Here is a 288,358-nt window from a genome sequence, read left to right as displayed (position 1 = left end):
CATACCTATTCTTATCGCTTATATAACTAAAAGACGGGTCTAACATTCTTTATTATATTTTAAGAATTTGTAAAAAAATAAAAAAAAATAATAACAGAATTGAGGTTGAAATTATAGTGGAGAGCTCTGTCATAAATTTAGAATTTATAGTCAGATATATTTTGTTATCTGTCAACATAAACACTTTTTCATCCAGCTTTTCTAGGTTGTGTAATAAGGTGGACAAACAAAATTACCCATTCTATAGATTACAATTAAAGTTTGAAACGTTTGAACACTCAACTGAATGAACCTACAAATCAAAATTCATCGAAAGTCCTTAAAGTTTTTAAGCAAAGGCATATAAGAAAACGTTATTATAAAACGTTGGGGAATAGTGTAATAAACAGTCCGATGTCCCCTCCCTCACTGGGACAATGGACGTGATGGAAGAAAATAAATTGGTCAGTTTAAAGACGGCTGTATTACTTTAAAAGTGTCAAAAAGAAGACAATCAGCTGTTTTCTTCATTTTCTACTAAATTTAGTGCGGCTGAATTTTGCTGCAGTTGCAGCTTCAAGGCACTGAATTTTATCCGTAATCATCAAATTTGGGGTGGAAAATTAACTTTAAAGAAACAGGGGTGGTTCATCTGAAGAAAATATATTACTCTTTCTTGGTTTCAAAATTTTCGCCAGTCAAATATAATAGCTAATTTTAAAACTGAACAATCATCTTAACTGTTAAACCTTTATAAACAGCTTAGACATTTATTTGGCCAATCTTCTTTTATAATTTATGAGGTTGGGGACTTTTTAAGTATTTCCATTTTGTTTAATTTTATTTTGTGAAAATTAGGGTAATTAATTAAGAAAGCAACATTAAATTTATATACTTACATAAAAATTATGTAAAAGTATAGATGTATAATCCAGACAACTAGACCTTTTTCGTCTTCTAGCAAATTGCTTTCTGTTTATTTGTAGCTACTCGGCTGTGTTTATATTTCCGACCCAATAGAAAGTCGCCACAGGGTCTCCACCCCGTGGGTAAGGTTACATAAAGCTCGTGTCCCATCTATTCTTTTACATTAACATCCTGACTTTTTTCAAAATCTGAAAGAAAGAAGGAAAAAATAAAATTAACTAACTTGCGAAAACGAAGTAATTCCAAGTACAATAAAAGTCTGGTGAAACTTAAAAGAGAAAAAGTTTTTCACTGTATATTGTACAACTACTGTACACGCTATTCAGAAGTTTAGGGAAAAGTTTCTGTACTTTGGTACTGTATGTAAGTATGTTATCCAGCACATCAATTAAAGACATCAATCTTTTACTCATACATTTGCTTGTGTGTAAGTTAAGCTAAACGATACAACTAGGAAACCGACATATGCCAAGACTTATAAAGAACCATTGCAAGTTGATACCTGGATAAGGACGATAACATCCAATAATAGAAGAGATTTTGAAATGATGAATAAATATATGGCCAGATTTTCAGGAGAGAGAATGAGAGAGAGAGAGAGAGAGAGAGAGAGAGAGAGAGAGAAAGAGAGAGAGAGAGAGAGAGAGAGAGAGAGAGAGAAGGAGAGAGAGAGAACTAAAATAGTAACTTTGTTTCATAGTTGAAATAATGAAAAGATCGTTCCAAAAGGAAAGACAAGAACGGACACTCATTTAGCATCTTTGCTGTCAAAAAATCTTATTTACCTCTGCCTTATTTGTGCTTATGTACTATATGTTCATATTAATAAATGAGAGGAAAAAGTTTATTAGAGGCTTATGTAAAAAGTTACTATATTTAAACTTTTTCAACTTTTTATACAATATTCAAGAATTTTTTTAAAAGTCATCTTTACTTATTTAATAGTATTTATGTATGTATATCAAATGTTTTACTAATGTCAAGTTGTCATTAATTCTACATTTGTAAGAAATCAAAACTTAAACATTGTGTTTATTTAAGTAAGGCATATCTTTAAAAATTAAAGGAAAACATTTTTGCAAATTTTAGAATGGAAAATATTTTTTATATTGAACAAGGAGCTTTAAAAATCAAAACTTTATCAAATATTTATTAATCACGGATTACGTTATAAAAACATAACTTAGCTTGATTATATTATTTGTACAGTAAAACATGTTTTTGTAATAAATATTATTTATAATGATGTCATTTCCACGCGGTACTAATAACCTAAATTATCAATATTATGCTTCCTAGTTTTACAGACATTATTAATAGCAAAGAGTCGGTCCGTTCGTCTGTCCGTCCCCCCTTAAACGGTCTAAAGTATTCATCAGTTTTGCAACAAATTTACTTACAATTTTGTTTAGACCTATACAAACATTTATATTCTGCTTATTCAGTTCTGACACTATATTTGTGTTTATGTTCGTTTGTCATACCCTTTCAGAGATTCGATTTTATGGATTTTGTTATCCTTGTTATTTATAAAAATAAAAATTTTTATCTATCACTCTTTGTTATTTACCTCTATTAGCTGCGCCCATGTTTAGATAAATTGAGCTTGAAATGTAAACTTCGCAGTCATAAGCTTAAAATAAAATATGCTCATTTACATCCATATAGGCAAAATAGACAAGGACAAAAGCATTTTTTTTCTATGTTTTAAAAAAATAATAGTCTAAACTTCTAAAAAAAATATACTTAGGGTTTTCTGATTGGCACGTTTCTGTAGCTTAAAATCATCATTTTTGTCAATGTTTAACAATATTAGAATTTTAAATTTGCATTTGGAACTTTATGAAGGAATTGAAATACATGTACTTTATACTCTTCAACTGACCACAAGGTAAATTCTTTATATTTAAATTGACCAACAGATTTTAAATATAAATTCTTATATAAAAGTAACAGGATGTCTCTCTGTCTATGGTTCTGTTTTTACTAAGGGATCGGGCTAACAGCTAGATCAATATGGTTCTCATAGCCCTTAGGAAGGTTTTTAACTATTTTGGGGAAATTACCACTACCCTCCCAAAAGATAACATCCCCCAACCAAAATGATTTTTTTTAATAGGGGGGGGGGGGGATTGACAATTAACTGTCAAGCAAATCATTTATGATTTGTAAAATTTATAAAAAAAATTCTTGTTTTTATTTTTATTGATTATAATTTTTCACCTGCGAACTTATGACCATGTTCGATCTAGTTACATTAAGATTTTATCATTCTACTTCATTTTTACAATATATATTGTTTTATATTGTATACAAGCAAATGTCTTTTTGTTTTTTTCTTTTCTTTTGTATTTTGTAACAATAAATGATAAGAGATCAGAATTGTCAGTAGACAAAACAATTTTCAGCCTGATATCTTTCATATTAGAGTTAATATAGAAAGAATTCTTCTGCTGTATTGTTTTGTATAAATGATTCTCCATAACTCTCTTTATCTGTCTTTTGTGCTTTACAACTTTATAAAAGTCAACAATTTTAAGCCAAAGAGTAGCTAAATTATTATCAAATACTTTTAAAATTTTCAAATTTTAAAAAATTTTATCTCTATTTGATCAGTCTAAATTTATCTGGTTTCCTAATAAAGCAAAAAAAGGAGACAGTCTAATGCCCAAGATTGGGTCTGTTGTCAATGAAATTGGATTCCCTAGGGATTTAACAGGGTTTGGCAGCAAAAGCAACCATAAAACGCGCGGCTTCGCAAGCCACCCAATAGTCTCACATTTAACCGCTTGGTTCTAACCTTCGTAAAATCAATAAAGAAGACTTTAAAGAAATTTTATATGTTTTCTTATAACACATATTAAATCCACACATAGCTGATGTACACATACACTGTATTTTGTTGGTTTCTCAATCTATTTTAACTAATTTTAATAGTTTACCTAGCCCATAGACAAAGTTTGACATATTTTATTACTGCTCATATGGTTTTCTATTTGTAAGATTTTGTATGATTATATTTGTATGTTTGTATGTACTGTGTATTTTTATTTTGCATGTACTGCTTAAAATATATGTATAACTTAAGATCCTAGACTGTCACCCTCGGAGCTTAGACATATACTCTTAAAACAATAGAGTTAAATTAGAGTAAAGATTGTAACTCTTTGCTGGCATTCTATCTAAACAATTACAAAGGTAATGTGGGATTGAATTCGAACCACACCCCAAAGGTTTTATTTTAGTTTCAAAAGAAAAAGTAAAAAAATAGGGAGGGGGATGGTAGTGACCTCCTTCAAAAAAGCTATAAACCTTCCCAGGTTCTATCACAAGCTACACTATAAAGTTTTTAAAAAACCTCACTACTTTATATTATATCCATAGACACAATGTTTCGCTCATCGTATGACTCAATTCATCAGAGTTGATTTTGTACGTGGTGGGGCTTGAACCGGGTACCTTAGATTACTTTATATTATAGGATAGTGTCAGATTAATAGAGTTAAACAAGACTGTTAACATAAATTTTAAGAAAATACATAATCAATTCATATTTTTGTTCTACTAATGCGTGTTCTATTGTATTCCCATACTGTTTCAATCTAATATAACAAAGTTTTTTAATGGCTCCATTTTGTGCAAACTTTTGGTCTGTAATACTTATAGGATAAAGAGATTGATTATTTATGAATTCTAAATCAATGAAAGTTTAACATTTTTTAATTTAAGGTTTACGTTGGCCCAATTTATTTGGGGAGGTATTACCCAACCCGGTCTTATGACGATTTGCAGCTAAAACAAGTTACGGAAAAATTGCATATTTAAAGTGAAGCCCATATATCATATAGGAGCCGACTTAATCCTATTGACATCATAAACGATGGAAGGAACAGACAGACGAATGGACAAGTAAGGTTGAAGAATAGATGAATTTTTCCAGAGGAATCTTCTCAAATAATAATATTTCGCTTACATAAGGACAAACGGTAAGACAAACACAGAAAGATATAGAATACTTTCACTACTGTTAATAGACCCAACATTAATTTTATTTTCTCACATTCATTCGAATCCGGTTGATAGGAACCGGTTCTCATCCATACGAAAAAACCATGTCTAGCATCGTATTATATCCAGCTTTCTACGAATATAAAAATGTACAATCATAAGATTAAAACTAGTTTTTTTTAGCCGGTGCCTTCGGCACCTCGGGGCTAAAAAACTAGTTTTAATCTCATAAAATTGTACATTCTATATCCGCGGAAAGCCGTTTATAATACGATGCGAGAAATAACTATTATGCCACTCATTGCTCTAGAGAAAGACCTATCTACTGATTCCCACCTTCCTGAGCAGTAATGGTATGTTTGTCTGCTAGATTTAATCTAATTTATTTTCCAGTGCAATTACTGAGGATTTAAACAAAATTATATAAAACATTTATACTTAGAACTTTTTATAAAATTCATTCTACACCATATAAACTTTTTAAGTCCTACACCCTAAAAAAGATAAGAGCATATTTTTAAAAAACCATTGTCAGAATATTGGAGTAAAACACTAGAGGGGGAAGGGGTTAAATAACTGTATGTACCCTTCCTAATGGCCCTGTGTCAACTTTCGATTGAATCTTTGTAAATCAACGAACAGCGTCGGGAATATTAACAGAGCCAGGTCGCTACAAAAGAGCAGAAAGCAATGTGATAGCATACGAAATAAGTCCTTAACAGGGGGATCCAGTTAGTTATCTGGTTATACATCTATACTGTAAATTTATTGTCAGAAATGATAAAAAAAATACTTGACTTCGTACAACTTTCTTTTTATGATTTACAAAAAATTATGTATCTTTTTAACCTTTTATGAATTCTGCAAAAATCACTTATAAAATTGTTCTTTTTTCTATTTTATCATATTTGCATATTTAATGAAATATTTTTTTTCATAAAGAAATAATCATTACCAAAACAAAAATCCCTTTTAACCAGCCAAATTATTATCAATTTTAGAAGGGTCCTTTTCGTGAAAATTCTGATTCTTTGTACATATAGTTTAAACACTTATATCATAATGCACTATCGATACATAATTACTTAGTTCTTACAAAAGATTTTCTTGTACTTTAATAAAGCGCAACTCGTAGCTGGCTACCCCATCCACTCCCCTCCTCCTGAATGAACGAATTGACCAATAAATGATTGCTATGTTAGCAACCTAAATTGAAGACAATTTTTCCCCTGTCATAATATCAACATATATTTTACATCCATTATTCTTTATAAATAGTATGTTGAATTAAGATTTAAGAATGCATAATTTTGAGTATATACAAAATATACTGAGAAAATTTCGTAACTGCAAAATCTAAACAATGGTAAAATTCAATGAATGAGTATAATTTTGGTAGTAAGTATACGTACGTAAATTAGTTGTATGCTTTAAATTTGTTTTGGATTACATTCATTTAATTGTCTTGACAATGGGCTTACATTACCTCCCCCCCCCCCCCCATTACAAATAACTATGAATACAGCTTGACAAATAAGAAACCATTTCAGGTATCTTAGACAAAGTAGCCTCGGACAAAGTAACCTCCGGACAAAGTAACCTCCGGACAAAGTAGCCTCTAGGACAAAGTAGCCTCAGGACATTTACTTAAGAAAAGAAGCCTCCTAAGGAAAGTGTTAATAAAGGTCATGGCCGCAGCGCTCGGCCCCCTGGCCTGCCTAGCCGCGGGCGCTCAAACCTAAACATTGTAAAAACAATATTAAAAATTGTAAAATCAATATTTACAATTGTAAAATCAATATTAAAAATTGTAAAAATCTACCGACTAATTTTTGTAAAATCCACGAAATTCTAAACTACTTATATATTTTTCTTTGGAGGCTACTTTTCTTAAGTAAATGTCTCGAGACTACTTTGTCCGGAGGCAACTTTGTCCGGAGGCTACTTTGTCCGAGGCTACTTTGTCCGGAGGCTACTTTGTCCAAGATCCAATTTCAGTCCAGCTGGAAGAGAGATATTTTCGTACAAACAGACACAAGAATCCTCTAACTTTCTAAAAAGTATTAAAATATGTTTCATTTTAATCAGATAATTCTTTCATGTCAAAATATTCAGTTGTAAAAATGCATTTTTAAGCATACAATTTATGTAAAATATTTTCATATAAAAAATGTTGAGCAATATTGCAGAAAAGATAAATGATATGTGTTAGGATATTGGAGTAATATCTATCCCTGGTAATAAATATTCTTCCCAGTTTGTACAATCTTAAATATTATTACAGTGGAAATAGACTATCTCGTCTTCTAAGCCTAACATTTTCTTTAATATGTTTTTAAGGATAAGAAATCCCTATCTACTAGGCTAAACTAGGCACTTTTATAGGCTCAATGAATTTCCTACTCAAAACCCGTTACCTATCCTTATACTAAAGTAACAGGATGTCTGTTTGTCTGTGTGTTTGTACCGAAGGATCTCACTAACCGCTGAACTGATCGGGTTCTCCTTAACAGGGTAGCTTCTCATAGGTCCCGGGAAGGTTTATAACTATTTTGGGGAAGGGTACCACCACCCTCCCAAGAGAAATCGCCCCTAGAAAAAAATACCCCTCCCAAAAAAGATACTTGAACTAAACATAAAACAATTATTTCTCTAATTAGATATTTTAAGTAAAAAAAAACATTCAAAGTGCCACTAGAGGCCTCTGGGGGCGTAGTATAGCCGCTAGTTTAAAATAAAATCCCTCAACTGGTTATATGTTTTATCATTATTTGGCCATAACTATGTCAAAATTGCTTATAAAACAGACCCTTTTCGGCCTATATACTCAAATAGTTTCTTTACAAGCAAAAGTATGATTATCTATTGTTGCCCAATCTTTACAATTTAGATTTTTTACTCTTCCTTTTTTCTCTAATTCTTTCTTATTGTTTTAACTTTTTTATCTTTCTGTTTCCTCCTTCTTCTTTCTTTAAACATTTCAATTGTTGGCCGAATATTTTGCTTTTTATTTCAAACAGCTTCACTACTATAGGATATTAGGATATACTTCTTTATGGCCATATTTATAATTTATAAGTTTAAGCGTTCTCTGGTAGCTCTAAAATGCTAATCTCATGTAAAAGTGAAATATCCTGAGATAAGAAATTTGTTTGACACGGAGAAAAACTGACCATTGAGGTATTTTAGAGCTATGTGTGTGTATGTAGGTGTGTGTGTGTATGTGTGTAATTGTATGTGTGTGTGGGTGTGTCTTTATGTGTATGTGTGTGTGGGTGTGTCTTTATGTGTATGTGTGTGTGTGTGTGTGTGTGTTAGCCAGATAAAAGCAATATTTTTCATGTCCTTAATCTTGAAATAATTCATATTATAGCAAGTGTAAGCATAAGATATATTTTAAGATTTTAGGTTCTTTAATCAGTTTCAGTTTGTAATTTCAAAATGTTTGTATTTAGTTCAAACACCCACTAACAACAGCTTAATCTAGTAAACAGCGCGTAGTACTCCACAGCCACCAAAATTTCAAATCAGCTAACCTAAACCTAATTTTAAAAAGATAAATGGAAATATGATTTGATATTCTTTTACTACAAAATTCCTCAAGAAATATTTCCTTTGTCCTTTAAAACTTTGTACAGAATGATTGTTGTTTATTTTAAACAATTACATATTTGATACCTTTGTAATACCTTGTGGTCTTTAAATGAATGTATCATTCATTCATACACGACAGGGCTTTTAAAACCTTCAAAAGTCAAAAATATACGTGGGGTAAAAAATATGTCGAGTTTTTCTTGATTTTAGGTCGGAGCCGGAGCTAGAGCTGGAGCCGGAGCCGCCATCATCACAGACGGCTCCGCGGAGCCGGAGCCGCACCAAAATCAAACGGCTCCGCAACGCTGCTGGGAGCTTTAAAATGTTGCTATACTTGCGGATTACCATAATAGGAACAGGTTTTGTTAATTTTGCTAGTTTATAAAAATTCCCAGCGGCGGTTTATTGGTGACTTGTGTGCGAGTTTCGAGCCCTGATAAATAAATACCTACCTAATTTATGTATGTATGTAATATCAAAATAAAAATTTGTTTACAGACATTTCAAATCTGTTGAAAGATTTAATTCCAGTACATGTTTAAATATTTAAATCAAGCGTAAATATGAATTTAAAATATGGAAAATAAACACATTTAATACACTTGGTGAGGAAACCACAAAATTTGTTCAAATTTGCTGGCCCCACATAGAACCAAGGAATAGTTAGAGAATCTATAAATTTTGCAATTCTCTTATTTGTTAAATCTGAGTATTTCATGATTATCATCCTTCAAACTATTTTCAAATTGGTGATTTCTCAAAGAATTGACACTATTAGATAAGCGTTTTTTCTATAATTATGACTCAAAGAGAAGATAGGAGTATTTTAAAATTTCTGTGAAAACAGTATATTTAGAAAGCATTATGCAGCTAAGAAACATTAAATAGGTACCATTACTAGTAGGATATATAAGTTGTAAGGAAATTTAATGTTAGGGGAATATTTGAAATCTGCATCAAATTTTTTAATTTTGACATCTGTGATTGGTGGATTGAAAACTATCTGCGCTCTGATTGGAGAAGCTTAAGTGTCGTACATCATTCACCCAATTAGAGCGCAGGTAGTTTTTAATCCACCTATTCTATTGGTCAAAATTAATTAACCTAAATTGTATTTCCGCTTTTAGATAAAGAATTATACAAAAAACGAATTTTATAAAAAAAAATCCTTAAAATTTGATGCAGATTTCAAATCTTCCCCTAACATTAAAATTCCTTCCAACTTATATATCCTAATTACCAGTGCAAATATAATATTAAGAAAAACATTATGAAATCAATGGCATAGATGTCCAAGGGGGGGGGGGGGGTAATGGAACGATTATCCCCCCCCCCCCAAAAAAAAAAACGAATTACCCCCCCCCCTTCAAAAATTTTTAACCCCCCCAAAATAAAAAACTTGGACGCCCCTGATCAAAGGGTTTATAATCTTTCTAAGATAAGAATAATTTTCATATTCCTGATCTCTGAGGCCAAAGGAAACTTTTGAGAAAGTTTCTTCCAAGGCAGTACTGAGTTAGAAATTTCAAGTATTCTTTGACATGTTACCCACATACATTTTTAACTTTCCTGGGTTGTTTGTACTTATAATAAAAATGAACAAGAATGACATAATTCTTAGAAGCGAAGTTCAACAAACCAGACAGACAATCAAATATAGAGGGTCAGCGAATTTGATATAAAAGAAACTGAATATCACATAAACAAAAAAGTCGATGTAAAGAATTTGGAAAATAGCAGAAACTTAATTTCTACCTTAATTGTCATAATCATAGGGTAATTAGGTTATTTCGTGGATCCTATTCGTCCTAATAATTATAATTAAGAAAATCAAGATGAAGATTTACTTACATCGTGCGAAGATAATATTTCAGAATATAAAAGATGAACAAGTTAAAAATAAACCTACAGTGTGTCTAGTGATGATTGCAGTTTTATAAACAGGAATTATCATACGTCATACATATGAAAGTTCATACCCTAAATATAAAAAATCTTCACTTTAAAAAAACTAGTTAGTGGTATGAAATGCAAAGCATAACTTTACTTACAATTTATGGATATGAAATTTTTATAAATTTTTATATTTTACGCACCTAATCAATTATTTTCTTGAAAAAAGAACCTAAACGCTCCATTAATTAGCAAGATGGCCAATATTTATAGTTATCATCTAAAATTTATAACATAGAAACTATTGGCACTTTGATGATTGCACAATCTTGTATGGAAGTTTAACTATGAATTGTGGAGAGTACTGCCTTTTTATGGACCAAGATATTCCCCGTACTAATCACTTTATGCGCCAGAAGTTTATGTAGCTGCGAGCCTTCTAGCGTCTTTAGTCAATACGCTGTTATGCCACACAATTATTTCAAAAATGTATAATATTTTATAAATTCATAGCGAAACTTTTCTACATTTAGGGCCGGTCCATCCGTCCATATATTCAACATAGCTTCTATCTATGATTATTACCAGAAAGACCAAGGTATAATATTATAAGCATCTCAAAGATCAAGTCCTAAAAATGTAAGTATGTCCTTCAACAAAATCATGAATTTAAGCAATCTTGCAACTTAGACTCAAGTTTAGACTTTATAGATTAATATTATCTTTATTAAATTCTGAAACTCTACAAGTGATAATGTTTCTTGTACCGTCTGATTTCAAAGCTTTGCGTTTATGGACATTGTCATCCCTGTTTGTACAGAAATTTATTGTCGGCATAAAAAGTAAAATCTGGAATATTGAATCACCAATTCAGAGCCATAAATCAAATGCACTTTATCCCCTAGTAAGCTTTCAAACATTTTCATTACATGTCCCAGAAATAACATTTTTTTCCCCAATTTACCAGAAAATTTTCTATTAATTGAGTAAATTGAAATGTATGTGTGATTTATGGATGTTTTGATTGCATTTTAAGATGATAAAAACTCATTGATTTTAAAGAGGAAAATGTTCTAAAAAGTATAATGCTTCAAAGCAACTGTTAATGAGAAGAAAGAAAGGTTTTAATTTTAATCAATAAGAGCTAAAACTTAGGTGAGATATTAAGGATTTGAAGACAGACCAACAATATTACAGATCATGGGTCAAAAAGATTTTAGCACTAATCTGCCTAACAAACTCCTTGCCTCCTTAGCGTAATAGTATGACAGACAAATTGAGTTGTAGAGTTATAGATGCGCGTTGGTCAGGTGAATTCTATACTTTATCTGAAACAGTAGCTGAGAAATCAACTTTTCTGTAGGATTTTTTATCTGTAGTTAAAAAGTTCTTCATTTTAGGTAATCTTTACAAAGCTCCCTAGAGGGCTTTTGGCTGTTTTTTTATAGATTTTAGTTTTTAGATGGTTTTAGGCTATTTTCACTCAATCCTTTTCCTCCGAATATAGAGCACCTTGAACTAAGGGGCGCGACCGCTAACAGTCATACGTTATAGTATACAGACAGATTGAATGTAAAAACCTAATATTTGAGAATTTTATGCATTCTTGACTTTAGTAAAGTGTGTGAGTATGGGAATAGTCCAGATTTTACAGGGAGGAAGGGAACATTGAACCCAAAAAATTATAATCACGCTTTGTTTTTCGTTAGCTTGAAAACTTTCAATAAATTTTTATTTGTTAGTTCATTAACTAGCAATGTCCAATGGTTTCAACTAATAATTTTCTTCAACATAAGGTAAAATTATGTTCATCATCCATTGTCTTATCCCTGGAAATCTTAGAGATTTTATTTTAGATTGCATGCATTCAGATGAATAGCTGTAACTAGAATAGTAAAACTTTATTCGTCTGTGCATCTATAAGTAAAGCTTCTCTATACAAGGTGTGCTTTTTAGTATAAGGCCTTCTTGTAAAGCGATCAAAGTTTTCAGACATGAAAGGATTGTTTTATTGTTTGCAACTTAGCCTTATAGTTCATAAGACGATTTTTGACAATTTGTGGAACCAAGCACTCTAAAAGTGTAACAAAAATGTCTGTACGTTCATTTCAAGTCAAGCACTTTTCTTGTAATTTGGAATTTAAAAGTCAGATTTAAGAATAATCTATTCGAGATTGATTATGCTTTTAAACAATATTTAGAGCGAAGCTACTCTACCACATAATAAGAAAGTTCTCCTCTGACAATTATTAACACTGTGAAACTTTCCATGATCATATAAACAAGGACGTACAAGCTTTTTTATTTAAGGGGGGTTAAGAATTAAAAATAAAAAATCTATTTGTTGGGGGGTAATCTTTATATAATATATGTAAGGACATCCAAGCTTATTTCTTTCTTGGGGGGGGGGGGTAAAAATAAAAAAAGGGGGTAGCTTTTTTCATTTGAGGAGGGGGGGTGGGTATCACCCTTTTACCTCCCCTCCTCCTTGAACGTCTCTAGATGTATAGATTATTTGGCTTTTCTATTTTTAACCATAAAAAATAGCAGGAATTTATTCTAAAGTTTTTAAGGTTCCAACTGCTTCCAGAAGTTAATATCTGAAAATTCCTCGATACTTAACCTATTTAAAAATTCATTTGAAAGTTAAAAATATCTGGCTTAAAGGCTTGAAGTGTGTTGAGATTGAGTAATAGATTCTGTGTGTAATAGACTTTATATATATATATATTTCCCAGTCATGAATAAAGGATAAGGTAAAACAATTAGTTAATATAAGCCAGTAATTCTAATGTAATTTTGATACAACTGGTTTATAAGTATCGAAGCTACTAAAAAATTAACTCTTAATGATAGTTACGTATGCCAACTCCTCTTTTTATCTTTTCCCAACGTTCTTTTAATTTAGTTTTTTAATCCAATAAAATAAGCTTTATTCCTTATTATTATCTTCTCACTAATTATGAACATGCATTGTCCATGGTCTCTAGATCGTGTTTTGAGGAAATTGGTTTCATTAAAGTAGCCTAAAACCATCGCATTATTGTATATAATCTAAGAAAACGGCTTAAAGCAATGGGATGCCCAGCACGTGTAATCCCTGAAAAGCAAAGTCATTTCGATTCAGTGGTTACCTAGATCGTAAGCTTCAGACAGACACACATACTTCGTTCTACTCTATTAGCTTGCTGTGCCTTTATTTCTGTAAAGAATCTACTTGATTTTGTATTCAGTTGAGCACTCCTATTATACTCCACAGTATTTCCCCTCAGGGCTCGGCAGCCGCCACTAAACCTCAAATTTAAATCCGTTTGGAAGCTTTGAAAAAAAAATTTAAAAGAAGGATTGCTATATTGTTGTTAGGTTTAGACTACCAGCTAATTTTCAAATAGTAAAAGGTTGATTTCCATGAAGATTATAGGCAGCTGCCGAGCCCTGATTTCTCCACAGATATTTATAAATTCAGTGTGCAATGCACAATTATTAAATCATAAATACAATAAAATACTCACATTCTTTTTGGCTTTAAATAAACAGTTTAAATCATAATTGATCATTATCACATTGTTTTATATACAGTTTTCGCGGATAGTGAATTATAAAAAAATAGGATATTTAAGACATGAAGATATATTTTGATTATATCAATCATTTAAAATTTATGTTGTTCTTGTAGAAGTGAATTCAGCAATATTAGCTTGTTTGAAAAAGTATTCAAACTGAATTGACTAATTAAACTTTGCTTTTCAGGGAACCTAAAGAAAGCTAATGTACATTCAATGTATTTATGCTTTTTTGTTTAAACTTAAATATAATATGTAATATTTATATTTGTATGAAATTCTATCAATTCCTTGTACATTTTGTGGCATTTGGTAGCATCGCTCTGAGCACCCTGTGAAGCACACAAATACCCCATCCCCATCCCCAGTTATTTTGAAGCTTTACAAAGTGTTTAAAAAAATCAATGTGACTTCATAAAAATGAGGGATTATCCATATCTTTTTTAGGGGTTTTCTAACCTTCTTTACTTCTCATCCCTCATTTTTATGACGTCACATCGCTGTTTTTTTGAGACACTTTGTAAAGCTTAGTTATTTTGAACACATGGAAACAATGAGAGTGGAGGCAAAGGTTCTCTCGAATCGAAAAAAAATATTATAGTTGTTTATATTAGGTCAAGTTGTATACAGGCTAGCTCCTTAGGGTTAAAGCCCCATAGGGGGCTATGCATAAAGCATTCTATATTTATCAAAACCTTACACTTTTTGCCAATACGTTGTCTAAAAAACCCTGAATCCAGTTTCCTCTCTCTCACCCCCGAATGTTGGGGGGAGGGGTGTATAAAGTGGTTCAGAATCGCTTAGTGGGAAATTACCTGACATTTTGTAAAAGACAAATATTGCAATAAATTTGATGTTAAATCTCGTCCTGGTTTTCTCTCTGCACCACAGAACAATAAACAAACATATTTTAACGTTGGCCAAGCAATACAACAAAATATTTAGATTAAAATCGAGCAAATTGCGTCATTGCGAAACGTGTGTGTGTTTGTGCAAATCAACTATGTAATTATATTTAAAATACTGAAATAATGACAGCTTTGTAAGTTTCCAAAGATTACAATTTTGGTACTTTATTGTGATTCGAATGATTTTTATTCTAATTCTAGCTTGGGTAGGGATAAATTTCACATTCCTACTTACATACTCAATACTCTTCCCCTCCCCTTGAAAAAAAAATTCACATTTTTTGCTAACGGGGAGGGGAGCAACTTAACCCACTCTCGACGTAACACATTTCTAAATTTCAAATAAAGATATCTTAAAATTTATCTATTTTATAATCTTGAATAGTTCAATTGTTGGAACACTAGGAATTTGAACCCTAGAATGCAGAATGGCCTAGGGAAGCATCCAGCAGTCAGCAATATTGTGGTCAAAAATAAAATGTAGGATCTGTTAAAAATAGATTTTTTCTTTTAATTATTTATTTCAAAACGTTTCTATTTTAGGCTGTTCTCTTTTTTCCTTTTGAATAAAGGAAGGCTTAAATTTGAAAGTTATGTCTAAAAAACATCCCAAGACTTTAATTTAAAATTTAATAACCTGAAACCATCCCAGGACTTATATGAAGCTACCCAAAAGTGGAGAACTACTTGGACAAAGTAGTCTCTAGGACAAAGTAGCCTCGGGACATTTACTTAAGAAAAGTAGCCTCCTAGGGAAAGTAATCTACAGTTAATAAAGGTCATGGCCGCAGCGCTCGGTCCCCTAGCCTGCCTAGCCGCGGGCGCTCTGCCCCCTAGCCTATAACCTAACCTAACCTAACCTATGTTACTTTGTCCAAGAACCGAACAAAGTCATTTTAGTGGTTAATGAAATCTTAACGGACAAACTAAAACAACTTCATTTTTATATATTGTAAATAAAAAGTAAAAAGCATCAGTATTTGTTTAAAGTTTATATTTTTATTCTCATTTCAGCTTATTGTCTTGATTTAAGATTTTTTCTTTTCTGATTTTCCTTATTCTCTTTCAAACAGAAAGGCATAAGATAATCAAAGAAATTAAACTTAAGTACTTTTGAGCAAAACCATTATCTAATTTTGCTCTATTAATGTATTGAAGTCAGTATTATAACATCCATATAAAAGAATAGGAAGAAACAATAGGAAGAAACAAAATTATATAAAGAATTTAATGATAAATTTTGTCGTAAAACAGAATTATATAAAGAATTCTTTGTATGATAAATTTTGTCGTCAAAATTCCCAAAAATGTATGAAGGATATAATTATGGATAAGCTACGCTCATAATTTTAAACATTATCGTCCTAGGAATAATCATTTCAAAATTCAAGTTGGTAGGAAAATGCATAACAAAAAAGCCCAGTATCAGAAAAGATAAAATTAAGCATTTTTAGATGGACTTTTTGACTTTCAGGTAAAATTACACAACTAATGTTTAGCGACATTTAATGGTATAAGACAATAGCAAATAAATTAATGCACATCCCCAATGATGATACACCAAATTACAGATTACAATTAAAGGTTAAAACGTTTGTACAATAAACTTAATGAACCAACCAATCAAAATTTGAAAAAAAGTCCCAAATTTGTTAAGCCGAATAAGAAAACGCTATTTTAAGACTTTGGCGACACTACAGAAATCAAAAACTTGAGTTTACTTACTTTTGTTTTAGCAACCATAATGGTAGCCTTATCTAAATTATTTTATTGGAGAACTTTGTTCACCCAACCTTACACACAACCAGGGAGGCAGGGGACAATGGACTGGAAATTATACTGGTCCCCAAAGTTTTATGTGTTCGGATTATGGAAAGAAAACGAAGTAGTGGATTTCGTCGTATTTTCACAGTAGCTTTTGATAGGTTATTTTAGGTTAGGTAAATATTGATGATTGGGGCTAGAAATAGGAGAAAATCTACTTTTAAGATACGACGAAATCTGTAACTTAATTTGTTGTCTTAAAACTTTGGACACTTTTATAAAATCCTGATTGGGTTTTACAAACCAGCAGATTCGAAATTTTTCCTCTAACAATTTTAATCTATTTACTATTGGTGTTGTGTTAATTTTATTTATCATAATTGGGGGTGTTTATAAATTTATCTTTCATTGTCTTATCCCTTAGGATCCCTGCACACAGCAAACTTTTTCAACAACAAACATATTTTTTAACTTGGGCTATTTATGTAATAGAATTTTCTTTTCTTTTTTCAAATATAAAAAAATACATGTTTTTTTTTGGTTTGATTAGACAATATAATTGTACTTTTCTACCTTTAGCCCTATATCAAAACATTAAAAATTAAGACGAAGGAAAAACTGGCAAAAAATTGCGCATGTATTTCATTAGGAAAGTGGGTCGTAAAAGTTTACAATTTTTGGGCGTAATCCTGTGGTGGCTTTTAGTTTACTATAAACTTAATATCAAAAGGCTTGGGTATTTACTTTTTACAGTTTTAGATCAATTGGAAAGATCTATGTTATTATATCCCTAGGGTTTTTAGAATGCATTTTTTTTTAAATTTTAATCGGTAACTTTTACAAGTGTTTAGTGCTAAGGCTACTTCTTATTTACTGGGCACCTATAAAACAAAAGGAATGAAATGATATAGTTTCAGCTATTTTAACTGGTAGATTTCCCTTAAATCCATCTTTATTTCTCAACAAAATGCTTAAAATTTAAAAATTTACTACCAACATATTCCAAAATATCCATCTCAAATCATTTACACCCTGAAATGTGTTAGTTTTCTTTGAATTATACCTCTTATGCGATAGAATAGTTATTTCTCACATCGTATTATAAACAGCTTTCTGAGGATATAAATGTACAATTATAAGATTAAAACCAGTTTTTATTTAGCCTCGAGATAACGAAGGCACGGGCTAAAAAACTGGTTTTAATCTTATAATTGTACATTTTATATGCGTAGAAAACTGGATATAATACTAATTTAATTCTAGAATTCTTTATTAATAATTTAAAAACTCAAACATTTTACTTAAATAGTTCTTTTTGTTGAACACCCAGTAAAACATGCAGCCAGGCCGAGTATATCGAATTACACGCTGTGTTATTTGTGCACAATCATTTTAGTGTCTCTAACACAAAATTTATCATCATACTGCTATGGAAAAAAAACATTCTAAATAATATATTTCATTGGTTTCAATATATCTTATTATATAAAATAGTAGGGATCTTTTTGTCTGAGCTTACCATTTCAATAACTACTTCATTTATTAATTTTAACTTTTTAGGGAAGCTGTACTTAGGTCCCGGAATGGTTTTGGGCTATTTTATTTTTAGGTTTAAGCCTTGAGAAGTTGCTAGACTATTTATCTGTGTACTTATCCTTTGGATGAAAGGGATGTAGCTGCTAGAGCATGGCTGTAGAATGTACTGGACTATAAATTGATCACACCACCAAACATTAAAAACTAGTAACTTTGGTAGCCTAAAGTTTGGGAATATTCCCTTTCGTGGCAACGCCCCTTAAAGGGCGAATTGTGGTACTTTTAAAATGGCTTTTTATAGGTAATTTCAGGTTAGGTTAGGTTATATTGGGTTAGGTGATTACCTCACAGGATTAGGCAATTAGTCCTGCAGGGGCTAGAAATAGGAGAAAAGCTACTGTGAAAAATACGAAGAATCGCCCCTTAAGGTGCGTTGCTTAAAGTTTTTTTTGTGTAAATTTTTCAATGAATTAAAAACTCCTGAAAAATAATTAAGAAGTTATTCGTTTTGATGCTTTCATGGAAAACCTGTTGTTTTAAGGTAATTAAAAGAAAAATAGGAAAATCTAATAGCATAATTTTATTTTTAAAAGAATTGGAAGCAACCGAAGTTTATATAAATTGTAATATTGTTCAATTTCATAGCTAGCTGATCACACGAGTAGACTTTTCTCATAAAACTTATTAAATTTAATGGAAAGAAATTAACTTTTCTTTCATGTAGAAAATGTTGTTTATCAGTTTCATTACTCAATTTTAAACTTTATATAATCCAATCAAAAAGTTAGTTTTAGTTAATTTTTAGAATATAAAGTTTTAACTTTGTAGAGTCTTATAAATTGATAGGTAATAGTTAGTTATCCTTAGGTATTATAGACAGCGTTCCGCGGATAATGATTAAAATATAAGATTAAAACCTGTTTTGAAAACCCCCGAGGGGCCGCAAGCTTGTGCTAACAAAACTGATGTTAAATTTAAGGTTTTTATTTTAACATTCGTGGAAAATTTACTGTAATACGATGCTATACATAATTTTTTAGTAACCGGTAACCGGTTCTAATCCAGAGGATATTAATCGGTTTCAAAGCCATACTAGAAAAAGGTGTATTTCTTTAGTCAAGAAAGGATGGCCACACTTATAAGTATAATTTCAAGTATCATCAAAAGCAAAACAGAAAGTAAGTTATGGAGAAGATTTTTAAAGCAATTTATTATAAGAAATTTCTGAAGCATATATATATGTATATAGATTATAGTAAGCTGATGATTGAACAAAAATACAAATCATATAGAGTAAATAAATATACAAAGGGATAAGATCAGGAATAAGGTATAACCAACAAGCGAAATAAATCTAAAATAATATTTGGGGGGCAAATGGAAAGGTTGTCAATTTTACGATGTGTTGCCCCCCAACGACAGCTGAAAAACACGTATAGGTTTCGTGATTTTTTTCCGAATTAATTTCATTGTTGGTAGAAGCTGGGAAAAGATGCTTATTTATCAAAAAAAAACGTCTATCTCTAATAGCTGCTTAGTAACTTTAAAGTTCCATCTGAGTACTTCCGATAGACTGACTTATAAAGTGTGCTAAAATATAGAATCATTGAAGCTTATAAGATAAGATAATTACAGTAAAAATTAGCCAAATAAACGAATGGACGGACAGAGGGATTGACAGACTGACAAAGTAAGTAAAAGAGTATCTTCACTTTCAGCAAGGAAATTGGCAATTCATAGCGTCATGGATATTAGCGCCAGGAATCTAAAGGGATAAGACAATGGCCGGTAAATTAATAAACATCCCTAATGATGATACACAAAATTACCCCTACTGTAGATTATTATTAGCAGTTAAAACGTTGGTACATTCAACTTAATGTTTCAACCCTTCAAAATTTAACAAAGTTAAGCCAACGAATAAGAAAACGTTATTTTGAAACTTTGGGGACTTTTGTAATAAACGGTCCAATTTTCTCATCTTCCCTGTATTAGCGCACAAACTATTTTACTGTTTGTTTTTATTTCCTCATCTAATCTGCCTTAGCTTTTTTCTAGCAAAACAAGGAAATATGAAAAAGAACCCAAACAAAATGTTTTGTAGTTTATATGATGAAATGTTAAAATATGATAAAACTGACATTGATGTAAAACTTTAAGATTTCTCCGCTAAACTAAATCATAAATCATCTGCTATGTGGAGTGATTTCACAAACCTGCCATAACAATTCTAAAATTAGCACAATATCGTTTGTTTGTACTCTCTATTACTTTTTAGAGAAGCTTGATATAGGTCCTTTTAGTGGAGGGTAGCAAAATTTCCACAAATCATAGTCTAAAGAGAGAAAAAAATTACCCTAAAGTATACGATAAAGCAGCTATAAAAGGATTAACAAAATGCTTTCATTTTCAATTGGGTTATTGAGAGTGGTAGAGAATTATGGAGACTGACCCCAAGAGTTTTTAAACACGTCCTTATATCGTCGGACATTTTTATTGGTCTTCAACTACATTAAGGGTAATTTTGACTATCATAAATTGTGTTATATTAATTTATCGTCTATTTTCCCATCCTCTAATATCCCAGTGAGATTATTCTACAATGCGATGGTAATATTTAAACAATTAAACTGTAAAAAAAGGTTTTTAAAATGTACTGTGTTGTATGCTAACCATCTGGAAATGTTTAAGATTTTAATGTTTAGATCCTTATGTAAATGTGGTGTAGCAGACCAGACTTTTGAAATGCTAATTTGTGCCAGATCCTCTCCAGAATTTCACTTCAACAGAAGCTTCTTAACATAGACGTCAATGGGGGGGGGGGAAGGGGGGTAATGGTTTCACCTTCCTAAAACTCCTAAGTTTACTTCCTCAAAACTTACTTAAAATAAATTAGACTACCCCCTCAAACCTTAAAAAACTCCTAATTATACTGATTATACTTGCTTCTCAATATTCCTCCTTACCTCTCTCACAATTACAAGGACAAACAAAAACCTTCCTTAATAAAAATTCCCTAGGTCAAACCGTGCTCCAGATCTTAACGAACAAACAGGAGTTTTGTAGTTTCAGAAATCATTTTTTAAAATCTATTCTCCAGGAGAGCATTGGATAGAAGATGAAAATGCTTTTATAAACGCATTCAATCATTTGTTGGCTGAAGAACTTTCGAAACTTTTATTAAATTTTGGTTACAAACTTGTCAACACCTTTCCACCAACAATCTTTATCTATTGAAAGGGTAATTTTGTTTATCATAATTTTGGAGTCTACTAACAATGTCTTATCCCTTAAGATCCCTGCTTGGCACAGAGCTTCCCTATCTTATCCAGTTTGTTTTATATTGGTGTTGTGTGGCCTTCATTTATAATTCATGATATGATATCATTTACACCTTTACCTTCTACAATATTCTACACAGATAATACAGGAACTAGGTTAACCAGGGATTTTATAGGGACAATGGACAATAATTCAAGTAGTAAGGTTTGTTTGTCTGAAGCTAAAGATCTAGGAACTCAGGGATAAGACAATAGCCGATAAGTTTATGTACATCCCCAATGATGAAACACAAAATCACCCTTCTGTATATTAAAATTAATGGTTGATACGTTTGAACACTCAACTTATTGAATCTACCAATCAAAATTCATCAAAGTTCCCAAAGTTTCCAACGAATAAGGAAACGTTGCTATAAAACTTCGGGGACCATAAACAGCCCATGGACCCATCTCTCTCTGCTAGGAAATAGGTTAACCAAACCAGGGATCTTAAAGGAGAAGACAATGGACGATAAATCATTGGAACACTGGCCCCCAATTATGATAAATAAAGTTATCACTTATTTAGATGAAAATGATTGGTTTAAAAGCTTATAATTGTTACTTTTTAAAACTCAAAGAAGAATTATAAACTTTAATTGCATAATTTTATTATAAAACTACTCCTTTTTTATAATCAAAAGCCCTCTTAAAATGTTTTTTTACAACACTTTTTTTTATAAAAATCCTTGTCATTGCATATCGATAGATAGATCTTATTTATTTGGTATTGTGCTAGTATTTTCGCGAATACTCCATGCAATGCAATGGTACACGGCAGTAAAGGCATAACAACAAAAATATACTTTTACGCATAAACTTAGGAAAAGTTTGGTAAAAAAACAAATAGTTGAAATAAAACTTAAAATAATCATCTTATTTTCCTGTATTTCCATACAAAAAAACAATCGTGGATGGATAAACGGACGAAAAAAGTTAGGGAGCCGATGTCAAGTGTTCAGAAGGAAAAAAGGCAATACGCGATTATCTAACAATAGAAAATTAGAAAACCTTTCTAAAATTAAATATTTATCTTTTTGTATCATGATCGCCAAACCAACAGACCAAGTTACTTGTACAGTATGTTTTTTTTTATGAGAACTTTTTTAAAAACAATTTTACCCCACTTATAGTTATCAGAATTTATTGATTAATGGCTTATTTTCTTTGTTTTTTAATGCAATTAATAAAACAACAAAAAAAATATTATAGTTTTTGTTTAAAAAGTACAGTAAAGTCTAAAATTCAAAACTTAAGTGTCAACATCTAAAAATGGTTTTAGTGCATTTTTCTTATGTTCAAATCTTCTACCTTTTGCAAGAATGGCTGCAAAACGCTTCAAAGGTGAGATATAGAGCTAAAAATTGATACAGATACTATTGGGGACATGTACTAGAATATATCAAAGGCCATATCTCAATCAAGGAGGGAGTACTGGCCCCTCAAAGTCGACTACGGAAAATACAAAGGGTAGAAGATTTGAGCATAAGAAAAATGCGCTAAAACCATTTTTAGATGTTGTCAACCTAAGTTTTGAATTTTAGATTTTACTGTACTTTTTAAATAAAAAACTGAAATATTTTTTTAATGTTCTATTAATTGCATTAAAAAATGAAAAAAATAAGCCATTAATCAATAAATTCTGATAACTATAAGTGGGGTAATATTGCTTTCAAAAAAGTTCTCATACAAAAAAAAACAATGTATGATGAATGCATTTTGGTAATGATTATCTTAACAAAACAATTTAATAACAAGCATTCTATCTTAATTAGCAGCCTAGAAAATCACATATCTCCTATAGCGCTGACTGATTAAGGACGGAAGGACAGAAAAAGTAAAATTTGCAGTAGCTTCACTAATAAAAATAAATATTATTAAACAAACAAAAAACCTTACATAATTTGACATATAACTCTATTTCTTGTGAAAATAATATTTGTACAGACCCATGAAATTATTAATGAGGGTAATAAATAATCTCTCTTTTGTTTGGGGACCAGCAAATTAATTCTCTCTTTTCTTTTAATAATTTATTAGAGAAAAACAATAGTATTCGGGAATTTTAAATTTATATAACAAAGTTATAAGCTACAAATCTTAACTTTAGTGCTTGATTAAAACATAAACATAAAAAAAATCTTTAACAACTTTAAAAATTCTAAAATATAGTTTGTTAAAATTGTTCTGCTGTTTCTAAGTTCTAGATGCTTTAGGAAGCTTTATATAGCTGAATTGCCTTAGAATCTTGTTCCCAGTGATGATTAATATGCATGGTCTTGTAAATTTGAAATCTTCAAAGTAGTAAGGTTTTTTGTTTGCTAACCATTAAAGCGATTTGGTTCCTAATTTTAGAGAGTCTCTACTTTGGTCAAGGGATAGTTTTAAGTTATTTTATCATTAGTTTAAATCTTGATATATAAGACTTTTTTCTGTTCGTTTTCTCCATTGTCTGATACAGAGCTATTAAAGATGTTTGATACTCAGCCGCTAGTTTGCCATTTTCTTATAACAAAAAATATGATAAGATTGTTAAATGGGACTTAGCCTAAAATGATATTATCATTCTTGTATGTACAAAAATAATTTGGCTGGTTTGGAAGCAAAAGTTTCATTGCGATTTTATCTTTAAATGACTAACAGTAACTGGTTACACACATGAGAAACCATCACACAACATTGCATGGTAATCCCTGCTTGATTAAAATCACAAACAGCGGAAAACCCCGCATGTAATACAATGTTGAATATGACTAAACCAAGGGCAATGACTAATATTTAACATGAATGCAAAAATATAAATTAAATTCGCACAACTACTAAAAGTAGTTTGATGGTGAAATTTATATTAAATATGTTCAGAGTCTAATCAAAGCAGTAACAAAATTTAAAAATACATTTTTAGTAAGTATGGACCAGCAGTTACGCCCCAAAATAAGGTTCACAGTTCACGTCTCCCCTCCCCAAGCCCACCAACCCCCCATATCGAACATTAATTGTTTGCTTAAAAAGATAATTTACCAAATACTTAATACCTCTTGTAAGTAATCATCTAATTCATACTAAAAAAGTAGATGAAAACCTGCCCAATACCTTATCTGTGTAAAGCTTATCTGATAAAGAAGACCTGATCAGTTGGGTGGTTACGGACATAGATGTACGTCCAAGGATAACGGGGTGTTTTTTATCCCCCACAAACTTCCCTCCCCAAAATTTTAGAACATACATTATTGTACCCCCCCCCCCCCCTCCCCCAACATTTAATACCCTTTATTTATCCCCGCCCTCACCAAAAATGTATAAACATGGACGACCAGAAAGGGGGCTAATGAGCTGTTTATTACAATAGTCCCCAAAGTTTTACCCTAACGTTTTCTTATTCGTTGACATAACAACTTTGGAGACTTTTGTGTACTTTGATTACCTTTTTAAGCTGAGTATTCAAACGTTTAAACCACTAATTTTAATCTACAGAAGGAGTAATTTTGTGTATCATCATTGGAGATTTACATAAATTTTTCGGTCATAGTCTTATCCCTTAATATCCAAGTTGGACATTCCTGTTTGAGATATCTTTTGCCACAGACAGATACACATACATAATTCTACTGCTCGTGCTCATTCCATATAGAATTTAGCTAAAAGGAAAATGAACCCAATCTTACATAAAGCAAAGTATATGGGAGGAGGTAACAAGATTGAAAGTATGCAAATGTGCCAATTAAAATAAACTGCACTTTTCATGTTCCCTCTGCAATAGTTAAGATTCACACATCAATTTCCTTCATGTATGGAAAGTGTCTCAATTTTAACCCAGCTTTGTAATCCAAAAATGTACTTTTTTATTTAGATCTGTTCAGTAATTGACAGCCTCAGCTATATTAATCATACCCATTTTTAATCACAATTTTCATCAGCAGCTAGCCGCCTAAAAAGTAAGCAGCTTCAACTGTATCAGAAAAACATTAAAGGATTACCACCTTCCCCTCCCAATACTTCCAAAAAAGCAAAAATCTTGATCTTTTTAAGACAAATGATAAATGACCAAAAAAAGTTTTAAATAATTGTTGGTTCGATTTAATAAACTGGTAAATTTTAAAAACCTGCATTCTATATATACATACATACTTACATAGTAATGCATACACACACACACATACATGGTGCAAAATGTCATTCAACATCAATTTCAATATTTTTACTATTTTGCATCGTACTTATTCTTGTGTGTATGTAAGTGTGTGTGTTTGTAGGTGATCAAGATTTAAATTGGTGCATCTGATTAATTCAAAAATTTATGCAATCGAAAAGTACCTTAAAAATACAAAAATTTGGCTACAGACGGAAAATATCAGAATTGTAGATTAAAGCAAAGCATTTCTATTTATAACTCACCTTAACTGTACTTTCGTCTACAATTGGGATTCTTTAGAGACAGACTTGATTCTCATGAAAATTAGGCATCTACTCTGCAACCGATATTTTTCAACTACTCACTCGTCACACGATTCTGGGGTAAATAATAATTTACATGGCTACTATAAGAAATAGACTTTTGAAATTTCTTTTTAATACCCTTGTGGCTAATAAGCAATGAGTATAGTCTATAGCTTTGACTCATCTCGTTATATGCTTCTTTATGAAAATGAAGCATTCATAAATAAGGAAAATCAGGGATCGTAAGGGATAAGTTGATGAACGTTAAGTTGGTGTACTTACCGATTGATGACAAACAAAATTCTACCTATTAAAATTATTAGTCGAACATTTTGCACAATGCTAGTTTGAACCAACAAATCTAAAATAATCAATATAAAAGTTTTTAAGCCAATAAATTAGAGAAAGTTATTATAAAAATCAGTGTATTATTAACTTATTGTAAAAGTTCTTTCCCTTCCTGAGTGATATATTCTACTTAACCTTGCTTAATGAATAGATAGACATACCTAAGTAACAGAGTAGCTACGCTACTTTGGATCTTCAATTGGAAAAAGTTCTAGAACTGAATAGAACATAAAGAGTCTCCTGATTGATGGGTCAACAAACAAACAAATAATATTTATGTTCAAGATTAATTTTTTTTTTTTTTTTTTTGTGTGTGTGTGTGTGTGGTTAATGTTTGTGTAAAAACCTTACAGATAAGTGGAGAACAAATACTCTAGTTTTGGTGACGTTGTCGTGAAACAGTGAAAAATTAATTACGTAAACATTACATTTACATTTGTTTTAAAATTTTTAAAAATATAATAACATTATCAAGCTAACTCCATTTTTATGGGAAAAAAAGAATAAAGTCACTTTAAACTTTAAAATTAGTAAAGAAACAATGAAGTTATTGAAGCCCTTATATATCTAATCAGAATCTACAAAGGCCATTTTTGGTACTTTCTTATTTGTTAATTCACTTGCCATCATTTAAAGATTTGACAATAAAAATTAAAAACAGAATCATGTAAGATGTGTGACAGATAAGAACAGCAATAAGAATGAGTTTAGCCCAATGCTTTCGTAAATACAATAACAATTATGCCAATAAGTAGCACAGCAATAAAAAGCTAAGAAATCAGTTACATAGTACAAACACCAGTTTATTGCACAAATATTTACCTGCCTGCCATGGTCATTGAAAAGATTGATGGTTAAGAAACTCTCAACACTAAATAACATTATTTATAAACAATATAAAACTTTATCATAATAGAGTTGAAAAAACTCACTGCTCTAAAAGTGCGTTTTTCCTTCTTTTTAACTACTAGGCCATTGCACCGTAGGGCAAGTCCAAAAGAAATATAGGGATTTATTTTCTACCGACTGCTTTAGTATTTAAAACCCGTTGGGTCTTTTGTCCCTTAATGCTTTTTTCCATTTATGTCTTTTGTTCCTTTTGATCTTTTGTCCCTTTAGAGCTTTTGTCTTAAGGCCTTTTATCATATTAGATCCTTTGTTTTTATGTCTTTTGAACCTCCGCCGTTTAAATTGGCATTCAATTTCAATGGTTTATGTGGAATATTTTCCCTTCATAATAAGTGGTCGTGGTAGACTTAATAAAGACTCTCAATTTAAACAAGGATGACAACATCCATAAGTAGCGAAGCGATTGGTCGTATTTTCAAAATAGCTTTTGATAGGTTAGGTTAGGTTATGTTGTGTTAGGTGATTGCCCCGCAGGGTTAGAGCCCCCACGCAGGGGCTAGAAATAGGAGAAAAGCTACTGTGAAAATACGAAGAAACGCCCCTTTTAGATAATTGCTAGAGATTATTTTTAGAATATTATATATTCTTAAAATAACACTTATTAAGTAGGGCCGAGGTGACCAAAATGAGTTTAAGGTAATTTTATCCATAGAGATGGGTCTATAAAATCTTTTCGATATGTAAAATTGTATTCAACTTTACCATAACAACTTTGAAGCAAAGATGTTTCATTGTCCAGAAAGTAAAAGTTTGCAAAAAAGATTGCAACATCATCCATAATAACCATCCATCCATCCTTAATATCTATGGATAAGAAAGAAGGAAAACACGGGGATATAAAGGGATAAGACAATGGTCAATAAATTGATGTACATCCCCAATGCTGACACTCAAATTTACCCCTTTTGTGAATTAAAATTGGTGGTTGAAACGTTTAAACACTCAACTTGATAAACCAACAAATCAAAATTTAGTAAAAGTCCTCAATGTTGTTAAGCCAATGAATAAGTAAATGTTTGTATAAAACTTTTGGGGCTAATGTAATAAATAGCCCATTGTCCCCTCTCTCCCTCTGAGGAAAATATACTTTATAAATGTACTTTAAACAATTAATCTCTCCTAAATATAATAATGTGCTTTTCATGAAGTTTAATATTTTTACATAACTATGACTACTTTTTTAAATACCCTCTACATTTTTTGTGAGCCTCACTAATTTTAGTGAGGCAAAAGTTTTTTAAGAATCCACCTCAGGTCTAGTTGAAAGGTTTCCAAATCAATCTTCTCTCGTTCGGTCCATAATATGTGTCAGTAACACTATCCATATGTAGGTTATTTTTCTTTTGTAGCTGGATAAAGTGTCTTAAAAATCAGCCATGTGACATCATAAAAATGAGGGAGATGAGAGTAGAAGTGGAAAAGAAAGCTCCCAAAAAAGATGCGGATAATTCCTCTTTTTTATGACGTCACAAGCCTGATTTTTTAGACACTTTGTCCTGCTGCTTTCTTTTAAATATTCCTGTAGTTTATCCCATTTATTTTTAACTCTTTTATTTTCTCCTTCTATTCTTCCTGCAGCAATATTTAGTTAGAAAGAACATCGTCAGTCGGTAATGCTAAAAAAATGAGATTTTTGCACAAAAATAATTTTTTTCTCGGCGGTAATCTTATAGAGATGCACTGAATGATCTGAACTAATTTTATTCGTTTGTGCTTCGCTGCTTAAAGATGGTGTCATTCTTGTTGATATCCAAAGTAAAAATATATTAACTAAATTAAATAATAATAAACAATGATAAAGGATAGGAAGTGTTTTTGTGTTGTGTGAGTTTGTGTGTGTGGGTGTTGGTGTAGGTGTGTGTGTGTGGACTGCAAGGTCCTTTATCATAAAGACAAGAAAATATATCTCAATTTATAATATAGTGTAAGGAGGATTTCTTATAAAGCTACATAATAAAGTTGTACAGTAAAATAAAACTGAAGGATCTCTAAAACTGCTGAACTGATACTGTTCTCCTTTACATTGTAGCTTCTCAGAGGTCCTAGGCAGGTTTATAACCATTTTGGGGAAGAATATAGCCACACTTTCAAGAGAAATCGCGAAAAAAATCATGCTGAACGAAACCAGCGCCGCCTTGTGGAATTTTAGATATTTATTAACTTATCTTAACATAGATTTCAAAGAAACTATTTACGAGATCTCTAGGGGTGTAGCCGCTAGTGTATAATAAAGTGTTGGGAAGATTTCTTATGGAGCTATACAGTAAATTTGTACAGTAAAATAAAAACTTTATTTTTCTATGAACTATGATCTTATAGAGAGTTTTGATATGTTATACTTTTACAATAAATCAAAATATAAAATTTTATAATATTTTGAAAAACTAGGATGACAACATCTACATTTAAGTAGCGAAGCTCATATTTGCAAACAATTTACCATCCACTAATTTTATGAACATTTTCAGGTTAAATCACATTTCGCTTTTAGGGCAGACGCTCAAAGAAAGTTACACTACAAAAAAAGAAGGATTCAATTGAGAGAAAAAAATACATCTAACAATATAATGCAAATTAAAAGTAAGAGGATCTATTTTCTTGCAGAACACATGATGCATTTTTAAAGCGGGTGCAGAAGGATGAAAAAAATGAATTAACAGTTAATTATTTATTGATGGGCATCATATTAATAGGATTAATTGCAAATACAATACATGCACTGAACAGATTAAAATTTTCAACACAAAAAGTATTTTTCTAATCTAAAAACAAAATTTATTTGTCAAGAATGGATATTTAATTATGATTTTTATTTTACAATAATTGGAAAATTGTCCAAAACCTGGTTCTTCAATTTGGCTTAGTTCAAATCCAGTGCGTTTCGTAACCATGCTATAAAATCCCTCTAAAAATTGTCTAAAGTTACATCTTAAAGATTCTTAAATTCACTATCAAAAAACCTTCCATCTTAAAAAATGCACTTATTAAAACATATACTTTCACTTTTAATTTACATCCATTTCTTAAACTGTTTAATATATCTTAGACATTTGCCTAAATTTGCTGCATCTATTCATAAATATTTTTCTAAGGAAATTTGAATGCAAGATATATTTTTCAGGAATAATGGGTTCTGTGAAGAAGTAAAATATATAGATATCTAGAAGTTTTAGCAAAGGAGGTGGGTGGGGGGGGGGGGGTATTATTATCTGCTCCTGCCTGTACAATACAATCATATTCTAAAAAAGAGGGTCATTTTTTTCTCGTGATTCCGTAAAGTTGGGTGTTGGGTTGTAGTCGAATCAAATGCCTTTATTAAGTCAAATTGTTCTTAATTATGGATTATTCCATTTAAATACATTTGGTTATAATTAAGAACACTTTAACTTAATAAGAGCATTTGACTACAACTCAACACCGAACTTTTGGGAAGTAAGCGATAAAGTTGACCCTATTTGTTTTAAAAGATAATATGATTCTAATTATCAAACATCAAACCTTACCTAACCTAGAATAAGGAATTTGTGTAATTTTTTCAAGAGCTTTGTTTGTGATCCAAATGAGATATGACTATGAGGGAAACTGCCAAATTAAAAAGGACCAAGATAATTCCCTTACTTTTTTTTAGCTTATTTACCTACCACTTCATGAATGTTGATAATACCAAAATACATAATATTTATACAATTTTCTATAGCACTAGATTTATATTTTGCACATAAATGCGACAAATACATGCATACAGTAAATATCTTACATATGATGTTTTAGATATCATAATATATGCTTCAGGAATAAATAGTATTTAAATCTATTTACTCCTAACTAATGATTTACTTTACCTAATTATATTTTTTAGCCTATGCATTCATAGTAAAGCTCTCTCAAAATTACTTTAAAGGAAAATTTTTAATAAGGACAAACATTGTTCCTGATCAGCATATAATTCAACATGTAAAATCATAAAAAGTTTGTGTTAGAATACCCAATAAAAGTATTTTAAAAACTAAAAAGTTTTCTAAATTTTACCTTATTGTTATGAGAATCATGAAGCAAAATGAAAATCTATAAGAAGATTTTAAAGCACGCGATGAAAAAAGATCACAGTTACTGAGACTAAATTTTAAAAATGTTTGCAATGAAAAGGTAAAACATTTTAAATCATAAAAATACTAATAAGCCAACTAAAATTGCCTTTAAATATCAATATGGAATGGAATCCTAAAAGTACATATGAAACTAGGAAATCAAATTGAAACAAGCCCAACCGAAATTTCAATACAGAGTTTACACTTAACTGCTCAATTGAATAAATGACCAACAAAATAACACTAAAATTTAAAAATCTATTATGAAATTAAGATGAAACGCCCCTATAAATTAAAGATTTAAAAAATTGCAAATTAAAATATTTAAATCATATCTTTGGTTTAATTGCAAGAATATTCACCAAATTCAATGGATGGAGAACAAATAATGCAGTTAATATAAAAGATAAATTTCCTGTACAATGTACATGAAAAATCTATAATTCAAATTAGGTTAGATATCCATGACTATTCGATTGAGGTCTGCTTTTCAGGGAATATACCTACTGAAAAAACAAGGTTTTAAGTTTATTAAATGGTATTAGATATATGTATTTACCTCCTAGGCTTGGAGATTAGTCAGTAGTTCAAAATTGTATTTCATATAGGAAATAGCTAAACCATAAAAATTACATATACTAAACTACTAGTTAAAAAACTAACTTGGCTTTTTTATTCAAAACATCTGTTAGCTGTTGAAAAAATATTGTTGAGGCAAGGAAGTTGATCAAACATATGCACTGATATTTAAATATTCAACCAATCACATGAACATGATTCTAAATATTTCATTTTAAAGCAAAGCAGCTTTACTAGGCTTTTAGCAATTCTAATGTTTATACATTAAAGTGCATTAGGGAGAGTAAATATTGGAACATATTTAAATTTTATGCCTACAAAATATTAAATAAAACAAGGATGACAACACCCATAAAATCGAAACTCTAAAACGGTGTGACAAACGAACATTACCAGTGAATAATCAGAATATACATAAATGTATAAAAGTCGAAACAAATTGTAAGTAAACTTATTTGTAGAAAATTAAGTACAGGATAATGCTCAAGGACATACTTACATTTTTATGATTTGGCTATAGAGATGCTTCGCTTATAACATTGTACTTTGTTGTCCTAGGAATTATTAAACCTAGCATGACTAAACTAACGAAAAAAGCTATTCGTTCCTGACGTACGGACTGACCTACCCTAATTATAGAAAAGCTTCGCTTTTTATAACACGGGACATATTTATATGTTTGAAATTTGTGCCCAATATATCAAAGGCAATTTAAAATGTGCACGTATGTTGCATGAAAATATAATATTAAAATTATATTCTACTTTCAAATTTGAGTGGTGAAACTATTCTATTGTTCGCTGTGATTGTCCGTCCGTCTGTCCTATTTATATTACAGCTGAATTGTGAAGATTACAAAGACCAATAAGCATATATTCAGTACATCAGTTTGTATGCCATGCTTTTGGAGACATTAAACTAATTAGATAATGTGTGTTTTTCTGCTGCTATTAAATGAAGACAGCTGTTTACTACAGCATCTACTACATTCATTTATTCCGTTGGTCGGTCTGTCATGCTCAGAAAGACATTAAATCTTATATGATTATTGTATTTTTCTCACCTGCTATTGAAGATTAAAGTTCATATGAAAATTTCGGGTATAGTCCCTTTCGTGACAATGCCTCTTAGGGGACGTTTCGTCGTATTTTCACAGTAGCTTTTGATAGGTTATTTTAGGTTAGGTTAAGTTGGGTTAAAGCCCCCCCGCAGGTGGTAGAAATAAGGGAAATATCGTGAAAATACGACAAAACGCCCCTTAAGAGGCGTTGCCACGAAAGGGACTATACCCAAAATATCTACCTGACTCACTTCCATTGTTTGACATTTGAAAGCTTCGCTAATTATGGACATTGGCATCTCTTTTGATAATATTAAAGCATCATCCCTAGTTTGTGTTTAGATTCAATATTAGATCTCAATTATTGAAAGTCAGTTTCTTAATTCATGCTCTTTCAACTTTGAGATTAATCCTGATCAAATAATAATTGATTTTGATTCGCAAACTCTTATCAATGTGTACTTTATATTTTGAAGTAGATCATATCTCTTTTTTTTGTCCAGAAATCTGCTTTGCTGAACTAAGGGAAAGGTAGGTTGCGGGTAAAATCCGTAAAAGTGTGTGTTTAACGGCTTAAAAATAGTATTAGAACGATAATATTCAATAAATATGTGTATTTCTTATTGAAAAGAACTATAGACAAAAAAAAATTTTTTAAGTTAACATAAATTTTTAGCGTTCTACTACTGTTTTTAACTTATAACACATAACCTTTACGGATTTTACCTGAAACCTACCCCTCTCATTTTAAAGTTTGTCTGTTTCATTAGCTGAACAACTGGATTAATTTTTTAAAAATATTTAGTAATTTCAGCTGATTTTTTCATAGTAACAACGACCTTTTTATCTGCCACCAAACATTATTTTTAATTTATTTCACTTGTAGGCTATACCTTATTCCTAAACTGAACATCAACACTTAAATATTGAATTAATGTATGTTTGACTTCAACAAAGCACTTGATAAATAATAAAATTATAACTTAAGAAAAACCCTTTTTTTAAGTTTATTAAAATATTAAATGGCTTTTTCTAAACTATACATGTTAAGGTCTATAAATAATTTTGTAATTATACTAAAATATTATTTCAAAATCGTTTTAGAATTGGTTGTGTGCTGTGTAAGTTGAGCCAATCAGAAGCTCAAAGTTTAGAAATAGTTAAAGTAAACAAAGTTTACATTGAGGTAATCTCTTTCAAATCAGGCAAATTCAATGGATGGATAAATCAAAATTGGGGAAACGAACAATTATTGAAATTTGTATGTTTTTCGGTATCTTAACATCTTTAAAGACGTATATATGTTCAACTTTCAATAAAGCTTTATATTGGTCCTGGGTTAATTTATAAATTTTATGAATTCAAAGATCGAAGCCTATTTTTTTAGCAGTTGGCTGAAGCTGCAGATTACCGAATAAATATAACTGGAATATAAATTTAGGCAGCTTTCTGCAGCTTGTACCTTATCTTTTTTCATTAATTTTTAATTTGATAGAGGAGATTTGACTGTAAATTATACTTGTACCCAAAGTTTTATCAACACGATACCTCATTCCTTAAGGAACTTCTATTGGTTGGAACCTAGTAAAAGAGTGTCTGACTCTGATTATGACGTAAAACAAATTAGCCAATGAGAGGCCAGTATACACTGTAATTGACCAATGGTAAAATTTAAAGTGGCCTCTCATTGGCTAATTTTTTTACGTCATAATCAGAGTCAGACACTTTTACTAGGTTCATTGGTTGATAAAAATTAGCCGTGTACAGAATTGATAATTGATAATGAGGGTGTTTATCTATTAATCGTCCATTGTTTAATCCCTTAAGATCCAAATGCATTGTTTTGGCGACTCATATACATACCTAATACATTAGATATTAAACTATTCAATTTATTTTAAGAAAATAAGTTACACCGAATCCATGGTTCATCTTACCAATACCCTGAACAAAATACTTAGTATACAAACTTTGTTTGTCCAGGATTTGAGCATTCAATATTGTGTATAGAGTTGTTGTTTAGTGGGCCTATTTAATAGCATAATGTACTGTAACAGAGAGTATAATACATTCAATTTAGGATAATGGGGGGGGGGGGGGTATTAGACAGGGAAGGGACATTGGGCTATTTATTACACTAGTCCCCAAAGTTTTATATTAAGGTTTCTTATTCATTGGCTCAACAACTTTAGGAACTTTTATTTAATTTTTATTAGTTGGTGCATTAAGTTCAGTTTTCAAACGTTTCAACCTCTATTATAATGTAGAGAAGGGGTTATTTGTGTATCATCATTGGGGATGCACATCAATTTATCAGCCATTATCCCTTTAGATTCCTGAGGGGATATAGACTCTAGTAAAAGCAAATAAATAATATTGATATAAGTTTTACGAATTACAGTACATCTGAACACAAATAAGTTGCCATTCATTTCTATATAAGCTCTTCAATGTACTAATACAAAATGACGTCATTTTAGAATAGTCCAATTACTTTAATAGGACGTCATTCGGGATTTTTCGGCCAAAATTTATCCCTTTTTTTAAAATGCATTAAAAACTTTTGGCAGAAAAAATCCTGAATTACGTCATATTATAATAATGGACTATTTTAATATGGAACCTAGTAAAAGTGTCTGACTCTGATTATGACGTAAAAAAAATTAGCAATGTGAGGCCAGTATACACAATACTTGACCAATGGTAAAATTTATAGTGGCCTTTCATTGGCTAATTTTGTACCTCCCCATCGCTTTTATTGATATTGTCAGCTTTGATAAATTTCGATATTTTACACCAGTTGAAACCAGAACTCTTAAATAACAGGGTCATCAAGTTAAAAGTTCATTGTAGAACTGCAATCTTAATTTTGTTCCTAGGTACGCGAACTTTCTAACAAGTAATCTGAGGGCCAAGGTACTAAAAGATAATCCACAATTTTCCTTCTTAACATCCAGGAAAGAAGTCTTATCTTAGCACTCTTTCTTATGGATAGTAGACAAATTAGTTTTAGAAAATTTATTTGTTTTGTAATAACTGCAGTTTACAGTAAAATGTATCTGGAACACAATTCTTTCAAAAGTTAATAAATTAAAGGTTGCTAGAGAAACTACTGATGATTGTAATGTTATGAGTGTACATCGCTCAAATAAGGCACACAGGAATTTTAATAATTTTAATCTACAGAATGGTTGCCCATATTATGCCGACTTGAAGATTCAGCCGTTAGACCGTTAGGACGCCAGCTGCGTCAAGATAGCTGTAATCCAGGAACTCTAATGATAGCTCCACTTTCCTGAACGGATGATTATCTTGGTGAGACCATGGCATGGGTTGTTGGTAAGATTAATGGTAGGTCACACCACACACACATACACACACGCACACACTCACACACACATACTCACACACACACCACCCATGCAGCCCAATCTACCAGAACATTGCAACCAAACCATTTCCAGAAATGTATCTTTGGCCACATTTACATTTTTTCTTCCAACTAGGTTTGTGATGGGTAAGTTTTAGCATAAAAGATTATCATTTTATGTTACATATAATCTTAAAGATACACCCTTACCCCCTTTAAAACAGCCTAAAACCTGCACTTGATAAGTACTAAACCTCTTTGAACTTATCAGACATACATGCAGCCAAACAACTTGCTTTTTTATATTACACTCGTGGTTGTGCTTCTAGCATTTAGGGGCCCTATCTTCAATTGGGTAAGAAGGGGGTGGGGCAGGAAGAATAGCATAAATCCATCCCAAGGTTTGAATCAAAATAAATCAGCCTAAAATCATCCTGGGGCCTATGTGAAACTTCCCAAAAAAAAGGAAGAATTCAATCAGTTCAGTAGTTATTAAAAACTTAGCCTCAAAAAAATACACTAATTTGTATAATAGGTATATGTCACTTAACCATAGATTTATAAATCAATTTTGAAATAAGATTAATATTTACACAGAATAAAACCCTCAAATTTGGTTTAACCCTACATAAATTTTTCTCGTTCCATTCATTGGTGTCTATGGTGAGTGAGAGATTAAAAAATGATTGTATCTCGCCGTCTTTTTGTGTTTTCCATGTTAATTGATATCCTGAAAAACATTCATTACATTTAAAAGGATAATTAAAATAATTAGGAAAATTATCATTAGATTGTAATTTTGTCCCCAAAGTTTGGAAATATTATATCGGATCTTGGACAAAGTAGCTTCGGACAAAGTAGCTTCGGACAAAGTAGCTTCGGACAAAGTAGCTTCAGGACAAAGTAGCTTCCGGACAAAGTAGCTTCAGGACATTTACTTAAGAAAAGTAGCTTCCTTAGAAAAATAGAAAAAACCTCCTAAACGTCAAATCTCCTAATGGGACATCTTTTAAGTAAAACCCCCTAAAAACTTTTCAAGTGATATCACATTTATTAAGTGTGAGGTAAGGGTCGATATTTTTAATGCAAGGTTGTATCGGGTTCGAAACCATGCCGTTGGGTAGCCAACACAGACTTTGGGACAACTGTCGGACGGATTTTTAAATTTCACTCTGTAGACAAAGTTATTCAAGAAAGAAATTTCGGTTTTGAATTTCGTCCCTGTGTGTTTTATCGCCATATTGGATTTTATTGTTCAACTTTTTTAACAGCAGTGGTGGATTTTATCCTTAAATTTGGAAGATTTTTTTATTTAATAACTTTTGAAAAATTTTAGGACGTTTTACTTAAGAAATGTCTACACAGAAAGAGAGACATAGAAAAAGGCATAAAGACAGACATAAAGACAGACAAATAGACAGACAAAATGACAGACAGACAGACAGACAGACAGAAAGGCGGACAGAAATTGTAAAAATTTAAAAAAATGTTAAAACGAATTAAAAATTATAAAAAAAAACACCGAACCCTTTTTAGTAAAATCCACGATCCACTTTTTGTTAAAATTGTTAAAGTTTTGTCTTTCAATAAAATTAGAAGTTAATGTAAATTAAACATTCTTACATAGGTTAGGTTAGGTTAGGTTATAGGCAAGGGGGCCGAGCGCCCGCGGCTAGGCAGGCCAGGGGGCCGAGCGCTGCGGCCATGACCTTTATTACTATTAGAAGCTACTTTTCTTAAGTAAATGTCCTGAAGCTACTTTGTCCGGAAGCTACTTTGTCCTGAAGCTACTTTGTCCGAAGCTACTTTGTCCGAAGCTACTTTGTCCGAAGCTACTTTGTCCAAGATCCATTATATCATTTGTTGGCTTAAAAACTTTGGGAGTCTTAGTTAATTTCTTTTAAATAACAGTATCAAAACTTTTCCACCAATAATTTTATCTTCATAAGGGGTAATTAAGTTTATCTTAATTGGGGGATATGTAATTTCACTGTCCATTGTCCAATCCCTAAAGAGAATAACTAAAATAATACTTTTTAAATTTTATTCTAATTAGTTCAATCTTTTTTATGATTATCTGGGGGGGGGGGCTTAAATCATTTTCCCTCTGCATGGAAATATTCAAGGAGATAATACCTCCTCCCCTCCCCAATTCTCGCCTAAGATGATATACATTATACAATATACATACATATAAATTATTAATTGTTTGAAAACTTGATTAAAACAAAGTTACATCCTCCCCAAACAAAGAGATCAAACTTCAATACAAAGTTGAATGGTTGAACTAAGTATTCACCAAACCATGGATGCCATGCTTTTTAAATTCTTACAATTAGATGCCTTATGCAAACATAATAATTTTTTTAATTGAAGGAAAGTGTCTATATTAATCTATTTCATTTAACAATATACTCCTTCTTTTTATTTAAAATTCAGTTGGCTTATTATAGCTGCATTTCTTTAAGACATTGTTGTCCTTGTTTATCAAATAAGTTATAATATAAGCATCTTATTTTCTACGATACATTATAAAATTGAACCTATTTTTTAATATAGCCATTTTGATTAGGTTATTTTAGCTTAGGTTATGCTTTGGTAAGAGTTGGGCCTCTTACTGTGTATATTTAAAATGAATTAATTTAAGTAATGAATTTTATGTACATTTTGAAAATACAAATGTATTATTTAAAATAAATTTGTTAGTTTTTAAGCTTTTGTCTCAATAGAATATAAAAGTTGTAGTTAAAAAATGTATGTGTATAAATTTACGCAAGCCAATGCAATACTTGTACTTTGTGTAAATTTTTTATGCAAAAATATGCAGATTTTTTACATGCAAACGTTAAGTTCAACCTGAATAGTGGTGTTTTTACCATGATACAAATTTTATTCTAAAATTAGGATCATGTTAGATATTAAGAAGAATGTATTTGTCTTCTACCTTATGAAAAAAAGGTAAATTAGGCAACTTGCTTTAAAATTCTGACTATGAAATTGAAAGCGTAATTTTATTTTGCTGGCTAAGTATAGTAAACCTATTTAACCAATATTGAATATTTGTAATAGTAATTTATTAAATGAATCAAGAAAAACAATTCAAATATTAAGGATTTAATAAAAAAAACTTCGGTTGTTTTTTGTCTGTTATTTAAAGTATTTGTGTAAAACTTATTATTAATGATTAAAAAAAATACTAAGACGTCCAAGTGGTAGAAGGTTAATTTGGTAAGCACCTCCAAAATAATAAACTTTTTGGAATATGCATGTAGATTTTACACTCCTCCCATAAGAGATAACAGCCAAGTTTATGCATATGAATTCCCACATTAGATATAAACCTTCCCAGGACCTATGGGAAGCATCGCTGTAGAGGAGAACCACATCAGTCCACAGCGTTTAGCGTGATTCTTCGGTACAATCAGATTATTTTATATAAAAAAAGAATAACTTTCACTAAAATGCATAAACACTTCTTTTTTAGTTTTTGACGTTTAATTTCCTACAAAGTAGGATTAGATATTGGATTATTGTGGTTTCACTAAATTATTCCACAAATTTATATCATCTTTATTATGCAACTATATACAAATTTTCTTCAATTTTTGAAATTCATCAAAAAAGGTAACACTTAATTTTTTAATTATAAATCAGAAGTCAACAAGTATAATAATATTTATAAAATCGAAATTAAACAATCCTGATGATCTGTTTATCGCAAAAGTGCTTAAAATACAGGATGTCCAAAATGAAGGTAATTACATATTAGACCTATAAATTCCAAAAATTAAGTTAAACATGTTTTAAATTGAGGTACGGACTTTTTGGTAAACTGTTACAGGAATCATCATACAAACTTTAAAGCAGAGGCAATTAAAGATACTTTGAAAGGCAAAAGTACTAATATTGCTTACAATTATATTTTTAAATTTCCATCAATAATAGAACAATATATTTACAGAAAAAAACATTCTTGCAACCTTCTTGAAATTGAATTATTTTAGCGCTTCCAATTGTGTTTAAAGGAGGACATGTTTAGAATTAAACGCTTTTGGGAAAAAAATTCAGTTTTGATATGTCTATTTGTAATGCGTCTATGATAACTATAGCTAACATTGCTATGTCTATTTGTAATACGTCTATGATAAATCTTGCTAACTTGATATGTCTAGTTGTAATGAGTCTATGATAACTCTTGCTAACCTTGATATGTCTATTTGTATTACATCTATGATAACTCTTGCAAACTTGATATGTCTATTTGTATTACATCTATAATAACTCTTGCTAAAATTGATATGTCTATTTGTAATGCGTCTATGATAACTCTTGCAAACTTGATATGTCTAATTGTAATTAGTCTATTAACTCTTACTAACTCTAATATGTCTATTTCTGATGCTTCTATTATAACTCTTGCTGACCTTGATATGTCTATTTGTAATGCGTCTATGATAACTCTTGCTAACCTTGATATATCTATTTGTGATGCTTCTATGATAACTCTTTCTAACTTGATATGTCTATTTGTAATGCGTCCATGATAAATCTTGCTGACCTTGATTTGTCTATTTGTAATGCGTCTAGTATAACTTATGCTATTCTTGATATGTCTATTTGTAATACATCTATAATAACTCTTTCTAAAATTGATATGTCTATTTGTAATGTGTCTATGGTAACTTTTGCTAACCCTAATTTGTTTTGTTGCAATGCGTCTATGATAACTCATGCAAACTTGATATGTCTAATTGAAATGAGTCTATTAACTCTTACTAACTCTAATATGTCTATTTTTAACTCTTGCTAACCTGATATTTCTATTTGTAATGAGTCTATGATAACTCTTGCTAACTTGATTTTTCTATTTGTAATACGTCTATGGTAACTCTTGCTAACCTTGATATGTCTTATGTAATGCGTCTATTATAACTCTTGCTAACCTTGATAAATGATGTGTCAGTGTTATCAATAACCAATGATGCTGAACATTAACAAATATCCAGGCCAGGGACGTCCAAGGGTGAGTAAAGGGGTGATACCCCCCCCCCCCCCCTCCAGTTTTTGATTTTTAAATTTTTATTCCCCCCCCCCCCTAAAAAAAAATATATAATAAAAAAATCTTGAAAGTCCTTGTCTCTATGATATAATACAGTCCCCAAATAAAAAAGCTTACACGTCCTTGATCCAAGCAGCCAAACATCTTTGGTGCACACAGGACATATTTTTAACATGCAATTGTATAGTGTGTTCTATAACGTTTATATTCCCTAACCCTGTCTCTGTCTACTTGTTTGTAAGTATGTAACACCATGAAGATGTATGTTATTTGTTGACGTATTTGAAAGATTTTTCAGTTAGACACAAAATTGATCAGAAACTAAAATTATTACCTTAATTGTTATGGTTTTATATCGGCCAAAGCTTTTTTTGTATCGATATTTTTATTTTTTTCTAATCATTTAATATTTGCTTGCTGTGATCATCTACGTCCTTGCTTTCATGTCATACACATCAGGAACAGAACCAGTTTATTAAATCTATCATTTAGAACATGACTACAAAAAATATCTGAAATGAATAATACTTTAATTGAAACTAGTTGCTTTACCCGGCTCTGGCATCTACGGAGAGCGGACGAGGTAAGAGAATAGCTAAAACCACCCCAAGATATTTATGCTTCTTCTCTAAAAAGTAAACCCAATTTCATTTTCCGAGATCTTTTACTTCTAATCTAGCCTTCAGGGGAAGGCTAACAATCTTAAAATATTTAGAAACCCTTAGCGAAAAATAAACCAATAGAGATCTTAACCTTCAGACAAAAAAAAGCCTTATTTAATAAATATAATCAAAATATGCTTCTTCAAGTTATTTGTTTGAAATCAAAATATTAAAAGACTAGCGGCTACGCCCCTAGAGGCCTCTAGGGGCATTTGAGGAGGAGAGAGTCGAATTTAATAATTCAATTTCTTATTTTAGATTTTAAAAGAAAAAATAAAAAAAATTTACGTTTGATGTTTGTTTTTCGTTGAACTCTCTTTCTAAAATTGAGAAATTTAAAAAAAATTTAATTTCTCTAGGGAGGGTGGTGGTACCCTCCCCCAAAATAGTTATAAACCTTCCCGGGACATATGAGAATCTACCCTGTTAAGGAGAACCCGATCGGTTCAGCGGTTAGCGAGATCCTTCGGTACAGACAGACACACAGACAGACAAACATCCTATTACTTTAGTATAAGGATATGAATACTCGTCTAATAAGATTATATCCAATAGCATTACCCACATATCTCAAAACTTTACTGGTGTAATTTCATGATGCACTTCACATTGGCTTGCACAAAATATAATCAGGTTTTATGTGTATATAATTGCATAATAAGTCTTTCATAATGCTTTTAATTTCTAGTGGTCCTGCTACTCTATAATTTGAACTAGCGGCTTCGCCCCTAGCCTCTAGGGGCTGTGACCCAAGAGGTGATCAAAAAAAATTTTTGGCGAAATTCGTAAAAGGACATAGGAAATCTTCAGCAAAAAAAATGGGGGGGGGATTTTTTAATTTTTTTGGGGGGTTGGGGGTGTCCCCCCCCCAATAAAATAGCCTAAAACTACCACAGGACCATTAGGTATATTCCCTGAAGAGTAGAATCCAATCGGTTCAGTGGTTACCGAGATCTTAAGGGACGGACAGACAGACAGACAGACGGACGGACAGACATCATTCTACTTTGTATTATAGATATGTCCGTCCGACTGTCGTCCGAAATCATGAAATGCAAATAAACAAAAAATACGACAACAAACCATTGAAAATTTCTTTACTCAATGGATCACAAGATTTTCAATATTTTAATGTATTTCACTTTACTGTTCTTTTACATATGGATGATGCTGTACTACTTGTGCATTGACCTTGTTTTGACCTTATTAACATAGTTGTTGTATAAATTGCAAATGTAAAAAGTTCATATGGAAGGCATTAAAAGCAAATAATAAATTGGCAAACATCAGTCTTGAATGAAATTTAGACAAATTTTAGTAGACTATCACAACATTAAAACGGTAACGAAGATACTTCAAAATTAGGGTATGTCCGTCCGTTCGTAATAGTACTTTATTTGTTTTGTGATCTTTAAGTTGATTTATTTAAAGTTAATTTAATTTTACTGAACATATTTTGTTAAAACTTATTTAAATATCTCAAGAACTATGAGTTGCAGGTTACAATAATGTCACATTTCTTGATACAAGTATAGTTAACTTATTAAAGATTTTTAAAAAAATATCTCTAAGCCACGGAGGAAGGTGATATTGGGCTGTACCCAAAGTTTTAAGTTCATGCAGTCGTTGACTTAAAAACTCTAGATATTTTTGATTGGTTGGTTCAAACTAGGTTATTCATATAAATAGATAACCTTATTTTTTAAATGCATTTCAAGACACAGTTGTAAACATCCTGTGAAAAAAAGCAATATGTAAAAATGGATGATATATCAATATTGAGATGTGAAATATGATAGAAGCATGAGAGAACAGTTTTAAATGTCAGAAACCATTTTAAACTATCTTTCTTTTATTATAAATTATCCAAGTAAATTTAGATTTTTAGAATGAATAGGTAAGCTTTTAACATTTCTATACATTTAAAAAAAACTGGAAAGATTTTTTATAATGGACAAGGATGGCAATATTCATAGAAGCGAAAATCGGAATTCAGACGGTAGGACAATCGAATAAAAACTTGTGAACTGTCACAACTTAATAAGCAAAATATTGATTTGTGAGTATAATGAATATAAATTTCCTGAAATATAGGATACTGTTAAAGGACATGCTTATATTTTTAGTACTTGATTATATAGATTCTTTTATAATAATATTATACCTTGTTGCCCTAAGAATAAAATTCCAAAAATCAGTATGATCATGTAAAATACAAAAATGGACGTACTGACTTTCTAGTAACGATTATAGAGTTGCTAAATTTTCTAAATTGTACCTTACCATTACAGGAACCATCATGATAAGTTTTAAATCTATAGGATCATCCTTACATGCATAAATTAACTAGCAACTCTATCCTTTACGAACTAACATACGGACTAACCCCAATTATAAAAAAAACTTTTCTTTTATTTAAAAGGGGGAAAATAGAAGGTCCAGTCTAATGAACAATGTAAATTGGCCAAATAATTTGCTAATGGAAGTTTGAAATTGAGCTGAAAGTTTTGCATTCACCTGAATTATTGATCCCTGTACCGATCAGGATTTTAGGTATATACAATATACATTTTTGTTTGTAGCGCAGCTACTCTATGTTATCTTTTTAGGGCGTTTAAGCTTTGAGGAAGGAGTGACATTGAGAAGTGAGATTAGCCTTACAATGGGTGTAGGGGATTTCGGTGGCAAAGACAAACATTCATGGGGGGGGGGGAGAATATTTTTAAATTTTTAGTAAAAAATTTGTTATTTTTGAAAGACTAATGATATTTTTATATGAAACTTGTTATTAAACATCTTTACGTTTTATGGGCTTTAATAACTGGGTGGGGAAGATTTGATTGTCCTTCCTTAAAATATAATATATCATATATGCAAATTAATAATACATAACTTTTTTCAAGCGGCTTGCAAATAACAAAAAAAAAATAAAATCATCTTCATATATGTCAATTTTTACCAGTAGATTTTGTTATGTTTGCCAGACTTTTTATTCCTGGGATCAATCTGATTTCTAACACAGGAAAACAAGTGTAAAGCATTGAGAAATTTGATAGAACCATGACTATAGCTCTGAGCATTATCGCATCAGTACGTTGCCGGGTTCTAATCACGGCCCAAACTTCGTCATATCTAATGAGGTAAAAAATTGTTCCTACTGCTGCTTTGTCAGGCGCATACTTTATAGGATTTTCTTGGTCGATGTACCTTGTAAAGTTAGAACTTCAAGACAATCAAAGGGTTGGTTGTGTGTAAGATGTTGACCATACCTTTGTTGTACAAGCTTTTGTGGTGTATCATTCGAGTCCTTTAAGTTATATTCAGGGCATACCATTTTATTGTAAAGTAAAAAAAAGTTTAATATAACTACACCTTTTTCTAGAAGCTTTTTATAGTGTGTATAAAAAATGATGAAATGCAATCAAAATGACCAATGATAGGCCGATACGACTTATTTACCTATGGCAGGCCAGTTTACATTCTAATTGATCAATGGCAGGCCAGTATGATGTCATTTTTATAGGTACTATATAGAGCTTTTTTTCTAAAATATAATCCTAATTAACTTATCAGAAAATAGACCAAATTTTTCAAGCAGAAACCCAAATGCGAATTTGCCCATTACCAGAAATAGGGTGATGAAAATAAAATACTTTTAGATCATTTTCTATTATCTACTTATTGAGTTGGGTGCATTTAATTTAAATACAAAACTGCAACAAAACCTGTTTGAACCGAAGCACAAAAAATAGAAATAAAATATTTAAAATAGAAATAAGTCGTAGAGTAGATGCTCAGTAATTGGGTTTATATTTTAAAGAGTTTAAAGAATAGCTAATTTCTGACAGCCGACAATAATCAAATCTGCATCGTAGCACATGCGGACAAATTAAATTATATAGATTATCCCCAATCAAAGGAATATTTAACTTAAAACATTTATCAAAAGTGGCAGTTTATGGATTTATTATTACTTAGATCTTACACCAGATTATTATGTACTCTGATAAAGTAACACTTGTGGATGGCTAAAACAACAATCTCCCCCATCAACCCTCTTTACCCTATCCCCACCACTCCTACTGGATGAAAGAACTAATCAATAAGAGATGTCCATGTTAGCAACTTGAATTTACGACAATTTTTCGTTTATAAAAAAGATATTTCATGATACTTAATTCCAGATTTGTTGAATTGTAAGAACACTGTGCATGCACTTTCCCCCGCTAACATCTCTGTCAGTGCTTGACAAGGATGTAATTTCACCAAATTTTATATCAGATTATATAGCATTAAATTGATTGGAGGGAAAGCGGTAAAAAGTCTATTTTGGTAATAAAATGGAAATAAGATAACCAATGGTACATTAGGACAGCTTCATCCAAAGTCTCATTATAGTTTTTTGTTTGTTGCAAAGCTACTCTATCATCATCACTGTTATTTATTTCTTCTTAGGACACGCACAATGGTTCTCTAATCTTCTTTGGCATGATTTGAGGCATCGCTGAGAGATGAGATTTTCTAATTTTTCAGTTCAGCTACTTTATACGTATTTGTAATACTAAGTTTTATCATCGGAGCTAATTTATTAGTGATCTGTCTGTCTGTAATTAAAGTTTGGCTTGATTTTACCAGTGTCACTGCAAATAAAATTAAGATCTAATAACACACTAGATGTATAAAGTTGTAAAAGCAAATCTAGTGCATAATAGAAAAGTTCACGTAGAGTTTAAATCAGTGGTGACTTGGAATTAAAAGCAAAATAAATAAATAATACAAAGTAGAACGATGTCTGTCCGACCGTCCGTCTGTCTGTCCTAAGCTTAAAATCTTTGTAACCGCTGAACTGATTGGGCCTTATTATTCAAAGAATATAGGGTGGTTTTATGTTATTTTGTTAGGGGTTGGGACATCCACATACCCAAAAAAGAAAAATGTACCCCCCTCCCACATTTTTTTGGTAAAAAATTACTATGGCATATCATGTGGTGCCACTGTCTTTCATTTTTATAGTTTTTAAAAGCTATTGATCCATCTCAACCCAAGACTACTTTATCAAACTAACATCTTTGTACAGGCCTTTATATATATTTCAATAACTAAGGTTATCATTCTCAATCGTCCTGTAAAGGAAAAAAACACAAATCAGTAAATAATATAAACAAAAAGTCTATATTTGAAGAATCTGAATAAGATATTTAACGTTTCTTTTTTTCTTTTTGATTTGAAGAATTGTAGAGATGCATCGCATCTTTATAAAAGGTTATGTAATTAGAAATGCTGTTAAAATTAAATTTTCATAATTCATATTAATAAAAACACATACCTATAAACTTTTTTGACATTTTAAACATATTTACACTCCCGCTACATATCTATTTATGGTCTAACAGCAGACCATTTCAAAACAAACAAACAAAAAACAGCTGAAAGAAAGGGTTGAAGATTTTGAATGGGCGTAGCAAGAGGGGATTGTGGTGTGGTTGTTATTTTCATTTTTTTTAAAAACATTGCAACTGCATTTTACATTCTAATATTTAATACAGGGTCAAATTTACGAATATAATATTTTTCTCTAGATAACAAAATCCAAGGGTCATTACTCTGCACTTGCTCTAATGGCACCATTTGAAAATCATTGGGCTGGTGTCCATTAGAAGAAAAATGAATACCTACAGCTTTGGTAGAATTTGGTTTAATGGAACTGTTATGGGCATTAAATCTATCAGAAATTTTTATAAAATCGGATAAAGCCCCTAGATGCTAGGGATGAAGCCACTAGTTTTGTATAAGGTAATAGCCTCCTTCTTACAGGGAAAGTTCATAACTGTTAAAAAAGAAGTTCTATCATGTACTGTACGTGAACATTACATAATGAGAGGTTCTGCAATGGAGTATTAGCGAGAGGATGATGATGCCGAGATAGTATTTTGCTAGAGTGACGGAACAGACAAATGTTTTATTTTTCAGCTTTGCTTTGAGAGTAGCTTTAGCTATTAAAAGTCTGTTTATAAATTGTTTTCCAAATATACTTATATCTGGTATGTCTTGCGGTCACAATAAAATGATAATATTCAAATATGAACCCTGTCAAAAATGTTGATATTTTATCGACCTACAATTTAGACTGATTATTTCAATTATATGGGAGTAAATAAAAGTGGTTAGTGCTGACATAGACTTCTATTTATGTAGACTATATGGCATCATATAAAAGTTGTAACAGCTTATTTACTTTATACTTACACTAGCAGATGCGCTCTAGCATCAAGGGGATCTGTATTTCAAGAGCTAGGAAATGGCAAAAATGGCCTAAAACCATCCCAAGATGTAAATCCGGAAATAAAATAGCCTAAAACCATCCTGGGACATATTTGAAGATTCCTTGAAAAGGAGAACTCAATCGGTTCATCGGTTAGTGAAATCATTCGTTACAGAGAAAAAAGCTTATTACTTTATATAATAGAATATTGACAAAATAACTAAACATTTTTTTAACAGGGTAGGGCCAAACAAGGCAATAAAACACACACCTAGGTACATTTATTCCTCCTTTAATATCCTTTATTCTGAATATTCTAGACTTCACATGAAATATAGCATACATACCAGTATTTTTAGTATGTATGGTTAAGATTGCTTTGTTTTTGGCATATATGTAAATAATATAAAACTAGTATGATTTATTAAATAACCCTAAGTAAAGTTGCAAATTCATATAACTTGTTTTTGTTTGTCTAAAAAGATCACGTAAACGGTTAGATTGACCTCTGCATTAACGTAGAGTTGGTTCTGGTAAGGTTTTAATCTAATTTGCGAGAGTTATACCAACCCATCAGAAGAAACCCCCCCTGAGAATAAAGAATTTTCTTGATATCTTATGAAATTAAAAGTAGGGTGGGGGGGGGGGGAAGGGAGACTAGCATCCACTTTTGAGGCTAATGTATGAATACTAATGGCAATGAATTTATTTAACATTTGAACAATAATTGAACTATCTACTTATCTATTTTGATTTACACTTAATGTATGATTTTAAAAATCCAAAACCAATTTCTTTGAAATGTATTGTCAGAGAAATAAAAGTTTGAAAGCAAGGGAATTATTTGAAGAAATGGGCAATTCAATGAGATTGCTTTACCATCAACATTTGTTCACAAGCTCTTGTAATTGATCGTAAAAATTCAAATGAAATTGGATTGTAAATCCTTGATAATGTTCCCAGAACATGTTTTGTCATTACTATTTGTCTGATTCTTCTCACTTACATTGGAAGAAGTATTACAAATATATTCAAAACCAAGGACGTACAAGCTTTTTTTTTAAAAGGGGATGAGATGTGTGGTTTCAAAGATTTGAGGGTTGTAATCTACTTTTTAAAAAATTTAGGGGGGTAAACATCACCTTATCCATCCCTCTCCCATAGGACGTCCAAGCTTTTCATTTGGGGGGAGGGGGTCGAAATTCAAAATTAAAAATTTTGTTGGGGGTAATCACCCCTTTACACTCCCTTATTGGAAATCCTTGCCACTAGGACGTCTATGTTCAAAAACATTAATGAAAGAAATCAAGGACATAAAAATTCAGAACTTAAAGTTTTACCCAGGGATACCTAAATTTTATTCTATTCTTTATCTACACACACACGCAGCTATTTCATTAGCGTTGATAACGAACTAATGCACCTTCCCATAACTGTTTTTTTAGGCCTAGGCTTGAAATAGGCCTGAAATAATATTTTCTTACGTTTCCCATTCCTTATCCCTGGTTTTACCGTAATGATAAATAATTATGATTGATGATAGAAGCAAATCGACTTTTTAAAATATCTAATATTAGCAAACCTACGTCCATAATAGTATAGGTATTAATCATACAATTTTGCCTAATTTTAAGAGCTTTTGTGGCTTTTCCTAATTATAATTTGAAACATTGTAAGTGACGTTTTCTAGAAAAAGAAAGAATTATCTATAAAAAAGTAAAAGATGCTAATATACTGAAAGCAAAACAAAGAAAGTACAGGAGATATACAAGATAAACTTTGCTAATTAAATAGAAAACTTTTAATGTTTTATGCCTAATATTATTGTTTTCTTCTGCAATATTCACAAATTTACCTAATCTAATACTGCTTTTATGTTTTTTTTTTTACAAAAAAACCAAGGATAAAAACATTCGAATCATTGAAAGCATGGATATATAGAGCTGCTGCTAAAATTAATAAATAAGAATATGCAAATAAAAACATAAAAATCAGAAAACTTTCAAAAAGGTATTTTTTTTGTCTTTTGAAGCATGAGTTATACAAACGGACCAAACAGTGTCTAAAAGAATTTAATCTGGACCCAAAAAACGTGAATTTTTAAAAATTTTATCCTAATAAGAATACACTTTGTATGATTTTTTGGTTAATAAGATCTCCTAAACGGCTAAACGTGCCTTTTTAGTTTAGGGGAACTTGATACTTTATGACCCCTAAGATATGGACCTTTTTGCTGCCAACTCCGTAATTAAAAACTCTTAATAAAAATTAAAAAATAATTCCCTGATGTTAAGTGCGAAGCCACTAGCTGTATAAAAGAAAAGACTATAAAAAAGTGCAATCAATTAGGGCAGAGCTTAGCCCCAGGTATAATGTCTACTCCAAGGATAAACCCAGTCTAATCCTGTTTATCCACCGATAAAACCAGAGAAAATAAATTCAGTGTGGAATATTTTCTCTTGGCTGGGTAGAGAATACAGATATTTTGAGAACATGCAAATTAAGTAATATCAATTACATGGAGTTCTTTTAAATGCGAAGATTTTCTATAATAAGGTTCTGTGCGTCCCTAACGGTCTGATCTTTCTTTGATCATGTTAGAATTGTTGTATTGATTTCAAAGTTTTCATGATGCTTCCAATAACAGTTAGAATACAAATTAGAAAGCGTAGCAACTCTATTTCCATTACCAGAAAGTCCGCACGCCCATTTTAAATATTTTTGAGACCATGATTCCCAACGTAAATGTTATAATCGAAGCATCACTATAAAAATCAAGTCCTAAAAATGTACGTTTGTCCTTAAACCGTATTCTGTATTTATGCAACTCTGTTAACTTCATTCACATTGTTTTGTCACTTTAAAGAATTTTTTAAGAGGAGCTAAAAATCCCAAAACTTCTTCCAAGCTGAAAATGAGTTCCTTGACCCAAAATATCCAAACTTTTCTTCTTAGAACCCTAAAATAGACCCGTAAATAATTTAGCAGTGATTGTACGTTTAGTTGATTGTAAACCCAGTGGATGGATCAGTAATATTTGACATAAAATCACTTCACATAAATTCATATCACATAAAACATTTGACATAAAGTATCATTTGACATAAACTCATTTGACATAAAGGTACATTTGACATAAAAACGTTTCACATAAACTCATTTGGCCTAAAGGTACATTTGGCATAAAGATACATTTCATATAAAGGTATACTTGACATAAAGATACATTTGACATAAAGGTACATTTCACATAAAGGTACATTTGACATAAAGGTACATTTCACGTAAAGGTACCCCGAGCATGGCAACCGGTGAACAGAATCTCAGTTCTGCACCACAAGCCTCGCACGACTGAAGTTCCCATGACTATACAGTCATATTTATATGAAAATATTTTTAGAAGATTTTTGAATTTTTTTGAAGATTTTCTTTTACTAATAAATAAAAATTTCTAAAATCTTTAAAAAAAAATGGAAAATCTTCAAAAAAAAATTCAAAAATCTTCTAAAAATATTTTCATATAAATATGACTGTATAGGCATGGGAACTTCAGTCGTGCGAGGCTTGTGGTGCAGAACTGAGATTCTGTTCACCGGTTGCCATGCTCGGGGAAAAAAATGACAACCTCAGGTAGACTTTGAAATGTATCTTTATGTGAAACGTTTTATGCCAAGTGTACCTTTATGTCAAATGTACCTTTATGCCAAGTGTACCTTTATGTCAAATGTACCTTTATGTCAAATGTACCTTTATATCATATGTACCTTTATGTCAAATGTACCTTTATGTGAAACGTTTTTATGTGAAGTGTACCTTTATGGCAAATGTACCTTTATGGCAAATGTTTTTATGTTAAATGTACCTTTATGTAAAGTGATTTTATGTCAAATGTTTTATGTGAAATGAATTTATGTTAAATGATATTATGTCAAATATTACTGATCCAAACCCAGTTCACAAAAGACAAAGGTCGAAAAAGGTCGACCTTTAAAGTTATTTGTGAACTGGGCAGTAGCAAAATTTGCAACAATATGTACATGAACTCTTATTCAGTTTAAGAAAAAGTTTTGTCAAGAATTAATTTATTATACATGAAAGCATTACAAACTTTCTGTCTAACTCGGGTAGGCAGGGGACATTGGGCTGTTTATTACACTAGTCTTATTAGTTGGCTTAACGACGTTGGGGATTTTAATTGATGGGTTCATTAAGTTGAGTGTCTAAATGTTTCACAACCCCTAATTGTAATCTACAGAAGAGGTAATTTGGTGGTATGTACATTAATTCATCGGCCATTGTCTTATTCCTTTAAATCCCTGGTCTGAACAGTAGAAGACAAAATATTTTGACATTTTTACAAAATATTTACTACCTATCGAGTTTGTTAAATTAATAACTATCTGTTACGGACGGACTGACCATAATTATTTTAAAAACAATTATATTTTTTAAATATTTTATTCAATTTTCATATTTCAACAGGTCTTAACACAAATCAAAGGTGAAACATTATTTCATGAATTGAAGTTCTATTCAAATTTAAATATAAAAACAAATTTTACCTTTCTTTAGTTAAAAGAGAAATAATTTACAGGTTCATTAATATTAAATTAATCCACTTTCAGATTTTCATTAACTTTTAAACTATACTGTAGTAGTGTTAACATCAAATAGTAAATTATTATAAAAAAGCTATACAAAGTTAGTTACAATAAAAAACGTCAGTTTAAGATATCAAATATTGGATTACTATGAAATAAATTAAAGTTACATACACAAAAAGATAAAAAATTACATATACATAAAATTTTCATAAAGTCTATATTTAAATACTTTAATACGAGACAAAAATAATAACTGCTAAACAACTTTTAAAACATTAAAAAATGGAATATGAAAAAATGTCTTAATTCTAGATACATGACACATAATTTTCAATATTAATGGGATGAATTTGTAATTTGAATTTAAATAAAGAAAAAGATGGACTATATTATAAAATACAAAAATTAGGTATTTGGTCAAGGACATCCAATAGGATTAGTAAAGTATAATTTCCCGATAACAATTTAAATCCCTTTAGAAATTTATTACCTCCCCCCCCCCACCCAAAAAAAGCTTGGACGTCCATTTAAGAAGTTCTTTTCCCGGTAGGCGATTTGATTTTTATACATTCCGAACTAAAGACTCGAGGTTGTGGTCGGTTGGTTGGTCTGTACGTCTGTGTTTACAGCCTGAAATCCTCGTCTTCTGGGTCATCCTCCTCGTCAGAACCTGAGCGCCTGCGCTTCCGCTGGTGGCCGCCCTTCTTGGGCGGAGGGGGGATAAACACCTCACCTTCACCATGTACCAAAGAGTTCCTGGAATGAAAGAAATGTTAGGTGTGGTTTCTTTCATAGTTATGGCATCAAGATGAAGGGGGGGGGGGGGGGGGTTAGCCTAGAAACCAATAGTTATTTTTGGCTTGAGCTTTTAAAGGTTTCAGAACACCTCTTCTCCAAGCTATTCCTTGGAAAAATTCAAAAGGCTTTAAATTGATCTCTTGAAATCAAACGCAATAATTTTAGGCAGTTTTTTAAGAAGAACGAATTTGTTAAGTTTTGAGTTAGGCTTTATTTAAACTCCATTGTCCCCGCCCTCTTTGACTTACCTGTACATGTGGAGTGGAGTCCAAGCTTCAGATCTGCTGCTGGGAATACCTCCAGTCACCCGTCTGTCCAGATAATCCAGCAATATCTGAGTACAATAGAGTTAGTCTTTCAACTTAATAAGAATATATATTATATAATCCATATATCTGCCAATGCATACTACAATTACTTTTGTCTTAATGATAATATATGAATGTTGAGATTTTTTCTCATTATCTTTAAAGCATATCACTTCAATTTTCTATAAAAAAAAGGACTTTACACGAACAAGAACAAGTGATTATAATCACCTACCAGCAGGGAAATTAAGTATTTATTTGTGAATATATTTGGTTTCTGTTTAATAGCGTTATATAACAGAAACCAAGAATGTCAACAACAAAAAAATGCCTTTTATTACTGCTGGAAGATGCTTCATCACTTGCCATTTTGTCTGTTATTCAAGAGGACATAATAGGATTTATCAAATTTAGTCTTAATTTTAACAAAACATTACCTTCTTATCTTGTTTGAGTAGCTTGTTGGTGAACTCTGTAACAAGCTCTAGGAAGGGAAGCCTGGGAGGAGGGGCAGAGGGATCCTGGTCATCCTCTTCAACAGCGTAGATGATGCCCAAACGGTGCAGCTTGGTCACAGCCTCGCGATTCTTGACAGCGTCCAGGCCAAATGACAGCGCAAATCTCTTGGCGAGTTCCTAATAATTAAAGTAATATTTATGAAACAACTAAAATTATTCTCATTGCCAATTCAGTTAAATTATTTACTAAATAAGTAACAAGTATTTTTGGTGTTCTCCTCTTTTTTTAAATTTTGAAAATTTGAGTACCCCCCCCCCCCCCCCCCCCAACCAACAACGAACAACTATTTTAGGTTAGGTTATAGGCTAGGGAGCCGAGCGCTGCGGCTAGCAGGCAAGGGGGCCGAGCGCTGCGGCCAGAGTTCATAGAGTTCTGTCGGGGGGTACTCAAATTTTCAAAATTAAAAAAAATTCTATGAGGATATTAACGTATTTTTTCTATAGTTAATAACTATCTCCTACTTTACAATAAAAGACATTCTGCCAAGGAACTATAGAACCGAGCTTTTGCATAGTAGTAAACTCAATGATTTACAACACGGAGCTGTGAAAACACACTTTTTTTTGCAATTTCTCGCCTATTCAGATTTTCTATTATATCAAGTAGTAATTTAGTCAATTAAGATCTCACTTACAGCTAAACAGATTTAGATCCGCATTTTAAGGAAACTTCACATAGGTCTCAGGATGGGTTTAGGCTATCTTACCTTGATTGCATGGAATTCCTCTCCACTTCTGTCAATATCATCTCCTTGAAGACTTTCAAACTTCAGTATCAAAGCCTTGAGCATTGCCTTGGCACAGTTTACCTAAATAGTTACAATTATTTAGGTTCTTCCTGATTTAGTGGCTTAAAATTATGAGATGAAACAAACAAAACAATATTCTATATACAGATACAGATGTAAGCTGACTGATTATAGGATATTTGGTTTATAAAGTCTTTTTTACACGAAATTTGCTCAAATGGTACAAAAAGCAGGGAGGTTTCACTCAAAGTGCCTGTCGATCACTGACCAGAGATCCCCTCCCCCTTTTTGATACTTTTTGTGTAATCTTAGGGTTACGATAAAAAGATTAAATAGGTAGCCTCGCAGGCCAGTCACCCCGGGATTAGGGATTATTTTTTAGGCAAAGGAAAAGAAATAATCCCTCCGCCCCACCCCCTTTAGCCCTTAAGGTCTAACAAAACTGGAATTAACCCTAAAATTCATCGTTTTGTTATCTATGATATGATGCAATAAATAAATAATCAATGTTCTCACCTTGTGATTGTCTCTGAGCCTGCTGAGCGTCATCTTCATAATATCTCCAAAATCATTGTAGAAGGTAACATAATGTTGAAGCACATGGGAACCATACTAAAATATTTTGGTAGTATTAGTAGTAGAGCTACTATATACAGGGTGGGGCACATAAATCCGGACTTTTTTTTAACGGCCATAGCGTCAAAACTACTTGACCAATCAGGACGTTTGACCCCACTATAAAAAGCTTAGGTAATGACCTTTAAGCACAAAAAAATCTTTGGACGACGATGGACGTGTATTCCAAGCAGGCCGCGCATATGTTCAACAAGGCAGATTCGAAATGCGCTGGTGGTTTAATAATGATTCTAGACTAGGGCCCACTAAATCTGACCTCGGCCCATCTGTAGGTGAGATAGGCATATGAAACTTGCTGGAGATACTCTTAGATACATAAGTAAGACACTAGAAAAGACTAGAGCTCTCTATCTAAAATGGCTTGGCCGTAGTACTCCAGCAAAGTGAAACGTGGCAGATTTTAAGATGTCAAAAACGTCAAAAATCGTGAAAAATTGTGAATATTTCTCGGTTCTCGATTTCCGGGACCCATATGGAACTTTAAACCCCATTTTAGACTATGGATTGCGCTGACAACCCTAGCTGAATCAGCATGCCATTTCCAAAAAGGTAAAGAACGTCGTTCTAGCTCAACTGTGGTCCAAATAAGAGCCTCCGTGTCTAAGGGTAGCTTGAAAGTTGAGTTAATTTGGATCCTGCGGTTACTCACGTTCCTAAGGAAATGTGGCCTCCCAGCAGCCTGATCTTAATTCAATGGACTTTTGGGCCTAAAGCTACTTTGAAGCATGCACCAATAGACGTGCCCATATCACAAAGACCTCCCTCATTGCCACTATCAAGGAGAACTTCGCCAGCTTGGCCATGTTCATTTTGACCTGGGCCTGCCGGCGGTTGAGGAGGCGGGTAGAGGCGTTGAATAAGACTGGCAGCCATTTTTTTTAATAATCTAATAGTCAAATACCTATTCTGCCTCTCAGTTTTTAAAATTCAATAAAATCTTTAAAATTGACGATTTTATGTTCATTTGTTTAAAAATTATAAAAAGTCCGGATTTATGTGCCCCACCCTGTATATAGGGTTACTTACGTCTATGTACATAAAAATAGGATTTGATCAACAGCTATGTTAGATAAGAGACTAAGGCTACTGTATTTAAATTCTCGTATGCATATTTAGGCATTTCTCAACAATTGTTGGTGACTCAGCGTTTCGGAGCCGTTTGATTTTGGTGCGGCTCCGGGGAGCCATATCTGGAAATACGGCTCCGGCTCCGACCTAAAATCAAGAAAAACTCGACATATTTTTTCCCCTATAAAAAATATTTTTTCATTTTTGACTTTTAAAGGTTTTAAAAGTTCAATTTTTGATAAAAATAAACTTGAAAAACTTAAAAAGGGCATTTGCACATGACAAAACACAGTTACCAAATTAAAATTGGGTGTATTTGAAAAGTTTTGAAATACAAATAAAATAATAGAAGGATAGTGTGTTTTACTTTAGGTTTTGTCATAATATATCTATTCATGTGTACGTACGTACAGGGTAGCCCCAGGTAATTTAAATTTAAATGGGAAAAGCACCATTTTTACAAATAGGAGCATTTTTTATATTTCATGCACTAAAAAGGATTCTATCCACCTCCAAATTAAAAATAGGTCTACTATAACTCCCCTAAACATAACATATAATGCTATTCATGAGGAAAACCACGAAGAAAATCAAAGAAAAAAAATAAAATGGACAATTTAAGAAAGAGAGTATAAAATAGTTTATATAAGGAAAAACCTGTATTGCTAAATTGAGAGGGTAATTCATTTAATTTCCTTAGCTCTGGAGTTCACAGAAAATTTCATTGTACTTATACATTTATTTTTTTACTTAGGAAACAGTACTTTTTCACATTACTAAAATAAATTTTTTTCCTATTATTGAGATTATTCTAAAAATGAAATAATAACTTGCACCCTAAACCACTTTTAAGGTTAAAGAATCTTTCACTTAAGAATATATTGCAAAATATAAAATTTGAAAGATTTATCCTTAGGAGAAAAGGATTTAAAATTCAATATGTTGTATGTAGTACCTAGAGAATGATATTTCACTTTGATTTGAATTATTCATAATCTGCAAATATTACTACCTATAGCGTTTAAAACAATATAACCTAATACCCCTGAAGGGCCAAGACATTAAGAATGAACAACATTACTTATAGTTTCCGTATCCAAGGACAACTTTCTATGAAAGTTATAAGATAGCTTACAATCCCAAAATCTTTTTGCATAAAACAAGTGTCGATCAGCGAGGGTAAGGTAAATCAGAGTTGGTCCCTTGAGACAGTAGGTAAAGTACTTGTTCTTGAGCGTAGACCTTGAGCTGGCCCTGCTGGCTAGCCTACAAAAGTGTCTCGTCCTACTCCATGACTACTTAGATTCAAACACTAAGAAACTATAGCTATATATACACACACACACACTCACATTGATTGCATGACTGAAGGGCCAAGTTGGTTATGTTCTGGATACTCATCAATATAGGAAATCTTCACACAAAAAGTATCTGGACATTTCAAACTATAGAGTAGCTTCGCTACTAAGAAAAAAAAGCCCGTACCTCCGTTGGTATAACTCTGTAGACAGGAAGCTTGCAGTAGCCAGCCAAAAAGTTTCTACGCTTGTGAAGCTCCTCAATCTTCTGATGATCATCTATCTCTTCGTCAGTATCGTTTATGAAAACATACTCCTAGAAAAAAAATTTTAGTTGTGTTTTCCAGGACAAACACAGGAGTGTCTAAAATACCTATTAAGTATTTCTCTACAGGTTAAGTTAAAATATGAATACAAATAAGCCCCCCGCAGGGGTTAGGCATTTAAAAAACCTACATATAAGATGGTCAGCTTTTAAATATGTTAGGTGTCCATTCTGACGTTTGTCACTCCTGCCTTTTTCCTAGGACCCTATCAGACTATCTTGGTCTGTCTGAGTCCATGCTCTATATAACATTAATAAAGCATTAAATACAATGATCTTCAGAATTAAGAAATGTATAACTGAAATATCACAATCAAGATAATGAAACTCTCTATAAATTTTAATAGCATTATACTAAAGATACTAACTTGAACAAATGTGTTGATAGTCTTGCAGAGCGCATCTGTTGGTGTATAGTGAATAGGTTCCCCACTTCCATAGTAGATGAGTAAATCTCCAACTGCAGCATATGCCTGCTCTTTCCAGCTTTGCTCCTGATAAGTAACAACATTATTTTTATTGTATTTATAACCACTTTTCTTTGGAGTATTTAACAGAGAAGCTTTTTCCTCATAAATTCGGTCAATCCGTCTGTTTATAAATCTTGAATCCCAAGGCGATTAGAAAAAATGTTCAGTGTAGCATCTCAATAATAACGTCTCATAATATAAATACATATTATGAATTATGTAGTAAAGCTATTTTGAAACAAGCTAAATTATATAGTTTTTACTTCTAAATTCTATAAATTCATATTTGTTTGTAGTACTTTTTAATCTAATTAGATTAGATTAGCTATGGAGTTGTTATCCTCGTGATTTCTTAATTTCCCAACTAAAGTAATGGTATAAAACTTACCGGGCAGTCACTGATGATTTTCTGGCAGATGTCCATGTATTTATCCATATGATCAGACAGGGTCACCTTTGCATGCTCGATGGCACCTCTGCAAAGGTTAATGTTAGATTATATAAAAATAAAAAAAAATTCTTTAAGAAACCACAGACATTATCATAGGACTTTTTATTTGTTTACCAATTCTCCTTTGATTTAAAGTGTTAATCTAAGCCAGAGCAACATCCGTTTGTAATGGGATGCGATACTCTTACGCCCACTGGGCTAATATCCAAACAGACAACCCACCCTTTGATTGCACAACCTTTGTCTGAAAGTTCTAACCTTGTATTATAAGGTTGGGACCGACCAAGGCATTTGCCCTAGTATCAATATAAGTATCACGTTGCAGCAATAGGTATAATTTCATCGTATTTAGTATGACGCGCTGTGGACCAGACTCGAACCCGACAACAAGCAGACATGCTACCTATCATTTCAGCTAATGCCGCCATTTTTTTTTTTTTTTTTTACCTGTTCTCTTTTTCTGTCTGAAATGGAACAATGTACCAGATGAGACCATAGAAACAGGAATCAATACAGTACTTGACAGCCTCTAGTGGCAGGGGAGGGGTGGTGTCTTCGCGAACAGCTTCCCAAGAAGCCACAAGGTTCTAAAATGTAAATGGTATGATAACTTTGCGGATAATGATTTTTTATTGTTATAAAGTTAAAAATTGAGAAAAATTTCTTGTATTAAAATTGTTCCAAACTTTGAAAAATGGGTTTTAACAGTTAATTCCTAATGTGAATTAAACACGATTTTTCATGCATTTTTACGAAACAAACTTCGGTTCTTGGAAGGAGTTACCAATCCCCGCTCTACAAAATAGCCCAAATCCACCCAAGAACTAAATTATGCCTTATTTGGTAGTTGCAAGTCATTATATATTTACACGGGTACTTGACACTTTGCTTCTGAATCTTCATTTTCTTCTGGTGTCGCGAGTTGAAGATGTTGCTAGTTCATATATTTTTTTAGTTTTGATCTAAAGCATGCCACTGATGTGGAATGTTCAATTTCACTTAGTAAACTGTTCCAAGGGTCAACAATTCTGAAGGGTGGTAGTCGTAACATCCCCTAGCTACACAGCTTTAAAAATTTCTCGGACAGATACCAAACTTCACTGAAAGTTACGATCATAAATTTAACAAAAACTCACCTCGTATAATCCTTCCCAAATATTGAGTCTGGACATGTCATGGCAGTTGTAGAAGTAAGCAATCTTCTTGAGGCTGGACACAACCGCAAATATTTCGTCCTCGTCCGGATTTTCGTCTCCTAAATAATATTAATTTCAACTTACATTTGCTTTTAAATAATGTCTAAAAGTTTTATGTATTTTAAAAAAAATGTAAGTGTTACCATTCAAAAGTGAGGTATAAGTGTCCATAGATTCCATATAGTTGTTGGTAATCATGTCCAGAATTCGAGATCTGGCTACGTCACATCTAAAAGTAAACAATGTTCAATAAGGATGGCAGCATCCACAATCAGCGAAGCAGAACAAATGGACGGACAACGCGAGTTACAGATAAGATGCTGATTAGTTACAGGAATCTTTACACTAAATTTCCTAAATCCATTTTCCTATAAATTGTTAATATTAGAAAGACTAATAAGGGTGTAAAATGGTTATCTACATGGGCATTATAGACAGCTTTCTGCGGATATTAAAATGAAAAATTATAAGATTTAAACCAGTTTTGTTAACCCTTGCTTTGATTTTGTGATATTTTATTTTAATATTCGTGGAAAATTGTCTGTAATATGATATACACAGTATATAAATAATTTTTCAGTGTGGCTAAAAACCGGTTCTAATCCAGCGAATATTAATCGGTTTCGAAGCCATACTGGATTATCTATTTATTACATTCCTCATCCCAAAGATTTAAAATATATATGACTGTGTAGTACTGTAGTATTACACTTTTGATCAGTAATTTGATTAAAGAAACATTTTATTGGAGAAAAGGTAATAATAGCTATAAGGAAATGAGAAACTGTATTCCAATACATTTTGTGTAATTTTATAAAAGTATAGACTGGGTAGTACTTATTCTTCTTGAAATTTTGTAATTTTGAAATGTTTTTAAGTTATTTGGTACTTACTTGGCATAAATAGCGAATTCCTTATTGCACATTTTCTCAAGAGTTTGGGCAGCAGCCTTTAACACCTAAAAACAAAACCTGTTAGTTTGAATTACAAAATTTTGCGGAAAATTAATGTCTACAAAATACTGAATACTCAGTCGTCGAAAATGTTTTAATTAGGAAGAAAAATGCGTTATTTTAATAAGTTAAATAAAGTATTTTCTGTCATTAACTTGAATAAGACTTACAACGAATTAATAAAAAAATGGGATGAAGTATGGAATAGGCGAACAATGACAATAACAGTAAAACAAAAGCGAGGATAAAAAGAAAATAATATATTTTGAAAAAGGGGTAAAAAGTCTGCTATTGCGTGAAAAATGTTAAGTCAGTTTTTAAGATTTTACCTCAGAAGCAGAATTTCTTTCAACAATTTCTTGCATAAGCTTCAACAATGATTCTAGAGCTTTCTCTTGTCTGCTAGTCGTGTAGATCTCCAGATCAAAATATTGGGGGATCACCAACAAGTTTGACAGCTTGTCCGCATCAACCTTGGAAAAGTATTATTATCAGGTGGGTTATAAATTACAAAGTCCTCAAAGTTTTATGATAACGATTTCTTAACAATTTGGCTTAACAACTTTGGGGACTTTTGCTGCATTTGATTAGTTTGTTCACTAATTTCATTCAACCACTAATTGTAATCTACAGAATATCGTATAATTTTGTGTATCATCATTGGGACCACAGCTTCTTATTCAACCCTTATGTAAAGCTGTTCAGAAAATATGTGCGATATGTCAAAAATAAATCATTTTTTAGGATTGATTGAAACGCAGAATGTTAAAACATGACATCTTTCTTTAGGCTATTTTAATCATTTCAACATACCTTGTATTTGTGCAGAAGCCTTGGCAGAGTTGTGATGAAGTGTGAAGTCAATGCTATCTTATCCTCTGATATCTGCTTGTTTTCTTTCACACTGAAAATTCACAAACACTTGTTCAAAACGATAACACATTATTTACTAATAAAATAACTAAGTTTTGGGGGATAAAAAATACAAATTTCATCTGTTCTAACGTCATAGGTATATTTTCATGTTCAACACGGATAACGTAAAAATTACACCCCTCCCCCCTACCACTTCAGAAGTACCACTTAAGATGAAAATTATCAAATATTGAATATATCTATTTACCTAAGAATCCTTTTGCCAGCGGCGCCTCGGCCAACCGGAGGTTCACAAGTGGCCGCCTGACGGATACAACAGACCATGATCTCTATAAGACTAGTCTCCTGTTTGTCATCCAGGTCTTCTTCTCTGGGTCCAGGCTCCTCCAGCAATAGGTCAGTCATGCACTCCCAATCCTTGATAAAAAGAAAATTATAAACAATGAAAAGCTAAGGTAGATATCAATTATAAATGATTATTTGGAGCCAAATTACATTCTTGAGCAATGATAACTCCCCACACCTCCACCTTATTTTGAAATAAATTAAAAATAAGAAATCGTTAGCTCCACGTTTGTTTGTGCTTTACTTTAGAGCAGTTTATGTTGTACTGGGTACTGTAGCCAAGCAGGAATTAGGAAGAATACCCCCCCCCCCCTTTCAAATTATTTAAAATATAGTGGGAGGGGAGGGAGAGATACTTCTTAATAGGTACTTTTGTTTGACACTAAATAGTTTAATGTCCCATCATAAAAATAATATAAAGTTACCTTCATCATGGGGTTGCTTTCAATAAGAGAATCCACAAGATATGCTCCGTGTTCGTGCAGCTCAGACTCAATAAAGAACTGAACCAAGTCACGGATGAGAGGTGTGTTGGGCAACCTAAAAAACAATAATTTTTCGTAGTCAAAACTGTTAAAATTGTAAAAGAAAACATACACAAATATCAATAATAAATAAATTAAAACTTTTCTAACACTCTTAGTCTTATTACATGTCCCCACTTTTCCTTACCTAGTCTTTCCTCTCTTGGTTCTGAGATCAGCCTGTGGTTCCTCGTCCGGCAAGAAGAATTTCTCTTTCAGGAACTCTCCAGCAGCCTGGCCAACTAGACGGTGGGAAGAGTATACCAACTCGTAAATATGTTCACAATCCTACAAAATAAAAGTTGAAAAGATTTGGGTAAAAATAAATAAATAATCTAATGCAAGTTCTTTAATTGGTTCTTGTTGTGTACTATTTAATAGAATAAGACTTACTTTCTCGCTAAGAATATCCGGATGATATTTGAGAATGGAAGTGACCAGCTTGACTGCCTCAACAGCCACCTCGACCTCCTTGTCCAGAGTCATTGACACAATCCTGTCCTTGAACTTGGAGGTAAACAGGTCCAGTTTGTTCTGAAATAAAATGACCCGGTGAAAGATATTCATATATTAATTAATTTATAGCTACTTAACCCTTACAGATCGGGGGGGGGGGGGGGGGGGGGGCTCCAAGAGCCCCCCCCCCCTCTAGTTTTTTCAATCTCATTTTTTTTGTAGGTAAGATGGAGTGCTGTGACTTCATGACTTTTTAAGTTTAGTAATTATACGTCGGCAAGAGTTGATTTTATTAGGATATCTGGTCTGTGTCGGTCGTGGTGTCCGGTCAAAGTCGGTTGGGTAGCACCAAAATTAGAAAAAAATTCTAAAAAAATCTTAATTTCTACATTATGACTTTTGTGTATAAGGAGAAACCTAAAATTTTTTTGGTGAATACTTAGATATCAATGACCTTCTGAGAAAAAATGTGTTATGACCGTTTGACCGCTCCCTACCCGACTTTGTGACCGATTTTTGTCCGGCTTTTACTACAGACATATATCATGAATATCGTGGCTTCTATTACAGCTAGAGTCCTATAAATTTTTTTGGTAAATCCTTGAGCAACATCAAACAGATAAAAATATTAATCGGCGCCGCCAACCGCCGTTTTACCGCCGTAACCGCCGAAAATGGCGGTTTCCGTTATTTGCCGTTTTTTGGCGATGATCAGAAAAAGTAATTTTTTTGTTATGAAAAATAAAAGTTCGTCCTAAAATTTGGTCATCCTAGCTGCAAAATTGGCCGCTCTACAGCTGTTTTAAGATTTAGCGGCTGGCCGCTAAAAAGCGGCTAAGGAGCGGCCTGGCTGCTCATCAGACGCATCTCTCTTTTTGACTGTTAAGTCCAGAGAATACGGACACCTTGTTCCTCCATGAATTCCTTTTTTTGGCAAGTGCTTCAGCTTCTCCCCATGTTAATTCCAAATTAAAGAGGTCCTTTTCAGTGCTTCGCCTCCAGGTCATTTTTGGTTGTCCCCGTTTACGTTTACCAGTGGTGGGGTTCCATTTTAAGTACTTATTTGGAAACCTATTTTGTTCCATTCTGAGCACATGTCCTAGCCACCTTAGTCTTTTATATTTCACTTCTGCTTCAATACTATTGCACTTGGTCTTAGCATACAGCTCAATGTTTGATATTTTGTTTGGCCAGAATATTTTGCAAATTCTTCTTAGGCAGCTATTGTGAAATGCATTAAGTTGATTTGTTTCAGTTTTCACAGTTCTCCAGCATTCAGCTCCATAAAGAAGAACTGATTTCACATTACTGTTGTAAAGTCTGATTTTTGTTCTCAGAGCAAGTTTCTTTGAATTCCAAACGTTGTGTAGACTGTTGAAAGCAACCCTAGCCTTATCAATCCTGGTCTTAATATCAGCTTTTGAGCCATTTTCGCTGCTGATAACACTCCCCAGATAGGTAAATTTGTTGCTTTGTTTCAATTGTTCACCATTTATTGTTATATTTTGATCAGGGTTTGTAGGTATGTTCATAATTTCGGTCTTCTTGACATTAACAAAGAGCCCGACTTGTCCTGCATATTTGACTAGTCTATCTGTTTTAGCTTGTAGATGTTTGATTGTTTCTGAAATCAGTGCCAGGTCATCAGCAAAGTCCAGATCCTCTAGGTGTCCTAGTATGCCCAGCTGGAGACCACGTTTTTTGTCCTCTGTGGTTTTCTTCATCACCCAGTCAATGACCAATATAAATAGAATAGGTGATAAAATGCATCCCTGTCTAACTCCAGTGCTTATTCTAAAGAAATCAGATGTCTTATTGTTTCCAACTGAAACACAGGCTTGGAAGTTGTCATAGAATTTAGTTATCATAATTATTATCTTTTCAGGTATACCATAACTTCTTAGTATTTTCCAGAGTGTTTGTCTGTGTATGGAGTCAAAGGCCTTAGAGAAATCAACAAAATTTACATGGAGTGGCTTGTTAAATTCAACACATTGTTCAATAACCGTCCTAAGGGTGAAAATTTGGTCAACACAGCCCCTTCCAGCACGGAATCCAGCTTGTTCTTCTCTTAGTTTATTGTCGATTTTCTCATCAATTCTGTTTAAAATAATTTTACATAGGACCTTGCTTGGGATAGAAAGCAGCATAATTCCTCTCCAATTATCACAATTGTTCAAATCTCCCTTCTTAGGAAGTTTTATGATTATACCTTTAGACCAGTCCGTTGGTATCTTTTCTTGCCTCCAAATTTTATCAAAGAGATCAGTTAGAGTCCTAGCAGAAAGATCTATGTCTGCCTTAAGCATTTCGGCAGTTATTAAGTCAGGTCCAGGTGCTTTGTCATTCTTTAGACTATGTATAGCAGCTTTAACTTCTTGAATAGTTGGTGGTCGTGTGTCTATGTCTATTTCATGTCCTGGTTCTGGTTCAGCAGTAATTTCTGGTTCAGGTCTGTTCAACACTTCTTCAAAATGCGATTTCCACCTTTCAGCAACTTCTTTTTCTGTAGTGAGTAATTTACCATCTTTAGCCTTGATAGTCTCACCAATCTTTTTGTTACATTTTCCACTTAGTTGCCTGGTTATGTTGTATACTGTTTTCATGTTACCGAAGTCAGCTGCTCTTTGGGCCTTTTCAGCCAGATTGTCAATGTAATCTCTCTTGTCTTTCCTTGTGCACTTTTTGACCTCTTTATCTTTAGCAGTGTATTCAGCTCTTAAATTGCTCATGTCAGCCAAATGTTGAGCACTATGAATTTTATTTTTAAGCTTCTTTCTCTCTTCTATTTTGTTCCATGTTTCATCAGAGATCCAGTCCTTTTTCTCTGGTTTCTTGTGTCCTAGGATTTCCTTAGCAGTAGATTGAAAGTTTTCTTTAATTGAAGTCCATGTGATCTCAGTCTCGTCATTTAGGTCCTCTAAGACCTGAAATCTATTTCTGAGTTTTAAGACAAATTCATTCTTAATCACAGGGTCCTTTAATCTTGAAGAATCATATTGTCTACCAATCTCACTCTTTTTATCATGGCCAGTACGCTTCAGCTTTAATTTAATCTTACTGACAACTAGTTCATGGTCACTAAATATGTCGGCTCCTCTGTAACTCCTACAGTCTTGCATTGACTTGACCCATTTTCTATTGATCATAATGTGGTCAATCATGTTTCTTGTTTGTCCATCAGGCGTTGTCCAGGTATATTTGTGAATGTTTTTGTGTTGGAATAGTGTACCTCCTACAACCATATCATTATTTAAACAGAATTCAAGTAAAAGTTCTCCATTTTCATTTCTTTTACCTATACCAAAGTGTCCCATTGCGTTCTCCACTCCAGTCCTGTCAGTTCCTACTTTAGCATTCATATCTCCAAGAACTAGGCACATGTCATGTTTGGGTACTGAGTTTCTGATTGATTGCAGTTGATCATAAAACTCTTGTTTTACTTCTCCATCTTTGTCATTTGTTGGGGCGTAGCATTGGATAATAGTCAACTTGCAATGCCTTGATTGGAATCTAGCCTTAATTATTCTGTCTGATATAGGTTTCCAGTCTATTAGTGAATTGACATGTCGTTTTTGAATAATTATAGCAACACCATACATATGTTGGCTTTCATGACCAGAATAAAGTATTAGGTGGCCATCTTTGGTTGTAGTTTGTCCTTGTCCTGTCCATCTACATTCTGCAATTCCAAGTATTCCAATATTGTAACTTGTCATTTCTTTAACTACTTGGGCTGTTTTAGTTGACTCATACATTGTTCTAACATTCCAGGTTCCTATCTTACAGCTTTGCTTAGAACTTATTGGTCCTGTCATCAAGTTGATAGCTTCCTTTCGGATTTGACCATCATCTTTCATATTCTCAGTAAACTGAGCATCAGTTCCAACAGTTCTTGTTTCATGTACACCTCTGGCTGTGTGAAAGCCATAAGTGTTTGAGGTTCTGTGGGTGTTTTCGTTAACTGTGGGGATTTTTACAGGTAGGATAGTTAGTCCTACGCAAACCTTCCATATCCCTGGAAGGAAGGGTGACTGGTAAGGGGAGGGACGTCAATATCCCCCAGGCCTGGCTGCTATGACTAGAAAAAGTAATTTTCTCTAAAAATACACATGAACCACCAGAAAAAAATTTTACGTCTTTATCTGTAACAGGAGCCGAGATAGAGGGGGGGGCTCTTGGAGCCCCCACCCCCCCCCCCCCGATCTATTAAGGTGGGAATTGGGGCCCGAGCTGTAAGGGTTAAGCATAATAATTTTGAGAAATGGAGAAATTAGAACTAAATATTAGAAATAAAGAAAACTTGTTTACAACTTTTTACGATTTCACCTAGTTAGACAAAGACCTAGTTAAAATATCTCCCACTTTTGTGACATTTGCATAGCTGTCGGTTTAGAGTCTGGACCACAACGCGTCATAACCAAGACGTGTTACTAATAGAGTAGGGGGAATGTCATGGCCCATTAACAGCGCAACGCATCGCATTAATATGCACTGTTAGTATTTCCAGACAACGGTCATGCAATCAAGGGATTTTTTGTCTGTTTAATGTTATAATGGGTTCTCTAGACCACTTGAAATTGACGGATAATCTCGCCCCAAAGAGTAATTAAAACAAAGTCGTACCTTAAGCTCCTCGGATGAGTAGAGAGGCTGGAGGGACTGCAGACATTTCAATCTGACATCTCCAACCTTGTCGTGAAGGGTCCAACCAATATATTTCAGGTAGGAGTCATCTGTTTACATTTCAACAATTAAATTCGAACTAAATTAAGTTTTTCAGTGTTGTACATTAGAAAAGATTAGGTAACTTTTTTTATAATCTTAATGAATATTATTAGATATTTAAAATTAGAATTCAAATGATGAAATTCCTAAAAACATTTGGTGAAACTTTTTCATCCATACTCCAATTTCTTGCATACAGCTGCTTCTTATTGCTGGAACAATATCCCTAAATAAATTTGAGATTAAATCTTACCTACTGGATGTTTTTTATTAACACGAAGAAATATGATCAATGACTAAATCTTAAAAAACGAACCTGTATCTAAGCACAAAGACAGCTTTAAACATGTAGGTCAACATGTTTTTGATTTCTTCCATGTTTTCCTCCAACTCACCACGTTTGGTCATCAATACTTCCAACCTGCGAGAGAGAAAAAGTTTAAGTTTGAATAGTAATTAAAAACTTTACATAAAATGATATGAAAACGAATATCTATATACGGCTGTGAAATATAAAAACGTTAAAGGCTTTTGCATTAGATAAACAAACTACCTGTCAGCTGCTCGTTTGTCCTTATTCTTTGCTCTCTCGCTGTCATACTGACGCACTGTGTTATCCAAGTTGATGCTGACGGTCAAGGCAACATCCACAAGTGCAGTCATAAGCTTGAGGGCTGCTAAGGTACTGGTGTGACGGAAGGGTCGTACCTGGAAAGATTAAAAGATACAAAAATACCTACATTTTATAGTTTCTAGTAGTTTTGTCAGGGTATTGGTCAATTAAAAAATAAAATGATGAGAATTTTTTTTTATAATTGGTGGAAGAAGTGAAAACTATGTGTCTTTTATTTTAGAAGTAAAATCCTTATGTTTTTTTTTTTTTTTGAAAAGGACATAAGAAGAACTAGACTTACCTGGGAGTCAGACAGCTGAGTAAGCAGGGAAATAACACTGTCCATCAGATATTGATCGTAGATAATACTGTACTGACACTGCTTTACAAGTAGCGCAACAAAGTCACAAAAGTTGGATCTGAATTTCTTCCAAAACTGACCTAGATTGTCATTAAATATTTTGCTACATATGTAGATGTTAATATTTTGTTGTTAAAATAAAAAAAAAATATGTATTGTTACCTGGCGTGACAAGTGGATAATCAGCAGAATCTTCGTCAAATTCTTCTGTCATTTTTCTATAAAAAAAAAAATAATAATCAACGTTCTTCTCAAAAGTTTTCTCATGTGATTACGTAAATCTTAGAGCAAGAAAAGAAACAAAAATTACCTGATAATATCTGTATGCTCCATGCTGACCTGCATCTCACTGGTCACCTTTCCCTTACAGCCAGAAGCAGAGATAAAGAACTGCATCAGCTTGAGCAGAGCACTGTCCTTGTCAACTTTGTACTCCTCAACCCAGTCGTCAACTGTTTGTTGCAGGGAGGCGCGTCCTGTTCTTACGATAAAATACAGCGCGTTTTCATCCTCCATCTAAACCAATTTAAATTAATGATATTATAAGAAAAATTATAAATAAGATTTTTAGATTACAAGTTATTGAAAACTGATTTATTACATACTTTTATTCTTTAAAATAGATGAACCTAACCATTACTGATCTTACCGAATGTCCTGATCTACGTCCTCCATAACCACCCATTCCCCTGCCTCTACCACGAGAGGATGATGGAATATCTGGGACTTCTTCGTCGTCATCACCTCCCCAATCCCGCTTTGGTGGCTTGGGTGGTCTGCCTCGACCAGCTCCTCTTCCTCTGCCTCTGGGCGCAGGAGGTGCTCGTGGTTTAGGTGGAGTTACAATTTTTGGTGGCTTTGGCGCTTGAAATTGTGCTTGAGCGGCCTGATAAAAAAGATCCATTAAATCATAATAGTTATTTTCAAATTTAAAAATGAGTCATATTTGTTCTTATCTAATTTTAAATTAGATAAAGTTATAAGTTATAACTTATCTAAGTTTAAATAAAAATACTTACGCGAGGAGGAGGTCCCATCTTCCTTGTACCAAAATAAACACTATCAACTTGATCCTCTGTCTGGGTCAGGTAAGACATAGCCATGCTAGCGGAAACGGCAGCGCTACGCCGAGAACGGCGCCCTCCTCCGGTTTCCTCTTCAGCGTCCGCTTCCGCCTGAACCCTTTGGATAACTTCGCGCGACTTTTCAACATGCTTTGAAGCCTAGAATAAAAATTATGATATTGAGATAAAAAAAGGCTGTTAATGCACAAAATTTAGAACTAGAGGAGGACGCAAATTCATCCAACATTATCATGTGTAGACATTATAAGTCCCTTTATAGCGACTTTTAAATTCTTTAACTACTACCCATAAAGTTTTGGTAATGAGATGAACAATGGCAAGTATCTAAATAACTGGTTAAGCAAACAGGAGGCACTAAAACATCTGAATACTACACTCATAGACAAACCTCACAGAAAGGCTAAAACTGACAATTTATAGTGTCAAAAAGGTTCAAATTTGGATGTAAACTACGTACAAACTAAAATATGCTATAATTTATGTTGGACAAACAGACAATGGCTTTATTCTATAATAAATATGGACAATACTTTTTGTTCTTTAAGTTTAGGAGAATATTATATATTATTATACTATTTACCTGTAGCAACATGGCAGCTTGTTGTTGCCTGTAAAACTCTGCTGGATCAAAGCTCTCATCATCTCCCTAGAACAATTATTTGATTATTTAGATGCGTCCAAAACCTTTAGGGAATTGTCTCAGATGATTAGTTTGAGATATCAGAGCTGGATATAATTATGTAAGGATTCGTAAACCTCATAAAATAAAACGTTTGTACGTGCATACTCAAAGCTAGCTAAGATCCAATGAAGTTAAATATTCAAATTAATCTATAAGAATTCGTGTAGTTTCTTTTAATCTTACCTAACTAGGTAGTAATAAAGATAAAATACTACCTATCAATTGACGAAAAATTAAGTAATTTTAAGGAATCATGAAATAATTTAATAGTCTTTTGGGCGATGAATTTCGTGTTAAGTACAAAATAGAGGAAGGTGCTATGTATATACGTATATACGCAAAACCAACAGTTTAATTATATAATCTATAGAATAACTATATTTATCTGATGTATAAAACTTACGTCGTCGCCTCCTCCTTCTTCGTCCATTCTCATTCTCTTTCCAGACGGCATTTTCAGCCTGATTTATACTGAAATTTGACGAAAAAAAATTACTTCAAAACTTGTGTTGTTAAAGATATTAAACATGTAGGTACAAATTTAACTTAAACGGGAATTAAATTATAATTTCTTTTTCAATAAATTATTACATAATAGCCTAATTCCCATATTTCATTACTAAACTTAGTTTTAATTCATCTATTCATAAAAATTTAGAATTTTTGTTGTTTGTTTACAATTAAATTTCACTTGTCCTAAATTGCGGCAAAAATAACAACAACAAATAATTATGGTTGCGGCATTGCGCTAACCTAATAAATGTCGTCTTTGTAAAAATACAAAAAAACTGTTTTGTCCATTTTTTAGATTAAAATACACATTTTAGTCGCCTTAAAAATTGATCTAATAAAATTTTAACATTGTTGGATATTTTTGGCACTTTTAATACTTTATATAAACGAAGGATTCCATTTTTGCAACAAAAAATTGCGACATCTTTTGTTTACACAGCGTTGCCAACTTTTACTTAGATAATAACTAGATATTTAGTTTTCGGGAAAATATTTTTCTAAAAGTAATTAATTCCTATTTCTCCAATACAAGTAAAAAATAAAATAGAACGAATGATTTTTAACATTATCTGGGAAAATAATTTTTAATATTTAGGATATTTTAGTATTTTATAATTTTCGTATTAGTGTAAGTTGGCAACCTACTACTACTTTGTTGATATTCTTCCGCCCTTCCCCTTTTAGATGTCCCTCCCACCCAATTCCAAATATATTCGTCATATACAGGGCTCCCAGAGTAGTGCATTTGGGCACCCTTTTTTACAAAAGGTAGTGCATTTGAAAAATTGGTAGTGCTAAACAAAAATTTAAATGCACCCCTTTAAAAAGTAGTGCATTTTTGAAAAATAATGGAAAAGGTGGTGCATTTAAAAAAAAACTGACAAAACCGTGTTAAAAAGCATTTTTCAGTGTGACGGTTGTTAAGTTAGGGGCCAAATTCCATGAAAAAATGTTCCCTCCTAGCCTCCTTTAGGGGTAAGGGGTAGATAATATGATACAAGTACATACACAGAACCTTCTCAATATCATCAACAACAATTAACTTCCCTCTTTCTCCCCACTTCCCCTTCCTTGCCATCAGAGAATGTAGAATTAAGCGAAGCTAAAATCTCCCTCACCCCTCCACATTTTATCTTTCCCCCTTCCCTTTTTCCTTTCCCCTCCCCCACAAATTTACAAAAGGTGGTGCATTTTATGTGTAAAAGGGTGCATTTTGGAGCTCCTAGTGGTGCAGGCCCATTTTCAAATCTGGGAGCCCTACTCATATATTTTTTTTTCTGTAAAATGAATGACTTGAATTTAATAAATTTTTAGTGATATTAGATTAAAATTGTTTTTAAAAAATCGACTATTTTGAATATTTTTGTCAATTAATCAAAAAATACATATCTCGGTTTAAAAATCTTTAATCTTGTAACTTGATACTTTTTTATGTCAAGTGATCTTTTTAGGTATCTCTAATCCTCTTAGTAAAATAAAAAGTGAAAATATTACCTGTAAAATGAATTTTTTTATTATTTTCTTTCTTTTATTTATATATTTGAAATTTTTACTTTTCATAACTTAATGAAAAATTTTAGTCATGGTGCAATAATGAATTCTATCTATGATTGCATGGTATACGTGTCCATTTAATATATACGTGACTACCTTAAAAATATCAAGTTTAATTTTTTACATGTCTTTAGTACATAAATTCATCTTTGTTTTGTATCTATTAGGAGCTTTTACTAAAATATATATACGAAAATTTTAGAAAATGACAGCTAAGCCAGCAACCTCTTGTCACCTGACCTACCCCTTACCAGAACAGATCAACACAGCTACAACCTGGAGCCTAGAGAATACAGTCAGTGTTGAAGAAACATCTGAATGTACCTACTTTTGTGTTGTCGGCTGGGGCCCTGGCGGGTATTCTGGCATACAACAAACGGACAATGGCAAAGTTGCAATTTTCTCCATGTGGAATGATGGAACGGACAGTGTTGAGTTGGAGTCTTCCGGGCCGGGGGCTAACGTCACAACGTTCGGCGGAGAAGGCACCGGGTTGAAGTGCATGAAAGATTTTAGATGGGAGAAAGATGTTCCCGTGACATTTCGTATATCAGGCAAGAAAATTGGTGACCATTGGGTTTGTGATTGCATTTATGAATATAAAGGAGAACAATTTTTTATGGCTTCTTATAAAAGAAAGGGTAAGAGGCCACTCAATAACGGAGGATTTTATAGTTTTGTTGAGGATTGGGACAGGTGTGATGGAGCCGAAGGACATTGCATCCAACGAAGTGCCTATTTTTACAATCAATCTGCTGTAATTGATGGCAAGACTGTTCAAATGGATAAATGTGCCAGGTTTAGCAAAGTTGAGAATGGGCATGACTTATTTGGATCGGGCAAGGCAATGGGTTTGTGTTGTGATACACGATTTTATCTTTCAACTGGCGGATGTGAGAAGCCAGCGGTTTCTAACGGCACAATGCTAAGAAAATGATATGTGATTTTTAACAAGTGATATTTTAATTTATATTTAAAATGTTTTCAATGCAGTGATTCTACGAAAAAAATGTGATATTTTTATTTGTCGCAAACTCTTCATTTTTATTAAAATTGACATAGAGTCTCTAAATATTTTTTTTACCATACTATGTGATTTTATTTTGATAACAATGCATTTATGTTTATCTATCTCTGATATGTGTTTTTGCTTTGTGTTATGCTTTTTTTTTATCTTTAAAAGAAAATAGAAGATTATATTTACTTAATTTTGTGTACATATCTAAGAATTTAAAATGATTCGAGCAGCTACATTTGAAGATAGTAAAGAAATTGTTGAAATTTACAATCATTATATTGAAAATACTGTAACTACATTTGAAGAAAAATCATTAGGAAATTGGACATCACAAATAAAAACATTAAAATCATTAAATTATCCTTAGACTTACCTAAAATTAACTTTTATTATTCAAGCTTAATATACATGTCCTATTTCCATGCTAGACTCAGACGAAATGAATGAGAGAATTTCTAGCGTCATGATTAAATACCCTTGGATAGTTTTTGAAGACCAAGGAATTATAAATGGCTATGCCTATGCAACTTCTTTTAGATCACGGTAGGATAAAATAATATGTTCAATATTTCAAGTGTTAAAGTGAAACATTTATTATTGTTGTAGAAGCGCCTATAGACTCACTGTTGAGACTTCAGTATATGTAAGAAATGGATTTCACGGCATGGGCATTGGATACAAGCTTTATGATAGCCTTATTTGTGACCTTAAGTCACGTGGATTTCATACAGCAATTGCCATTATGGCAGCACCCAATGAGGCTAGTTCTAGGTTAGTTTTTCATCTAAACTTTAATTTATACCATGATTTTTATAATCATATACTTACTTAACATTAAAAATATTTAGACTTCATCAAAAACTTGGATTTGAGTTTGTTGGACAAATGAAAGAAATAGGATGCAAGTTTAATCAAATGCTTGACCGACAAATTTGGCAGAAAATTTTGTGACATTCTTATACCTCTATGTATATTGTGATTATTTTTATATTGTTAATTATTTTATAAACTATTTTTTTGTCATATTTCTTATTATAATATTACTATTACAGGAGAATGTTTAAAAATGCGCTAAATTCATGACGATGGAGGGGGACGTAAGGGAAGAAAATGGTAAGTATCAAATGTCTAAAATGCTTAATAGTCATTTTTAATGAAAATTGAAAAAAATCAAGTTAAATGAAGTTTACCCAATTTTTATAACTTTATGATATTTGTATTTTTTTTAGGTCCGTCGGACGACCTTGAACCTCTTATTTTTACGGACAATGAAAGGTAAAAAGTATGTTTTCGGTAATTCTGTTGATATTTTCCTTACCTGAATAGGTAATCTACAAGTAGCTAAACTCTTTAAATACATGGAGGTTTCCTTTTAAATGCCAAGACGAGCACAGACCCCCCCCCCTCCCCGCCCCCCGCAATCACCTTTTATTTTTATTCAAATTGAAAATATTAGGTTTTATTTGATACAGGGTAGCCTCGCAGAGTTGGTGCCCCCGTATGGGTTAGGTATAAAGAAATAAACTATTTATTTTCAAGTTATATCATAAAAGAACGAGTGAGGGAGGGGGTTAATTTTCAATTTTAGGTAGTGTAAAGTTATTGCGTCTCAGTATCAAAAATATTAATTTACCCACATAAGCTTTATTTTAGAGGTGGATCTACAATTCATCGGTCTAAATACACAAAAAGATCTGAGCGCTGTGTTCAGAAGAAAAGTATTCTTGTGTTCACTTTTCTTATTGTGTTCGTCATAGCCCTCACTTATATTTACTTCAGGTTAGCCACTATTTTTTCCTAACAGATTTACACTCTTTTCTGTATGGTTCAAACCTGCGAAAAAGGTGCAATTGTAGCTTAGTTTTATAGAGGCTATACACAGTTAAATTTCGAAAGTTGCCATCAAAAAAGATATCCTAATCTATTTAAAAAAAACTATTTTTAAAAAAACTTAATTTTCAAGTAACTTTATTAAATGATAGAAGTAAAAAATGTTTTAGGAAAGAAGATGATATTTTCAGCTATTACAAAATACCCGCTGAAAAGTTCAGAAATAAACCTGAACATATCATTACATTTGATGAGCTTATGGAGGTTAGCTATTTTTTTTAATTTTATTAAATGATTTTTTAGAAAATTAATAGTTTAGGTTTAATCTTTTTACTAAAGTAACAGGATGTTTGTCTGTTTGTATGTGTGTCTGTACCGAAGGATCTCGCTAACCGGTGAACCGATCGGGGAGTTCTTAACAGGGTAGGTTCTTATAGGTCCCGGGAAGTTTTTTTTAAAACTATTTTGGGGTAGGGTACCACCACCCTCCCAATTTGTTTTACGTGTTCGATTTTAGAAAGAGTTCAACGCAAACATAAACGTCTTACGCAATAGACATATATAAAAATAAAAATAAATACTAAAAAAAAACATTTAAAGTGCCACTAGAGGTCTCTAGGAGCGTAGCCGCTAGTAATTACAGTAAAGTAACAAATTCTTTATTTTTTCAGGAAAATTTTGAATTTGACATCAACCGCCAAGATGTGATGGTCTTCCTGCACATACAGAAAACTGGTGGCACCACATTTGGCAAACACCTGGTGGAAGATCTGGACCTGGAGAGGGACTGCGAGTGTCACAAGGGCCGGCTGCCAGATGGAAGGAAAAAGAAGCTACGCTGCAACTGCTTCCGCCCAGGCAAAGGTACATTTTTTTAACTTCAATGCTTCTTTGCCATGACATGCAATAACCTGACCCATTTTATTTTTAGTACAATCAATTTGTAAAAAGGCACTTCATTTTATGCTATTTGTGGTTACTAGGATCAACCCATTATCATTTAAACATTACATTTACTTAATGTATTAGAAGAATTTATCTTTTTCATTGTATACCTAACAGTTTAATGTTCTGTGAACTATTGCTAATGTACAAAACTGTCCTTGTAGTGTCACATTTATTCCTAGAATGCCTTGGTTTAGAAATAAGTTTTAAAATTTTCCTTGTTTAGGCAACCAAAACTGGTTATTTTCTCGGTACAGTACGGGATGGAAATGTGGTCTGCATTCAGATTGGACAGAACTCACCTCTTGTGTTGATACTTATCTCAGGGTATGTTTTGTTTTTCATAACATTTAGTACCTAACTATTATCCTATTATGTAAAGTAGTAAGGTTTTTGTCTGTAGCTTTAGATTTCGGTAACTACAATACCGATTGAGTTCTCAATTTTAGGGAAGCTTCATGTAGATCCAGGGGTGGTTTTAGTTTATTTTATTTTTGGACTTAAGTTTTGGGATAGTTTTAGGCTATTTTAATGCTATTTTCTAATCATTTGAATAGAGATCCTCTAGATAACAAGGGTGTAGCCGATGGTTCACTAAAAAAGTAATCCTTTGTCAAATCAAAGTTAAATTTACATGACTTCATATGTCAACAAACTGACCTATGAATAATTTAGGGAATAGAACCAGGTGAAAAAGCACGAAGATATTTTTATATAACAATATTGAGAGACCCAGTGGCCAGATATCTTAGCGAATGGAGGTAAAATTATTTTAATTATAAGAATGAAGGGTGGGTTTGATATAGAATGTTAATTGTATAGGTATATCTTTAAAATTAATATTATCTCACAATACAAGAGTAAAAATCTTTTCATAAAGCTTTAAACTATTTTTAACAAGAATATGCGTAATGAATATTTAGGTATAATCAAAAAACAATTTTTTGTGTTTAAGTCGAAATCCCAAATCTTATTGTAAAACAAATCTTTTTTACAGGCATGTGCAGAGAGGGGCCACATGGGCCAAGTCAACCCACATGTGCGGAGGAAAGGCGTGGGGCACTCTGCTAGTCAAATGTTACCAGGGAGAAGATTGGGAGGACGTCAGTCTGGACGAATTTATTGATTGTGATCATAATATGGCTTCCAACAGGCAGACAAGGATGCTTGCTGATTTAGGTTAGTCTTAATTAAAGGATACTGACTTAATGTTTACTTTGCGAGTGGCTTCGCGCTTAGTCTCATTTTTATGGGTGGGCAATAGTTGATTTCTGAGGAGAACGTTTGAGGGTCCTCGCTAAATAGCGAGATAAAGCATCTTACGAGATTTTAGTGGAAATACATACAATAAGACGGTCAGACATCCTGTTAAGGAAATGTTCTCATATTATTATTTTTGATTTCAAACAGTAAAAATGATCTGTATGATATTTTAGAATGTATTTAATGTACTTTAGAACTAGTCAACTGTTACAACACCACGGGTATTTCATCAGATGATTACAACAAGATAATATTAAGATCTGCTAAATCCAACCTAGAAAAGATGGCCTTTTTCGGGCTCACAGAGGCAAAATTTAGTGCATTTTTTATAAAATTAGTTATGAATCGTCAATTTATTAATTTTATGATAGGTAGCTATTTATGACATTAAATCATTAAACCATAGAATGCTTAATATTACCTTTTATTACACTAGCAGCTTCTCCCTTAGAATTTATTAGTTTTGTATTTAAAGGGAAAGGAAGAAAATAGCCTAAATCATTCTAATACTTAAATCTAGAAATAAAATAGCCGGAAACCATCTCAGTACCAATTTGGAAATTGGCGCCCTCCTAAAATGTAAAACTTAATCGGATCGAAATATTAAGCTACAAACAAAAACTTTAAATAATTGGATAAACTTCCTAAAATTAGGACGTTGAGATCATATAAAAAGAATTCTTTCTTTTCCTTATTTTATCTCATTCCAATACTAAAATGAATGCACTATTGTAAAATCCTAGCTAAAAGCACTAACATTTTGTTGACACCAGGAACAAAAAATCTCGCAGTATTTGTTTGAAGAAACCTTTAACCTGGAATTTAAAACCATATTTGACCAGTATAATGTGACCAGATCTGGCAGGGCGATGGAATCACTTGGAGCTTCCATGTTAGACAAGGTATAATAATTTTTTTTGTAGCGGAGCTACTTTAATTCAGAATGCTCTTTATTTAGTTTTTAAGGAAAGGATAGAGAAAAGTAATTTATTTTTGGTATTACAAAACTAATGACCTCGCCTTCAGCCTCTAGGGGCTTCGGCCTAAGATGTGTTGGAGGGATTAATAACCCCCTTCATATACCCAACCCACCTTCCGCCAAATAGTCAATAACGTCCCTGAACCTTGTAGAACGATCGGTCCCGTTGTATAAGATACCTTCGCGGAAATACATACAAATATCCTGCAATATAGAAAAAAAATTTAGATGACAGTTAAATATAAATAGTAATATCCAAAAACACCCGCCGTAAATGTAGTCTATGTTATAGCAAATAAAATGAAGTTTTATGTTTCCGACTAGCGCTAAGAGCTGACTAAGAGAAATAATTGTCCTTGTTTAGGTAAAGAGCAGAAACTTGCTAGACCTTGAGCTGTATGAATTTGCTGCACAACTTCTTAAAACAAGATATGAATCTATGCAGGATAGTGATTTTTATTTTCTTTCAGAATGTCATTGCAATTTTTGTTTTTATTTTTTAAAGAAAGGAGGGGTAATAGAATAGAGATTCTGTAAAATAAATTGTTTTAGTAGGTACCTACCTTTAGTAAAATCCTCGAATACTAAAAATTCATATCTCCCTTGCTTCCCAAAAATATGATTTTTTTTCTTTATCAGGCGTTTTTTTGTAAAGAAATGGATAAATTGCCGTATTTTAATGGTCAGCAGTAAGATTTTGATATTTAATCCAATTGAGCATTCTAAAAAAAAACTTTTGAAAGGAAGCTACCTAGTTATAAATGGATGTTGCTAAATGTTTTACGGGATTTCTAAGCAGATCCCCCAAGGAAAGGGAAAAAAAGAAAGTTTAATATAAAGGTCTAAAAGTAAGCGATTCTTTACAATAGTATACCTTGATGTCAACACTATATTTATACTGTTTAACTTCAAACACTTTTCAAACGTTTGTACTTTTTTACAAGACACTAAACGTCTTTTAACAAAAGTCACTTTACTTATATAGAAAACTGATAGTAAATTTGACCAGCATATGGCGAGGCTAAGCACGGATAGAAAGGTTCCAATATCCTGGCAAACTATTGAGGACGAGACAGATGAAACAGTGGAGGTGTAGTCACCCCCTCCCCCCCAGGATGAAAGAAAATTTGAATTCAATTATCTATTGGTAACCACATCTGTATGTTGTATAGAGGGATATGATGATGGTTTTAAGCTATTTTCTAGCCCCCTGGAAAACATAGCCAATAGATGAACTGACTATTGTAATTTTTTGGTTATAGCTTTTCATGAATAAATCTAAAGATAATGGCATAAAAGTACCCTATAGCATTAAAGTGAATCTCATACTTATCATGATAATTAACTATTAAGTAACTCTTTTGCCACATTTTTCACAAGATTAAGAAATTGTCTTATAAAAAGTTTCTTTTTTTTAATGTAATATTTAATATGTTGTAAAGTGAAAAAACACATTTATCTTGTTATGTTTGTGATACAATAATTAAAATCAAGTAAAACTAATATCCATAATCAATATTCTTTTAATATTTTCAATGGTTAGGTACCTAATCTTATTTTCTATTTATTAAAGTTACTTGATTTTGGCTGTGATTGTTTGTTTTGCCATAAATACTAAAACTTGAGCTTTACTCAAAGTTAATACTTTATGCATTGTGTCCGTCTGTCTGTCTGTGAGTTTTGTCTCACTTAAATTTACATGATTATGCACAAAAAAACGTTTTGTGAATAGAATTCCAGTTTCTTTTTTTAAAATCATGTTAAATATTCAATTCTTTAATTTGGCTGTTTTTCAACCTAATAAATCAGCTTATAAGAGGAAGGAGAAGAAATGACACGCTTTGAAACAAACACAAAAGAATTTGGCATGGCAGTTGCTTCAATGTATTAGCCAACGGCGGCGGCTTAACATTTACTGACGCTTAAAAATAATGTACTGCTGAAAAATGTCGGCTGTCAACAACTCTACTGTCGTAAATACATAATATTGTACTAAAACATTAAAGCAATGCCAAGCAAAATCCCAGTTCTGTAACTCATTTAAAAATTGCTTTGTGTTGTTTTCAAAAAGTGACACTTCCATATTCGCCCTTTCTTTGTTTATTCTATACATTTTGACTTAAAAACCTAGAATCTTGTTTATATAGCTTTTACTTATTTTCATGCACATTTTATATATAAATCAAACTTCATTTTCCATTGTAATATTTCAGATATTAAAATGAAAGTTTTTGTCACTGTTGGCACTACTAGTAAGTTTTTTTTTGATGATTCTATCTTATAATTGACTGTAAATTTTTATGGTCCCCAATATTCTAGGATCACACTAGATTATTCACTACTTTGGGTACTTTTTATTCAATCTTGTTTTTTGGTTTGAATAGCAATATCCAAACTTTTTAACCAATAATAATATGCAGAAGAGGTCATTTTTTGGGGGGTGGGGGGGATTAACATCTATTTATCGCCCATTGTCTTATCTCACGAATTTCTTTAAATTTATTTTGTTTAGGATTTGATGATTTAGTTCACATGATGTGTTCACCTGAAATCCAACTTATTTTACAAGACAGAGGATTTAAAAGTATGACGGTACAGGCTGGAAAAACAAAGGTAGAAAGAAGTTTATTTTTAAAATAGACCGAGATATAAAACAGTACCAATATGGAAATTTTTATAAAAATAAAATTAATAAGGATGACAACATCCATAAAAGCGAAGCACTGAAACGGTAAGACAAACGGACATTAACATTTGTATAGTGTCAGAACTGAATAATCATAATATAAATGTATAAGAGTCGAAGCAAAATTGTAAGTAAATTTGTTGAAAAACTGCTAGATACAGGATAATGTTTATGGACATACTTACATTTTTAGGACTTGATTATAGAGTTGCTTCGCTTATAACATTATACTTTGTTGTCCCAGGAATTAATATACCAAAAATCAGATCAATCGGATGATTAGATCACATGAAAATTTGTTGTTAAAAAGTAAAAAAATCGACATGTTTAAAATGGACGTACGGACATTCTGGTAATGATTATCGAATTGCTACGCTTTATAAATCGTACCTAACTACTAAAGGAATCACCATGCAAAGTTTGAAATCGATAGGACAATTCTAACATGCCTGAATTAACGAAAAAAGCTATCCGTTACGGACGGACAAACGTACGGACGGATCGACCCTAATTATAGAAAAGCTTCGCTTTTAAAAATATTCTACATGTCAACATGTGTTTGTTGTTTGGGGCTACTCAATTCTAGACTAATGTTATAAGTTGAACCTGTCAAATTAGTTTTCTTCTAAATCAATTTTAAGGCTATGTTTCTTTAAGGCAGATTTATCTGAGTGTCTACTAGACTCAACAAGTTATGATTATAAACCCAGCCTTGTAGAAGATATGACAACTGCAGACCTTATTGTTTCTCATGCCGGTGCAGGCACTTGTTTAGAGGTATAAAGGGAGGGGGCCAAAGTGAAACTTTTTGAAACTAAAACTAGACGTCAAAGAAACTCAACTAAATAAAGAGTTACATTTCTGAGATTTGGCATTGCAGTTGCTTTAAAGAGGTACAATATGGAACTGTGAAGAAACGGCGGCGGAACTGTCGCTCCCGCCGAAAACCGCCGTTTTCTGCCGATATTTTTTTGCCTTTTTCTCCAAATTAGACATTTCTCAATAATCTGTAATAAACTTTTTTTTCTCATAAAAATTTCCTTATATTGTCATGTGATACATGTAATATTTCAAACATGTCAATATTAAAAAAAAATTGCAAGTGTAAAATCTTACAAGTGTCAAGTGAAAATATAAGGGAAATTTTTATGAAAAAAAAAGTTTATCTCAGATGATCATGTTTGAAAAATGTCTAATATGACATAAAAAGCGAGAGAAAAAAATTCGACGGGAAACGGCGGTTCCGCCGCCGTTTCTTCACAGTTCCATATTGCACCTCTTTAAAGCAACTGCCATGGCAAATCTCAAAGCTTTAACTCTTTATTTAGTTGAGTTCCTTTGACTTTAAGTTTTGGTTTCAAAAAGTGTCACTTCCGCCCCCTCCCTTTGTGTTTGAAATTTTATAGCTATTTCTTACTAGTTGCCCCGCCCCAAGCCAATAGTTGAAGCTCGGATGTGTTAGGAAAATATCTTATTCTTAAAACACCTCAAGACATTGAAATAGCGTCCCTGAAAAGAAACACTTTTTCGAACAAGCAATGTCTAAGATCTTTAGCTTTAGAAAACAACATTACTGCTTTATTTTATAGAATAGCAGCTTAGAAAATTGTATTTACCCTAGAGTAATTTAAAATCATTACAAATGATGCTGATGTTTATCTCTAATAGTAGCCGTTATCATATTTTCTTTAAGCGTTTCATAAGGACAGGTACCTCAAATTATAAATCTTTAGTATCAGGATTAGATAATGCTTTGTTTTTAGGTTCTAGGACTAGAAAAGAAATTGATAATGGTTGTGAACGATAAACTTATGGATAATCATCAGGAAATAAACACATTTGAATATTTTTTTAATTCTAAAGGGGACTATCCACGAACAAGAGCAAGGGATTCTAAGCACCTTCCAGCATTGATCCATAGTATTTTTTTAGTGAATATACTAGGTTTATGTTTAATATCTCCTTTGTCGACTAAAAAGTTAGGTTTCACCATGGTTTTATATGATAAAAAACTTTGAAACATTGTTTGGTGCAATATCATCAAATGTGTTGATGAGTTCAAACTGTTGTTTAAAAGCTTTGACACAAAAGTATATTATTGTGATTTAAAATATATATTTAGAAAAAGGATTAATGAACTTCTGCAATTTACATCATTTGATGTTTTTCTGCCGTGTTATTTTATTTTGTCCTTTGAACTAAACAATGTATTTGATGATATTGCTTTAAAAAAATGCTTTACATTACACTTTTTAGTCGATAAACCAAATATCAAACATAAATCTAGCATGTTTGTAGCAGCCGTGAAAAAAGAGTGGCTGCTATTAAGAACAAGAACAAGACTACCTGAGAAGAGGTAGCCCAAGAAACAGTAACTGAGAAGTCACAAGTGTGGGTTCATACTTATCTCTGCAAATATAGTTACACTACAGTCATGTACACATAGGTAACAATTTACCTAAAATAAAAAAATACTATTTAGAATATTTAAATTAAATATTAAGTTAAATATTCTTTACAATTTACAATACATTTAGTAAACATTAATAACTGGAAATGAAGTTAAAAATAAAATTGATGGTTCCTATTTTTTAAACTAGCTACTTTAATATTTAAAATCAAACTTACTGCGGAAGTATGGTGTGCAATGTTATTTCCAGCCACTTTATCCACTATTCCATTCCTACTGGAAATAGTTTACATTATTATTTATAGGTAGTGTTAAGAAGTGTTCTAATAATTCAAAGAATATGTGTTCATCTCACCTTGACCAAATCTGCTTAAAGAGGCACCAAGCACGAGAACAGTAACTGGTTTCTTTAGACTAAACACAGTAATTGTGAGCTTGGCAGAAGAGCAAGTTAGGTGTTTGAAAAATGAAATGGATTATGAATTATTAGTACCTATGGAATCAGCTCCATTGGGGTGCTTGGGAAAAGAACACAGAAGGAACACTCCTATTATTAATAATATTCATTAGCTTTGATGTATTGTGTTAACTAATTATTTATTTGGAAATGTTTTTACCTTGGTGTCACTTTGTGTTCGATTTATCACTAGTAGCATAGCATAGCATTTTACTTCTGAATACCATCAATTTATATATATAAGACTTATAGAAAAGAAGTTACATTTAACAGTCATTGAGACTAAAAGTAAATAAAATTCGGAAATTTTATATGACTTTAAACATTTAATGAAATTAATAAGTTATATGATTCAATAACTATTAACTCAATTGATTAACAAAATATATCATTAAAGGAAAATATTTTGTTCAACTTAAACAATGATAAAAAAAATTTAAAATTTTTTAAATATAAAACTTAAAAATTACAAGTTTTTTTAATCAATTTACTTTATATAAAAAGTAAAAGATTTAAAATTAACATAAACATATATTAATATAAAACTTAAAATTACAAGTTTAATCATTTTACTTTATATAAAAAAGTAAAAGATTTTTAAAAATTAACTTAAAACATATTAATATAGCCAATTATTATAGAAGAATAAAGGGCTAAACAACATTAAGCTATTATTACATTTACAATAATAATAGTTAATAAATTAAACTTAAAACTATAAAAACAGTTTAAAACTATAAAATCACTTCATTAATAGAGAACCAATCTGCTGAACAGATTGATTTATACTGAATTAAATTATAATATTTGAAAGAATTACAATTTATAAACAATGTACTAACAGTACATGTGCAAAATAGCACATTGGAAATATTTGGTTGGGCAGAGCACAAAAATAATTTGCGGCATTTTATTCTCTTTCCATATAAGTAGGACAAATACTTCCTGGACAAATTTTCCCGCATAAATTTTACTGGGGAATTTTGTCAGACAAAAAAAATATTTTTTGAGAGAATTTTTTGGACTTAATTTCTCTGCATAAAAATTCCCGATTTTGGGGAAATTTGTGTAAAAAAAAGAAATATCAGATTTTTTACAAAACAACAATTTTAAGATATTTTATGGGAACTTTACATAAAATAACATATATATAAGTACTAAATCTTCTTATAAAGCTGGTTCTGGTGCCGTTGGAGGTCTCCAAATCTATCTTCTTTAAACTGTACAGTCACCAACTCTCATTACAGAGAAACCTGCCTTTATGATGTTGAATGCTGCGCTTGGTACATACTTGATTATTACAATGTTCACTAAAACAAATACTATGGATCAATGCTGGAAGGTGCTTAGAGTCACTTGCTCTTGTTCGTGGATAGTCCCCTTTTACAAGAATGATTCGTATGGATAATCATCAGGAAATAAACACATTTGAATATTTTTTTTAATTCTAATTTTAAATTTTTTTTGCAACATTAAGAAAGGTATTTTTTTTAAATAATTGCTGTTTTGTTCATATCTGTTGAATTGAAAGTTAGTTTTCTGTAAGGTTTATTTAAGTTATAGTACCTTTATTGTTTTCTCTTTACCCATCTAGCACATGGGCTTAACAAACCAAACAATTTAAGCTTTATATTTTCTAGTTAAATATGATCAATGTGGTTTATTTTTCAGACTGAATTAGCAGAAAAACTGGCAGAATTAAAATATGCCGACTTTTCCACATTATTCACACTAGAATCTGTACTTAAATCATGTTCATTGCAACCAGAACAACCATTTCCAAAGGCTAATCCACACATTTTCTCAAATTTTCTAATGAAAGAGCTTAATATGATATAGTTGCAGTAGTTGGTGTTGAATTATGATCTTAACCATTAGAAAATAACATTTTTTTGTGATATATTAACTGTGATATTAAAACCTCTATAATTTAAAATTTCAGACAAAATGTCTATAACCCTTTCTAGGGGTTCCTTATTAAATGTTTTTAGCTCCCGGCGAGTTTATCAGCCGTTGTGGCAAATAGTTCATGTTTATCAAGCTGACCCACCCGTGCAGCTTGTTGTCAGGTAAAATTCTCTATTATGTAAAAAAAGGAGGAGTAGTGTGCGCTAAAAATTCGTAAAAGTGAAAGTTTTAAGGCTTAAAAATAGTAGTAGAACGATAATATTCACTTAATATGTGTATTTCTTATTGAAAAGAACTATACATTTTTATCGTTCTACTACTGTTTTTAACTTAAATCTCACAACCTTTACGTATTTTTAGCGCAACATACTCCTCCCTTTATAAAACAAAATTTTATAAAAATGGATGGTCCTTTAAACTTCTAAGTACTCTTTTTAAGATTTAAACTAGAATTATCCATACTTTTCAATCAATGATATCAATCTACAGAATAGTGATTTTGTTAATTATCATTGGGGTATACATCAATATCATCCATAATCTTACTCTTAGTTATACCGCAAGAATCATGGAAATTCAAAGCAACTCAATTTTTGGTTGCTGTTATAGTCTCCTACTAGGTATTATCCCCAAGAGCTGAAAGAATGCGCTAAAACCACCCTCCTACTTAACTCACTTAACAAAGTATTTCACTTCCTATTTAAAACACAATTTTGTTTTAGTGATGGTGAGAATACAGCAAACTGTGTAACCCTAAAACCCAGCTGTCATCTTACATTCAATAAAACCGAGTGGAAAACTAAAAATTCAAGAAAAAAAGCAGAAGAAATTATACATCAGTACAACTATCCTATATTGAAAATAATAGAATTTGAGCTGGCACAGAATGAAAGTACGAGTGTTATTGTTCTAACTAAAATCAAGGAAATTTATGATAAAATGAGAATTTTAACAGTATTTGTTTTGTTTTGATATTTCTCTACCTAGTGTATCTATTAGATACTATCTAATCTTATAAAAGAATACTTATTTACGGTAACTAAAACCTTCATTATTAATAAGTATTGGCACATTTTAAATGTATAAAAATCATACAAAATTGCTAAAAAAAATTCCTTATTGCCTCTTTTATTCTTAAAGACTGGTCTCAAACACAATACCTACCTACCTATTTCTTTAAAAAATATAAATTATCATAAATTTATTTGTGCAGTTGATGGGTTTTAACAAAAAATGTGATATCCCACACTTATTACTCAAAGATAAAATTCCTTTGATTGTTCCTAAAGGAGTGGGATATAACATAGCCATGAAAGACAGGTAAATTCAGTTTTGTTGGTGTATTTTTACATAGTTTTTCTATAAATATTAATTGATATGTTACTCTTATAAACACAGTTACTCTAGAAATGGTTGAAATATAAAAGGGGGACTATCCCTCTCATTAATAAACATCTGCTATTTTTAAGCGTTGTTACTTATTGATGTAAGCATACTTGTTAATATATTTTTTCTCAAAATATTATCATTAAGTTTTAAACACTCTGAAATACTTTCGGTTTAACTTAAACTGGACTTCATAAATATCATTAATCCTTTTTCTATGAAGCTATAGGTTTATTTTTAGCTTTCTATGCTGTTTATGAGATATTATTTTAGATTCTCTGATCACGAGAAAGCTAGGTAAACCCTTCAATAGTTGCACTATCGGACAAAGACATAATTGAATATTGTTTCTTGGGTAGTCGCGGGCTAGAAACTTGATTTTTGTTTTACTATGGATGGATGGACGACACTGGACAGCCTGAACTGGTTTTGTGTACGCCCGTGTGAAGGGTTTAGCCCTATTTCTGTAAATGTTAAACACTGACAACGTCTGTACCCAGCTTAAAACAATAAAATATTTTAGCTCCGAAATTGACAACTGGGAAAGGCCAAGGTTTGAGTTTAACGAGGAAAATGAGGATGGTCTGGAGTCTTTATCCATCTATCGCCAGGATTCTGGAAACAGGTATGATTGCTGTTTGGTCCAACTGCTATTTAAACACTTGGAAAGAATGTCTAAACATGGATGACAACATCCATAAAAGCAAAGCACTGAAACAGGAGGACAAACGGACACTAACACTTGTATAGTGTCAGAACTGAATAATCAGAATATAAATGTATAAATGTCGAAGCAAAATTGTAAGTAAAATTGTTGATAAACTGCTTGATACAGAATAATGTTTATGGACATACTTATATTTTTAGGACTTGATTATAGAGTTGCTTTGCTTATAATATTGTACTTTGTTGTCCCAGGAATCAGTATACCAAAAATCAGATCAATCGGATTATTAGATGATCGCATAAAAATTTGTTGTTAAAAAAGTAAACAAAATCAACATGTTTAAAATGGACGTATGGACCTTCTGGTAATGATTATAGAGTTGCTACGCTTTCTAAATCGTACCTAACTACTACAGGAATCACCATGCAAAGTTTGAAATCAATAGAACAATTCTAACATGCCTAAAATAGCGAAAAAAGCTATCCGTTACGGACGGACGGACCGACCTTAATTACAGAAAAGCTTCGCTTTTAAAAACCTTGTACCTTTATTTATGTATAAATTAACAATGAAAATGTTAGGTGGAAGAAAAATATTATTATTTCAAGTAAACTGGGAAGAAGGTTTTCATCACAGCTCTACTTTTAAGCAACACCCATGCCAAAAAAACATTTGGTGGAATTTTTTGTGATTTAGGGTTGTCCTCACTTATACTTTCCTCCTTTTAAACACTGTCGTGTAGGAATGGTGAAATTAAAGCATATTATGTGTTTTTTTCATTTATACTGTATGATAGGTATATTTGTTAAGGTCACATAATGCAAGACAGATGAAAGTTAAACTTTTTACGGAGGAAGATTTAAATTCTGGAGAACTCGCAATTTTAGGTAAATACACAATCATATTTCCTTTCTACGAGTTTGCTTATTGTCAGTCCAGGGATCTGAAGGGATATCCTATACTGATTTACCTTCCCAACAATAATAAACATTATTACGCCTTCTGTAGATTAAGATTATTTAGGATTACTGGTTGACAATTTTTATGCCTTTTTGTTTATACATTTTTTTATCAAACAATTAAAAATTGATTAAAAGTTATCCAACGAATGAGATAATGTGGTTTTTATAATTTACATAATTTCTTTGTTTAGTCGTTGTTATATAGTTACAACTATTTCTCTACGTCTTTAATGAGTTTAGAATATTACAGTTTTATTAAAAAATAGCTACTCTGAGGATCTTTCTAATATACCTAATTTCCCCAGACAAAAATATTTTTATTATTAGGACCGAAATATTTGGACGTGCTGAATGTTTGTGGAAAATGTAAACTTTTGAACTATCAAACAAGTAGTAAAACTGGTTCTTTTGTACCACAATCAAAGTAAGTTAATATGTTAGTTTTAGACTATCAACTGCGCCCCTATCTTATAGGGTTTTAAAATCGATGGAGTAGGGAAAGTCAGAATTATAGCCTGAAACCATCCAAATACTTGAATCCACAAATGAAATAACCTTAAACCACCAGTGGACCTGTGTGAAGCTTCCCTAAAATTGAGAACTTAATAAGTTCTGTAGTTAACAAAATCTTAAGCTAGAGACAAAAAAACTTTACTACTTTATAAAAAAGGCTTATTTAATTTTTAATTTAAAGTCGAAATACTTAGATAATCTACTTGTAAAAAAGTAATCTAAAAATAAGTAAAACGACAATAAAAAACTTTCTTTTAGGAATTTTCTGAAAGAGCTTGGAACTTTGGAAATATTAAAGGATTGGGAACTGCTACAGTTTTGCTCCTGTGACGATGATAATGAAAAGTTCAGGTGAGATTTAATATTAGCCGGAGAGCTTAAGGGATATGACAATAGAAGTAAATTTATGTACATTGTAAATTCCCAATAATAATGATCGATAAACAAAATTACCCCTAGAGTAGATAAACATTTTGAATTGGACCACTAATCAAGATAATCAATAAAGTTTCTAAAGTTTTAAGAACACCTACGAGAATAGTTATTTCTTTCATCGTATTATAAACAGCTTTCCGCGGATATGAATGTACAATCATTTGATTAAAACCAGTTTTTTTAGCCCCGAGATGCTGAAGGCACCGGCTAAAAAATGGTTTTAATCTTATGATTGTACATTTCTATGTTCGTAGAAAACTGGATGAGACATAGTTTTTTCGCATGGATGAGAACCGGTTCTAATCCACCGGTTTCGAATGAATACGAGAAAAAGTTTTATAAAACTTAGGTTACTCACTGACTCAATCAATGATTCTCTAACTCAGTAATTTTTTATACACTCATTTTTGCTTTATGTATTTTTTAATCTTGGTATGTTGCTTTATACATACTGGTGTTTTCATATAAATACTAATTTATGAATTTATAGAATTACCAAAATTGTTCATTTAGGGAAGAGTTCCAAAGCAAATGTGTGGTTGTTAATCAGGAAACTGGAAATTCTGGTAAATCAAGCAAGGTAAGAAGATAAAATTAGTTATTTGCCGCCATTGTATTATTATTGTTTCATTGCTTTTATGAAAAAAATCTATTAATAATCATTTTTACATGGAGCACTAGAAAGATTAGCATTAGCATTATTACCTAAATGTTTTCATTGGATGATTTTTTTTTCTCAATGTTTGTGAGTTCGAAGGTTTTTTTTTTCATTATGAAAACCTAATTTTCATGGAAATCGCTAAATCGTCCTAGTGCATGTGGAAATGTTGATATTTCCACTACTATCAAAAAAATTGAGAATGTTTTTTAACTCAAAATTTTGATTCAGGTTCAATGCATCTTAATTGGAAAGAATTCTGAGGAATGTAACGAAGACAAACCAAAATCAAAGAAGCAGATTAATGGGATGAACAGAATTCGGAGCATTAAAAGAGATATAGGTATGAATATATTGCTTCTGTTCCATGATAATACTGTAACATACTGATACTGTAACGTTTGGTGTGCCATTACTCCCGCTAGTTTAACAGAACTGCCATAATAAGAATATCCAGACACTAATATGTAAAGGATTACTAGATCTGTCAACATCCAGCTAAACTGCATAAGACTGAAAATGGTGCCATGTTCAAAGAAATGTATATCTGAATAAATTAAAAAGAAATGGGACTTTAGTTTCACTGCAGTGAATGTATCATTTTATTTTATTATTCGTAAAAAATGTCTATAATACGATACGATACATGAATTTTTAGTTTTGCTCAGAACTGGTTCTTATTTAGCGGATATTAATAAGTTTCGAAGCCCTACTGGAAAACTGTACTTAAAGGGGGGGGGGGGGTAAAATGTGGTGACTCGTGCCACGACATACCAGCAATTTTATTTTGGGTGCTACTCCCTTAGTTTTAGAGATAATTGGATGAAATCTTTTGGGCTGGGTCACTAATTACCCCAACTATTGGTATCTTTTTAAAAAAACGGCGGCGGGACCGCCGCTTCCGCCGCCCGCCGCCGTTTTCCGCCGACACCAAAAAAATTTTTTTTATTGCATTTCTCGCCGAATTAGGCAATTTGGAATCATTTGAGACCATGTTATTTTTTTCAAAAAATTTTCCCCTTTCTCCTGTGCTTTTAAAGATATTGGAACAAAATCTTTTTAGGTAGGTCAGTAAAAAAATATTTGAAAATATTTGAATAAAAAATGGCGGCGGGACCGCCGCTCCCGCCGTCCGCCACCAAAAAAAAATTTTTTATTGCATTTCTCGCCGAATTAGGCAATTTAGAATCATTTGAGACCATGTTATTTTTTTCAAAAATTTTCCCCTTACAAGCACCCCTGCGGGGGGACTTTGTCATTTTTTTCAAATTCTCGTTTATCAATGTATATTCTGAGCTACTCCTATGCTTTTAAAGATATTCAAACAAAATCTCTTTAGGTTGGTAACTAAAAAATATTTGAATTAAGAAAACGGCGGCGGAGCCGCCGCTTCCGCCGTCCGCCGCTGTTTTCTGCCGCCACAAAAAAATTTTTTTTTCATTTATCGCCGAATAAGGCAATTTGGAATAATGTGAGACCAAGTTATTTTTTTCAAAAATTTCCCCTTACAAGCAACCTTGCTCCCGCCATCCGCCGCCGCCGTTTTCCGCCACCGCCCCCAAAAAAATTTGAAAAAATAACATGGTCTCATATGATTCAAAATTGCCTAATTCGGCGAGAAATGCAATAAAAAAATTTTTTTGGTGGCGGCGAAAACGGCGGCGGACGGCGGTGCTGCTGCCGTTTTTTTTGAAAGATAAAAAACTTGGGGTAATTGGTGACACAATCAAAAAGATTTCATCCAATTATCTCTAAAACTAAGGGAGTAGCATACTGTTTTAAGATATACCTTCATAAACGAGAATTTGAAAAGTCCCCCCGCAGGGTTGCTTGTAGGGGGAAAATTTGTTGAAAAAAATAACATGGTCTCAAATGATTCCAAATGGCCTAATTCGGCGAGAAATGCAATAAAAAAAATTTTTTTGGTGGCGGCGGAAAACGGCGGCGGACGGCGGGAGCGGCGGTCCCGCCGCCATTTTTTATTCAAATATTTTTTTACTGACTTACCTAAAAAGATTTTTTTTCAATATCTTTAAAAGCACAGGAGTAGCACTGAATTTAAGATATACCTTGATAAGCGAGAATTTGAAAAAAATGACTAAGTCCCCCCGCAGTTGTGCTTGTAAGGGGAAAAATTTTTGAAAAAAATAACATGGTCTCAAATGATTCCAAATTGCCTAATTCGGCGAGAAATGCAATAAAAAAAATTTTTTTGGTGGCGGCGGAAAACGGCGGCTGGCGGCGGGAGCGGCGGTCCCACCGCCGTTTTTTTTTTAAAGATACCAATAGTTGGGGTAATTAGTGACCCAGCCCAAAAGATTTCATCCAATTATCTCTAAAACTAAGGGAGTAGCACCCAAAATAAAATTGCTGGTATGTCGTGGCACGAGTCACCACATTTTACCCCCCCTCTTTTTCTGTTTTTAAATGTGCATATTTAGTTGGGGAAAGTGATTACATACTGCCTGTGCATGCGCCACGCAGTGTCAAGTACAGCAACAAGCCAACTGTTTGTGAGAGATGTGGGGAAGAAGATATCAATATGGCCTCTTGTAGACTTTGCCAGAAGGTATATCTAATACATTTTCGATATTTGAATTATTTAATAATTTTAAATTCCACTCAATCAAACATATAGAGTTTGCAACTTAAGGACATCAAAGCTCTTTTTTGAGGGCGTAAAGTTATAAGTTCAAATTTTTTAGGGGGGTAAACACCCCTTCACCCCCCCCCCCCGGGCCCCCTCCTCTTTGGACGTCTATGTTGCAACTGATATGCAACTATTTTTTGTGTAGACCACTATAACAATGTAATTAAGCAGAAAATAAGATTGGTAGTTTGACTTATCTTTACTTGTCTTTTATTTATAATTATTTAATTTTCTTTCTGTCATAAAGGCGGTAATATTACATGCGTTTGTTTTATAAGAGGAACTATTATTTATTCCTGCTGCGCTTCTTAAGGATATTATTCTCCTTGATGTAAACAATACTTTTCCATAATATCTAGGTGTTTTACTGTTCCAATGCTTGCAAGCGAGCTGATGTTAAAGACCATGCATCTGTTTGTAGAGCTTACATTACTGTCAGAAGGTAATTTCTTTGCAATATATAAAAAAAATTCTTTTTTTTCTGAACTAGTAAAAAACTTTTTTCTTGAATTTTGGAGTTTTTTAACTTATTCTCTATACCTATTTATTATGGGCCCTAATTCATTATTCAATATAATTCAACCTGAAATTGCCGAAAATATTTATATTTTGTCGGTTTAAGTGGTTTTGGTATGTAACCAAAAGGAAGTTGGTATTAACGGGAGAAATAAGGGAAGTTGGTTAATAGAAACATTTCACTAAGCATGGTTTGCCAGAAACCTTGTTTCTTGTCCGTCCAAACATGAATATTTGAATATTAATAATAACTATTTTTCATATAACTAAGAAAAACTCTTATGTTCTTAAGGTTTTAGGCTATTTTGGGCTAAATAGATTGAATTAATAATCCAAAAAGTTTTAATTTTCTACCTTATTATGTCAGGTATAAAGAGGAGAAGGATAAATTCGCAGCTGCATTATTTGAGCCAGAGGATGGCTGTGGAACCTGCGGATTCTGGAGGGATTCTCTTAAACCTTGTGTGGATTGTAAACAGGTACAATATAATATATAATATACTTTGATTTTTTATTAAAAATAATTTTTTATTAAATTTTTTCCTTTGCCTTAATGTAAGGTTCCTTTCATTAAGATTAATAAAATTCCCCCATTCCGTATATCAAAAATATTGTTTGAAAAGTTTGGACACTACAAGTACAGTATGGAACCAATTAAATTACAATAAAGAATAAGAAACCCAAAGTTTTTTAGTCAACGAATAATATAACGATGTTATAAAACGTTGGTTACCCGAGTAATTTCATTATTCCTAACCGATCTACGATACTTCGGACGTCCGTCAGAAATAGGTACGAACGTTTTTGGTTTTTTTTTATTGATTTGTCGTGAAAACTAATACTGTTTAGGTTTTCTTTTGCTGCGGCCATTGTGAGGAGAAAGGAAAGGAGAATCATAAAAATGTTTGTAGCGCATACAATCTTATTCAGGTAGCAACTTTTTTCAGAAAAAAATTTAGATCATTTTTTCTAGGGGCGATTTCCTTGGAAAAGTGGTGGTTCACTCCCCGAATATAGTTAAAAACCTTCCCAGGACATATAAGAAGAAGCTACACTGTAAAGGAAAACCATATCGGTTTATAGGTTAGCGAGTTCCTTCGGTGCACACGGACAGACACAGATCCTGTTACTTTCATATTAGGATTAATTTTCTTCAAAATAATACAAATATCCTGAACTCCGGCCTTGTAGTTAATATTTTTCTCGCATTCATTCGAAATCGATTAATATCCGGTGGATTAGAACGAAAAAATATGTCTAGCATCGTATTCTATCCAGTTTTCTACAAATATATAAAAATGTACAATCTTAAGATTTTAACCATTTTTTTAGCCCCGTGACTTTGGCATCTCGGGGCTAAATAAACTGGTTTTAATCTTAAAATTGTACATTTTATATCCGCGGAAAGGTGTTTATATTACGATGCGAGAAATGACTATTATATTTTGTATTTAGGAGTACACAATAAGATTGAGCAATTCTAGAGTCAGTGAAATGGATTAGGCAAGGAATGCAACATTTTTATCTATTCTTATCTTTGTCAAATTTTGTGGTGGAAATTCTACTTTTCTTAGTCTATGATTTCATACATTATTTTCTTATAATTCTATGTTGAAGTAATATCATGATCGTTGAGTGATATTTTCCTTCCCTTTCATGGATATAATTCCATTCTAAACATTTTATCAATTCTTATCTTTGTCAAATTTTGTGGTGACAATTCTATTTTTCTTAGTCTATGATTTCATACATAATTTTCTTATGATTCTATGTTTAAGTAACATCATGATCGTTGAGTGATATTTTCCTTCCCTTTCGTGGATATATTCCTTCCATTATAAACATTTTATCTATTCTTATCTTTGTCAAGTCTTGTGGTGGCAATTCTACTATTCTTAGTCTATGATTTCATACATTATTTTCTTATGATTCTAGAACCTAGTAATATTGTCTAACTTTTTATCTTTGTGACGTAACAAAAATCGAAGGATGAGAGGGGTGGTGGGAAAGGAAACCCCTAAAAAAGAGATGGATTTTTGTTACGTCACAAAGATAAAAAGTTAGACACTATTACTATGTTCATGATTCTATGTTTAAGTAATATCATGATCGTTGAGTGATATTTTCCTCCCCTTTCATGGATATTTCCATTCTAAATTGCCTCGCAATCTTTCTAGTTTATCTTATCTATGATATGATAAGAAAGTACGATAAAATAAGAAATATAAAAATGTTGCTGTTTCTTTAGAGCTTCCTAGCAGACAAAATGTATATTTTTAATCAGAGCCAACTACAACATGACAATAATATTGTCTAAAATATTATTAAATTATTAAATATTAAAAATTGTATGGTTATAAAAAATGTTATAAATTATTTTTTGCTCGTAGTTCTCCTTTGACTGTTATATGTTTTGATTTTAATATATTGAAATTATTATTTTAAGGTCTATTAGAAATACAACATCAAAATTTTTCTATTTCTATTAATGATTTAATTAAGCTTATAATCTCGAAATTTTATTTGCAATGTTTACAGTTTAGTTATACAACAAATCTTTATGCTTTCAAGGAGGCAGGGATGGGTAAATAGAAGATAGAAAATCTTTGTTTTTAAATATCCAGGGAAGGTTTGATTATCCTTAAATTTTCTAACCCTATATTCTTGTCTAGCGGCCACGCCCTTCAATGGCCTCCTCAAGATGCACTTGAAGTGGGTTGGGCGAGTCGACCCCCCAATATTGACAACCTCACAGACATCCTGTTACTTTTAATTAGGGATAAGCAAAAACAAAGCATAAAAAATTATTATCCTTCATTTGCCATCCCTGGATTCCTGATTGATTATTGCATTATAGTTACAGATAAGAAGACATATATATTTGATAATCTCTGTATTGAATTTCATCTTCCTTATAGTATAGTACATACACTGCAACAGGGATAGTTATTCAACAATTTTTATTCATTTACTAAAATGTTCAAGTTATTGTGATTTCATTTAGAGTAAATTGAGGTTTGAATGTATAGTGAATAAAAGTGTGTTATAAATCATTGTTACAGTGATAGGCAAATGGACATAAATTAATCCCACTCCTCCGCTATAATGATAAACTTGCTTTAACAAATTATAACTATTTAGAAAAAAAACATTATTTTGTTTTCCTTTGTCCTTTCCCCCTAAACAATCATAAAACTATGTCCTAGTGGCACAAACTAATTTTTCAGTTGGGGGTAACATTATTTATTGTCCAGGGTCTACTAAGCTCTCTTATGAAACCGATTAAAATCGTTGAATATTTGTCCGTGTATATGGATACCCTTTTCTATGTGTTTAAAACTTTGCTTGCTTGTATTAGCTTGATAGTGCAATCTTATTGACTTATGTAAAGATACGCAAAGTTTTGTTAAGTTGTATGGATAGGGACTAATTTCATTCTTAATTTGTACTTTTGATATCATTATATGGTTCAAATACATCAAGTCTTTTTAAATAGATACTTAGCATGTAATTTACATTTTGGAAATTACGCAATTGAAAATTTATGTCTAGAAATATCTAGTTTTATTTCCAGATAGAATGTACATTTACAATATAATATTCCAAGAATTCCAGGGTTATGATTCGGAATTGGGGGAGGTGGAGAGGGGGTTGTAATTGTCCATACAAAGCAGCATATGCTGTAAATTGGACAAATCTTTTACATTATACAAAAATCTTGGAATTTTCAATTTGTTGCATTAACGAGAGGGAATTTTTCAGATTAAAAATTAAAATATTCTGTTTCGTCGGCTCTTCTTGACCAACCCGAACCCATTCTATAGGGTAAATAACAACAACAAACTGAATTCATATCCGTTTCTGTTACCATGTCTTAAAATTAACGGTTTGTTTTTGGGTGGAAAGGACCATATTATAAAACACAATGCAATTTTATTTGACAGATTTTTACATTTGTTTTCCCTGATTTTTAAATCAATATTTTTGGTTGTATGATAGAAATGTACACAGTGTTTGGGGGTGGACAAAGTAGACATTGAAACGTGAAATAAAATTTCTTAGTTTATTTGCAAGTTCATTAACATAGATAAGAAAATTTATCAGTATAAAAATATGAATATAAAAAGTAACCTTGATTCTTCTTCTGCTGACTAATTTCTTATCTATGCAATAGGATTGTTATTATTTTAATATTACAAGAGTTGCTTAAAGATAATGAAATTTTATATTTTTAGTTGCGTACTGTTTATCCTTTAATTTAGTGACATTCAATGCCTTTTACCTTCTAATATAAACAATAACAATAAATATTTAAAAGTAATATAAAGATTTTGATTTTATTATGATTTGCACGTAATTTAGTTTTAATCAATAATACATAATATTTGAGCACAAAAAATTGCAAATTCATGTGTATATTACTTAAATGTTTAAAAATTGTAATAATATGATTGTAAATATGAATTTTCTGAAGCATAATTTATTGAAATTAATGTTCTTAAATTCGCCTTATATTAAATTATGACACATCACTCTAATAATAACCCAGTCTTCTTTTGACAATTAAAAATCATGAAAATTTAAAATCTTCTCGTTCATTCCCTTGTTCAGTTTTTAACGATAAATTATATATTATAATAGAATAGAATAGATTGTAATTGATTGATAAACTCTATATTTATAATTAGATTATAAAATTATAAACTATTTTAACCTATATTACGCATACATAAATTTTATCTTAGGATCTTCTAATTAATATTATAATTTCAGATTTATTTAACATTATTAGAAAACTAAATAATTGCTTTAAAAGCATAACACATGGAAAAAGAAAAGAATTTGAAATAAGGAGGAGAGGATTTTGGACTTCAAGGAAAGAGGTATGAATTTTTCTCGTATTCATTCGAATCCGGTGGATAGGAACCGGTTCTCATCCATACGAAAAAACTATGTCTAGCATCGTATTATATCCAGCTTTCTGCGAACATAAAAATGTACAATCATAAGATTAAAATCAGTTTTTTTAGCCGGTGCCTTTGGCACCTCGAGGCTAATAAACTTGTTTTAATCTCATAATTGTACTTTCTATATCCGCGGAAAGCCGTTTATAATACGATGCGAGAAATAACTATTAATTTGAAATCAATTTTCAACATAGAGAATTCCATCTGTTTTTTATTTGGTTCATCCGTAACACTGCGGGAAATGTGATTTTCTTGGCTAGGTACTATTTTAAGATATTTTTTTTCTTGCCCAGTTAACAATTTACATGATCTGACAGTCTGTTGGTCAGTCATGCCACAAAATACGTATTTTTTGGGGGAGGTATCGTGATTTTCTGTCATTTTATAATCAAACATTATTTCTTTTTTATGACCACTCAACATAGCTTACTTTCCCTTTGCTCTGCCCACCTTGCCCTTGACTTTTCCTGGCACACCCTCACCACCCTCCGCTCTGATCATCTCCCCATCCTCCTCTCCCTTCCTGAAATCAACAGAAACCCCCGCCCTGTCAAAACTTTCCACAACTTCCGTAAAGCAGATTGGGACACCTTCACCCTTGAAACTGAAACCCTCTTTGAAGATCTTCCTGAACCCTCCTCCTGCTCCCAAGGTGAAGCCACCTTCCGCCAAATCCTCCAAACTGCCTCCAAACACACAGTCCCTGCTGGCTTCATCAAAAACTCCAATCCCTCCCTCCCCCAGTCTGCTAAGCCCCTTATCCAGCAAAGAGACTCCTTAAGAGAAATTAACCCCCATGATCCTCAAATCCAAATCCTCAATGAACAAATTTCCTCAATAGTAAACCAACACTCCAACAAAAAATGGCAAGAAACCCTTTCCAAATCCGACCATAGAACCAACCCTTCCAAATTCTGGTCCCTCCTCAAATCCCTTTCTGGCAAAAACAATTCCCCTCCTTCCAACCAACCCATTTCCTTCAACAACAAAGTTCACACCTCCCACGCCCACATTGCTGAATCCTTCACCAAACAATTCACCTCTGTCTCCCGCCACACCTCCAACCCTTTCTCCAGAAAAATTATCCGCAAAATTAGACACCGCCACCGCCTCAACAGAGATTTCCAACCTTTCACACCTGCCCTTGTCCTTGAAGCTATTAAAAATTCCTCAAATTCATCTGCACTTGGCCCTGATCACCTCAACATCCTCCACCTCAAACACCTTGGTCCAAATGGCATCTCCTACCTTACCAAACTCTTCAACCTCTCCATTTCCGCTGCTAATATCCCTGCCATTTGGAAGCTCTCCAAAATTATTGCCCTCCTCAAACCTGGTAAACCCCCTGACCTCTCCACCTCCTACCGCCCAATCTCCCTCCTCTGTCCTGCAGCTAAAGTCCTTGAACGCCTCCTTCTCCCATACCTTAAACAATCCCTCTCCACCCACCCCTCTCAACATGGCTTCAAACCCCTCCACTCCACCACATCCTCACTCCTTAATCTTTCCACCTCCATTGCTAACGGTTTCAACCAAAACCTCCCCCCCAGCCGCACAACCGTAGCCTCCATTGACCTTTCCAAAGCCTTCGACTGCATCCCAATCCATCTCCTTCTCCAAAAAATCTCCTCTTCAAACCTCCATCCAAACATCATCAGATGGCTGTCCTGCTACCTGCGTGGCAGAATGGCCTTCTGCTCCTACCAAAATACCAACTCCTCCCCCAGAATTGTCCACACTGGTGTCCCCCAAGGCTCTGTTATTTCCCCCGTCCTTTTCAACTTCTACATAGCAGATGCCCCCCACATCCCCCCTGCCACCACCTCCTCCTATGCCGACGACCTCAACTCCTTCCACTCCTCTCCTGACATCCCCCAGTCAGTTGAATCCATCAACTCCCACCTCTCCTCAATCGCTGACTGGGCCTCCACCAATGGCCTCTCCATCGCCCCCAACAAATCCACTGTCACCCTTTTCACTCCTGACCGTAAGCACCAATCCAACCTCCATCCTCAAGTCCAAATTAACGGCTCCATCCTCCCCCTTGAGAAAACCCCTAAGATCCTTGGAGTTACCTTTGACACCTTTTTCAATTTCAGTTCCCATGTCTCCACCATTTCCTCTAAAATTTCCTCCCGCCTCAGAATCCTTAAATGTCTGGCTGGCACCAAATGGGGCCACCAGAAGGAGACCCTCCTCACCACTTACAACACCCTCCTCCGCCCCATCACCACCTATGCCTGTCCTGTCTGGTTTCCTAACACCTCCAAAAACAACATTGACAAACTCCAAGTCCTCCAAAACCAAGCCCTCCGCATCTGTACTGGTTCCACCAAAAAATCCCCCATTAGCCACCTCCACCAAGAAACTAAAATCCTACCAGTACGGAACCACCTCTCCCTTTTATGCTCCCAGTACCTGGCCTCCTCCCTCCGTCCTTCCCACCCATCCTTCCCCAATGTCACAACCCCTCCTGGTCCTAGATCCAAGAAATCCACCCTCCAATCCATGTTCCTCCCGAATCTCCAACCTTTTCTCACCCCTGACAACACTCTCCTCCCTGCAAATTACAAATCCACCATCTCCCGACTCCACACCTCTGCAGTTACCCAAGCCATCAACTCCTATCCCCCTAATCCTGTCCTTAATCATGCCCCTCCCAACATCAACCCCTCTGAGATCCAACTTCCTAGGCACTACAGAACCATCCTCTCCCAATTAAGATCCAATTATTGTCCTAAGCTCCAAAGTTACCTGCATTCCATCAACGCTTCTCTTTCACCCAACTGCCCATCCTGCCCCAACAATCCTACCCCTGAAACAGTCCAACACCTCTTTTCCTGCCCTAATAACCCCACCAACCTAAATCCCATTGACCTCTGGCAAAATCCCACCCTCGTAGCTGCCTTCCTATCATCACACCCCAGTTTCACCAGCCTCCCTCCTCTTCAACGCCCCCCTCCAGAGCCCCCTCCATAAGCCTCCCCTCCCCCACCTACTGATGACAACCTGGACACGAATATGGACTATGAGCAGCCAATACAACAACAACATAGCTTACTTTGTCTGTTTTGTCATCCAATATTTTTTGTGCTTTGCTGTGTTATACCAAATAAGTAAATATTGATATTTTTAGTTTAGAAGAAAACTAGAAATAAACCAAAATGGAGGGTGAGACAATATCTCCTGGTGGGGAAGAATTAAACGCCACCATCATTATGGATCCGTCGACAACGCCTGGTAAGTTTTTTTTACAAAAATAATGACAATTGTATCTTTAAAATTATCGAAAGAACAGTGCCTTACATCATTAAAAAAAGGACAAAAGTTAGTAAATTCTCATTAATTTTTACTTTTTTTTTTAATTTTCCTGAATTGCCTTACATATAATATTGATCATATTTTAATCAAAATGTATTTTAAATGTTGTGTATGTTCTCTTTTCAATTTTTTAAAGGATAATATTTTTTTGATTTTTTGTATAGTTTCAGGTGAGATGAAGGCGACATTGTTATATGAGAAGTTGATAGTAATGTTTTCCATGATGGTTGTCACATTTCTATTTGGTATGTTCCCTCTCAAACTATTCTCTTCAGTCAGAGATAACACAGATGTTACTTCCAGAATAAGGTATTATTTTGTTAAGTTTAAATGGAGAGAGGGGTGAGGTAAAGCAAAGTTTTAGAGCAGTTAGAAATTGTTTGAAAAGCCAAAAATTCATATGCAGTTTTCTTGTTTGAATTTACCAAGAACTCACCAGAAAAAGTCTTATAGCTAGATATTTTGAAAGGTCTTTGGTTCCTGATTTTATTTCGAACGAACTTTTCTTGAAGCACCATGAAGCCATACTTCTGATGCAATTTTTAACCCTTTAATAAAGGGAGGAACAAAAAATCTGGACGTGACATAATGAATGACCAAGTTGCTTTAAATTTTACATAATGTTTTTTTTCAACTAATAGCATAATAAATTACTTGAATTTTAACAAAAACCTAAGGAAATAAATCCCCTAATATTTATATATCGCCATTTTCCATATCATTCAAAAATTGATGTCCGAAATTACCCTTTATTGAGTTACTTCAGCTAACAATTAAATACATTTAAATGTTGTTTTATTAGATGGAGGCTTGTGATAAGTTTTGCCTCGTGTTTTGCTGGAGGAGTTTTTATAGCTGCTTGCCTTCTGGATCTGATTCCTGATGTTGAAGAGAATATTCAGCAGGTACAACTATAGTTTTGTAGAAAAGCAACCAGGAAAACCTTTATTTATGGAAGGGGGGGGGGGGTAGAGGGTTTTGAAAACCACGGTAACTTGTTCGTTGGTTCAAAAATCCAATTGAATTTTTATTTGTTTATTCCAAACTAGTATTTTTTAAAACGTTTTAACCAAAATTGTAATCTACTGAACGGGTAATTTTGTTTATCATTATTAGGGCTGAATATTATTTTATCGTCCATAGTCTTATCCCTTAGGATCCCTTCTTTTTCTATATGCAGAAGAGGTCAATTTTATATAAAATATAAAAAAGTACATTTATTTATTTTTCTGTTGCTCAAAAATAAATACCTACCTATACTTCCTTTTGGAGATATCGTTTTCCAAAATCTACCTATAAGAATATTATGTTTTTATAAGAAAATGATTTTATCTCCCATTTACCATTGCTCTCAGATTTTATGAAATGTCCATCAAATATTCATAAATATATGTACATTTTCCCATATTAAGGTATTAGAGCAAATCAAGACAACCTACCATGTTGATTTTGATTATCCTCTGGCACAGTTCATCATCTGTTTGGGTTTCTTCTTCATTCTTACTATTGAACAGACAGTCCTTTACTTCCAGGTAAGATTCATTTGCAGAAATACAGTCTTTTTACGCAACAGTGTTATAAAGAAATTCTTAATAAAAAAGTTTTTATATACCATACATTTGTAAATTGTATATTTTAAAAGTTATTTAGAACATTTAAGTTTAGTTATAAGCAGTAGAATGTTACTTTTTGTTAAAAAGGGAACCGTTTTATTTTAGCTTGTTATTTTGAAAATAAAACGAAATACCATTCCGTATGTTTCTTATTATTGAACAGGAATAGATTCTAAGATCATAAAATTGTTAGAATTCTTTTTATGGAACTAATTTTAACCCGCGGCATTAACGTAAATGGTAGCGTTTTCGCTTTCTGTCGCGGGTAGGTGTTGGTTTTTAATCTGCACAAACTCCGTCATTTTAGAGACGTTAAAATATCTGGCGCTTGACAATAATAGTAAGAGCACTGCATATCATTACCATGTACAGTTATGACAAAGGGTTGGTTGTTGGTATTACTTAATCTAATATCCTTGGGTAATAGAACATACCATTCAGCTGAAATACACGTTGAACTATTATCCTTGGACGGACAATTGAAGTCACTGATGACCTAATCCCAATTATTTTTCAGGAGTCCTACATGGCGTCTGAAGAACGTCAGCCCCTGTTGTCAAGATCTCGAAGAAATACAGAGACAGATTACAGAGCTTTGCAGAGGGAAGAAAGTATTACAGGGCTCTCGGATCAGGTTAGAATTCAAACAATATATTCTATACCTATAAAATCTACTTTTATCAACGTTTATCTAACTACTTTAGTTTTTACGAACAGCTATGCATTAATATTCTTGAGCAGGTTTTTAGGGGATAATTGTTAATTTTTCACTATCTATCTATATTCTATATCCATTAACACATATATCCCAATGGCAAGTAGAATCAATCCCTTAGCTATTTTGGACAGTTAAATATCAAAGGGATAAGAATAAGTTATAAGTATACCATCAAACATTTATAATATTGTATTGCAATAAATATATATCACTAACTTGGTCGGCAGGCTGTTTTTGTAAAAATAGTCAGCTATATAAATTGCATATATCACAAAATTACAATTTTCAAGTCTTGATATTTTTAAAACTACATGGTAGAAAATTGAAATTCTTTCAAATATATGCCCTATAAATGAAGTTTAAACACGAAAAAATATCAGTTCAATAAATTTAAGTTCAAATGCATTTCGTGCAACTACCCCTTTAAAAATATGCAATTGGCCGCGGATTACGGATTTGAACAAAACTTGGCTATTTTTACTCAGAATATTATATTATGTATTTATTTAGGCCCATCATGCACATGATGGACACCACGATCATGATCATATTTCTCATGGAGTATTTCAACACAGTTCCCTCAGAAGTATCCTTCTCCTTCTAGCCCTCTCTTTACACAGTGTCTTTGAGGTTAGTTAAACTCTTTTATTTTTATGATAGGCAATAGATGTATAACAAAGGTAACTATCCACGAACGAGAGCAAGTGATTCTAAGCACCTTCCAGCATTGATCCATAGTATTTTTTAGTGAATATACTAGGTTTGATATTTGGTTTATCGACTAAAAAGTTAGGTTTCACCATGGTTTTATATGAAGAAAAAAACTATGAAAAATAAAGCTTTTTTTGGTGCAATATTATCAAATGTTTTGATGAGTTTTAACTGTTATATAAAAGCTTTGACACAAAAGTATATTATTTTGATTAAAAATGTATATTTAGAAAAAGGGTTGGTAACTTGTAATATAATAAACAGTTTAATTAAAGTACTTTTGCGATTTACAGTATTTAATGCTTTTCTGCCGTGTTATTTTATTTTGTCCTTTGCACTTAACAAAGCATTTGATGACATTGCATCAAAAAACGATTTACATTTTAAAGTTTTTTTCACATAAAACTATGGTAAAACCAACTTTTTTGGCGATAAACCAAATATTAAACATAAATATAGTATATTAATTAAAAAATAATATGGATCAATGCTGGAAGGTGCTTCGTTCGTGGATAGTTCCCTTTCAGGGATTGCAATCCAAATCTTTTTCGGATAAATTCGAAAAATTTTCACCAAAACTGGAGGAGTTTTGTTGAACGGCTGATTTTAAAATTTTACCACTTCATTATGTTGCTTCCCAAATATGACACCTTCATTATTAAAATCGGTTAGGTATAAGCAGATAAGTCGGACTAATAAGCATTTATGTACTTTTTACTTTACTATCGGCTACGCCCCTAGAGGCATCTAGGGACACGTTAGGTATTTGTGGATGGGGGAAATCGACCATTTACCTTTAATTTTAGTTTTAAATTGTTTTGGTTTTTTTTCGGGGGGGGGGGGGGAGTGGGGATGTGGCATTTTTCTAGGGCTTATTTTTCTTAGGAGGGTGAAGATACTCTTTCATAAAAGGGTTAAAAACCTTCTACGGACCTATAAGAAGCTTCACTGTAAAGGAAAACCATATGATAACGGTTCAGCGGTTAGCGGGATCCTTCCCTACAGACAAAAGAAGCTTACTACTTTAAATAATAGGATAAAAAAAAACACTGTTTGATCCTTTTCCAACCACACTGAAAAGAAAAAGAACATACTTTAATAATTGATAATGTTTTGTTTAGGGTCTGGCTATTGGTTTACAGGAGGTGAACTCGAACCTTATATCCATTTTCATTGCTGTTATTGTGCACAAAGCAGTCATGGCATTTAGTTTAGGTAAGTTTAACTTTGATTTGGGCTGGATTCCAAAAAAAAATCCTTGCTATTGAACATCATCCTTATACAGTAAAACACTGCAATAACAACATTGTTTAAGTCATAAACGTCCTGGGGAGGAGGGGTTAAGGGGCTTTACCCCCCTCAAACTTAGTTACCCTTCATTTTATCCCCTCAAAATTTTAGAAAATACATTAGATTACCCTCCTCAACACTTTAAAATCGCTCATTTTATCCCTCTTTAAAAAAGCTTGGACGTCATAGGTTTTAATTATAAAGACATTTTGAAAACTATATTATTTTTAGTTGTTTTTTAGTTAAAAAGTCAACTTGAAAGCTGAACCTATTATTTGTTGTTTAACAAACAAAAAATGTCATTGAATATCTTAATCTTGTATAACTCACTCCATGTTCAGGTTTAAACATTGCCCAGTCTGAAATGTCAGTCAAGTCTTTCCTGATATCCAACCTGATATTTTCTCTGGCCAGTCCTGTTGGACTTTGCATTGGTATCCTCATTACAGATCTTCCCAACTCATTGCCACAGGTCAGCATATATATTTCTTGCGTGGTTTTATGAATAGTTTCTAAAAAACATGGTATTTCTTCACGGTTTAAAGATGTTGTTATTTCGATGAGATGAAAAAGCACATAGTAATAATACCTTTTTGTTATTTCATGGTATTGTTGTCAACCGCTAAATAGCCCAAAACCTGCCATGGACAAATTGGAAATTTTTAGACCTTTTATGGACAAATCAAACAGACATCCCGTTATTTCATTGTATAGAATTGAATATTTGTTAAACTTTGACAAAGAATTAATAGCAGTCTAATAAACATTCTTTTTGGTATTTCATGATAAAATCATGAAAATTGAAACAATGTAACTGATTAAACTTATTTTTTTTTAATGTAGAACATAGCCAACAGTTGTCTGCAAGGAATATCCGGTGGAACCTTCCTTTATATTACATTCTTTGAGGTAATTCAGTTATTTATACAAATCCTTAAAATATAGAGGTGCTTTCACATGAATTACCTGGTTTAGCACTTAAAACATCCCCACTCCCTATTTTTATATAAATTGAATATAAGTGTAGGGTTGTGATTTTCATTTGTTTATTAGTTTAGGTTATATTAGGTTCTATTTGATAGCCCCGCAGGGTTAGGGCCTTCCGCAGTGGTTAGGATAGATGAAAATACCGTCCCCTTCCCCCTTATTTCCGCATCCATCATAAGGTTTAGTTATTATATGTATTTACTACAAAGAAAACTGTTAATATGATCAAATTTGCTTTTTCAGAAAATTATCTGAATTCAGTAAGTACACTTCATGGACCGTCCTTTATCAACACTAATTTTATTGCAGGTATTGCCACACGAGCTGAATGTCCCAACAAACAGGTTGTGGAAAGTTCTATTTGTTGTCCTCGGCTTCTCATGCATCTGTGGATTATTATTCATTACCCATTAAATAAAAATATTATGTAAAGATAAAAAATATATTTATTGTATCAATAGTAGCTTCTGATCATTGATTCATGTATTATTGATGATATTTTAATTAGAGAAATACATTACATTACTTTCTTACATTCAATTTAGAATATGGAGTATCATTTTGATTTTACTTTACATTTCTTATATTTCAAGTTATTGTATCTTATTTCATTAAATTATTTTTTAAACAATTAAAGATCTAAATTAAGCAACTTTGCATTTTACTAAGGGGGAGGTAGGTTGTTGCTAAAATTCCGTAAAGATGTGAGTTTTAAGGCTTAAAAACAGTAGTAGAACGATAATATTCACTAAAGAGGTATAAATATATATTTTTTTGTCTATGGTTCTATTCAGTAAGGAATACACTACACATATTTAATGAATACTACTACTACTATCGTTCTACTACTGTTTTTAAGCCTTAAAACTCACACCTTTAGGGAATTTTAGCACAAAATTCCTCCCCCTTTATTTAAACTTTAGATAGGTAGCTATTTTAAAATATGATTAATATTTTTGTTAAATTTTTAAGTTCAATGTAATTGGATAACACAATCGGATTTCAATCTAGCACAATTGTTGAGTTGATCCAAAATATTTTATGCGTATACAATAATATATAATACATACATACATTCTATTAATCATCTGCTTTGATGTAATAACTAACTATACAAGGGAGAAAGACTAAACAAATCCCTTTCCCATGCAAAAAAAGTACAGCTCCCTTTGAATTTTGCACAAAGTATTTTATTGGCAAATAATTGCAGCATTTTAGAGAACAAGATATGCCAAATTAAGTCCTTTTGTAACCATTTGAAGTTAAGCTGGCAAAAAATTGGGTGTTTTTTTTTCAGGTGTTATATTCCTTGACCCTTTTTATGCCACATTCTGATATATAGAAATATGTAGAAAAAAACCTTAATTGTAAATATTTTGATTGCTTATTCTTTCTTATGTAAAACATTAAGCTTTAATTTCAAACCATTTTATGTTGCTATTCTTTCAGATTATGATATTCTTATAGAGCTTTTAGAAGTTTCAAAAATGTTGAGGGGATATTAAGGGGGGGGGGGGTGGCGAAAGTGACACTTTTTGAAACCAAAACTAAAAGTCAACAAAGGAACTCAACGAAAAAAAGAGTTACAGGTCTGAGATTTTGCATGGCAGTTGCTTTGTAGGGGTACAATATGGAACTGTGAAGAAACGGCGGCGCAACCGCCGTTTCCCGCCGAAATTTTTTTTGCCTTTTCTCGGCGGTTTTCGGCGGTTGCGCCGCCGTTTCTTCACAGTTCCATATTGTACCTCTATAAAGCAACTGCCATACAAAATGTCAGACCTGTAACTCTTTTTTTAGTTGAGTTCCTTTGACTTTTAGTTTTGGTTTCAAAAAGTGTCACTTTCGCCCCCCCCCCCCCCCCCCCTTTAATCATTATTGGTCATTTCATTTTTGATTCATTTATTGAAAGGGAACAAAATATTTTTTTTAATAATTTATAAAATTGCAGTAATAATACCTACTGTTTCTAGAATTATTTTTACAATTTGAATGTATTTTTTAATCCACTTTTGTATAAAAACTGATATTTCATGTAATAAAGTACAAATAAAGTTTTCTATTATAAATATTATGTTGTTGCATGCTATGCTAGCTGTGCTAGATTATTACTAAAAATGTACAACTATGAAGTATAATTTACAGATCTAAAAATGGATGATATCCTGTCTACGCCTATCCAACGGATGGGTCCGAGTAGCAGAGTGATCAGACGACAGTCTGGCTTACCTGAAAAGCCAAGGTAAAAATCTGGTTGGGTTAGAAAGGGGACACAATTCTTGATAAGGTTATAATTTATAATTGTGGGGGCGGGGTTTAAGTGCTAATTTTTGGAAACAGACCTAAAACACAAAGGAATTAGATCTGTAAAAGAGTTAAAGTACTATTTCACTTGACACTAAAATAATTCAGGCACGTCACTTCTCATTAAAATTGTCTTAAGTAGGCGAGAAAAGAAAAGAAATGGCAGTAAAAGGTGTGTTTTATTTTTGTAGGTTTCCGCAACGTTATTTACTGTTCCACATTGTACCATATGAAAGCAACAACCAGTGTTGTAAATCTTTTTTAGTTGAGTTCCTTTGTGTTTAGGCCTGGTTCCAAAAGTTAAGATGTTTAAAGAAAACATGTTAAAACGTATCAGATGTTTTTTTATTGAGATATTAAATGGGATATTGATATTTTATTTTTGTACCTAATCATTTTAGAAATATGAAAGAGCAAACGATGGAAAGATCATTTCGTATGCTCGACGATGCCATTGGATCTCCCACTCAAACTTTTACACAGGTTTGTTCCTTTGCATCTCAACTTTCTTGTTAAAACTGAAACATATTTATATAGATAAAAGAATATAAGTGCTTGATAAAATACTTTAAGTACCTAGGCAATTAAAATAGCGGCTTTGTCGTATTTTCATAGTAGCTTTTCTCCTATTTCTAGCCCCTGCGGGGCCAATTTTCTAACTCTGCGGGGCAATTATACATTTACCTAACCTATCCTAAAATAACATATCAAATGCTTCTGTGAAATACGACGAAACTCGCTACTTCGTTTTCTTTCCATAATCCCATTTTGTTATTTTTTTTTGTCTTATTATTTTCACTTTTAGAGAACCGGTTTTAACATCTCTCACATGCCCAAGGGTATGCCAAACTTGGAGAACACAGTGTTCCTGCCCAGTGGTGGGGCTCGAGGTGACCGCTCGTTTTTAGCACCAGCTGAGGTCACACGAACGGGTAACAGGGTGTTTGATGAAACTGTTATGAAGTTTGATAATAATCAAAGTAAGTTTTATTGTATTAGTTTTTTTTAACCACTTTCATAGTGTCATTAAATAGCGATGAAATTAAAGGCGTTTAATAAGGAATATAATAATGTAACACAGTAAAACCTAGGGTTGTCAAGCCGAATTCGAAATCCGCCCATTTTTTTGTACCCAGAATCCGAATCCTTTCAAGGCCAGCGAATGAGATAAGTATTGTTTTTTTTTATAAAACCTTTGGGTGCCAGTGTAATTTGCAATCCAATGTCCACTTCCTCCTTGGTGGTTAACATTTTCTATTTGATTATAGATATCTGTACCACAAACATGTACGTAATTTTGTGTGTGGATTTGCATTAAAGAATCTTTGGAATGCTACGAACACAGAGGTGTTTATTCTGCACGGGTTACCCTGCTAAAGGGAGTGGGGTGGAATAAAGAGCTCTGAGAACATTTCTTCCCATCCTTGGGGGAAAAAAACTAGAAAAATATGTGGGAGGGGTAAAAAAAAATAATTAAATAAGGAGTAGGTATTGGAAACCTTTTTAAAAATTTTCTTTTTCTTGGGAAAAACTTGGGGTGGGGGGAAATTAAATATTTTGCAGCAGGGGAAAAAATGAATCTTGTGCTGAATATACAGTACACCCTTGTAGTTACATGCTTGTTCGTAACAATCCATTTTCTATTCAGGTATTCTAAGTGCTACGTTGTATTCCGCGGACTTGGAAGAAAATCCAGGAGTTCAGGGAACTGAGAATCTATTTAATGAGTTTCTTAGGTACGAAATTTAATTATTACTTTTTGTTTTGTTTATATTCCTAAAGATACATTGTAAGTTATATTGTTTTAAAGTTTTCGCAAATTTATCTTCAAAAACATTAAGTAATAAGTATGTTTATCGGATTCAAATGTCGGTCAAAATTGACTGTTCTTTCCATGGAAGCTTTATAAATGTCTTTAGTAGGTTTTAGGCTATTTTCTTAGCAATTTCTGCCTTTACCTAGAGAAGATAATATGCTGTAATTAACTAAGGATTTTTTTATTTCTAAAAATAAAAGAATTAAGACAGTTTGTTATTTCAATTCATGTTTCCCCATACTTTCATTTTTAAATTACGAGATCTCTACATTAGTTTTCCCCTCCTGAATTCTATATATTGTAGTGTTATGAACACCGGATCTTTGGGCCTTGAGACTGTTCCTGAATTTGAGGACATGGTTAACAATCATATCAGAAGATTAAGGTAAAATATTTCAATTTTAGCATGAATTTGTAATAGAATAACTTATAAAAAAAACAGTTAGTTGTTTTAAAAAAAAATTTTTGAACTTGAAATACGTACGTATGAAAAGGCGTATTATTTTTCTTATAACATATATTTTAAAAAAACATTTGCTTGCTATTAAACGCCTCCAATATTTGCTTTTCAAAACTTGTCTGTTTTTTTATCCCTTCATCCCTTGAAAAAATAAGAATTTTAATTAATACCTACCTAGTAAAATTATTAATACTTTTTAGGCAATTGATAATATCCCAGCCAACCTTTCGTGACAAGAATCCTAAAACTGCGGCAGTTTGTGAAGATCTAATTAATGAGAGAAATACCTGGAGAATTCTGAACAAGGTATTTATTCCACAGAACAATTTGATCTTGACACTAATATAGGTATATTTTTATTATACCATATGACCCATAAAAAACGTGTTTTTAGGGTCTATCTTCAAAAGTAGCATATATTCTTATTCTCTATATGTAAAAAGTTACTTTTTGCTTTGTCACTTTTTCAAAACTTTAGCTCTAAAAATCTCTGCTGTTAATTTAGGTAAAATTTAAATTTTTATATATTCTTGTGTGTGAATGTATAGAGAACAAGGACTTGCTTCTTTAGATGATACAGTAAGAAATAAAGGCTGTGAACTCTAAAATATACTTTTTTATTGGTCATGAAGTAGTTGTATGTAGATAAATTAAGGGGGGGGGGGGGTCGGATCTGACACTTTTGCGTAAACAGGGAGCATATGCTTTGTCTCAGGAGTGAGAGGATAGGTTATTAAAGAAAAAAGTTTACAATTGGGGTGTATTTTTCTTATATTTAAAAAAATTTGGATTTGGCCACCAGCTTCAGGTGCTGCAGGCCTACAGGTTGTCTCTGGACAGGAAAAAATGAAAAGAAATTTTTTTTTTAAGAGTTAGAAGTCAAATTATAAAACAAAATATCCATCCTTTTGAATGTTATTAACATATTTGAAGATAAAAGATGCATATTTTGTTTTATAACATAAAACTCTAACTCTTCAAAAAACATTTTTTTTTTCATTTTTACCTGTCCAGAGACAACCTGGAGGCCAAATGCAAAATTTTTTAAATATAAGAATATTACACCCCAAAAGTAAACTTTTTTCTTTAATAACCTATCCTCTCACTCCTAAGACAAAGCCTATGCACCCTGTTTACGCAAAAGTGTCAGATACGAACCCCCCCCCCCCCCCCCTCCCCGACAAATACAGAACAATCTGATCTTGACACTAATATATATATACCTATTTATATTATAGTTGTATACAGATAGATTAATTACAAGTACAGAACAATCTGATCCCGACACTTCACTTGTTCCTATCAACCCAAACAGTGAGAAGAGAATTATTGAGAGGTAAATGAAAATTTTTTAGTCAAAGATCGACAAATTGCTGTTCGTACACCCATAAAATAACGAGAGAAAAAAAACATTCGGTGGATTTTGGTTAAAAATTTACACATTGCTAGATTGTATTAACAATTTTATTTTAAATTTAACGAATGTGAAGCGATTTTAAAGACACTTTGGTGACAATTGTAATTTAAATTCCAGTGTTCCCTTCTTCACCGAATAAAACCATTACATTTTGTTCAAATCAATACATACTTTTCATTTAGATTTTTCCTGACCAACAAAGAGGTTCGCCAAGCGTACATTGTAGTGGACTGGTTGGAGAATAACGCCAAGGACGCCAACGAGAGAATGATCACACAGCAGATGGAATGGTTCACCGATGCCACGGTAGGGGATTAGATACTTATTAATTATGAATACTTTATTAGAGGTTTAAAACCTTAAGACACATGAAGGCCAGCTTAATTTCTACACTTGAAATATGACATTTATTTAAGAATTATGTGACTAATGTGTAAAAAGGATTAGGTATCTGCATTAAAAGTAAGATTTTAAAATTATTTAAGAACTTTACATATCTTTGGCGAGGACAATAAAAATTAAATTCTCATAATTTAGCATAAATATAATTTAAGATCTCAAAAATTCAAGATACATTTTACTTTTTAAAACTTTTTTTCATTACTCTACTAAAAACATAAATATTAAGTTTGTATTTTATTAGATTTGCTGGGAGAACACGACAGCTTTCCTGTGTCGTGGACAAACTCGTCCTGGCATGGTCAAACATCTAGACCCTGATGCTCCAAATAGGTAACATTCCTTATATTCAAGAGAAAGGTGTTGGGTGGATATTAATAATTTATTTTCGGAACTTCAGAATGGTCAGCCACCGTTTTTAGTTCCGTATTGAACCATATTACAGCAACCGATAAGCTATTAACAATAAAAGTAGCACAACTAGGTTCCTTCTTTTTCAATTTTTACTTTGAATTCGACCCCCTTTTTTTAAATGTAGTTTTAAAAAGAAAAAGTTTCGGGACCAATGTACGAAGCGAAGCCCAGTAAGTCATGCAGCGGCGTAATCTAGCGGCACTTTCAAACCATTTTTGTTTTTCTTTTTTAGGGGCGATTTCTTTTTAGAAGAGTGGCAGGACCCTCCTCTAAAATGGTTTTAAAAAACCTGCTCAGGACCTTTAGAAGCCACATTAATAAGAAGAACGAAGTTACCTTTCAATAGAGAACCATATCGGTTCAGCAATTAGCGAGATCCTGCGGTACATACAGATCATGTTACTTTGATATAAGGATATTAATGTTAAGCTAGCTTAATTAAACCATCTATATATTTTTCAGAAATGGCCTGGTTCTCCACGAGTTGGACGTTGAAGATGATTCTAAGCTGTTGTCCTGTATGATGAACCTGGTCAGATGTGGACTCCTGGATGAAGCTCAGGTACAAAATGCGAATGGCTTCATTAACAAAGACAAGATAAAACATGACAAATTTGTCCTAAAATAGCGCAGCTAGATGCAAGGGGCTGCTAGTTAAAAACATAACAAGCAACAATATTTTAAATTGTAAAAAAACACAATTAACTGTTATATAGAAATTTAATGTTAGAACTCAATGCTGCTTAAGCAATTTTACTGAGAGGGTGATTGTACCAGTGAATTTTGATATAGATTTTATTTTAGAAGTAAGTAAATGCGTAACTTACAGATGGACGAACGAACATAACCTATGAAAAGCGTAGTTGCGCCTTTAAAAATAAAAATTATATAGTAAAGTTTAATGACAAACAATATTTTTTCTCTCCAGGAACTTTGTAACCGTCTGGGTCAGTCCTGGAGGGCGGCCACTCTGGAGGGATGGAAGCTGTACCATGATCCCAACTATGAGAGTGGCACGGATGGACGTGGAGATAAAATACCCATCGAGGGAAATAAGCACAGGTTTTTATTTCATTGCATTACAAATATAGTTTTAGTTTTATTATTGTTGCTGGTGTTTCAAATACACTTCTGAAATTTAATTTATGTATGAGCATTTATTATACATTGCAACTTTTTTGTTTGCCCTTTCGTCCATAATAGTATGAGAATTGTGGATTTCTTAAGAGCAATTGTGATTTTTCTTTATCAATGTGAGTGATTTCTATTATTTCTTTATAAAGATTTTTCCCCTCCTTATTATTAAAGGAAACCTAGTTTTTGTATTGGAAAGGTATTTTTATTACATTATGTGATATATTTACCGAAAAAGTGATGAAAATTAATATGTAAATATTTCAGGGACATCTGGAAGAAAGTTGCATGGCGTCTAACAAAGGACAAAAATATGCCCCAAATAGAGCGCACAATTTACGCGGCATTGTGCGCCAACCTGGAACAGCTGCGCAGTGTGTGCACTGTCTGGGAGGACAAACTCTGGGCCGGAGCCAAGTGTGCCGTTGATGTGATGGTCGAAACTGAAATAAGGTCCCAGATCATCAAGAACTTTGCTGAGCTTCCTACAGAATACTGGAATTCTTCTACTTCTCTATCCAAGGTTGGCTTTTAGTTTAATTTGTTGAGTTTTAGTTTAATTTTAGTTCTGAAAATATTTCCAATCTATTTTTTAGTCAATACCAACTCATTTTTAATTTACGATTAAGAAAAAAGTAAAAAATAAATTTTTGTGGGGGGGGGGATTTTTTTCTATGGGAGATATCTCTTGGAAGAGTGGTTTACCCACCCCCAAAATAGGTAGTTATAAATCTTCCCAGGACCTATAAGAAACTACTCTGTAAAGAAGAACCATAACGGCTTGGCGGTTACTTTATTATAAGGAATACAAATATTCTATACAGGTAATTGCAGAGGCAAGTTCTGGCCTCACCGAAACCTCCAACGTCAACAAATACCGCAAAATCCAATCCCACATCATCCTTGACGACTACCCTGGATTGGTGGCCTCTATGGTGAGCTGGGTAAAGGAGAATGGAAGTGGCCTGGAGGCACACATGCTCAGGCTCATGAGTCATTTGGTCCTGGTGCACAGGAGTCTTGGCATTCATGGAGATCCTGCCAGTGAAGAGACCATTCTCACTGAATACACAAGGTATGCAAATCTTCTTCTAATCTTATTGTTATAAGTTTGTGTGTTGACTATTGTGTTTTCATGTAAAGGTATGAGTTATTAAACAAAGGTTTTGAAGAAATGTATGAGCTACACGTCGCGATTTTCAGTTGGATAATTAAACATCAAATATTGGACCAGTATTCCAAACCATGGACTTACATCTTTATTTCCAAATCTGGTCTCAGCATGTCATGTGTTTACTCTAATCCACCCCAAAGATTAAATCTTAACAATAAATCATAAGATTTCATAAAATTCTTACTTCTTTGTGATATCATCGATCCTACCGTCTTTCCAACAAAACGTCTCAAAACATGTTTACTGAACTCATTTCATTTGTATTATTTTATTTTAGATACCTAATGAGTCGTGACATGTTAACCCTAATTCCTTGGTATGTTAGCAAGCTAGATGATAGCACTCAGCTACCTCTTCACTCCTCCTACCTGTCAAGCGTGCAGGATCCAGAGGAACAAGCACTTTGCCTCCAGCTTGGTCTTGAGTGTGGTCTGGATATTCAGGAATGTTCATATAAAGTACAAAAACTGTAAAAGTTACTAAATAGATTACAACCTTAAAACATAAAAAAAGACAAATATTTAGTTGCATTATTCTTTATGACTTTACAAGATGCTTCGCTATTAGCCTCTAGGGAAGGGTGGGGGATGTCAGAAAAATAGCTTAAAACCACACAGACATTTTAATTTATAAACCCTCCTGGTAAAGTAAAACTCATTCAGATCAGTAATTTTCCGAGATCTTTAACTTCAGACATGAAAACGTTAATATTTCATTTTATAGGACAGGATATATGAACATAATATTTAGGCTATGATAGTGTCTGCTGTTTCTATAGTCAGATCGGGAGAAGACTCTGTTGATAATGTAAGTTTTATCTGATGAAAGTAAAAAGAAATTCAGAATAAAAACCTAAGCTGGATCTTTAAATCATTTTAGTGGTGAGCCAGATCGGCATGAGCCGAATTTCAGCCAATCACAGCGCGGCATTTCATAAAATGATGTCCTCTCATTGGTGGAAAGTTGGCTCACCCCGATCTGGCTCACCACTAAAATGATTAAAAGATCCAGCTCTAGTTCAGTTTACAAATAACCTGATTATTATAGGAGTGTATATCTGCACAAGATTCATTTTTTTCCCCTGACTGCAAAATATTCCCCCTCCCCCTACTTTTTTTTCCAATGGAGAGGGAAAATAGAAAAATGTTTTCAGTACTCTTTATTTTGTGAATTATTTCTACCCCTCCTACATATTTTTTATCCCCCCCCCCCCCCCCTTAAGAAGGGGATTTCATGCAGAATATACAACACTGGGTTGTTACTTCTTAGCATTAAAAATTCCAAATAGATAATAATTTTTTTATTTTTTTAGGAAGCAATGGTGGCTAGCTTAGGCTGGTTAACTCACCACCCTAGCCAGGTTAGAGATCTACTCTATCAGACAAATGCGGTCATGCGCCGTTTGTTAGGCTTGGGCCAGGTTGAGTTGGCGGGCGAGGCCTTGCAGAAGGTGCCACGTGACACACAGAACTTGGTTCTGGCCGCTTGGAGGCAGGAGGGTGGCGGTCAGACTGTAGAGGCTGGGTTGGTCAGAGAATATCTTGCACTCAAGGTAGCTTTTGTTAGAATCTTTTTATTCTCTTAAATCAAATATTATTTGTAATCTAAATATTTTAGCTATATTCTAATTCTTTTTGTTTAAATTTTAGGTTTATCTTGAAGCACAGGAAACATTTTCTGACTGGTTTGATCATTTCCACCGTGGACAGCCCAGACGACCTGTTATGCCAGAAAATCCAACCTTCACAGAGAAGGTGGCTCATGAACAGAAAGAGAAACAATATCTTGCTGAGCTTGACAGGTAGACAATTTTTATGGTTCAGAATTTTATAAATTCAAAAATTTTCTGCTTGTTCAAGTAGCGACCTTACTTGGGTAGGATTCAAATGGCATCATCATGACGTAAAGTAGGAATAGTATAATCCACCATATAACATTTACAGGTGTTTAGGTACTGGCAAATTAAAGGCTATATTCAACTGATTTTTTAGGTGAGCCTTTGAAAAGAAAAGACCCCACTGAAGTTAAAGACAGGGGTTTAATTTAACAGTAAGCTTGGTTCTGCCAAGGTTTAGGGACGATTTATAATAGAGTAGAATTGTTTGAATTTTTTTTATAAAGATAAGGATATCAAAAGATTTTCTGTCTGCCTAGAAAGGGATAGAATACTTTTTTAAACTCCTGAAAATTGGCGTTATTATTTTCCACTAAAAATTTGCAATCAAATTTTAGGTGGAGAGGGGGACAGCTGATTCAATCCAGACAAGCAGAGGAAAAACTTAAAGAGGTGCTCAACTTTCCAGGAGGTTGGCTCATAGATGAGGTAATTCTTGAAATAACAAATTTTATACAACAACAAATTTATTTTATCATAATACGTACGTAAGGGATTTATAAGGAATTTTTTAAAAACTTATAGAAAGCTTTTAGAAAATATAAGGCAAAATAAACATGTGAATGTTGGCACTTTGTTTCTCATTATTTTTTTAAAATTGTATTGGGACATACCTAGTATAATCCTTTTTCATTCAATTTTGAAAATATTTTCCAGGAATCTAGCAGTAACGAAGAAATGATGGATGTGGAAGAAACTAAGCGACTGGACGAAATGTCTTCTCTTCGCGGAGAACTTATCCCTCAAACTTTCCTCCTTTTACATTCTGTTCTCCACAATACTGGACAATTTCAGGCACTTTATCCATTTTATTATTTCCTATAGAATTAACATTAGGTACCTATTCAAAATTGTTGTTTTTTTGCGGATTTTCCGGATATCTAATAGATAACTTGTCTTAGATTCACATTCCATATTTCTAACCAAAGTTTTCTATACTGGACTTGAGAATATTATGACACTACGGACGTCCGTCAGAAACAGTAATGAACGTTTCGTTTATTATTTACTGATATTGCCAGGGAGTAAGGGAGGGGACAATGGATCGAATATTCAATTTTTAGTAGTCTCAGACATTGGGTACTGGCTTAAAGGGAATGTGCAAGAATTTAGCAGTTTCTGACTGAGTTTGGGGACTTGCGCATGAAATGCCGCTACTCGTTATGTATGTTTTAAATATTGCAGACGGGGAGAAGGGATAAGGGAAGTGGGGGCAAGGGAAATAAACACTCGTTGTGTTAGTTTGGAATGTAGCAGACGGGGAGAAGGGAGAAGCGAGGTGGGGGCAAGGGGCAAGGGAAATAAACAGAATAAAATGGGATATTCTTGCTAGCAGCTGACCGAGTCCAATAATCTTTTAATATAAAAATCACACCAAAAAACCTCAATATATTTCATTAAAAACAAGTTGTGATTTCACTTTACATGACGCTATGGAAATCTGTTATTCAATTATCAATCCCTTTATAATTTCCTACAAATTTTTTGGATTAAACTGGATTTCATGCCCTTTCTTTGATAACTCTTATATTGAATTAATTGCCCATTGTCCCCTCCCTTACTCCCTGGATATTGCTCTTTGAGACTATTTTAAAGTGTAGGGATGCTATATATTGATATCAAAGTTGTTTAGCTACCTAGTGAGTTTAAAGGTTTAGATATATGTATTTCTTTATACGAAGGGGCAGTAATATTTTTTCATTTAAAAAAGGCACCAGTTTAAAAAAAACTGATCCTGTCAAATTTCTTTAAAAATGAAACTCAAATCACATGCACTAACAAAGAAAGAAAAACAAGACACTTGCCAAATTATCACTGAACTTTCATAAACGCATATTTTTATAATGAGAGTAATTACAAAATGGATATTACTGCATCAGGCTGCCATTCGACTGGCTAATCTGTTAGCGGATGAAAGTACAGCTAACTATTCAGCTTTCACCAAGGATAAAATCAAACAGTTCTTGGGTAAAGTCAGGTAAATTTTCAGGTGGAATGTTCCCTGGAAGATATTCCGCTAGTTTAGTTAATAAAACAATATTTTGTCTTAAGTCAACTAGATTTGTTTTAATAAAGGAAAAAACAAGGATGACAAGATCCATAAAAATAGCAAAGCGCAAACATTATTGTTGGACAAACGAACAACATCAATTATAGATCAGATGTTCAAAGTTCATATAAATCTTTACACAAAAATTCATCCGTGTATCTTGAATAGCAGGAGAGAAATTTTCTATCAAACACTCATAGCAGACGCACATTTGGACGATCGGACATTTTGAATTATATAGTAGCTGAGATACTAACAAGAGTGACGAATTTTTAATCGAATTTCTCCAAGCACGCCATTACTTTAAATGATCCTTATTTCAGAGAATCTTCATTGGCCGTGTTGGACGAAGGAAAAGACCCCTGGGGATTCCCAAAGCCTTGAATCAAGTCAACAAATGATCTCATTCTTAGAAGACCAGTTAAATCAGTCATTGATATATGTTGTGCTTATAATGTTAGAGAAAATACTTTTTAAAACTGCCATTAATGGAAAAATCTTTTCTAATGAAGTTTTTTTTACTTAAAAACAAGTTACTTTACTGGTGAAAGTTCATCACTGTGTGACAAAAACAATTACAGGGGTGTATATTCTGCATGGGATCCCCTGCTCAGGGGGGGGGGGGGAAATAAAAAATAAGTGGTTGGAGGGAAAAAAAATGTAAAAATTAAGAAAACTGAAAACATTTTTTCCATTTCGCCCCCCTCCTTGGTTAAAAAAAACTAAAAAAATGTGTGGTAGGAGGGATAAAATAAATAAAATATAGAGTTCTTCAAATATTTTTCTATTTTCCCCCCTACTTTTTAAGAAAAATCTAGGGGGGGAAAAAATTTGTAGCAGGGAAAAAAATAAATCTTTGCAGAATATACACCCCTGAAACAATAATATATCACCTATAATTATTTATGTCTTTTGTACCTGAAGTTTTTTAATATATTATTAATAATGATAAATTCTTATTTTTTTATTTCAATTAAAAAAAAACAAGTTTAAATACTTGATGTATATCAACACTTAACTCTTATTCATGAATATATAAATACTTGTTTAGTGTTTACTCAATTTTAGCGGTGAAATATATGAATTTTTTTCAGATAAAAAATAACTAAAAATGTAAAGATAAGTCCCTCAATCTAGTCTGCATTAGTGCAAAAAAGTGAGTCATTGAATCATCCCAGGAAGAAAAGGGGCAATGGGCAGTTTATTACACTGGTCCACAAAGTTTTATTAAACCGTTTGGCGTATTCTGATTCGTTGGCATAATAACTTTGGGGACTTTTGTTTGAATTTTGATTGGTTTATTTATTAGGTTGAGTGTCCAAACGTTTCAACTACTAATTGCAATCTGCAGAAGTGGTAATTTTGTGAATCATCATTGGGGATGCATTTCAAAATATCGGCCTTTGTCTTATCCCTTTAGATCCCTGAAATCATTCGGTTCAATAATATCTAATTATCAGTTTACAGTTGAGTCTTACACTTCTGCCTTAAATGACCCAGCAGACTAAAATTTTGTATAATTACCTAGTGAAATGTGGATATTTTTTATTTTGCAAATTTTAGACAATAAATTCTAGACGATATGTGGGGTTGTCTTTACTCAAATGGACAGTAGGTAATCTTTTTTTAATTAGAAAAAGGCTTCAGTCTTCATTAAACAAATCTAGTTCATGTTTAGATTTAGATGGTAAAATAATGGACGCAGAAGATGATGATTTTCAAATAGACAACAAACCTTACAGGTAGAAAAAGATAATCTTCTAATTGTGCTGGTATTATTCACACTTATACCGTGTCGCACCATAGACTTTAAAATTAGTTCCAACTGCTGCTATTTGAGACATTTTCATTTTGTATTATGAGTTTTTGAAGAGATGGGTACTCAGCAATTTTAGTTATATTTTAGGGCTCTCTAGCTTTCAAACAACAAAAAGTATTTATTAGGTAAAATAGATGGTGTTTTCCAGGGAGTAAGGGAGGGGACAATGGGCAATTAATTCAATTTAAGAGTATTTGCTGAAAGACCTTGAAATCCAGATTAATCTAGATTCCTAGAAAATATGGAGGAAATTTTAAAGGGAGAGTTAATACAATACAGAAAACTATAAAATAAGAAGAAAGTTTCAAGAAAAAAGCATTCATTTGAAAATTATATTACCAGCACATCAGACTGACGTAACCATTCTGTAATTAATAACTAGAAAAATCTCCCCATAACCCTAAAATTTAATTGGATTCTTAGATTATTTATTAAACAAATATCACAATAAAGTTTTATCTATGAAATGATATTTTCTGGAGAGAAAAAAATTGTTAAAACCAGCCACATCATAACAAATTAAGTTTATTGATATTTGTCTGCAATATTCAAAACTAACAAACGAGTTAGCGGCATTTTGTGCGTTAGTACCCAAAGTCAGTCAGAAACTGCTAAATTCTTGCACATTCCCTCTAAGCCAGTACCCAAAGTCTGAGACTCCTAAAAATTAAATATTCGATCCATTGACCCCTCCCTTACTCTCTGGGTGTTTTCCCTTATATACCTATAAAAAGAGCACTTACGCTCCCCCCCTCTCTCCCTACCTGATCCTTATTTCCAATATACAAAAAATCATTCTTCTCTAGTTTTATATTAGCATGCATCCCTAACATGTTTCATTATTGAAAAAGTTTTTGTTAGATTTATAAATGAGGAAAGCCGTTAAATTAGTAATTATTATTCCTGCAACTTGCATATTTTTAAATTACCTAGACATTTACATTATACATTTGATTTTATCACATATTTAGGTTGAAGTCAACACAAAATACAACCCAACCACCAAAAAATCAACCAAAAAGAAAAATCAGTAAACAGGGAACCAAAAATACATCAAAAATATCAGAACCTACCAAAGCTTCGGAAACTGTGTCAATAGATTTAACATTAGATTCAAGTTTTGTATCATCAACTCAAAGCACTAAAGTTGTTAAGAAGAGAAAGATTGCAGATCCTAATCTGGAAACAACGAATCGTAAAAAGAATTGGAGGTAAAAAATGATACTTATACATTGCTCAAAATTTAATAATTCCTCTTACCGAAAAGTAGACCCCAGAATTCCCTCCTTTTTCTAATAACTGCTGGAATCCTGAATGGCATTTTTATGTAGGAATCCCCTAACCCTCCTTTGAGTTATATTACAGTTTTTTTTATAGTATACTTTCAGTTTAAATTAAATTGATCTTGACAATAATCTTTTAATTTACCCCTTTTTCTTTGACGTCACATTTTACTTTTTTATTTTATGGTGAAACTAATTTACACAAGCAAAGCATTAGGTAATCAAAAGGTTAAAATTGCCAGGTAGGTAAATAATATATTTTTAATAAAAAAAAATTATTTAGAAATGTTCCTCCCAAAAATCAGCCATTAATAACAGAAATGTTCAGCAAACTAAACATGTCAAGTAAGTATATATATCTTTTGCTTCAAATTATTTTTCTGAAATGCACTTCATGCAACTATTCCTTTGATTTATTTATATAGGGTTTTGTTAGTCAATACCTAGTTGACGGATCATTTTTATTTAATTTGAAAAGTCTTGAGTTTTTATAATGTTATTTATTCCTATTGATATACTCTATTATATCTAGTGAGCAAAGAAGGCACATTGGATTTAGGAAAACCTATTTGTTCATCTACGCCGAAAAAAACTGATCCAACAGCCACAGAAAATGGTCCTCTCAAATCAAAGCAGTGTCAGATAGCTTCTAGTCCAAAGCAAGCAATAGAAAATGCTAACCTGAAAGAGGCAAACAAAGAAAGTAATAGTATTGTTGTAATACCCGATGAAGACTCCATAGTTTGCTTAGCTGACAACAATATCAAAGTTCATCCAAGTGTTACCATTAAAAAACCAATGGAAGTGGTTGGTTGTAAAAATGAAAAACCCAAGCCAAAAAGAAAAGAAATTTCATTGAAAAGCCAACCAAAGCCTCCCAAGAATTCTAATTCTAACAATAGTGCTACAAAAAAACCAGAGCTTATTAAAAACAAAAATAATATTATTTTTACAAATCAAGTCAATGTGAAATCACTAGTGTCTTCAGTAAATAAAGCAAATCAAAAATGTGCTCCTCAACAACAAGTAAGAACAATAGGAAATAATTTTAATCTTCCATCCTGTATCACTGTAATTCCAACATCTCAAACAAATAGTTCAATAGCACTGGTCCAGACAAAACCAAAACCTTTGGCATTAAGAATCAGGAATCCAGAAGAAATCAATAAAATGAAAAGAACATTACCTATCAAAAAACAACCAGTGCCAGAAACTAATAAGATCCTTCCTTGCAAGCAGCAAAATACTCTGAAACCTAAGTCTTCCAATCAGAACAAATCCATTACTAAGAAACAAAATATTAATACCAATAACAAAGCTACAAATAAAGAAGTAAACCAGGGAGTAAAAAGAGCTGCCACTGATAACATTTCCCCCAAAATAGCTACACCTTCTAAAATTGCAAAGTTGGGTAATGATAAATCTGAAGTGGTAAACAAGAAAACGTTGGTTGCCAATGAAAAGAATGCTAATCTTTCTATTGCTAAGAAAATTGCACTATCTGTACCCCAATCATTGCAAAAATCCTCAAAACCAACAGAAGCACCAAAGAATAGGCCAACAATCTTCCAAGAAAGGCAAAATTTACCTGACAATGAAAATCCTATTCCATCAACATCTACAGGAATAACACAATGTACATCATCAAGTTCTAATATTGTATCATCTCATCATACATCCAATAAACTCATTAACAAAAATCCGATACAAAATTCAAGCACAGATAAAGCTAATCCTATTGAGAAAGCTAACGTTGAAATTGACAACAATACTTCGACTGTCAACAAGAAAACTTTGGTTGTGAAGGAAAAGAATGTTAATCTTTCAAATGTTAAGAAAATTGCACCATCTGTACCCCAATCATTGCAAAAATCCTCAAATCCATCAGAAGCACCAAAAAATAGGCCAACAATCTTCCAAGAAAGGCAAAATTTACCTGATATTGATAATCCTATTCCATTAACATCTACAGGAATAACACAATGTACATCATCAAGTTCTAATATTTTATCATCTCATCAAACATCTAATAAACTCATTAATCAAAATCCAATACAAAATTCAAGCGCAGATAAAGCTAATCATGATAAGAAGGCTAACCATAAAAGTAACAACAATACTACTTCTGCCAACAAGGAGCACGTTGATGAAAATAATAGTACACCAGATACAACTCAACCTTTTGTTGTTATACCCGATACAACGGTTCTTGATATCAAAAACACTAGTGCCATAATGGTTGAAAAAGTAGATATAGATCATAAAGCAAGGAAAAGATTTTCAAGAATCTTTGGAAAATTACAAGATGTTAATGTCAAAAAGGAAAGTAGAGAAGATGACCTGATGATTGATAATCCAAATGACTTTGAAAAATCAGCATCAGCTGCTTTTGGAATTGTTTACAGTAGGAAGTTAGAATCAAATGCTGATATTGAAAATTCTACCTCAAATCTGCCAGACATGGATATTGATGAACACTATGAAAGTTATGACGAATTTGAAGCTAAATGGAATCCTATTGATAATCCAACTGACAAAGGTGATGACTCAAATAGTGCAACAGACAACGGTGATGATTCAAATAGTCCAATTATCGTCAATGCCTGTTCTGATTTACTTAATAGTGGAAATATAATCAAAGTTGATCTTCATTGCGACATACCAAAAGTGCATGCACACAATGATGATATGATGAAGTATGAAGTTTGTGATAGAGTTGAGCCTGTTAATACAAGTAATGATGAGATTCCTGTACAGAGAAAACCTTCAGAAAAAGTTCAAGTTAAGGTAAAGCATTTTTATTGGATTTTTACAGAAACCGAAACAAATCAGAAATAAGCAAACATTCAGTAATTTGACTATATATGTACATTAGGGAAATAAATAGAGAGAAAGGGGGGGGGGGAGAAAATCAACTATTAGGTTGAAAAATTTTATATAGACTTTTTTCTTTTATTTTATTAGTTACTTACCCATGAAAAGGTTTAAAATAAATATTTTTTTTAGGTGAAAGATCGTGTCTATGATATATCCCTAGAGCCATCTCCAACAAACTCCCAGACTATGAATGATGATGCTGAACCAACTGTCATGGTGAATGATGAAGATAACTCCTCCCGACAAACTCAAGAAAAACAGGTACAACCCTTTATTAGATCAAAGCGTACATACAGACACAAAACTTTATAAGGGAAAGGAAGGTTGCGGGTAAAATCCGTAAAAGTGTGTGTTTTAAGGCTTAAAAATAATAGTAGAACAATAATATTCGCTAAATATGTGTATTTCTTATAGAAAAGTTAACAAATTTTTACTGTTTTTAACTTGAAACACACAACCTTTACGGATTTTACCCGCAACCTATCTTTACCTTTGTATTTTTTATCTAGTAAGATTTATATTAAACTTATAATATTTGGGATTTTAAACCGACTGATATCTGCAGGATTAGAACCAGTTTTCAGCCTTAGCATGTATAGCATCGAATTACAGACAGTTTTCTACGCATAATACAATGGAAATCATAAAATTATTACAAGGTTTTTGGCCCCTAAGTACTAATATAACTTTATTTGAAACTTATATTTTGTATTATATTATCCGTGGAAAGCTGTCTATAATACTATGCGAAAAATAACTATTACTTAATATTTCACTATTCAGGTTGATACAGAAGGACCACTGCCACATGCTTATGATGTAGTTCTCCAGATGGTTCAAGGTCTACAACTATCTGTGCCTGTTCTTACTACTGATATGCTTCTTGGGTAAGTTTTTTTTAACATTACGAAAATAATCAAATATTTCTTTTATTTCAATGTTTTTTATTAAATCCTTTAAGGTTAAGTCCACTAAAAAATGCTTTTCATCACTGCTGAACGGTACATAGATTTGCAATTGATCGTGTTTTATCTCTTTCTTGTAAGACCAGGATTTTAATCCATATGGGCGAATAAAAAAGGAAACCAGTTATACATTTTTTTTATAAGATAATCATCATAACAATTAATTCATTAAACCCAGGGAGGAAGGGGACATTGGACTGTAAAATTAAACTTTGAAAACTATAAGCACGTTCCCTCCTCGGACGGGGTATTATTCAGGGTAAAGATGATGTGATTCTGACAAACAATTCTTAAGCAAAATTTCCCCCACAACACCCTTCTCCTTCTTCTAACCTTCTTACCCAACCCTCTTCAGTTACATGAAAAAAGAAAAAAAATACTCCAACTTTACTCCAATAGAATATTAAATTTCGCGGTAATTTAAATTGAAATTAAGGGGGGGGGGGGGAAGTTCTGACACATTTGCGTAAACCTGGTGTATAGGCTTCATCTTTAGACTGAGAGGATAGGTTATTAGGGATAAAATCATTCTTATATGATGAATTTCCCCCAGATTTAAGATTTTTTGGATAGGCCTCCAGGTTCCGGAGCTCCAGGCCTCCAGGTGGTCTCTCTACAGGTAAAAATGAAAAAAAAAAATTTTTTTTTAAGAGTTAGATGTCAGCTTATGAGACAAAATATGTATGTTTTTTCTTCAAATATGTGAATAACAATCAAAAAGAAGCATATTTTGTTTTATAAGTTAACCTCTAACTCTTCAAAAAAAAATCTTATTTTTAATTTTTACCTGTACAGAGACCACCTGGAGGCCTGGAGCTCCGGGACCTGGAGGCCTATCCAAAAAAGCTTAAATCTGGGGGAAATTTATCATATAAGAATGATTTTATCCCTAATAACCTATCCTCTCAGTCCAAAGATAAAGCCTATACACCAGGTTTACGCAAATGTGTCAGAACTTCCCCCCCCCCTTGGCTGAATTCTATTGCAGCCACTGGGTATTATTGTTTATCATCATTTGGTTTTAATCTTATAATTGTATATTCTATATCCGCGGAAAGCTGTTTATAATACGATGCGAGAAATAACTATTCTGACACCAGATTATCATGAACGCAAAAAAAGCAAAACTTGTAGCTGGCTGAAATAACGATCCCCTATACATTTCCTTTACCCTTTCCTTCCTACTGGATGAACGAACTGACCAATAAGGGATGTTTATGTTAGAATTTAAGTTGAGGACAATTTTTCCCCTGTCATAATATCCACGTATATTCTTGATCCATTTGTTTCAGAGAGGTGAAGAAGATTCTAGAAAACCGCAGCTCAGCTGATTTAAGAATTGGGGATGAATACATTGTCAGATTTGACCTTAAAGAACCATAACTACCTGTAGTGTATAGTAACCAGTAACCAGAAAGAACCATAATTATCTGAAGTGTATAGTAAGAGATATAAGTTTTCCGGAATTGTAATGTAGGGAGTAGATTTGAAATCTGCATCAAATTTTAAGGATTTTTTATAAAATTCGTTTTTTGTATAATTCTTTATCTAAAAGCGGAAATACAAATTAAGTTAATTAATTTTGGCATCCGTGATTGGTGGATTTAAAAAATCTGCGCTCTGATTGGATGTCGTACATCATTCAACCAATTAGAGCGCAGGTAGTTTAAAATCCACCTATCCTATTGGTCGAAATTAATTAACTTAAAATGTATTTCCGCTTTTAGATAAAGAATTTTACAAAAAACGAATTTTATAAAAAATCCTTAAAATTTGATGCAGATTTCAAATCTACTCCCTACATTAAAATTCCGGAAAACTTATATCCCTTAGTGTATAGTAACCAGTACCTAACCAGAAAACAAAACATAAATCTATATTATTCTGATGTAAAATAACTGCCAATTAATATTTTTAATTTTATATTTTGTAATCGTAAATTTATACTGACACTGACACTGGTTTTTATACAGAAATATTCAAATTAACATTTAATGGATGTAACTTATAAGTATCTGAACTCGATAAACACTCCTGGTGTAAATACCCCATGCGAATATCATATTTTTATTAGCGAAGCTGCTCTATCCTGCCAATCTTCTCTTCCCCTTCAAAAAGTGCGCATTTAGAGCTCCATATTTCCGCACGGAGCAAATATCATTGTGTGTTTACCGGGATATGATGAGCAAATATTTTCAGGAATTTATTAATCGAGATCAGATTGAAAACAGTGGCGTTCACAGCGATTCGCCAGGAAAGTGTGAAACCATTTGGGAGTAAAAAGGCCTTCCTAATTTTTATTTTGAGTGGGGGTGTTTACACCCTCTACCGCACGTGGCACTGATTACAAACTAAAGATCCACTACTATAACTTTAAAGATAGGGATCAAAGGGGTAGTTGCACGAAGTGCATTTGAACTTAAATTTAGTGAAATGTTTATTTTTTGTGTTCAATAGTTTAAACTACATCTTTAGATCATATAATTGAAAGAATTTCCATTTTCTACTAGGTAGTTATAAAAAAATATCAAGATTGAAAATCATATTTTTTTTGGATATATGCAACTTAAATGGGTGTCCTGTTTTCACAAAAACAGCATGATGACTAATTTAGTGGTGCCTAATTGATTGTTATTTATTGTAATACAAATCATATGTTAGATGGTATACTTGTAACTTTTACTTCAAATCGTTAGGATCTACTGCAGTTCACGGTAAAATATTGCTGGTAACGAATATTGCCAAAAATCTATGAATTTTAAAAGCTGCTAGCTGTCAAACGGCTGAACGTACAGATTATACACGCACACCATTTTAAGCGGTATAAGAAGGCCTACAAATAATCTGGAATAGCCAAGATCCAATGATGCACACTGCACAGGGAAAGCTTCACCAAAGAAAAACGCGTAAAATAGGCTTTTTTTGCGCATTTCTATGCACTGCGAGATAACTATGCATTATTGATTTATGGCTATTCCAGATTATTTGTAGGCTTTCTTATGCCGCCTAAAACAGTGTGCGGGCATGATCTGTACGTTCAGTCGTTTGGCAGCTAGCTGTCTTTTAAATTCATAAATTTCTGGCAATATTTTACCGTGAACTGCTGTAGATCCGATTTCATATCCCTTTCATATTAAGTTAGATGCTGACAATGTCATAGTGGGGGAGTATATTGAGCAGAGGGATGCAATTTCTAAGATTAGTCCTAATATTAAGAGATGAATATTGCTTGTTTCACGCTGTAGACGCGAACTCTCCATGTAATTTGCTTTGCTACTCTAGAACGTAATCGTTCTTGTATATTTATGTAAACCTGTGTTTAAAACGAAAATTTAAAGTGCCATGAAAATTAAAAATCTTGTGATTTACTGTTATGAATCTGTTATATGTATGTATATAGAATAACTTTTATATGGTAAAATACATTTATTTAACCTAGTTTATTATTTTTATCATATTATTTTAAGTAGAAAGGTTTTTTTTGGCTGTAAGCTAAGATCTCAATAACCACATAACCGATCGAATTATCTTATTCTGGTAGCTTACACAGAGATCTTCGAATAGGGCTAGGGGAGTATCCACTAGTTCATAAGTAAAGCTTATGAAAAAAAGGAGAACTCTATCGGTCCTGTTATAGAAAACATGTCTTTCAAACATAAGGCAAGGGAAAATATAATAATCTTTTATTATAATATTATTATTAAATTACATTAATATTACATCGTTCTTGGTCAAGAACCTATAAATGAAGTCATAGAAATATTTCTCAATGTGTTATATTTTTGGCTCTCTATAAAGAGAGCGTTTTCAGGTACAGAGTAGTGTAGCAGATACGGTCAATTTCTTAAGCCTTGGTCTTCTCAGACTTCTTGGGGAGGAGAACAGCCTGGATGTTGGGGAGGACACCTCCCTGGGCGATGGTGACACCGCTCAACAGCTTGTTCAACTCCTCGTCGTTACGGATGGCGAGCTGAAGATGTCTGGGGATGATTCTGGTCTTCTTGTTGTCTCTGGCGGCATTACCAGCCAACTCAAGAACCTCAGCGGCCAAGTATTCCATAACAGCAGCCATATAGACTGGAGCACCAGCTCCAACACGCTCAGCATAGTTTCCTTTCCTCAGCAGACGATGGATACGTCCAACGGGGAACTGCAGACCAGCTCTGCTTGAACGGGACTTTACCTTTCCCTTCACCTTTCCACCCTTTCCGCGGCCAGACATGTTGATTGTTAAGTTAGGTTGTTTCGGATAAAATAGAAACTGATGAATTAAAGGTTATTTTCCCATATTTATACCCATCTGGAGCTTAATAACATTGTTATGTTTATGAATTCCTTCTCTTTTGCTTATAAGGCCTTTTCCCCCATTCCCCCTGATCTTCGGAACCCAATATATCCCCTCCCCTTTATTTTATCTCTCACAGCAGCTGCAAACTCACTGATATGTGCCTCCCCTTACTTTGTGCGTATCTCCTCCCTACTCAAACGCACAAAGTTTCACCTGCCTTTACCCGCCAAATTGAACACAGCATTATTTCAACGGATTTTTTTTTATATTTGTTATTTCAAGTCTATTCTATGTTTTACTTTGTCCTTTGGATATCTTTTACATTAGAAATTGACATTTGTTTCTTAAAGGGGGGGCCGGGGGGGCAATTACCCCCTTCTCACGCACGCCAATGAGAAACCAAATAGACAATGAATGATAAAGTAGCCTATAAAAAACAGTATCCCAAAACCTTGTTAAAATAATAGGTAACTCATAGATAATTTCATAGGCTAGGCTTAAAGGATGAAAATCCCTATTGACGTCAATTATATAGAATTGTCGCAGACTTCAGCAGCTGTTATTCTGGATAGCTAGACTACCCGAAAATCTATAGCTAGCCTAAGAAACTTTATAGGATTTGTCCTATTAATCGTTATTTATTTACAAAAAATAATTCTAGGCTAGTCTAAGACACTTTATAGGATTTAAACTGTTAATCGTTATTTAAATACAAAAAATAGTTGATTATTTCTAAGCTAGACTAGGAAACTTCTACCGCATTTGGGCTATTCATCGTAATACAAACACATAAAACAATTTTGATTATTTTACAAAAAATCTTTTATATTATATTATAATATTTATTTGATTTTTGAAATAATGAAATCTATGAAAAAGGAAAAATGTTAAAAGCGAAGCATCTTGTATTTAATCAATTTTGCAACAAATTTACATTCAATTTTGTTTATACTTATATATTAAATATTATGTTTTCTTAGGCCCTGGCACTCTGCAATGCTCTAATTTGAAATTTTAGAGCTTCACTATTATTCACTTAAAATATTGTTAAGTTACAATGAATTTATCTTTAAGATTAAATTATTTTTGATAAAAAAAAATATTTTGTGTTTAATACAGAACAGTTAACAAAACACTTTTAAAAGTTTACTTGAAATTTGTTATTTAATGTTTTTTTAACATATATTATATCTGTTATTTATATAATATCTAACATATAATTATGTAAGTTTATTACAATTTATTAAATTTTATATTACAATTAGGTTATATATTTGTTAAAGCAAAATTGCTTTAAAAATAGCGGGAAAATGAACAACAAGGGGATGGGAGTTTAGTGAACCCAAGCTATTTCATATTTAAAGGGATACAAAGCCACCAATAGGAATGTACTTGCCTATTTTCTGAGGTAAGGAGTGAGAATAGGATTTTTTGATGAAATTTTTTTTTTTAAAGTATCTCAAATTATTATTGTAAATTATTTCTTTTGATTTACTTTGATAGTTTTAATTTTTTTTCTTACTGTCTGAAAAAAGTATTGGGTTAAATCATAAAAAGTTTTTAGGTTAGCCTAGGCGTTAGATATTCCGTTAGGGTATCTAAAGTCTTGCATATTCATTTATGTAAGGTTAATAAAACCCTAACTTCGTAGCTAGCCTATATCATTTTATAGGATTTTACCTATTGTTTTAAGGTGGTTAGACAGACATAAAGTAACTTAATTCTAAGAGCCTAGAACACTAAATACATATCTTTTTGTATGCTTGTTTTCTGTGCCTTGCAGAAATGAATTATATTTCGATTATGAATTTTTTATACCCCTATTAAAATCCAAAAAATATCACAACTTTTAGAGTAGATACACCAAATAACAAGTTTATATGATTTTATTCATTAAGAAAAAAACCGTTCTCATTCCTTTGACATCTGCATAGTATGCAATGAAAAATTTTAATTCTCCCGCCTTTTCACATGATAGCAGCCGGTGTATTGTGCTTATCATCGTACCTCAGCACAGATAATCCCTCCCTTCCCCCCTACATCTTATAGAGGGGAGGTAAATAGTAAAACAAGGTTAGCACAGCAAACGTATATAAACGGGGTGATAACATGTCTCCAACAGATTCAGTTTGATATCTACAATCACCATGCCACCCAAGGTCTCAGGAAAGGCTGCCAAGAAGTCCGGCAAGGCCCAGAAGGCCATCGCCAAGGGAGACAAGAAAAAGAAGAAGCTGAGACGCAAGGAGTCTTACGCTATCTACATCTACAAGGTGTTGAAGCAGGTGCACCCTGACACTGGTGTATCCAGCAAGGCCATGAGCATCATGAACTCTTTTGTCAATGACATCTTTGAGCGCATTGCTGCTGAGGCCTCCCGTCTGGCTCACTACAACAAGAGGTCCACCATCACCTCCAGGGAGATCCAGACTGCTGTCAGGCTTCTCCTTCCCGGAGAGTTGGCCAAGCACGCCGTCTCTGAGGGAACCAAGGCTGTCACCAAGTACACTAGCTCTAAGTAAATTGATCTTCTGCCCAATGCAACGGAAACAACGGTCCTTTACAGGACCAACCATATTTATCAAAAAACGAGATTAAACTTACATTCTTTCATTCTGCTAAAATGTAAATTATAACATTCACATATAATCCTTATACTAAAGTAACAGGATGTGTGTCTGTGTTTCTATGTTTGTGTGTTTGTTTGTATCGAAGGATCTCGCTAACCGTTGAACCAATCGGGTTCTCCTTAACAGGGTAGCTTCTCATAGGTCCCGGGAAGGTTTATAACTGTTTTCTTGGGGGGTGGGACACCCCCCCCAAATTTTTTAAAAAAATGTTTTTAACTAAAATTAAAAATTAGAGGGGGGGGGGCAACCCCCCCGCAATTTTTTTTTCGCCCCCACCATATATTTATTTTTTTACTTTTTCTTTTAAAATCTAAAACAAGAAATTGGGTTATTAAATTCGACTCTCCCCTCCTCAAGTGCCCCTAGGGGCGTAGCCGCTAGTCCTATAATATAAAGTAATAAGCTTTTTTTTGTTTGTAGCGAAGGATCTCGCCAACCTCTGAACCGATATGGTTCTTCTTAAAAGTGAAGATTCTTATATACTCTGAGATGATTTTAGGCTATTTAATTTTTTTCAAATAAGTCTGGTTATCATCATCATTGCCTTTTAGTTCTCGGCAGAACGTAGGCCATGCACAATGGTTCTCCAATCTTCCTTTTTTGGGGCACGTTTTGAGGCATTGCTGAAAGATGGAATTTTCTTTCAGTTCACTTAAGAGTTCCCTCCTCCAGGTTGTTTTTGGTCTACCTGGTTTCCTCTTTCCTACATGGGGGTTCCAAGTCAAGGCTTGATTGGTTATATCATCATGCCCTTTCCTTAGAGTGTGCCCCAGCCATCTCCATTTTCTCTGTTTTATTGTCAGTTTAATGTCTGACATATCACTGCGCTCTAGAAGCTCAGCATTTGTGATCTTATTAGGCCAAAAGATCTTGTGGATTCTCCTTAGACATTTATTGACATATGTCTGTAGCTTGGAGACCACTGCTGTGTTTAGGAACCAAGTTTCAGCCCCATACAGCAAAACAGAGAGAACATTTGACTTGAACAGTCTTAACTTGGTCTTTATGGAGATGTTGTTGGAATTCCAAATTTTGTTAAGGCTGGCAAAGGCTGTCCTAGATTTGTTAATTCTAGCTTTAACATCTGTTAAAGTGCCTCCAGCTTCATCAATTTTACTTCCAAGATACTCAAAACAATCTACATCCTCAAGAATTTGGTCTCCAATAGTAATTGGTTCTTGGGAATTTGCATTTAATCTGAGTATTTTGGTTTTAGGAACATTTATTTCTAGTCCAATTTTCTTGGAGGTTTCAGCTATCCTGTTAGTCCTTCTTTGCATTTGACTTCTATTGCTTGTTAACAAAGCGATATCATCAGCAAAGTCCAGATCTCCTAAATATTTGGGATTGCCAAATAGCTCCCAACAAATGCCATCATTACTTTCACAGTTCTTCATGATCCAGTCAATGGCAAGGAGGAAAAGGAAGGGAGAAAGAAGGCATCCTTGTCTGACGCCTGTTACAATCTCAAAAAAGGTTGATAGTTTACCTTTATACATTACATTTCCACCTCCTTTATGATAGATAGCTTTAATGATATTGATTATCTTTTCTGGAATGCCATAGTGTCGGCAGATTTTCCAGAGAGATCTTCTGTCTAAAGAATCAAATGCTTTTTTGTAGTCAATGAAGTTTACAAAAAGCTCAGAGTTCCATTCCTTGGATTGCTCTATGATGATTCTTAGAGAGGTTATCTGATCAATAGTGGAACGGTTTGGTCTAAATCCAGCCTGATTAGGTCTTAGCTTTTCATTAACCTTCTTCTTTATTCTATTAAGAAGAATCTTACTAAGGATACGGCCAGGTACTGAAAGGAGCATTATCCCTCTGTAGTTTCCACATTGGGTCAAGTCTCCTTTTTTGGCTAGTATTGAGATATGTCCATTCTTCCAGTCCTCTGGGCATAACTCATCATTCCATATCTTTGTGATCAAAGGTAGGAATGCCTCAGCAGATGTATCTAGGTCTGCTTTTATGACCTCAGCTGGTATGTTATCAGGTCCAGCGGCCTTGTTATTTTTCAAACTTTTAATGGCCTCCTTGATTTCCAATAGATTTGGCGCTCGACAGTCAATGTCAAGTGCATCTGAGGGTGGAATCTCAGTTTCTTCCTCTGGAACTGGAAGATTCAGCAGTTCAGTGAAGTGCTCTGCCCATCTATTTAGAATATCTTCATCAGTTTTAAGGAGTGAACCATCCTTGTCCCTGATGTGTGATCCTGATTTGTGTACTTTACCTGCAATGCTCTTTGTAATCTCATAGACATCTTTCATTCTATTTTGATTAGCAGCATTTTCTGCTTGCATAGCAAGGTTTTCCAAGTGTTCTTTTTTGTCAATTCTGACACTTCTTTGGATTTCCCTGCTGAGCATCTTATATAGGTCTTTATCTTCTGGAGAGTTTCTGGAGAGTGTCTTTTGTCTTACCTCTCTTCTTTGATCCATGAGATCAATGGATCTTTGAGTGATCCACGGCTTTTGGTTAGCCTTTTTGAAACCTAATTTTTCTTGGCTAGTATCATTATAAACTTTTTTGATACCTTGCCAAATATCTTCAACTCCATCATCCTCTTGAAGAGTCAACGACTCAAATCTGTTCTTTAGAGTGAGCTTAAACTCTTGTAGCTTATCAGAGTTTTGAAGGGTTGTTAAGTTATACTTTTTCCTGGGGTTAGGCTTTGTGTCCTGCTTTTTAAATCTAAGCCGAACTTTAGAAGATAGAAGATAATGGTCTGAATTAACATCAGGTCCTCTTTCAACCCTGACATCAAGGAGAGAACCTTTAAAACGTCTAGATATACAGATGTGATCTATCTGATTAAAGGTTCTTTGATCTGGTGATCTCCAGGTGGCAGTATGAATCTTCTTGTGTTTAAAGATGGTTCCACCAATGACAAGTTTGTTTTCAGTACAAAAACTTACAAGTCTATCACCATTGTCATTATCCTTGCCATTACTTAAGCCTAGGCCATATCTGCCCATGACTTCTTCTAAATTTTCATTATTACTCCCCACTTGAGCATTGAAATCTCCTAGGAGCATGGTCAGGTCCTTTTCTTTATGACCATTCTTAAATACAGAGTCAAGCTGGTCATAAAATTCGTTTTTGACCTCTGTATCTGCTTGTTCTGTAGGAGCATATGCTACTATTATTCTCAGATTGATGTTTTTATCTGAGGATTTGAAGTAAGCCTCCATGATTCTTGGACCATGGGGTTGCCAACTGATCATGGCCTGCTCTGCTTGCTTGGTCAGCATAAGAGCCACCCCTTGGTTATGTCCTAGATCCTCATTCATATGGCCTGAGTAAAGTATTTTCAAGCCAGAATGATGTTTAAACTCTCCATTATTTGTCCACCTTGATTCGGTGATAGCCAGGATATCAACCTTGGCTTTAAGCATTTCTCGGCAAATGTTTTCTGTCTGGCCTGACTGAAACATTGTCCGAACATTCCATGTGCAAATTTTTGCTGGTCTGCGGGAATTCAGAATCATCCGCCTGACTGGTCCTTTAGCGGTTTCCCAGCCAAACATCATATTGTTGTTTCCAACCTCTACTTCGTTCCCGAGCCCAAAGTTAAATTGGTCTTTACTTTGTGCAGATTGAACGTGAGCAGGTTTTTTCTAGGGAAGGATTGTTAGCCCCACCCAAACCCCCTGAACTGGGGGAAGTGACCAGAATTCAGTCTGGCATCTACCCTAGGACCTTTCCAGCACAGTCTGGTTATAGTTTTAGGTTATTTTTCTGCCCTTTGAATATTATTATTATTATTATTTGATTCTTTATTTGTCTTAATTATATACATAAAAAGTTTACATCTGAATTTAGGAGTTATTATAACAATATTGTATAAAGACTAATCCAATATATTCTCTTATAAAAAGTGTAAGTTAATTGTTAAGCAGAAGTAAAACAAAGGGAAAGAAAAAATGCCGTTTAACATAAAAAAGTGTACATTTAAATTAAGTCAAAGCTAATTCAACACAATCTCTACTCAAAATATATCCCATTTATACAACAATAAAAAAATAAACTTCAGTAATTCTTTGAAAGAAAAATAGTTGTCATTGAGAAGTAAAATAAAATATTTACGATAAAAATAATAGGTCAACAATAATCCTAAATACATTCTGATTAAATTGTGTATAACGAATACACAGCTGAACTTAAAATTGTTAAGGAGGGATAAATAAGTGTGGCCTGTTAAAAAATAAACTGCAAAATGCTTTAATGGGCAGACCACCAAAAGCTCCACCTCAAGAATATTTTTTAGGTTGTATACTGACCCTCTATTGGATGAGGTAACTTTATCTTGTGGGTCTAAACGTCACCTTATGAAAAACAGGCTTAATTCATATTGTTAAAGTTAAGAATCACAAGAGATTATTATCCTCGGGGTCCTTCATTTTTTTTATATAAAAAAATTATCAATACCCTCCTGTAGATTTTACAGGTGAGATGAAGTTGAGGTGAAATACTTAAGTGTGTCTAAAGATTTGGTGTGTTTGTTGTAGGTGTAAAGTAGAGGATAAATATATTACATACGAGTTTAAATAAACAAACACTTTTTAAAAATGCCCTCATTTGCAGGTAGTTTTCTTTCTATATTATATATTTGAATATAGAGCCCCTAGATGCTAGGGGCGCAGCCGCTAGTTAAGAACAAAGTACTACACTTCGGGTACAGAATGACAGTCTAGTAAAGAAGGTGTCCTAACTTTTGTTATGTTTTTTAAACAGCTAGTCGGTGCTTTCAGTAACTAGTGGTTAAAATTTCAAAATTAAAAAAAAATATTACTAAGAGGCTAATACCGATATATTTAAGTTTAAAGATTAGATTCACCGGGATTGAATAAAATCGGATTTTTACCATAACTACACTACATAATTCAAAAGGTTAGGAGTCAAATTAAAGATTTTACTATCTTTCTTCATGAAGGCAATTGGCTTCTTTATTGCGTTTTAGTACCTTACAATCAACTTAACTAAAAAAGAAACTTAAATTACATCAAAAATAAGAGGTCTACAAAAAAAAAACGATTGCATATCTAAATTTTATGCATTATTTTACATCTACTAATAACTGGGGGGTTTCCCACCCTTCGAGAAAATAGCTTAAAACCACCACAGGACCAATAGGTATAAACCCTGAAGAGCAGAATCCGATCGGTTCAGTGGTACAAATAGATTTATGCAACATTCAAACTTTAGATTTAATTCATAAAAATGGGTTTTGTTGTTAATGTTAGTTAAGGTTATAAAATACCAGTTCATTTTTTGGAGGGGGGTAATATCTTTTAGTAGCGAAGCTACTCTATAATTCACTTTGTCTGTCCGTCAGTTCGTAACGCTGTAGGGGAAAACGTGATTTTCTCGGCTCATTCAAGATAGACAGCTGAAATTTTTAGTGAAGATTCTTATGATAAATGCCCATCTAATCTATACACTTTGTTTTGTCAATCTGTCTGTTATTTGTTGTGCTAGATCGATTCCTAGAATTTAAAGTTTTCGTGATTTCCCTATTTCATCAAGTTTGATGAATATTCTGACACTGCTCTACAATAATTTTTTTCTTATATCCATTCATAGTTTTTGAGCTTCGATACTTATGGATGTTGTCTTCCTTGTTAATGTCTAATACGCTAGCCTAAGAGATAGGGTCTTACAATTTCCTTTTGAAACCATAAACTAGACTATCAAATTTTATTGGATATGGCCTTGTATATTGTTGATGTGTAAATATTATATTAGTCATGCAGGAAGGTCTACTTTTTATTAAGTCTTAATGTCGATACTATTAGCATATATACCATTTTTAGTAGCGAAGCTACTCTATAATTCACTTTGTCCGTCAGTCCGTAACGCTATGGGGGAAATGGGATTTACTCAGCTCCTATAAAAGATAGAATGCTGAAATTTTTTGACAATATTCCCATCATTAAGGAGCACAATTAAGTATAAAACATCGATGGCGGTAGGACCGCTTTTTAGCAGGTTTTAGGCTATTTTTGTATTTTTCACATTTTTCTCAATATCTTCAGTGTTTATGGTGCGATTTTAAATTTTTTTTCAGTTATAGATATCAAAATAAAATTTCCAGTCGTTTAAAGAAACCAACTATGACGGTCAGACTGCCTTTAAGCAGGTTTTAGGCTATTTTTGTATGTTTCACATTTTTCTCCATATCTTTGGTGTTTATGGTCCGATTTCCAAAATTTTTTAAATTATAGATATCAAAATTAAATTTCCTGTCCTTTAAAGAAACCAACTATGACGGTCAGACTGCCTTTAAGCAGGTTTTAGGCTATTTTTGTATTTTTCACATTTTTATCCATATCTTTGGTGTTTATGGTCCGATTTCCAAAATTTTTAGTAGCAAAGCTACTCTATAATTCACTTTGTCCTACTCTATAATTCACTTTGTCCGTCAGTCCGTCCGTCAGTCCGCCAGTCCGTAACGCTATGGGGGAAATGGGATTTACTCAGCTCCTATAAAAGATAGAATGCTAAAATTTTTTGACAACATTCCCATCATTAAGGAGCACAATTAACTAAAAAACATCAATGGCGGTCGGACGGCTTTTTAGCAGGTTTTAGGCTATTTTTATTTTCCACATTTTTCCTCATTTCTTTGGTGTTTATGGTCCGATTTTCAAATTTTTTTCAGTTAGAGATATCAAAATTAAATTTTCCGTCGTTTGGAGAACCAACAATGACAGTCAGACTGCCTTTTTGCAGGTTTTTAGCTATTTTTATGTTTTTTACATTTTCCCTCATATCTTTGGTGTTTATGGACCGATTTTCAAAATTTTTTCAGTTAAAGATATCAAAATTAAATTTCCCGTCGTTTGAAGAAAACAACTATGACCGTCAGTCCCATCCACGGATTTTTGTGCTTCGCTACTTATGGATGTTGTGATCCTTGTTGATAGCTGTAAGTACAATTAAGTTTATACTGTAACCATTATTATCATAATTATTGTAGTATATGGTGTTATTATTTCTATTATTATTGTAACTCGTCGTGATATATAACCTTCAAACTTAAAAAAAAACATTTTCTTGATTAACGTGGCTACTCTACTTTAATATGTGTGTGAAAGATCACTCAGAAATACTTTTATTTAGGTAAATTAATTTACTAAATTTCATATTAAGTAAAATTTTTTGTGCAGCTAACCGTTTTTCGTCGAGGTGGATTTCAATTGTTAAAACAAGAAAATGAAGTGAATATAATATAAATAATTTCTATAACATAAGTAATAAAAGAAACATAAATCGTGTGCTTTTGAAATTTCTTTGACAAAAATCAGTTGGATATACAAAAAATTTTACTTCACATGAAATTTGGTAAATTAAAATGCCTAAATAAAAGTATTTTAGAGTGATCTTGATTTATCAACGTCTTCTTACCAAACCTCGGGAACGGCAAAAAAACGTCAAAAATTTCGCCTTTGGCGGTGAATAACGGCAAAACGGTTCGCCAGAGGTGGTTGATGCATTTATAACAAATGATGTGCCATGAAAAGTTCTACAAAAATGAAGAAATAGTCTATGGCCCTAAAACGACTCCTTCCCCCCAAAAAAAGGGGCAAAAACCGTCATAACGATGTGTTGGCCCCCAACGACAGCTGTTAAAACACGTATAGGTTTCGTGATTTTTTTCCGAATTAATTTCGTTAGTGGTATAAGCTGTTCTCTACTTTACTTTATTTTTATTTTTCCTAAAATTATACTTAACACAATAATTTAATACTATTTTAGATCATTTTGATTTCAATATTTAAGTTAAATTATAATTAATTTTTTTAAATCCTCGAAAATAATTAAATTGGAAAAAAAATCCGCGAACGAAAATTTGGAAAATCCTCGAAAAATGGGTCCCAATTTTTATTTATCTCATTATATTTTTGACCACCAACAAGAAAGGTTATCTGACTTTAATCAAGAAAGGTAATTTTTTTATTTAATTTATAATAATTATTTATCGCATCGTATTATAGATAGCTTTCTAACTTTTTTACTTAATTTATAATAGTTATTTATCGCATCGTATTATAGATAGCTTTTTTTTCTTAATTTAGAATAGTTATTTATCGCATCGTATTATAGAAAGCTTTCTTATTTTTTTTCTTAATTTAGAATAGTTATTTATTGCATCGTATTATAGATAGCTTTCTATTTTTTTTACTTTATTTAGAATAGTCATTTATCGCATCGTAATATAGATAGCTTTCTAATTTCTTTTACTTAATTTAGAATAGTTATTTATCGCATCGTATTATAGATAGCTTTCTTATTTTTTTTACTTAATTTAGAATAGTTATTTATCGCATCGTATTATAGATAGCTTTCTTATTTTTTTTACTTAATTTAGAATAGTTATCTATCGCACCGTATTATAGATAGCTTTCTTATTTTTTTTACTTAATTTATAATATTTATCTATCGCACCGTATTATAGATAGCTTTCTTATTTTTTTTACTTAATTTATAATAGTTATCTGTCGCATCGTATTATAGATAGCTTTCTGCGGATATTAAAATAAAAAACAATCAAAGTTCAACCCATTTTGTTAGATCCTAGGGTTCAACAAAACTGGTATTAATTACATAATTTTTACAATGTATACGTAAGCATTTAAAGTTGTTATTATTTTATCAAAATTAAATTTTGTGTATTAATTATATTTTATCTTTTTAGACTACAAAGAAGTGAATCAGCCGAAAACATGACTTGGAATAGATACAATTTTGATTTGACCAAGAACCCGCCATGTGACAGCCCGCATCTGAACGCGGGGCAGCTGTTAGGACCCATCCTGCCGCTGGTATCTGCCGCCTTGTTCTTTATGCTGTATGTAACCAATGATCCCGGAGACTGCAATGTTGGTTTCTTGGAGTTCGCTCTGGTTGCTGGATGTATATCTCTGTTCACTGTCATCATTGGCCTGGCTTGTAAGATTATGGTAGAGGATGCCTGGGCTGATGGAACGCTATCAAGAAAAGAAAACACTGTTGTCTGGCTTATGATTAATTCTCACTATGCGATGCTTTTGTCCCAGGTAATAATGTTCTTTGCTTTCTTTATCTACGCTGCTCTTACTCATAGAAATATAACTTATAGGGATATGGCCAGTGTGAACTACTGTGCTATACACATATATCGGACCACTTATGGTATTTCAGCAGTGTGCTTTGCCTCCTCTCTCTATGCAACCCTGTACATCATTGCAGTCTGGGTATTTACAAGAAAGGGGGGATTAAAAGACGATAGCATCCAATTGGAAGAGGTGATAGTTTCCCCTGCATCCTCCCCCGCCACCAGAAGTTCACCATCTGCAGGATTCCGCGCGTCACCTGAGCGGCCAAGGAGCATCAGATCCATGGATACATCCAGTTCTGACGATAACATCCAATTGGAAGAGGTGATAGTTTCCCCTGCATCTTCCCCCGCCACCAGAAGTTCACCATCTGCAGGATTCCAAGCTTCACCTGAGCGGCCAAGGAGCATCAGATCCATGGATACATCCAGTTCTGATGATTCTGGCAGACCTGTTCCTTAACAATTTGATTTAAAACTAGTATTAGATCCAGAATAAAAAATAACTAAAAAGTATAAAAGACTTTTTCACTCAGTGAATTTATCATGAAATAAGTAAATAAATAAATAATAATAATACAATATATTTGAATTTTTTTATTAAAATTCTATAATATAAAGTGGTAAGGTTTTTTGTCTCAAGCTAAAGATCTCAGAAATTACACGTCCGAATAGGCTGTGCTTTTATGGAAAGCTTTATAAATATCTTGTGGTGGTTTGAGGCTTCTGTTCTGACATCCCACGCCCTCCCCTTGAGGCTAGAGGCGAAGTAACTAGTCCTTATAATAAAGTAAAAGAATGTTTGTTTGTCTGTACCGAAAGATTTCGCTAATTGCTTAACCGATCGGGTTCTCCTTAACAGGGTAACTTCTCATAGGTCCCGAGAAGGTTTATAACTATTTTGGGAGAGGGTACAACCAACCTCCAAAGAGAAATCGCCCCTAGATTATTACATATTATTTTCAGCTTATACTAACAAAGAAATTTTTTTTAAATCACGAAACCTATACGTGATTTTCAGCTGTCGTTAGGTGGGAGGGGGGGAAACACTTAATAGAATTGACAACCTCTTTATCTGCCCCCCAAATATTATTTTAGATTTATTTAGCTTATTGGATATATCCTATTCCTGCATTAGTTTAGAAATTAGAATCTACCTGCAGAGAATTTAATCATATATAGAAATTTATGCTTTTATCGTTCTTTATTTTAATCTTATGCTTTTTAAAATTGAAGCTTTTCTATAATTAGGGTCGGATAGCTTTTTTCGTTAATTTAGACATGTTAGAATTGTCCTAACGATTTCAAACTTTGCACAGTGATACCTGTAGAAGTTAGATACGATTAAGAAAGCATAGTAACTCTATACTCATTACCAGAATGTCCGTACGTCCATTTTAAAAATGTTGATTTTTAAATTTTTTAACAACAAATTTTTGTATGATCTAATTATCCGATTGTCCTGATTTCTAGGACAACAAAGTACAAAGCAACTCTATAATCAAGTGGTAAAAATATAAGTATATCCATAAACATTATCCTGTATCAGGCAGTTTTTCACAATTTTGTTTTGCCTCTTCATTTATAATCTGATTATTCAGTTCTGACACTATACATGAGTTAATGTTCGTTTGTCTTGCCATTTCAGAGCTTCGCTTTCATGGATTTTGTCATCCTTGTTAGGTTTTCAAAGTAGCTGGATGTCAGATTATCCATTAATATCTCGATAACTGACCGCTGGACTCAAGTGTATACAATAAGCTTATTATTGCACTTCTTTGGAAGGTTTAGAGCTATTTTTAGTAGCGAAGCTACTCTATAATTCACTTTGTTCGTCAGTCCGTCCGTCCGTAACGCTATGGGGGAAATGGGATTTACTCAGCTCCTATAAAAGATAGAATGCTGAATTTTTTTACAACATTCCTATCATTAAGGAGCACAATTGACTATAAAATATCAATGGCGGTCGGACCGCTTTTTAGCAGGTTTTAGGCTATTTTTATATTTTTCACATTTTTCTTCATAACTTCAATGTTTATAGTCCGATTTTCAAATTTTTTTCAGTTATAGATATCAAAATTAAATTTTCCGTCGTTTAAAGACAACAACTATGACGGCCAGACTGCCTTTTTTAGCAGGTTTTAGGCTATTTCTATATATTCACATTTTTCTCCATATCTGCAGTGTTTATGGTCCGATTTTCAAAAAATTTTTGGTTATAGATATGAAAATTAAATTTTCCGTCGTTTAAAGAAAACAACCATGACGGCCAGAATGCCTTTTTGCAGGTTTTTTGCTATTTTAAATTTTTCATGCATTTTTCCATATCTCTGGTGTATATGGTCTGATTTTCCTAATTTTTAAAGTTAAGGAATGAAAAAATTAAATTTACTGTCATTTTACGAAACCATCTATGGCGGTCAGACTGCCTTTTATCAGGTTTTTGGCTATTTTTATATATTTAACATATATCCCTATATCTTTGGTGTTTTTAGTCCAATTTTTAAACTTTTTAGGGATATCAGTATCAAAATAATTTTTCCCATTGTTATGAGCATCTCTTATGTAATTTATTTTGACAATCGTCATCATACAAAACAAAATAAGGTTTGGTGTTTATTTTATCCAATAAATCTATTCTTGATTTTAATAAATACACTTTAAATCTACTTGTAAGTATTCCCATCCATGATTTTTGTGCTTCGCTACTTATGGATGTTGTCATCCTTGTTTATAACATAAATCAGGAATTCTTTTAAATACAGGTCTTGGTGCGAATTTATCTTTAGACACGACAAAAAAAATTTATGAATCACTAAATATAAGTTCAATTGAATATAGGGGACTATGCACGAACGAGAGCAAGTGATTCTAAGCACCTTCCAGCAATAATTATTTTTTTTGTGAATATAATAGGGTTATGTTTGACATTAGACCTTTTCATGAAAATACACTTTTTCGAATTTTAGTCTTCTGCTAACCTAAAAAGTTACTTTAGGAGCCTAGAAATACATGTACAAAATTTCAGCTCTCTATCTCTACTGGCGACCTAGCGCCAGGCATATAAAATATCAACAGATAACGGTAGCACGGCGGTTTTAACAATATCTCAGCAATGTGCAGGTTTTAAGCTCTTCTGCATATTTTAATTTAAACACATAAGGACAAAGGTATATTATCCAAAAAATCTTTTGTCAAAGTCTACTCTACACCTAGCGCCAGTCAGTTTTCTAAAATCATGCTTTTATACCTGTGAAAATAGAAATCGCCAGCGCTAGGTGTAGAATAGACTTTGACAAAAGATTTTTGGGATAATATATCTTTGGCCTTATGTGTTTAAATTGAAATATGCAGAACACCTAAATTCATCTTTTAAGCCATTCTCTGAGCATTTTAATTTTTTTTATGAAATAACGGTATTTCAAAACTGCCCTTTGAAAAGGCCTAAAAAATATCTTTTTTTGTTACTTTTTTCACTGCTTATCGTTACAACTTATTAAGATATTATGCTCAGTTAAAAAAAAATCGGCGCCTCCAGCACCAAAACCTGCAAAAACTGGCAGTTAAACTTCTGTGCCCCTACTTGCCCCCCTCTTCTGCCAACAGTAGTTGTCTCAAGAAGTAAAAGAGATATCAACACACAGAAAGAAAACTTTTTAAATAAAACTGAACTAAGTAACTATTACAGATTTCATTTTGGGACTTTCCTTCTAGGGGCTTGTGGAGCAAAAGATCCCCCAAAAAACTAAGAATATGAGTTCTGAGCTTATTTTTAAAGATATCAACCTGATTTTTTAAAAGAAAACTTTGTAAATAAAACTGAACTCAGTAATCATTACACATTTCATTTTAGACTTTCCTTTGAGGGGCTTGTGGAGCAAAAGCCCCCCAAAAACTAAAAATATGAGTTCTGGACTTATTTTTAAAGATATCAACCTAATTTTTTTTGAGAAAACTTTTTTCACATAACCAAACTCAACAACCTATACAGATTTCATTTTAGGACTTACCTTCCAGGAGCTAGTGGAGCAAAAGACCCCCCAAAACACAAAAAATATGAGTTCTGAGCTTAATTTTAAAGATATCAACTTGATTTTTTTAAAGAAAACTTTTAAAATAAAACTGAACTCATTAATGTTTACACATTTCATTTTGGGACTTTGCTTTGAGGGGCTAGTGGAGCAAAAGACCCCCAAAACTAAAAATATGAGTTCTGAGCTTATTTTTAAAGATATCAACCTGATTTTTTTGTTGAAAACTTTGTTAACATAACCAACCTCTGTAACATTTACAAATTTCATTTTGGGACTTTCCTTCTAGGGGCTAGTGGGTCAAAAAAAAACAACACAATAAAAATATGAGTTCTGAGCTTATTTTTAGAGATATTGAGCTGATTTTTCAATGAAAACTTTTTGAACATAACTGAACTCAGTAACCATTACAGATTTAATTTTGGGACTTTCCTTCTAGGGGCAGGTGGGACAAAAGACCCCCAAAACAATGAAAATATGAATTTTTGAGCTTATTTTAAGAGATATTGAGCTTATTTTTAAAGATATCAACCTGATTTTTTTGTTGAAAACTTTGTTAACATAACCAACCTCAGTAACATTTACAGATTTAATTTTGGGACTTTCCTTCTAGGGGCTAGTGGGTCAAAAAAAACCATCACAATAAAAGTTCTGAGCTTATTTTTAGAGATATTGAGCTGATTTTTCAATGAAAACTTTTTGAACATAACTGTACTAAGTACCCATTACAGATTTAATTTTGTAACTTTCCTTCTAGGGGCTTGTGGAGCAAAATACCCTCCAAAACACTAAAATATAGGGGGGTCTTTTGCTCCACAACAATCTGTAAACATTACTGAGTTCGGTCATGTTAAAAAAGTTTTCTTTAAAAAAATCAGGTTGATATTTTTAAATATAAGCTCAGAACTCATATTTTTTGTGTCTTGGAGGGTCTTTTGCTCTACAAGCACCTCAAAGGAAAGTCCCAAAATGAAATGTATAAACATTACTGAGCTCAGTTTTATTTAAAAAGTTTTCTTTAAAAAAATCAGGTTGATATCTTTAAAAATAAGCTCAGAACTCAATTTTTTTGTATTTTTGGGGGTCTTTTGCTCCACTAGCACCTGGAAGGAAAGTCCCTAAATAAAATCTGTATAGGTTGCTGAGTTTGGTTATGTGATAAAAGTTTTCTCAAAAAAAAATAGGTTGATATCTTTAAAAATAAGTCCAGAACTCATATTTTTAGTTTTTGGGGGTCTTTTACCAAACAAGCCCCTAGAAGGAAAGTCCCAAAATGAAATCTGTAAATGTTACTGAGTTCCATTATGTTAACAAAGTTTTTAAAAACAATCAGGTTGATATCTTTAAAAATAAGCTCAGGACTCATATTTTAAGTGTTTTGGGGGGTCTTTTGCTCCACAAGCCCCTAGAAGGAAAGTCCCAAAATAAAAATTTGTAATGGTTACTTAGTTCAGTTATAATCAAAAAGTTTTCTTTCTGTGTGATATCTCTTTTACTTCTTGAGATAACTACTGTTGGCCGAAGAGGGGGGCAAGTAGGGGCACAGAAGTTTAACTGCCAGTTTTTGCAGGTTTTGGTGCTGGAGGCGCCGATTTTTTTTAACTGAGCATAATATCTTAATAAGTTGTAACTATAAGCAGTGAAAAAAGTGACTAAAAAGATATTTTTTAGGCCTTTTCAAAGGGCAGTTTTGAAATACCGTTATTTCATAAAAAAAATTAAAATGCTCAGAGAATGGCTTAAAAGATGAATTTAGGTGTTCTGCATATTTCAATTTAAACACATAAGGCCAAAGATATAATATCCCAAAAATCTTTTGTCAAAGTCTATTCTACACCTAGCGCTGGCGATTTCTATTTTCACAGGTATAAAATACATGATTTTATAAAACTGACTGGCGCTAGGTGTAGAGTAGACTTTGACAAAAGATTTTTTGGATAATATACCTTTGTCCTTATGTGTTTAGATTGAAATATGCAGAAGAGCTTAAAACCTGCACATTGCTGAGATATTGTTAAAACCGCCGTGCTACCGTTATCTGTTGATATTTTACATGCCTGGCGCTAGGTCGCCAGTAGAGATAGAGAGCTGAAATTTTGTACATGTATTTCTAGGCTCCTAAAGTAACTTTTTAGGTTAGCAGAAGACTAAAATTCGAAAAAGTGTATTTTCATGAAAAGATCTATTTGACATAGTTATATCAACTTTAAAAAATTAAGTTTTTTCATGTAAAACCATGGCGAAACCTTTTTTTTGAAATTTATATGACGATATTAAACATAACCCGTATATTCACCAAAAAACATTTAGAAAAACTGCTGGAAGGTGCTTAGAATCACTTGCTCTCGTTCGTGCATACCCCTCTTTCAAATAACTGTATTTGGTAGAAAAGTCCTAGTATATTCTGCATGAAGCCATATATTATCATAGCAAAGAAAAAAAAATCACTCACTTCAGCAAAACTTTTTATAAAAAAAAACAGGATGACAACATTCAAATGTAGCCTTTCAGATTGAAGTTAAATTGTATAATTTAGTACGAGTGATCTTTACATAAACCTCAATACTGGGGGGAGGCCGAGGGGGGAGATACCGACCAAGACCAAATTGTGTCAAAAATGATCCATGTGACGTCTTACATTTTAGGGATTTTTCTTTCCTAATTTTCCTCTCATCTCCCTCATTTTTATGACGTCAAAAAGATCATTTTTGACACAATTAGATCGTTGTCAAAAACAGAATATCAAAAACTAGTTAGACAACATTCATAAAAGCAAAGATTTATAATCAGAAGGAAGGACAAACGAATAAAAACGTAGTGTTAGAACTAAACAAAATTGTACACAAATTTGTTAAAAAATTGCATATACATATATCAGTTATATTACTTTGCCTTCTTGTCCTAAGAATCATTATTCCAAAAATCATATGAATAACATCATATCAAACAAATAATTTTAAAAAATAAACATGTATTAGATGGACTTTCTAGTAACGAATATAGAGTTGCTACGCTTTCTAGCTTGTGTCCAACTTATATGAATCATCATGCAAAATTTGAAATAGATAGGATAATTCTAACATATCGAAAATAATAACCATCACGGACAGACCGATCCAAATTATAGATAAGATCAGCTTCAAAATTAATCATTAATTTGGGCAAGCTTAAAAGCAAGTTTCCGTGGCTTCACAAAGAAGAAAGAGCAAAACTCTGTGAATGGACGGACATTTATATTAATACAAGAAGTACTTGCACAAATTATTTGAATAGATTCTTGCACAAAGATTTAATGTAATGTTTAGTTACAATATATAACAGAATTTCTCTTAGTGTTAGATATGGTTGGCCCTGTAAAGGGCCATTTGTTATTTCCAGTGAGCAGTTAGTTTAACCTCCGAATCCGTACAGAGTGCGTCCTTGCCTCTTGAGGGCATAGACAATATCCATAGCGGTGACAGTCTTCCTCTTGGCGTGTTCAGTGTAGGTGACAGCATCCCTGATGACATTCTCAAGGAAAACCTTAAGAACACCACGGGTCTCCTCGTAGATGAGGCCAGAGATACGCTTGACACCACCACGACGAGCTAAACGCCTGATGGCGGGCTTAGTAATGCCCTGGATGTTATCTCTCAACACCTTCCTGTGCCTCTTGGCGCCTCCTTTGCCGAGTCCCTTTCCACCTTTGCCTCTGCCGGTCATTTTGATAGTTTGATTGCTAAAATGAAACTTAGTTGAATAACTTGATGACGCTATACTTATACCCAACTCACACGAATCCCTCGACCTCCTATTGGATGCACGTCTCGACGATCCAGTACAACAACAGCGCGCATCAGTATTGTGGGTACTCGCTGCTTGGGGAATATTGATAAAAGAGGGAAGTTAGGGAGGGGTAATGTCAGCTTGTGTGTATATTTATCGGGAACAAAGAAATTTGGAGGGAAATTCACAAATCAAAACGTTAGGTTTCTCAATCTCAATATATATTTGTATTTTTTTAGATAAAATATATATTTTATATAAAGCCAATGTTATAAGATATATTTAAAGATACAATATAAACAATTTTCTACTCTCAAAAGCGATTTTTTTTCATAATTATAGTTAAACTTTGTAAGATTACTCCTGTAATTTTCAACCTTTTTTTTGTTATATGTGATATTATAAAATTATCCTTTTTTTATGAAATAATGATTCTCTATAATAAAGCCTAAAAATGTAAGTATATCAACCTAAAAATTATCTCGTATTTATGGCTATTTTGCAACAAATTCTTATAAAATTTAGTGCGGACTTCTCATTTATAGTTTGCTTATTTAATTTAAAACTGTCAATTCTTTTTTTGTTTCTCCGTTTCAGACTCGAGCTTATCTTGTATAAATTTTGTCATACTTATTTAAACTAAAAAAAAATTAAAAATCAGTTTAAAATTTTAACACATCAGATTTTAATTTTAACTAGATCATGTTTATAGTGTTTTTTAAAAGCGAAGCTTTTCTATAATTAGGGTCGGTCCGTCCGTACGTCCGTCCGTCCGTAACGGATAGCTTTTTTCGTTAATTTAGACATGTTAGAATTGTCCTATCGATTTCAAATTTTGCATGGTGATTCCTTTAGTAGTTAGGTACGATTTAGAAACTCTATAATCATTACCAAAATGTCCGTACGTCCATTTTAAACATGTTGATTTTTTACTTTTTTAAATAATTTTTTCTCGTTAATTTAGGCATGTTAGAATTGTCCTATCGATTTCAAATTTTGCATGGTGGTTCCTGTAATAGTTAGGTACGAGTTAGAAAGCGTAGCAACTCTATAATCATTACCAGAATGTCCGTACGTCCATTTTAAACATGTTGATTTTTTTTACATTTTTAACAACAAATTTGTATGTGACCTAATTATTTGATTGGTCTGATTTTTGGTATACTGATTCCTGGGACAACAAAGTACAATATTATAAGCGAAGCAACTCTATAATCAAGTCCTAAAAATGTAAGTATGTCCATAATAATTATCCTATATCAAGCAGTTTTTCAACAAATTTACTTACAATTTTGCTTTGACTCTTATACATTCGCATTCTGATTATTCAGTTCTGACATTACACAAGTGTTAATGTCCGTTTGTCCTACTGTTTCAGAGCTTCGCTTTTATGGATGTTGTCATCCTTGTTTTTTTACATCCACTCAATAAATATATTATGTTTTTTACATTCTAAGATTAAAATTATAAAATGTTAACAAATACCGAATATTTTGGCTTTTGTTTGTAATGAATAAATGATAAATAAATAAATAACATTTCTTAGGTTTACTTAAATTTAAATCTATTTAATGCTAAGGAAACGCTTATTTATTGGTCAGCTTAGAAAATGTAAAGAAGGATATAATTTTAATTTGGCTATAAAAAAATTATAATCCATTTTGTTTTAATCTTAAATGTCCCGGCCACGTCAATAAAGTGAGCTATCTTTAATGTGGACATACTTACATTTTAATACAGAATTATAGAGATGTACTTTGCTTAAAACATTGTTCCAATCATCGTCCTAGGAATCAATGTTATTTATACGTAAATAGGATAATCATAGTTTACAAAATATTATCCAAAAAGCTGGTTTAATTTATTGATGGAGTGGACTTTCTGGTAACGTTTAAAGCTACTACGATTTTATATTATTGTATCAATTATTGCTTTAAGAATTAGCCTGCAAATTTTTACATTTATATTGGACGATTCTTTATCTTACATGTCTAATTTAACAACTTAGCTTTCTGTTATGGTCGGACCTTCCATAGATGTAGAGAAGCTTTCTTTGCTTTTAGAAATAAAATATATCAAGTTTTCATTTGTGTATAAACTTATGAGATGTTTGCTTAAAATTATAAGTAAAATATTTCCGCTAAAAATAGAACCAAACCGTTGAGTTTTCCCCGATTTATGATAAGTTAGCGTCAGGTAGCTTTATAATACATTTTTGAATTTTAAGCACCTAAAGCTTTGTTCTGTTCCCGCTATATTTTAAATTCCCTTTCTACCCAAGCATATTTGCTGCTTTGCTCCCCATATACACATATCCCTCTCTTCTTAATGCTATTCCCCCTCCCCCCCAGTGCATTTGTAAAAATAGAACCAAACCGTTGAGTTTTCCCCTCCCCTTTTTTATTAGATATAGGCTCATTTTTTGTAATACCACCCCCTAAATACTTGAATGAAGTCAACTATAAATATGAAACTTGGGAATTCTTTCAGTTAGTTGAACTTTTCAGCATCTACAATGGCTCGTACCAAGCAAACTGCCCGTAAGTCTACCGGAGGTAAGGCTCCCCGCAAACAGCTGGCCACTAAGGCTGCCAGGAAATCCGCCCCTGCCACCGGTGGAGTTAAGAAACCCCACAGGTACAGGCCCGGTACCGTTGCTCTCCGTGAGATCAGACGTTACCAGAAATCCACTGAGCTCCTGATCCGCAAGCTCCCATTCCAGCGTCTGGTCAGAGAAATTGCCCAGGACTTCAAGACTGACCTGAGATTCCAATCCAGCGCTGTCATGGCTCTGCAGGAGGCTAGCGAGGCCTACCTGGTTGGTCTCTTTGAGGACACCAACTTGTGCGCCATCCACGCCAAGAGAGTTACCATCATGCCCAAGGACATCCAGCTCGCCAGGAGAATCCGTGGAGAACGTGCTTAAGTATTATACCTATAGACTAACAACAGAAAACGGCTCTTTACAGAGCCAACCATATTTTTCAATGAGATACATTCTTCAATTTAAAAATGGTTTACCCGTTTTAAGATTTAAAACCAGAAGTTGTTTCCTGAACTGTCAATGAAGATCTTTAATTACTACATGATTTTGAAAATTCAAATTAAGATTATAGGCATCTGAAATCTACATACTATACTATGGGTTACTATATAAATGAGTAGGAGACAAAATAGAATCAGCCAAATAAATTTGTCCTTGACTAAGTATAAGCCATTCTGAAATTAGGTTAGACAGGGAGGCTTGACATCGCATCGTAATACAAACAGCTTTACGCAGATAAAAAAAACTGATTTTGATCTGATATGATTGTACAGTTTTATATTCGTGGATAAAATATATATAATAAAATGTTATACATAATTTTTCAGTATGGCTCAGAACCGGTTCTAATCCACCAGATATTGATCGGTTTCGAAGCTGTACCGGAAAATCTGTTCTGAATTGAAAACTTATGAATTTGAGTCAATTTTGAAATTTTAACAATGAAGACGACATTCGCAGTACTAGAATATAAAATTATTTTCAAATAATTGTAATATACCCCAAATCATTAGATCTCAAGAAAGTGAAACTTGTAGCAGGTTAAAATAACGATCTACCACCTCCCCTCTCCTGTATGAATGAACTGACCAATTAGTGATTTTCATTTTAGTAACCTACAATAATAACAATTTTCCCCTGTCATAGTATCACCGAATATTTTATATCAATTCTATAGGTACTTATCGATTTGTTGAAATGAGACATTTCAGATTTCTTAAGTTGCAAAAAAGAACGACGTCAAAATCTTAATAATATGTAGGCTACAAGGTAGAAAATAAACATTGCAGTTATATGCAGTTTAAATACAAGAAAATAAGGAATCAAAAATACAATTTAAAATGATTTTCGTGAAAATACCCCTTATATTGCATACTATGCCTGAATTATTATTATTTGGTTCTTACATCAAAATATCATCTACTCTAATAAAGTGAAACCTGTAGCTGGTTAAATAGCCCCTCCCTTCCAATGAATGATTTCTATTTTAGCAACCTAAATTAACGACAATTTTTCCCCGGTCATAATATTCATTATATTATGCCTGTTGTTCCATTATTTCTATAGATATATGTAGATGTTTTCTGCTCTTATGTAGCGACTTAGCTGTGTTAATATTCCCGACGCTATTGGTTAACTTTCAATGACCCAATTAAAAGTAGACAGAGGGTTCTCGAGGTGGGGCGTACAGTTATTTAACCCCTTCCCCCTTAATTGTTTTACTCCAATCCTGTTACCATCTAATTCTGATAAGGATATTAATTAACAAACAAACAAGTAAGCAATGTTGCATTTATTGATGTAATTAAATTACAAAAAAAATTAATAGGTATAACAATTGATATTGGTATAAAAGAAAGTATAAAAATATAGAATCATAAAACTGTCACTAAGGGAGAGGTCATTTTCTAGTAAATCCCGTAAAGGTGTGTGTTATAAGGCCTAAAAATAGTAGTAGAACGATAAGGTGCTCTATATATTTGTATTTCCTATTGAATAGAACAATAGGGAAAAAATTTTTTTTTTTTTTTTTGATAACCGTACCTGGAATATCTGAAATTTCTATCAAATGCTTTGTTTGGCTCAAACTGACACAAATAAAAAAAAAATATAATTATAATAAATCAACCTGTAAAGAATGACTTCTTCCTTTGTTTAATGGTATAGATTGTTCTTAACCTTTACCTTGTACCTATAGAAAACATTATTATTATAATTATATTTTTTTTAAATTTTTGTCAGTTTGAGCCAAACAAAGCGTTTGATAGAAATTTCGTATTTTTTTTAGATAATCCAGGTACGGTTATCAAAAAAAAAAAAAAAATTTCCCTATTGTTCTATTCAATAGGGAATACATATATCTAGAGCACCTTATCGTTCTACTACTATTTTTAGGCCTTATAACACACACCTTTACGGGATTTACTAGAAAATGACCTCTCCCTTGTATAACATTTAGAAAAATATCTTAAATTTCATGCTGCACTTAAAATTTCTTGCCTTGGTACATTTTATACTTGTAAATAGAGAATTTGAGAATAAAAAAGCATTCTACATACAACCTACTATTCACTTGATGTATATTTATATAATAAAATAAAAAAACACCCTTAAAAAATAATGTAAACATGCAATAAAATTGAAACATCGCAATGTATAAATGCAAATAATTTTTTTTTGAGATACAAAGATTTGATAATTTTAAAGAGAACAATAAAAAGTATCTGTAATTTTACGCAATTGTAAGAAAACTTTACTTTTAATTGAACAGTTAAAACTATACTTTTTTTGCCCTTTTGAGCTCACAACATTGGGGGTTTTATCTTTAGGATATTTACAACAATTTTTACACAATGTAATAAGAATTGTAATTGAAATATTTAAAAATATTATTATATTTTTTATTATATTAAGTAGAAAGATTGGAAAAAGTTTGTTTTATTTCAATTGCAAATCTTAACATTTACAGAGCCTATAAAATTTAACTAGACATTTTGCTCACATTTAAAATCATTATATTTTAATCTATAACAACCTCAATGTGCTAATGAAAGTTTAAAATCGAGATCAGAGATATTTTGTAACATGCTAAACGATGTTATTTTAGCTAACTAAACAGAAGGCAATGAAAGAAAATAATCCCTGGGTTGTCGAGTTTGAGATCTTGCGGGGGTTAGCTCTGATTATAAAGTTTGCTTTACTTGCGTGAGGTATCAACATTTAAACTAATAGTAGAAAAAAATTAAATCCAGCTTCATTTATATTAAGGTTGGGCTGGATATCCAGCCGAATATCCAGCCAGATACCGGATATCCGGATGATTTTTAATGCCGGATATCCGGTTTTCCAGTAATTTGCCGGATATCGAATTACAGCCAGATATCCGGCCAGAACCGGATATACGGCATTAGAAATTAGCCAGATATCCGGCCCAACCCTAATTTATATCCGTATGTAAGTAGAACAGTTTTGTACTTTTGTACCTTATTACAGTTTAAATGAACACTCAACACACACATTTAAATTGTTATCCATTGTCAATAGTACAACATTATCAATTATCAAGAAGAAAATAAACCAAATTCATAGTAATATCAACAGAAATTATGATGAACTGGTCTGTACAGTCAATTGCATACGACACACGTGTAACAATAATCTAAAATCTGAAGAGCATTTTTAAGGTTTGTGTTTGTGAACGGACCAATCCCAAATTCCTAGTCAGTCTACATCTTCTTGGTTGCAATATTTACTTGGTTTTATGCCATTTTCTTGGTCGCACAAAATTTTTTACAACATCACACAACAATCAATTAATTTGAAGAAAAATTAAATTTTGCTCAAATTCAAACAATCAAAGATTTGTTAACATTCCAACACAAACGCATGCTATCAAATAAGACTGGAGGAAACTTATTGCTTTTTTTATGCTTTAAGCATCGGGATATGAACCAAAATAAAATTAGCGCTCCCAATATGCTAATTACAATATTAGAATTACATATAAAAATAGATATATATATACATTGTACATTTACAGAAATGTGGCAACTACAATCATCTCTGCCAACAATTTAAAAAAAAAATTTTCCCCTCATTACCAGCCAAGATGACTATAAAAATAAGCTAATTAAAAGGCGAGACCAGTGGGATACTTGATTGGTTTAAATTTTAAGCCATTAAGTTCATTTTTTTTACTGATGTTAATTAACATTTTTGAGACAGGATATCACGTTGGTATGGCTTCACTTTTTAACAAAGATGTTTTATATCAAGCACCTGTGGCCTGCCTAAAAAAGGAAATTTGACATGCAAACAGCTTTTTTTTCTTCACAAAATAGATCAAGATTTTATGTGATCTAAAAGGTCCAACTTTTAACATAACACGAACTGTAGGCAAATTGAAAAAGCCTGTTTTTGTTAGACTATTCCATCATCCATTGTCCACGTTTTGTTGTTGTTTGTTTAGATGGCTGTTGTGCTCTTAAGTGGCAGTGTCTGGTTGTGGTTGTCGTTGTCGGTAGTGCTGTCAAAGTCTCCCTTCAGGGTGGTTCTCTTCGCGATCTCAATCAGAACCTGATAAAATAATAATATAGATTTGATTAAAATACTGAAAAAATAACTTAACTTTGATAAGTAAATCTTAAACTATTCCCCCAAAATATTTAAAACATTTAAAGTATTGCATAATTTGACAACTTAATTATAAGAATCCATATTTTGAAAAGAAACATTTTTTACAGAAAAAAAAGAAAAAAGTGCTTAAATTGTTCTACATTTTTTCTCAACAAAGGCAAAATCCAATGACAGAAACTTTTGACCTATCATTGAGTAACTGAACAATAGAAAAAAGCAAATACTTGTACCACCCATAAAGATTCGCAATTTCCAAGATATTAAGCTCTATACAAAAAAAACCGTTAATTCTTTATATTATGGGATTTGCTAATCATTTATAGATAATTTACCTTGTCCATAACGTGGTGGGGGACATTAGCGGATAGCATATCAAGGACGAAGCAGTCAGCACCAGTCAGGGACAGGTTGTCAAGTCTCCACGCCTTTACGCGTCTCATCAAGATGGACCTGAAATAAGATTACATGTTAAAACCATGAAAATTAAGAAAAATATATTTCATATCTTCAGCCTTGGGTAGCTACTAATTATTGCTGACGATTGTGATATATTTATTAATACTTCTTAAAATGAAGGCTGGAGCGACAATGAAATAAACGCCATATATGAAAAAAAATATGAAGCAAACATTTTAGAAATTTTAAAACCGCAACGACCAAAGTAACTTCTAGAAAAATCTAGAAATATATAAAGTTACAAAAAGTAGGGCATAATTTTTTAATAGATTTTTTTAATAAAAGAATGTACGTTAAGAGATATAAGTTTTCCGGAATTGTAATGTAGGGAGTAGATTTGAAATCTGCATCAAATTTTAAGGATTTTTTATAAAATTCGTTTTTTGTATAATTCTTTATCTAAAAGCGGAAATACAAATTAAGTTAATTAATTTTGGTATCTGTGATTGGTGGATTTAAAAAATCTGCGCTCTGATTGGATGTCGTACATCATTCAACCAATTAGAGCGCAGGTAGTTTAAAATCCACCTATCCTATTGGTCAAAATTAATTAACTTAAAATGTATTTTCGCTTTTAGATAAAGAATTTTACAAAAAACGAATTTTATAAAAAATCCTTAAAATTTGATGCAGATTTCAAATCTACTCCCTACATTAAAATTCCGGAAAACTTATATCTCTTAATGTACGTAGATATTATGACATGGGAAAATTATGGTCAATCTATGTTGCTAACACGGACATCACTTGTTGGTCAGTTCATTCATCCAGTAGGAGGGGAAGGGATAAGGTAAGGGGGATAAATAAGTGGGGGGGGGGGGGTCGTTATTTTAGCCAGCTTTAATCTGGTGTAAGATATAAGTAATAATAGATCAATTATTTCAATATTTTTGGGATAAAAATGTCAAAATAAAAAGGGAGAGGTCATTTTCTAGTAAATCCCGTAAAGGTGTGTGTTATAAGGCCTAAAAATAGTAGTAGAACGATAAGGTGCTCTATATATTTGTATTTCCTATTGAATAGAACAATAGGGAAGAAATTTTTTTTTTTTTTTTTGATAACCGTACCTGGAATATCTGAAATTTCTATCAAACGCTTTGTTTGGCTCAAACTGACACAAATAAAAAAAATATAATTATAATAAATCAACCTGTAAAGAATGACTTATTCCTTTGTTTAATGGTATAGATTGTTCTTAACCTTTACCTTGTACCTATAGAAAACATTATTATTATAATTATATTTTTTTTTAATTTTTGTCAGTTTGAGCCAAACAAAGCGTTTGATAGAAATTTCGTATTTTTTTTAGATAATCCAGGTACGGTTATCAAAAAAAAAAAAAAAATTTCCCTATTGTTCTATTCAATAGGGAATACATATATCTAGAGCACCTTATCGTTCTACTACTATTTTTAGGCCTTATAACACACACCTTTACGGGATTTACTAGAAAATGACCTCTCCCTTTATTGGCATTTTGAGTCTAATTCTATTATAAGTCAATTATTACAATAACATAATTCATATAAAGCTCAAAGTTCAATTCAAGCATATGGCTTTACAAAAAGTTTATTTTAAAATTGATATTTTAAACAAAATGATCGGTGATTTAAAAGGATAGGACAATGGCCGATGAATTGATGTGTATACCACAAGAATAATGCAACAAATTACACTTTCTGTAGAGTACAATTAGTGGTTGAAATGTTTGGACACTCAACTTAATGAACCATCCCAATAAAATTAATATGAGTCCCAAAAGATGAACAACATTTTAAAACTAGAGTATTAAACAGCCCAATGTCCCCTTCCTCCCTGCAAAAATATGTTTTGCGCTGTAAACTAATAAAATATCAAGGTCTTGCTTACGTAAAAAAAATGCATTAAAAAATAAAAGTTACATCTGTGTACAGTCCATCAATGTTAAAGTATTAAAATTATCATTATTTCAGCAGAGTTCTTTAGTACATTAGGTATTACATTACATTAAAGTTATATCTTCCTTACGTTACACGTTATTCTTTAAAGAATGCGCGAAAGATGAAAGGAGTAAAAAAGAAAAAATCAGCCAGTCAGGGAGGAAATTGGATCTTTGTCGAGATTATAATATACGCATCTAAAAAAAAGAAATCTAGGAAAATTTAAGTTTGAAAGTAAGAACATTCTATACCAAGCTAATCAACAGCCAAGTCAAGTTTTTATCAACTTATTGATAAAATAAATTAGAATCAAACTTTTTGCCTATCATTTGATGGAATAAGATTAAAATACTCTGCTTCCTACGCAAATTAAATAAAAATTTATTTAAATTTCTTTTAAAAGTATCTTATTTGAAGTAAAAGCCGTTGGCAGTTTTTCTAGCTATTTTTTAAAAGTTTGAATGTACTTTAAAGGAAGTGGGTTGTGACAAAAAGCAGACAAACCAATCATTATTAAACTTTTTTTTGCTGGAAAAAACTGGTTGATCGAGTGAAACCTCGTTTCGTGAACATATTATTTATTTTTTGTCTTTGTTAGTAGCAAAGCTACTCCATAATTCACGTTGTCCGTCCATTATTCTGTCAGTCTGTTTTTTTAGATAGGCAGCTGAAAATTTTGAGAAGATTCCCTGCACTAATAGCATATTCTCTATTTTTCATGACAACTGAGCACCTGCTCTATTACTTACTTTGTCCGACTGACATGACCACCCATGATTTTATTGTGCTTCGTTACTTATGGATGTTGTCATCCTTTAGTGTAAAGTCAATTTGAAAGAGATTTTGAATGTATAAAGGACCGTCTTGAAAGATACCTTTTATCTAAAACTTTTTTAGACAGCCTTGAGGCTAATAGAATAGTGGAAAAATAAGATATTCCATAAAATTAAGTAGAACTTTTTGACACTTGAAAATAACATAAAAGCTGGCATAAAATAGGAATTTGATCAATGGATTAACTTGCTGATAATAGGAGTGGCAACAGTGTGATATCTTGCATCACAGTTGCCAATTTAAGCAACAATTTTTGCACACTATCACTATGGTCCAAGATGCAAGGGAATTGGACTTTAAATTACATTGGTCCCCAAAGTTTTATAATCATGTTATCTTATTTCCTAGGTTACAAACTTTGGTTACATGTAGGTATTAAATTTTGATTGGTCATTAATTATTTCTAAACTTTTAAAACTACAATTCTTACAAAGGGAAGGGGTAATTTTGTTTCTCGTATTCATACGAATCCTGTGTATAGGAACCGGTTCTCATCCATACGAAAAAACTATGTTAGCATCGTATTATATCCAGCTTTCTACGAATATAAAAATGTACAATCATAAGATTAAAACCAGTTTTTTTAGCCGGTGCCTTCGGCACCCCGGGGCTAAAAAAACTGGTTTTAATCTCACAATTGTACATTCTATATCCGCGGAAAGCAGTTTATAATACGATGAAAGAAATAACTACTATATCGATTAGATCCATGGGTGTTAAAAAATCGAATTATAAATTTAAGTTATATAGGTAATCAAAACATGAATGCAATTAATAATAAAAAATTATTAGATGAAAAAACGTGATTTTCAAATAAGCACAAGTTTAATGTATATTTAAACAAAATTGTGTAATACAATCCATCAATCTTAATCAAGCAAATATAAAAATATGAATAGAGTGATGTATTAATATAAAATATTAGCTTTAATATGCTTTAAACTTTTTTTTTGCTTTGTAGTTTATTTATAATTAATCTTGTTTATGTCAATTATCAACCCTTTTTTGAATATAAACAATATCAAAAATTAATTGGACCATTATTTATGACAATATCAAATATAGTCGACTAGACGTAAAATAATCAATGCAATGATCTTCATTTCAAGGGCGTGCATACACAAACCTTATTGTAAATCAATCTGCACGCACTTCTGCTTCAAAATATGCACGTTTTTAAGACTTTAATTTTCCATAAAAATAATAATTTTTATGATAAATTTTGGGAGATTTATTAGATGTTTATTTAAGTCAAACTTTAAAAATATTATTTTGATGTATTTCATTCGTTTGATGTTAAAAACATGAGCATTTAACTATTAAGTAAAGGGGGCAATAAATAGATGTAGACGTCTCGTATGTAGTTTAGTTTAAAAAGAATGATTTTTATGTTAAGTTTTAATCTATTTATAAACTTTACTTTATATACTTCAGCATTTTATTTCTGATACTTATGTTATTGAAATAAGCATTACATGTATTAAATAAAACAATGGCTATAATAGGAAAAATCTGGTTTTTAAATGAATTCCAAATGTACTATAAGAAGTTAGAACAATACTGTAAATATCCCGCTAATAATTCAAGGAAATTGTGGCCAAATTTAATACAGTGGTGACACAAAATATTAATTATTTTTTTTGAAATCCGAGAAATTTGTTTTTAGTACACTCGGAAGCGAAAAAACAGTTTAAAATCTGGATTTCTTATTCTAGTGGTAAAAAACTTCTATTTGGTACATTTATTCTTTGCAATCAGAACACGAAAAATCTACCAGAATTTGGCTAAAAATCTGTGAAAATTTTTGTGGAACCAATATGTACTAAGAATAATATTTACGCTTGAATGATTTAGTAATATATCAAGATTGCCACAGATAATTTTTAGTCAAATATTTTTACTAGATTAAAAATAAATACTTGTTTTAACATTTTAACACTGAAATTCAGAAGGTAAAAATTCGTCACAAATAAAAATATTTCTATTGTTTGCCATAAGTTGTTGAAAAATGTTCAAATCTATGGAAACCATGAATAATTGAGATTTATTTGTTCAATTGTCACTATGCAATAGATTGATAGTTTGTATCCAAATACACAATTCATTTTTAAAGTTTGTTTTCAATTGACAACTACACATAATTCACTTTTATATATTATTTTACTTTTAAGTTTTCGTTACTTCGTAATTCATTTGCAAAATTAAAAACGCCTTGGTTTAAAAATAAATTGCTCCATCCTAACAATGTTGTAAATCCAGAATTAGATAAAGCACAACACAAGCATATGTGCCAAAGCATAACAAATAAAACAAGCATTAAAATATTCAATTCCTAGCGACTATGCCCCCTAGGCGCCTCTAGGAGCACTTAAGGGTGGGTAGGGAAAGTCTCCCCATTTTCAATTTAGTTTTTTTTAAACCCTTAGGGGGGTGTAATTTTTTTCTAGATGCGATTTTTCTTGGGAGGGTGGTGGTATTCTCCCACTAAATTGTTATGAACCTTACTAGGACCTATGAGAAGCTTGTAAAGGAGAACCATATCGGTTGGCGAGATCCTTTTACTCAATTATAATGATTTAAGGCTTATTTGAGTATTAGTTGTTAAATATATATGCTAGGGACAAAAATAATTTGACTAAGTGAGTGAAAAAAAGAACAGTTTCTTTAATACATGACAGACGGGTAAACATTCAGTTTGTAGAGTAGCTTCGCTACGAAAACCCAGCCGTGATAGGGCAAAGATCACGAACAGCCAAACACACACATACACACACACACACACTCACACACACATGCCATATTCATAAAGCTTACAAGATGACAGATAAATATCTTCAATGTCACCAAGTATTTTTTTCTTTAGGCTTGGTAGTAAGAAACATAATGCAACGTGTTAATTGATTTTATGATATTTTTAGTTTAAACTTGACAATTATTACATTTTTAAAAATAATTATTGAGTAAAAAAAAAATCAAAATAGAAAATAAATAATTCACATTGAGCATTAAATAAGTTTAAGTTGAAGAATTTTTTACTTTTATTTATCGCCAGCATAAAATATATTTTAGAGTTTTTCTACATTTTTAAATCATATAAAATTGCTGAATCACAGCCCCTTATATTTAAATACATATATAGCTCAGATTAAAACTGAGAGCAACAAAGTGAAAAAAAGCTCTATAGTAAACAATAGAAGGGGAAAGAGGCTAAATAACTGTATGTCACCCCCCCCCCCCCCTCCGAGGACCCTGTACCGACTTTAAATTGGGTCAACCAATCAACCAATAGCGTCGGGAACACAGCCATGTCGCTACAAAAGAGCAGAAAGAAATTTTCTAGCAGATAAAAAAGGTCCCCAACGCAACAAGTGAATCCAGGTAGTTGTCTGGTTATACATCTATATTTATAGGTAAATTTATTCGAAAAACAGCCATGAACAAAAATGGTTATTTACCTGGAGAGGTCAGGTACGCAGATTCTGGCAGTTCTGTAGATGAGTCCAAGGATGGAGATGATGGCGAGGACCAACCACCACATCCACAGGACAAGGAAGTACTTCTGGTTGAAGAGATTGTTGGACAGGATGCACAGGTAGTTAGACCTGTCAATGCTACCAGTAGTAGCACCAATTCTGATGTAACAGGCGACCTAAAATCAAATAATAAAAAATCCGCCATTTTTTTACGCCACTATACACCACTAATACAATTAAATTTTCTGGTAAAACTAAGATAATCATTAATATGGTTGTATGGTTTATGATGCGTGATAGCAAATAAAGTAAATTATATTTTAAATAATCTATTTTCATTTATCAAAATAGCAACAGTATCTATGTTAAACAAATTCTAAATGTTAATTTATCAAGTATCATTTTTATGCTGACAAATAAAAACATTGCAATTACATTCAGGGATCTAAAGGGATAAGACAACAGCCGACAAATTGATGTACATTCCCAATGATAATACACAAAATTACCATTCTCTAGATTACAATTGGACACTCAACTAAATGAACCATCCAATAAGAATTAAATAAAAGCCCCCAAAGTTGTGAACAAATACGAAAACGTTATTATAAAACTTTGGGGACTAGTGTAATAAACAGCCCAATGTCCCCTCCCCCTCTGAATTACATTGCAACATACATGCATAGAAATATTTTGGAATGAAGTGTTTCAATTTGTTATATCAGCTATAATTCAAATTACTGTAGAAGTAGATTGAAAGGTAATAAATATCTTATTTCAACTGTGTTTTATTAAGTGTATAATACAAAATTGTTATCTTAAATTATTTTACGTTTAACTTATTAATATATATGACCTACTAAAATAACATTTTTGCATTAATTTTTAATTAGAAGTAACAGGATGTCTGTTTTAGCCGAAGGAACTCTCTAACCTCTGAACCGTTATGGTTCTCCTTTTCAATGTAGCTTCTTAAGTTTTCTCGCTTTTCTTATTAAACTATAACTGTAGGGTTGACTTCCCCCCCCCCTTCCCCCCATAAAGTGCCCCTTGAGGCCACTAGGAGGGTAGCAGCTTATATTAACATATAAACAAGAAAGTTCATGAAGAAGGTTAGGTAGAAACTGTTACATTACCTCAGTGGGGAACAATTCACACATGGGATCATGGGTCAGATATTTTCCATCCTCACCAACATGCTTCACAGACCAGATATAGTTCAACACTTCTTGTCCATAACTAAAATAATACATATTGGTTAAAAAAAAACTTAGTTCTATCAAAAGTGCTGGGACGTCCAAGTTTTTTATCTTGAGGAAGGTAAATGAGGGGTTTTAAAGGTTTTAAGGGAGGTAAAATGAGGGTTTTAAAGTTTGGGGGGGGGGGGGGTAATCTAATGTATTTTCTAAAATTTTGAGGGGGTAAAATTATGGAGTTTTTAACTCCCACCTAAATTATTTTTTATATCATGTAAGTTTATCTCAATTTAAATGAAATGAAAGCAAGAGGAGCTTTTCTCCTCTAATTGGTCAAACTTTATCATACTTTTGTTAAAGATAAGAGTTTAAAAATAAATAATTGCCTCCTGTGCTTTACAACAAAGAAATATTTTCGCAAAAAAATTGCAAGATTTTAGACAAAATTTTAAAATTAATTGTTTTAGTGGAAATAGTGGAGTTATTTTACTAGTTGTCTAGGTTTGTCTGATAATCAAGTCTTTGCATTATTTATAGATTAATTTCAGATAATTAAATTGTAATATGATATATTTTCTTGGAATTTATACAGATTAATTTGTAATGTAATATGATAATTCTATTTTACCACTCCATAAAAAGTAAGCAGAGGTGAATTCGTAAAAAAAATTAGGGTCGCTGCTCGCTGGTGGGGCAAAATTATTCATGTGAAAAATCCCATGAAAAATTTACAAAAATTAATAAAATAATAGAATAGGGTCAAGCGGGGCATTAACCGGTAAGGGGCATTACCGGTAATTTTTTACCCACCTTCAGAAAATGACATTTTTCTCCATGTTCTAATCGACTGACAGAAAAAAACATAAAAGCAAATTTGTTCCTTATCAAATTGCCTACAAAAAAGTATAAAATGAAATTTTTGTGAGATAAATTTTAAGGGTACTTTTGGGGTCTCAAAGTCGGACGAAAAAAAATTTTTTTCAAAAATTTTTTCACCTATGTGTATAAAGATCGACCTACACAAAAATTGGTAAGACCTAGAACTGATCCGTAAAAACCTTTTGAACTAAGAATTGCCCGCTCTTTCCAAATCCGTTGAGAGCTTAAATGTAGAGTTAATATTTTTTTCAAAAATGACCAAAGTTCGCGCGGGGTATTTTTCGGTAACGTCGAAAAAAAAATTCAAATTCGATTTTTAATATCAATTTACAGGTTTTCTTTGGTAAAATCTAAAATTCAATATGGGCTTTTTAAGAATTAGGCCAAAAAGTGAATAGAACAGATTTTTTTATATAAAAAAATTCAAATTTTATTTTGAAAGAAAATTTTTGTGAAAAAAAAATCGAAATTTCTCGTCCTTTAAAAAAAATGATTTTTGACATAGAAGGAATAGTCCGATCTTTATGAAAATTTTTGTGGATAATCCCTATAACCTATACTAATTATGATTATTTATGTTTGACTGGCCGTTTGGCCGTTTTTCATCGATTTTTTTTAGGTTGAAAAGACGTTACCCACAATGCCCCACCATGGGGCATTTATCGGTAATTTGTTTGAGTCCAATTATGACAAACTTCTAAAAGTCCTAGGATAACGTCCTATTAGGACCTGATAGTCCTTTCCGTAAGCTTTCTAATGGTCTTGGACCCATTTAAAAATATTAATATTTACCCCATTTTTTTTTCAAAAAACCGAAAAAATTACCGGTAATGCCCCGCCTCACCCTAGTTATTAACATAAGATTTTTTATAGATTTTTTATGTAATTTTGGAAGATGTTTTACAAAAACAATTTTGCCTGACCAGCGAGCAGCAATTCTAATTTCTTTTTAAGAATCCACCTCAGGTTTTTTTTTAATTTGGGAGTAATAAACTTTATTGACCTGTTTTCAAGATGGAATTAATCATTTTATGTACTTTTTTATGCAGGAATGTCTTTCAAGATCTGAGATTTCAAAGGTGGTGGAGAGGGGATGTAATTGGGTGCTTACCCCCTTAACAAGTTTGAAACTTCTCATTTATGCTTAGACGTCCTTGGTCTAGATACAAAATAAAGAATTATTCTGCGATTTTTTTTAAATCCGAAATCCGAATCTGCTTCAGATAAAACCGCAAAGTTATTAGTTTATTGCAATCTCTAATTTTTTCTCAATCCATAATAAAATGTCTGATGTATAATTTAAAGATACTAAAAGCTCCTTTCCTGAACCACTAACCACAGCAAAACCAGATTAATCTAGCTACCAAATATAAATATATTTAAGTCAATGAAATGGTCCGGTAAAATTTTATATGTAAAGGGTGGATAGAATTTGTAATTTGGACACTTTTTTTTCGTGTGGATATTGACATATTTTATGACCCGCAGTCGTGCAGGATTGGATTGTAAATCATTTTATATTTCACTTTTTATAATACAACGCTATACTTCATTAGTTTTTGCAGAAAAATATTGGATTAGTTGCTGTTTGTATAATATACTACATAAAATAACTAAAATGACATATAAAACAAAAAAAAGAACATAAAAATGTGCCAAATCTGGACCACACCACGTCATAATGTACCTACTGCTATACAGAGTTGCTACGCTTTCTAAATTGTCATTTAATCTATACTGTTACAGGAATCATCATACAACTTTTGAAATTGATAGGCCAATTCTAACATGCCTAAATTAACCGTTATGTACACTGTACAGAGGAAGGAAGATATCCTAAAAGTTACTCACCCCCAGAACTTGTTGAGAAGGAGGGCATCGGTGATGACAACACTGAGGAGAACAGCAATCAGGTTCAGGAACTCGCAGAAGCCGAAGTACATGTGGTAGCGGGCAAATCTGGGACGGAAGTCAAAGAAGTTGCTGGTGATGGTGGCGGGGTCACGGTCCTGAAACAAAGGGATATGGTTAAATTTCTGTTCTTTGGGACATAAATACAACAAACAAAAATAATCGGTTGGTTTATGTCTTTTTCGGAAATATCAGTTGAAAAGGGTAGAAATAAAGATGAAATTAGCATAAAACTATTTTTTTTACATTAAAATATTTGATCCTTGTTTTCATGGAGTGGTGAAAAAAGCAAGCTATTTTTGACCCCTTTAAAGATATAGCATTTTTATTACCAGTTTTCTAATGTTTAGAGACGCCTTAAGTATACTTGGCGTGACAATTTAATTGTTATCATTTTTAAAAAACGCAACGTGGATATTAATTTCGAAAAAAAGGGGCAAAAATTCTTGAAAATGACCAAGAAAAAATTCGAAATGCATGTAGATTTGATTTTTCAATTAACAAAAAAATGCTTTGCTAAAAATATTGAAAAAACATTCAACATGTCATAAATGAAGAAAAAGAGTTAAGATTTGATCTAGACAAGAAAATTATACACGCTGCTTTTCAGGGCGCGCGTTTTCGCGCGGGCGCGGGCAAGCAAACAAGCAAATCGTAGACTAAGGACTTTTTTTTGCAAAGTTCATGTAAAAAGTACACTTTTATACTAAATTGAAAAAAAATTAATTGCTTTTTCCGCATCATATTAAAAAAAAGTTATAAAACCAGCTTTGAAATTGAAATATTTAACTTTATCTATGAAATAAACAATTGTGTTTTGATAACTTATCTTTATTAATATGTGAAAAATATTATGAAACAAAGAGAAATAAATAATTTGAATATTATCCCATATAGCGCCTATAAATAACGTATATTTGGGTTTAGAAAAATTTTGTTTGTTTTCTTAAACTAGATCGGCCTTGACTTAATATCAGGGAGGAGGGAGGGGACATTGGGATGTTTATACACTCGTCCCCAAAGTGTTATAATAGCGTTTTCTTGTTCATTGAGTTAACAAATTTGAAGACAATTTTGATTGGTTGTTTTATTAAATTGAGTGGCCACTTAATGTAGTCTACACAAAAGGCAATTTTGTATATCATTATTGGGGATCTATATAAATCTATCGGACATTGTCTTATCCCATTAGATCCCGGACTTCATATAATTTTGCGTTTTACATTTAACAAGTATGATTAATTCCAAAATATAAATATAATCATTTATATATCTATAATACATAGTAGAATGATGTCTGTCCGTCCGGTTGTCCGTCCGTCCCATAAGATCTCAGTAACCACTGAACCGATCGGATTCTACTCTTCAGGGAATATACCTACTGGTCCTGTGGTGGTTTTAGGCTATTTTCTTGGGGCGTGGGCAGTACAAGTAGTAAGTACTTAATTTTTTTTGTCCTCTTGGTGCAAAGCCCCTAGAGGCTAGGGGCGAGACCGCTAGTAAATTTATATATTAAAAGATTTACAAGCTCCCAAGTCAAAATAAATTAATTTAAAGCAAAAGCTATGTTATTCTTTTCCCGCCCATATTAAAATTTTTGAAGACGCCCTAGAATATGCTTGAGATTAAAAACATATGTGTATGTGTCGACTGCGGATATTTAAAGGATTAAAATAAGAACCCTAACTAAATCCCCCCTAAAAAAAGGAAATAAATAAATCATAACACTTAAGATTCGACGTTTTCTTTTAAATTTTAAAATTAAGACATAAAACAGATTTCAGAAATATTTTGCTTTTAACTTAATCTATGAATGAAAATTAAAAACCTCATTTCGATTCTTAGTGGTCTAATAAAACGTAAGTAAACCAATATTTGAGAAAACTTTTACATATAAAAACTTATTTTAAACAGGGATCTATGCTTCAAATTGTAAAAGTACATAATCTAAATCATGTATCTAAGAATATATAAACGTCAGTCAAAAATATATCATGTAAAGCTCATGTAAAGCGTCTAGGATTTAACATATTTCTTCTTGTTAAGAGGGGAAAGGAACCCTCTTAAGCAAATCTCAAGCCTTTTCCAATTTTCCTAAGGGGAATGTCTAGTAGTAATGTAGTAGAAATTATAAAAAGGGGGAAGGGGATATATGTATATAAATATATATAGGGGCAATAGCAAATGATTTTACATTAAAAGGGGAAAGATTTGTTATAAATGGGATGGGGGTTAGGAGAAGGGTGTACTAAAGGGTTGCAGATTTGGAACCCTGCTAGGCTAGGGTGATGGGAAAAAAAGGGTATAAAAGGGACAGCACTAACTTTAAAAATATTTAGAATTTTAAAAAATTAAACACAACTCTATAAATGCAAAAACTTTGAATATTAAACAAAAAATATTATAATATTGAGAAAAAATAAGACTAGCCCTTTCAAGTTAATACATGTTTACGATTCTGTTTTGGGAAGCTATCTTAATATTTTATAAAAAATGCTTTAGGCTAAAAAGACAAAGACAGTTTAAAATGTAATATTTTAAAAGGAAAGTTTTATACTTGTGAAATATATTAATTTTTTAAACACCCCATTTAGGAAAAGGGGGCGAGACTGGAGAGATGGAGGGAGAAAGAGAGGAGAGGAAAGATTGAAAATACAAAACAAAATTTTGGGTAAAAGTTATGGTATTGTAATTTAACTATATTTCTCCCTCTTTCATGCTTAAAGGAGATTCGTTATGATGAGATTTATGCAGCAAGCACATTTGATGGGCATATAAAGGGTAGGTTTACAAAGAAAGGGTTGATGTAAAAGGGAAAGGATTTTTGCTATGCTATCAAAGGGTTGTAAGTGAAGTAAAACTTCTAAGAAATACCCAAGCGCTTGGCAATTTTTTAAAAAAGGTTTCTGAACTTGCTAAAAATTATCTTTTAAGTGCACTTAATTTATATTTGAAACATAGATTTTGCTTTAACAAGATAAATTTTAAAATACTTATTTAAAAGACCATTAAAAATTTTACTGATTTTTCTCTCATTCGTTGGGTTAAAAACATTGAGAAAATCAAACCCTGATTAGTTGGTTGAAACTAGCATGGTCCAAACTTAAATTTACATAATTTTTTTGTCCATTGTCTTATCCCCTATAATCCATGTACAATATGCAAAATTTGAAATTGTAATTGGTATCCAATAATCAGCTGGGCTAATTATTTTAATAATTTATTCAAGTATTTCAAATTTCAAATTGTTAATTAGAATACGAACTCGTTCAGGAGACTTGGGTGAGGGAATAATTCTGAGCTGGGGGTCAACGAATTCTAAAGTCAAAATAACATAAACATAATCATCATTTAGATGCTTAAGTCAGCAGGAATGTGTGTTTTGATAATCTGTTCACTTTAATTAAAAACATCTTTCGAAGACAATAAAACAGAACATAAGTAGCAGAGCTTGTATATAAACAGATATAGAATTTATATGGCTGATATGTGAGGTAGGCGTCTCATTTTTTGTATAGAATCAAAAAAGGTATATTGACACACAAAACATAAGCAGATAAACTAAAATGTTGCTTGCTTTTAAAAAGTAATCTAAATGAAATAAATCAGAGGCGGGGGGAGTATTTTTTGTATTTGAAGGAACAATAACAAAAATGAACCCCATTTCCATCCCAAAACTGACAAGTATACAAAAACAAACAAATTATGATGATACCAAAACAAGCCAGCCCAACATTATATCATTGTAATGGATTTATTATTACATGGATAATTCACCAGATTATCATGTACTCTAATAAGTGAGACTTGTAGCTGGCTAAAATAAAATTTCCCCCATTCACCCCCACTGGATAAACGAACTGAACAATAAATAATGTCCATAGCAGCAACCTAAACTGACGAAAATCCCCCCCCCCCCCCCCGGTCATAATATCCACGTATTTTGTACATCCATTATCGTTGTGATGCCTGTTTATGGCAACTCTAATGTCACATTTGATTTGAACAGACTTAATAAGACTTTATATAGCTCACTAGATAATCCGACAGAATTATGTTTTTCAATCCAACAATCCAATTTATATAAGCTTAGAATTTATTCCTAAGTTCTTTGTCTTAGACTATTAAGCTTTGATATGAGCCAAGTGTATTAAGAATTTAATAGTTTGTATAGCAACTAGCGGCTGCGCCCTTACAATGTAGGACCTCTTTATTAAAAAAGGGAAATAAAGGCAGAAAAAATGGCTCAAACCCACTATATGACAAATCTAAAAATACAATAGCCTAAAACCTTCCCGGGACCAATGTAAAGCTACATTATAATAAAGAAATTAATTGGTTTAGTAGTTACATAAAAACCTTTACATAATAAGATAAATTGCTTTAATAAAGTATTATTCCAATAATTTTAAAGCCATAAAACATTTAAAGGGTGTTAAAATAAAAACCAATCGCTTCACTTTTTTCAATATAAACCTTACAGTTTTGGTCCAAAACTAATAAAAAATAATACAGTTCATGCCCAAGCAATGACAATGAGAAAACAATATTGAATTTTGAATCTACTCACCCTTCCAGAGCCCTAGAGCTTAAGACCTAGCCCTTACAGAGAAATTTGCCCTACGCCGAAAGTGCATATTTTATTACAAATTTGTCTTTTTAAAAACCAATCGCTCACAATTTGAACCACCATTAGTACTTAAAATCTTGTAGATAGACCCCATAATGTTTGGAGTTTTTGATGGGGCATGTAAAGACCTTTCTTTAGACACCTTAACATGGTTTCTAACACAATCTTAGCCAATTTGGTATCAAAAAGAAAGACCTGGCAATCATCAAGAACTAGGAATAGACAGAGCCGTCATGCCTCAAAGTTGGATGGGAATGTCTTTTTTATGTCAAATTGGCATAGATTGAGTTAGAAACCTTGTTAAGGTGTCTAAAGAAAGGTCTTTACATGCCCAATCAAAAACTCTAAACATTATGAGGTCTATCTCCAAGATTTACAGTAGTTATGGTGGTTCAAATTATGAGCGATCGGTTATTTTTTTAACACCCTTTATATGCTTCGTGGGAAATTATTTTGGCTCCAAAAATTGCAAAAATCCGTCGAATTCACCGTCTTTAACAAATAGTTTCAAAAATATGCATTTGTTCATCTATTAAGACCAACACAAATTAAATTATAATGACTCATAAAAAAACTTTTTAATATATAATTGATCCACTTAATTTTATATGACCAAAATTAATAAAGCTTAAGAAAACTCCAAACATTATTGAGATAAGAAAATGCTATATAATCTTACTTAATCTCCAAGCAGTATTTTACGTTGATGCCTTCAAATTGTTGACTTTTTTCAGTGGATCATGTTTATTTTATGAAAAAAGCAATTATAGAAATTTAAAATTAAACATAGAAACAAAGACTAGGACAGAAAATACATAAAAAAAATCGTTGAAAGACTTAATTCTCAATTCAATAAACCTTAGACCATATTTTTTTTTATAATTGACCAAAGCCGTACTTAACATAAGAGACAAGGACCTATATTTTTTGCATTGCATTAGCTTGGCTTTAAAGATAAACATTGTGTTTTAGTGCTAAGATTTATATAAATTCTAAGCAAAGATATCACGTAGATGTAAACAATAGCAAAAAAATGCAAGGTTACCACAAAATAAAAATAAGGTTTCATTTATATTTAGCTGCAGAAAAATAAATCGTAGCTGGCAGTATTTAAAACCCTAAATAGTTTGGCCGGCAGCAATTAGATATTAAGAAAAACATGTCAATGAAAACTGTTGGAACTTTCTAATTCATCCTAACCCATGTTGGGTTGTAAAAGAAAAGAATTTTGGACACAAAAAACGAAAGGATTCATTTGGACTGAGAATGAAAGAATTTATGGGCATCATTTGAGATATGATCAATTCAATGGCCAGGCTTAGCCACACTAAATGTGTGGAAAGAGTGTAAAGGGTTTTATTTTAGTTTTATCTCGTCTCATAGTTTCATGTATTTGAAACATATTTGACTAAGAAATATTTGAAGAAAAGTGTAAATTCTATTAAGTAGAAAATATGTGTATCATTTCCTCATATTGGGGGGGGGGGGGGGAATTACACCATGGAGGTAGGGAGGAGTACTTATTCGTGAAAATGTAATGCATTTTGATTGATTGGTTCATTAGGTTGAGTGTACAAGCAAATTAACCACAAATTGTAATCTACCGAAGGGGCAATATATTGTGTAGTCATTGGGGATGCAATCAATCTATTAGCCATTGACTTATCCCTTTAGATCCTTTAATTACACCTAAAAATATTTTCCCATGAAAATTGAAGTTAGGAATGTACGAAAGGAGAATTGTTCAACTCGATGCTTAGAAATTGAATCTTTTACTAGAAAAATATTATAGAACAGACTAACAATAGCAGAAAAGTTTTAGGGGAATGTTCTGGCTTACCTGGATGATGTTTCTGAGCATGTTGCCCTCAAGGAAGTTTCTCCATAGAGACCTTGGCATCTTGGCGAAACCAAAACAGAAGGTCAACAGGAAGGGCAACCACAGGTAGTAGGCGGTCACGGGAGCATCCTGTAAAAAAAAATAGAATGAAGTCTTGGCATATTTTATGTCATTGAACATTTTTAAAAAACATTCTTCTTATTATTGTTCCTTTTCTATGGCTCTTTAAATGTTTCTTTATGTCACTTTTTATGAATTATGAACATAAAACTGCAAATACCAGTAAAAAAGGTATACAGAAAGCTATGTTAAATGTTCTCAGAACGAGAATATACGTTTGCGTTCGTAGAATAGTTTGCTACGCGGTCTTGCTTTATTCTCAGCATTTAACCTGTTTTACGCAGAAAAAGTATTGCAAAAAAAACTATGCATTTTACAGAAAAACTTTAATTACCTATTTCATAACATATTTTCTTAGATGGATAAAATGTATTGTGATAATTCTATTCTATTTATAGAGAAAAGCTGTAAGAAAATTGCTATTGGCAATTCCCACCAACTTCCTAAAATTCTCAACTTAAAAAACCATATAGTTTAAGACAAAATGTCAATACAATTTCTTAAGTCTCATTCTTAAATCAATTATCTGGCTTAATGATTTGTAGAATAGTTGATGTGGTTTAGTTTTAATTAAAAGAAACATGGTTGTTCAATACGGTATTTATAATTGATATTTAATATGGGATCAAGTGAAGTTGAGTATCCATGGTTATTCCCCATGTGAAGATTAGTATCAGAGGATATTTCCCTTATGTAGTTGAATATCGAAAAGAAAATCAAGTGAAGTTTAGTATCAGTGGTCATTTCTCAAGTGAAGTTGAGTATCCAATAATATTTTCACTAGTGTAGTTGGATATCCAAAAGGCTATCAAGTGAAGTTGAGAATCCATGGCAATTACCCAAGTGAAGTTGAGTATCTAAGGATATTTTTACTAGAGTAGTTGGATATCCAAAAGGCTATCAAGTGAAGTTAATATCCTTGGCTAATCCCCATGTACAGTTGAGTATCCAAGGATATTTCACTAGTGTAGTTTAATATCCAAAAAGGCAATCAAGTATAGTTGAGTATCCGCCATACAGATTTTCAACTACAAATGAATCTTCAAATGTATATTAAATTATATTGTAATGATTATAAATATGGTATTGTTTTGAAAGATTTATCTCTAGAATGCATAACATCATGTGACAATGACCACCACACACACACACACACTCTGCTACACTTGGTTGACTCTTAAAAATCAAAACAAGTTCATTCTAATACCAAGAAGTGGGGGGAGGGGGGCAGTTTGTATCAATTGTATCAAAGAGAAAGGGGAGTGGGTGTCCAAGTCAAAGATAACATCTTATGCGTTAAATCATTGTCATTTCAGCTCTTTTCACAAATGTGCAATGGCTATTTTTATGCCCTAAACCATAATCAACATAACAAATTTCAATTTTTAAAAAAAATTCATTACTTAATATAGTTGCGTAAAATTAAAATACATCACACCGTAAAATTTTTTTTTTTTTCATTAAAAATATGTTTTTAAATATAGAATTGAAAAATAATGTAAAAGTAGAAACTCATGGCCGTGAAAAGTATATTTTGCGTCACTGCCACATAATACTAGAGAAAAATAATAAAAATATTTTTCAATGTTATGAACTTATACTGTATTACAAAAAGAGGAAAGTTGTAATCTTTTAAACAGATTAAGCAAAAAATAAGTGGCAGCAGTGGAATTTTGATGGCAGTTGCTTAAACTTCCTAAAACTGGCAACGAAACCGCTAAAAATGTACTGTAACTCTTTATTATGAGGAGTTCCTTTAGAATGGTATAAAAAATTGACAAATCTTTATCATTGTAACTTAATTCAGTATTCTAACAAAATAATTTTTACCGTTTTACCGTTTTCAAATTTCATGAATTTCAAAATATTAACTGTAATTAGTACAGTCTAACAGGTGTGAATAATTAAGTAATTTTTTTAATTAATTGATTTTAACAAAAACTAACTAATTCATTACAAAAAAGGAAAAATGCTTTGATTTGAAGTTGAAATAAAAGAGCTGAGATTATGTAAGAATTAAAGATGTCCTAATCTTTTTAAATCCTTCGGGTTTAAGATAATTTACTTATATATTATTTCAGCTGTAAAAAGTTTTGTTTTGGTGCCTTTTCAAACTACCAAGGAAAATTAAATTTTAATACACCACTTCAAATCGGGGAGGGAGGGGACATTGAGCTGTTCATTACACTAGTCCCCCAAAGTTTCATGATAACATTTTCTTATTTGCAGGCTTAAATTTTTAGGGACTTTTGTTAAATTGATTGGTTAATTTATTAAGCAGAGTGTCAAAATGTTCCAACCACTTAATGTAATCCAAAGAAGGGATAATTTTGTGTATCGTCATTGGGGATGTTACTGTACATCAATTTATCGTCCACTGTCTTATCCATTAAGATCCCTGGCTTCAAATAAAGAAATATAACATTTAAGTAAAGCTTTAGAAAAATGAGAATAATTAAAAGCAAGTTTGGCTGATAAAATAATAGATTAAACTTTAAGACAGTCTATTAGGGCACCAAGCTATGAAGCAGCTTAATTTTCAAAGCTTCAAACATATATTTGCAGGGATTTTAAGGGATAAGACAATAAAAGGTAAAATGTACATACTCAAATATAATGATTACACCTCTCTGGGTAAAATTAAAAGTCAAAAAGTTAAAACACTGATAATTTAATATTAAACAGTTATATTCAAAGTTTAAAAGCCAACAATTAAGACACATTCATAAAAATTCCGAAAAATCTTAAAAATAATCCAAGATCCCCTCCCTCTCTGGATATTTGGCAGTTTTATAACTCTAAGAACGGAAGTAGAGTGTAAAAACATAAAGCGGAAAAGTCCTTTAAATAATGACCAAATTAAGTTATGCACACACACAGAAAGAGTTTAAATTATTGCTTCAAAACCGATTAATATCCGCTGGATTAGATCTTAAATCTGAAAAATCGTGTATTGCATCATATTACAGACAATTTTCCACGAATATTAAATTATATGTGATAAAAATCAATATCCGTTTTGTTAGCCCCGGTCCTCGAGCTTACTCTAAATAATTTTATAATTTATCATTTTAATATCCGCGAAAAGCTGTCTATATGTGATAAATTCTAAATGTCAAAATAATTTAGCATTATACAAAACCGTAAAAAAACTTGCCCTTTTTAATGCTTGTTTATGAAAAGAATAGAAAGTTAGTGTCTTGAATTAATTTCATAATTTGCCTCGCTTAAACAATTTTATAAAAAGTTGAATAATAATGTATTATTTGAATGGATAATACTATTCTTGTTAATTCAGATGAAGTTTATTTTTTATATTTTTCCTCCAAACCGGACCTTTGATAATAAGAAGAAAGAATATTTTAGTTCAAAATAAAACTTCATTTTTATAAGATAAAACATGTTTCTTTTTTTTACAAAAATATAATGAAAATAATTTTTTTATGTATGTGTTGGGAAAAGACTGGCTTTTGATCAAGGTCATCTAATTGCAAATTTGCTCCAGCCACAATATAAAAGTCGCAGGGATTAAGAACATCTAATAGCTTTTTTAACAATATTTTTTTCTGATATCCTAAAAACGTACAAAAAAAATCTTTCTTTATTGCATCACCATTTTCAACACATCCCTTCATCCCTGGCATCATATGTGCTAGTCAGAATGTGTTCGTGTGCAATTTTGCCAAAATTCAGCATAAAAATTTGAAATAGAACGAATTAATTCAGGGGTATAGTCCCACGAAAAATAACACTGCTGTGTTTTACAACAACAATTCATATTTTTATGCAGTTATGTTATCACCGACTAGGATAAAGAGTTTTCAATTTTAAAGCATAAATGCAAAAGGCATTGGCAAAAAAAAAAGAAGGCTGCAGCTACTTTTTCATCTCAAGACGCTGCACTACTTAGATAAAAAATGTACAAACCTCAGGTGACTCAATCTTGGACTGGTCCACGAAGCAACCTGTGGCCTTGCCCTGCAGATGGGGACGAATGTAGGCGGTACCGTGGATCCAGCAGTAGGACCTGAAAAGAAAAATATTATAGATGATAAGTTGTAGAGTTGCTACGCTACTAAAATATCATTCATAACAATTTAGATAAATAACAAAATATTACATAAGTAATAACAAAACAATTGAAAAAAAACAAGTTTTAAATGTGTTTTTTTGCCAATTTTATTATTTGTACCTCAAAAACGTACTTTATATTTATTAGGACATTTTTTTATTAAACAGTGTAAATATTGAAGTCTCCCTGTATTTCTAGCTTGACAAAATTGATCAATGAATTTACATCTGCTTTCTCCCCCCTAAAGCTTTATTACCCCCCCCCCCCCTATATTGAATAAGGATACTTTTCCCTTTAATTTAAAGAATCCCCCACCCCCATTCAATACAAACCTCTATTTTTTTCTATTACCCATTAATATCCATTTCCTCTTAATTCTCGCGTCATCCCTCACAACTCCCCTCCCCCCCCCCCCCCCCTCCATGTAAGTATGGAACTCAAATTCCAATTTAGATCTAAAACTATAAAACTTACAGAAAATTTTAAAATATTTTTTGATTATCTGAAAGACATTAAAAAGAATCATTTGGAATAGATAAAAAAAGAAACAGGTTTTGAAAATTTTTAGTTTAGAATTAATATTTTTGAGCCAGTAAATACTAGTTTTAACAAATGAAACCTCTAAAATAATAAATCTATTGCTTAGTATCCAATAGTCTAGTTTAAAACTGGAGAGGATCGTTTAGTTTGTCAAAGGACAAGCATAAATTGTAATTTAATCTCGCACATTTAGAAACTTGATATTTGCTCTGAGTTTTTTTTACATTTCTTTTCAAATATTTTATCTGTATTCTAAATTTGAAACACAAAGACTTGATTTGAATATTTGACCCTTAGGTCAAGATCATATCATAAAAAGATAAAAATATTAGATTTAACAAAGCAAATAAAAAGGTGTTTATTATACTTTTAATTATTGGCATTATAGCGGCCACGCCCTGTATAAATAAATATACTATTAATGAATTTGTAGTCCGCCCACTCTATTTTTCTGTAAGTCTGTCCATCAATTCTGTATATCCTGTCTATCTCTCAGCATGTTACAGGGAATAATATGTTATTAGCAGCCTAATTATTGGAAATTTCATTGATTAATACAATACTTCAATTTATTTTAGCATAAAATTATCGTTGCTATCCTAATTTAAAACCTGAATTTTCTTTTTGACAAGCATATCTGATTAAAATGTTATATAATCTTTTTAAGGTTTTTTTTTCTCTGAAACATTCAAAGAAAATTAAAGTTGGAATAAAAAATTTAATTTTGTGCTTTCACTCCAGCTTATTTTTTAAACAACGAACCCCCTCCCCCCACGTTGTTTAAAATTATTTTAGAGAAAATTTTTCTTGGCCCTGTAAGGGTTAAGACCTTCAGGGGCAAAGGGTTAAAACCCTGCGGAGCTCTTACACTTTTACTTAGCCTAAAAATCACCAAAATTATGTTTTCCTTAAAAAAAGATGATTTTAGGTCTATAAGAGGGTGACTTTAAAAACTTCAGTCTTTCTGTTCAGCAAAATAAACCGGTTCCTACCTGGCGTACTGGTCACCACCCTGGCAGATGATAGCTCTACCGTCCAAATGGTTCTCCAAGAAAATGAACAACAGACCAAACATAATCACAAATGTGGAGGCCTAAAATAAATATTAGCATAAGTTTAATTTAATTTTTCTCACAAATACAGATTAATATTGATGAATATTTTTTTCCTGTGTGGCTTCCAAACAGAGTAATATCTGCTGGATTAAAACCGGTTCTTAGTAATATGAAAAAAAATCATGTATCTTATAGTGTTATAGACAATTTTCTGAAAATATCCAAAACATTAATGCCAGTTCTGTTTAACCGGGCCTTCGGCACCTCGGGTCGAAAAAAAACTTGATTTAATCTTATGATTTTTATTTTATTATCCGCGGAAAGCTGTCTAAAATACGATGCGATAAATAACTAAAGAATGGAATTTGATTTGGCAGCAAGAAATAGGCTTGGAAAGCTTGAAGCAGGATATGATTCAAGAAATATTAAATTTAGATATTGCATAATAAGTAATATCCAGTGCAAGTAAACCATGCTATTTTAAGGGCTTGATATTTTCGTTTATTGAATTTTTGTTTGAATAAACCCAACATTTATCAATATTTTTTTTAATGAGAAATTTTTTTTTTCATTTTACATAAACAAATAATCTCCTAAATAAATCAAAATGGCGGAAACATGGCGACAAAACAGAAATCAGGTCCATAGTAAATAATAGGTGTGGCGGGAAAAAACATTCAGCGTGCTACAAAATATCAATTTTTGGTTGCTAATATTAATTTCTACTAAAGTTTTCGACAATTTTTCAACCATAACAAGGATAGATCAAAAGTTGGTAAGCTCTAAATTCTGCCATTGGTAGCATATTCATCTTTCATTACACTATACAAAATATTGTAGCACCATAAAATCAAGGCGAGAAAGAAACCCGGCTTCAAATTCCACTTTTTTCCACTTGAATCAGTAAAAAAAACTTGCTTAAATCATTGCTTAAATCATGCAAACATAAGCTCTATAGTTAAACCTTGTTAAAAAGTCAATATGTATCTTATTTTTTATTTGTTTTGTTTTAAATGCACTAACAAAAAGGCATGAAATTGTAAAATAAAATCCGCTAATATAAAAGTAATCAGCTGATATTTCATGTCCAATTACACAAATACATAAACACACACACACACAATCATTATGGCCTAATTGATGGAATAAAGAGTAATAAATATGAAATGATGCATAACTATACTTTCTAATTTAGCTTGACATCATTTATGACAATATTATTACTTTATTTTTCTTATTCTCAATTCTATAAACTAACTGTGTGGCCTAACAAAAATATTAAAAAGGGAAACACAATTATGTTACAGTCTCGTAATCAAAGTATTTTATGTCACCCTAGAAAAAATTAAATTCTCATAAAGGGAGGGAGCTCAATTGAGAAAAAAATATCTACAATAATATAAAAATAATTAAGAATCTTCATGTCAATTCAGAAGAATTTTTAGCTTTCGAGGGTGAACCTTTTAAAGATACCCAAATTACGATATTGCTACATAAATCTTGTCCCTCTTTATCAGATGTACAACAAAATGTGTAGTATTAGAACTACAATGTATACATGTAATTGAATTCTAAAGTACAAGATTAAGCTATTATTACCAAATGTACATTGGCAAATAAAACGCCCAAACAGGGGCTCCGAATTTTAATAAAATATTTATTTGGTCAAGCAAGGTTTCTTAAAAATGTAAGTTTAGAGCTGTATATTGTAAAATATGATGGAATTATTAAGATTATAAAAATTATAATTTTGAAACCCTGAAACCTAGTTAAATGTGATATAAAGGTACCACCCACTTTGTATTTTAAACATTATAAAGCCGGCCTTATCATAATATTTAATCTACATGAATTTTATCTTATTTCTTAAGTCATACCTTTAGTAGTTTTACTTTTAAAATAAATAAGTTTTAAATTCAGAAGGAGCTAAATAAATAAGACAACGGCTGGTAAATTTATGTACATTCCCAATTAAATACAAAAATTACTCCATATGCAGATTACAATTAGCGGTTGAAACGTTTGGACACTCAACTCAACCAATCATATTCATTTTAAGTTCCCAAAGTTGTTAAGCCAACGAATAAAACATTATAAAACCTTGGGGACTATGGTAATAAACAGTCCAATGTCCCCTTTCCCTTCATGAGCTTTAGTGGCCAAAAGAACCATTTTAACTATATTATTTGTATAAGAGAAAAATAAGTATGTACACTATAAACTGCCCTACAACCTATTCAAGAGGAAGGCATTGTTCATTTTTCAATGTACATAACATTTCATGTTCAAACATACATGCATTAAATATAGGAATGTAATTATTAATGCATTTTTGCAAGGTTAAACAATTTTTTATTCCTCTATTCTAATCCATTTTTAGGTAGCCTCCTATTTTGAGCAGTTTGGGAGGTGACATTAGGCTGTTTATTACACTAGTCTCCAAAGTTTTATATGTCGTATTCTAATTCGTTGACTTAACAAATTTTGATTTGTTGGTTCATTCAGTTAAGTGTCCAAACTTAAGAAATAATTTTGTGTATCATCATTGGGGATGTACATCAATTTATCAGCCATTGTTTTATCCCTTTAGATCTCTGTATTTTGAGTCATCATAATTGAAAAAGACACAAAAGGAATTGCATGAAATGTCACATTAGCCATAAAAAGTATGCTTCAAAATATGAAGAATTTAGGCATAAAATATTGATACAAGTGGTTTATATATATTAATATAATTAAATCCATTCTTAATTTAAATGTTGACTTCGCCACTAGTATCTAGTGAAGCGTAGCCAATAAAATTGGGGGGAGGAGTGAGAGGGGTTAACAAAAATGTTTAATATATTTCTCAAGATTTTTCAATTTAAAGAAAATAAATGTAAGAGGGAAATGTAACAATAACAAACATAGCGCGCTTTTCCCCCTCACCACGTCTCTGCCACTTTCCAATCCAAAAAGCTGTGCTTAGTTTTTAAAACTAACTAGGAGTAATACAAATATTCTAGTTGTAACCAGTTTTAGCCAACACAAAATATCTTGCACATTTTTTTCATTTACCCTAGTACAATTTTACAGTTCATGTACCCTAAAACAGATTTTTACTTATATTCAATGTTTTAATTTATCAGTACATAGTTTTTATTTAAGATCTTAAAAATAAAGTCTAGTATGTAGTTGAAGTGATAGACCACGTGATTACATTAAACACAGACCATTAACCTCTAAAGAAAAAAGCTTAAATGTGCTATGGCAAAATCAAGGATAAAAGCATTCCATACTGACACAACCCTGGCTGATAGGGCAATGAAAAGAAAATAGATGACAAGCCAGAATGATCTAAAGACTCTATTCACAGCACAGTTCTGGATTTAAACGTGGGTGCCACAAATAAACTTTGTATTTCCGTATAAATATAAGAAACGAATATGGACGCTTGAAAACTCTAATTTTGTTGCATAAAATACAAAAAGTATCTACGGAAAAAAAGACCAAATGCAATAACCATGAAAAACTGACTCATTAAAATAAAAATTCCTCTATGATTACTAATTCTTCCCCAACCTGTTCCAAGAACTAACACCCTTCATAAAACTTCCCCTTACCAGCCCTTTCTTTCCCCCTTAATTTGCCACCTTGCCAAATCCTATGCAAATATTGTAGCCTGCAAAAACAGTCAAATTTTGCACACGCTATCCCAACAAAAAAAACACACTATGCTTAAAAACAATGGTAAAATAGAAATGATTGTAAAAATCTTGGGTCAATGACCCCTCCCCCCCACATATTTCCCAACTTCCCTGCCTAATTAACACTATTTCATGTTTCTTTTTGTCTGCCCTATTTTTTATCAGATTTCAATCAAGAAAGGTTTGAATACATTAGATTATAAACCACAAACTTTCATTTTGATTGGTTTCCTTTACTTAATTATAGATGAAAATTTTAAAAATTCAAATTCTTATTGCACAATGCTTTAAAAAGTCTAAATCATGTGATTTTTTTTTGTAATTTATGGTCAATTTGTGATATAAATCTTATTTATATGACTTGACAAAATTGTTTATCAGTTATATATTTCTTAGTAAGGTGTGTTAAGAAAAGCTAAAAGGAGATAACGACTCCAAATATGGCCATTTCAAAATGAAATGTCATCAATAATGTATTGAAATAGAAATTCCATAAATCATGTGAGATGCAGGATGGTTTAAAAATCTTCAAAGGAAGTAATTATTTTTACCAAAAATAAATAAATATTTGTTGGCTATTAATTATTGTGCATTTTTTCCAATGATTGATATTTTTTGTACTTAAAATCATTTTTTTGCAACCATCTCGTAATCAATGTATAAATGGCACTTAGAATTCGAATTTCGATCTGAAATTTTGCATGAGTAATCCTTGGTAGGTCTATTTTCCCTAAATCGAACAAAAAGTTGGAAAAATAACGGCTAACAGCTGGCGGCTCAGCAGTTTAGCCATTTTTTGGGCTATTTTCAATGCAAATCATCACGAAACCTATCTCCACATAATACTATTTTCTGCTCTAAAATGTTTTCAAACGATTCTAGCCGGTAGTTGCTGGTACTAGAAATCTGAAAATGTTATTTTTGTATCATTTCACATGATTTAAAGCAAAAATATGTTTCTAAAAGTTGATTCCTACGTAATTTATGACAGATTTGCCCTAAAAATAGCCAAAAAAAACGGCTAAACGGCTGAGCCGTTAGCCATTACTTTTTCAACTTTTTTGTTTGATTTAGGGAAAATAGACCTACCAAGGATTACTCATGCAGAATTTTAGATCGAAATTCGAATTCCAAGTGCCATTTATACATTGATTACGAGATGGTTGCATTAACCCCCCCCCCCCCTTAATTAAAAAGTGTCAGAATTTGCTGTGTAAATCTTCGCATTAGACGTTTCGAGAAGAAAAATGTTGAAAACAAAGAAAAAGTTGTTGGTTTAGGATCAAATGTGTAAACAAATAAATACCCTCAAACCCTGGATTAGCTCTTAAACACAAAAATTTGAAGTCATGCAGACAAAACATTAAAAAGTATCATATTTGAAACAAAAAATTGAAAAGTTTTCTTGGTTAAATACAAATGGAGACAATCTTAACATCTTTACTAGGATATATTAATAATTAGTACCTCAATAACTTTTTTAAAGAACAGTTTAAAGTCAAGGAAGTCATTTTTACTATGACAGACATATTCTGGTTATAGAGCAGTTGCACTACTAAAAAATAGTATGGCTTCGGAACAGGTTAAACTCTGATGGATTACGACCAGTTCTCTGCCATACTGAAAAATTATGTATAGCATAGTGTTACAGCCAATTTTCCAAAAATATTAAAATAAAAATCATAAAATTTATACCAATTTTGTTAACTCGGGTCTAACAAAACCGGTTTTAATCTTATAATTTTACATTTTAATATCCGCGGAAAGCTGTCTTTAATACGATGTGAAAAATAAATAACTTTTCTTACCTGGTGATGCAATTTGAACAAGGCATTGTCCACAATAATTTCGTCTCCCTTGAACCATTTTAGCAAGTTACTAAGCAAGCACACCAAAAATTAGATTTCATTTCTTTTATATGTACAAATTTAGGTCAATTAAAAAACTTAAGTCATATCTTTTCAAAGGGTTTAGGTAAATATATCTTATATATACAGGTAAATTAACATTTTCAGCAGAAGTTTTTTTCTTTAAGTAAATAAGAAAAAAAGAAATTGAAAGATAAAGCAATCAGTCAATTATGTAAGCTTTGTCGGATATATGATGGGTTGGTAAACAATCGTATGTCAAAATCTTTAGGAAATCATGATGTTTTCTAGATAGAATTTTAACTTTCAAAAAATACTATGTATGGTTAAAAATTCCTTATTTCATTTAAAAATTTATTTTTTATTAAAGTAATGTAACGCTATGCAGAAGTTAAGTGTAATTATCATAAAGAAAATATTTGTTTTAATGCAAAAGCCAAATTTCTTTTTTAATTGCAGAGGAAGATAAGCAATTTGACACACAATTTAAATTCAAAGGCGATAAAGGTTTTTTAATTGTGTTTATATATTGATTGAATACATTTTAACGGTTTTAAAAGGTTTAAAAATTAAGGTAGTGGGTATATTAAAAACTTCTATAAATAGTCTAGTCGAGAAGCAGTGTTGATGGATGAATCTACGACAAAACGGACACACTTATAAAGTAGCTGCGCTACGACGACCAAAATCTATTTTAGGGTGATAAATTCCTGATAAGAGGGAGCCTATTAATGACCGCAGGCGCCATCTTTCACTCTGAAAAATCCGCAATTTTTTAAGAAAAAAATCCACCAAAAGTGCAAAAAAAAGGGATTGAGTAAACTAAGTCTTATAATGTGCTTTTTGGATGGTTAGTCGAAGTAAACAAAGACACGTAACACTTTCTAAATCTAGATATAAAAAATAAAAAAAAAACATTTAAAAATCTAATAATTTCCTAATAATTGGCAGCCGACCAACGACTGCTGGAGCCATTTTGTTCAGAGACTACCTGTTCTGAAACTGGAGAGAAGAATATTCAGGCCCATTTAAAAATAAAAAAAAACATTTCTTAAAACTGTATGTGTAATAGACATTTAATAAAACTAAAATCCCAGGCATTTAATTTATTTTTCTATAAGGTATTTTGTTAGTTTTTAACTTAGTGTTATGTGTAGGTGATATGATATAAAATATAACAAAACAAACCAAACCAAAAAGCACATACAAAAAACTTTTTATTCAATCTTTAGGATATTTTAACATAACCCTAAAATGATAAAAAAAATCATGCAAAATAATTTTATGTGTTTTTTCTATGGTAAAACATGCACAATATTTATTTAAATACTAAAACAATAACAATAAAAGTATTGTAATATATAAATGATTCTGACGTCATTTCCATACCAGCATAACTATTATTCTATGACGTCATTGTAAAAAAAACGTGCATATTTTTTATGTTGGTAGTGTAGTATAGTTAGTGCAATAAAATATATTTTTATCGTGCAGTAACATAAAAGGAGAGGGGCCATTTAGGATTAGGGATGTCTAAATTCTATCATACCAAAACTGAAGGGGATATAAACGAGAAAAAGAATATATGTTGTAAGTGTAATCAACAGTGAAAAAAAACAGGGAGGGAGTTGACAATGGTCTGTTTATTACACTAGTCCCCAAAAGTTTTATATTAGCGTTTTTTTATTCGGTGCCTTAACAACTTTAGGGACTTAAAATGAGTTTTGATTTATTGGTTTATTAAGTTGAGTGTCCAATGTTTAAACCATTAATTGTAATTTACAGAAGGGGTAATTTTGTGTATCATCATTGAGGATGTAAATTAATTTATCGGCAATTGTCTTATCCCTTTAGATCCCTATAAGAAACTTTGATTTTTGACTTTGATATTTCCCTATTGAAAAATGAACTTTCTAAAACGGCATATCTTTTCAGACAATGACAAAAAGAGGTCTCAGAAAAGGTCAAAGATAATGCTGGAGTATCTGAAAGGAACCCGGGGAGAGGGCTTGGGGTTTAACTCATTAACAACTTTTATATTCAAAACATTTATAAATATTAGTTTGTATATATTGTAAATGTCATGCTGTGTCTGTTTTTGGTCATGTGTTAATGTTTCATATGAGAGTGCAAATTTGCTGTGCTTTGTAAAAAAAAAAGATCCTACGATTTTTCATAATTTAAATCGAATTTTTCAAAATGAAAATGCTTTACAAATGTTAGAAATATGTAAAATCACATAATGGATGCCAAATGATGATTGATCACAATCACATTTAATTGATAACTTTATGAATATTCAATTATTCAAAAATTCTACCCTCTCTGAACATTTAACAGATTGTTAATTCAGAATTTCTTGAATCAAAAATGACATAAGACTGCTTACAAACATAAGAAAAGACCTATTTCTATTTAATGAAATCTAATTTTTGGATTCCTTAAAATAGGAAGTCTGTTTATGATGGGCGGGGCCATCTTAGTTATTTAATCAAATCACTCTGAAATATTCTAAAAAAAATGCCAAATTATTTAGGGCACTTTTTTGTTATTTACATTTTTTTATTTTAAGCGTTTGAAAAAGCAGTGTTTAAGTGGGGTTAGTAAAAACTATATTAAAACATTTTTTGGCATTAATAGCTTATATATTTATGTCATATAAAATTGAAAACCATTTATAGGCTAAATAATGCTAAAAATCTAATCACAAAACAAGTAATAACATGCCAATTAAAGGTTATAGAAAGCTCCCATACATTATTAATAATAACATTTGTCAATAAATCACTGGAACTGGATAACATAACAAGTACATAAGGATAACTAAGTGATTATTAGTGCCAATCACTGTTTACTCACATTCTAGCTGAACACACACAGTATAAGAGATAATACATTTGAAAGGGTAAATATTGGTTATATCATTCAAACAAATATATAATAAACCTTGACACACATACATATGTTATACAGAAATACTAACTATTTATAGTAAATAATATACAACCTTATATAATATTATACATCCTGTATCAAAATAAAAGGGGAAATATTGATATGTTATCAATTATGTAAAACTTGACTAAGTCCTTCCTACTCTACATACCAAATGGTTGATAACATGTAAAATTATTTCAAATATGAACATTTTATAAAAGAATCTTATTAAATATACTTTTACATTTCATCATTTTCCACCCCCTTTTGATTTTTAAAATGTTATAGGGGTAGTTTCACGAAAGGCGTTTGAACTTAATTTAGTGAGCCACATATTTTTTCCTGATTAATGAGTTAAACTACACTTATATGGCATATATTTGAAAGAATTTCAATTTTTTAACACCTAGTTTTGAAAATATCAAGACTTGAAAATCTTCTTTTTAAATTGCATATAAATTAAGTTCGAATGCATTTCGTGAAACTATCCCTTTTATTTTACTTCAAAATGTATTTAGTTCACTCAAAATAGCAATACAATACAACTTTAACACTTTTCCGACTACAGCAACAAATCACAAATGTAAAATAAAGGAGTATTTTTCACCAATATAAGGGTGAACAGTATTGGGGTAGTAAAGTAAATATTAACACCCTCCTTATTCAATTGTAATGGGTGGGGAGAACGAGTAACATCCTAAGGGGGTGAAAGGTAATAAAAGGGAGGAAAACTATGCCAAAAAATTCGATCCATGTTCCGAACTTTAGCGCAGAAATAAAGTACGTTTTTCCTTACTCTATTTTTAGAAATAAATTCTCCCCCCCTCCTTACTATTTATCTTTGTTATATTGTAGTACACGTTATTTTTAGCCATGTGGGGGAATTATAAGAATTTTTAGAGGGTGATAGTAAGACAATTGCGTAAATTCTACGTTGGGGGGAATTTATTGCTCATAGCGTGTATAAAAAATGCTATCTTCATTCTTCATGCTATGTCTAAAAAGATTTTAAAGTAAAATATTTCAGGTGTTAATTGAAAACATTCTCTGTAAATAAAGGGGAAATAAAATAGGTAAAGAACAATTTCATGTTATTGGTGGATAGGGGGAATAAAGGTACTCAAATTACACAAAAATAGCATAAATCCTATACTTTTCTGTATTAACCGGTGTATTATTCTTTATATATGTACAGCACATGGCCACAATATGGGGATATTATCAGACAAAGTCTTTTGGGAGGGTAAAATATATAGACTTTCAAACCCCTTTCAATCAGCTACATAGTAGTATAACAACAAAGAAATTTTAATTTAGAATAAATATATCACGAAAATAAAATATTTGTAGACATTCCAATCACCAAATATAAAATCACATTTTGAATCCATATTTTCATAACTTTTATAACAGATACATTTAGGTAAGGTAACACAGGTTTTAAGAAAATAAAGTTTCACAATGAATGGTACGTGGCTTGGTGTGTCCAAGCGCAGATACAGGAAAGGAATGCGGAGGGTACACACACACATAAATACATAATAGTACCAAGTACCATCCACTCAGCATATTGGTTATAGGCTGGCGGCGCATGTACTACGGCCAGTGAAAGGGGAGAATGGAGGGGGGGGGGGGGTTCGAACCCCTTGGTGGCTGAAGTCAGCTGAGGGGGAAGGAAAAATGACATATATATACGCCAGGTAGTACAAATACCCTCCCACCCCCCCTGGTTTTGCCTGTGTATGTTCATGTAAAAATACATACAATGGTTATTCCTACAACAATATATTTATACAAAAAAACTTTTTTTTTGCTGCTTGAAAAAAATATTAGTTTGTTTTAGAAACATAAATAAATAAAGATTTTATTTTATGCTAAAATATGTAATTAAAATATTAGAAATAATAAAATGCAAATTATTTTAAATAAATCTTTATATTTATAAATGATCTGACTGAAAAGTTGAAAAGATCTAAATCAAATGACCAAAATGACTAAATTGTTTACCATAAGCAACTGGACCAACCTTCAATCTTGCCCTCTTTCTAACTCTCTCAAAGCCAAAGCCCTTACAACTATTTTTGAAGGCCATGATATTTAACTTATTTAAAGGGACAAGAAATAACAATTTCTTGAAAAATATGATTTTTTATCTAAGATAGTATTTTGCTTTTAAAAAACATCCTTGGTAAAAAAAAGAATCTTTTTGTTATAAATATTATGAAGTACTAAAAATTGAAAGTATATAAAAACAGCCTAGGCTGCTTGCTTGCTTAGTTTATCCTTTTAAATCTGATAATAGAAATCTAGGACCTCCCTCCTATCATCCCCCCCTCCTCCTAACATAACATCTCCTCCCCCAAGCCAGTTTAGATATATAAGCGGCTTCTCACCGCTTGCCTCCCCCCTTACTCATCCGAGAGAAAACCCCCCCAAACCTATGAAAACTGCCTGAACCAAGCATACCACCATGGCTTCACAAGAAAACAACCTGTACATATACAAGACTTTAAAAAATATCTTTTTGGGACAATGTCCATTTTGTGAAGTTTTTTATGTAGATTTTTACTCTGATAAAATTCAACTAGGCATTAACATAACAAAAGAACTTTTAAAGACTTTTAGCACTAATAGTTCGGCTTCACATAAGGGACAAGATCCCCAATTTAACTTCAAGTTGGCTTGTCTACTTTCAAACATAGATAGATAGATAGATTGAGAAAGAGAGAGAGAGGGATAATATATTAGGGTCCATATAGGGAAGAAGGGGACATAACTAGTTTCTAAAGTGGGTAAGGAAAGTAATAAAACTTCAAGTCAAACGCTGAGCAAAGCGTACTTTCTTCAACTTGTCTAATATATACAAACATACATTTATACATGCTATTACACTTACAATTATAATATTAAAATAAGAACCAAAAGAAAGGAGGGTAAAACAATCAAGGATCTATTCAAGCCTAAGGGGACAAAAAATTATGGGTGGAGGTTGATAAACTAATAATATATATAAATAAGTGCAATATTGAAAGAAAGGGGGAGGAGATATTTCAAGATTAAGGAACTTATATTTCGTCATGGAAATTTTAGGGAAAACATTTAAATGGGTGTAACATTTACATAATGTTATACAATCCCTAAATAAAAGTAACAGGATGTCTGTCTGTCTATCTTGTGTACAGATACAGTTGTTTCTTTACAGTGAAGCTTTTGAAAAGTCCAGGAAAAGTTTTTTTTACTATTTAGAGGGGAGAGTATTTTCAAGAGAAATTAACACTGCAAAAAATATCCCCCCTCCCAAAAAAAATTAACATTGTTTTGCAAATTTCAAAGTTGGGACGATTTAAACCCTGAGTGTGGAGGTCTCTAGGGGCATAGATTAAAGTTTTATATATGTATATCAATCTGTCATCAGTATCATGTTCCAGAAGAATTCAAAACCCTTAAAGACTAAGGCGCAGCTTCTAGTATTTTACTAAAGCACATACAAATGATTAATTTTCACAATTTACTAGGACTTTGTACAATGTAGAACCTCTAAAACTTATTTGAAACTATAATAAATGGAAATAATATAATTAATTCAGTTTGATATAGAAAAATTATCATACAATTAAAAGCATAGCCCTTAAAACTAATATACAAGGTAGAATAATAGCTTAAATATAAATGTACATAGAAATTATGATACTTAAATTATAAAGCTAAATTGTAAATTAATGATTAATTAGGTATAAATGAAATTACAACAAAAAATTGTAAAATATATACCTACATGAGCAACAAAACAAACATATAATAGATTTAAAAATTTTAAATACATCTAAATCTGATAAAATACAAACAAAAACTAAACTAACTAGAATTCTAGTATATATCAATTATAAACAAATACACACTAACATTCCCAAACATATTGAAGCGATTAAATTCAAATATATGTACACAAATATATATAACTCTGAAATGTTTAGAAAATAAATATATTGTCTAATAAAAAACTTAATTTTCTAAAACACAAAATAAAATTGATTAAAACAAACATGCATAAATAATATATATGAAAATTATAACTTTTTTTTATATTAAACTACTAAAAGTTGAAAGAAAAACTTTTTTTATGGAGTACCGCACGGAGTCTGCTTGGCTCGGTGATATTTCAACAACTAATGGGATACACAGTTGCCATATATAATTATATTTTCATGGCACACACAAAAATTTTAACTGTAAGAAATAAAAAAAATATTTTTTTCAAATAATATTATTTTTCAAATACTGATTTAAAGCTCTAATTATATTTTTTGATTTTTGTGATTTTAAAATTCTGCTGCAGATTATTCTTTAATGTGGCAACCATGCAATTTCCACAACTATTGAAGTTTTGAAAATATTTCCTACTAGGGCGACGACTTTTGCAATAATATGTTAAAAATATTTATTTCTTTAAAAACCAGAGAGAGGGTCTGGAAAATTTAATTTTGATATCCTTAACTACAAGGTTTTTTAAAAATCGGACCATAAACACCAAAGATATGGGGAAATATGTAAAAAAAATATAAAAATAGCTAAAATCCTGCCTTTAAGAAGTCCAACCGCTATAAGTGTCTTATTATTGATTATGCTTCTGAATGATATGGGAATGTTGACAAGAAGTTTCAGCCTTCTATCATTTAAAGGAGCCGAGAAAATCACGTTTCCCCAAAAACGTTTCAGACATACTACACGGACAGACATACGGACGGACAGACGGAATTTCAAATTAAAGAGTAGCTTCGCTACTAAAAACTTTTTAAAAGCTATATTTTATTCCAAGCATAATACATTTGCCACAACGTTCCAATTTGTTCCCCCTTGCAAGCTTGAAAACGTTATATACTTTAAAGGAAGCCTGCAAGAAATACCACGCTTTAACTGCTGAAAGACTGCCACAAGTAGACCCAATACCCCAAATTTGAAGCCTTCAGCTTCTATAACAAAAAAGTTCTAGGCATTTTAAAATGACATTTTATATACAATGGAAATTTTGAAAGAATTGCAGTGCTAATGTTATAAATTTTGAAATTAAACTACGTGGCCTAGAAACAAAATTATAAGCTTATTTTTGTCATAAATTTAGGCAACCAGTAACTAATTATAGTTTTACAATAAAAATACCCATTTTTATATTTAAAATCATTAAAAAAAAATAAGTTTAACTTGCGTTGTACCGAGTGTTCTGTAGCCAATCAGAAGGCTGAATCAGCTAAACAACCAATCACAGCTGAGCTTGTCTTAGTTTTCCCCTTTGTTTCCGTTTGATTTTCGTTTAAAAATGCAATTTAAATCGAATTTTTTTCATGGATTTTGACTATGAGATGTGGTGTTTTTATTGTAAAAATTTAATCAGTTACCTGCAATCTAAGTTTCTGACAAAGATAAAGTCATAATTTTGTGTCTAGGAGACGTAATTTAATATTGTTTTTTTCTTTTATAAGCATTATAAATCTTTCAAAATTTTCATTGTACATAAAATGCTATTTTGAAATGCCTAGAACTTTTTTGTCATTGAAGCTGAAGGCTTTAAATTTCGGGTATTTGGTCTACTTGAGGCAGTCTTTCAGCAGATAAAGCGTGGTATTTCTTGCAGGCGTCCTTTAAATATAAAATGATATTTCCTAGGAATATTAAAATCCAGGAGGAAAAGGAGGTATATTTTTCCAGATGAGCATGTCACTAAACTATCCTGAGAAGTTCACACTCATTTGTATATAACACTATGCATAAATCCATATAGAGCTGTGGCGTGCAAAGGTAATATTTTAATTCAAACCAAAATTGAGGGTGTGTAGACTCATAGAGGGGTATCACCTTTAGGATGATGTTTCATGAAACACAAGAAGGGTTTTATTTTAGAGGGTGTATCAATCCATCTTCTAGATTGCTGGCCACCCTCTATCACACAAGTGCCAAAACATCATTTGAGAGCTAATTTGACCTTTTGACCATAAAACCGCCCTAGTGTGTTTTAGGGAGGTGTATCAGGATGGTGTAGAGTGTAGACACTTGTCAAGAGGGTTGGACACCTATGGGGGGTGTAACCACCCTCAGTAATATATTTTTCAGTATTTTCCGTCGTAGCCATAATTATCAAAATAAAATCTGATAATCACAACCAGATCTGTAATAGATCGCGGCATTCTAGTAATTAGATGCGCTCAGTTGTCAAAACATCGTCAGCAAAGAAAGACGTCGCGTTAAGTTTGTTGTGTTTATTGTTTATTTAGAATGTTATTTGTATTATATATTATAGCTTTTTATTATTTAAATGGATTTTAAATTAATGTAAAGCAATTTCATTCTCATTTCTTTAAAAGCTATATTTATTCATATTAATTGCAGAATCAAGCAAAGTGAAAATGTTCTTATTTGCCAGTTGTCTGGTGCTGTTGGGGGGTGTTGTCAACGCAAGTGTGGGTGACGATGTGCCCCCTCAATGGTCTCAGACCTACTCTCTTCAAGGTATATCAGTTTATTCTTCATGATTTATTTATTTGATGTTAATATTACATCCTACATTATTTTATTGGCTTATTACGTACGTACGTATAATAATTGTTTTTTTTTAATAAGTTTTTTTTTCCAGAGTGTTCTCGTTTGGAGGGTTTAGGTTCACTCCCCAGTAATAAATAAATCTTTCCATATCTTATTAGGAGCTGTACAGTAAATTAAAATTAAATCGGGTCAGTGGTTGTTATAATATTATTCTAAATATTCCGCATTTTATTCTGCATAAATTAGGGTAAGAATTAGAGTTTGGGGGGGTTAGAAATTCAACCAGGTTAATTTGAAAATATACACACCTTTGGTTTTCTAGATATTCCGGATTACACTTTATGACAGATATATAGTAAAATTATATTATAGCGATTATAGATCCTAAACGATCTCTGTTCCAAAATGCAGGGCGACCACTGCATACTATATATACTATTTAATATTTATACTATATAGGATGAATTTGGATACTATATCATACTATATGACAAAAAATTACTATATATACTATATATTATTACCTTTATTTGAACAAAATTTACTATATATACTATATAATATTACATTTATATAACAAAAAACGAATATTGTCAGTTTTTCGACAACGCCTCTTAAGGAGCGTTTTGTCTAATTTTCACAGTAGGTTTTCTCCTATTTCTAGCCCCTGCGGGGGGCTTATTATATACTGTGATACGACAAAAATGCATAAAGCTCTACAGTAAGAAAGAGATGAAGAAAATCCTTTAAAATATATTTTTGTTTGTGATTATGATATAAATATCAGTTATTTTTCATAGAATTAAATTAAGGGTGAGGGGGGAGTTTTGCTACTTTCGCTTACTCTGTGATTATTAGGCTAGGTATTAATGTGAGACTATAGGTTATTTGAGACAATAGTTTACTTTTGGGTAGTAGTTCTCTTATATTTAATAATTTCTTTGATAAGTCTCCAGGTTCAGGTGCTGCAGGCTAAAAGGTGGTTTCTGGACAGGTAGAAAAATTGTTTAATTTAGAGAACAACTTATTAAACAGAATATGCATCTTTTATGATGTTATTAACTTATCTGAAGAAAAAATTAAAATTGGCCTCCAATTCTTGGTCTTACAGGCCACCAGGTCCACTTTGGACAGGTAAAAATTCAACCTATAAAACAGAATATGCATCTTTTTGGATTTTATTAACATATCTGAAAAAAATTGAAAATTAGCAACCAGGGTCAAGCCCTGCAGGCCTCCAGGTCCCCTCTGGACAGGTAAAAAATCAAATTTCTTATTTTTGAGGTCAACTTATGAAACAGAATATGTATTTTTTTTGGATTATTAACATATCTGAAGAAAATACAATATGAATAGGCCTCCAAGTTCAGGTCCTGCAGGCCTTTAGGTCCACTCTGAACAGGTAAACAATAAAATTTCTTAGATGAAGAGTTAAAGGTCTATTTATATATCAGAATATGCATTTATTTGGATAATATTAACATATCGGGATCCAAGATCAGGTTCATTCAGGACAGATAAAAGACCCAAATTTTTTATTTGAAAAGTTACAGGTCAACTTAAAAACAGAATATGCATCTATTTGGATGTTATTAACATATCTGAAGAAAAAATTAAAATCCGCCATCAATTTCAGGTCTTCCCTGGACAGAGTCTACATGGAGGCCTGCAGCACCTGGACCTGGAGGGCAATTGTATTTTTTCTCCAGATATGTAAATAACATCTAAAAAGATGCTTATGGTGTTTTATAAACTTACCTCTATAAATAAGAAATTTAAATTTTTACCTGTCCAGAGTCCACCTGGAGGCCTGCAGCATCAAAACCTGGAGTTTGATTGTCATTTTTTCTTTAAACATATAAATAGCATCTATAAAGATGCTTATGTTATTTAATGAATTAACCTCTAACTCCTTAAATTTAAAATTTTTATTTTATTCGTGTCCAGAGTCCACCTGGAGGCCTGCAGCACCTAAACCTGAAGGCCAATTTTATTTTTTCTTCAAATATATAAATAACATCCAAATATAAGCTCATTTTGTTTACAAATATATACCATTAACTGTTCAATTAAGGGAAGTTTGTTGTTCAACTCTCCATGCAGAGTCTGCAGGACCAGAACTTGGAGGTCGATTTTTTTTCTTCAGTTATGTTAATAACATCCAAAAAGATGCATATTCTGTTTTATAAGTTGACCTCTAGCTCTTTAAAAAAGAAATTTGAATTTTTACCTGTCCACAGAGTGGACCTGGAGGCCTACAGGACCAGAACTTGGAGGCCGATTTTAGATTTTTTCAGATATGTAAAGAGCATTCAAAAAGATGCATATTCTGTTTTATAAGTTGGCCTCTAACTCTTCAACTAAAAAAATTATCTATAACCTGTCCAGAGTGGACCTGCAGGCCTGTAAGACCAGAACTTGGAGGCCTATTTAAATTTTTTCTTCATTTACGTTAATAACCTCCAAAAAGATGCATATTTTGTTTTATAAGTTTATCTCTAACCCTTCAAACAGAAATTTTAATTTTTTTTACTTGTCCAGAAACCACCTTCCAGCTAGCCTGTAGCACCTTAACCTGAGACCTATCCAAAAGATGATTAAATATATGTGAAATACTAACCAAAAGTAAACTTTTATCCTAAATAACCTATAGTCTCACATTAATACCAAGCCTAATAATCACAGAGTAAGCCCCTTATTTGTGAAATTGCTTTGATAACAGCTTTGCTTTGAGTTATTAATGATGATGTATATACTATGTATTACTAAATAATTCTAAGTCCGATACTATATATACTATATGGATTTTAAAAATATACTATAAAAATACTATATTTTTTTTGTTTTGGAGTGGTCGCCCTGAAAATGCAATCGTTTACCCATTTTTAGTTATTATTGTAATATTCACAATGTGCATTACTCGACTATTATTTGAAATAGACAGCGTTTTTGTTGTTAATATCCGGATTTTTTTTGCATTGGATTAATGAATCTATTTTGTTTTAGGAGTGTTGTCAATTCCATTCGCAGAAGTGGAGGAACCATTTGCTGCCTGGGCTGATTTGAAAAACAGGTACCAAAACGTTGAAGTTTTTTTTATAATTGAGGGGGTCAAAAGTGGGGTTTTAAAGTTTAATCGCGGGGGAGGGGGATACTCTACCCGCCTTAGAGTTTTTGACAGGAATTTAGATAGATATGGGACAATTATATTACTAAACCTTTTCCATCTGTTTATGATAAACAAAATTATTCCCATAGAGTAATGTATTAAAGTTAACTTTTTGTGAATGTACCTTTTTGTTCTAGTTTTTTGATCCATCCGTTCTTCTTAACAATTAGCGCAATCAAGTAGCAGAACATGTTTATGAAGTTTTTAAAGATTACTTATTTACTTGGTTTCTTTATTTTACAACAATTTGAATATTTTAGAAAGAGTAGAGTTGATTACTATGGGGGCATGGTTAAGACCTTCCAGAGAGGAGATATTCCCCCTTTTGGGACGATGGCTAAGGTTTGTTCTTGTTTTCACTTGGGAAGTTACTCTATAAGTCGGGTTGTCAGTCTGTAATGCTCAAGATATCAAAATTTTGTTGACCCAATCACATCCAATGTATATTTTCTTCTGATATGACCTCTGAGCTAGTACTTCTAACTTATTACCTATGTTCTTTTGTAATGCTCTTGTTTTCCTTCCGTCTGTTTGTCTTTTCTTACTTTTATATTTACGAGCTTTGCTACCTGTGGATGTCATTATCCTTATCTTATTGATTAGTTTTATTTTATAAGACGTGAGGGTTTTGTTGATTTAACTGACGGTTTTATTCGAAAGGGGAATCAATAAGATCTTCTATTAAGAAATATTAAAGTTATAAGGATAGCACAAAGAAATTGAATTGAAATCTTCGAGAAATCAAAATTCTCTCTTTTGACAAAAACAAACTACACAATGTTAATTTCTCATGTAATTTATTTTTGCAAAAATTGTCCGTCAACTTTGAATTCCCTGGGAAATAAAGTTGTGAAAACTAAAACGTAATTATTCTTGTATGTATAATATTGTACTCTTTCTTCCAATCTTTGTTTATATGCAGAAATATAAGGAACAATAAATCGACTGGTGTTATAATTTTTTAACAGTTTATAACCCTTGTTCTCAAATTCTTGTATTTTTCTGCCAATTTTGAAAAATTTAGTTAAAAAGTAGTTTCATGTATTTGATAGTTGCACGAAATGCATTTAAGATTGAATTTAGTGAACTACATATATTTTTAGAGATGTCTAATTGTTTGTTATTTAATGTAATACAAAATTATATATGTTTGATGGCATACTTGTAACTTATGCTTGAAATCAGTTTTCTGAAATGCACTTCATGCAACTATCCCTTTTCCATTTTTTTTTGAAAGAATCCTCCATTCAAAAAATCTACTAAAGCTTTACCTATCACCTTTTCTGTGATGTAAAACGTAGAATATTGAACCTATTTCTTTGTTTCTCCACCGTTGGACTCTCACCCTTACAAATAACTTTTTCTTCCTTGGATACAAAGACAAAGACGTTCCCACTCTAGGTCGAAGTTTATTGAAATTCTAGAGAAAATAATGCTATTTTCCTTAAAAATTTAGATTAAAACAACAAAGGAGAACCATATCGGTTCAGTGGTTAGCAAGATCCTTTCGTACACACAAGACAAACAGACATCCTGTAACTTTTATATAAGGATCAAATTAAGAGACCTGTTATTTTTTTACTGAAAACTTATTTTTAATTTCTTTGTTGTAACATCATCACATGTTATTAAAGAAAATCTTTCAACACCTTATTAAATTCTTAAAAACATATGACAAAGGTTAAAGTACTTTTTGTTCTGTTTGAAAGGGATAGCTAACTACATATAAAAATAAATAATAACCTCTGTTACAAGTATTTACCAAGGATTGCTCAAAGTATTCTTGCTTTTACGAAATCTTACGGGCTCAAAAGTTCAGTAAAAATTTTTTATCTTTAATTTAAAGTTTGGTACAATAAAAAAAGATATTTTAGATACCTTGTAATTGGGCCAGATACTATTCCTGAATAGTTCCCATTTAATAATTTTTTTTTAGATCGTGCCTATGACCAACGAGATCGTGCAGAACAGTATTGACTGCTTCCAGATCAACAGTACCTCCGCTGACGACCAGGTAGCTACAGTCTGGCCGTACAGACATAAACTAATTGTAGAGCAGCTGTAAAATGTTTAATAAAATGCAAACCAATCGATATACATTGGATATTGCACCGGATTTTGGCCTGCTCAAATAAAATGGTATAATATATATATATACCCCTATAAACCTCTATTACCCCTTCCCTTCCCCTCCCCTCCTGTGGGCGGAATGTACTGATTAATAAATGAGGACTATAGTAGCAGCCAAAATTTGCGAAATTTCCCCTGTCATAATATCCATTATCCACGCCACGTGTATTATAACCATTTACATACCATAATATTTTACTTTTTGGGACACCTGCCATAAGTGCACTGGAGTACTAATATAGAATATGCTATAGGTTGAGGCCCAATCTCTGTTGCCCGACCTCAATGGCTTCCTGCGTCTTGGCAAGGAGTTTAAGAATGATCAAGAATGCGAAAAATGGAGAAAGGAAGAAGTTGTTGAAAATAAGGTAAGTAAAAAATATACAAGCGTAATGAAATATGTATAGTTTTTGGGTTTAAGTCTATATCTGTTTAATCTGTTTTTTTTTCTCAATGGATTTTGTTTATCTCAATTTTTTATAAGGAATAAGGTACCTATAACCAATGTTAGCAGCCGAAATAAATCTAAAATAATATTTGAGGGGCAGATGTAGAGTTTGTCAATTCTATGATGTGTTCACCCCCCAACGACAGCTGATTTTTTTTCGAATTAATTTCGTTGTTGATGTAAGCTGATTTAATCTAATTCCCTTAACCTTTAATTTTACCTTCATAACATCCAATTTACTTAGAGAACATTAACAAAATCAACTTTAGGTAAATCTTTCCTCAAGAGCTGGTAAATATTAAGAGAAAAGACGGAAATAGTCCCTTTCGTAACATAAGATCGCCCCATAAGGGGCGATTCGTCGTATTTTTTAAATGGCTTTTTATAGGTCATTTTATGTTAGGTTAGGTTATATTGGGTTAGGTGATTGCCCCACAGGGTTAGGTAATTGGCCCCGCAGGGTTAGAGCCTCCCGCAGGGGCTAGAAATAGGAGAAAAGCTACTGTGAAAAATACGAAGAATCGCCCCATAAGGTGCGATGTTACGAAAGGGACTATACCCGAAAAGACTATCATTGTTCACTCTATATTGATGAAGTTACTTTTTTTTAGGTCAACAGATACACAATGTGGGTGAAAGAGGTTGAGGGTGTCTATATTCCTGTGCACTATGAGATGAAAGGTTATAACAACCTTCTTGGATCTCACTATGATCACTACTATGTCTCCTATGATAACTTCTCCCCAGAGGTAAGTTATATGTTATTGATTGGTTGAAGCACAAATCCTTGAATCCTATAATATAAAGTATCATAATTTTTGTCTGTAGCTTAAGATTTTGATATTTACTGAACCCATAAGGGAATTGTATGCTTCAAATAGGTTACAGGATGGTTTCAGGCTATTTAATTTTAGATTTAACCTAAATCCAAAATCATTTAAGTCTTTGGTTGGTTTCATAATTTCTTTGGACCCAACCTTTTAATTACAGAGCTTTTGACTGTCAAGAATTTCATTAATACATTGGTTACTTTATTCTCTAGCTACAGGATTCTAGGAAGCAATGTTTGATTTTTAGCTTCCTAAGGATCCCCCATACCTTTGACTATGTCAAATCTGTACAACAATCAGCTCTCTCTCCATTCTGTTTGGATTTAATTTAATTGTTTCAGAAACCCGAAGATTCTGTATTTGACACTTTCTTGTCCAAGAGTTGTCATGGTTGGCCTGGACCAGGTTCAGGTAAAAAGCTTTTGTATTAATCCTTGTGAAAAGGGTAACAGGTTTTCCAGTATAGCTCCGAAACTGATTAATACCCGTTAGATTAGTAATGGTTCCAAGTCAAACTAAAAAATCATGTATCGTGTCGTTTTTTTATCCAGTTTTCTGCGAATATAAAAATGTACAATCATAATAACAAAACTAGTTTTGTTAGCTAGTGCCTTCGGCATCTCGGTCTAACAAAACTGGTTTTAATTTTTGTTATTTTTTTACTTTTCTAATCATTTTATCAAAGATTTATTGCAATAATGCATTTCATGTATTTATTCATTTCTAGAACATGTCTACCAGATGAACCCAATGAAGGAATTTATCCAGAATCATGATGCTCATGTAAAGTAAGTTTCTTTTTATTTAAGAAATTCCTCTTTTTCGCTTTTGTGTAAAGAAAAAACTATCTAATTTTTTTCAAGGCAAATTTTTGTCTTAGTATTGAAAAAAAATACATGTCTGATTAGAACCGGTAACATTTTCTTAAAATTCTGAGTTAATAAAATCAGGAATAATTTCATACCTGTAACTTTTCTTTGATAAATCATTTAGTTTAATCAGAAAGCTCTTTAATTCGGCATTATTATTTTCAATACTTTACCATTAAAATGTAGGTATTATACCTAGATATATTTTTATTTTTAAATCAGGGCCAGTTTCCATGACTTCAAATGGAAGCACGGCAAATGGTATTCTAACCAGATTGAAGAAGAATTTAGACACCAGAACTTCAGGCACAATATGAGATACATCCACTCTAAGAACAGGTAAGATGGGGATATTAGTCACCAGAACTTCAGACACAATATGAGATACGTCCACTCTAAGAACAGGTAAGATGGGGATATTAGACACCAGAACTTCAGGCACAATATGAGATACATCCACTCTAAGAACAGGTAAGGTAGAGATATTAGTCACCAGAACTTCAGACACAATATGAGATACATCCACTCAAAGAACAGGTAAGGTAGGGATATTTTCTATAAGAACAGACGAATTTATTCTAATATTTCAATAAATGAAGAGTTAGGGATGGTTTGTTGAATCATGGAAGGAGGAGTCATACTTAGGACTGTTTATTATACTTTTACCTTAATTTTTATAGCACGTTTTCTAATTCGTTGCCTTCAAAGGTTTGATGAAATTTAATTCTTGATTGGTTAACTAGAAGTGTTCAAACTTTTAAACCAATAATTTTGATTTACAGGAAGGTTATTTTGGAATGGATATCAATTTATCGCCCATTGTCTTATAACTTGTATGTGGTGTAATTACAAAAGGTATTTAATAAATAGAAGCATATTTATATGCCTAAGATATGTCGCTTATGAAAAAACATACAAATTAATTTTAAAATTTCTCCAACTTTTGCAAACCAGAATTTTAGGTATAAAAGTTCAAAATTTCTTTTTCGGACTTGCTATACATAAAAGGTTAACTAATTTGGCGAATCAAATAAATTTTATTTCTTCAGACAAGGATTGACCTACAAGCTAGCCATGAACCACCTGGCTGACCAGTCAGACAAGGAGCTGCGCACCCTGCGTGGACGTCTTCACGATCCCAAGCTTAAGTTTAACGGAGGACAAGAGTTCAACTATGGCAAGGAGGATCTTCGTAGGTAAAACATTTGTTATACTTGTATTAAAGAGTTAGGATGTGTTTGTGTCTCTTACTAACTACCACTGCACTGGTCCGATTGGATCTACCTTTATCAGTTTTATTAGTCTATGAAAGGTTTTTATTATAATATGGAATGTGGTCCAATCTTCCTAAAGGAAAAATTATTAGAGTGAATGTATCTAACTTTGTATTTTAGAAGAACAATTTGTCTTTCTTTAATCATTCACCCTAGTTATTTGTTATAATGACTTTTATATGTTTGAATAAGATTTAAACATGGATTTGTCTAGTATCCCAGAAAGCATGGACTGGAGGCTGTATGGTGCTGTTACACCTGTCAAGGATCAAAGTGTCTGTGGATCTTGCTGGAGCTTTGGATCTGTAAGTTCTTTTTATCATTATTAATGTTTAAGATATATAAAATAACCCCAAAAAAGCATTTTGAACTGATAAAGGATAAGTTGAAAATAAATTTTTTGCTTGCTCTTTTAGTAGGACAAAAAAGTTTATATTAAATTATGAAATCTCATCAATAATTATGTCTCATTTACAATTCAAGGTGGGTACCCTGGAGGGAACATTGTTCCTGCACACTGGAGAACTGGTGAGACTCAGCCAACAGGCTCTGGTCGACTGTTCTTGGGGATATGGTAACAATGGTTGTGATGGAGGCGAAGACTTCAGAGTTTACCAGGTAAAGAATTTGTTATTAGATAAGGAAGAAAGATTGTTGTAGAATTTGCAAGGAATATGTATATGTTATTTAGGCTTAAAATAAATTAGACACTTGAGTTTTCAACATTGTTCCTTTAGTTAGAAAATACTTAAAAGTTAACTGTTTTGATTAATGATCATGATTAATGTTTGTTTGTCTGTTTAACTTATTTATTAGTTCTTCATTACGACAGGTATCTAATGAAATTTGTCATACAGATCTTGCGTCCAAGAAAAGGGAGAGGGCTGGGGGGTTAAATGGCTAATTTTTCCCAAAACTTTGAAACCCCTTATTTTACCTCCCTCAAATTTTTGAAATAATCCGATTACTCACCTCAAAATAATAAGCCTAGACGTCTATGATTATTGACTAATCATGTTTGTATAAAACCTGTTGCTTTGTCTAAAATGGCATGTTCTTTCAGGGAGGGTAGGGGACATTTTGATTGGTTAGTTCCTTAATTTGAGTGTGTTAAAAACGCAAGATCCACTAATTGTAATCTACAGAATGGGCAATTTTGTGCAATATCAATCGGGATGTATTTCAATTTATTCGTCATTGTCTTATCCCCATAGAGCCCTGAGATTGAAATGACAAGAATATATTTGTAGTGGATGATGAAGCATGGAGGTATCCCTACAGAGGACAGCTATGGTCCCTATCTTGGCCAGGACGGGTACTGTCACCTGGACAGAGCCAAGATGGCGCTCAAGATCAAGGGATGGGTCAATGTAACTTCAGGTAAAAAGAATGTTGCTATTTTTCCCTAAGTTTTATAATAGAGTTTTTTTTAGTTGGCTTGACAACTTTGGTAACTTTTATTGAATTTTAATTGGTTAGAACATTAAGTCAAGTGTCCAAACGTTTTATCCACTAGTTGTAATCTACAAAAGGGGTAATTTTGTGTCTCATCATTGGGAATATACATTATTTTATTGACTATTGCCTTATCTCTTAAGATCCCAAGTAAATGGTAATTATTATATCCTATAAAAAAATAAATTTAAACAGCAGAAGCAATTCGTTATTTTTTTGTGATTATGATCTGAAAGATATCTTAAACATTATTTACGAATTCAACTATCATACATGTACGTACTATTATTTGTTTTGCTAACTCAGCATTTGAAATAATACGTGGCATTAAAACGTGTAATTCTTTGTTTGAAAAATTAAATATTATGTTTTTACAGGTGACGTGGATGCTCTTAAAGTTGCTATTGCCAATAAAGGTCCCATCTCTGTTGCCATCGACGCCTCTCACAAGGAAAAAATAATCCATAAAGTTTTCATTCTTTTTTGCGACTATGCTTTGCAATTTTATTTGTACCTATTTATTTTTTTTGAATTGTTTGTAATCACATTCTTTAAGTTGAAAAATATTATAATAAGTCCTCAAATCTTTTTTTTGTAATTAAAAAGCAATTATTAGATTCATTTACATCTAATTATCTTGTTTTTTTTATGATTATTCATCCATGAGGTTCATAAATCCTATGTCAAAATTACAGAATAGAATTGATTATATTTTGATGTTTGTGTAGAGTTTGAGTTTCTATGCCAATGGAGTTTACTATGAACCAGAATGCAAGTAAGGAATAATAGTTCATTTGATATCATATAATGTTTGTTTGGAGCTAAAGGTCTCGGAAAATGCTGCTCCGAAATACTTGTACTTATCATAAAAACTTTATGAATGTCTTTAGGTGGTTTTAGGCTATTTTCCTTACCACTCAGCTCTCCCCTAGAGGAGAAGCAAACAGTATATAAATATTTATAAACTCTGCATAGTGTTAAATAAAACAAGGATGACAACATCCATAAAAGCTAAATTGCTACGCTTTCTTAATCGTACCTAACTACTACATGAGTCAACATGCAAAGTTTGGGATCGATATGACAATTCTAACCTGTTTAGATTAACGAAAATAGCTAACTGTCCGTGACGCACTGACCGTCCCTAATTATAGAAAAGCTTCGCTTTATGTATTAAAATGTTAAATATTCAATGCATTGAAAATTAACCTAGATTCTTATTATTTCAGCAATGATATTGATGGGCTGGACCACGCTGTCTTGGCTGTCGGTTATGGAACTATTGCTGGACAGGTAAATTCTTTTCAAATATGCAATACATAAATAATAGAATAGAATAATGGATAACGGATATACGTGGACATATAGAGTAGACAGGGAAAGTTTGTCATCAATATAGCTGGCTTGATATCCCATCATAAATTAAATTGAAATTTAAACATTTTCTTTGGAACCATTGGTCGAGTCCTTGCCATGTTAATATTAACCTTTTATCATTCTTTTCTGGTATTTAAATGGAAAATCGATATTGCATCATACTTTGCAATACAAGGGTCATTGACAGGTCAATGTACTGTTATGACAAGTACAATAGGTCATTGACAGGTCAATGTACTGTAGAATATTCCCCCTTAAATAAGTACCTATTCCTGTTTAAACATGTCTATTCTTGTCTTAAAATGGAAAATTCGATATTGCATCATACTTTGCAGTACAATAGGTTAATGACCGGTCAATGTACTGCAAGGACAAGTACATAAGGTCACTAGGTCAATAGGTCAGTAGGTCAATAGGTCAAGGTAATGTTTGATATTCCCCTAAATAAAGTACCTATTTTAAATATTCCCCTGCAATACTATTTGGGGAACATCCATTGAATGTAAGGACTAGGGGAAAAGCTTAAAGGGAAAGAATGGAGCTTCTTTCCTTCCAGAGGATTCTCCTGAGGGGATGCTAAATATGCTCTCTATGCGGTTCTCTCTCTAGTATATATAAAATCCAGAATTCCCAGTATGTCATGTCTATTTTTGGTTTACTCTCCATCTTCAAGCTTGGAAGTAATCATTAACCCTCACCATACTCACAGGCAAAATTATATTTAAACTATTTAATTAATTTAACTTTAACTTATCAATATGGATCCTATAACTTTACTTCTTGAAATGCCTGAAGTTGATTTAAATGCTATCTTAGAGGCTATACCTGAAAAGATAGATTCATCTTGCCAAACTGAGAATAATGTCATAGACTTTGACTCATTGGTTCCTTTAGGAAGATTTATTCAAATAGCTAATCTTATTGGTATGTGTCTTCAAGATAGGAAAGCACATAAAGGTTTTAAACCTGGCCAAGTAACTAAATTACTTAAGCTTGTTAAGAAAAGTCCAGCTTTGAAAGACTTTGAGCCCCTAATTAATGACATAAAGGATTTTACCCCAATGGAACTATCTCAGCTTTTATTCTTTACTGAATGCATTTGCTGCATAGAATAAACTTATAAAGATATGTTTAATTTAATGTTGTACATATTTATATTATTAATGTATATATCTAGTATTATTTCTTATTATGTAAAAGACAATTTGATATGTAATTATTTAATTCATTTTACTATGCCAATAAAATCATAAAGTAATCAAGTTTTAATTCCTAATTTATATTAAAATTGTAACCCCAAAAAACCGACCTATAAAACTAATTGTAGAGTAGCTTTGATTCTTTTAAGAATATAATTAGTTATAGAGTAGCTTCGTCAATTACAGACTTAAATAAGAATTATGGAGTAAAACTTTGCTTTATTTAAAAGCTACCTAGATAACCAACTCTTACCTGCACTTAACTTTCCAGGAGAGCATTGTATAGGTCACATGGTCACTTTGATTCAGTTATCAGAAAATCACTGCCTAAAATAGGTATAACTTGTTATATAGATATTAAACAATGGACTAAAGGGAAATAGGGTATATATGTGAGACTAGCATCATAGACTAATATAGCTTAGATCAGACTATGAGCTTTTCTCATTAAGCACATGGACGAGTGGTTTCCAAATACAAAATCTGAACCAACCAATTGTTAAATTTAGTCTTAAGATAAATAGTTAAGTAAACGTGGCACTACGGAAACCGCCCTCGTGCCATCATGTGGCACAACGTCCGATATAAGAATTAATTTTCTTTGCCCGGAGGGGAAAATATATGTAAATATTTCCTTAAAAAAATTACAAAAAAATACTCCTATATATATGTTTAATCATCTAATATGTAAAAGAATTAAATACACATCAATTGCCTATCTATGTATAATTTTGTATATGGCACATGTCAAATTTTGAATGACTATGCTAAAATGTTCCCATGAACATAGAAAAAAATTAAATTTTGAAAATAGCAAAATCAAAATATTCTTTATTAATTTTACCTTTAAAATATAAATTAGTAGTAATTTAAAAAGAATAGATAAAACATATTTGCTAAAATCATACTTTAAGCTGTATTTGATGAACACTTTGGCGATCAATCAAATCTATCAATTGTTTAGATCTAGAACACAAATTCAAAACAGCAAACGTTTACACAGTAAACACAGCAAAAAAAATTTAATTTTATATTTAAAAGTTTTACATCTTAGAGAAAAACTTAATTAAATAATCAAATATGATTATTGGTTTGAGTAAACAAACTATTTTACTCAAAATTACATCATCAGTGCAAAAAATATTAATAGACATACTTATCTAGTATCTTTATTGTAAATACACAACTAGATATTTAAAATTTAGACAAAACGCCCTAAAAAGCAAATATAATCTAAATACGTATAGTACGTATTTTATAGTATCTTTTCCGAAAAAGTTTCAGGAAATTTTAGATTAAAATGTAAAATGCAAATTGTAAAATGACAGCGTACGTGAAAATTATCAATATCACTGATGAAAATAAAGTAAGATTTAATTATTTGAGAAAGAAAACGCTAATTAAAGTTAAGGAAAATTTACATAAATAGTTTATATATAAAATAAAACTAACTCACAGTATAAACAATTCTACTGAAGATATCAAAATACGCACACACACATACAAAGAGAGGATATAATACAGCCAACTTCTCACAGCAAATTTTGGAAAATATTCAGGTTGTTCTATTTATAGGACAAAATTGTTTGTACAACTATTTTACATTGCTTATTAATACTTTTTATAATCTGTTTAACTCTAGCAATAACTATCTATAACCCCAAATTATTAGATACTTTTGCTAAACTATTATTAGATCTTTTCTCTACCGTTAAAGAACTTTTTCAGGTTATACATAATAAAATAAGCAATTATGTTTAAAAAGGGAGATAAAAAGTCTGAAAAGGACACCTTTAATCTCCGAGAAATTGGTGTAGCTCTTAACGATACGGAGGGCCCTGTGGCAAGCTCGTCTGGTATTGTTAACGAAAGTAGAACCGAACCGATATTTGAACGAAATGCATCAGCATCGCGACCACACACACGCGAAAGTTCACGAGACCGTGGATCGGTTCATGATAACGGTTTTGATGATTTGGTGAACGATATACGCCATGACCCAGCATTTGCGCAGACATTTGACGGACTTGGCAGAATAATTGTAGGAAATATAGCACAGCTTAAAGAACTATCAAAGAAAGCTAATGTGCCCTACATAAAGGACCTAGATAACATAATTCTAGATTATAACGATTACAAACATGATTTGGATAAAGCCATTGAGAGTCGCATAAATAATCATGTTGATAGTACACTTGGTAGTATAGATAAAATACTTAACCAAAAGCTTTTAGATAGGGAACTTGCGTATCATGATCAAACAGAAACGATCACACCACCCACGTTATTTGCAGAAAACGATGTACTCCTAGATAATGCAGCAAAAATTTCAGCTGCCAATAATGCGTTCCCTACTAAACGTAAGTTTTCGGGCTCAACTAATCCTGGCCAGCCAACTATAGTAGAATTTTTGACTAATCTTAACCTTGCCCAAAAGAAATGTAATCTAAGTCAGAAAGAGTTTACAGAATATCTAAACCTTTGCTGTACTGGGGAGGTATTTGAAGATGTAGCTTGTATGATTGATTGTAGTAAAACGCTCCCAGAAATATATCAATCATTACTTATACAATTTGATAAGCGACTAAAACCAAAGGAAGCCAAGAAGGCTTTAGATACATATAAACCTCCATTTGGAGCTTCACTGAATTCAGTAACATCAGACATAATGAAATACGGAAAAAGAGCGGCTTTGCAATATAAAAAAGAGGCACAATCCGCAGCATACGATGCGTTATGCACACAAGCCTTAATAGAAAACTTACCTGAATCTGCACAAATATTAGCAGAAAACTGCTTAAACGAATTAAATAGCAGGATGGCCACAATACCTACATTTGCTGACTTAACTCGAGCCTTAACAAAATATGGCTCTACGATCGATCGAGAACTTAGACGCTATGGGCATTATAGAATGGAAAGGAGTAATGGGCATACTTATCACTCTAAGACAGATCCTAAGCAGAGAAACATAAGAAGCATGCAAATAAATAATATAGATAAAGTTTCTCACGGGAGGAATGACTTGAGAGATGTAAGGTACAGAAGAGGATATGGTAAGGAACAACCTTCTAACCCATTGGTGAAACGTAATTTTAATACTAACAAAAGGTACCGTACTCAGCACCCTACGTTAGATACGCAACAATATAATAATAATAATAACAACAGAAGAAATATAAGATATAGTTCTTATGAAAGAAACAATCGTTCATCTTACCCCTCAAACACAGGTTTGAGTGGTGTACCACATTGTTCCTTATGTGGGAAAAATAATCACAAACCAAATGATGTATGTTACGCTATGAGGGACGACTCAGGCAAAGTCGTTACAGCGTACCCAAGTCAAGGACCCTGCGGAATATGTAAGAAGCAGGATGTAACTCTATTCCACGCACCAGAAGTGTGCTTTAACAGGCCAATTATAAAACGACTCAAAGAACAAGGACTGCTCCAATGGCCAACTCTTGCAGAAAGGGAGGAGCTAAAGAGATACTCTACAGGTAAATTTAATAATCAACAATAACAATCAACAACAGGGACTACTACCTTAAATGTAAATATGTTAAGAATAAGTAAAATTCAAAACAATGACGATTGTAATGAACATACTTCTAATTTATTTATTTATAATATTGATGATGACATTGGTAAGAAACTATATATTCCTTGTTATATAGAGTATCATAGTGATACACCTCAAAGAGTAATCGCATTTGTAGACACGGGAGCTGATTTAAATATTATACAAATGGATTATCTTCTTAGATTATTCCCTGAATTGAGTGGGAAATACATTGCCTCTAAATTACAGAAAACAAAATATCAATTAAAAGGTTACACAGGACATAAGATTCCAATACTTGGTGTAACGCAAATGTCAGTTGCACTTTATAATAGTACAACCTATCAAAATCTTACCATGTATGTAGTAGACAGCCCTGGCCAATTACAAACACCTTTAATAATTAGTTTAAAGACCTTAGGCTTATTCAAGGTCAAAATGCAATTTGAAACGATTATCAATGAAACTGTACCCTATTTAGAATCTGAAAATAAACGAGTTCTTACATATTATTATAATGACATACAATTGAACCAATGTTTTGGCTTTGTCGAAAACTTTCTCTCTAATGAAGTACGAGAAGTACAATTTATTATTGCCCCATGTACGGCATTGACATTAGATGACAAAGTATTGATTTCCCAGGATAATATCCCGTATCATATTCAATCGGAGTTAAGAATTTGTCCATCAACTTCGATAATTACACTACAAAATGGAGAATATATAGCCAAAGCATTAGTTAAGAACATAGGATCAAAAACTTTTACAGGAGCAATCAAAGCAAATGTTGACTTATGTACAGACGATACCTATACAGAGAAAGCTTCCCATGAAAAGGTCATGGAATTACAAAAAATGAAAGCGACCATTTTTACCGAATGTTATCCTCAACATAACAATGAAGCAGGTATACGTGAAGTAACTATTTCACGAATTCCTGATGTTCAACCAGGGGTCTGCAAACAGATCCCTAAAAATCTTTATAACATAAATGTTGATTTTCCGGATACTAAACGTTTTCCTTCCAATCCTGATGCAGTCAATAACGATGTAAAGGATCTAGCAAAGTCTCTAACAGAAGAACGTTATCCTATTGAGGAGACACCAAATACTAAAACTCCTGAGGAAATAGCAACATATTATGATCCAGAACAATCAATTCAATTAGGTTTTAGGGATAATTTAAAACCTCTTACACTGGAAGAAATGGAACCTGAAGGACTTACAATTCCATCTTCTATTTTACAAACACCTAGCGACATTGTTAAAGAGGAAAATTTTGACCCAGAAATATGGAAATATGTTAAAAATGTCTTTATTGATACTTACCCTAGCGTTATTGCCAGACACACGCTAGACACAGGTAGAATATCTGACACATTGGGGTTTTACCGAATTAAGTTAAAACCTAATGTTGTTCTACCAGCAAATAAAAAGATTTATTATAACTCACCGCTTGAATCGCAAGCATTACGTGATGTCTTGGAAGCCCTAATTAAACAAGACGTTATCATAAAAGCAGCCTGTAAAGGGGATAAATTACCATCTTTTGCCTCACCAGCATTCTTAGTCAAAAAGGCTTCAAATTCGAGCTCAGCTCGCCTTGTAGTGGACTTTAAACTTATTAATGAATGTATTGCAGCTGAAACAGTATCAATACCAAATTTTGCATCAATTGTCAATAACCTTCGTGGAGCAGGATGCTATTCTAGTTTAGATTTAAAAAATGCCTTTAATTCAATCTCGATTCACCCTGACTCACAACCGTTAACGCAATTTGTTTGCCAATTTGGGTGTTTTTACTTTAAACGACTTCCCACTGGAATGAATGTAAGTCCAAACTGTCTAAACCGTTTTTGTGACAGAATGCTTAATTATAGCCCCAAAAAGGATGATAAAGATAACGTTATTCAGGATGAAGATAATTATCCCATCATGGAAGCCAATAAGCTTGATGTTTGCGAAATATTTTATGACGATCTAATAATCTTTAGTAAACCAATGCCAACATTTGATGAAACCATTAAGGAACATTTTAAATTACTTAAAGTTATTGTGGGAAGATTAGCATTTCATAATGCTAAAATTGACATAAAGAAATTAGTTGTTGCAAAATTTAAAATTTCCTTCCTTGGGTGGATTATTTCTAACAATTTTATAATTGCGGACCCAAAACGAATTGAAAAATTAAAAGAAGTAAAATTTCCAAGGTCATCTACAGGAATGAGATCATTTATTGGACTGGTAAACTCATTTCGATTAGCAGCAGGATTTGATTCATTACGATTTGTACACAAATTGACCCCACTCACATCTTCCAGACTTGAACGATTTCAACCTACAGAGGAGCAAAGAATAGTCTTTGAAAAATTACGTGATCAAATGACATCCTCTCCTTTATTTTGTAAAGTATGTTTACCGGGATCAAGTAAAATTTTGTGTACAGATGCAGCAAGTGAGAACTATGCATGTTATTCAGCTGTTTTGTTGCAACATGTCCCTGCTAAATATCCCAAAGAAATACTTCCAGACTACCTCTATCTTGATGATAAAACGCATCGTATCATTTTTGATAATAAACTGCCTTGTCGACCTATTAGAAATATTAGACCTAATGAAGATCATAAGGAATACAGGAAATGTCTTGATATTAAACTCCCACCTGAGTTTGACTATCTGGAACACCCAACCCTTGGATATGATGAAATGTCCAATTCATTAGGAGAGTCATTGCAGACTATGCTAATAGCGCATAGGTGTTCGACCAACTATCTTCAAATATGTGAAGACATTTGCAAATATATTAAGACATCAATTATCTATCTCCAACTCTTAAATCATCAATTCAAGAATGATAAACAACAGTTAAATAATCATTTAGACTGTATCAAAAATGGCACCCTACTGATAGACGATAAATTATATATATTTCATGCTATTTCTAAAGTACTACATCGTAAAATGAAAGTAGTAAATTCTACCCTAGCATATGAGGGAATGCCAGTAATAACATTCGATAGCGGATCTAAGGCCCCACCATTCTTCTTTCTTTTATACTTAGTAAAGGGAAGATTTGTGGTCAGACCAACTCTTTTAGATGCCTATAGCGAGTACAGCTTATCTAGACACCGAGGAAGTCTAGAAGTCATTCTGTACTTTACTAAAAATATACCAGAAGAAACTAGGAAGTGCAAAATTTTAGATTTGGAGTTATTCAGCCTTCTAAACTCATTGAGAGCATGTAAAAAGTTAGTAGGCCATGATCCATTCTTGGCATTAGTTGACTCTAAACCATTATACTTTCTATATAATTCTGATGTATATGACAGCATAACGAAAATAAACCGTTGGGGACATAAGATAAAACATGATTTTCCCCAAATAATCCTAAAATTTATAGGTACAAAGTCTAACCCAGCAGACTATCTAAGTCGCAAATATGATGTACCCAAAGTAGATCTAGTAAAACTTCGAGTACCCAAATTTGTAAATAATTTGCTGGACGAAGCCATACCCTCTGATAGGGAATTCACACTTAATGAATGGATCCAATGGGTAGCGGAAAACAAAAACTATTTGGAATATTGTGTTCCAAAAGAAGATCGGCCAAAGACAAATACATTCAAAATAGCAACACTCGATGTAGCGTTAAAATACTCAAAACGCAATGTCAAGAACATCTTTAACCCAATTAGGTCTTTAGAAAAGATTTTGACTCATGAACATATAATTAAGCAACAACAAGCAGACTTAGGGACACTATATACACATTGTGAAAGCGCCCCTAACCATATATTCACTGATAAAGAATTTACTTATTCTTTAAATAATGGACTATTGTATATCCAAGAGAAGGACGGACACCTTAAAATAATGATACCAGACTCATTATTGGCCTCATATGTTGCTATGGCCCACCTTACTGGAAATCACACAGGATATGAGCGTATGATAACTATACTTGAAAATTATTATCATACAGAATTAAACAAATCTTGTAGACGTTTCTCAAGAATCTGTTTTGCCTGTCAATTATGTAATGCAAACAATAGACAGCATAAATTGCAAACTTTTCCGCTAACATCATATCCATGTGAAACGCTATATATGGATCTTATGGAAAATATAGGACCATCCGGTCAACAAAGTCAATACAATCACATACTCCTGATTAAATGTCCAATTAGTAACTATATGTTACTTATTCCTATGAAGACAAAAACTTCTGAGGAATTTCTACACATTTTTACTACATGTGTATACCAAACCCTCCATCCAAGACAATTATGGTCAGATAATGGAGCATTTATCTCTAAGAAAGAAACATTAGCTACATTAGCTCTGTTAGGGGTAGAAGTAATCTATAGCTCAGCATATTCCCCTATGAGCCATGGATCCATAGAAGTAATGGTTCGCATCTTTAAAAGTAGCTTGCGTAAATATTTAAGTATTGAGAAAAATTTGAACTGGAGCTTGATGGCCCCAATTATATCTCATTTACATAACTCAGCAAAAGTATCGAAAAGCAAATATAGCCCTTATGAAATTCTGTATGGGCAGGATAATCACTTATCCTCAGGATATCTTGATCAAACAACATTACCGCAACTCCATCCCTCTATACAAAACCAAAAACAGGGATTGGAAACTAAGAATAAGCAACTTAAACAAATATTGAAAGAGGTACAAGATCGTATTGAGAAAGAACGAGATCAAAGGACAAATAATCGTAACAAAACTAGAATAACCAGACAAATAGAGGTAGGCGACTTCGCCTTTGTCAAGGATTATACCATCCCAAAAGGATCTACAAAACCTTTAAGGACTAAATTCCTCTTAACCCCTTTTGTTGTAATTTATGTCAAACCGGCAACAGTTCTGTTGCATAGACTTACAGATAACCTCGTATTGAACCGTCACAAAAATGATATTAAGAAATACATACCATTTGACCCAGAGTTCACAGATTTACCTCAGGAGGTACTAAAAATCTGTCAACAAACATCATATGACATAACAACTGAAGAATTGGAAGAACTTATCAAAACAGAAGATTTTGACATTGAAAAGTTTGAGGCAAACTCAACTGAGGATGACAAACTTATCAATGAGGAGTTTCTACCACCACTACCAGATGACACAATAATCCAGGAGGATATACCAGAGGATGAGGAGGATGAGGAAAATGAGCCTATCATGACCAGAAGTAGATCGAAAATGGTAACTTTTGCGGAATAGAGAAATTTTAACAGATAAGTACACCATACCTAGACGTACTATAAATAGAACAATTTTAAGTCATGTGGTTTCAACTGATAATCCTCCTACAAATACTCCATCTGTTGTCATCATTTACTTTTCTGTACCCAGATGAGTCTATTAAAACTTATTATAAATATCAAGAATCAATTAAAACTAAGATTGTTTTTAATGTCACCAAACAATTATTAGATATACCATTAAAATTTGACACAGCATGGGATTCGTTGCGTACACCTTTCAACATTAGTTTCAAAGATACTATGAATGCAGGGGACAGTACTCTTTTACAAGCAGAAGACTTTTTTATGACTACTGCTCAAATATCTGACATTGCTAGTAAATATGAAACCTTTGTTGCAGGACTAACGCCAATTCCCCTTGATATTGATATTGCGAGAACCATAAAGATACATGTAGATGAAGCCGTTTTAAATCAACGTATCAAAAATATTCAAATAACAACAGCATTTATTGAGATTAAGATGAATGAATCAGTAACACTTGCAAACTTAAAAAAGGATCAAGATAAACTAAGCAAAATGCTACTTGCTTATGATAATCTCAACACTGATGCACATACCTTGCTAAAACAATATGAAAGCTTTTTCAGAACGATTCATCTAACATCTTTTAAAATTATGACTGATTATTTACGTGGTAAAATATTACCAATAAATTCATCTAATGTATTAGATACCCTTAATTATGAATTTTTAAACGCATACGTTGAAGATAATAATCCAGTATTCATATTACAACTTTACTATCTGAGAAATCCAATCAATTATAAGAAGTTATATTCAATACCGTATAATTCCATATCATTAGATAATAATTATATTATAAACATTGATACGCAACAAATCGAGCAGCTATATACACAAGATCAAATAGCATCAGGCATTGCACAGCACAATGAAAAATGTCTAGAACAAATTAATAACCATGGCAACAATGCCACAAATGTAAAACAAATTATTGAGAATTGTAATTTTATCCAAAACCTAAAACCGTTCCAAATTATCAAGAATGGGCTCATAGTTTATCGTATTTCAAACGATACCATGAAATCAATCAATAATCAGCTTAAAACAAACATAATGCAGAAAGATTTACCATTAATTTTAACCTTTGATAATACGTTAAACATATATACTTCATTATACGGTAATACTTCAATAACCAGATCAGATAATTTTTCGCAAACATATTCTAACCTTACTTCTGATGAACGTTTGACTATTACAAGGGTAAATGCACACTTCAAAACACAATATGATTTAACTAATCTAGATTTACTGCTACTAGAAAATTATCCTATTATAATAGTCACGATTTTGATAAATATAACGTTATTCGCTATATTTTTAATGTTAAAATCAGTAAACAAATGCGTTAAACCTAAGAAAAATGCATTAAGTAAAATGGTAGAAAAGCGTAGGCAGCAGCAAGAGCGAAACCGTCGTGCATATAGGCTTCGCCAATATTAAAACTTTTGATTAATTTGAGCTATTGTACATATAGTATCGTAACAATTTATAAAAAAAACATTGGCATAGTATCGTATTATTAATCTGTAACTTAGAATTAAGTATAGCCAAATTAATCTACATTATCGTAATTATTCGTAATAAAAAATATTATATTCTATTTTTAACACTGTTTTAACCTAACGTAAAAAAAAAAAATTTAGTTTACTTTTGTATCAAAAACGTAACACTATCAGATCACTTGCTTTGGGAGCATTGAATCAGATATGTTAATCCGTAACTAAGGTAAACAAAGAAAAATCGTTTAACGATTACCAAAAAAAAATCTTAAAATATAAAAAAAATATACAAAAAAATATAAACAAAACACAAAATCAAAAAAAATTTACAAAAAAAAATATCAAAATCTCAAAAAAAAACTCATATAACAATGTTTTATTATATTTTTGCTAAATTAAACCCACACCTTTACTATAATATAGCTGTCAAATAATACGCACCCCTTACAAATCAATTTATAAACAAACTAATATTCTGTCATTTTTTTTATAGCCTATACAATATTTATATAATTTTCGCCCACAGTACAACAACCAAACCATGGAATGGAAAATGGAAATGGATCATCTAACGAATCATCTAAAATGGGAAATTGAATCCATATGTAACTATTTGACTGACCTTATCCTACAAAGGAAAAAACTACCTTGCGAACAAGCAACAGCTTTTCATTATATACTTAATATTGCAATAAGGCTTAATGCCATTGATCCAGAAATTAAAAATAAAGAATATGTTTTTAACTTTAACCAATACCACACACCCTCATGGCTTACTATAGCGACAACTCAAAGTCATATTGAAAAAGCCTCTTTAATATTCAAAGCATTTCAAAAAACTCAAATGACAATAATTTTAAAGCCCAATAAGGTATTGTTACTAAAAAGGAATAGGGAAATCATTCTCTATGAAAACTCATTATCTAATAATGCATTATCACCTATATATGATGATAAACCCTTTACTTCAAATTTGTTAAAAAAACGCTACAAACTAACCTAAATTTACACTAAAATAATGTCATACATCACAATATATAACAATATGACACACAGTAGTATAAATATCACGCATTTCCCCATCTTGTATAAGATTAGCAATAGACCTATTACAATTAACCACTAATAATTATACCAAACAATATTTTTTTTAATACAAAAAAAGCTAATACATACTTTAATTTATAATAAAATTTGTAAACCAAATTGACCTTAAATATCTAACATCATACTCATACATTGTTATAATAATAACAATAAACTCTTATCATAAATCTATTTTCATAATACAAACAAATGTTCGCTAATTTTTTTGCTGAAAGGGGTAATTATACTAAATAAAGTATTTTATTAAGTAAAATAGTTTTATTGCAACAAAAAAAACTAACCAAAATCTTTTTACTAATCTCAATTATAAAAAAAATACCTAATACTTTTCTTTGTAGCCAATATTTAAGGTATCAATCAAAAGTTGTCTTTCAAATTAGGTATTAATTGTAATAAACAAGGGTAAATTGATATTTAGTCTTACTTTGACTTTGGCAATATGCCTAATCAGATACACAGAGACCTCTTTCCTCTTCTAGGCATTTTTTTTTAATTTTTAAAAAAAAAAACAAACGTTTTTTTTTCTGAAAAAAAAATATATATGAATAATCAAAAGAAATCTTTTTGGTGGTATTTTTATTTATAAAGGTCCGAAAAAAATTAACAAGTAAATATAGATATAGTAACAGAGGTTCAAATAAGTTAACTTATACATAAAGAGCAGCTGCGCTCCTAGCAAAGGAAACTCTGCATTTAAATGAATACGTGAAAATAAAATAATGTGACTTTAATAAGTACAAAATAAATAAGCTTGGTAGTTATAAAATCTTTAGTTTAAATTTTGTAGGTACGTTAAATAGTATGTACAGTGAACATAAATATCGAAAATCGAAAGTGCATAAAAATATTTTTTGTTAAAAAGTGTTTAAAAATTTAAAATCCAAGTATAAGGTAATTAAAATCCAAGTATAAGGTAAAACATCTTAATTGAAAAAAAAATAGCTTGCAATAGTTTTGACTATACATTAGAAAAAAAAACTCGTTAGATTTACCTTACAAAAAGTAATAATTGTTATTGGAAAACAAAATTTTAACAAGCATATCTTATCAGGTCTATGTAATAGAAATCCATACATTGACCTTACTAAACATTGAGAAAACTTTAAGAAAAGAACTTTAAAGGCAAATATAAATATAAAAATCATTAATATATCCTTGCTTGAAAGATATATATGAATTCAAAACTTTTACATAATTAAAACAAGAATAACAATCTTGCTAACCAGTAATGTATATCTTAGGTACATATTAATAAGGAATATTATTTCTTTTAGCCAGGTTAGCTAAGCAGCTAACTACATATTTCAAAATAGTAAGATATATAAATTGTAATTAGGATAACCATATATCTAACCACTTTTAGGTACATGTTACATAAGCGTTTGTAATATCTAAGCGTAGGTATTGTACATTTACTTAACAAGAGATTCAACTAGTAGTAAAAATTTCAACAACGTTAAAATAACAAAAATAAATATCTTCTAATATATGGAGTGCAAGGAATACTTTTAAAACTTGTACAGCTCGATTTAAACAAAGTATTTAAAATAGAATCTAGCACATATTGTCCGTAACTATAATAATTGTATAGTTTACTTTAACTTAAGGTTTGTTACATGATTTTAAGAAAATGAGCATAGGTAATTTTTTTAGATAGATTTTATCACGTTTCTTTGGTTAGAAATACTTCACAAATTTTAGATAAATTATTCCTCTTTTGACATGGAATAAATAAACACAGTTTAATTTGACAAGGTAATTATAAGTTATTTCTGACACTGTTTCATATGTTTTTCATTTAAATTTTGAAATACTTTTCTGGAAGATCGGGTGCTAGCCCTGCGGAATTCTTGTAATGGAATGTCAGTTTTATTGGAATCTTCGGGAGAAGATTGATTTAACACCTTCCCAAGGCCTGCAAAGAATCTTCGCATCTTGTCCAGTCTCTTTGAACTTTCAGCTACATCCTAGAAAATAAAATAATGTATGAAAATTAAAAAAAAAAATGAAAGTATCTTGTTTTTCATCTAGTATCAATACTAATAAATAATTGTATTGGTAAATTTTACACACACTCACACACATATTGAAAAACCAGCAGGTAAAACATATGTATTACACACACACACTCAAACACACACACAGGTTAAAACCGACAGGTAAACCATACACAAAATACCCAACTAAGGTATTCTATAAGGTAAATTTACTCACATTTTAACATACCTCATTGGTATAGCCATGGAAGTCGGCATCTTCTTGGTTTGCAGGTAAGTCCTTGACAGGCTCGGGACATTTCTGGACAACAGTATCATCTCCCAGATCTTTCTCAGTTTCAGCTTGCTTGGGCAGAGGAGTGGACATACTGGTAGGTATAAAGGTTCCATTCTCCACGGAAGACAGGTTTGCTTCTTCATCCAGGTTTGCCAGCTGACTTCTGTAGGTCTCTTCCTGAACATGATCCAACATAGTCAGACCACCAAGTATACCAGATCTCATGGAATTATCAGGCTGAACATCTTTTTCAGTATCTGAACACTGAGTATTTACTTTCTCCTTACCAAGATAAGCTCTAACAGCTTGTGCGTCCTTTTCTACATTTTTGGCCAGATTGGAATTACCAGTTGCTGGATTCTCAACTTTATCTTGATAATGGACATACTTGGCTCCGCTTCTGCCAGAAACCAGATTGGTATTTTGGGAAGAATCCTAGAAATAAACATTTGTTAAAAAAAAAAATACTATTAAGAAAACAATTACATCAGTTTTTACACCTAAAATTTAAGAGATTTTTTTATTAAGCAGGATACAGAACTGATCTTTCCTAAATAAAATAACTACCTAAAATAATACATTTACTAAGTTTGTATCTATCCAAACAAAATTTTGGCGGAGATATGGGTAGACTGACAGACATACCAACGGACAGACAGTATCTGTAGACAAACTATGCAACTTTTGGGTATGTGTTTAAGAAAAAAATACGCAGATTATTTCTCATAGCTACTACAAGTAAAATTATATTTCAGTTTTATTTTAATTAGAGCTTTCACTTTATACCGGGATTCGAACCAGTCCCCTAACAAAAACGTCACCTTCTAGCTAAACACTTTAATCACAACTATTAAAGTTTAAAAAGTGTAGTAGGAAAAGAAAAGAACATATAAATCCTATACAGTATTTTAGGGAATAAAGCACTTTCTATTATTAGTAATAGGTAATATTTCCTTAAGCTAGGGGCAATGAATATTTTAAATTTGGAGCTTTGTTAATTTTTTTTTATCATTACTAGAATATATGAAATATGTTTAATATGGCCTCTATACTTTCATCTAAGTATTTTTTTTTGTAAAAGAAAATGGACAGATTTGAACACACAAAAAAATTAGTTTTTTTTACCTCCTTTGATGGAGATGTCACAGGCAATATCACGGCTCCACTACCAGTATCATCTCTCTTGTTTTGAGGGAGGGCCTTGGGGAGAACCGGAGGCTGCCCAGGTAGAGCATTATTACACCCCTGGCGATGGTTCACGGGGGCCTGGGAGCTCTCCGGCCTCCGTCCAAGGGGGCGACCAGCCTCTGAAGCTTCATGAGAACGGCCAACCTGCGGGTCAGGATTTGGTGAACGCCTCTTCTTCCTCCAGCTGAAAGTGATAAATTAATTAAGTCACACTAATGACTAATTACATTATAAAATATAAGTGGACTTTAGCCGACAAAATAAGTTGCCCAATATTATTACATAGACCAATTAAATAGCATTGAATCTAAAATATTTCAAATAATTCATCTCTTACCATTTTTGATAGAAAAAAAAACTACTAATTATTTTTTCTTAAAATATTATACACATTTCATAGTAGAAACAAATATTTTAAACAAAGAGATTAAAATAACTTACATACAATAACAAACAGCTCCAATAATGCTCGTCAGTCCAAGACTTGATCCAAAGCCAATACCAAGGGCACCTTCTACATCTATGGATACATGATCTTCTTGTACACCAATCACAATTTTGGGATGAATTATAGGTGATGTAGTAGTTGATGTATCCACTCCAGGGGGACTGGCGGTTTTTATGTTATCCAAATTAGGAGGCTGCACCTTTTTAGGCCTCTCAAGGGTGAGCCACCAACGTTCGTAGAACTCATTCCCCATATTTTAAACAAAAAAAATTTTAATTTTAAATCTGAAAAATAAAAGAAAACATAAAACAAAATTTTCGAAATTAACAACATACAGAGATATGTCAATATAAAGAAACAAACTTTAAAAAGATAATTTTATCAACACAATACCTATAAAAGTTGCATAAGATTCATGAAAACAATCACACTTTTACAAAAAAAATCTACACGGGAGTACTACGGCAGGGACAGGGTTCTGCAAGATTATTTTCTTCAGTTCTTTTGTATTTTTTCCTCCCTTGTTTGGTCACAGAACAACAAACTAAAAAGAGAAAACAGAGTTATTAAGATATGCGCAATAATAGTAACTACGCAACGCATGGGAAAGAATATGCGCCAAAATGCCGCGCATAAATATCAACAATGATAAGTGTTAAAGCTTCCGTATTATTTTAATTAAACGAACACAAGGAATTAAAAGTTTTTTAAGGGACATAGGGAAATTTTGGGATCTAGAATCTTTAAATGTAAACTAAGAAAACTTCAATTTAAATCCTAGTTATAAAAAAATATATAATAGCTTAAATTTGAAATGATCAATTATGTTTATATTTCAAAGAAATGATAAGGACTTCAAATTATCTGACATTTATCTATAATTCTACCCCACTCCCTTTTTATTTCCCCCTTTTCATAAACACTCTCACTTCCCCATAAAAGTAATGGGAAACAATTTATCAAGAAATCTAAACTTCACAATCATAACAAATGAATTTAACTTAATGGAATTTTTAAATTGACTTATTGATTGAAATTATTACACTCAAATTTTAAGATATAAACATTTCTTTTGTAGCGCGGCTACTCTAAAATAAGGAAATAAAATAATATTACCAGCAAATAAAGCTACTAAAATTAGAAGCAGTAGTAGCCAGATGATGGCTTGAGAAAATAATAGTATTTTCTCAGTCTCAGCCCAATCAAACATGAGATTGCCAGTAGAGATTCTAGGAATAAAATAAGGGTTAACAAGTAAAATAAAACACTAAATATAAATCCTAGTTTTAAAAAAAAATTATTATTACCCATTAGGAACAATATCTTCCAATCTTTTTACAGCTAGCATAGGTTCGGCTCTTCTTTCCTCAGCATACCAAGTAGTGGGGGTAGCCACAGTGGTCGATGATTTTTCAGTGGATATTATACGAAAATCTTTATATGGATCCCAGCTAACGGACATTTTAACTTATTTCTATGATCTACAAATATTAACTGAGAAAAGTTAGGGTAATTTAATCTTTCATTCATAAAGGAATAGATATGTATTATTTAATCTCTCCCTAAAAAAATAATGTATAATATAGATAGATATATCCATATGTATTAAGGTAAACTTTAAGTCTCTTTTAAGTCTATTTTAAAATAAAAAATTAAAACAAAAAAAATAGGAGAGAACGAAGACCCCAATATCCTGAACGGACAAGGTAAATATTTTTTTTAAAAAAAGTTCCGGTACAGAAGACGACATTTTAAAATTGCTATGACAACTCAATTTTCGGAAATAACTGAACAAATATAATATGAAATAGTTGCTTCTATCTGAATATGTCCCTAGCATTACAGACCAACGGACATTTTTGAACATATCTTATACATTTTAAGCACATTCTTTACTCTAAAAAAATAAATTTTATCTGAAATAATAAAAACAAAAAAACTAGAAACGAACAATATATTATAAATATTACATTTTATTGCTTTTATATATTTAGAATTAGTCAGGTTACAGAACTTACAGGTACGAGATTTTAGAGCTGTCCCACCAGATGAGGTTGAAGAAGCAGTGGATATACTGGTACAACTCATGGAGGCAGAAGACCACCAACGGGCGGACCAACCTGAAATAGAAAATGTACATCAAGAAGCTGAACTACTGATGAATATAAATGAAGACCTCTATTTATATGAAAATACTGGCTTTGTGGAGAGATTTACACCCACCACGTCCTTCCCTATTTTTAAGTATCCAACCCTACAAAGTAGTATCTTGATGAACCACACCTACCCAAACCAACCAATCACCTACATCAAAGATGGAACCATTTTTATGAATCAAGCATCAATAAATTATTTAAGGGGCTACACAGTTCCTACCCTCACAGCCCAAATATACAGAATCAACCGGAAACACACTGATAGGCCCGACACACAATTTTATGAAAGAGCCGGCAACAAGATTACCATGAGGACAGACAACCAGCAGGGATATGGTCTGTTCATTCTAGACACCCTACAAACCCAAGGTTTCAACCTACCCTCATACAAAACCAATACAATGGTATCCCTATCATCCAACCCTCCAGAATGTAACCTACAACCTGCCCCTACTCCACACAGACTCAACCCAACCTTAGTCCAATTAAATAGAATTATTTTTACAATAAACCTACCCACCGAAATGATGCAACCAACCTGTCCCCTTCACCATGAAGCAGTCACCATCAACGTCAATTATAACCCAGAACCAATCCAAACCCTGAATGATATTAAACCCCTATATCTCCTTAATCCTAACCACCCAATTAGCCAATTATTAGGCACACATCCATTAATCCAGCCTATGATACCACTAATCTACAAAACCTTACATACCCTCCAAGACCTCCACAATTTAATGGATATTGTGCTTACCCACCTTCCCCAACATCTCAAGGACGACATTATACCTCAGATCTCCATATCCACCAATGAGATATTCAGCAACCAGCACTACTGTGAAGCGGCATACCTGTATCCACTAGAGACTCCAGATGGTACAACACTGGATGGTTACATCATCACTCCCGACGTTCTGGAGCTAATGATGTTGAAGCGGGCATCAACAGCAAGATACACCACTGTGCTCCACACCACCACCTAAAGAAACAAATATAGTAAAAATAGTAAAATAAGTAAAAATAGTTGTATTTGTTGAAAGGGGTATATGATATCCCATCATAAATTAAATTGAAATTTAAACATTTTCTTTGGAACCATTGGTCGAGTCCTTGCCATGTTAATATTAACCTTTTATCATTCTTTTCTGGTATTTAAATGGAAAATCGATATTGCATCATACTTTGCAATACAAGGGTCATTGACAGGTCAATGTACTGTTATGACAAGTACAATAGGTCATTGACAGGTCAATGTACTGTAGAATATTCCCCCTTAAATAAGTACCTATTCCTGTTTAAACATGTCTATTCTTGTCTTAAAATGGAAAATTCGATATTGCATCATACTTTGCAGTACAATAGGTTAATGACCGGTCAATGTACTGCAAGGACAAGTACATAAGGTCACTAGGTCAATAGGTCAGTAGGTCAATAGGTCAAGGTAATGTTTGATATTCCCCTAAATAAAGTACCTATTTTAAATATTCCCCTGCAATACTATTTGGGGAACATCCATTGAATGTAAGGACTAGGGGAAAAGCTTAAAGGGAAAGAATGGAGCTTCTTTCCTTCCAGAGGATTCTCCTGAGGGGATGCTAAATATGCTCTCTATGCGGTTCTCTCTCTAGTATATATAAAATCCAGAATTCCCAGTATGTCATGTCTATTTTTGGTTTACTCTCCATCTTCAAGCTTGGAAGTAATCATTAACCCTCACCATACTCACAGGCAAAATTATATTTAAACTATTTAATTAATTTAACTTTAACTTATCAATATGGATCCTATAACTTTACTTCTTGAAATGCCTGAAGTTGATTTAAATGCTATCTTAGAGGCTATACCTGAAAAGATAGATTCATCTTGCCAAACTGAGAATAATGTCATAGACTTTGACTCATTGGTTCCTTTAGGAAGATTTATTCAAATAGCTAATCTTATTGGTATGTGTCTTCAAGATAGGAAAGCACATAAAGGTTTTAAACCTGGCCAAGTAACTAAATTACTTAAGCTTGTTAAGAAAAGTCCAGCTTTGAAAGACTTTGAGCCCCTAATTAATGACATAAAGGATTTTACCCCAATGGAACTATCTCAGCTTTTATTCTTTACTGAATGCATTTGCTGCATAGAATAAACTTATAAAGATATGTTTAATTTAATGTTGTACATATTTATATTATTAATGTATATATCTAGTATTATTTCTTATTATGTAAAAGACAATTTGATATGTAATTATTTAATTCATTTTACTATGCCAATAAAATCATAAAGTAATCAAGTTTTAATTCCTAATTTATATTAAAATTGTAACCCCAAAAAACCGACCTATAAAACTAATTGTAGAGTAGCTTTGATTCTTTTAAGAATATAATTAGTTATAGAGTAGCTTCGTCAATTACAGACTTAAATAAGAATTATGGAGTAAAACTTTGCTTTATTTAAAAGCTACCTAGATAACCAACTCTTACCTGCACTTAACTTTCCAGGAGAGCATTGTATAGGTCACATGGTCACTTTGATTCAGTTATCAGAAAATCACTGCCTAAAATAGGTATAACTTGTTAAATAGATATTAAACAATGGACTAAAGGGAAATAGGGTATATATGTGAGACTAGCATCATAGACTAATATAGCTTAGATCAGACTATGAGCTTTTCTCATTAAGCACATGGACGAGTGGTTTCCAAATACAAAATCTGAACCAACCAATTGTTAAATTTAGTCTTAAGATAAATAGTTAAGTAAACGTGGCACTACGGAAACCGCCCTCGTGCCATCAGGCTAATGTGGATCTCATTTATTGGTCGTTTATTCAGTAGGAGGGGATGGGGTAAAGGGGGGTAATCCTTATTTCAGCCAGCTGCGAGTATCAATTTATCATAGTACATAAAAATCTTGTGCAACATCCAAGTAGTATTATATCGATTAATAGAATCAAATTTTACATCCTCTACTTATTTTCCAATTCCTCCTAATGAAGAATAATATTTTCTCGTATTCATTCGAATTCGGTGGATAAGAACTGGTTCACATTCATATGACAAAATTATGTCTAGCATCGTATTATATCCAGCTTTCTACGAATATAAAAATGTACAATCATAAGATTATAATCAGTTATTTTAGCCCGTACCTTCGGCACCTCGGGGCTAAAAAACTGGTTTTAATCTTATAATTGTACATTCTATATCCGCGGAAAGATGTTTATAATACGATGCGAGAAATAACTATTCTGATCAGGACTACTGGCTGGTGAAGAACTCCTGGTCCACGTACTGGGGTAATGACGGGTATGTGCTGATGTCCAGGAAGGATAACAACTGCGGGGTGGCCACTGCTGCCACCTATGTGATCCCTGACATGCCCTGGACTCAACCTTAATCAGGAATAGATAACTTTACACAATTTACAATTCTTTTAGAAATGAACAAGTGATTTCGCTTTTGCCTATAGGGGGATGCCAGGAAAATAGTCTAATACCATCCCTGAATAGTTGGTAGTACAACCTATTCGGATTAGCTTTTTACTAGATCTTTAGCTTCAGACAAAAAAAAAACTTACTACTTCATATTAGGACTAGTTACTTAACTCTTAGTCTCTAGGGAAGTACCGGGAAAGTAATCAAATACCCTGAAAATACCCCAAGACATGTGCAAAGATTCCCCGAAATGTAGAACCAAATATGTCCATTATTTTCCGAGATCTTTAGCTTAAGACTAAATAAATCTTACTCATTAATATTTTAGGATAGCTAATATTACCAGTGACAAAAATTATTTAACAAAAGTGTAATTTATTTTCAGTTTTAAGAGAATTTACATTTTATTTTTTTTTACACCAAGCTAATGTAAATTAGGACTGCTAATACTTTTCAATAGTAAATAGTTATCTATAAAATTAGGATATATCTATAGACGAAGAATTAATGTACAAAACTGGCAATGCAACTGTCTCAATTTGATTTGTAATTATTTTAAAATGCTCAGAAAAAGAAAAATCTCATGAAATGCTTAACTTCAATATTTGACTGAAGAATACTCAATGTAAATCTTTTAAAATTGTTATCTAAACGACGACATTTATATGTGAAAAAAATTGTGATTATTTTATTTATTTGAAACCAAAATCAAAATAAAGAGCTTATTACTTAAACTATTTAACTGAAAAGAAGTGCCAAATTTTTCTAAATTAATATTTTTCAGACAAAAAAATGAGAGTTGATTTATGATACCTAATTAATTTGCGAGTTATAAAAGTAAGTAGGTATAACTTTTTATAATCAGTAAATGTAGAGAGATTACTCGAGAGAAATAATGTCTGATTCCACCAATAAGAGAATCCTTAAGGAATGTTCAAGAGATGTCATTGGTTGAAATTGTGTACACATTTTATTACGAACGCATTTTTTTTCATTTCATTCATAGATAAAAGTCAGTGGTAAACAGTATCATTTCTACAAAATTTAAATAAAATCATAAAAGGGTTATTAACATACGACTTTGTTTAATTTCTGTTAATTTTTAGTGTGCTTTTGGATGATTTTTCACAAAAATAATTTTGTCTCGCCATCGGGTAGCGAGTCTATCTTTTTTTAAGAATCCACCTCAGCTTGAGTCGAAAGTAGACAATACTTTCGTCTGCTAGAAATGTTCCTTTTAAGATTTGACGAAAAATCGGGTCAGACGAGTAATCTAGATATAGTATGTCTATTGCAGTAATAATTGCCAGGGATTTAAAGGGATAAGACAATGACCGATAAATTGACATCCAAAATGAGAATACACAAAACTACCCCTTAAGTAGAATAAAATTATTGGTTGAAACGTTTGTTCATACAAAACAATAAATATTCAATCTTATATATAAGTAAAAAAGATCCATATTCTTGCTAAAAGGTGTAACGATTAAAGATTGTAATTTGTTAAAAAAATTTTAGACATACATATGTATAAATCTTAGTGATTTTTAAGTTTGTTAGTAGCTTCTCTTACTTTGTCCGTTCCTTAAAGGAAATTGTAATCTATTAGGGTTGGGCCGGATACTTTTTTGGCCGGATACCGGATACCGGATATCCGGCTGATTTCAAATGCCGTAATATCCGGTTATCCGGCCAAATTACCGGATATCCGGCCGGATAACCGGCCAAATTACCAGATATTAAAGTAGTAAAAAAAAATTTCTTTAGAAATCTTATATAAATTTACATAAAGTTAAACTTATTCAAAAAAAATGTTCTTCTAGCTTCAATAATAAGAAAATTATAGCCATTTAAGATTTTAAAAAGCAGAGATTTTTGGTGTAAAGTATAACAAATTATAGAGCCGGATATCCGGCCGGATAGTTTCAATATCCGGTATCCGGCCGGATATTGAAAATGGCCGGATATCCGGCCACACCGGATATCCGGCCCAACCCTATAATCTATTCGGTTGCCATTTGAGATAATTTTTTTGTAAAGATTCCAAGATCTTACATAGTCGAATTTGATTAATTTTTCTGACCGTACATTGTACAAGACTGTTTTTAATATTTAAGAAATAATCTTTCTTAATGAATACTTTTAAAGGGATAGTTGCATAAAGTGCATTTCAGAAAAATATTTTTAAACTGTTTTTAATCTATTTTTGAATGGAGGGTCAAAAATATACTAGGACACCTATAGAATCAGACTGCAGAGCCCAAATTTGAATTAAGTCCCCAATAAACTTTTTTTGGGGGATTTAAAAATCAATTTTTAGTGTTGCTGTAATCATTTTAACCGAAGCAAAAGCTCTTTTTTTACTTCAGGTAATATTGTGGCTTACAGAACATTTTTATATAATTCACTTTATATCGATACAATAAAAAAACATTACTCTGTTCATTGGAAATAATTTTTTTTCCAAAACAATTAATTTCATTGAAAAATCTAACATTTACAATAAAACAAATAATTCTGAAATCTAACCAATAAGAAGTCTTGTTTTATATAATTCTTTACAATTCAAAAAAAGAGTGTTTTCACAAAGTGACATATTTCCAATGTAGTTAAATATTTTTTATTTAATTAAAATGAAAAGAATGAAAACCATACACATAAAAGATACATACTTTTTAAAATTATTTTAAAAGATAAGTTTGAATAATCTTATTTTATAACACATTTGTATATGTGACAAAAATAAATTTGTTGTATTGCATAAACATTTGTTGTCATTTAACCCTTTACAGCCATTTTTTATGTTTTTAAAATAAGTGAGAGAACACAAACATGTTAATGTTAATTCGTTGATATATTATAAAGAATTAACTTTTTAGTGAATTTTTATAGTAAAATCATAAGGCCTAATTTTACTCTATACAAGAATACAATATTTATGAAGCAATACACTCTAAAAGCTACGAATTTTACCCAAATAAAAAAAAACCTTTTGCTTCGGTCAAAATGATCACGGCAACAATTTTTAAATCCCCCCAAAAAAGTTTATTGGGGACTTAATTCAAATTTAGGCTCTGCAGTCTCATTCTACTGGTGTCATAGTATATTTTTTATATACGTTTTAAAAATAGGTTAAAAACAGTTTAAGCATAAATTACAAGTGTACCATCAAGCATAGGTATATAAATTTTTATTACAATAAATAACAAACAATTAGACAACACTAAATTAGTAGTAGTGATGTTTTTTTTGTGAAAATAAGCTATCCATATCAATTGCTTTTATCACAAGAATACGACTTTAAAGTATTCTTATTTTTAAAACTACGTGGTAGAACATTGAAATTGTAAATATAGTTTAAACCAATAAACAGGAAAAATGTGCAGTTCACTAAATTCAAGTTTAAATACATTTCGTGCAACTACCCCTTTAATAATACTGGTTATCAAACGATTTTATTGACCCATGTCATTTTTTAAAGATGTCAAATGTATTCTAACCGTAACATGTTAACTCATTATCAAAACATAATGACAATCCAGTACATGTACTTAACACTTTGTAAAGGATTAAAAATCCCCCATTCAGAAGTAGATACAGAGAGCTTTGTATAGGATAGAATAATCCCCCATTGAGAAATAAAGAGTAAATTATTTCATGATAATATTATATTGTGTTCGTAAAACTTGTGGCTTGTCGTTAATATAGTTAGGTTAGACTGGTTCAGAAATTCTACTTTTTCAATGTCGATATCGTAATTTTATTTTACAAATAATACCTAATGTATTGATATATTATCCCATTCTGAAAGGTTGTTTGATTGTACTAAAAGATACCTCTTAAACTGCTAGTTGGATATTGCTCTCCTTTTCCAGTGAAAAATACTTTTAATACTTTTATTTAATACCTATATTTGCGACAACTTTTATTTAATGAAATCTTCCAATTTTTAACATGTACAAAACGGGCTGATGTATTGCATCAAGATCCATGACAGATCTATATAGGAAGTAAACGTCTATAAATGAGCTCGAATCTCCCAAACATTTATCGCTCAAAACTCATAGTGCTTCAATTATCACTATTAAATTCTCATTGACCAGAACGATAATACCCATTATTCTACTTTTTGCATCATAAATGTATTTTTTATATTCATGTTGCTATTTAAATAACATTGATGTATTTGATTTGTATTCATAAAACAGAAAAACTTAAGTTTATAATATAGTAAACGTAAGAAAACATAGTTTTATAATAAATTGATTCGTGCGACACTCCCCGTAATGCGTTCAGATATTAAACTAATCATTTTAACCCTTTCAGGACGAAAATTTGAAATGAAAAATATTAGGATTTTAATCTTTAAAAAATTATATAAAAATGAAGCAAAACGTTAAATCGTGTATTGTTACATTGTTATATAAAACATATTACTGAATAAATCAGTTCACAGATATTCTAATACGTTAAAGTTGTAGAAATCTTTACGTGTAACAGAGAGAGAGAGAGAGAGAGAACGGGGAGAGGGAGAGAGAGAAAGAAGGAGAGAGAGAGGGAGGAGTGAAAGAGAACGGGTGGAGAGAGAGACACAGAGAGAGAGAGAACGGTGAGAGGGAGAGAAAATATTTAGATTTTACCAAAAAGACAAGATATTTTATTTTACATACTAACGTCATGGTGATAGGGCAACTATGTAAAGCAATGGTAAAAAATTAAGATTTTTACTTTGACTTCATTGCAGGACATAACAATTTCAAGAATTTTATTGTAGAGTTTGAATTCAATAGGACAATTCTAATATGCCTAAATTAACAATCAGAACTATCTGTTAGAGACGTACGGATGGACAGACAAACCCCCACTGTAAAAAATTTTTGCTCTTAACAAGAAATAGATCATTAACAACATTATACAACCCTTTTACCCAATTTCCTTCCCTCTTACTGGATGAATGAACTGAACAATAGTTGAGGCCCATACTGGCAAGCTATGTAGGGAATATTTACACAACTTTTCAGCCATTGAATAGCAAATGAGAAATTCACATTTTCCTCTAATCATAGCCAACAGACGAACGGAAGGACATTTTGAATTATAGATAATCTTCGCTACTAAATGAAAATGAATTTTGCAAATGTGTCATTATAATCTTAATTAAAAATTTAAGCCATCTAATTTTGATAGCATATGAAAAAACAAATATTTTAGCTATTAAAATATTATGTCTCGATCCAAGAGACTAATGGACCATGTGAATTTTAGAGTAAGAAGGATAGTTTCAATTCCAAATTTTCGTTTGCTCAGGGAAGGAGGGAACATTTGACTGTAAATAACACTGTAAACCAAAGTTTAGTAACCACTTTGACTAAAAAACTTTATCTGTGTTTCGTCACTTCTAACAAGAAGTGTCCAAACTTTCAATCAACAGAAGGCTTACCTTTATTTATCATCATGGGGGATGTAAAATAAATATAGTACATTATCTCCTAAGATCCCTGATTTTAAAAATCATCAACAAGGATGATAATATCCACATGTAGCAACGTTCCTAATTGTAAAAGTAAAAACAAAAAAGCAAAAAGAAGGAAAAGGAGCATAACCGACAGAATGACGAACAATGATCAGTGCAGTGGTCATACAAATCTTCACACAAAATATTAGCAGTCTTTGATATCAGAAAATAAAGTTGTGTTTATGCAGTACTGATTGATCGACGGTTAGGCGGGCAGAAGTGCATTGGTCTCAAAAAAATTCAATCTTCTATGTTAAATAGCAGAAGGGAAAATAAACATTTCCCCCACATTAATTTTATTAATTCCAAAGCACTATAGACAGATTAACGAAGAAGGTGAGGAATAAAACTTTTAGCAAATAAATAAGGATGACAACATCCATAACTATAGAAGCTCTTGAATTAAAAAAATAAAAGGCAAAGCAAATGAAAGCAAAAATGGTGCACAACAGACAGACATAGTAAGTAATGATGCTTAGTGGTATTTGAATATTTACACAACATTTAAAAGTTTATCTTTGATAAAAGCTGAAAAAAAATATTTTATAGCATTAACGATAGATCGACGGACAATTTTATTCATAGAGTAGAGGTGCATAGGTCAGCAAACATAAAAAAAACCTTCTGCCTTATCCCTGAAAGATCAGGCCCTCTACGAATTCTTAATTGACCGGATTTTATACTATAATAATTGCATCAGCCTTCTACACTTTCCCTACAGATATTTAATGTTCTCAATAGCATTACAGACCAGCGAACAACGTGAGCTGTAGGCTAGTCTATTTTATGTGGAGCAACATCTACACCCCCCCCCCCCTATTAAGAAATTGCTTCTAGAAAAAATTACCTTCCTTAAAACAAAAATAAAAATTTTTCTTGATAATCAATTCTAGATTTAAGGTGAGTCGCGAATCGCGATTCTACCCCTAACTTTCAGCTGCCATTTGAGTTCTATTAGTACGATATTTTATTATCTTGGAATAAGTGTAACTGAACCAGTCTAAGTTAAATTGGGGCAGAATATTTCATAATTGTGCTCACAATTCTGCATGGAAAAAGCTAGATTGAAAAGGGGTAGTTTCACGAAATGCATTTGAACTTAAATTAGTGAAGACTTGAAAATCGTCTTTTTGTGATATATGCAATTTAAAAAGAAGATTTTCAAGTCTTGATATTTTAAAAATTACGTGGTAGAAAATTAAAATTCTTTAAAATATATGCCATATAAATGTAGTTTAACCAATTAACCAGGAAAAAATATGCGGTTCACTAAATTAAGTTCAAATGCATTTCGTGAAACTACCCCTTTAAAAGTGTTTTTACCTACTCCATGACTTCTTAGGTCCAAACCCTAAGAGACTATGGCTATTCAATCAATCAATCAATCAAGTAAGCCACTAGATCAAATTATAAATCTGTTATGAAAACCTTTTATATGCATTAGGATAGGGAAATAGGGAAAAATATATTAGGTACATAGATTAAGAAATACAAAAATGGTTAAAAAAAGTATTTTAAAAATACTCTATTAGAATGACAGCAAATATTACCTATATACATTAATATAAAACATTTGTTGTTTTGTATTGATACCATAACATTATTTACATGCTTCAGTTTTGTAATAACCAGAAACTTGTCAAGTCTTCAATTAATATTTTGTTGTGTAATTTATGATGATAATATAAAGGGAATTTTCAGCAAACTTTTTAACTTCAGTTTTTAATAACTTTAACTTTAAGTGAACTTTTATTAAGTATTATTGTACTCTATCCTTGTTTAAAAGTTACAGCATGCCCGACATCCGTCTGTCTTATGGTTCCCCTTTACAGTACAGCTTTCATTGATCCAGGAATTGATCGTAACCTTTTTTGGGGGAGGGCACCACCACTAAGAGAAATATCCCTTGGAAAAAATATGACCCCTCCCAAAAAATCATTTTAAAATTAAATTAAAAATAGATTGATCACCATCTCCTTCCTCCCGCTCTCTTAATATACTAAGAGTATGGATCTTAAAAATGTTTCTGGGAAATATGATAGATATAGGTTTTCCTTGAATATAATGAAAAGAATAAGAAATTTTTTGCTTAGCGTTTTTTGTGTTACGCATAATTTTCAATTCTTTATATTTCGGAAACTACATGAGTGAAAATAAATATTATTTTGATAATGTTTATGAAGTTGTTATTATAAAAGGAAGAAAGTATTGGTATCGTTAATTTAATTTAAGTTTTCTAATATGTTTCATGAAACTATCCCTTTGCCAAATAAAAAGAGGAACATTTCATAATTATTAAATCTTATAAAATCCTTCACTTGAAAATTCTCCAATTCAAAATATCTACTGGTTATAATCTTAAATCAAACTAACTAGGTAAATTTTCGTGTTGATTCATAAGCATTTTTCATTCTATTTTGTTTTCAGGTTAAAAAACTCCTAAAGAAATGAATAACACAGAAATATCCAAGTTTCATTGTCCGGAGGAAGAGAAGGGGACAGCTGGGAAAATGGTAAGTTCTTCTTACTTCGAGTACATTCGTTCTTGTTTTGATTTCACTTTTAGATATGATTACCTATTCTTATTATTTTTTCAAAGATATTTATAAAAAGTTCTTCTATTCTAACCAAGGATGACAACATCCATAAAAGTAAAACTCAACAAATTAGACGGACAAATAAATTTATTGCATACAAATAATACCAGTTTTGTCAGTCCGGGCCTTCGTCCACTCGGGTCAAACAAAACTGGTTTTAATCTTATAATTTTTAACACCCAAGGAAAGCTGTCTATAATTCAAGCGATAAATAACTATTCCAAATACCTATCTTAACCTATTTGCCTGAATTTGAAACTCTTAGACAGACACTTTATTTAGAATCTTATTTGTTTAGAATCTAGGATACACATATCCAATGGTGCGTTACACAGATATGGATGAGAATATGAAGAGAGATGTAGTAGAAGTCTGTAACCTGGCATGTGAAAAACATACGGCCAACAATGAAATGGTAAGTAATCTTAAATGAGAGTAATGGCATCCAGTTTTTGTCTTTCCATTTTGTTATTCACTAAAAGGCATTGGCGGAAATGTTTGTTTGTTTGTTTTGTTAGCATGTTTGTATGTTGTCAGCCACTTGTCGTTTTAAACATTAGATCAATAGTTCAATAGTTTCTGACTAGTAATAGAGACGTATAAAGGAGGTTTTATCTTTAAATCGATTTGAATATAAATTCATTAAAAACAGGATTTGTAAAAATATTTAACTTCATACAGTATTAAATCAAGTCATGCAACCATTAAAAGTTTTTAAGTGCTGCAGATTTTTAAATAGTTCTTGTATTTGCTTTATTGTCAAAAATAATTATAGTTTAGTATATAAATTGCCTTCAGGGATAGAGATTTTAAATAGCAAAGATTTTCTACATTTAAGAGCTCTCTGTCAGTTACTCTATTTTTTCCTTATCCTGTCAAATAAAATACTAGGGGGTTTGCCCCTGTCACGTAAAGATCAGTATTAGAAAGGGCGAGGAGTAAGAAAAATAGCCTAAACCATCCTTAAATGGAGAACTCAATCGTCGTAGTCATAAACGAAATCTTAACGGACAAATAAAAAAATCCTTACTACTTCATTTAATAGAATTACCAAGAACTATGTCACAGAAGTACATATGATAAATGTATAAGTATAGATGTATATTGTATAACCCATACAAATACCTGGTCCAAGTGGTGGAAGACGGACCTTTTTCGTCTTCTAGAAAATTGCTTTCTTTTATTTTGTAGCGACTTGGGGACTGTGTTAATATTGAAAGTCGACACAGGCAGAGATGGAAAAAACCAGGTTTTTTTTTAAAAGATCAAAACAGTTTTTTTTTTTTTTGGTTTAAACCAGGTTTTTTTTTTTTTTGATAAAAACAGGTTTTTTTGGTTTTTTTAATAATATCCAAATTATAGGCCTGCCCCTTCCCTTTTTTTAAACCCCCTCCCCCTTTTTCTCACCCCCTAAACTGGGGTTGCCCAAATCTGCCCAAAAGGACCCGAAAAAGGGCAGCCCAAAACCGCCCACCCAAAAGCGCCCGCCCGATTTGACAACCCTGACTGACAGTTATTTACTGTATTATTTACGTTATGAAAAGATATAACTGGAAAGATAGGCCTTTGTATAAATATTTTAAAGAAAAAAACCATTTAAACCATTCCACCTTGGTTTTTTTTTGTTTTTTTTAAGCTTTTTTTTTTGGTTTAAACCACTTGATTTAAACCACGTGGTTTTTTTTATGCCATCTCTGGACACAGGGTCCCCGCAACCCTGTGGATAGAGTTACATAAAGCTCGTGCACCCTCTTTTCTCTTATTTTAATGTATTTTTATGCTATTTAATGATTAATTTTTCAGTGTGCTAAGATGATAAAAGAAGTCCTAGACAAGAAATTTGGTCCAAGCTGGCATGTTGTTGTTGGAGAAGGATTTGGATTTGAGATCAGCTATGAAGTAAGTTTGGATCTACTGCAGTTCATGGTAAAATATTGCTGGTAACGAATGCTTCCTGGTTCCTGGCAATATTACAAGATTCCTGGATCCAGCAGCACGCAAATTCCACTAAATCCTAGGATCCTGTTAGCTGGCAATCTGCAAATTTTCCAAGTTACCAGCAATGACAGAAGATTACTGGCTTACAGGAGTTTTTACCCCATACCCTTTTTCACAATTTATTAGGGGGTAAACAGCAACAATTAAAAAGGGACAGTAATTTCAATTATTTTATGTGCATTCCTAATAGAGGTGGGGGAAGGATTTAAGAGAGTGGGATCTTTACCTTTAAATTTAACTGTTTCTATCTTAATATCCACTTTCGCGCCAAAATTTGGGCAGTCCTCTATATTTTTATAATAAATTAAAAAGTGGAGATACATTCATAATTTTAAACATATTAATTAATAAATTAATTTTTTCTAAGTGAGACTCTGAAATCAAACAGTAAAACCAACGATTTTGAGCGCCTATGGAATGCAAAACTTAATACTAGCCCCTGTAACCTAAACTAACCTAATTATAAAAAAGTGCCGCGGCCAGGTTTGATGGTTTTGTTGGGGGGGGAGGGGGGGAGAGGAGAAGAGAAGGTTTAACACTTGCGCGCCAAAATTTGAATGGCATCCCAACAACATCACAACCAATCCCGTATCTTTATTTTTATAATAATTGAAAATTGGAGGAGAGATACTCATTATTGTTACGAATTAGTAAATTGAATCTTAATTTCGTCTTATAAAATATGGGGTTCGAATTGGTGAGTAATTGAGTTAAAAATAAGCTAATTGGTTACCCATTTTTAAATTTAAAACGCACATTTATGTCCTGAATCTCTGATACTTTTGGCGGGTTTTTTAAATTCAAATTCTCTTCCCTCCTTTTTATGCTTGTAAACTCAAGTAGGCAAGGTTGACAATATAGCAATATTTGTTTGTTTCTCAATTAAGATCTCTCTAACCACTGATTCGATTGAGTTCTTCATTTTAGATAAGCTTCACAAGGTCCTATGATGATTTTAGGAATTGTTTAAGCTATTTTCTGCCCAATTTCTTTCAATTTAAAAACGGAGCTTCATGATGCTAGGGGCGCAACTGTTATAATCTACAATATAAAGTAGCGAAGGATTTTAATTTAAAGCAAAATATTTAGGAAAAGTAAGTTACAATTTCATAATGAGTTTCATACTTATTTAGTAACAAAGTGTCCGTTTGTATGTGTGTGTGACTGTCTGTGTGCACAGAGGGATCTTGCTAAACGATAAACCGAAAAAGTATATTTTTTTCTTGTGGCGGTTTATCTTAGAAGGATTGTGGATGATACCCTCAAATCAACTAAAATAGTTAAAAACCTTCCCAGGACCTATTACCCTTAAAGTTTTCCTGACTACTTTTATATTGTTACTTTTTACGCCTATGTAAACGTTGTATTATTAACTGTTGATAAAAATCAGAAATACGGAATATTTAACATATTTGTCTTGTCTCACCCCCCATCCCCTCTCTCTCTAATTCATTATTTACATTTGATCAGTTTAAGGTTCTTAATTTACTATGAATTGTTGTAGAACAGAGCAAAATTTATACCTTATCCTAACTCCCCCAATTAGTACAGAGAAACACCACTACCCTCCCAACCCCTACCACATCAGACAACCATGCCAAAAAAGCCACTTCGAGTAGAGTGAATCTTATCAACCTCTAATTGTGGGGTAAGTGTAATAAAAGGGAAATGGGAATTAAAAAGGGAAATATTGCTTTTTAACAGGAATATTTCAAACATGCCAGTGGCCAGGAATATGCATAAATTGCCAGCAACCAGGAAAGTTTAACATTGGTAGCTCCAGAAATATTTCTTGTTATGCTAGTTCCAGGAATCTTCTAATATTGCCAGGAAACAGGAAGCAATCGTTACCAGCAATATTTTACCATGAACTGCAGTAGATCCGTAAGTTTTTATTTAAACTGGTTTGCTTTCTGTAATCAACAGGTCATGGTCGAAAATTGATTAAGAAACAAAGGGGGTTGTGCCGAAAGTGCTACTTTTAACCTGACCTAAACACTTTGTGAAGTCGACCAAACAAGAATTACAGCACTGGGATTTGGCGTGGCAGTTTGCTTTTTTAACAATTTTGAACCATTTGAGACACTTTTGTTCGAAAAATTTTGCCTTACAATTACAATTAAAACTTGCAAGAAATTTGGCGGAAACAGTGGTTTTCGGCTAGAGCGGCGGTTTCGTTATAGTTCTTAACAGTTCCACATTTTACCTTATTAAAGCAACTGCAATATCCTAGTGATGTAACTCTTTTTTGGTTCATCTCCTGTATTTTAGGTCTAGTTACAAAAAGGTGGCACTTACGCCCCCCACCCCCCCCAAGAACCTACAATGAATGTCCTCCTAGACAGCAAAGTCACATCCTTTCTTGCAGAATTTACATTAGGAATTGGCCGATATTAGTTGTCCAAAAGTTCGAACCTACTCTGTTGCGTCCGAAATCACCATGTATAACCAAATTCTTATTACCAATTAAATCTTATCTGTTCTAATGCTTTATGTTAAGCACTTTGACTTTATATTAGCATTTGATACCTTATAATCAACGTGTAAAAAAACTACAAATCAATGATGTACATGATCTAAAGGGATAAGACAATGGCTTGTTGTTGACACCAATGATAATACACTAAATTACCCCTGTCTTAACCTCTTTTCGAGGAAGCTTTGTGTTTATCAAGTTCGAAATTAATTCCTTATCATTATCCTAAAACTAAGCGCAAATGTCGTCTTTTTATGGCTTTCCTTTCATAATGTGGCGCGGCATGGATTGTTTGTTTATTTTGATGCGCACGTTCTTTACTTTTGAATGAGATATGAGAGTGTGAAGATTTCGGAGAACAAAATTGGGCCTATCATTGGTCTCATAGTGTGTGAACGACCCTAGTATATCAGGGATTTGAAACCATAAGAACTTCAGGTAGAATTTGTTAATTTTATTAGGAAGAATGGTGTATAGGACGATTATATGTAGTTTTAAAAAGGCTTTAGCCAGCTAAGCATGAAACTTAATTATGATTAATATATGTTTTAGTAATTTTTATGTGCCTTATTGTTGCATTTAACAATGATTTATTAAACCAAATAATTTTCCTTTAAAGCCAAAGTTTCCAAAGATTTTTACCGTAGAGAAAAATGATTTTTAAAAAAGCAAATAAGATTACGTGGTTATAAATAACTGGAATTATGAACTAATTGATATTGTAATTTCAGGTCTTTGAAATAATTTCATCAATAAATCTATATTCAAACCTGCTGTTGAAACTTGATGGTTCCTGGTATTGGGGGTTTGTATGTTCGCCAACTGATCTCGTGAACTTCCCGCTAATTCGGAAGTCAAGCTCAACCAAAGTGTCATGGTTGAGACAACCCCTTCTGTAGATTATAATAAGTGGTTGAAACGTTTGGACATTCAACTTAATAAATCAACAAATCAAAATTCAATAGAAGTCTCCAAAGTTGTTGAGCCAACGAACAAGAAAACGTTATTATAAACTTTTGGATACTAGTGTAATAAACATCCCATTGTCCCCTTCCTTCCTGATAGTTATATGACTATTTAAATATTTTTCTTTACAGGTAAAGAAGCTTCTGTACATGTTCTTTGCTGGAAGCCTAGCAGTGTGTGTATGGAAATGTTCCTATTAGTTACTTGAAACCTGAAAATTTTGAAAAGAAAATACTGAAAAATATGTGTACCATCATAATTTATCATCCGCTCAAATTAGGGAAGACTGGCTTGTACCAATTCATCACAGATCAAGAAAGTTTCATTTTCTGCTAATTTTTATATTACCTAACTATTTCTCTTTGTTATTTAATATTAAAGTTTACGATAGTTATTTCTCACATCGTATTATAAACAGCTTTCTGCGGATACAAAATGTATAATTATAAGATTAAAACCATTTTTTTAGCCCACGGGCACGGGCTAAAAGAACTGGCTTTAATCTTATGATTGTACATTTTTATATCTGTAGAAAACTGGATATAATACGATGCTAACCATAATTTTTTCGCATGGATGAGAACCGGTTATAATTCACCGGAATAGAATTGGTTTCGAATGAATACGAGAAAACACTTTCTATAAACTGAAAATTAAGTACAAAACAGTAGTATTATGCTCTGGAATATTAATAATAACTCTATTTTTGTAAACATTCTATTTTATCACAATATATCATTTATTTCTATGCAGTATTTTAAAAGAAGAATTTTAGCATAATCAAATTTTCTATTTCTCTTGTTAATATTCATTGAAATAAGGGTGTTAGAATACCTAGTAACTTTGTTTTCAATAAGAAATTGGGATGAATCGATTTATTAATAAATGTCAAACGTTTAATTTCTTACCTAATAACTGTCAAAATAATGATTATATAAGTAATCACAAAGCAAAATACACTAAGAACTTTCAAACTAAAAACTAAAGACTTTCATGTTTTTTTTATTTCTTTGTCTGCAAGAATGATTGATTGCCTACGTGTCCTTCAAATACAGTCCATTGTTAAAATTAAATCCTAGCTGCTCCTTCTTGTCAGATATTGCAATTTGATTTATTTTAAAAATAAATGTTAAAGAGTTAAAGTAAGGCCGTTTGGAAATATTTTTTTCTCTGTATTTTCGTATATTTCAGCAGCCTTAATTGAAACTCATTTCTTTCTGATTGATTTTGCAAAGCTTTCAAGAATAGAAATAAAAGAAACCATTGATTATCAAGAAAATTTAGTTTTAGCAGATTTTGTATGTTTTAGCTTTAATCAATTTTATTTGTTCATTATTTGAAATTGATTAGGATTTAGCAATGTCTAAAGTCTTGTTTCAATTACCTTTAATTGGTCTTATTGTCGTTGTTTATCGGAATCAAATACGTCCAAGCAACTTAATTAAAATAAAAATTTAAGACTGAATTACACAAGTTTTTAAAATATTATGCAAGAAGAAAAGTAATTCATATGAAACTGTATTCTATTTCAAGAAATTGATATTGTGAACTTATTTTCTTCCCTAAGACTTCTCTTTTCTCTTCTTATTATTCTGGGATAAAGGATACATAAAAGTTTAATTTTTCAAGGTTTATTAAGTTAAAAAATAGATATACACTGCGAACCAAAAAATAGGTAAATCTGAATTTTCAGAATAGCAGCTTTATTATTCATTTAGGATGATTTTACTGTAAATATGAAATGTACATGCATATTTTCGTTACAAGTTTCCACTGTTTTTTTATTAATCAGAACCAATAAAGCACAAGATATATAGGTTATTAGACAAGCTGTTGTAATGGGCATGTACCAAAAAAGTGAAGAAAAGTGCAAACAAAAGTTTTTCCATTGCTTTTATTTGGATTTGCATATCTTTTTGGTTCACCCCCAAATGCTGTTTTTGAGATCTTGTGCTTCATTAGTGCTGATTAACAAAAAAATAACAGTGTAAACTTGTAACCAAAAAGTGCATCTACATTTCATATTTACAGTAAAATCATCCTAAATGAATAATAAAGCTGCTATTCGGAAAATTCAGATTTGCCTGTTTTTTAGGTTCGCAGTGTACATATTCTATCAAAGGGTCATGCTAACGTTTCTGTTGATAACGGATAATTGACCATAATATTTGATATTGTTTAAATATTCTGTCTACAAAGCCTTGTCTTAAAACCAAGAAAGATTTTATTATAAGATTTCACGCTCTTTTACTTATCCCTGTTATTCCTGGGATAATATGTCGGAGCCAAATTGTTTCCATTTCAATTTTGATTTTTCTTGGATGAAATTTCGCTACCCACTGCACAACTCCCTGTGTGGTCTGGAGAAGACAGTTTCTCGTAGGGCTCGGCAGTCGCGCCTCAGCCGCCTGTAAGCCTCAGGAAAATCATTTTTATACAATTTTGAAAATCAGCTTAATTTTAAACCTGTACCTTATTTTTAAAAGATTAAAGCATTCAAACGGGTATAAAGGGGGGGGGGGGGGCGAAAGTGACACTTTTTGAAACCAAAACTAAGAGTCAACAAAGGAACTGAACTAAAAAAAGGGTTACAGGTCTGAGATTTTGCATGGCAGTTGCTTTATAGGGGTACAATATGGAACTGTGAAGAAACGGCGGCGCAACCGCCGAAAACCGCCGTTTCCCGCCGTAATTTTTGTTGCCTTTTCTCGGCGGTTTTCGGCGGTTGCGCCGCCGTTTTTTCACAGTTCCATATTGTACCCCTATAAAGCAACTGCCATGCAAAATGTCAGACCTGTAACCCTTTTTTTAGTTGAGTTCCTTTGACTTTTAGTTTTGGTTTCAAAAAGTGTCACTTTCGCCCCCCCCCCCCCCTTTTAAGCTTAGCAGCGGCTAAAACACGGCTGCAAAGCCCTGGCTTCTAGACAGGAAACATATTGTACATAGGTAGGCAGTTTAGCAGCAAGTAGTAGAGTTAACAATTGAACTAAGCCTGAAGAGAAGAATATTGGCCCTATCTCTAGGTAGTTATTATTAGTTTTTAAAGGGTTAGTTGCACGAAAGGCATTTGGACTTAATTTAGTGAACCGCATATTTTTTCCGGGTTAATTGGTTAAACTACAGTTATATGGCATATATTTGAAAGAATTTCAATTTTCTACCACGTAGTTTTTAAAACATCAAGACTTTAAAATCGTCTTTTTAAATTGCATATATCACAAAAAGATGTCTTGATATTTTCAAAACAACGTGGTAGACAATTGAAATTCTTTCAAATATATGCCATATAAATATAGTTTAACCCATTAACCCGGAAAAAATATGCGGTTCACTAAATTAAGTTCAAATGCATTTCGTGAAATTACCCCTTTAAAAGAATGAATATATTTTTTAATGAAGTAGGTAGAATTTTTCAATTAAAAAATCTCTGTGGCTAACAAGATCTTTTGGGACAGACACACAAACAAACCTATATTTAAACACCCTACATCTAATGTATTAGGACAACATAAAATTTTTTATCTTTATTTTTCCTACCAATTAAAAATGGCTTTTTACTGCTTTGACCTTGTTTTGTAAAGATTATATTAAGCTGAAATGTACAAAATCCCTAATAACACAAGAGATGGATTAGCGTCAAATGGTTTTTGCAACAGAATTACAAGCAATGTTTTGCCTAATCCGTTGGGTTGTAGCAAATAGCTTAGTCAAGTTTATTTCCCATGAGATTTGTACCCCCAGTTCTCCAGAGGCATCCCTCTTTCATTTTCACACTCATATATGCTCCCCCACCCCCTCCTATCCCCTCCCCCAACTAATTTGGTCACAATGAATGTAATTGCATTGATCAACCCTTTTACATTTATATACAGAATAATCTGATTAACAAGAACGTTAAACGTTTTTTGGTAGCAATATTCAAATATAATGGTATTAAAGTAAAATATACATTAGAAGAAACAGAAAAATCTCAATTTTATCATATTTTTCACTGTAGTAACTAAGTTACAAATATACAACTTTCTTATCGAGTAGCTCGGCTAATAAAAAAATTGTACAATTTATAGACAATTGTACATATTTTTATATAAAAAATAGTTATTTGATTTATCTTTGTGTTTATAATTTGTTTAAATATGTTATCCATGATTAATTTAAAATCTGACTGTAAAATTTTATCATGCTGTATTATTATTTTGATTTTTGTATCACTATTCTAAATATATCTTGCACTTAAATTAACTATTAAGTCCCTCCACCCCTAATCCTAAATTCTCCCCATCACTCAGAATATTGCTTTTGTTAAAAACATATTATTATATTCCAGTTTGGCTTCGAAACCGCTTAATATTCGCAGGATTAAATCCCGGTTCTCAGCCAAACTAAAATATGTAAAGCATCGTGTTAAAAACAATTTTCCTTGAATAATAAAATGAAAAATCATAAAATTAATTCCCTCGAGGCTAACAAAACTAATTTTAACCTTTTAATTTTAATATCCGGAGAAAGATGTCTATAATACGATGCTCTGGATGACTATTATATCACACATCCCCTCACATGTGATCTTTGTAATATATTGTGTTTCTATCCAATAATTGGCTTATTATAACTTGTATCATACACTATTCCCATATCTCATCAAGATGTAACAATAGATGGAAAGAAATGTTTGTTGTTGTAAGGGGGTAGAAAATTGCACACTCACACACACACACAGCTAATATTTATTTGGGATCTAGTGCAGATCATGGTAAAATGTTCCTGGGATCGAATTTCTCCGAAAATTTATGAAAATCTGCTATCTGCCAAACGGCTGTTTGTACATGTTTTGCCCAAACATCGATATGAGCGGCATAAGAAATCCTATAATAATCTTAAAATTTTATGAACTAATGATCTATAGGGAAAGCTTGACTGAGGAAAATACGCGTAAAATAAGTCTTTTTCGCGCATTTATGTGCACCGCGATAAAATTTTGCATCATTGAATAATGGATATTTCAGATTATTTGTAGGCCTTCTTTTGTCTGTTACAATTTTGTGCGAACATGATATATACTTTCAGCCATTTGGCGCCCCTAGCAGCCTGTAAAGTTCATACATATTTTTGTAGATAACCGATACCAGGAATATTTTACTGTAAACTGGAACTGATCCTTTATTTGTAATAGTTTCTAACTTAGTTATCTAGATATTTATATTTACATAACAATATTTTTATTTTTATATACATCAATTATGTTTTTATTGTTTGTATTTTCTTCAATAATTTTATTTATTTTAATGTGTATAACCTAAAACTGAGAGACATATTTCCAGTATGCCTTCTAAACCGTTTAATATCCGCTGGATTAGAAACGCTTCTCAGCCATACTGAATTATAATTTATAGTATACCATCGCATTACATAATTTTCCAGGAATATTAAAATAAAAATCATAAAATGAATACCTGTTAGCCCGGGCACCTCGTGGCTAAGGAAACTGGAATATTAATCTTATAATTTTTCATTTTAATATTTTCGGAAACCTGTCTTTAATACGATGCAATAGATACGTATCAATAAACTTCAAAAATTTTTTCTTCTTCTGAAAATACATAAAGTTTAGCTAACCTATCAATGCATTTCTGGGCATTCATCTTAAAATATTGTATCAATTTACATTTATTATAATTTCTTTACATGTATTATATTGTTACCATATGTTTAATATTAATAATAAAATAATTAACATATTTATAATTTGAATAAATAATTTGTTTCTGCATAATATGAACTTTTGAATGAGTCTTTTCTTGTGTTTTTATAGTTTGAAAGTGAAATGATATTTTACCTTATTAATAGATGCACTATTGCTAAATGCTTTTATTGTTTAATAGCAGAGTAATAGTATCTTTGTACTAAATTAATGGGGAGGCTTCTAGGGGATGGAAGAAGGAGGTAATATGTAGATTTAGTTCAATTAAAAATTATAGTATACTTGATTTTTAGGCCTTTAAAACTACAGATTATGTAAGGGCAAATGATTTTGAAAGGGTTTGGGATAAGTGGATAGCAGTTTTTCGAATTTGATATCACGTGCGAGCTATAAACTAAAACTTTTGGAATTATAAAAAAGCCACAAAAGGCAGAATTTAATCCAAGTCTTCAGAGCGATGACTAATTTTAGTTTATAATTCTTCAATGCCTGCCTATAACTTAAATCAAAATGTTGCATATTATTATTGATTTACAACTTTTTTGTGCTTAAAATATCTGACTACGAGATATCTGCACATCCCCCCCCCCCTCAACGTTTTGAGCTCAATTTAAGATGAAAGTAAACAGAATTTTGCACGGTGTATGCTGCAAATTAGAATATAATCAAAGGCTTCCCTTCCTTTCTAGAATAGAGGGATGATTACTGGGCAAAAGAATTAAGCATTTTATATTGACAGTTTAATGCTTATCGAGAACTAACAACCGCCCTTCCCCATCTTTAAAAATAATAAATTAAAAGTAAGGCGGGAAGGGTAGTTTTCTTCTTATGCCTATCTAACTACCAAGTACCATTAAACTAACCTGACCTAAAGTAATAACGCAAAATAGGGGGGGGGGGGGGTTTGCTCGACTAGTCACTTGAGGGAAATTCTTCTGGATATTTTGCATTGTAAATCTCCCTCCAAATTTTGATGACTTAGGGTCCTGAAAATTTTACAATATGTTAGTAAACAAAGTCTCGGGTAATTTGTTTGACCTAAGGTTGGAGTTACGACCATTTTAAACATTAAGTAGGTTAGGCAAGGTTAAGTTTAGTTAGTCTTTTACTACAATTAAGTTAGTTTAGTTAACATCGGTTAGGCTCCCCCAACGCTTAGGGCTCCCGATGGTGTTCGTTTTTTTTTTTTTTCCAATGAATCCCTGGTCCTGGTTCTCTTCCTCCTTATTGTTTTAAGTAAACAAAGTGAATTCACAAATTAGGTTTACTTCACTTATTGCATCTTTCTAGGTAACAAGCATTTATATAAACCAGCGGCTGCGCCCCTTGCTCTTAGAAGCTTGGAGGAGTAGGGAAGGACAGGCATAAAATAATCCCAACACTCAAACATTTCAAACTAAATAGCCTAACATCATACCGGGACATATAAGAAGCTTCCCTGAAATGGTAAACTCAACCGATGGAGTAATTATTGAGATTTTAAGCTACAGACAAAAAAACATTCTTACTACTTTATATGATGAGATAAAAATGAAATTAAGAACTAATATTATCATCCCATAATATAAAGTAGTAAGTTTTTTTGTCTGTAGCTTGATATTTCAATAAATACTGAACCGATTAAGTTCTCCTTTTAAGAGAAGCTTTACATGTATCCGTGGATATTTGATTTGCAGTTTTTTGGAATGATTCTAGGCTGTTTTTTAAAATCTTAAAATAAAGAGCCCCTTAATGCTAAGAGCGCAGCCACTAGTGTTAATTCAAGTGAAACAGTGTTATGTTTGTCCGTTAAGATCTTATTGCACTGATTTAGTTCTCCGAAATCTGATAATTTTTTTTTCTATTTAATTGCCATCTGTCCACTAGATGCTAGGGGATTGCAGCCACCTGTATTATGTTAAGTACTAAGGTTTTTTGTTTGATAATCAAATCTACCACTGAACCGATTGTGATCTCATTTTAGCTTGAAAATATATCCCTGGATGTTTGATGCTTTTTTAAATTCAAGTTTTTGGATGGATTTCAAATTTTGCTGTTGTGTTAATTTTTTCCACTAACGTAATACTACCAAATAACATGAAAAGACGTTATTAATAATGATTAATAATCAATATTTTTTCCTGACATTTATTTTAGATTTCTAATCATTTTCAAAATTAAAACCCTACTTTTACATTAGTTTCTTTTTAAATCTTGGACATTCCTTTGTTTTACTTTTATTGAAAAAATCATGTATCAAATGTACTCGATATCATACATACTTTACAAAAAATCGTTTTAAAAGGACTTTACAATTTTTTACATCACAATTTATTGGTGTATTTGATTTTTTCTCCCCTACATTTTTTATGCCTTTTTTAAAAATTGGACATGGTCTTTTTTCATGAAATCTAATCTTGTTATATTTTGTTTCCTCTCAGTTACTTCTATCTTCAGATGTGCATGTAAAATAATCTTTAAAATGTATCCTGTGCAGTACAACTGTGGTCCTGGTGTCCAAGTCTACGGACCTCCAGCTTCCCAGGTAATAAAAAACAGGATCTCATTAACCGCTGGACCGATATGGTTCTCATTTACAGCGACTCCCTCCCCTTAATATAAAGTGTCACTAAAGGCCTCTAGGGGCTTATCTGCTAGTCCTATTGTATACAGTGGTTAACTTATTTCTCAAGCTTAAGATTTCGATAGTTGCTGGATTTATTAAATTATTCTTTTTAGAAAAGCTTCGCATAGGTTAAGGGATGGTTTAGGTCTATTATAGTTAAAGATTTATGCCTTGGAATGGTTTTAGACTATTTTTCTGACCCCGCAGTCGGTAGTAAAATGTAGTTAGATGTGCGATTTTAGATAATCATGCTTCTTTTGAAAGTGAAGTTTGTATGATGCTCTTAACAGACAACACATAAGCAAATGGTGAGTTCAGAAATGATTGAACAAGGATGACAATATCCAAATTCTGTGAAGCATAATAGCCTGAAAACATAAATAAATTTTAAAGATTCTCAACTATCAGAGAATTAAAAATAATTCATTGGTCTAATTAAGAGAAAATCAGATTTTTCATATAGAAATCCAATGTCTCTAATTACATTACTTTTGCACTAAAAGACCACTACAGTAGATGCTCATTGATTGGAGTAATTTCAACACAAAAAAAGAACCGTCTATCTTAAATAGAAGCAGAGAAAACTAAAAATATAGGATGTCATTGTCCATTATATTATCATTTCTACGTGTTTTTATATATTTAATTAGAATAAATGTTAAGTGAACAGTATAAACAACATTTGGCCTTGAATCATTTTTCCTTGTACTGTGTATTTACTGTAAAGTGTAAAGATGATCTTATCCAAACCAAGCTTGCTTCATGCAAGGGATAAAGTGCATTATTTTATGTGGATCAAACACAGTCTTGGATCCAGTTTCTGTACAAAATTAAAATCGCGGGAGGGAGGGAGGGGGCGAAGCCATATGTATGATAAAAAAGAAGTACTTTTGAGAAAGAATAATTGGTACCTTTGTGAAACAAGTGGTAAAGAGTTTGTTTTGTCACAACATAATTATAGGTATAAATGACACTCTCTTGTGCAAATGTATCTTATGATCGACAGGGAAGTAGGGGACATTGGGCTGTTAATTACACTAGAAGTCAAGGTTTTATAATAAAGTTTTCTTATTCGTTGGCTCAACAAATTTGGGGACTTTTATTGAATTTTTTTTTTGTTGTTTCATAAAGTTGTGTGTCCAAACGTTTCAATTACTAATTGTAATCTACAAAAGGGGTGATTTTGTGTGTCTTCATTGGGGATGTACATAAATTTTTTGGCCATTGTCTTATCCCTTTAGTTTCCTGGATTTAGAGGAAAGGGAGGGCGGATATACTTAGAGATCCCGTAATACAAATTATTATACATACAGTTAAACCCCCCATAGAAGCTAAAAATTCAACTATAGCTTTCCATAAATAGCATTAACTGAAATTAAAAGAATTTCTATGCTATTTTTCTTCAAATTTGTTTTAATTTGAAATTCTAATACCTAGTAATGATAAGATTTTGGTATTTATTCCAAATGAGTTTACTAAAACCATTATATAGGAAGATTTATATGTATCTTTAGTTTTCTTAATGTCCTAATTATTTTGTTTTACGGGATATTTAGGGAGATCCCTGCCTACTTTTTTGAACACTTGTTGTTTGAATATAAAACAAGCACTTTTGAGAGTAAAGTCAAGTCATAACAATGTTGTTTAACATTGCACTAGCACAACTTTTCTTGGCAGCATTAGTTGCTAGCCAACATGCAAACCCAATGGATCTTGATCCTCTTGATGAGATGGATGAAACTGAGTTTGAAGAATATTTCCACCTGACTGCTCCTGATGATCCTGATGAGTTGAAGAGAAGGGAGGAAGCCCTTAAGGAACATGAGAAGGAAATCCATGAGATCAATGAAGAATTTGAGGCTGGAGAGATTGATTGGTATGATGCCATCAATGAATATGTTGATCTTCCTGATGATGAGTTTGTTCAACAACATGCTGGTGCCATCACTAACTTTACTGAAGGTAGAGGTCTGTTGAATCCTTTGGAGTCTGAACGTGTTGACCCAGCATCTGAGGCTTACTTCAGACAAGTTATGATGAGACGTGGATCAGCACCTTCTCAATATGACTCTAGGAGGTATGGACTTGTATCCCCTGTAAAAAGGCAACTCAAGTGTGGTTCCTGTGTTGCATTCTCAAGCATGACAACTGTTGAGACTTGTTTTGCTAAAGTGTCAGGAGATATGGGAGATTATTCTGAACAGCATTTTGTTGATTGTGGTTATGGCAAGCATGGTGCTGATGGATGTGATGGTGCTCCACCTCATGCTTATATCAAATACTGGGGAGATAACAAACTTGGATTGGCTCATGAATCTCAATATCCTTACCTTAACACTGAACCCAGACTGACCTGCCCTAACTTGCCAACCTACAACAGAGGTGCTGAAATTACTGGCTCCTACTACTCCTACAGTGCCACTGAAGACCTTCTCAAGCAGTTGGTGTATGAACATGGAGCTGTAGTCACAAGTGTTAAATCTAAAGGACCATTCATGGAGTACAAGGGAGGCATCTTTGCTGGATGTCCTGCAGGAAGTGGAACTGACCATGCTGTTGCTGTTGTTGGATACGGTACTGAGAATGGAGTTGACTACTGGGTTATCAAGAACAGCTGGGGAGACAACTGGGGTGAGAATGGTTTCATCAGGCTGAGGCGTGGAGTTGGTATGTGTGGTGTTGGCAGCAATGTTGCTGTCATCAAATGTGGACCATCTTCAAAAGCAACTGATGCTCCATTGACTACCCAAGCTCCTTGCTTTGATAACTACACCAACTGTCCAGAAATGGCCGCAACCTCTTGCTGGCAATCAAACATTGCTGATAGCTGCAAGAAGTCCTGTGGATTGTGTGCAGGTATGACTCCAGTCAGATCCTACACCTGCTATGACAAATATTCCAACTGTGGAGAAATGGGAGCTTACTGTTCTCAGGCAAATATTGCTGAAGGATGCAAGATTACCTGTGGAAAATGCTGAATTGGAAATGACCATCTTATTCATTTTACTAAAAATAGAATCATGATTTTATATTTAATACCTATCTTTAAATTTTGATATTATTCATTTAATAAACTTGCAACAATTGATTGGAATTTATTTCCTGTGAGTGAACCTCTGATTAAGAGCATCTACTCTGTAATTCAATTTTTTCCTCTGTTAATTTGATGGACTTGATTTTATTTATTATGCTACGTTTTCTCTGGATGAATTTTGTCATTTTTTTAAAAACTCAAATACAGAACTGCATGTGTTCCAGATGGAAACAAATAATCCTTAGTTTGTGTGTTTCCTCCCTAGCTAAACTGCCTGGCTTGATATTTAGTAGATTCTACAGTTTAGATCCAATTATTGGATTAAGTGCACTCTCACTACTCTCTCCTTCTCTCTTTCTTCTATTGTTAGTGGCGCAGCATCTCTATAATTATGGTATGTCCATTACTTATAGAGAAAAAGAAAAGGTGACAATGGACTAAAAATGATACTTTCACCAAAAAATTATAAACTCCTTCTGGTATTTAAAAACTAAACTATTTCTCAAATCAATTTAATCTACCAGAAATGTTTTTTTTGTTTTTCAAAATCAGGAAGATTAACTTACCGTTCATAGTCTCAATGCACCAATTGCCATTCAACAAATGCATATACAATGGCAAAAACGATTGCAGCAGACTTTAATTACTTTTTACATGATTCTGTGGCTGAAGTATATGTTAAGATTCAGTTCTTTTTAATCAGAATGTGTAGGTATGGAGATTGTCTGTGTTTTTTTACTGCTTTTTGTACTGTTATCATTTAGGCTATGCTTCTTGGGAATAAAATGGTCCTTTTCATTGCTGCATATAAATGAAGTTCAACAAACTAGAAAATATTACAAACAATAATCATTCAAATTGCTATCTTTGTTTCATCAAGTGCTTCATATTATAAAAAACCAACTTTTGAAAGTTTTCCATTTTTGGGATATTTAACAGTTTCCAAATTGTTTTTTTTTTACATTCACCTAACAGCACAATATCGAAAAAATCTTCTAATTTTAGATATTATCTCCCACTACTCTCTAGGGGAGGGTGGGGGAGGTCAGGAAAATAGCCTAAAAAGACATTTAAAAAGATTTACTGAAAAGTACATCTAACTTATTTAGGCCAGTATCTTCCGAGATATTTAGCTTCAGCAAAAAACATTACTACTTTTATATCATTGAATATTTCAGGCTAACCAAGTAACTTCACCTGGGTACGGAATGGCTCCTCCTCCCACCCTGTCACCTGGTTACAGTGTGGCTCCGCCCCCACCATCTCCTGGCTACGGTGTTGCCCCGCCCCCTCATTCACCTGGATACAGTGTTGCCCCGCCCTTGCCCTCCCCAGGGGGTTACTCAATGCCACCCCCGTTTCATCAGACAAATTATAAATCTGCCTCAGGCATTTTTAAAATAAAATCCTGTTTGAAGATTTGAAATTAAATAATATAGAGTCCTACTTTACCTAGTTTCATATATTAATGGATATAGAATACGTGGATATTGTGAAAGGGCAATTTTTGTCGTCAATTCATGTTGCTAATATAGTACTCAGATATTGGTCAATACGTTCTTCCATGGTCAGGACAGGGGAAGGGTCATATAGAGGAGGGATATATAGCAGAGAGGAACGTTTCAACGTGGTATGTTAGAATTAGGGAATCCGTCAAATTTTTGGACCGGATTCGGACTCTTACAAGATTCCGGATTCTTATATTTGGCGGATTCCAGATTCTAGCAATATTTCAAAAGGTTTTTTTTAAATTAAAAAAAAATAAGTGCTACGTATGTCCTAAAAAATAATGTTCTTGGTGTTCTCTATAATTCACTTCCGAGAATCGAACCAGATTTTAAAAGGTAATGTATATAATGATGATAATCTTTGCCTTCAAATAGGCGGAGTTGAAAGAAAAAAACTCAAGAAGCTAATTTTAGCCTACCAATTAAGAATCCGAATCCGCTATTAAAAAACGGATTCCAGATTCGGATTCCAAAATTGGCTAAAAATTGGGCGGATCCCGGATTCGGATACGGATTGCCAACCCTAGTTAGAATATCTCACAATATCCTCTTATTCTAAATCCATTGATTTATTACAGTTATACATTTAATTGTGTGTTACTTAACATTTCTAGATGTCCAATAAAGTTTTCAAATATAAGAATGAATACCTAAGGTTCTTAACAAATTACCTTAATATTAAGATTTGATAGAATAGTGTCATCGGTTTAAAACTTTGCTTTAAGGTATCTGAAAGGCAAAGTTTAATAAGTCAATAATCTTTTCTTGAAAATTCATACGTCCATTTTAATTTTGTGGATTTTTAGCTTTTGGTTAAAATTATATTCGAAGCATCTCTTATTTGTAGTTCATTTTTAAGTGTTGTCATCTTTGTTTTGTCTTTTCTAATTTTAATGAAATCTACAATAATCATTAAAAGTTCTTTAAAAACTACGGATATATCGTAAACTGTAGGTAGCAAAAAGAGATTTTTGTGACCAAAACATACAAATAAACTTTGATATTCATAAAAACTTGTGTAAAAATAGAACAAATGAATAAATTGTGGTGCAGTGCAGTGGATTTTATTTTAAAACCATGAAAACCTGCAGGAACAGGAGGGACAGGTACGGGCAGACACTCACCCACACCCCACTCACAAGAACTACTCCCCACAGGCAACTTTAACTCAAATTCATAACAATCATAATTCAGGGGTTAATACTGTTTGGCAATAGCGCAGCTATTACAAATTTTAAGTTTTATGTAAATGCCTTAACAGCAATTAGCATGTTCTTGTTATGTGTCAAGCAAGGTTTTGTCCACGTTGACAAGATTCTACTATAAGCAATAAAATGTCAAAAAAGCCTCGCCACCTTTTTGTAAAAGCCTATCAAGTTGAAATTTTAAAAAGCGAAGTTTTCTCTATTAGGGTAGGTCCGTATGTCCGTCCGACACGTTTAGCTCTCTTCGTTAATTTAAACAGGTTAGAATTGTCCTATCGATTTTAAACTTTGCATGATGATTCCTACAACAGTTAGGCACAATTTAGAAAGTGTAGCTACTCTATAATCGCTACCAGAATGTTCAGTTGAAACATGTTGATTTTTAACTTCTTTAACAATAAATTTTTTTATGATAAAATTATCCGATTGATCTGATTTTTAGAATACTGATTCCTAGGACAACACAGTATAATGCTATAAGCGAAGCATTTCTATAATCAAGTCCTAAAAATGTAAGTATGTCCTTAAACATTATCCTGTTTAAGCAGTTTTTAAACAAATTTACTTAAAATTTTGTTTTGACTTTATACATTTATATTCTTATTACCTATTCAGTTCTGACAATATACAAGTGTTAATGTTCGTTTGTCCTACCGTTTCAGAGCTTAGCTTTTATTTATGTTGTCATCCTTGTTTTCAATCATATGCTAAACATTTGCACTTTATAATAAATAGTTTAAAGTTAATATTAAGATTCTCTATTTTATATTGCAATAAATATTACAAATTATCATAAATCTAATAAATATGTTTTATGAAGACAATTCTAATATTTGAAAATAGCTGTAATTCTTTGATATTAAATGAAAAGAGAGACAACATATATTGTGCCCTGATCATGTCTGGTCTATTCTAAAAGGAAAAATAAAAGAGATATTTTAGGATTATAAGACAGATTTCATTTTTAATTTAGGCTGAGACAAAGGAAGTTTAATTTATCTACAACGGAACGATTAATAACCGTTACGATAACTAAATAACTAGCGGCTTCGCCCCTAGTGGCTTCGACCGGCCTCCCCCGGATTTCTCTTGGGAAGGTGGTAGTACCCTCCCCCAAAATAGTTATCAGCATTCCCAGGACCTATGAGAAGCTGAGAAGCTACACTGTAAAAGTAGAATCATATCATAGAATATGCACGAAAGCTTTTTTGGGTAAAAGCTGATTTAAATTGTCTACACCTTTTTTTACAATCCATATCTTATAAATATTACTCTATGAAAGACATGGAGACATGGTTATTACACTATAATTCTTTTTACAGTCTTGTCTTTATAAATTTTACATGCTCAGATAAATATATAAATGGACAATTGTACTGTGTCATCTGGCCCCCCATCAACATGAAAGGGGGGGGGGGGGCGAAAGTGACACTTTTTGAAACCAAAACTAAAAGTCAAAGGACCTCAACTAAAAAAAGAGTTACAGGTCTGACATTTTGCATGGCAGTTGCTTTATAGGGGTACAATATGGAACTGTGAAGAAACGGCGGCGCAACCGCCGAAAACCGCCGAAAAAAGGCAACAAAAATTACGGCGGGAAACGGCGGTTTTCGGCGGTTGCGCCGCCGTTTCTTCACAGTTCCATATTGTACCCCTATAAAGCAACTGCCATGCAAAATCTCAGACCTGTAACCCTTTTTTTAGTTGAGTTCCTTTGTTGACTCTTAGTTTTGGTTTCAAAAAGTGTCACTTTCGCCCCCCCCCTTTGTTCTGTGTTCGGATTTATTTTGTTATTTATATGTAAAATTTCATTTCTTGATAAGAAATTAAGTTTTTTAAATGCAATTGTACGTGTAACTTTTTGGTGTTTAATCTTAACTTATCAAAAACTAAAAGGGATAGTTGCATGAAGTGCATTTAAGAAGTTTGATAGCAAGCATTAGTTACAAGAATACCTCTAACATGTATAATTTTGTATTACAATAGTTTTAAAGGTCATTTTCCAGTATGGCTTCGATATCGATCAATATCCGGGCATTTGGTCCCTCGGGGTTAAAAAACTGGTATTAATCTTATATCCACGGAAAGCTTTCTGTAACACGATGCGATAAATAACTATTCCAGTATAGCTCTGGATTTTGTGTATAGTTCAGTTCTTTCCATACAAAAAGGCATCAAACCGGATTATTCGAATGTGATTTTTAAGTTGATAAATACAGGAAAGCCAATCCATAATGGCCAGCCCCCCTCCTACTCCTCCAAGTATTCAACCTCACCAGGACAGATGAATAATAATATGAAGGCGACATCACCAAATCTTCTACACCCACCACCAAGGTAAATTGCTGCGTAGCTACTCTAAATAAAAGTGTTAAGTTTACGCAATTTTTTATTGCTTAAAATTGCTCCAATGGATTGTGCTGTGGTATTAGAATGATAAAGAGAAGGGGCGCAAGTGACACTTCTTGAAACCAAAACTAAAAGTCAAAGGAACTCAACTAAAAAAAAAGAGTTACAGCACTTAAACTTGGTATGGCAGTTACTTTAAAGAGGTACAATGTGGAACTGTGAAGAAACGGCGGTGGAACCGTCGCTATCGCCGATTTTTTTTGTTGGATGGAAACGGCGATATTGGCTGTTTCACCAACTTTTCTTCACAGTTCCACATTGTACCTCTTTAAAGCCACTGTCATTTCAAATTTCAGTGCTGTAACTCTTTTTTAAGTTGTATTCTTATAGTTTTGGTTTCAAAAAGTGTCAAAAATGCCCCCTCATTTTTATTACGATTTAAACAAAAAAAAACATTTGTCAAAAATTCCCAGCCTTTGATTTATTCCCTTTATATTGTTCTTTTTAATTGCTAGCACGCAATAAGGCAATAAGAGAGATGTAGTTCTCGAAAAGCTTCTACGAGAACTGTGGAGCTTGAAATGTAGCATAGAATACATTCAACTTTAGTGAAGCTTATAACCAGTTTGGTGGTTAGTCAAAGGTTTCATAAAACCAAACTTAGTGAGCATCTGAGTCCTAACTTCAGATAACAGAGCCGCTACATCAACAACAATTGCAAGCAAAATATATGTTTAGATCACCTAACTTGGGTTACCAGCCAGGATCACCAACATTCTCATACTTCTCTTCTAATACTGGTAATCATTATGTTAGTCTATGTCTTTGGCCCTCCGGGGCCACCAAAATTTTAAAGAACACAAAAATATTCCTGATATTAAAACAAGATCAATTTTGTCTGACAACTGATCTCCATCATCCTTCTGATATCAGGACATTGAGTTCATAACGTGAACATCCAATTGTTGTAACTCATCCCAATACATGAGAATACTCAAAACAACCAAATCATTTCAATACCTGATTTCTTTTGGATGTGTAGTAGGATATATAAGTTGGAAGGAATTTTGATGTTAGGGGGAGATTTGATGTGTAGTAGGATATATAAGTTGGAAGGAATTTTGATGTTAGGGGGAGATTTGCATCAAATTTTAAGGATTTTTTATATAAAATTCGTTTTTTGTATAATAATTTATCTAAAAGCGGAAATACAATTTAAGTTAATTAATTTTGACATCTGTGATTGGTGGATTGAAAACTATCTGCACTCTGATTGGAGAAGCTTAAGTGTCGTTCATCATTCACCCAATTAGAGCGCAGGTAGTTTCTAATCCACCTATCCCGTTGGTCAAAATTAATTAACTTAAATTGTATTTCCGCTTTTAGATAAAGAATTATACAAAAATGAACTTTATAATAACTTTATTTGCAAAGGTTCAAGACAAAGAACCTTGATAGAAGTACCGCGTATTGACAATGGACCAACAAATAATAGGTAAGGATCTTAGGTTTGCTCATTTGATAAAAAAGTTCCAAAAGTTTTTTGTTTTTCTTGGCAATTGCACAAGTTGGAATCATTGGAGTCCAGATATGTTTTTTCCTAGGGAAAAGGGAATGAGATTTTGACAAACAATTCTGAGTGAAAATTTCCCCTCAACTCCCTTCCCTTTTTTCTCCCCATCTTACCCACTTCTCTTTCAGTTACACCAAAAACAAGTTTTACTCCAACAAAATATTTTTAATTTTCGGCAATTTCAAATGGAATTAATTGGCTGAATAGCAGCCCCTGGTTTTTCCAATAGAAAATTCTGTTTTATTTCACTGACAAAAAATCACAAACGACAAAAGTACCTATAGGTTTGGTGTTTTCAAAAAGCGGCATAGCTCCCCCCCCTACTCCCCATCCTCTTATTGTATTCTAAGCTGATTATTTTTTTCTTATTATCATTATTTTGATCGTTTGTTTCTAGGTTAAATGATTTACCAGTATCTTTTGCAGATGACGGCCACAGGTAAAATATTAGAACATTTTCCTTAATTGAATTTTACAAAACAATTATGACATTATACTGAAAATCTTTTAGGAACATTAAAAGACAGAGTTCTTATGGAGGTCAGCCTTCCTCTACCTTTCAACCTTTACCTGGCAACATTATCAAAACCAGACCTTCATCAGTGCAAGAACATCTACAGCTGTACGAACCAAATAATGCAAGCATAGGTCATGCCTTCAATCCAAATCCTAAGAGTACAATTCAACAGCCAGCATTTGAGGCGTCAAGTAATTCCCTACATCCAGGTTATGAACCATTGAATGTGGTTGTCCAACAAGGATATGATCAACAACCTGTTGTTGGTGCACATCAAGGATATGACCAACCACCAGGTGTAAGATATGAGAATTCGACAGCAGGTGGGCAACAAGGATATAATAATTCCACTGCAGTTGGCCAACAAGAACATGAACCAAATGGACCACCGCCTGCACAAGTACAACAACAGAGTTATGAGCTGTTAAGTTCAGCCGTTAATGCACACTATCCTGCAAGTACAGCTCTGCAAAAGGGATATGATCCATCAATGGTACAACACGAATTTGATCATGGTTATTATGATCAATACGTTGATCAGGAAGCTGATAGGAATAGCTATGGAGTATATAGTGGAATGGGCAGTATGATCCATCAAGGTTATGAGACAAATAATGAAGGTGGTGGCGCCCTTGACGCGAGGATTAACATTGCAAAGTCTAGATTGGATCCTAATGTTAGGTCAGTACCTACCTATTTGAAATTTTATTCAAAGATTTACATTTTAAAATAGAAAAGACAATACGTAGCTGATTTTAGGGAGAGTGTGGGGATATTTGACTGTTTACATACTAGTCTCAAATTAACATTTTCTTATTCGTTGGCTTAACAACTTCGGTGACATTTATTGAATCTTGATTTGTTGATTTATTAAGTTAAGTGTCCAAACGTTTCAACCATTAATTCTAATCTACAGAAAGGTAAATTTGTGTATAACCCTTACGGTTTATCGGTTATTTTCTTATCCCTAAGTATCAAATAAACCTTTGACATAAGAGAATCATAATATAGAATTATTTTCTTTTTGCTTTAAATTGGTAAAATTTTAAATTTTTGTGTTTTAGGCCATTTACACCATCAACCAAGATGTATACAAATATTCCTAGCGAAGGTAAGACGACTTTTCTATTTTATTGAACAAAAAATATATCTCCAGATGACGAAATAACAGAAAACTGTATAGGTAATAAGGAATTTGTTAGGACGTTTTTCGTAAAAGTGATGAAATAGTTTTTTTTTTGTATTCCAAGTAAGATTTGTCTCTTCTCGTGGGATTAATATTTTCGGGTATAGTCCCTTTCGTGACAACGCCGCTTAAGGGGCGTTTCGTCGTATTTTTAAAGTAGATTTTCTCTTATTATAATGTCTAGCCCCTGTGGGGGCCTCTAACCTTGAGGGGCCAATTGCCTAACCCTGCGTGCAATCACCTAACCTAACATAACCTAAAATTTTCTCTCAATTCTTCTGTGAAAAATCGACGAATCGCTCCTTAAGAGGCATTGTCACCAAAGGGTTTTCTTTTTGATATTATGGTCAAATTCTTGAATAATAAAAATATTTTCTACTTTTGAATTTGAAATGTCTTACTGCATCTGCTGATATGACCAGACAGATCTATAAAAACTTTAATCGTTTTCTCTCCTTATATCCATTCTTCTTTACAAGACTTTTGTCTGTCCGTTCGTCGTCAATACACTAATCGTGCACACTTTATATATTTTAAATGTATCCTACAACCTTTAATAGTGTCTCTATAGCTACTCTAAAATTAAAATATTCGTATATCAGCTTTGTTTTTTTTGGAAGAATCGTGATTTTCTCGGCTACCATTTAAGATAGATAGCTGATTTTTTGTTGACAAAAATCCACGCTATAAATCACTCGGACCATATGTCTGTCTGTCTGTTATGCTCTAGAATTTTCTCTTATGCTATTTACGATAGATGGCTGATTTTAAAGACAAACTTGGTCCTTCAGTCTATCGGTACTGCTCTGTAATACATTATATTTCATAGGTTTACTTTTCTCATCTGTCATCAAAGATAAACTGCGGAAACTTTGCGTGAAGTTTTAATATATTAACACTGAATCTACAATAAGCCACTCATTATATTCATCTATTAGGCCTTCTTTCATCTTTTTTTTTAATTCATGAGTTTCGCTACTCGTGGATGTTGCCATCCTTGTTCTAATGCAAAATTGGAAGTTCATTGCAAACAAATATTTTTAAAGGCACAATTGACGGGATCGCACAAAAGATGATTTTTGTTTCTCATTTGGATTTGTTTTCTACGTTTAAATCATTATTCTATTTAATTCTTAAATTTATAGCTTTTTAACAAAATCATCCTTGTTTTGTATTAGGATGGGAGGCCACTGAATCAGCATCTTATCAGGTACAAAAAAAAATTGCCAGCAGTTCAGAAGTTTAATTATTTTTGTAATATGCAGATTTCCAAAGATTTTGATACAAATTTTCAGCAATTCATTTTTTAATACTCATATTTATACCTACTTTATGATGATTCTGATTTTACGTCCAAAAAATGTGGGTTAAAATATTTTCAGCAAGCAATACATATTTTAAATGACTTTAAATTAATGGAAATCGATTGATTTTAAATTTGTAGACTTGTGAATCTGAGAATCAAAGTCAAGCAGATGATTATGAAGAAGGTTTTCAGTTCAACTTTGAACAGGATTATGATCCTCTACCTCAGGTAAACAAAGCCAAGCTGATTATAAGGAAGGTTTTCAGTTCAACTTTGAACAGGATTATGATCCTCTACCTCAGGTAAACAAAGCCAAGCTGATGATTATGAGGAAGGTTTTCAGTTCAACTTTGAACAGGATTATGATCCTCTACCTCAGGTAATCAAAGCCAAGCTGATTATAAGGAAGGTTTTCAGTTCAACTTTGAACAGGATTATGATCCTCTACCTCAGGTAAACAAAGTCAAGCTGATTATAAGGAAGGTTTTCAGTTCAACTTTGAACAGGATTATGATCCTCTACCTCAGGTAAACAAAGCCAAGCTGATGATTATGAGGAAGGTTTTCAGTTCAACTTTGAACAGGATTATGATCCTCTACCTCAGGTAATCAAAGCCAAGCTGATTATAAGGAAGGTTTTCAGTTCAACTTTGAACAGGATTATGATCCTCTACCTCAGGTAAACAAAGCCAAGCTGATTATAAGGAAGGTTTTCAGTTCAACTTTGAACAGGATTATGATCCTCTACCTCAGGTAAACAAAGCCAAGCTGATGATTATGAGGAAGGTTTTCAGTTCAACTTTGAACAGGATTATGATCCTCTACCTCAGGTAATCAAAGCCAAGCTGATTATAAGGAAGGTTTTCAGTTCAACTTTGAACAGGATTATGATCCTCTACCTCAGGTAAACAAAGCCAAGCTGATTATAAGGAAGGTTTTCAGTTCAACTTTGAACAGGATTATGATCCTCTACCTCAGGTAATCAAAGCCAAGCTGATTATAAGGAAGGTTTTCAGTTCAACTTTGAACAGGATTATGATCCTCTACCTCAGGTAAACAAAGTCAAGCTGATTATAAGGAAGGTTTTCAGTTCAACTTTGAACAGGATTATGATCCTCTACCTCAGGTAAACAAAGCCAAGCTGATGATTATGAGGAAGGTTTTCAGTTCAACTTTGAACAGGATTATGATCCTCTACCTCAGGTAATCAAAGCCAAGCTGATTATAAGGAAGGTTTTCAGTTCAACTTTGAACAGGATTATGATCCTCTACCTCAGGTAAACAAAGTCAAGCTGATTATAAGGAAGGTTTTCAGTTCAACTTTGAACAGGATTATGCTCCTCTACCTCAGGTAAACAAAGTCAAGCTGATGATTATAAGGAAGGTTTTCAGTTCAACTTTGAACAGGATTATGATCCTCTACCTCAGGTAAACAAAGTCAAGCTGATGATTATGAGGAATGTTTTCAGTTCAACTTTGAACAAGATTATGATTCTCTACCACAGGTAAACAAAGCCAAGCTGATGATTATGAAGAAGGTTTTCAGTTCAACTTTGAACAGTATTATGATCCTCTACCTCAGGTAATCAAAGTCAAGCTGATTATAAGGAAGGTTTTCAGTTCAACTTTGAACAGGATTATGATCCTCTACCTCAGGTAATCAAAGTCAAGCTGATGATTATGAGGAAGGTTTTCAGTTCAACTTTGAACAGGATTATGATCCTCTACCTCAGGTAAACAAAGTCAAGCTAATTATAAGGAAGGTTTTCAGTTCAACTTTGAACAGGATTATGATCCTCTACCTCAGGTAACTTTCCAGTTAATGTCACACGCCTGTTATAGCATCAATTCTACAGCTAACACATTATTTAAAAAGGTGTAGAGGCCGAAATTTACATAAATTTTCTGTCGCTCATGAAGAATGTCTAAATGTTGAATTAGTAGGGTGTCTGTTTGTCTGGCTGTTTTATTTTGGTTATCTCAGCAGTTTTATTTTTTTGTAGCAGACTGTAATAAATCTTTTCTGTTTATTCTATACTTGAAAGGACGACATTAGGAGGGGGGGGGGGGGGGGGGGGGTAATGCAACCATCTCGTAATCAATGATTATTTGGCACTTAGAATTCAAATTTCGATATAAAGTTTTGAATGAATAATCCTTGGTAGATCTATTTTCCCTAAATCGAACAAAGAGTTGGAAAAGTAACGGCTAACGGCTGGCGGCTTAATGATGAATTTACCCTGAAAATGGGCAAAAAACGGGGCCATTCAATCATTGATTACGAGATGGTTGCATTAACCCCCCCCCCCCCCTTTATTTTTTCAAGAAAGCTATTGGTTAATCTTGTACCAGACCGATAAAATGTTGCTATACACTTTTGTTTTACACTTGCAGCTATAGACGCTGGCTTTCTGTTTGCTAATTACTTCATACAGTCATTAAGAAATTGATTCATTTTTATTGTACATTGACATTTGACATTGTACATTGATAATACTTTTAAAATAATTATTTTGGCACTTTGATTTTCTAATGTCACACACGCAAGTACTTAAAGTGTACCTGGAGAATATTTAATGTCCAGGATCCTGGAAGCTTGTTGCCTAACCTGGACACCACACAAGATCAGGATGACCCAAACAATAATGTTTCCACCATGGAAAACAAGAATATCATTTCAAGGAAAACATGAAAAAAAGTATTATTGTCTTTTTAACCTGTAGGCTTATTCTATATCCCCGAGTTTGACTTTAAGCGTTTTCTCTCATATACCACTAGGACCAAAATAAGTTTAGAAGAAGAAAAAATTGTACTCAAGAATTGTTTTAAAGATGTTAAGTTAAGGCTAGAAGAGTCTTGTGATGACAGGCCCTGCTAATACATTGGTTTCTTAAACATTTTCCAAATAAGGAAGGGAGTTTTCGGAGGTCCAAATAAAGGCTTGAGTGGAAGTACCCCATTTATTGTGATTAGTTGTATTAAGACACAAGACATTAAGTAGACTAGATTAATTTGGGTGAACGTGAAATTGCACTCATATCATAAAACAGCCATAAATTAGTTTAGGTTAAATTAGGTACTTTGTGGTTATTTTATTTGGGCCCCACACAAAGTTTAGATGATATCCCGTATTGGTGTATTTGCATGTTTACTCAATTCAGTACAAATCAAAATAATAACAACAGCAGTACAATTGACAAGAACGCTAAGATTACACAGCAACAGATCTATGCAGCCAAAGAAAAAAGGTACTTACAATATCTATTTATAATTGGCTTTAACAACTTGTGATATTTAAGGAAATTTGTATTTTTTACGAAATATATTCCATAACTGAAGACTAAAAATCTTAAATTTTACCAAGGATATAGAGGGATATGACAATGGCCGATTAAGGGAATCGTTGCTTTTGAAAAATTGCGTAAAGTTTTGAGTAAGCTTCCAGTCAAATGCGCTTATGAAGTTTAACTGTTCTTAATGTTGGCCAAAAGAATAGTGTAATTAAATGCATGTTTAAAAATAGTTTGACATAATAAGCGCATTTGACTGGAAGCTTACTCACAATTTTACGCAATTTTTCAAAAGCTACTTTTCCCTTCATGTACATTCCTAATAAATATACTCAAAAATACCCCTTCTGTTGATTAATTAACCATTCAATCAAAATTTAACTAAAGTCTCCATAGCTGTTAAGCAAACGATTAAAAGTTTGGGGATTAATGTAATAAATATCCCAATGTCCCCTCCCTCCCTGAATTTTTACTTTGTAAAAATGAGAGTTATTACACTTTTTAACTAAAGAATACTTTATTGATATGAGGCTTTAGAAATAATATAACAATATCATCAAGATTTTCTAAACCTCCTATTTTAGATTAAAAGAGATCCAATCCAAGTTATCTCGTCCTGAAATGGTCCCATCTCCGTTTCTTCATGATATAAAATGGAAGAATATTGAACCTAATAAGAATGCTTCGATGCAGTCAAATAGTTTGTCTGCAAATTTTGTAAGGTATATAAAAAAAACACAAATTAAGGTGTGGGTGGGGGGGATAATTAAACCATCATCTCGTAATCATTTCACAAATTGTAATTAAAATCTAAATTTCGTGTTTCGTAATCCTTGGTAGATCTATTTTCTATTTGGGGCTGTTTTAAGGAAAACTTTAATCGTAGAAATCAAATCTTTAGATATGTTGGCTTTTTTATTTATGTTAAATTATAAAAATAACCATTTAAAAAAATTATAGAACCAGCCGATTAACGGCTGAAAACGGGAGCAGCTATATAAAGCATACTAAGTAGATAGGACTTGTTAACATTGAATATTTGCTATCTACAACCAAATAAATTAATGTATGAAAAATCTTCAAAAGTAATCATGAAAAATATCCGAAGTTTTTTTAATTTCAGTAATATTGATGGTAGACGTGAAATTATTGATTCAGAAAGCCGTCATCTTGTTTCAGGTTTTTTTCTGCAGTTTTTTTTAGTGAATCTTTTATAAAAATTCTATTTTTCCTTTTGGTATATAAAATAGTAAGGTTTTTTGCTCAGATTTCCATAACTATTTAAACTTTTGAGTTCTACATTTTAGGGAACCTTCACACAGGTTTTAGTCTGTCAATTTTTATATTAAGTCTTTTTGGCTATTTTTATAAACTTCGAATATGAAGCCTCTAGATGCTAGGGGCGAAGCCACAAGTATTTATCCACTTTTTATTAAATGCATGGCTGATTCAAAAAAAATTTGATTTTTTATATCCATTGTTTAGGAAGAGATAGTTTATTTAAAAATATTGTAACATATTTAAATATTTAGGATTAGAACAATCTCTGCACAAGTGGGTTGAAAATCAGCAACTTCAAATGCTTCAACAACAAGCTTCTTTCATTGAAAAGATTAGGAGGTGGGTCATTACTTTGTTTTTGCATTTTAACGTTTATTCATAATAAAACCATTAAAAAAACAAAAATCATAAAACCTTTCAATAATGGAGGGTTATTTATTATTATTTATTTATTTGTATACTAATATTCATGCAAAATCCTATTACAAGCTCTGTCACGACTTGGTAAGCACTGCAATGACACCTCGCAGTTCAACAACCCTGAAGGGTTAAGCCAGCCACTCGTGTCACAGCTGCTCAGTGTTCATAATTAAAATAAAACATGTAATCTTATATTTTAAATGTATTTGAATATAGGAGTAGAAGCAATGTTCAGTACAGCCCTGAGCTGGTACATACTTAAAATAAATGTGTAAATGAACTAAACTGATAAAACTGATTAAACCACATTCCTGAAATGTTATTCTGTAAACTATAATAATATGTAAATATTATATATTATATAAACTCTTTCAGGAAAGAAAACCATAGTAAAACATTGTAAACCTTATCAGCAACTCGCCCTAGTTGTATGCACCTTAGGAAATAAATCTTATCTTAAATCTTATCTTATCTTATTTAATGCAACCATTTCGTAATCAGTGAGCAAATGGCAATTAGCATACGAATTTCGATCTGAACTTTTGCATGAGTAATCCATGGTAGGTCTATTTTCCCTAAATCGAACAAAAAGTTGGAAAAGTAACGGCTGGCGGCTCAGCCGTTTAGCCGTTTTTTTGCCTATTTTCAGGGTAAATCCATCATCAATTACGTAGGAATCAACTTTTTAAAACATATTTTTGGTTTAATTCATGTTAAATGATAGCAATAACCATTTTTAAAACTTCTAGTACCAACAGCTACCGTCTAGAACCGTTTGATAGCTTTTTGGAGTGGAAAAGAGTATTATGTGGAGATAGGTTTCGTGACTAATTTGCAATATAGATATCCAAAAAATGGCAAAACAGCCGTTACTTTTCCAACTTTTTGTTCGATTTAGGGAAAATAGACCTACCAAGGATTACTCATGAAAAATTCTAGATGGAAATTCTAAGTGCCATTTGCTCACTGATTACGAGATGGTTGCATTAAATAAGATAAGATAAGATTTAAGATAAGATTTATTTCCTAAGGTGCATACAACTAGGGCGAGTTGCTGATAAGGTTTACAATGTTTTACTATGGTTGCATTAACCCCCCTCCCCCTTTTGTAACACTGCTAGATTGTACCAAACAGTCAAGATTTAATAAAAGTCCATCAAATTTTTAATCTAAAATTATAATTTACAATTCTATATCCCCTTTGTCCCTGTTTATCTACCAAATGTCAGAGAAGTCATAACCTATTGCTTCCAAATAAACATAACATAATAACCCCTGTTTGATTATTCATTGAAAACATATCACCGTAAAACGCATGTTTTAGACGGATGGCAGTAAACGGTCATATGCGTCCACCCCACCAGGATCTAAACTCTGCACCTGCCCACAAGATGAATACTGGTGGTATATTTACTCAGGTATAAATAAATAAGGATTTTGAGGGATAAGATTATCATTATTCTAAAACTTTGGGTACCAGTGTAGAGTCTAATGGCTCTTACCTTCCCAAGTAAAACTTTTAACTCCATCTTTTAATAATTATTTTTGAGATAGTTTGGATGGTAAAAAATCTAGGAACTCAACCTTGAGTAATCACAAATATATTTTTTTTTTTTGGGGGGGGGGGCATAGTGCTCGACAGGCACTTTGGGGGAAAGCATCAGGGTAGAAATCCTTAAATAATATGACATTCATTATATTTATATATTTAAAATTTTGTTTAGGATTTGACGATCCCTCCTGAATATCTGATGTCTAGTGTTATTGGAGACAGAATCCGTCCTATTAATATCAGACAGGTCACCTTTTAACATATTTACTTAGAAATGTTAATTGTAATTACCTAAATGAAACAGAATTATATTTAAGATTGGATTTGATAGTGTAATCTTATTTTATTTTATTTTTTTCAAAGAAAAGCTTTTCTACATTTAGAGTCAGTCCAATGGTCTGTCTCTAACGGATTGCTCTTATAGTTAATTTAGACATGTTTCAATTGTTCGGTCGATTTAAAACTTTGAATAATGATTTATGCAACATTTAGGTACAATTTAGAAAGTGTAGCAACGCTAGAATCAATTTTAGAAAATCAGTTTGTAAATATTGATTCCTAGGACGACAATCCTTATAATAAAGTAACAGGATGTGTGTTTGTCTGTCTTTTTGTTTGTACCAAAGGATCTAGCTAACCGCTAAACCGATTGGGTTCTCCTTAAACGGGTAGCTTCTCACAGGTCCCGGGAAGGTTTTTAACTAGTTTGGGGGAGGGTACCACCACCCTCCCAAGAGAAATCATAAAAAATAGATTTATTTATACGTAGCGACTTGAACGCAACATAGAAAGGTTACGTTATTTAAAGTCACAGTGCCACTAGAGGCCTATTGCCATAAGCTAAGTATCTCTAGCATTAAGCTTTAAAATGTAAGTATGTCCTTATCGAGCATCCTTTAAAGTAATATTGGGATAGATTTACGAGGAAATTTTGTTTAGAATTTTAGATATTGTTGTATATTGAGTACGTTGTTTCTTTACATTTGTCTATGTTCTTTTATCCGTCTTATTTTTTTGAGCTTTGCTTTAATTGACGTTGTCGTACTTGTTTGTAGGAGCATACAGACTTGCTGTTCTTTATATTCTACACCATGCATGGAGATGCTCTCCAGCTTGTGGCGGCCAGCCTACTATTTGAAAGGGGCTGGCGTTTCCATAAACAGGTTGGTTCATCTTTGGAATTTGAAATTTGGCGTTTTTAATTCTTTGATTATTAAGGCTTTTTTTTATAACAAATAACAATTTACTTTTCCAATACTGTTTATATACATGCACTTAAATACCCTTATCCTATTATTTAAAGTAGTAAGGTTTTTTGTTTGTAGCTTAAAATTTCTATAACTATTGAACAGATAGAGTTCTCCATTTTATGGAAGCTTCAAATATGTCTCTGGGTGGTTTTAGGCTATTTAATTATTATATCTAAGTTTGGGTTTAGGCTATATCCCTACTTTCCTTACTACTTCGAATAAAATGCTTTTAGATGCTAGGAGCGGAGCTGCTAGTTATTTAAAAACAATTCAATTTCAAAGGTGTTCATATGTTTTAGCAACGTATCTGGTTAGCCAGATGGCCAGGTGTACGTCCAGAGGAGAAGACAAACACATTTGAGAAAGGGCTGTATCAGTATTTTGATCTGGCCTCCTGGAAACGCATTCCTGGTTGGTTCAGGTAATATTTTGCTGTGTCTCAATAATAATAATTGCTGGGTTTTGCTATGAAAGGAGTGTAAACTATTTGACGAAGAGATAAGACTTAGAACTCTCCTTCCCCCGACCTATTATCCAACTTAGAGGCAAATTTGTTCCACTCATTAACCCATATTCCCCTTTCTTTTACAGTATTTTTTTCTTTTATGGAGTGGTGTGTATGATCTTAAGGGATAAGACAATAGATGGTTGGTTGATATACATTCCCAATGATGATAAACAATTTTACCCTGGTTTAAGTATATATTTATTTGTATGCAGCTATGAATTATATGTATTTATATTACATATCCTTATATCCCTGAGTATAAGTTTATATTTCTTTGTATGGAGCTATGAATCATTATTGATATATAAATATTTATATTATATATCCTTATATTCCTGAGTATAAATATATATTTCTTTGTATGCAGCTATGAATCATTGTTAATATATAAATATTTATATTATATATCCTTATATCCCTGAGTATAAGTTTATATTTCTTTGCATGCAGCTATGAATCATTGTTAATATATAAATATTTATATTATATATCCTTATATTCCTGAGTATAAGTATATATTTCTTTGTATGCAGCTATGAATCATTGTTAATATATAAATATTTATATTATATGTCCTTATATCCCTTAGTATAAGTATATATTTCTTTGTATGCAGCTATGAATCATTGACAATCTGTGGAAGTGACATTATTGGATTTGTAATAGCTTTCATGCCTATTCCCCCATAGATGAATATACATAGAATACCAAAAATTAAGTTTTATCCTTACGCCTAACCTAAAAATGGTTGCTTTAATTCATATGAAATAAGTATTTTATATTTCATGCAACCAATTATACAATCTTTTTTATTTTTTTTCCTAATTTATCACTTCAATTAAGTCAGATCTTGTTTAGACTAGCTAGTACAACATAATGTACCTAAATATCATCTATTATTGTCGATGCAATTATCCTATATTTTACTCCACCCCTCCTTGAGGACCTTTGGGTGATCCCTCATCTATTATAGCTTAACTGCACCCATAGGGCAACACCCCCCCCCCTCAAATATTTTTTCCATTGTTTTGTACAGTCCGAAGTCCTACAAAAACTTGAATACAGTTTAGTTCATTTTGTTTCATCATTATTGCTTCGAATACAGATAATTTCCACAAGACAAAAGTGGTTCTGAAACTTGTATAAATCTTATAGTAAGGTTTTATTAATATTTTTCAAAAATGCAAATAAAAATTCATTGTATTTTGATTTTAAATCGCTATATCCAAGGAACTGTCTAGAGGTAACTAATTAAGTTTTTTAATCTAATATTTTATAACATCTTAAAGACATACTAACTTTATAAAAAGGATATACCAATAAGTATGTTACAGTGTCATATACAGTTAGATAAAAGAAAAAACAAAGCTTTAAATGCATTGCACCCATTAATATATACCTAAATTAATGATTATAGCTATCCTTTATGGACGGTAACACAATTCGAACATGATCATAGTAAAGCATTGCTTACAAAAAAACTTTCTTGTTTTTTTTTGTACTTGAAGTTCTTGAAGTATCATAATTGAAAATTGCGAATATGTTTCTATAATATTTTGTGTCCCTCCCTGCATATTATTGCAACACAATGAGTGATTATCTATGCTCCTATACTTCTTTTCTTTATTATTATTATCATTTGAAGTATTTTCCTTGGATATTATCTCTATAACATATTATATTCATTATACAAATGATACAATTGGGAAAAGTTTAAGTACATGAAAAGTACTTACAACTGAACAATTGTTCACCTAATTCTCCATGCAAATATACATAATTATGATAAAAATAAATAATAGATCTAATTAATCATCGTTAAACATAGACTAAAAGCAAAATAAAATAAAAAGTTTAGGTATCGTTTTAATGAAATGACTTTTAGTCAGATTGAGTATTCTTTACATTTTTGCTCTTAATTTATTTTTGCTATTGATTACTTGTATTTGAATGATTAAATGAATCAAAAAACAATGATAACCATTTGAAGGCCCGGGCTAACAAATTTGTTTTAATTTTATGATTTTTTCTAATATTCAAAGAAAATTATCTGTAATAGGTTGCTTTACATGATTTTTTAGTGTGGATGAGAATCGGTTCTAATCCATATGGATATCAATAGGTTTCGAAGCCGTATTGGAAAAGTTTTTGTTTGCACTTCTTTCCGACCTTAGAAACCAGTTACCTAAAATTACTATGTTATGGTGAAATATTTATTTAATTAAACCAATAAAAAATAATTTTCTCTTGTCGATAACCATTAATTTTAGTGTTAACATAACTCAATTGGGCGCGCAACCACGACATGTCACACTTTGTATGACTGTGATTTATATAAATATTATTTCCCTTGTTTTTTGGTATGCTCAGAATTCCCTTTTGTTGACAAATATTAATAATTTTTGTATATGATTGATAGGATAATTGCAGAAGAATATTAGTCTTTTTGCACATAGTATTCTGTTAAAATAATACTTTTCTTAAGCTTTTAAGCGAAGAATTATTTATTCAACATGGTTAGTTAAAATATGATTTTTTTTAACTTTATGAGACCTTAATCCTACTTTGGCTAATTTTAATATTGAAGACATATTAAATTATATATTTCCTTCGTGACTATTATTTTATTTTTTTGACTACTGATTTTTTACCACTACTTTTGATGTAATATGAGCATCTAGGGGCTTTGTTTTTGTTGGGCAGAAAATTGCCTAAAAAATCCTAAGGCTTAAATATAAAGAAAAATAGCTTTAAACAATTCATAAAGCTTACCAAAAATATGTAGATAAATATTTAGAAACAATTAAAGTTAACGTGTTTCAATGAAATCTATGCTTGCGTAGTTTTCTTACAACTGTCTATGAGTAAACTGTCTAATGTTACTGTTATGGATAGTCTATGTGTGAACTGTCTAATGTCACCTGTCTGTCTGGGAAAGTCTATATGTGAACTGTCTAATGTCACCTGTCTGTCTAGGAAAGTCTATATGTGAACTGTCTAATGTCACCTGTTTGTCTGTGAAAGTCTATATGTGAACTGTTTAATGTCACCTGTCTGTCTGGGAAAGTCTATATGTGAACAATCTAATGTCACCTGTCTGTCTGGGAAAGTCTATATGTGAACTGTCTAATGTCACCTGTATGTCTGGAAAAGTCTATGTTTGAACTGTCTAATGTCACATTTCTGTAAGGGAAAGTCTATATGTAAACTGTCTAATGTCACCTGTCTGTCTGGGAAAGTCTATGTGTGAACTGTCTAGTGTCACCTGTCTGTTTGAGAAAGTCTATGTCTGGACTGTCTAATGTCATCTGTCTGTCTGGGAAAGTCTATATGTGAACTGTCTAATGTCATCTGTCTGTCTGGGAAAGTCTATGTGTGAACTGTCTAATGTCACCTGTCTGTTTGAGAAAGTCTATGTCTGGACTGTCTAATGTCATCTGTCTGTCTGGGAAAGTCTATATGTGAACTGTCTAATGTCATCTGTCTGTCTGGGAAAGTCTATGTGTGAACTGTCTAATGTCACCTGTCTGTCTGGGAAAGTCTATGTGTGAACTGTCTAATGTCATCTGTCTGTCTGGGAAAGTAGAATCTAGAATGAATTCATATAATCAGGCAACATGTTGAGAAAAGGATAAAACTAGATGATACCCCGGTCGCTTTAAAAGATTAACAATTTTTGATTATTAGTAGTGTTATAAAGATGGGGCATTTATAAACATTGCATCATTTACTGTTGATGGCCCCTAGCCTATTAGAACAACAAGTTTTCATCCACAAAACGAAATCTTCTTGGGAAAAATGTAATGCTTTTTTGCACTTTGAAAAAACTACCATTTTTAATAGAGGACTCTAGAGGCACAACCGCTATTAATGAATAAATTAACACAATTCTTGTAAGCTTGTGTTAGCTTAAAATAAAATAACCAATATTGACAATGTCTATAACTGCTTATCACATTTTTAAGAGGACAGTTTAAACCTTTTCCAACTTGGGGCAGTTTGAAGCTTTACCTATGAACATGTGCCATAGTTTCCAACTTATCCAAATATTTCCTTTCATATCAAACTTTTTATCTTTATCCCTTTTTTATATTTTTTCACCTCTCATCTTTATTAGTTTTTAAGTTATAGCAAAGCTACTCTTATAGGAATTTTATTTACTCTACCTTTATTAGAGAAGGATAGTTGAATTTTTGTTGAAGATTAAGAATTCTTCCATTAGAGGAAAAGTGATTTTTAGGATGCTAATAAAGGATACTTAAAAAAGCATTATTTGTAAAGATTCTGCTGACCAATAAGCATCTACTCTCTATTCTTTGTCTGTTGGTTTGCGCTGACTTTTTTTATATTCTACTAAAGATTGTCTACAGAATTTTCTCGGAAGATTTACGTAACCCCCAAACTACTCTTAAACTCATTTTTCAGCTTTTTATATTATTTCATTATGCTTCACTACTTATGGATGTTGTCATCATTATTTTTTATAGAATCTTTCTCTACCTTCTTTTAAAAATTATTTTTATTCGCAGCTGTTCTATGATATGAATTGTATGTCTGTACGACTTTGTAACATAATCCTTATTTTATCCAGACTTGACTACTGCCACCTGGTGGAGAAAACTATTGTACCTGAAGATCTCAAGACAATGTATACCAAGTAATCATTTTATCTTTATAATCATATACACAATTTCATTCTAATATGTAATGTACAGGGTGTTTCAATAGAAACGTCTTTTTTAAAATCTTAATTATGCCTAGAAAATAAAACAATTATAAAATGTGCTTTATAAATCTGGAAAACCTATTCTGGGACATTTATGTTTCAAATATTTAAAAATGATTTTTTCAACAAGTTATGCCTTAAAAACCGGTTTTCCAAAGTCCTTATTTTAAAAGATTTACAGATTTAAAGATTGTGGAAAAAATGCGCACGTTTTTAAAATTCGAATTGCGCGGCTTGTATTAATAGTAGAAAAACGTTATGCATGCCGTTAGAATTGTAATAAACTCTAGTTTTTAGAAATATAAGTACTATTTTTGTGCTATTTGTAGTTTATGAGCTACGTTGAAAAGTTTTAAGTAAGTTGGGACATTTTACCACGTAGCTCCTATAATATACGTAGCACTGGAATTTTTAAAAGCGAAGCTTTTCTATAATTAGGGTCCGTCCGTCCGTATGTCCGTCCGAGATAGATAGCTTTTATTCGTTAATTTAGGCATGTTAGAATTGTCCTATCGATTTCAAACAAAATGATGATTTCTGTAGTAGTTGGGTACGATTTAGAAAGCGTAGCAACTCTATAATCATTACCAGAATGTCCGTACGTCCATTTTAAACATGTTGATTTTTCTACTTTTTTAACAACAAACTTTCAATTGTTTTAATTATCCGTTTGATCTGATTTTTGGTATATTGATTCCTGGGACAACAAAGAAGAACATTATAAGCGAAGCAACTCTATAATCAAGTCCAAAAATGTAAGTATGTCCATAAACATTGTCCTGTTTTTAAGCAGTTTTTCAACAAATTTACCTACAACTTTGATTCGACATTTATACATTTATGTTCCGATTTTTCAGTTCAGATACTATACAAGTGTTAATGTCCGTTTGTCCTACCGTTTCAGTGCTTCGCTTTTATGGATGTTGTCATCCTTGTTTTTATATATCTAAAAACTAGAGTTTATGACGATTCTAACGGTATGCATAACGTTTTTTATTAATACAAGACACGCAATTTGAATTTTAAAAACGTGCGCATTTTTTCCACAATCTTTAAATCTGTAAATCTTCAAAATAAGGCCTTTGGAAAAACCGGTATTTAAGTCATAATTTGTTGAAAAAGTCATATTTAAATATTTGAAACATAAATGTCCCAGAATAGGTTTTCCAGATATATAAAGCATTTTGTATAATTGTTTTATTTTCTATGCATAATTAAGATTTTTAAAAAGACATTTCTATTGAAACACCCTGTAGTACCAGAGGTTTTTTTGTATGTCTGTTAAGATTTCGCTGAATGATAGACCGAAAAAATACCCATCACAAACAAAAGTTATCAGCAGAAAGTAAATTATAATTTTCTAAAACTTTTTTTTTTTATTTTCTAATTAAAGCAATATAAACGAACCTTAAAGAGGCTATTACAACGCCTCGTAAGAGGCGGTGTCACGAAGCCGACAATACCCAAAGCCGGTTTTTAAAATATGGGATTTTAAAATGATTACAAAACCCTTAAATAATTGTGGAGATCTAAGGAAATTATGAGAAATCCTTTATAATGGCATATAGTCAAACGCTTTAATAAGGTCAAAAATGCACAAATTATCCTCATTGTTTTGGTATTTTAAAGTACTTGTGATTTCAATATGTTTTGTCTTATCAAGATACTCAAGTGTGATGCAAGAAGTGAATTCATCCTGTAGGAAAACAATTGCGCTCCACGGATTTAATGCAAAGGTTATTTTTAAAAGCGAAGCTTTTCTATAATTAGGGTCGGTAACGGATAGCTTTTTTTTGTTTTTTATTTCTTGAGAATATCTATAGAAGTGATAATTCAAACTCTACAGTTTACACTTAATGGTTATATTAGTCCTAATAGACACTTTTAAACTGATATCTTTCTTTTAGATATGTTTTAATTGTCCTATTTATTTTAAACTTTGCTTAATGATTCCTGCACCAGTCAGGTATGGTTAAAAAAGCGTATGTTAATGTACAGATATAGCTTATGACGGATTTGCCCTGAAAATAGCCAAAAAGTGGCTTAACGGCTGAACCGTCAGCCGCTAGCCATTACTTTTCAAATTTTTTGTTCGATTTTTAGAAAATAGAACTACCAAGGATTACTCATGCCAAGTTTCATAACGAAATTCGGATTCTAAGTGCCCATTTGCGCATTGATTACGAGATGGTTGCATTAATCCCCCCCCCCCCCCCCTTTTATAGATATTTTCATCTTGGTATACTTTAACTGTTCTAAAATGTAATAAAACTTGATTTTACGAAATCGGTCGTGTCAAAGTTCGTGTCCCTATTTTTTTTTTCTCTCAATTACAATGATTATTATAATTTAGATGAACGATGATATGGAAGAAATACCCGGAATAAAATATCTCAGCTGTATTATGTAAATTCAAACATGTTAGAGTTTATAAAAGAGAAAAAAAATACTTTTTAAAATAAAAATCTCTCATTTTAGTCATAAAAGAAAGAAATACACGAACAAATAAAATGTAAAAAAAAAAGGATTAAGTAAACAAGGTATTAGTGGATTTTCTTTATAAGAAGACAAAAATAAATCATCTACCCAACTTATAAAATCAATTATAGCAATTTAATTTACCTCTGCTTGAAAAGATATGTGATATTAATGTACCTATTATAGATAGCCAAAATTATCCATTGATTTGTCATATTTTAAATATTTACGTAATAATATGTGATAAAACGAAAAAAATCTTCCAAATTTTTATTATATTATTCTTTATGAAGCGCTGTGAAGTGGTTGTATTATTAAATTATATTTATTATATATTGATTTTATCTATGTATGTTTTTAGCTTTATATTAACCTATTTTATATATTTATTATTATTGATAAATAAATGCTTTTACATATAACAATATAGAAAATATATTAATAGGAGCATTTTTACTTTATAACTATCATTATCTGTCGGTTCATTAAAATTTTCAAAATTTCAAAAGTTTTCGCAAGCGTCTCGACTATTTACAAAATTCTTTTTATGGTAGCTGCACAATTACATATTAGTACAATCATTCCTAGGACAACAAGGTACATTATAATTAGCGAAATGTCTCAATAACTACCCCCCCCCAGAAAAAAATAACACCCCCCTCCTTAAAAGAATTTTACTCCCCCCCCCCAAATAAAAAAGCTTGGACGCCCCTGAATTGAGTATTATATATGTAAGTATGTCCTTAAATAGAATCCCGTATTTACTAAATTTTGCAAGGAGTTTATAATATATTTTGTTTATACTTTTGAATTGATATTCTGCTTATTAAGGTTTGACTCTATCTACGACGTTCATGTTCGTGTTTTTTACCGTTTTATTTCAGAGCACTTGAGTAAAACACTAGAGGGAGAAAGGGTTTAATAATTGTATCTCCGCATCGCAACCGCCTTGTGCAACCTTTCTATCGGATCATTGAAAATCAACCAATGGTGTCGCTTATATTAACACAGCCAAGTATCAGAAAATAATTTAGAAGCAGACGGTACTATAGATCTGTTTTAAGAGCTTCGCTTTCATGGATGTTGTGATCCTTGTTATTGTAATAACCTGGATGATAATATTAGATTCACAGAATGATGTGTCATCTTTCTAAAGAAAAACATTCTCTGCCGTGTCATACTATGGCTATTTAGATATCAATAATAGTTTTTTTTAGATAAAAGGTTGTCATTTCTGCCTTTCAATATTGATTATAAACCTTAGTTTTTACAAAACAGATTAATTTTAGACATTTTAATACCACTTAGGTGAAACTTTGGATCTACTGCAGTTCACGGTAAAATATTGCTGGTAACGATTATTGCCAAAAATCTATGAATTTAAAGGCTGCTAGCTGCCAAACGGCTAAACGTACAGATTATACCCGATCACCATTTTAAGCGGTATAAGAAGGCCTACAAATAATCTGAAATAGCCAAGATCCAATGATGCACAGGGAAAGCTTCACTGAAGAAAAAAAGCGTAAAATAGGCCTTTTTCGTGCATTTCTCTGCACTGCGAGATATTATGCATTATTGATTTATGGCTATTCCAGATTATTTGTAGGCCTTCTTATGCCGCTTAAAACAGTGTGCGGGCATGATCTGTACGTTCAGCTGTTTGGCAGCTAGCAGCCTTTAAAATTCATAGATTTTTTGCAATAATCGTTACCAGCAATATTTTACCGTGAACTGCAGTAGACCCGAAACTTTTTGGTGAGGGGAAACGATTTGTAGGTTTAAACTTTAATTGCCCCCCTACCCTCCAAAACATAGTAAGCTTGGACATCCTTAAACCTTTTTTATCTAAACCTTAAGAGACGAGGCGGGAATTTCTATCAGAATCCGTCTCTCAATTTAGGTTTTATTTTTAAATGGAATGTGGAGAGAATTATTAGAAATATGCCAAAATATTCTCGCTTGAAAACTAATCTGTAATTTAAAGGTCGAGTTATTTTGTTGATGAAGAATATTCATTCTAAAATTTGATGCACAACAATTTTTATTTAATACTAAAGTCTCATTATATAGAATTCATTTTTTTTACATTAACTAATAATCATTCACTCGAAAACAATTTAATTTTTCTTATACTTCAACTTTATTACAAAGTTGATCTATGTTTTTTTTTGTTTAGTTTAGTTATGGTCACTAGGGCCAGCTCTACCTACAGGTTCAAGTACATTTTGACGTTGCTTGAATATGGCAGGTGTCCCAAATTAAGTCACTGTAATGTAATTCTTTGCAAAGAAGGTGTATCAACTATTTTTTTTATAGCTAGCCGGTTCTTTTAGTAAGTAGTAGATGTAAAAATTTTCATAGAATTCAGATATGCAATCGGTTTTTTTTGTAGACCTCTTATTTTTTAAGTAATTTAAGTTAAAAAAAAAAAATTAAGTCGATTTTAAGGTACTAAAATGCAACAAAAAAAAAGAAAGAAAATGGTCATTATGAACAAAAATAGTTAGATCTTTAATTTGACACCTTACTTTTTCAATTCTGTCAGGTAATTATTGAAAAAATCGATTTTTTTAAACCCACGAGAATAAAAACTTTGAACTTACTTTTATTATTTCACAGGTAAAAAAATATGGGTTCATATATACCTTTAGAATCAGAAAAATATTACGAATCCATTGTAAGCAAAATTGAAAAAAAAAGTTTACAATATAGTATATAAACTACAATAAAAGGAATTATATGAAAATATCATATTATATTGTACAGGCAACGTCTTAATTCTTGAATTGAGTATAAAAATGGGAAGGGGGTAAAGAGGGGGTAAAAAAGGGAAGACGATAGTGTTGCCTGAACAAAAAATATAATTGGCCATTAGTATATTTTTTTATTTTTTTACTTTTTTTCAATTTTGCTTACAATGGATTCGTAATATTTTTCTGATTCTAAAGGTATATATGAACCCATGTTTTTTATGTCTGAGAAAATATTTAGGTCTAAAGCTTTTATTAAACCGAGGTTAAAAAAATAAATTTTTTCAATAATTACTCAACAGAATTTTAAAAGTAAGGTGTCAAATTAAAGATCTTACTATTTTTGTTCTTACTGGCCATTTTCTTCTTTTATTTTGTTGCGTTTTAGTACCTTAAAACCGACTTAATTATTTTTTTAAAAAACTTAAATTACTTAAAAAATAATAGGTCTACAAAAAAACCGATTGCATATCTGAATTCTATGAAAAATTTTACATCTACTACTTGCTAAAAGAACCGGCTAGCTATAAAAAAAAAGTTGATACACCTTCTTTTAGTATTTTGTCATTCTATAAACTTGAAATAAAAACTAGGATGACGTTGTCAGGTTTGCTGGCATCCTGTGCCCACCAGAGTTGTGTGTGTTTTTTTAAAATTCATTACCCACATTTGTCAATGCCTTCTATATTTTTCACACAGAAAATAAGTTGAATTACAAATATTTCATATTCTCCACGAAAATAATTGTGAGTACAATTGTACTTGTATTTAATAATATACCATAAATGTTATACTTATTCATTATTATAATATAAATATTGTTTTTGTTGTTAGGTATAGTGCCAAAGTCTCGTTTCCGGTACAATAATTCTATTCAAGTTTAAACAGCTGAATAATATTAATATGTATACACATTAATATAATACAGGCTGTGCCACAAATATTGTCCCATTTAAAAAAGGTGGAATAACATCATCATTGCAAGAAAAAGTGCTTGATAGCTTTTTATCTACATTTGACTCCAGTGCGATTTATCTTTTCGGATAACTCTTTTCGTTAATTTAGATATGTTAGAATTATCCTATCGATTTCAAACTTTGTATGTTTATTCCATTACCAGTTAGGTAAGATTTAGAAAACGAAGCAACTCTATAATCTTAACCAGAAAGTCCGTACGTCCATTTAAATTTTTTTGACTTTGAATTTGTATGATATAAGCATCTGCTTTTATGTTATTGTCCTACCGTCTGGTTTTAGAGCTTTGCCTTTATGGATGTTATCATCCTTATTTTATGTATTTAGGCTATTTTATGAATATTTCATTAATTAAAGTCGATAAAAAAATAGATGAACAATCTACGTGGATTTTTTAACAGGAGAAAATTGTCGACAATACTTAGGTTCCAATTTCCCTCCGCTTTTATTGGTCGGATTGGGGATTTCGTTATATTAGCCCGCTAGAGAATACACTTTATTATAGAACATGAAAACCTGAGGTGATTTCTTTAAAAAATTGCCTCACTAAAAATTTAGAGGGGATAATTTTGCCTCCATAAAATTTTAGCGAGGCAAAGTTTTCTAAAGAATTCACCTCTGATGTAAGATCAAAGTAATAGTAATTCCTTTTAAAAAGTGGACAATTTATTGACACTCTGAGTCTACATATTATATATATGCCTTTGCTGATACAGTAGACTATGGATACATTATGGAAAAACCTTGAAAACAACATGAACAAGAACATTCCAGTCCACAATTAGAATTCAGGACAATATTATAGATTAAAGGCAATAATATGAATTTAGAAAGTATTCTGTAGAAGCCAATCTTATGAATTAAGGAAGGATTCTTTAGATTTTGCCAGTTTTAAGGAAAAGGAAGGGGTAGATTTTACATTGATAAATGATTTAGAAATAAAAACTAATATTTCTAAGGATTTTCAAAGCAGAAAGCTTTACAAATAAAGCAAAATTTGAAACCATTGACATCAAGGTATAAAGTGGGCTTTAAGCTCCTTGAGATAAAAATATGTTGACAATTTCATAAAATTGAATTAAGATGATTATTAATACACCATGGATGAAGATTTCGCTCTTATTATCATATTTAATTTCTTCGCTTTCTTTTATTTGATTTGTTATTTCTCCTTAAGATTTTTTCTTTGCATTCTTTTTCTAAATTAATGTTTAAATTATAATTTCAATAATCTTCGCCTTTTTTTTACGTAAATGTCCTTGTTCTTAGAAAAAGCTAATATTTAACATTAAAAGATTTATTCAATTATTTTATGTTGTTTTGTTTTAAGGAAATATTAAGAATTTATTCTGTTTTCGATCATTAATTATGTCATTGTTTTTTGTTTAAAATGCAACAAATAACAAGAATGGTTTTATCAAGTAATAACAACTCTTTTGAACAATTAGGTATTTTTTAGGAGCTAAGCTAGTCTATAAATCTTAGTACAGAATTCCTTTGCCAATGAGCATCCAGAATGTAATTTTGGTCCGGCGATCATGTTTTATTTACAAATATTCTCTTTTTCTTTGCTTCGCTACTTATGGATGTTGTCGTCCTTGTTTTCTGTTAAATGGAAAAGTAGTATTTTATGATTTGATGATGAGCTTACCGTTACGGACGTTTGAACGTACATGCCTTAATTATACCAATAAAGCTTCGCTTATACAAAAAATGTAAATAATTTTTTTGATGTAAATATATGTAATAATGTTTATACAACTGGGCTTTGAATGTGCAACCTTCTAAATTACAATTTTATCTTTTAACTTCAGGAACATTATATATATATCAAATATGACATTTTCAATGTAATCAGAAGTTGAATATAAGATGGAATTCATGAGTTCTATTCGAAAAGAAAAGTTCATTACCGACTGAACATCTACGTTAAAACATACTCAAAGTAATAGGTACAATTTCTAGCAGTTACGCTCATAGCGGCCTATTTTTAAATAATTTTTTTTTTTATGGGGGGGGGGGAGGGGGGTCATATGTTTCTATGGGTGATTTGGAGAGTGCTGGGACCATATCCCAGATTAGTTGTCAACTTTCCCAGGAACAATGAGTAGCTACACTTTTAAGGAGAAACATATCTGTAGCGTTTAGGAGGATTCTTCGGTACACACAGAGGGACAGACATCCTGGCACTTTTATTTAAGCATAGAGTCTCAATACATTCAGTACGAACTATCAACGGTACACCGACAAACGTCCTAATCCGACAAACCTCCTAAACGAAAAACGTCCTAAGCGACAAACCTCCTAAACGACAAACCTCCTAATGCAACATCTCTTAAGTAAAACTTCCTAAAAACTTTTCAAGTGACATCACATTTATTAAGTGTGAGGTAAGGGTCGATTTTTGTAATGCAAGGTTGTGTCGGGTTCGAAACCATGCTGCTTGATAGCCAACACAGACTTTGGGAAAACTATCGGACGGATTTTTAAATTTCAACATGTGGACAAAATTTTTCAAAAAAGAAATTTCGGTTTTAACTTTTGTCCTTGTGTGTTTTATCGCCATATTGGATTGGATTTTTACATTGTTTCACAAATAGTACATAATTTTTGGAAGATTTTTTTCTTTTAGTTTTGGAAGATTTAAAAATTAAATTTTTTTGGAGGTTTTACTTAAGATATGTCACATTAGCAGGTTTGTCCCTTTAGGCGTTTTAAGACGTTTGTCGCATTAGGACGTTTGTCCCTTTAGGAGGTTTTTCGGTGTACCACTATCAACCATCCCTTGTCCGTGACTTAAACTTAATGTACAAAACTAAAATACATTAATGCAAGACTATGAAATAGGGGGGGGGGGGGGGAGTATAATATTTGAATCATTAATTTTTGTAATGCTGACAGATACAAATCCTTAACTGCGATTTCTTTGGTAAGTAATGTGATAAAATGTGTGTGTAACAGCCATAAACTTGGGATATTATGCTTTATTAGTTTTACAAATTGTCCTCCGCTTTTCAACTCTGTACTCTAGATACAGTTTAAGCCTTTCATTTGAGATAAAATCTTGACAGAAAAGTTGTTCGTCTGTTTGGTTGTTTCTCTTATTAAAGTCTTACAATGTCGCTTATATTAACACAGCCAAGTAGCAGAAATAATTTAGAAGCAGACGAAAGAGGTCCTTGAACAAGAAAGTGAGGTAGTTGTCTATATATACATCTATACTATAGATCTGTTGTCAAACCGAATATGAACCGCTGCTAACAAACTTAAAGGTTCACGATCTCTTTGTTGACTTTGATATCAAAATTTGAATTGATTTGTAGACGTACTAAAACAAGATTATAACTTAAAGAGACTAAAATTTTTGTTCTATTTATCATATTAATCTTTTGTTTATTTTTTTTGTTTTAAAATATATGTAGTATAGTTGTATGTATTATACATAAAATTAATTAATGTAGGTTTTAACTCTACTAACATATTTCGCCTTTATTTTTTAGTGTTTTTGCAATTGAAAAGCCCCACTTTGTAGCAGGTCCGAAGATCCTTACCAACTATTGCAAACAACCAATCCTTTGTTTCCACGACCTTAGATAGGAAGTCCTAACTGTACAAGTTTTTGGGCCAAGCCGCCCCCCCCCCCTTAA

General features: G+C 32.2%; 18 protein-coding genes across 25 annotated transcripts; 13 read left to right on the top strand and 5 right to left on the bottom strand.

Moving 5' to 3' along the window:
- Positions 1 to 52,852: 52,852 nt before the first annotated feature.
- On the bottom strand, positions 52,853 to 72,036 carry LOC145313282 (cohesin subunit SA-2-like). The gene is made up of 29 exons (XM_080152607.1): positions 71,714 to 72,036; positions 71,209 to 71,274; positions 70,563 to 70,766; positions 70,193 to 70,429; positions 69,854 to 70,059; positions 69,706 to 69,761; positions 69,484 to 69,623; positions 69,123 to 69,277; positions 68,886 to 68,990; positions 68,718 to 68,795; positions 68,468 to 68,579; positions 63,779 to 63,919; positions 63,534 to 63,673; positions 63,287 to 63,401; positions 62,764 to 62,933; positions 62,454 to 62,544; positions 61,970 to 62,113; positions 61,581 to 61,645; positions 60,831 to 60,916; positions 60,628 to 60,746; positions 59,939 to 60,078; positions 59,429 to 59,516; positions 58,939 to 59,064; positions 58,433 to 58,561; positions 55,760 to 55,855; positions 55,202 to 55,303; positions 54,414 to 54,611; positions 53,917 to 54,002; positions 52,853 to 53,626 (listed from the first exon to the last, which is right to left on the bottom strand). Exons 1-29 carry the CDS (start codon positions 71,762 to 71,764, stop codon positions 53,494 to 53,496), a joined length of 3,579 nt encoding a protein of 1,192 aa, XP_080008733.1. The 5' UTR covers positions 71,765 to 72,036; the 3' UTR covers positions 52,853 to 53,493.
- Positions 72,037 to 73,092: 1,056 nt separating this feature from the next.
- LOC145313285 (phosphinothricin N-acetyltransferase-like) lies at positions 73,093 to 75,447 on the top strand. Of its 2 annotated transcripts, XM_080152614.1 has the most exons (3): positions 73,517 to 74,938; positions 75,002 to 75,166; positions 75,244 to 75,446. In XM_080152614.1, the coding sequence occupies exons 1-3, from the start codon at positions 74,817 to 74,819 to the stop codon at positions 75,344 to 75,346; spliced, it is 390 nt and encodes a 129-aa protein (XP_080008740.1). In that variant the 5' UTR covers positions 73,517 to 74,816; the 3' UTR covers positions 75,347 to 75,446. The 2 variants fall into 2 exon arrangements, with proteins under 2 accessions (XP_080008739.1, XP_080008740.1); XM_080152613.1 differs by having other exon boundaries at positions 73,093 to 75,166; positions 75,244 to 75,447.
- Positions 75,400 to 79,938, top strand: Hs6st (heparan sulfate 6-O-sulfotransferase). Its single transcript, XM_080153470.1, has 11 exons — positions 75,400 to 75,508; positions 75,625 to 75,670; positions 76,049 to 76,174; positions 76,396 to 76,489; positions 76,897 to 77,089; positions 77,397 to 77,497; positions 77,846 to 77,931; positions 78,168 to 78,349; positions 78,628 to 78,740; positions 79,207 to 79,335; positions 79,777 to 79,938. The coding sequence occupies exons 1-11, from the start codon at positions 75,475 to 75,477 to the stop codon at positions 79,936 to 79,938; spliced, it is 1,266 nt and encodes a 421-aa protein (XP_080009596.1). The 5' UTR covers positions 75,400 to 75,474.
- Positions 79,939 to 81,522: 1,584 nt separating this feature from the next.
- Alg13 (Alg13 UDP-N-acetylglucosaminyltransferase subunit) lies at positions 81,523 to 86,907 on the top strand. The gene is made up of 5 exons (XM_080152615.1): positions 81,523 to 81,664; positions 81,925 to 82,025; positions 82,756 to 82,875; positions 83,862 to 83,924; positions 86,637 to 86,907. The coding sequence occupies exons 1-5, from the start codon at positions 81,634 to 81,636 to the stop codon at positions 86,802 to 86,804; spliced, it is 483 nt and encodes a 160-aa protein (XP_080008741.1). The 5' UTR covers positions 81,523 to 81,633; the 3' UTR covers positions 86,805 to 86,907.
- On the top strand, positions 86,879 to 99,434 carry LOC145313283 (uncharacterized). 2 transcript variants are annotated; one of them, XM_080152608.1, is made up of 15 exons: positions 86,879 to 87,034; positions 87,596 to 87,797; positions 88,087 to 88,193; positions 88,783 to 88,884; positions 89,737 to 89,813; positions 90,216 to 90,312; positions 90,660 to 90,752; positions 91,350 to 91,416; positions 91,726 to 91,837; positions 93,936 to 94,063; positions 94,504 to 94,586; positions 95,028 to 95,139; positions 95,510 to 95,590; positions 96,116 to 96,163; positions 96,909 to 99,434. In XM_080152608.1, the coding sequence occupies exons 1-14, from the start codon at positions 86,913 to 86,915 to the stop codon at positions 96,161 to 96,163; spliced, it is 1,431 nt and encodes a 476-aa protein (XP_080008734.1). In that variant the 5' UTR covers positions 86,879 to 86,912; the 3' UTR covers positions 96,909 to 99,434. The 2 variants fall into 2 exon arrangements, with proteins under 2 accessions (XP_080008734.1, XP_080008735.1); XM_080152609.1 differs by having other exon boundaries at positions 96,116 to 96,168; positions 96,909 to 96,959.
- Positions 99,431 to 108,865, top strand: LOC145313284 (zinc transporter ZIP1-like). Of its 2 annotated transcripts, none has more exons than XM_080152611.1 (11): positions 99,431 to 99,543; positions 102,764 to 102,867; positions 103,113 to 103,257; positions 103,751 to 103,853; positions 104,361 to 104,480; positions 105,079 to 105,195; positions 105,790 to 105,909; positions 107,112 to 107,205; positions 107,622 to 107,752; positions 108,124 to 108,189; positions 108,577 to 108,865. In XM_080152611.1, exons 2-11 carry the CDS (start codon positions 102,792 to 102,794, stop codon positions 108,679 to 108,681), a joined length of 1,077 nt encoding a protein of 358 aa, XP_080008737.1. In that variant the 5' UTR covers positions 99,431 to 99,543; positions 102,764 to 102,791; the 3' UTR covers positions 108,682 to 108,865. The 2 variants fall into 2 exon arrangements, with proteins under 2 accessions (XP_080008737.1, XP_080008738.1); XM_080152612.1 differs by having other exon boundaries at positions 99,432 to 99,543; positions 103,119 to 103,257.
- Positions 108,866 to 110,375: 1,510 nt separating this feature from the next.
- Nup107 (nuclear pore complex protein Nup107) lies at positions 110,376 to 121,902 on the top strand. The gene is made up of 21 exons (XM_080152606.1): positions 110,376 to 110,506; positions 110,970 to 111,051; positions 111,374 to 111,548; positions 112,217 to 112,304; positions 112,689 to 112,769; positions 113,045 to 113,150; positions 114,083 to 114,180; positions 114,444 to 114,567; positions 114,905 to 114,993; positions 115,537 to 115,636; positions 116,003 to 116,136; positions 116,476 to 116,731; positions 117,033 to 117,283; positions 117,660 to 117,826; positions 118,134 to 118,189; positions 118,695 to 118,934; positions 119,032 to 119,183; positions 119,615 to 119,705; positions 119,934 to 120,071; positions 121,157 to 121,254; positions 121,650 to 121,902. The coding sequence occupies exons 1-21, from the start codon at positions 110,418 to 110,420 to the stop codon at positions 121,708 to 121,710; spliced, it is 2,676 nt and encodes an 891-aa protein (XP_080008732.1). The 5' UTR covers positions 110,376 to 110,417; the 3' UTR covers positions 121,711 to 121,902.
- A 516-nt stretch (positions 121,903 to 122,418) lies between these two features.
- On the top strand, positions 122,419 to 129,687 carry LOC145313279 (uncharacterized). The gene is made up of 8 exons (XM_080152605.1): positions 122,419 to 122,482; positions 123,005 to 123,068; positions 124,117 to 124,356; positions 124,712 to 124,773; positions 124,961 to 127,215; positions 127,435 to 127,566; positions 128,089 to 128,192; positions 129,563 to 129,687. The coding sequence occupies exons 2-8, from the start codon at positions 123,022 to 123,024 to the stop codon at positions 129,651 to 129,653; spliced, it is 2,931 nt and encodes a 976-aa protein (XP_080008731.1). The 5' UTR covers positions 122,419 to 122,482; positions 123,005 to 123,021; the 3' UTR covers positions 129,654 to 129,687.
- Positions 129,688 to 131,938: 2,251 nt separating this feature from the next.
- Positions 131,939 to 132,528, bottom strand: LOC145315097 (histone H2A-like). Its single transcript, XM_080155139.1, has one exon. It carries the CDS (start codon positions 132,490 to 132,492, stop codon positions 132,115 to 132,117), a length of 378 nt encoding a protein of 125 aa, XP_080011265.1. The 5' UTR covers positions 132,493 to 132,528; the 3' UTR covers positions 131,939 to 132,114.
- Positions 132,529 to 134,705: 2,177 nt separating this feature from the next.
- On the top strand, positions 134,706 to 135,091 carry LOC145315096 (histone H2B-like). Its single transcript, XM_080155138.1, has one exon. It carries the CDS (start codon positions 134,706 to 134,708, stop codon positions 135,078 to 135,080), a length of 375 nt encoding a protein of 124 aa, XP_080011264.1. The 3' UTR covers positions 135,081 to 135,091.
- Positions 135,092 to 151,672: 16,581 nt separating this feature from the next.
- LOC145315094 (histone H4-like) lies at positions 151,673 to 152,032 on the bottom strand. The gene has a single exon (XM_080155137.1). The coding sequence runs from the start codon at positions 152,022 to 152,024 to the stop codon at positions 151,713 to 151,715; it is 312 nt and encodes a 103-aa protein (XP_080011263.1). The 5' UTR covers positions 152,025 to 152,032; the 3' UTR covers positions 151,673 to 151,712.
- A 2,570-nt stretch (positions 152,033 to 154,602) lies between these two features.
- LOC145315093 (histone H3) lies at positions 154,603 to 155,061 on the top strand. Its single transcript, XM_080155136.1, has one exon. The coding sequence runs from the start codon at positions 154,603 to 154,605 to the stop codon at positions 155,011 to 155,013; it is 411 nt and encodes a 136-aa protein (XP_080011262.1). The 3' UTR covers positions 155,014 to 155,061.
- Positions 155,062 to 156,409: 1,348 nt separating this feature from the next.
- LOC145313278 (innexin inx2-like) lies at positions 156,410 to 190,310 on the bottom strand. Of its 3 annotated transcripts, none has more exons than XM_080152604.1 (10): positions 190,189 to 190,310; positions 187,687 to 187,758; positions 182,130 to 182,230; positions 180,453 to 180,552; positions 176,406 to 176,534; positions 169,876 to 170,033; positions 167,086 to 167,188; positions 165,932 to 166,125; positions 159,600 to 159,717; positions 156,410 to 159,207 (listed from the first exon to the last, which is right to left on the bottom strand). In XM_080152604.1, exons 1-10 carry the CDS (start codon positions 190,222 to 190,224, stop codon positions 159,097 to 159,099), a joined length of 1,122 nt encoding a protein of 373 aa, XP_080008730.1. In that variant the 5' UTR covers positions 190,225 to 190,310; the 3' UTR covers positions 156,410 to 159,096. The 3 variants fall into 3 exon arrangements, with proteins under 3 accessions (XP_080008730.1, XP_080008728.1, XP_080008729.1); XM_080152602.1 differs by lacking the exon at positions 190,189 to 190,310 and adding an exon at positions 188,688 to 188,776 and having other exon boundaries at positions 187,687 to 187,760; XM_080152603.1 differs by lacking the exon at positions 190,189 to 190,310 and adding an exon at positions 188,459 to 188,541.
- Positions 190,311 to 197,059: 6,749 nt separating this feature from the next.
- CtsK1 (C1 family peptidase 26-29-p) lies at positions 197,060 to 231,680 on the top strand. 2 transcript variants are annotated; one of them, XM_080152595.1, is made up of 18 exons: positions 197,060 to 197,184; positions 200,224 to 200,290; positions 200,647 to 200,728; positions 202,323 to 202,400; positions 202,771 to 202,884; positions 203,576 to 203,713; positions 204,136 to 204,205; positions 204,522 to 204,582; positions 204,886 to 205,002; positions 205,713 to 205,859; positions 206,152 to 206,242; positions 206,421 to 206,555; positions 207,188 to 207,317; positions 207,770 to 207,843; positions 208,121 to 208,167; positions 208,622 to 208,685; positions 230,769 to 230,913; positions 231,424 to 231,680. In XM_080152595.1, the coding sequence occupies exons 1-17, from the start codon at positions 197,082 to 197,084 to the stop codon at positions 230,907 to 230,909; spliced, it is 1,659 nt and encodes a 552-aa protein (XP_080008721.1). In that variant the 5' UTR covers positions 197,060 to 197,081; the 3' UTR covers positions 230,910 to 230,913; positions 231,424 to 231,680. The 2 variants fall into 2 exon arrangements, with proteins under 2 accessions (XP_080008721.1, XP_080008720.1); XM_080152594.1 differs by having other exon boundaries at positions 230,769 to 230,915; positions 231,432 to 231,680.
- LOC145313275 (uncharacterized) lies at positions 222,014 to 225,944 on the bottom strand. Of its 2 annotated transcripts, none has more exons than XM_080152597.1 (4): positions 225,358 to 225,944; positions 224,854 to 225,100; positions 223,681 to 224,163; positions 222,014 to 223,421 (listed from the first exon to the last, which is right to left on the bottom strand). In XM_080152597.1, the coding sequence occupies exons 1-4, from the start codon at positions 225,615 to 225,617 to the stop codon at positions 223,221 to 223,223; spliced, it is 1,191 nt and encodes a 396-aa protein (XP_080008723.1). In that variant the 5' UTR covers positions 225,618 to 225,944; the 3' UTR covers positions 222,014 to 223,220. The 2 variants fall into 2 exon arrangements, with proteins under 2 accessions (XP_080008723.1, XP_080008725.1); XM_080152599.1 differs by having other exon boundaries at positions 223,287 to 223,421; positions 223,669 to 224,163; positions 225,358 to 225,652.
- Positions 231,681 to 231,728: 48 nt separating the features above from the next.
- On the top strand, positions 231,729 to 246,255 carry LOC145313277 (dynein axonemal light chain 4-like). Its single transcript, XM_080152601.1, has 5 exons — positions 231,729 to 231,783; positions 238,889 to 238,974; positions 239,357 to 239,473; positions 240,862 to 240,957; positions 244,630 to 246,255. Exons 2-5 carry the CDS (start codon positions 238,909 to 238,911, stop codon positions 244,696 to 244,698), a joined length of 348 nt encoding a protein of 115 aa, XP_080008727.1. The 5' UTR covers positions 231,729 to 231,783; positions 238,889 to 238,908; the 3' UTR covers positions 244,699 to 246,255.
- Positions 246,256 to 252,623: 6,368 nt separating this feature from the next.
- On the top strand, positions 252,624 to 281,438 carry LOC145313271 (uncharacterized). Its single transcript, XM_080152593.1, has 23 exons — positions 252,624 to 252,723; positions 257,017 to 257,227; positions 258,438 to 258,503; positions 260,771 to 260,888; positions 261,639 to 261,700; positions 262,335 to 262,395; positions 262,871 to 262,912; positions 262,985 to 263,671; positions 264,055 to 264,101; positions 265,355 to 265,386; positions 265,621 to 265,710; positions 268,066 to 268,163; positions 268,643 to 268,729; positions 269,356 to 269,493; positions 269,895 to 269,950; positions 270,304 to 270,391; positions 271,797 to 271,890; positions 272,197 to 272,271; positions 273,080 to 273,187; positions 273,574 to 273,695; positions 278,374 to 278,439; positions 280,172 to 280,244; positions 280,862 to 281,438. Exons 1-23 carry the CDS (start codon positions 252,661 to 252,663, stop codon positions 280,916 to 280,918), a joined length of 2,541 nt encoding a protein of 846 aa, XP_080008719.1. The 5' UTR covers positions 252,624 to 252,660; the 3' UTR covers positions 280,919 to 281,438.
- On the top strand, positions 254,413 to 255,890 carry LOC145313270 (cathepsin L-like proteinase). Its single transcript, XM_080152592.1, has one exon. It carries the CDS (start codon positions 254,442 to 254,444, stop codon positions 255,780 to 255,782), a length of 1,341 nt encoding a protein of 446 aa, XP_080008718.1. The 5' UTR covers positions 254,413 to 254,441; the 3' UTR covers positions 255,783 to 255,890.
- Positions 281,439 to 288,358: the final 6,920 nt, after the last annotated feature.

This window comes from Acartia tonsa, chromosome 3 (genome assembly GCF_053477335.1).
Source record: "Acartia tonsa isolate MP-2025a chromosome 3, ASM5347733v1, whole genome shotgun sequence".
NCBI lineage: Eukaryota > Metazoa > Arthropoda > Copepoda > Calanoida > Acartiidae > Acartia > Acartia tonsa.
The sequence above is the reverse complement of the archived record's forward strand: the minus strand, read 5'-3'. Positions and strand labels throughout refer to the sequence as shown.

What these genes read in the sequence shown, in the direction of transcription:
- LOC145313282 (XM_080152607.1), bottom strand. Translation starts at nt 71,764, where the DNA reads ATGCCGTCTGGAAAGAGAATGAGAATGGACGAAGAAGGAGGAGGCGAC. An exon ending in GACGTAGATCAGGACATTCG is followed by an intron (nt 70,060 to 70,192) that starts GTAAGATCAGTA and finishes AAATTGGTTTAG; the next exon opens with ATGGAGGATGAAAACGCGCT. An exon ending in AAAGCAACCCCATGATGAAG is followed by an intron (nt 62,934 to 63,286) that starts GTAACTTTATAT and finishes CTTTTTATCAAG; the next exon opens with GATTGGGAGTGCATGACTGA.
- LOC145313285 (XM_080152613.1), top strand. Translation starts at nt 73,583, where the DNA reads ATGACAGCTAAGCCAGCAACCTCTTGTCACCTGACCTACCCCTTACCA.
- Hs6st (XM_080153470.1), top strand. Translation starts at nt 75,475, where the DNA reads ATGACGATGGAGGGGGACGTAAGGGAAGAAAATG. An exon ending in CTCACTTATATTTACTTCAG is followed by an intron (nt 76,175 to 76,395) that starts GTTAGCCACTAT and finishes AAAATGTTTTAG; the next exon opens with GAAAGAAGATGATATTTTCA. An exon ending in GAGCTTCCATGTTAGACAAG is followed by an intron (nt 79,336 to 79,776) that starts GTATAATAATTT and finishes GTCCTTGTTTAG; the next exon opens with GTAAAGAGCAGAAACTTGCT.
- Alg13 (XM_080152615.1), top strand. Translation starts at nt 81,634, where the DNA reads ATGAAAGTTTTTGTCACTGTTGGCACTACTA. An exon ending in TACAGGCTGGAAAAACAAAG is followed by an intron (nt 82,026 to 82,755) that starts GTAGAAAGAAGT and finishes TGTTTCTTTAAG; the next exon opens with GCAGATTTATCTGAGTGTCT. An exon ending in GTGCAGGCACTTGTTTAGAG is followed by an intron (nt 82,876 to 83,861) that starts GTATAAAGGGAG and finishes CTTTGTTTTTAG; the next exon opens with GTTCTAGGACTAGAAAAGAA.
- LOC145313283 (XM_080152608.1), top strand. Translation starts at nt 86,913, where the DNA reads ATGTCTATAACCCTTTCTAGGGGTTCCTTATTAAATGTTTTTAGCTCC. An exon ending in CCCGTGCAGCTTGTTGTCAG is followed by an intron (nt 87,035 to 87,595) that starts GTAAAATTCTCT and finishes ATTTTGTTTTAG; the next exon opens with TGATGGTGAGAATACAGCAA. An exon ending in TGGAGAACTCGCAATTTTAG is followed by an intron (nt 89,814 to 90,215) that starts GTAAATACACAA and finishes TTTTATTATTAG; the next exon opens with GACCGAAATATTTGGACGTG.
- LOC145313284 (XM_080152611.1), top strand. Translation starts at nt 102,792, where the DNA reads ATGGAGGGTGAGACAATATCTCCTGGTGGGGAAGAATTAAACGCCACC. An exon ending in TTACAGGGCTCTCGGATCAG is followed by an intron (nt 105,196 to 105,789) that starts GTTAGAATTCAA and finishes GTATTTATTTAG; the next exon opens with GCCCATCATGCACATGATGG. An exon ending in TTCCCAACTCATTGCCACAG is followed by an intron (nt 107,753 to 108,123) that starts GTCAGCATATAT and finishes TTTTTAATGTAG; the next exon opens with AACATAGCCAACAGTTGTCT.
- Nup107 (XM_080152606.1), top strand. Translation starts at nt 110,418, where the DNA reads ATGGATGATATCCTGTCTACGCCTATCCAACGGATGGGTCCGAGTAGC. An exon ending in CCTGGAGAATTCTGAACAAG is followed by an intron (nt 113,151 to 114,082) that starts GTATTTATTCCA and finishes TTTATATTATAG; the next exon opens with TTGTATACAGATAGATTAAT. An exon ending in TATCTTGCTGAGCTTGACAG is followed by an intron (nt 119,184 to 119,614) that starts GTAGACAATTTT and finishes ATCAAATTTTAG; the next exon opens with GTGGAGAGGGGGACAGCTGA.
- LOC145313279 (XM_080152605.1), top strand. Translation starts at nt 123,022, where the DNA reads ATGGACGCAGAAGATGATGATTTTCAAATAGACAACAAACCTTACAG. An exon ending in GACAAACTCAAGAAAAACAG is followed by an intron (nt 127,567 to 128,088) that starts GTACAACCCTTT and finishes TTCACTATTCAG; the next exon opens with GTTGATACAGAAGGACCACT. An exon ending in ACTACTGATATGCTTCTTGG is followed by an intron (nt 128,193 to 129,562) that starts GTAAGTTTTTTT and finishes CATTTGTTTCAG; the next exon opens with AGAGGTGAAGAAGATTCTAG.
- LOC145315097 (XM_080155139.1), bottom strand. Translation starts at nt 132,492, where the DNA reads ATGTCTGGCCGCGGAAAGGGTGGAAAGGTGAAGGGAAAGGTAAAGTCC.
- LOC145315096 (XM_080155138.1), top strand. Translation starts at nt 134,706, where the DNA reads ATGCCACCCAAGGTCTCAGGAAAGGCTGCCAAGAAGTCCGGCAAGGCC.
- LOC145315094 (XM_080155137.1), bottom strand. Translation starts at nt 152,024, where the DNA reads ATGACCGGCAGAGGCAAAGGTGGAAAGGGACTCGGCAAAGGAGGCGCC.
- LOC145315093 (XM_080155136.1), top strand. Translation starts at nt 154,603, where the DNA reads ATGGCTCGTACCAAGCAAACTGCCCGTAAGTCTACCGGAGGTAAGGCT.
- LOC145313278 (XM_080152604.1), bottom strand. Translation starts at nt 190,224, where the DNA reads ATGGCCCCGCCCATCATAAACAGACTTCCTATTTTA. An exon ending in TAAACAGACTTCCTATTTTA is followed by an intron (nt 187,759 to 190,188) that starts AGGAATCCAAAA and finishes GTGTGCTTGCTT; the next exon opens with AGTAACTTGCTAAAATGGTT. An exon ending in TGCGTACCTGACCTCTCCAG is followed by an intron (nt 159,718 to 165,931) that starts GTAAATAACCAT and finishes ATCTTATTTCAG; the next exon opens with GTCCATCTTGATGAGACGCG.
- CtsK1 (XM_080152595.1), top strand. Translation starts at nt 197,082, where the DNA reads ATGTTCTTATTTGCCAGTTGTCTGGTGCTGTTGGGGGGTGTTGTCAAC. An exon ending in TCAGACCTACTCTCTTCAAG is followed by an intron (nt 197,185 to 200,223) that starts GTATATCAGTTT and finishes ATTTTGTTTTAG; the next exon opens with GAGTGTTGTCAATTCCATTC. An exon ending in CTTTTGGGACGATGGCTAAG is followed by an intron (nt 200,729 to 202,322) that starts GTTTGTTCTTGT and finishes ATTTTTTTTTAG; the next exon opens with ATCGTGCCTATGACCAACGA.
- LOC145313275 (XM_080152597.1), bottom strand. Translation starts at nt 225,617, where the DNA reads ATGGGGAATGAGTTCTACGAACGTTGGTGGCTCACCCTTGAGAGGCCT. An exon ending in TGACATCTCCATCAAAGGAG is followed by an intron (nt 224,164 to 224,853) that starts GTAAAAAAAACT and finishes GTTTATTTCTAG; the next exon opens with GATTCTTCCCAAAATACCAA. An exon ending in TCCATGGCTATACCAATGAG is followed by an intron (nt 223,422 to 223,680) that starts GTATGTTAAAAT and finishes TTTATTTTCTAG; the next exon opens with GATGTAGCTGAAAGTTCAAA.
- LOC145313277 (XM_080152601.1), top strand. Translation starts at nt 238,909, where the DNA reads ATGAATAACACAGAAATATCCAAGTTTCATTGTCCGGAGGAAGAGAAG. An exon ending in ATACGGCCAACAATGAAATG is followed by an intron (nt 239,474 to 240,861) that starts GTAAGTAATCTT and finishes TTAATTTTTCAG; the next exon opens with TGTGCTAAGATGATAAAAGA. An exon ending in GATTTGAGATCAGCTATGAA is followed by an intron (nt 240,958 to 244,629) that starts GTAAGTTTGGAT and finishes TTTTCTTTACAG; the next exon opens with GTAAAGAAGCTTCTGTACAT.
- LOC145313271 (XM_080152593.1), top strand. Translation starts at nt 252,661, where the DNA reads ATGTATCCTGTGCAGTACAACTGTGGTCCTGGTGTCCAAGTCTACGGA. An exon ending in ACGGACCTCCAGCTTCCCAG is followed by an intron (nt 252,724 to 257,016) that starts GTAATAAAAAAC and finishes TGAATATTTCAG; the next exon opens with GCTAACCAAGTAACTTCACC. An exon ending in CTGGTGGTATATTTACTCAG is followed by an intron (nt 271,891 to 272,196) that starts GTATAAATAAAT and finishes AATTTTGTTTAG; the next exon opens with GATTTGACGATCCCTCCTGA.
- LOC145313270 (XM_080152592.1), top strand. Translation starts at nt 254,442, where the DNA reads ATGTTGTTTAACATTGCACTAGCACAACTTTTCTTGGCAGCATTAGTT.